The sequence below is a fragment of the Lepus europaeus genome, chromosome 4 (genome assembly GCF_033115175.1).
Source record: "Lepus europaeus isolate LE1 chromosome 4, mLepTim1.pri, whole genome shotgun sequence".
In the NCBI taxonomy this organism is placed as follows: Eukaryota; Metazoa; Chordata; class Mammalia; order Lagomorpha; family Leporidae; genus Lepus; species Lepus europaeus.
This window is the reverse complement of record NC_084830.1, coordinates 48,467,784-48,756,141: the sequence shown is the minus strand read 5'-3', so window position 1 is coordinate 48,756,141 and position 288,358 is coordinate 48,467,784. Positions and strand designations below refer to the sequence as shown.

At 42.7% G+C, this 288,358-nt stretch overlaps 3 protein-coding genes and 1 pseudogene across 7 annotated transcripts; all 4 read right to left on the bottom strand.

The window, feature by feature from the left end:
- Nucleotides 1-101,888: 101,888 nt before the first annotated feature.
- RAD54B (RAD54 homolog B) lies at nt 101,889-195,195 on the bottom strand. Of its 4 annotated transcripts, XM_062188239.1 has the most exons (15): nt 194,960-195,195; nt 190,989-191,139; nt 188,115-188,283; nt 143,718-143,912; nt 139,778-140,059; nt 134,409-134,571; nt 132,103-132,328; nt 130,951-131,158; nt 128,197-128,336; nt 122,602-122,892; nt 116,766-116,941; nt 111,414-111,675; nt 109,900-109,966; nt 109,158-109,358; nt 101,890-102,279 (listed from the first exon to the last, which is right to left on the bottom strand). In XM_062188239.1, exons 2-15 carry the CDS (start codon nt 191,121-191,123, stop codon nt 102,059-102,061), a joined length of 2,736 nt encoding a protein of 911 aa, XP_062044223.1. In that variant the 5' UTR covers nt 191,124-191,139; nt 194,960-195,195; the 3' UTR covers nt 101,890-102,058. The 4 variants fall into 4 exon arrangements, with proteins under 4 accessions (XP_062044224.1, XP_062044225.1, XP_062044223.1 ...); XM_062188240.1 differs by lacking the exon at nt 109,158-109,358 and having other exon boundaries at nt 101,889-102,279; XM_062188241.1 differs by lacking the exon at nt 139,778-140,059 and having other exon boundaries at nt 101,889-102,279.
- On the bottom strand, nt 144,938-145,725 carry LOC133758169 (ADP/ATP translocase 2-like; annotated as a pseudogene).
- Nucleotides 159,605-165,341, bottom strand: FSBP (fibrinogen silencer binding protein). Its single transcript, XM_062188243.1, has 2 exons — nt 164,812-165,341; nt 159,605-160,343 (listed from the first exon to the last, which is right to left on the bottom strand). Exons 1-2 carry the CDS (start codon nt 165,183-165,185, stop codon nt 159,818-159,820), a joined length of 900 nt encoding a protein of 299 aa, XP_062044227.1. The 5' UTR covers nt 165,186-165,341; the 3' UTR covers nt 159,605-159,817.
- A 7,476-nt stretch (nt 195,196-202,671) lies between the features above and the next one.
- On the bottom strand, nt 202,672-278,102 carry VIRMA (vir like m6A methyltransferase associated). Of its 2 annotated transcripts, XM_062188236.1 has the most exons (24): nt 277,944-278,102; nt 267,432-267,547; nt 256,264-256,350; nt 254,175-254,223; nt 252,135-252,303; nt 250,693-250,815; nt 249,860-250,129; nt 246,145-247,285; nt 240,682-241,173; nt 239,242-239,396; nt 237,577-237,659; nt 234,282-234,375; nt 233,609-234,153; nt 232,843-233,078; nt 232,122-232,374; nt 227,735-227,952; nt 222,247-222,379; nt 211,734-211,886; nt 211,119-211,279; nt 209,743-209,839; nt 206,875-207,041; nt 206,124-206,455; nt 205,148-205,291; nt 202,672-203,008 (listed from the first exon to the last, which is right to left on the bottom strand). In XM_062188236.1, the coding sequence occupies exons 1-24, from the start codon at nt 278,004-278,006 to the stop codon at nt 202,854-202,856; spliced, it is 5,436 nt and encodes a 1,811-aa protein (XP_062044220.1). In that variant the 5' UTR covers nt 278,007-278,102; the 3' UTR covers nt 202,672-202,853. The 2 variants fall into 2 exon arrangements, with proteins under 2 accessions (XP_062044220.1, XP_062044221.1); XM_062188237.1 differs by lacking the exon at nt 211,734-211,886.
- Between the last annotated feature and the right edge of the window lie 10,256 nt (nt 278,103-288,358).

Genomic DNA, 288,358 nt, shown 5'->3' with positions numbered 1-288,358 from the left:
GGTCTATAACCTGAAAAACACCTGCCAAGTCCTCTGTGCTTTGTAAGGGAATGTGTTCACAGGTTCGGGGGACTGGGACATAGATGCTTCTGGGAAGCTGTTAACTGCTACCACAGCAAGAAACTTCTACTCTGTGTAAGCTATTATTCCGGTCTTAGCAATGACAGCCAAATTGTTTTCCTAACTAACACAATCCCCTTGTCAGCTTTATGTTTTTGAGTAGTAACAGGTCTTGCCTTGTTAAAGTACTAGCCAAAGGGCAGGGCAAGGTAAAAGAACACTGAGAAGGAGAGATAATAAACAGTGCACTACATAATCTACTTGTACCTCACTTTATATAAGAATTACCTGAGGGGCCAATGCTGTGCCGTAGTAGGCTAAGCCTCTGCCTGCAGTGCTGGCATCCCATATGGGCACCAGTTTGAGTCTCAGATGCTCCACTTCCAATCCAGCTTCCTTCTAATGGCCTGGGAAAACAGTGGAGGATGGTCCAAGTACTTGGGCCCCTGCACTCACATGTAGATCTGGAAGAAGCTCCTGGCTCCTGGCTTCAGACTGGCCCAGCTCTGGCCCTTGCAGTCATTTGGGGAGTGAACCAATGGATGGAAGACTTCCCTCTCTGTCTCTCCCTCTCCCTATCTGTAACTCTGCCTCTCAAATAATAGATCTTAAAAGAAAAAAGAATTACCTGAGATCGTATGCATAATGATAACTACTATAAACTGATTATGCTTTAAATACACAGAAAGAACCTAGTATGGATAAGCATCTGTAAAGGGAGCAGCATTTTATAAAGTGCATAATAAGTATCACCTAACATACCATTTTTAATATGGATTTTTACACAGTTTTGTTTTAACAAAGTAGGACATAAGTATAAAATATAAACGTATTACTATCTGCTCTTTATTTTTGAATGTCTGTAAGAAAATAGACTTTGCTGTACTACAAAATTCAAAATATTGTTCTTCATAGAGTACATAATAAATGCCTTTATTACTAAGAACACTGAATTCTGCAAGAAGAAGCAAGAGAAACAAGTAGGGTTGCTGAAACCCTCAAATGTAAGAAAACTGTATGAGATGTACTCAGAGTCACAGATGATGAGTCATGGACAGCTTGTGAAAATTAGGACGATTCTTAAGATATGTTCACTACAAAGAGTAAGTCAGTAGCCTGGCAGAGCTGTAAAAACAGGATAAGTGGGATGCGTGGTAGAGCAAGCAATAGTCTCACTTGCAGGTTTTAAAAGGTTGGAAAGCCCAAGTCTTCAGGCTTGATTATGCTATCATTGAGCTGGCCGCTATAGAACCCCAAAGCTGACCGCTCCTTGGTAGTACCCATAATGCATCCAACCTGGTCCCAGTTTTACTTTCAATAGGAAACACACATCAAATCATTAGCTGACTGGTTGGCGAGATGGTACACTCCAGCCGTGGTCAGGTGTAACTGCCCCTGTGTCTTGCTTGTAAAACAAGGGTGTATACCGGCATCAAGTGCTTTTCGCCCATTGCTACTCAAACTCCAGCTTGGTCATTGTAACCACATCAGCAGCAGGAATACTAATGCAGCTGAAAGGTACAGAAACAGTGCACAACACAGGGTTCCAGCAGGGCAGTCCTTGTACCCTCTCCTGAGTGTGCAACCAGCCCCGTCTGTTTCCCTGTGTTTCTTTCCATGTTATTACATTTATTAGATATATTTCATAAACTTTGTGAGTTGAGTTTCATAATTCATTCCATGAGTCTTTCCAGGCTCTGGGATAGCTTGGTTGGTGTTGTTCTTGGAGGTAACTATTGTACAACAGAATAAAATCATATAGGAGATATAGAGGTGGCAGGAAGGGGGATGGTAAGAGAACCCTCAGATGGAGAGATCCCTGGGCTGAATCAAGGGCTCCCATTGTCAGAAGGGAACGTTTAGCCTGAGGTCCACACTTGCTGAATTCCCTCCCTCAACGGCTGCACCTCCATTCAGCCACAAAGAGCAAATCAGAAAGCAAGCTTGACTCTCCCCTCTCCTTCCTTCCTCATATTTGATTAATAACAAAGTCCTGTGGCTGGCACCTTGAGGGGCAGGTTCTTCACCAAGCAATTAAGACAACCGCGTCCCATGTCAGAGTGCTTGAGTTCACTACCCAGCTCTGGCTCCTAACTCTGGGTTCCTGCTGGCGCAAACCTGGAAACAGTGATAATGGCTCAAGTAATTAGATGTGGCTTTAGGCCACATTCAGCTGTGGTCATCAAGGATGTTTGCAGAGTGACCAGTGGATGGGAGCTTGTACTATCTTTCTTCTCTATCTCTCTCTGCCTCCCAAATAGTCAAAAAAATGTGTTTTTATTTAAAATATCTTTAATACGCACACATATCAAAAAAATAGATCTTGGGGTCAGCATTGTGCCACAGTCCATCCCATATAAGAGTGCTGGTTCAAATCCCTGGATCAAATCTCTGCTTCTGATCCAGCTCCCTGCTAATGTGCCTGGGAAGCAGTGGATGATGGCCCAAATATTTCAGTTCTTGCCACCTACATGGGTTTGCCCAGGCCTGACTATTTCAGTCATTTGGGGAGTGAACCAACAGATGAAAGTGCTTTTGTGCATTTTCAATCTCAATCTCAACCTCTCTCTCTCTATTTCTCTATCTCTGTCTGTCTCTCTCTCTCCCCTCTCATGCTACATTTAAAATAAATAAATTTCTTAAAAATAATAGGTCTTGACTTTTTGCACCTCTCTCCATTTCCCCATAATGTCCCTACTCCAAACCTCTTCCCTCTCCCCTCTGAGTCTTAGCAAATGCCTCCTGATGAGTCTCTCCGATTTCCCAGACCACAGAGTTGTTTTGAAACATAAATTCCATCTTGGTCTTCCCTGGCTCTGAGCTGTTCACTGGCTCCCTTTGCCGTCAGGACGAAGACCACAACAGTTTCAAAGTTCCCTAAGTCCCCAGGACGCCCCTCTTTCCAGTCCCGTGTCCCTCCATGTTCCTGCTGCCTCTCTTTCAGTCTGGCTCAAGTCCTCAGACCTCCCTTCAATTACAGATTACATCACAGTCTTTCCACCTTCACTTTCAGCATCCTTTTACTTTCACACTCCTTCCCCACCTCCTCCAACTTAATTTATTTTTTTAATTTATTTTCAAGGCGGAGACAAACAGAGAGAAAGAGGTCAAAATCTTCCATCCACTGGTATATTTCCCAAATACTCAAAAAAGTAAGGGCTGGGCGAAAGTCAGGAGTCCAGAAATCAATCTGTACCTTCCATGTGGGTGGCAGGAACCCAAGTAGTTCAGCCACCACCTGCTGCTTCCCAGGGTACACATCAGCAGGAACCTGAAATTGGAAGCGGAGCCAGGACTTGAACTCAGGTATTACAATATAGGATGAGGGTGTCCTAGCCACAAAACCTCAATCCCCAAGGCAAAGCTGGGGCCCCTGATGTATACCCAGGGATTTCTGTATCAAGGTCAACACATATTTATTAAGGATTCATTGCCTATTCCAGGCATTAAAGATGTAGCAATTACAAAATAGTCCCCACTATCATGCAATTTAAATTCCCCTATATTAGCCTAGGTAATTGTTGGATAATGTCCATTTCCCCGTGACTCGAGAGGTTCCATGGGGGCAGGCACACACAGATCTACACACCGTTCCATCCCAGCACCTTCCACATGCCAGGCACTGAGTAGATGTTCAGTAAATATCTGTTGAACAAATGTGCCTTTACAGCCAACATTTCCTATAAAACAAATCACACTTCACCACTCACCTGTGGTCTCTGCCCCAGGACACACTTTTTCAAGAGCTCGTGGGCTTCAGGCAAGGGTAAAGCTTGCTTCAACAATGCTGACCCTTCAGGAAAATAACTTATTCACAGAATGGTTTGCAGAGTCATTTCTTAAATGGTATATTATGACATCCAGACAAAGGAAACAAGGGTGGCATTCCTGGCCACATTTTTCAGATGTTGAAACCAAGGCTCAGAGACCTTCTGAAAGTCACACACTAGCAAGTGACAACACAAAGGCTAATGCCTTGGGTCTTGTTTCTTCTTTCTTTTCTGGTTTTTAGTTGTTTGTTTTGGTTTTTTGGTGATTCTCCTGGTTGCTACTTTTCAAAAAATTTTATTTGTTATACAAGGTTCATGTATTTCATAAATAGAGATTTAGGAACATAGTGACACTCCCCCCCTCACTCTCCCTCCCACCAATGCTCCAACTCTTCCTCCTCCTCCCTCTCACATTCCTATTCTTAGTTTTTATAAGGATCTATTTTCAGCTTATCTAATGATCATATAGTTACCCTACATTAAGTAAAAGAGCTCACTAAATAGTATTAAGAAGGAAAAAAAACACAGAGTGACCAATGGAACAGAATAGAAAAATCCATTTATGCATCTATAACCAACTTATCCTTGACAATGGAGCTAAAATCAATCCCCGGAGTAAGGGAAGTCTCTTCACCAGATGGTGCTGGAAAAACTGATCTCCACATGCAGAAGTATGAAACTAGACCCATACCTTACACAATAATCTACTCAAAATGAATCAGTTACCTACATCTACAACCTGATACAATCAGATTATTAGAGAACATTGGAGAAACTCTTCAAGACATTTAAATAGGCAAAGATTTCTTGGAAAAGGCCCCAGAAGCACAGGCAATCAAAGCCAAAATTGACAAATTGGATTATATCAAGCTGAGAAGCTTTTGCACTGCAAAAGAAACACTCAGCAAAGTGCAGAGGTGACTGACAGAATGGGAGGAAATAGTGTATATATACCATAGTGTATATAGTATATATATATAGTGTATATAGTGTATATATACCATATACACTCTATATAGTGTATATATACCATAATTTCTTTATCCAGTCAACAGTAGGTGGACATCTGGGTTGATTTCATATCTTAGATATTGTGAATTGTGCTGCAATGAACATGGGGGTACAGATAACTCTTTCAGATGCTGATTTATTTTGGTTTGGGCAAATTCCCAAGAGTGGGATGGCTGGATAATATGGTAGGTCTATATTCAGATTTCTGAGGTATCTCCATACTGCCTGCCACAGTGGCTGCACCAGTTTACATTCCCACCGACAGTGGACCAGGGTACCTTTTTCCTCACATCCTTGCCAGCATTTTTTATTTGTTAATTTCTGTATGAGAGTCATTCTAACTGGAGTGAAGTGAAACCTCACCATGTTTCTGATTCGCATTTCTCTGAAGGCTAGAGCATCTTCTCAAATGTCTGTTGGCCCTTTGGATTTCCTGTTTCATTTTGTTTTTAAAGATTTATTTATTTATTTATTTGAAAGACAGAATTACACAGAGGGAGGACAGGCAGAGAGAGAGAGAGGTCCTCCATTCACTGGTTAACTCCCCAATTGGCTGCAATGGCTGGAGCTGTGCTGATCCAAAGCCAGGAGCAAGGAGCTTCTTCCAGGTCTCCCACAGGGGTGCAGGGGCCAAGGACTTGGGCCACCTGCTGCTGCAATCACAGGCACATTAGCAGAGAGCTGGATTGGAAGTGGAGCAGCTGGTACTGGAACTGATGCCCCTATGTGATGCTGACACTGCAGGCAGCAGCTTGACCCACTATGCCACAGCACCAGCCCCTCTGGTTTCTACTTTTAAAAACCTGTTCCCGCAGTGGGTTAATGCCCTGGCCTGAAGCACCAGCATCCCATATGGGTGCCGGTTCTAGTCCCAGCTGCTCCACTTCCAATCCAGCTCTTTGCTATGGCCTGGGAAAGCAGTAGAAGATGGCTCGAATCCTTGGGCCCCTGCACCCGTGTGGGAGACCACAGGAAGCTCCTGGCTCCTGGCTTCAGATCGGTGCAGCTCTGGCCATAGCAGCCGTTTGGGGAGTGAACCAGTGGACGGAAGACCTTTCTCTCTGTTTCTCCTTCTCACTGTCTGTAACTCTCACATATAAATAAATAAAATCTTAAAAAAAAAAAAAAACTGTTCCAAGCTCTCTCCCTTCTGAATGAGATAAAGTCTCATTCAGATGGTAGGTTAGCAAAATAAAGGGACTTTAAGCCTTTGACTGTGGGGCAGATCATCATTGTAGTTTTTTTGGGGGGACGAGGAATTTTTCCTTAAATTTAGCATCCAGGCAAGGGCAACAGTCAAGGGAGAAGACAAATAGGGAGAGTTCTGTGAGCCGTGAGCCCAGTCCATCTGGCAGAGGCCACCTGAGATAATACGGTGCCTCGTGCCGGCGTCTGTGGAGTGCTCACTGATAAAACCTGAGTGTGGCTTTAAATAAACAGTGAGCAGGAAAAGTCAGACATGCCAGGGGCTTCCCATGTAACTTACAACTAACATGGACTATTTGCCAAGAACAAGGAAGCCTTCAAAATCAATATATCCATGGACATATTCAAAGAAATCAAGCGAACATTCATGACTGAGGTTTCTGATCCAAGCCAGCAGAATAGAGGTCTTTACCTCTCCACCTTCCAAAAAAAGAAAAGTGAATCTATGAAGTACAAGAAGCCTCTTTAGGTTAGAAATCTCATGGATTAAAGGGAGTAGCTAGATTGTACTGGTGGACAAAACAGAGCAGCTCGGAATGTGTATCACAAAAGTTATAGCTAAGGCTGGAACCCTTCAGAGGGGCTCCAAGTTCAAAGCCAGCAGGAACACAGAACGGGAATGGGGAGAGGCACAGAAAGCAGAATGATGAAGCCCTGCGGGAGCAGCTGGGGAGCCAGGCTGCGTCCTCACAGTACCTCGGAGGACAGCTCTCAGCTAGACCATCGCTCCTGGGCACAAACAGAGCGACACTGGCCGGAGGAAGAGGGCAATCAGCTTCTGGAGGACCACGCCTGCGCCTGCGCGCTGGGCCCTGCAATGAGCCCCCGCCCTTTGGCCTGTCTTGAATTCCTTCCTTTCTTTTGGAACCTCATTTTTTTTGCTCTGGGGAACACTCATATTGCATTGATTACAGTTCAGTCAGTCAAGAATTGTGGGCCAAAGGGCCTTCCTGTCATACATAGCCAAGAGTGGACACCTAACTCAAGTGGGGGCAACCACATCCTTGCTCTAATGGACTGACCAAAGTTTATTCTCTCTCCACTCCAATTGCTCTGAAAACACTGTTGGGTCATAATCCATGGTTGCTGCCTGGAGGCAAGTCCCTGGAGGGGTTCTGGGTCCTGGGGGCCCTAGTTCCCATCCTGCCCTGAGCCTGGCTCCTCTGTTTTTCCCTAGATTTTATATGCTACCCATTACCCTTCCTGTTAAGGTTCCCGTGCATCCAAAGACACATGATTGATACAGAGACCAAGAGTTGTGCCCTTACTGTTTAGCAATTGCCTCTTCCTTGTCTACAGCCAAAGCTGCCCACCCACACCCACTGGCTCCAGGCTGACAATGAAAGCTTCCATTCAAAGGAGCCAAGGACCTGCACAACAGTGGAAAAGCAATGGCACAAAATGTCAAGACCAAGATGACCAAACAAACTATCCAATCTCAAAAACACCCCGCTAAATGACGAGAACATGACCTAAAAAGGAACTTTAATTAATACATCCAGAGAGAGTTAATACAATAAGGCTTTTGAAACCTGGGGCAGGCTTCACTAAAACAAGATCAAAAATATGATAACTAAATATTTTTAAAAGTCTACACAAAATAGTCAAGGAGATCTCCAAGAGTATAGAAAGAAAAGCCAAAGAAATGAGAAATATAAGCAAAATATTAAGAGTCCTACAGGGAACTTGTCCAGAAAAATATTCCGCATCTGAGTTTCAGAAAGAGAAAACAGTAAAAATACAAGAGAGAAGAATAGGAAATAAACAGCAAAATAAAATCTCCCAGAGCTGAGGAAAGATATATGGCTTTTTAGTTTACAAAGATTCAGCAAGTACGGTGCAGAGAAATGGAAAAGCCCTACACAAGCATACATCTTTGGGAAATTTCTGAATACCAAGGACAAAGGAAAGAGCTATTTGTCCTGAGACAAAAAATTAAAAATGAAGGTTAACTATGAAGGAGTAAGAATCATACTGGTGTCACACGTATCAGCGACAATGGATGTTAGGAAACAGCTCTCAGCATTCTAAGGAAAAACAATTTGAAGCTCATACTCCGCACACAGCCAAACTCTCAATGAACGATGAGGTTAAAAGGGTGACACTGTCTCACATAAAAGAATTCAAAAAATTACTTCCCACTCAATCTTTTTGGAAAATAAATTCCTTTAAAATTAACCAGCAAATCAAAAGACAATAAGGAATCCAAGAATAAAAGGGAAGCATGGGATTCAATAAGTAGGGAACCCAATACAGCAGCTCCATTAAAAAAAAAAAAAAAAAAAACAGGATAATTGTTCAGGATAACAATTGTGCAAAAGCTTAGGAAAGAGCTGGTACAACATAAAATGATATTTCAGAGAGATCTGAGAGTAAGTCCTCAGGAAGTAAGGTCACATCAGTAGTCAGACTAAGCATGTGAACTGTCTTGGTGACAGTGTGAAATTAGATGCTTCGTTCTCCCACAAGAGAAAAGGACAAAAAGAACCCTAGGGGGAAAAATGTAGAAGAGTTCAGAAAAATAACAAACCCAAATGAAGCTAAGATGCAGCATGATTTTGAGTCATCAAGAGAGTGAAAAGAAAAGGAAACAAAAGGAAATCCTTTTGACCTTGATTCTTGGAACATTCTACGTGGTGTAGTTAAGTTTTGTGCCATATGACATTTCCTTCCCATTGTATGTTGATGTTCTACGTGAAATAGTTCCATGACTCATAATATTGTAAACGTAAGTGTTTTTATAAATGTTCCAATCACGAAAAGTCAACAGAAATGCACTAGAAACCCACAAACATGAAGTCCAGCGTGGTGACTTAGTCTCAGGAAAGCACCTTTTTCTACACTGCAGTTCAGGGAATAACAACTTTGTCTCCCGCTCCACAAACCCCCTCAAATCTGTAAAATTGCAACCCCAGCCCTCTTGACTTTCATGCTAATCATTTCCTTGGCCACTTTGTCATTTTACCACCCAAGAGGACATCTCTAGCCATTACAGCTGATAAGCATCGTGATGATTTTTTAAGTTGATGTCTTTTAATGCTTTGCTAAATATTACTTACAGGTTTACCTAAATCCCTTTATTTTTCTTTTTTTCAAATTTTTATTTTTTCTTTTTATTTTATCAAAAACAGAGTTACAGAGAGAGAGGGAAAGACAGAGAGAGATCCTCCACCTGTCGGTTCATTCCCTAAATGGCCACAAGGCTGGGGCTGGGCCAGATCAAAGCCAGGAGCCAGGAGCTTCATCTAGGTCTCCTACATGCATGCAGGGGCCCGAGGCTTCGGTCATCCTCCGCTGCTTTCCCAGGCCATAGCAGAGAGCTGGATCGGAAGTGGAGCACCTAGAACTTGAATGGCACCCATATGGAACGCTGGCATCACGGGCAGCTTTACCTGCTATGTCACAGTGCCGGCCCCTCCTTTCTTTTTCTTACACTCTACCAAAGGTTTTCTGCAGTCTGGGCCTTGCTAAGGGTACACCCATGATCCACCTCTGTGCATTTGTCGTCTCCGTATCCTAGCAAATGGGCATTTGGACCCAGGGCCAGCCATAGTCAGGCACAGGTTCTAGGACCAGAGGACATAGAAAATAGTGTGTTCCCCTTTCCTTCTCTTTTTGAATTGTAACTGCTTTATTGAGATGAAAGTCACACCTTGCAATTGACTCACCTACTGTGTACACTTCAAAGGTTGTAGTATACTCAGAGTTGTGCATGTGTTCTGTAGCCAATTTTAGAACCATTTTCTCACCTCAAAAAGAAACCCCAAGCCCTCTAGCCATCACCCTCCAATCCTCAGTCTTTCCCCTCCAGTCCTAGGCAACCACTCATCTACTCGCTGTCTCTATGGAGTTGCCCATCATGGATGCTTAACTCACAGTGAAGGGAACTGTACAAAGTGTGGTCTTTGGTAACTGGGTTCTTCCCATACGCACGAAGTTTTCAAGGTGGCGAGGAGTCACTAAACATCAACTTTCTGCCCTTTTTTGATGTTAAAGGATGCTGAGTCCCAAGGCCTAGAGTTATTCATTCATCAGGGGTTGCAAAATGGTGATATTATAATTGTGTCATTTCTTTCATATTTATCAGCTCAACCACTTCCAGAAAGTTACTCCCCCTCTTTTACAATATGGTTTTCTGGCAGTAAAGTTCAAATAGGGAAAGCAGGATACATGCTTGATCCTTTCCCATTCCTTATGAACTTTCAGGATGCCAAACTAATTGTCTCTCATCCTCCCATGTAATCCCTCATGTTTAAATATATATGTTTATATATATACATGAGGGCTGGTGCTGTGGTGTGGAGGGTTGGGCAGCCGCATGCGGTTCTGGCATCCCATGTGAGTGCCAGTTCGGGTCCTGGCTGCTCCACTTCTGACCCAGCCGCCTGCTTTAGTGCTTCTAAGAAGGTAGTGGAGGATGGCCTAGTCCTTGGAGCTCAGCTACCAACATGGGAGACCAGAAAGAAGCTCCTGGCTTCTGGCTTCGGCCTGGCCCAATCCTGGCCATCGCAGATATTTGGAGAGTAAAGCAGCAGATGGAGGATCGATCTCTCTCTCTCTCTCTCTCCCTCTTTCCTTCTATCTTTGCCTTTCAAATGAACAAATATTTTAAAAATGAATATATGCAAGTATAATATATAAATAAAGAGTGGACTTGAATATATTTGGAAGGCTTTAACTGAGTCCAACTAGCATTCTTTTTTCAAGCTCAAATTGTCTCATCTTTCGCCAGTGGGAGCCTCTTCAGGTTGGCTCCTGAGTGTTTTTGCCACGACTTTGCGTATACCCAACAGTGTCAGAAAAACAGTACTGATATTTCTGCCACCATATTGAAAACAGTTAATTTTTTTTTTGCTTATGTTCTCCCATTCTTGTCCTGTTTTCTGTTGTTAATAATGGTACATATATGGGGGGCAGGGAGCTGGTGCTATGGCATGACAAGTAAAGCTGCTGCCCGAGGGGCTGGCATCCCATATGGGCACCCGTCCAAGTCCTGGCTGCTCCACCTCTGATCCAGCTCCCTGCTGATGCACCTAAGAAAGCAGTGGAAAATGGCCCAAGTGCTTGGGCCCCTGCACCTTCATGGGAGATGGTGAGGAAGCTCCCGACCCCTGGCTTCAGTCCAGCTCTGGCTGTTACAGCCCTTTGGGGAGTGAGCCAGGGGATGAAAGCTCTCCATCACTCTCTCTCTTTCTCTCTGCCTCTGCCTCTCTATACCTCTGCCTTTCAAATGAACAAATCTTTTTTTTTAAAATGATTGTTTAAAATTAACAGAAAAGTGATCTATGTTAAACATAGCAGTGGGAATAAGAGAGGGAGGAGATATATAGGTTGGCACATGCTCACTCGGACTTACCTCCAATGGTGGAACTAGAAATGTGCCAGGGGATTTCAACTCAGTCTTACCAAGGAGGCAGGTACCAATGCCAGCGCACTTGGTAAAGTGATAAGTATAAATACAAAACTGATCAAAAAGATAGGGTCTGTGTCAAAGAGATTTCATAAATAAGACCAGTGTAAGCAAATAATGAAGGATAGAATTAAAAGGGAGATAATGATCCTGCGGGGGAAGCAGGACACACGGCAGACTCATAGAATGGCAAATGCCCAAAACAGCACTCCTGCCTCAGAATCAACCCTTGGGACATTCGGATCTGGCTAAAAGGTCCATGAGAGTCTCACAGGCATGGAAAGCCATGACACAGTGGCAAAAAACAATCTAAATGAAAGATCCTGGTGAACAAGACCCCAGCAGAAGGAACAGGCCATCAAGGAGAGAGGCACCTTTCTCTGAAGGGAGGAAGGAACCTCCACTGTGACACGGCCTTGACTAAACAAGTTCAGAGCTGGTGAACTCAAGGGGCTTCCATAGCCTAGACAGCTCATGGCAAGAGCCTCGGGTGATTGCTGACATCATAAATAAGAGTGCCAATTGTTAAATCAACAACGGGAGTCACTGGGTAGATGCTCCCCACGTAGGATCTCTGTCCTTAATGTGTTTTACTATGAAACTTAAAAACACTACTAGTCGAACAATACCCTATACCTTGTGCGGTTGTGTGAGTGCAGCCTGTTGAAGTCCTTGCTTAGTATATACTAAGTTGATCTTCAGTATATGAAGGTAATTGAAAATGAAACTCGATAAAGGGCGGGATGGGAGAGGGGAGGGCAGCGGGAGGGAGGGAGGTTGGGGGGGGCCACAACAATATAAAAGTTGCACTTTGTAAATTCACATTTATGAAATAAAAAATTTTAAAAAATGATTGTACATCTACCTTGTCTGTGCATGCCATCATTTCATTCCACACTGTCTCCCTTTTAAAGTTAATTAATAGGCGGCAAGCATTTAGCCTAGTAATTAAGACACCAGTGTCCCACATCAGAGTACCTGGGTTCCACACTTGGCTCCAGCTCCGGAGTTCAACTTCCTGGAGATACAGACTCTGGGAGGCAGTAGTGATGGCTCACGTAATTGAGTTCCTGCCACCCATGTGGGAGACCTGGATTGAGCTCCCAGATCCTGGCTTTGGCCCAGCCCAGTCCCAGCTGTGGTCAGCACTTGAGGAGTGAACCAGCAGATGAGAGTTCTCTATCTCTCGCTAGTCTCTCAAATTAATTAATTAATTAATTAAAGTGTATAAATAGGGGTTAGTGTTGTGGTCTATCAGATAAAGCCATCATCTATGATGCCCATATGGGCACTAGTTCAAGTCCCAGCTGCTCCACTTCCTTTCCAGCTCCCTGCTAATATGCCTGGGAAAGTAGCAGGAGACGGCGCAGTGCTTGGGCCCTGGCACTAATGTGGGAGACCCAGAAGAAGCTTCTGGCTCCTGCTTCCAGCACTAGTCACTGCAGCCATTTGGGGAGTGAACCGGCAGACAGAAGATCTCTCTCTCTGTCTCTTCCTATCTCTCTCTCTAACTCTACCTTTCAAATAAATCAGTTTTTTAGTTAAAAAATAAAGTTTATTACTGAAATGGTGATATACCTTGATTACCCAGAGGATCCCCTGAAGAACTGTTAGAAACAATACGAAAACTCAGTGAAGTATTTAATTGCAAATCTGACAGACACAAATCACTAATTCCACAAGATATTTAACTTCTGTGGAGTGCTTACTATGTGGTAGACACTCTGCTGAGTACTTTCCAAAAGCCATTTGCTTAACACTCTAAACAATTCCCTGAGATATTCACTATTAATTCGGTCTTCCACAGGGAAAGGAAACCCTGGCACACAAGGAGGTGTAGCAGTTTGCCCTCATTCAGAAGGCTGCAGATCAGATGTAAATCAGGCAGTACCCACCACACTCGGCTCACCATGTGATTGTACTACTACTTCAAACAGAAACTATATCCAATTCAAAAATACAACGAAGTGTCTCATTAATCAAAGCATAAAGAGATAAAATATGGAGCGAGCATGCATACAAGAAATGTGTAGGCCTACACGAAGAAAATTTTAAATGTCTACTTAGAAACATGACTCAAATAAATCAAATTATGTATGTAATCTTAACTAGGAAGGCCAACAGTGTAAAGATAGCAACTCAATTGTATCTAAATTTTTGCTTATTCCCTGAGTTGTTCAATTATCTCTATATTTAATCTGATTTCAGTTTTTAAAAAATAAAAGAATATCAGGAGAACTAGAAAAATTGGTTCTAAAGGAAACAAGGGTGAGTGTCCTATGAAAACAACAGAAGACATTAAAAGAGGGGGCAGGCGCTCAGCGCAGTGGTTAAGACACCACTTGAGATGCTCACGTCGCAAGCACAAGCGCTTGGGTTTAAATTCCAGTTCCACTCCTGATCCCAGTTCACTCTAATGCATACCCTTGGAGGCTCAGGTGGTGGTTCAAGTGCTTGGGCCCCTGCACCCATGTGGGAGATCCAAATGAGGTTCCTGGCCCCTGGCTTTGGCCTGGCCCGATCCCAATTATTGCAGGCACTGGGGAGTAAACCAGTGGATGGGAGACCTGTTGCTCTCTCTGCCTTTCAAATACATACATACATAAATTTTTTAAAAAAGAATGACCACAGGTACTGGAAGAATTATCCCATGACATGTTTTAAACTAGTTAGCACAAGAAGGAAAGACATCTCACAAAGTTCCAAATAGACAAGGGAATTTTATACAAGATAAAGGTAGGATTTCAAAACGATGGGAGAAGATAGGTTACTCAATAAGTAAGGTTGGGACCAGTGGTTATCCACTTGGAAGAAAGCAAAGCTAGACTTTTCCCTGGTAGTAAAATAAATTCCAAGTGGATCAAAGATTTAATAGCGAGAGAAGGCAGCTCAGTGGTTAGCTGTGGCCAGGAGTGGAAGGTTAAGGAGCAGATGGAGGTTTGTAGAGGCTCTGGGAATGTCTCATCGCATGATTGGGCTGGCAGCCACATTGTTAATCTATCAAAATGTGCATTTGAAGTGAATGCATTTTAGGGGACCGGTGTAGTGGCGTAACAGGCAAAGCTGCCACCTGTGATGCCAGCATCCTACATGAGCACTGGTTTGAGTCCTGGCTACTCTGCTTCCAATCCAGCTCCAGGCTAATGAGAAAGCAGCAGAGGATGCCCCAAGTGCTAGGGCCCCTGCACCCACATGGGAGGCCACAGTGGAGTTCCAGGCTCCTGGCTGTGACCTGGCTCAGCCCTGGCCATTGTGGCCATTTGGGGAGTGAACCAGCAGATGGAAGATCTTTCTCTCTCTCCCTCTCTCTAAAGATAACTCTGTGTTTCAAATCAATAAATAAATCTTTTATTTAAGAAAAGGAAAGAAGTGAGAATAAATAGTTAATATCTTTTATAATGGAGTGTCAGCTGCTATAATTTTAATGTTGATACACAGAGGACCAAAAGAATGTATACAAAAAAAAAAAAAACACAGGGAAAGTTAAAAGGAATTGCTCTACTGGGAAACCAGGGCTAAGAAGGAATAGAGTTGCATCATTTAGAAAATTACCCTGATGCAACTTTGGTAGCTTCCAAGAACTCTACTACACAAGCTGTTCCAAAGGTCAGTGGACAGAAAGAGCAAACTAAATCAATTGAAAGCTCACATTCTGAAAGGGGCAGGAGATGGGATAGGGTAGCACCTTGGGTCTGCCAATACACAGCAAAGGGTATGACCTGCCCTGTGGCTCCCAGGATTCAGGCACTGCCCCCTCTCTATGGTGTTGGTCTTCCTCACTCACTGGACCAGAGTTGAGGCTGGAGGAAGGGGTCTGCAACAGAGCCAACTCACACTCTTGTTCCAACGGAGAGAGGCAGATACAAGAATTCCCAGCCGCAGCTGTACCTCACCAACTGTCCTCTGCCAGTTGTCACTCTGTCACGCCATGACACAGGGCCACAAAGGGGGCAAACTGGGTGTGTCCAGTGGGTGTCACTCTTGTTTGTTCCATTCTCTTACCACCAAACAGGTCATCCAGGTCACCAGCTTACTCTGTAGTGAACATGCCTGATGAGTTCTGCCTGTGTCCCACAAGCTACTTGCTTCCTCACTATCTGTCCAAAATCCTTCTTCTAAGCTCATGTGTTCTCATTTGCTTTGTTTTCTTTGATAGCAGAATTGAATATTCTCAAACAATGCAGCAAATACACAACGTAGACAGAAGACTTGCTTATCATCTTACACCTTTCAAGACTGTTTGAAAAAAAGGTGAAATGTGCCTGAATTACTCTTAAAATACTGATAATTTGAAGTGAAAGAAAAAACTTTCTATTTATATATACACACAGTTGTAAATCCTTGATTGTGGATTTATATTTGTTATTTTAATTGTGCAACTTTTTGTGTTCTAAAGATTTTGTAGCCATGAGTTTCACTGCAGAAATCATCAGATGGGGCACGAGAGGGAAATCCAATGTGTTCCTGCATCCTGGCTGTGTGACCCAGGCAGGTTACTGGACCTTGAACTCAGTTTCTCCCTCTGTAAATGGAAACCACGGGAGTACTGCTTCCTAAGGGTGTTGTAAGAAGGAAATTAAATAATGCATATAAAATGATCAGCACATTGCCTGGAAAAACGTTAAGTTCTGTGTTCTTACCTTCATGACACTGAGGATGAAGCCACAACTTATATTTCACGTATTCATCAGCATCAGTAAAACCATAATGGAGGAGATCAGCTGTAGGTATTGTAGATTTAAGAAAAAAAAATAGGACAGGAGCATAGACATCAATAAAGTGTTGAAATGTTTAAAGTGAAGCTGTTGGCCAGCACCACAGCTCAATAGGCTAATCCTCTGCCTGCGGCATTGGTATACCAGGTTCTAGTCCCGGTCGGGGCACCGGATTCTGTCCCGGTTGCCCCTCTTCCAGGCCAGCTCTCTGCTATGGCCAGGGAGTGCAGTGGAGGATGGCCCAAGTACTTGGGCCCTGCACCTGCATGGGAGACCAGGAGAAGCACCTGGCTCCTGGCTTTGGATCAGCGCAGTGCGCCAGCCGCAGCGGCCATTGGAGGGTGAACCAATGGCAAAGGAAGACCTTTCTCTCTGTCTCTCTCCTTCATTGTCCACTCTGTCAAAAAAATAAAATAAAATAAAATAAAATGAAGTGAAGCTGTTAAGGAAAATGGCCCTGGCCAATTTCAACCAGCTACTAAGACTTGAACAGCACCTAAAGATTTCCCAACCGCTTGTCCCTTCTGAAAAGCGTTTTGTTCCTTAGGAAGATTTTCTTTCATTACTCTGACTTTGGTCCCAGGTCTTGGCAATCTTCTGTTCCATGAGACTTTGGGGCAGGCAAGTCCAAGCACAGCCCTCTAAGATTTTTGTTCTTCTACCAAAGGAAACCTAGCAGTAGTTTCTCTGTAGTTAATCATTCCAAAGTTTTCAAAGAGACTGGGTGTTTTTTGTTTTTTTTGTTTTTTGTTTGTTTGTTTGTTTGTTTGTTTTTTTGACAGGCAGAGTGGACAGTGAGAGAGAGAGACAGAGAAAAAGGTCTTCCTTTGCCGTTGGTTCACTCCCCAAGTGGCTGCTACAGCCGGTGCGTTGCGCTGATCCGAAACCAGGAGCCTGGTGCTTCCTCCTGGTCTCCCATGCGGGTGCAGGGCCCAACCACTTGGGCCATCCTCCACTGCCCTCCCGGGCCACAGCGGAGAGCTGGACTGGAAGAGGGACAACCTGGACAGAATCCGACACCCCGACCAGGACTAGAACCCGGTGTGCCGGCGCCACAAGGATTAGCCTATTGAGCTGTGGCGCTGGCCCTGTGTTTTTTGTTTTAATATTTTGGAATTTTTTTTTGACAGGCAGAGTTATACAGTGAGAGAGACAGAGAGAAAGGTCTTCCTTTTCCGTTGGTTCACCCTCCATATGGTCGTTACTGCTGGCACGCTGTGCCAATCCGAAGCCAGGAGCCAGGTGCTTCCTCTTGGTCTCCCATGCAGGTGCAGGGCCCAAGGACTTGGGCCATCCTCCGCTGCACTCCCGGGCCACAGAAGAGAGCTGGACAGGAAAAGGAGCAACTGGGACAGAACCGGCACCCCAGCCAAGACTAGGACCCGGGGTACTGGAACCACAGGCGGAGGATTAGCCTAGTGAGCCACAGCGCCGGCCAGAGAGACTGTTTAAGGGATTTATAAACAGCCTAAAACGTGGAAGCAGTGTCCAGTCAGGAGCCAGTTAAGCAAGGTATCCATGCTGGGAAGGGGAAGGTTTCTGGGGCCAACCCATCAACACTTGCTTTCCAGAAGGACCAAGCTTCAGCTCCGAGGGAGATGATTGTCCCTGTCAACCCAGATGTTGATCAATCCTGCAGAGGACATACAGGGCTTGAATTCAGAGGCTATAAATTCTAATCCTAATTTGGGCACCAAAGGGTCTGAGCATTTTCAATGAATCATCATTCATTCCATATCTGTTGTTCACCCACCATACAAAGTGCCAGAATATGAGTAGATATGAGTAAAGATTTAAGTCTAGATCACACACGCGCTATGGGTGGGCAGCAATGTCCCCTGGGTGAGAAGCAGGTGGAACAAAAGCTATTACCTTGGTCTGTTCAGGCCGTGGCCATAAATGCCATAAACCACCCTGTATGTGGGTAATTCTCATAATTGTGAAATCCAACATCAAGACACTGGCACACCTTCTGCTGTGTCCTCACCTGGTGGAAGGGAGGAGGGGTAGCTCCAGGGCCTCCTTCACAAGGGGCTAATCCCATTCCTGAGGGCTCCACCACCATGGCCTAATCGCTTCCCCAAATTCTACCTTCTAACACCTGCACCGTGGAATTGGGTTTCAATGCATGAATCTGGCAAAGGGGATGCAAACATTCAGACCATAGCAGATGCTTCAGGGCTTGCAACTTGACTGAGTAAAAGGCAGAGAGAGAAGAGGGGATTCTCTTTTCAGATCTCTTTCAAACCTTCTGAGATATCAAGGAGACAGTTTCTATTCAGTGCCAGCCTTGAACAAGCCTCAGATACTTGCTTATTTCCTTTTCAAACAAGAGCAGGCCAGGTCTGGCATCGTGGCTCAGTGGGTTAAGCCACCATCTGTGACACCAGTATCCCAAATGAGCATGGGTTGAGTGCTGGTTGCTCCACTTCCAATCCAGCTCCCTGCTAATGTGCCTAGGAAAGCAGCAGAGATTGGCCCAAGTGCTTGGCCCCCTGCTATCTATGTAGGATGGATCTCCAGGCCCCAAGCTTCAGCCTGGCCCAGCCTCAGCCTTTGCAGACATTTGGGAAGTGAACCAGCAGATGGAAGATCTCTTTCTCTCTTGTCTTTGCCTCTTTCTCTCTGTAATTCTGCCTTTCAAATAAAAATTAAAAAAAAAAAAACAGGCCTCTAGGGGCTGACACTGTGACATAACGGGTAAAGCCACTGCCTGCAGTGCCAACATCCCTTAGGGGCACCGGTTCAAGTCCTGGTTGCTTCACTTCTGATCCAGCTCTCTGCTATGGCCTGAGAAAGCAGTACAAGATGGCCCAAGTGCTTGGGCCCTTGCATCCATATGGGAGACCCGGAAGAAGCTCCTGGATCCTGGCTTCAGATTGGTGCAGCTCCAGCCATTGAGGCCAATTGGTGAGTGAACCAGTGGGTGAAAGACACTAAGACACTTCTCTCTCTCTCTCCCTCTGTGTGTGTGTGTGTGTGTAACTCTGACTTTCAAATAAATAAATCAATCTTTAAACAAAAGAGGCCTCTAGCACAGAAAACAATAGGTAAAAGTTTTAAAATTTTAGTAAATATTGCATTTATTGTATTCTGCAGACAACAATAGCTAAAATTTTTACTGTATTTTTGTTGTATTTATTGTAATGGGTACCTTATATTTATGGCAGGTAATTTGATTCTTCCAAATAAATGATCCAAAATTTTGTTTTTAAAATGTATTAAATGGAATTAAATTTAAAATGTTGAGTAGATGTAGAACTAATAATAGTACAGGTGTAGTAGAAGGTAAGACAAGAATCTAGAAGATAGTAAGCAAATAATTAGAGTTTGAGATTCGGATGAGTATAAGGAATGGTGGTATCTGCCCATCTCCCCTACAAAACTGTTGCAAGTGTTAAGTATGAAAACAACCATTAATGAGTTGTGAGAAGAGGCTCAAATCCATTTTCTCTAAGATACTGAAGAAAATTCCAGCACAAACCTGTATATTTCCACCTGCATTCATCTGAAATCAAGATGGGAGCAAACCGCTTCCCTGCTTCGGTGTCAGTTGATGTTCAAACTATATTCTCCCCATCTATGTGTTTTTATAACAATGGAGACTTCATCCATTCAAATCCATGTCCCATGGCAACACATACAGAACACTTGCCCAGTGATTTTTGTTGACAGAATAAAGGGGATCTGTAAAAAGGTTAAGATAAGTTTTAGTCAGGGCAACATATAAGTGGCCTGGGCCCAGGAGACACAAGCCCAGTGACTTTGAGTCTTGGGAAGGATTCCAAAGTGGTCAAATTGTGGTCTGAATGTATGTATTATGCAGTGGGCTTCCATTGGCCAAGCCCATAAACACTGGGCCTCAGCCAAGGGATGAGGAAGAGTTTCTCAATGGTTGGAGATTGCTGTCATTGGAATAGGACTGTCGGCAAGCACTAGTAGACAGAGGGAAGGTGTGTCTCTGGAAAGAGGCTATTGAAAAGAAGGCTGCTGATTCATTTTAAGGGGGCATTTCTGGGAATAGATAAGGAATGCATAGATAAAGAACAAAGGATTGCTCAAGGTTGCTCCAGACAGCTAAGACAAAACAGACCCTGTGTGCACATCACCCAAGTCAAATTGACCTGATAAGAGGACTAGCTCTGTCCACCCAGACCACAGCTAAGTCTCAGCAGGTGTTTCTGCTGAGTGTTTTGCAGACCTTTTAGGGGCAGTTTGCTCTCATTTCATTTAAAGGCTCTTAAAGACAAGTACTTTTAGGATTAGAGTTGTTTACTCAGAGGTCAAGGCTCAAATCGGTCCTCTTCCCTCACTGGGGACAGCTGGCCCCTATGTGCCCATGATGGTTAATGTCATGTGTTAAGTTGGTTGGGACATTAGTTGCTCATATATCTAGTTAAACATTATTCTGGGTGGACCTCATTTAATCAGTGGAAAGTCTGAGTAGGACACAAAGGTTGACCTTCCCCCAAGCAAGGAAGAATTCTCCAGCAGACTGCCTTGAGCCTGAGTCTGAATATCTGCTCTTCTTGCCAGCTGGCCTTCACCAGGGTCCACCACCTGCTGGCCTACCCCGTAGACTGGACCTGCCAGCCGCTCATAGTCCTGGGAGCCTAGTCATCATTCTGTCTCCATATTTGAATACGCATGTCCTACTTACTCTGACTCTCTGGAGAACGCTGCCCAATACCACGTCTTCCTTACTGCTGAGCACATATGATTATACCATGCTGCTTTCTCACTGTGTCGATTGGGTGCATCCTTTGAGAGGCTGGATTTACCATGGTTTATCTCCTTTACATTTGCAAGGTCAGGGTCAGGCTTACAGAGTCATGTTAGAGAAGCTGAGAACAATGGGTAAGACGACTCTAAATACTCAGAGAATATCTATATGCTGGCCTGTGCTACGTGTGCTCAGATGTTTATTCTGCAACCGTTGTGGACAGCCCTTCCTCTTTCCCAGCCAAGGAAATGTGCTTAGGACGGCTAGGTGGTTTGTCCAAGGTTGCACAGGGATGGAGTAGCACACCAGGATTTGACTCAAGACTTTCAGCCCCTTGATATGTGTTGTCTTTGGTATCTCCTTCCTGCTCAGAAGGCACCAACCAAAAGGGCAGGAGAGACTGGAGAAGGGGAGTTTGTGATGCTTGCTGCTTGGTATTTTTATGTACTGTTATGGTTATTAACAAAGGTATCCTGCCTAGCATCCCAAAGGAGTTTCAATTGTTCATTAAAAGCCACATAAGGAGAAAAAAAAATACCACATCTTCTTGAGAATTAGAAGTCGTTGTCCCTGGGGTGATGCAGGCTCCTGCTAGACAAGAGAGGGAGACTCCTGGCATCCTTGGGGTGAGACACAACAGCCATGCCCACCTGCTTCATGTACTTTATTCATCGTTACTGAATAAAGATCTTTTAACACTAGCAACATCGATAAAAAGCAATACACGTCCCAGGTGCTGGAAAATACTGTTTTCAGACCAGCAGTTCAAAAAATGAGTAGAAATGGAGCATGATGGGAATTAACACAAATGACCGAAGACAAATATGAAAAGCTGGGAGAAATAGTTTCAAATCTATGAAGACAGAAGTTAACATATAGAAAAAAGTCATACATCAGTGAGGAAAAAAATGGATAACACACTGTTTAAATGGGCAATGGACATAAGCAGACAGCTCCAGAAATGAGAAATAAAAATGGGATCCAACATCAGTCATCATCAAAGGAATACATTGTGGCTGTAGAACAGGTGAAGATCAACCAGTGAACGAGTGTGTGTGAGTACAGGGTGCTGGACACCTCGTGGGCTGCGGTAAGAGTGTAAGCTGAGTTAACGTTCTTCAAGCTCATTAAAAAACAAGTATCAGTACCTTGAAATGTTTATACCCTCTGACCCAGCCTATATACTTGTGAGCATGTATCCCAAGGAAATAGAAAGACTCAAAATGTCTTAATGCACAACAGTGTGTGTTAGAAGGTTGTTTCTAGTGGTCAAGAATCAGAAATAATCTAAATGCGCAACAGCAGGAAATGGCTAAATAACTAACACTTCATTAATACAATGAAATGAAAAGCAGTCATTTCTTCAAGTATTTTTCTGCCCCGGCCCCCACCTGATTCAGGGATCCTAGTTGGATGTATATTATAGACCACTTGAGTTGTACCAAAATTCACCGGTACTTAGTTCTCTTTTTTGCTCACTTTTTCTTAGAGGTTTTTTAAACTCACTGTTTTTTGTTATTATTTTTATTTATTTATTTATTTATTTGAGATAGACAGAGTGAGCTTCCATCCAAATGCCTGGAACAGCCAGGATTGGGCAAGGCTGAACCAGGAGCTGGGAACTCAATACCAGTATCCCACATGGGTTGCAAGAACCCAGCTGCTTGGGCCTTCACTGCGGCCTCGCAAGGTCTGCACTAGCAGGAAGCTCAAGTCAGGAGCCAGAGACAGAAATGAAGCCCAGATGCTCCAGTGTGGAAGGCAGCCATCTCAACTGAGAAACCAAATATCTGCTCCTTTGTTCACTTTTTTCTGTATTTCCTGAAGCTATTAATGACCTGGCATTTCTATCCCACCCAGCACAGAAGAAAAGTAAGCCCTGGTAGCCAGAGCAGGTCCTGGGCTGCGAGTTGCAGTCCTGGTGGTTGGAAGCAGTGTAGGCCTGAACAGAAGTGCTGAGGGCCAGAGAGACTCAACAGAGCACCAACAGCTGCTCCTGTTTCAACCCTGCCCTTAACTCTCCCAGGTTCCCCGACTTCACAGTCAGCTGAGGGTCCAGGTTTAGCTCCCCATCAGACAAAGAATCACAGCCTTGAGTTTGTGGCCGGGGCACATCCACAAAGCAGACACAAAGGGAAAGAGGAGACATTCCTGGGTGAGCCGTGCCGTGGGGAAGGCCGGGTACCAAATCCTCTTGCTGGATGCCCAGCAACCTGAGGGCTTCTCCATCCTCATCTCTGTCTATCCTGAAGCTTAGCAGGTTACACCCCAGACCGAGCAGGCAAACACAGCTGCTAGGAATGACCGGACTCAAAATACAGGATGGAAGAGGTTAAAGCAGGAGTCGGATGGACAAGGACAGGCAGGTGGACAAGACAAGGTGTGGCCAGCAGGCCACATCTTCAGCTACAGTGCAGGCTAACAGTCTAGACAAAGCACAGCATTTCAAATACCAGTTCTGTGTCAGGCACTGGGAAACAGAAGCTGCTTCGGTGCTTTCTACTGAAGCCTGGATGCATTTGGGAACAGAGCAATGGGCCAGCGTGAAGTGGGAAAAATCCAGGCAGCAGCTGGTCCACACAGCACGAGGCAGAGGGGTACAGCAGGATGGGGGTGTGGGCTCCCGGGGTCCTTGGAGCCAAGAACCCAGACTATATTGTCAGAAGTGGCTGTGGACCACATTGAAGTTCATTCCTGAAGGATGTTGAAGCAATGTTCCCAGGTTCCAGTCTTGTCTCTGGCAGATTTCCCTCATAACACTCTTGCTGTCAGTCTGTGGGGAGTTTGTGAACTATCCATAATTTATTCCTTCATCTCCATCTCTCACTTGACCCTCCCACAAATGCTCCATGCTGGGCAAACCCAGGGACACAGTGATCTTCAACAAAGGCTTCCAGTTCCTGCCTCCCCCATCTCAGATTTCCACCCCTTCCCAGTCTCTCTCCCTATCCTCACACCATCTGTACAAGCGCGCGCACACACACACACACACACACACAAGTCAAGGGTTATGAAGTGTCTGAAATTTTTTCCTATTTACAAAAATAACAACTCAGTTCGCCACGCTCTCATGGATGCTGGCAGAAGACACAAGACTCCCGGGTCAGAGACAAAGGGCTTCGTTCTCATAGCACAGCAACCTGCATCAGCATCGGCATATTTGGCTCTGGCTTCCCAAGCTCGGATTCCCACGGGTCAATGTGAAAAGGACCAGCTGGGCCAGCGCCGCAGCTCACTAGGCTAATCCTCTGCCTGCGGCACCGGCACCCCGGGTTCTAGTCCTGGTTGGGGTGCCGGATTCTGTCCCGGTTGCTCCTCTTCCAGTCCAGCTCTCTGCTGTGGCCCAGGAAAGTAGTGGAGGATGGCCCAAGTGCTTGGGCCCTGCACCCGCGTGGGAGACCAGGAGGAAGCACCTGGCTCCTGGCTTCCTGTAGCGGCCACTTGCAGGGTGAACAACGGAAAAAGGAAGACCTTTCTCTCTGTCTGTCTGTCTCTCTCTCTCTCTCTCTCTCACTGTGCAACTCTGCCTGTCAGAAAAAAAAAGAAAAGAAAAAGACCAGTTGGCACGTGCTTGTGAAGTAGGATTGCATTACAGCAAAGGAACCCAGCGCTTGGGGAACGTGCACCTGTTATGATAAGCAATAAGCACGCCTTCCCTCGTTCAGGAGGAGATACACCCATATCTTCTAAGCCTTTTCACCATACAAACATCTTTGAACAAACAAAGCTGGTGCTCACTCACAAGACATCCAGAAATGTAAGAGGCAGATGGAGAATTATCTCCCGACCACCACCCGACGAGAAAAGCATAGACTTTGGAGGTGCACTCTCTTCTGTTCACAGCCTAGATCCCCTCTCACTAGCTGCATGACTTGGAATGTGTGTCTTAGTTTTGCTTTTATTTATTTATTTGAAAGGCAGAGTAGAGAGAAAGGGAAAGACAAAGAGAGAGTGTTTCCATCTGCTGGTCCTCTTCCGAAATAGTTGCAATGGCCGGGGTTGGGCCAGGCTGAAACCAGTAGGCTAGGATTCCATCCAAGTCTCCTACATGGGTGGTAGGGGTCCAAGCTTTTGAGCCATTTTCCTCTGCTTTTCAGGTGCACTAGCAGGGAGCTGGAGCAGAAGCAGAGCAGCAGGAGCTAGAACTGGAGCTCACAGGAGATGCCGGTGCTGCAGGAGACAGCTCAACCTGCTGGGCCACAGCACTGGCCCCAGGGATGCTGTCTTCCACTCTTGGGATCCCTGGGGCATGAGGCATGCTCCATGCTCCAGAAAACCGTGCCAGGGGATTACCCAGCCAAAGGCCCCTGAGAAATAGTCATACTTGTGCAGCTTGGCTCGCACCAGCCGCAGGAAAGCAGTAAGTGTGCAAAGTGCAGTACGGAAGCCCTCCAGAGAGAGCTGCCAGCCCAGCTCTGCCACCCCAGACCCTGACCCCAGAGCAAGAAGCCAGCCCCCCACTGGACCCCTCCCAGCTCTCACAGTGGGTGCCTGTCAGGAACCCCAGCAGAGCTGCTCCCTTGGCAAAGAGAGAGACATCCTAGCCACAAGGAGGAACTTATTTGAAAGTAACCTGTTGATTCCAAGTCAAAAAAAAAAAAGTCTGCCCTGGAAAACTAACTTCCAGCCAACCTCGGGGATGAGAAGCAAACCCCACTCTGGTTAAATGCAGGCCCGGGTAGTGAAGCACTCTGCCCCCCACCAGGCTGAGACCTGGCAAGTCCAAAGAAGTCCTCATGGCTGTCTGGTGTTTAGCAACCAGTGACAGCTGATTGAATCCAGATGGGCACTGCAGACTTCTCTGGTCCGCAAAGAACAAACAGGCCTTCCCAGACATGCCCACCCCTACCCTGCCTCCCCAAGGCCCGAGCAGGACCTGGGGCTCCGGGTCAGGGGCTCCCACCCTGTCGCTGTAAAGGGATCACCACACCTAGCTGGGGGCATTTCCAAGAAGCGTGGGCAAAACCTGCAAAACCCCAAAACCCTGATGAAGCTTCCTGGGCTGCTTGCCTGGGAAGAGCCTTTTCTTTTAAAAGGCAGCCTACTGAGACACCGCGGTAGTAGGTGTAACAGCTTGTGCCGATATGGGGGCAGCCCAGTCCAGGGCTTGGCACCGGAAGTGGGCACAGTTGGAGCTCTCCATCTCCTTCCTTCTCCCCGTGGGGAGCACTGAGAGGGAAAGCCAGGGCTTACCCATAGCATGGCAGCCCAGACAGCAGGAGCACATGGGGGAAAGAGAGGCTATGGTGCCTTTGTCCCACGACCCTAGATGGGAAAGGTCTTGTACAAGGCCTCGTTCATGCAACAAGAATAAAACCACAGGCTGTCCAAGTGTGCCTGTAATCAAATCTGCAGAGACCGTGTGGTGGCCATTCCAACATGGAGGCACAGTGGGCAACCAAAGAGGAGGAGGGAGTTGTGCGGTGGGTGTGGGGGGCTTTGCTGGGGATCAGGGGGCTCCAGAGCCACACTCGAGGCCCAGCTCTAGCTCTGCCCCTTACAAGGGGAGCAACCTGAGTCAGGATGCTCATCCTAATTAGCTTTGAACTTCCCGCTCACATAAAATGAGAGAAACCTTTGTAATAGCATCTCCCAGGGTCCCTGCTAGGGGTCAGAGCTCAAGGCATAGTGAGGGCTCAGTAAAAGCAATTTTTAAATCTTTAAAGGACTCCATCATGAGATAGCTACCCAGGAGGCTTCAAGGCATGGAGTCCCCCACTCAGAAATGGTGTGAGGGGTGTCGTCACTGCTCATTGCCTGGGGCAGAGTGGGTCAGGGTGGTGGTTACTGATAATCAGACTGCCTGTGCCCATCACACCCCACATCTGAGGAAGACCCCGGCTCCGTGACCACAGCTGCCGCCCCCAGCTCCAGCCAAGAAAGCTGGGGAGGTCACAGTTTTCTGTTGGAGCCCTTCTGCTTTTCAAAAAGCTCTTCCATGAATCCTGCAATGTATTTTAACAGAAATATTACTTAACATTTATTGAGCACCTGTCCTAGGTCTCTCAAACTGGGGTCCACATGTGCCACTGTTACAGAAGCTCCAGGCTACAAGAGAGCTATCTTCAGTAGAGAGGTTAAACTTTATGTGTCTTATACTAAAAAGAAACCCAGCCTTGTCCTGGAAGAAACATAGGAGGTCGGGATTGGGATACTGAGGTGAAAAAAGTCTGGACTGAGGCCGCCTTGATGTTAGGGAGGCAGATGGGGCAGGTTGTGCACGCGGTCACTTTGCCAGCCCAGAGCCACGGCTGAACTCACCTGAGACCGCTGCAGCCTCCCCGGGAGAGCGAGCAAGCCCTGGCCCTGGCCCTGGCCCTCCCCAGCCCTGAGCAGGGGGTCCTGAGGGGAAGGCTGCTGGGGAGCAGGTGCAGAGGGGTTTCTGGAAAGGGTGTTGCCTCCCAGATAGAGAGATCCATGGGTCCAGTGTGATCCCCATCGACATGCCACGACATTCTCTACAGAACTAGGGGAAAAAATGGTAAAATTCACGTGGAAGCACAGGAGACCCCAAAAAGCCAAAGCACACTTGAACAGAAAGAACAAAGCTGGAGGCTTTGCAGTGCACAGTCTTATCTCAAGACATACGACAGAGCTACTGTAACCAAGAATGTATGGTACTGACATAAAAACAGACACATAGTCCAAGAACAGAGATTCCAGAAATCCATCCACACATCTACAACCAACAGATTCTCGATGTTGGTGCCAAAAACGTACTCTGAAAAATGCTGGGGAAACTGGATATCCTCATGTGCAGATCAAATCCTCCCCCAATTTCTCACAGAAACCAATTCAAAATCGATCAAAGATCTAAATGTAAGACCTAAAACTAGGACTTACTAAAAGAAAACATATGAAAAACACTTCAAGACGTTGATATAGGCAAGTAAATTTCAGATAAGACCCCCAGAAGCACAGGCAACAAAAGCAAAACTAGACAAATGGCAATATACAAAACTAAGAAGTTTCCATAGGCCAGTGCTGTGGTGTAGCTAAGCCGCCGCCTGCAATGCCGGCATCCCATATGGGCGCCGGTTCGAGACCGGCTACTCCTTTTTTTTTTTTTTTTAAGATTTTATTTATTTATTTGAGAGGTAGAATTACAGAAAGTAAGAGGGAAAGACAGAGAGAAAGGTCTTCCTTCCTTTGGTTCACTCCCCAAATTGCCACAACGGCCAGAGCTAAGCTGATCCAAAGCCAGGAGCCAGGTGCTTCTCCCCAATCTCCCATGTGGGTGCAAGGGCCCAGGGACTTGGGCTATGTTGTACTGCTTTCCCAGGCCACAGTAGAGAGCTGGATCAGAAGAGGAGCAGCCGGGACTAGAACCGGTGCCCATATGGGATGCCGGCGCCACAGGTGGAGGATTAACCTACTGCCCCACTGCGCCGGCCTCAGCTGCTCCACTTCTGATCCAGCTCTCTGCTATGGCCTGGGAAAGCAGTAGAAGATAGCCCAAGTCCTTGAGCCCCTGCACCCATGTGCGAAGACGCAGAAGAAGCTCCTGGCTCCTGGCTTCGGATCTGCGCAGCTCCAGCCATTGCAGCCAATTGGGGAGTGAACCAGTGGATGGAAGACCTCTCTACCTCTCTCTCTCAATCTCTCTCTCTCTCTCTACCTTTCTACCTCTCTACCTCTCTTTCTCTCTACCTCTCCTTCTCTCTCTATGCAACTCTGACTTTCAAATAAATCTCTTAAAAAAAAGAAAGAAGCTTCCATACAGCAAAGGAAACAAGAGTGAAGAGACAACTGACCAAATGAGGAAAATATTTGCAAAGTATGTATCTGGCGAGGGATTAATATCTAGAATATACAAAGAATGCAAAGAGTTCAACAACAACAAAATAGAAATCCAGCTAAGACATGGGCAACAGATCTAAACAGACAGTTCTTAAAAGAAGAAATACAGTCAACAAATACATGGAAAAAATGTCTAGTATCAGTAGACATCAGGGAAATGTAACCCAAAATCCCAATGAGGTATCATTTCATTCCAGTGAAATTAAATGGCTATTATCAAAAAGACAAAAAATAACAAACACTGGGCTGGATGTGGAGAAAAAGGAATCCTTATCCACTGTTGATGGAAATTCAAATTATATAGCCTTTATGGAGAATATTATGGGGGTGCCTCAAAAAACTAAAAAAAAATGGATCTACATGTGACCCAGCTCTCCCCCTCCTAGGCAGGAAATGAAATCACCATGAAGGAAACAGAACCAGAGGGACCTCTACACTCCCCCTTTTCATTGCTGCACTGTGCACAACAGCCGAGGTATGGAATCAACCCAGGTGTCCACCAACAGATGAATGAGTAAAGAAAATGTGGCACATAGACACGACGGAATATTCAGTCCTAATAAATGAATGAAATCCCGACATTTGCAGGAAAATGGATGGGACTGAAAATCACCACATTAAGAGAAATAAGCCAGACACGGAAAAATATCGTGTGTTCTCTGTCATCCACAGACGTTAGAAAACGCATGTGCACTTGGAATCATGATGAGTACTCTGGGAACAGTGGGGGAGAAGGCAGTCATCCTGCCCCCTAAACAGCCCCTCAGAAGCCCCACGAGCGTAGAGAACAATCATTCCTCGCTTGCACTGTGTCCCAGAGCCCCGCCCATGCTGTGCACAGAACACTGTCTGGGAAACGTGACCGCATGGTAAACGGCCCCTCAAAGAACAGCTCTGGGAAGACCACTCGGCTGGGCAGAGCCAGCTGCTTTCCTGCTCGGTGCTGGCCGAGATCGAGCCCACGAGGGAACGCGGACTGAGTCGTACAACGAGGGCGAGTGGGAGCAAATCCACAGCAGCGTTTTGGAGAGGACAGACTGAGGCCCGCGTGCAGGGCGTGTTGCGGGTCTGGTGTGGTGGTAAACACGCCACTTGGGACACGCCTGGGTTTGAGTCCTGCCTCCGCTCCCGACTCCAGTTTCCTGCTAACGCACACCGGGGGGGCAGCACTGATGGCTCAGGTAGTCGGGTCCAGGCCATTTGTGTGCGAGAGACCCAGATGCAGTTCCCAGTTCCTGGCTACAACCTGGCCCGGCCCCAGTTGTTTCACCCACTGTGGAGCGAACCAGCAGATAGGATCGATCTCTCTCTCTGCCTTGAAATAAATAAATACATTTAAAACAACAAAAAAAAGCAGCCCACTGGGATGCAGAAGTCTGGACACTTAGCCCAGACAGGAAGATGTGAATACCAGAAGGCAGACGGGCATTTGAGACCCCACACGCACTCCGACTGGCCCACAGTTCCACATGGGGTCCCCGGGTCTGCCAGACCAGGGCAGACCTCCGCAGGGGCTGGAAAGGTGTTTTCCACCAGGGCACTTCACTGCCACTCTCTGTGCCCTTCTCCTTCCCCCGAGCATGGCTTCTGAGCCATTTGTTGTCTCTCGGCGTGCAGGGAGCATGCCAAGAACTTCCTGTAGCTCATGAGTCATGGGCCCTTGGGCACAGAACATCTCCCCAGGGAAGCCAGGGTGGCGGCGGGGGGCCCAAACCCCAGGGGAAACTCCTCCAGGGGAGACAGTGACAAAGCAGCAGCACCCAGGAGAGGCTCTGCTGGCAATGCCGCTGTAAATTGTTCAGGGCGCCCTGGACATGTCACAGGCTGGCCAGGCCTGTGAGAACTCAGAGCAGGCAGAAACCAGGCGCGGACCTGGGCGTAGGCCTCCTGATGTTTGTTCTCGGGAGCCCCGGGTTGACAGGGTTGCTGAGGGAACCACAAGAGAAGGCGCTGTGAGGTTGTTCTACAAGCTGTGAAGCGCTAGCGCTACTCCTTGCTCCAGTTCCACAAAGATTAGACGCCAGACCCCCCGAGACATGGTGTTCCCTTTGGACTTCACTGTCTCGGGAGGAAGCCTAAGGAGGGTGCACTCAGGGTGTCTGGACTGCGGAATTGAACTCAGCTGCCTGTGCAGCAGGTGGGTGTTTACTGCTTCTTCACTAACGGGAAGCACACAGCCCTGCACGGGGAGGCCTGCACGCCAGGACCAGCGGAAATGTGCCACAAACCCACATGTCGCAGCCTGCTTTGGAGCCTGCCTCCCTGTTGCAATCCCACTTGAGTCTGTCAACAAATGTTTATTGAGAACTCTCGCCGTGTGCCAGGACTGCATCAGACGCAGTATCCAGAAGCCACCCAGAATCTTTTCTTCCTTTGCAATGGTCATGTGCGACCCACCTGTCTCCCGCTCATTGCTCCTCTGAGCCAGGTGAGTGTGCGCCAGGGGCCGGCTGGGAATCCACTGCCCCTGCACGTGATGCTCTCCTCCCGGCTATCGCTACACCACTGGTGGCTCTCGGCGTTCTGCAGGTTCGATGCTCTTTCACTCCTGCACTTCTGTTTCTCCTACAAGGTTGAGGTGTCACACACACACACACACACACAGACACACACGGGGCAGGTGGGGGGGGCCCACATCTGTCAGAAGGCACTTCAGCCCCAGGGGTGTTTTGGCACCTGGAAAAGGACGATGCTGAAGAAGAGAAGCCCTAAGGAGCCTTCCCCCTGTGTCTTTCTGGGATCCTGAGATTCTAAGCACCCAGAAGGAAAAGGAAGCTCAAAGCAGGAAGCAGCGCACAGGCCACGCGTGGGCCATGTGGATGCCAGGAAAACAGCCCATCCCTGTCCAGGGCCGGAGGGAATCTATTCGATGGGGTGAGGTAAGGAGAAGGCTGGATCCTTCCTCTCCCAGCTGGAAGGCCTGGTGCTCTGGAAGCCTCTTCAGAAGGTAGGCTGTGCTAGCCCAGAACACAAGTCACCCCAACACACGTGAGACAGGACAGGAAGGCAAAAAATCCAGTCACGGCCTCTTGGACCCTCTGGGAAGCTGGGAGTGCCATTCTGAGAAATGGGTAAAGACACAGATGCAGAGGGAGAGAAGAGTTGAAAAAGACTACAACAATCTGTATGACAGAGGCCTGGGAGGCCCGGACCAAAGACAAATCACAGGCCCCTGAAAGAGGTGGCAGAAGGCAAGCCCACTCACCCAAGCCGGAGTTCCAAGGACAAACTGGCGTGGAGCAGTGGGGAGAGAAGGGTCGGCCTGGGGGAGGCGGCGCTGCTGGGCTGGCTGCACCATGGGGAGATGTGGCACTCAGCACACGTCATCCCTTGTCTGAGGACTTCAGTCAAGGCTAAGATCCCTTTACTAAGTCTTCTTGCAGTTGGAAGTGTGTTCTCTTTTTAAGTTTTATTTATTTGCTTATTTATTTGGAAGACAAAGTTACAGAGAGAGAGAGAGAGCAGGAGATCTTCCATCTACTGGTTCACTCCCCAGATGGCCACAACGTCCAGAGCTAGGCCAGCCCAAAGCAAGGAGCCCAGAGCTTCTTCTGGGTTTCCCATGTGGGTGATCGGGGCCCAGATACTGGGGCCATCTTCTGCTGCTTTCCCAGGCATGTCAGCAGAGAGCCAGATCAGAAATGGAGCAGACGGGACTAAAATGAGTGCCCGTATGGGATGCTGATGTCACAGGTGGTGGCTTGACCTGCTACGCTGCAGCGCTGACCCCGAAGCTGACCATTTCTAAACAGTGTACGTATGGTAATCTTCAATCAGGAGGCTGAGCAGCTGTTTAAAGGCCACGAAAAGGAACAAAGGACTCAGACATACTACGATGTGCATTAATCTCAAGAACAACGCGCTAAGTGAAAGAAGCCAGCCGTTAAAGACCACATGCTGCGTGATTCCATTTATCTGAAAGGCCCAGAAAAGACAAATCTATAGAGATCAATCCCAGATTAAGTAGCTTACAGCTTCAGAGGTGGGAACCAGGAGAGAGGCAAAATTGGCACAAGGTGCTGGAAATCATTTAGAATAAGATTGTGATGGTAGCTGTACAAGTACTCATATTCATTGAATTGTGTGTGCACTTAAAATGGGTGGGTGGGTTTTTGATATGTAAATGATGCCTCAATAAGGCTTTTAAAGAACTATATGCCCCAAGGCCACTGTGTGGCACAAGGGGTTAAGCTACCACATGCAACAACAGCATCCCATATGAGAATGCTGGTTCAAGTCCTGGCTACTCAACTTCCAATTCAGCTTCCTGCTAATATGCCTGGGAATGCAACAGAAGGTGGCCCAGGGAATTCCAGGCTCCTGACATCAGCCTGGACCAGCCCTGGTTGTTGAGGCCATTTGGGGAGTGAACCAGGGGATGGAAGATCTCCCTGTCACTCTGTCAAATAAATAAAATAAATCGTACTTTTTATTATTATTTGACAGATAGACAGTGAGAGAGAGACAGAGAGAAAGATCTTCTTTCCGTTGGTTCACCCCCCAAACGGCCGCTAGGGCCAGCGCTGCACTGATCCGAAGCCAGGAGCCAGGTGCTTCTCCTGGTCTCCCATGCAGGTGCAGGGCCCAAGGACTTGGGCCATCCTCCACTGGACTCCCGGGCCATAGCAGAGAGCTGGATTGCAAGAGGAGCAACCGGAACTAGAACCTGGCGCCGATATGGGATGCCAGCGACACAGGCAGAGGATTAACCAAGTGAGCCATGGTGCCGGCCCCTAAATCGTTTTTGTTTTTTTTTTTAATCATATGCTCCTGATTGCCCCCCATTGTTATTACTCTGGTGAGAAAGGAGGATTGGGTATTCTGAAAGAATCTCCTCCTGTTTATGGGTACTTACATGTACTTGTACTCATGTGTACTTGCCCTGCCCCCACACTTGAACCACTACTAACCCTTGCTCCTCAAAGAGCTGTCCTTGCTGGCATCACTCAGCCACTGGGGTCTGTGGGAAGTCAGACCCTGAGGCCCCAAGGTCTTTTCTCTTGTCACGTCTTCTTTACAAATCCAACATTTGACAGGAAGAAGTTTTTGTCTGAGAACAGTCATCCCTTCCTGAAACCACATAATGGGGGTGGGGGGCTGTGCAAAATAGCTTTTTTTTTTTTAACTGAAGGGCATCTGTTATTGGTTCTAAACCACAGCCATCAGTGCTCCCAGCTGGCCTCCAAGCCTTGACCAGATGTTTGTGTGTGGCTGCAACCAAGAGTGACACACCAGGCATCCGAGGACTGCAGCCCTCCACACCCTATCCGGATGGGCCCTGGAGAACCTAAGTGGCCACTTGCTGGAGCCGAGAGGCCTTGCCACGGTCTGCACTGATGGGAAGCTGCCCCGACAGGCATTTCTGTCCATAAACTCAGCACAAATGTCACACGGTTGGCACTGTGCACTAGAGAACAACCTACACACTGGCAATGGGGTCATATTTTCACGCTGCAAGGCAAATAATAGAGCAGGGATCTGATTTCTAACGGATCCAGTTCTGGCCTGGCGGACAAGCAGTATTTATGCTTTCTAAGCTGGTGTGGGGAGGGTAACTGCAGAAGCTAAGCACTTCCCCACCCCCCAGAAGATGGGGGCACAGAACATTCACTCAAGCGTCTACATCAGGGAGACTTTTCTTTGCCATTTTTACTTTAAAACAGTTTTTACTTTAAAACATTATTTTGATTATGTTAGAGTTTTTTGCCATCTCTAAGCAACAGCATTGCTTAGAAAATCTTATGCTCTTGTCTGTCTTCGGACACAAGTCATTTAAGGAGGTCTGTCCTGCGCTGTTACCCACAGTGGCTTCCAGCCCAGGGTCGTGCATGCCTTTCTTTGATCCCATGGATATATTCAGTTTTTTTCCTCATCAACACTGCCATCAAAAGAAGAGAGGAAAGGAAGATGACAAAAGCCAGGTTGGTCTCTGTTTCTCTGGAGGTCTGGAGACAGGAGTTGACAATATTTTCACAGTCACGTGAAACTTGTCCGTGTGTTAGAGAAGTTGAACTCACCAGGGGATTTGATAAAAGGTGACAGATGAATTTCGCCTCCAGTTTTTAAAAAAATGAATACTCCAGGCATTAATAAAAAAAAAAAGATCATTATCATTTACTCAGTCTTTCCAACATTGGGATCTATAAAGGATTTTTATAAAATTTGCAAACATATGAAAACGTTATCATATGTTGCCTTACTTGTGGTTGATGTGAAAGATGTGGCGCTCTCAGCCCGAAGATCTAGAGACACACCGGCAAAGGGGAAGGGAGGGAGGAGAGGGGCTCGGGATGGGACAGGCTGACCCAGGGGACAGTCTATGGGATGTCACACGAGGCTGCTCCCAATGCCTTAAGGCCCTCATGATAGATTCCACACGCCATGAGAAGGACATGGTGCACCTCTCATGACCCTGATCCTACCGCCTACAATGTGAAGAAGCACACACTGAAACTGCACCTTTGGACGAATGAGAGTCTTCACAGCCTAGATTCCCATCATCAACCGTTACAGCCACTTCTGCCCGAGTCTGACTACCCCATCATTGACACGTCACTATGAATAGCCAGCCATGTTGTGTTAAAGCTGCAGAATCAAACCCAGAGAAATCAGCAATTACAAGGAAAAAACTACATTCAAACTACAGCAGCCTTGGGTGATGTCTAACATACAATCAAAACATGCTTGCTATGACAGACACCACTCGGGACGCCTCCATCCCATATCATAGTGCCTGGTTCAGGACCCAGCTCCACTTCCCATTCCAGCCTCCTGCTCATGCACACCCTAGAAGTTGATGGTTCAAGTACTTGGGTCCCCATGACACGTATGGGAGACCCAGACTGAGATGCAGGCTTTTGACTCTGGGTTGGCCAAGCCCTGGGTGTTGCAGGTATTTGGAGAGTGAAGCAGCAGATGGAAGCTGTGTGTGTGTGTGTGTGTGTATGTATCTCCCTCTTCAATAAAAAAAGTGTTTGTTCGTTTCACAAGCAGACTTACAGTATGAGTTCCCGTGTAAGGCTCATCCTTCTTTTTTTTGGACAGGCAGAGTTAGGCAGTGAGAGAGAGAGAGGGAGAGACAGAGAGAAAGGTGTTCCTTTTCTGTTGGTTCACCCCCCAAGTGGCCGCTACAGCCGGCGCACTGTGCCGATCCAAAGCCAGGAGCCAGGTGCTTCCTCCTGGTCTCCCATGCGGGTGCAGGGCCCAAGCACTTGGGCCATCCTCCACTGCACTCCCGGGCCACAGCAGAGAGCTGGACTGGAAGAGGAGCAACCAGGACAGAATCCGGCGCTCCGATAGGGACTAGAACCCAGGGTGCCGGCGCCGCAGGTGGAGGATTAGCCTAGTGAGCTACGGCACGGCCAAGGCTCATCCTTCTATAGGATCGATGGTACATTCCGGTCTGGGGCTGTTGAATACTATGTATCTCACAACCGCAAACCATGCCCGAACCCAGATGATAGCTTTGTGATTTACTTCTACTGTCATTTCTCCAAGGTTAGGCGGGCTCAGTGGCACATAAAGCAGCAGACGACACGTAAGGAAGCCTGCGCTGCATTCCCACACTGAAAGCAAAGAGCGAGTGTACCGATGGTGACTAAGCTCTTTTCATCACAATGGTTGTCGCTCGCATTGCCATTGAAATCACCTTGTGGGGAAGGCAGAGCTCAGAGGCTTGTGGACCCTTCCAGCTTGGCCCAGAAATGGAGTTCAGGTTACAGCCGATCAGGCAGGCACACCTGGAGCAGTCTCCCTCGCCAGACATGATGGAGGAAGTAGGTACACAGCAGCACCGTCAGTGATTGAGGGAGCCACTAGATGCGGTCATGAGTCTCCTTTTGAAACCCAGAAAAGAACTGAAAGATTTAACGTATTGTATTTTGGGGAGAGATGATAATAAATCAAATGTCAATGATGGAGTAAGAAAAGAAACCTTACTGGGGTAAGTAGATGCTGATTTTAATTGGAGATCTGGGAAGAAAACAAATTGCACTTGGCAGCTTGAAAAGAAATGATTATATGTGTCAAGGTTAAAGAAAAATCTCTTCTGTTTGAAGTGGAGACTTGCTTTGGAACCTGATGGGGGCTTCTTCCAGCGTAGGAGAGAGGGAAGAACAGCGTGAACTTGGAATGCAGAAACGTGACGTGCTTCACCCTAATTGAAGAGTTAGCATCGGAAATAAGGCAAGAGAAAGTGGCTACCAAGCCGGGAGCGGAGCCTGGTGTCTTACCTTCTGACCGCGATGAGATAAAAATTTTTATCTTGTAGGTCATCCTCACTGAACAGGCGGAAGCTGCCTCGAGTCCCACGTCAGGGATTCTAAGGCAGTGCTTGGGCTAATGAGAAAAAAACAGCAGAGCTGCTCTCAGAGGTGGATAGTGGTCCTCGGGCTTCATGTCTGCTGACTTCATCCTCCAGCAAATGAGAGTCATTAGAAGTTCAAAAGCAGACTGACTCTATGAAGCAGAAATGCTATTGCTAGCAGCATGCCTATTACAAGAGAAGATTTGTCCCGAATTTTTACATTTCAGAACTTGTCCTAAAAAAAAAAGACTCAATATAATTGCACCTTCAATTTGTTGATGGACTGACTCAGTGAACATTGTTGTATGCCCACCAGAAGCTTAGCTTCAGGGGTAAGGGAGAGGCCAGGCAAATTGCTGCTGAACTCCAGGGGTTTACAGTCTACTAGGGACAGACTAGTAAAGCAGCCACCAGAGCGACACAGGAATAAGCTAATGGTACAAGACCTGGCTGGACCATGACCCCCAAAAGTACCCATATCCCAGCCCTGAAACTGTGAATGTTACCTCACTTGCTGAAAAGAGAGATGTCTCTGCATCTGGGACTAACTTAATGATCTTAAAATGGATTATCATGGTGGCAGTCATAGGTGGCCTTATAAAATGGAGGTCAGGGGCCAGTGTTGTGGCACAGGGTACACCAGCACCTGTGATGCCGCCATCCCCCGTGGGTGCCGGTTCATGTCCTAGAGGCCCCACTTCCAATTCAGCTCCCTGCGAAGCCACCAGGGACAGCAGTGAGGGATAGCCTGGATGCTTAGGCCCCTGACACCCACAAGGGAGACCTGGATGAAGCTCTTGGCTCTTGGATTCTGCCTGGCTGGGTCAAGCTGTTGCAGCCATTTGAGATGTAAACCAGTAGATGGAAGATCTATATCAATATCTCTCTCTCTCCCCTTCCCCCTCCCCATGTAACTATCTTAAATTTTTTTTTTAAAAAATGAGGCCAGAGGAGATTTGACACAGATGGAAGAAAAGGCAATGTGACTACAGAGGCAGAGAATGGGGTGATGCAGCCACAAGCCTAGGAATGCCAGCAACCTCAGGAAGACAGAAGCTACAGGAGGTAGGGAATGGATTGATCCTCTTTAGAGTCTCTGGATGGAGCAGGCCCTGCCGACACCCTGACTGCAGCCTGATGATACTGATTTCAGACTTCTGGACTCTCTAGAATGGTTACAGAATCTATTTGTGTTGTTCTAACCCTTAAAAGCTATAATAACGCATTACCGGACCCATAAGAAACTAATTCATATACTCTTGGGAGCTCACGGGAGAATGGTTCATTCATGATTCTTGGGTGAAGCCCAGGACCTAGTTCTAATTTGGGCAAAAAGGAGTCCCTGGAAGAGTATAGTTGGGGTGGGGGGAAGCCCACAGGGACTCAGGCACAAGAAAGGCTGGCGGAAGCAGCTCAGAAAATAGCAAGGAACCCCCCTAAAAGATTCCAGACACCAAGTAGAAGGAACAAGCCTTCGGAGAGACAACAGCCCCTGCCTCTGCAAACGGGAATTGAATTCCAGCCATCTCTGGTCTTTGTGTCACCCGATCACGACCCAAAATCCCAGCAAGCATAATCTGATTGACTAAGACTTGAGCTGCTAGGGGGTGGGTGAGAAAGAATCCAGCCTTGGGTGGCATTTGACAAAAAGTGCTATTTAAGCCAGAACCCAAAGAAGCAGGAGAACTCAGCTGCCGGTGATGGTAGAGCTGAATTCTTCTGTGGGCACACACACAAGTGAAACTCAAATGTCCCTATCTCAGCTGACTGACACGCTCAGAGCTCAGCAGCTCAACAGCCTCAGGCCCCTCTCCCCTTCTCACTTCTAATTACTGCTCTCCTAACCCGCAAGTGTGAAACAGATCCAAAGGGATTTGAAAGGAGAAAGGGGAGTAAGAGGTTGAAACCGAAAGATGCCACATATGCCCCTGGTGGACCTCACTGTCCCCAACCCCCAGGGATTTCAATCTGACACCCCCCATTTATCAGACGCACTAAGAGCAAACAGTGCCTTGGGTGCAACTAATGAAATGTGTACTGGGTTGCTTAGCAACCCCACACTGTTTATCCCACTGACTCCTTGCTTGGACGCGTGTGAGTATAACTTCGGTTCTCTGGAGAATGTAACTGAGTCACAATTCTACTTTTATGAGATCAGAGGAGAATAAAAGCATTATTTACCTATGTGCAATTGTGCGCAGTTCCCGAAATGAAGCAGGTCTCCCAGACCTTCAGGTGAGATGACTCAGAAGATAATGAGGATGATCGGGGACAGCAAGTGTCAAGAACAGGCCAGAAATAAATCCTGTTCACATCAGCCTTCCAGAAAGGTGCAGGAGATCCGGGCAGAGGGGTCTCCATCATCCTGAGCACCAGCGAGGGTCAGAGACAATCAGGAAAGTCAAGAGCATGTTGGTTAGACGCAGGCAACCCCTGGCCATCCTTCTTCAGACTGCCCACTGCACTAAGGAGGCAGGCTGCCACCATTCTTAAATGCAGCCTTTTATATCCAGAAACTTCCTGGGGAGAATGCAATACTCACGCTGTATGTGGAAGATTGCAAAGATTGAACTCAGAAAATTAGTTGATGTCCTTTCCTGTGATTAGAATTATGAGAATATCTAAAAATGTCTTTCCTTAGTTACGTAGCATTTTTAATCAATAAATAAAATTTTAGGGGTTTGGTGGCAGGCAAAGGAATTCATGCAGTCCAAAATATGTACAAGTTGATCCACTGAGGCATAGAAAGACGTTAGAATTTCAATTCAGTTTGCACACTATAAATGTATAGTTTATAAATTCAAAAATTCTATATGTTAGGGCTACTTTTAGAAGATCTAAGATGGTGAAGGAGTTATTCCTTACACAACCAAAAATGTTTAGAGATCATTGACTTTAATCATGTATTTAAGGTCACAATTTGTTTCTTTAAAAAAGAAAGAAAGAAAAAAGATGTATGGGGCCAGCACTGTGTGCAGCCCCCGTCCTCAGTGCCGGCATCCCATATTAACACCAGTTTGAGTCCCAGGTGCTCCACTTCCAATGGAAAGGCAGAATTAAAGAGAGACAAAGAATCTTCCATCTGCTGGTTTACTCCCCAAATGACCACAACAGCTGGAGCTGGGCCAGGCCAAAGCTAGGAGGAGCCAGGAGCTTCTGGGTCTCCCACGTGGGTCAGGGGGCCCAAGCACATGGGCCGCCTTCTACTGCTTTCCCACACGCGTTAGCAGGGAGCTGGATCAGAAGTGGAGCAGCTGGATTCGAACCAAATGGGCACCCATAGGGGGACACCAGTGACACAGTGGCAGCTTCACCAGCTACACCACAGCACCAGCCCCTGCTACTTTGTTATATTCAGATAGTATCACGTCATTTTAACTTCACTACCCATATAAAAACTCTATAGAAATGGCCTCAGACCCCGGCATGGGACGTGGTCCTCCACCCCCAGCTCCACACGTTGTTGGCACTGATCTGACCGCTGTCCTCTTTGTCCATTCTTTACTAAGTGTTAAGTCACGAGCAGCCTCAAGGCTGCCCCAGGCCTGTGTCGGACAGCAGGACATGAATACAAACCGTTAGGGGAGTTACACAAGGCCCTCTTGCAGTGGGATGTCTCTGGTGAAGCATTAGCTACTGTTTCAACTCCCTCCACTTCCCTGCTAAAGCTTCCTGTTCCCCAGTCTGGGAGCGCAGCACCTGCTGCCCCACCTGCCTGGCGCGTGTGGATGTCCTCCCCACTGTGCACAGTTACCGTCCCAACCTTCAGGTACACCAGGGCCATGAGAGGTGATGTCGTGAGACTGTGACATCACCCGGGGAGTATTCCCTTCGGGTTAGCTACATAACCATGCTTAATAAAACAGGCCATCCGTGAGTCAGCCCCAGTCTGAACTGTTTGGGCAAGTCACAACTGACTAAGTCACTTCTCAGACTGTGACCCAAGCATTTGGTGCCAAAGTGGAAGAAACACTTTCTCTTCTCGTGGCTTTAGGGCCAAAGCCTTAGCCAGTTGGAATATGAAATAGACTAGTAACAGAGTCAAAGCTTGCAATATTTTTTCAATAAAAACCTGATGTTTCATTCAGATGCAATTTCAAATTACTTGCTGTTGTTCAAAGGTTTTTATGGCTCTTCAACACTCCAGTAGGCTTTTCTTAAAGACCTTTGGGTTTCCACTCTCCAAAGCCATTTCTCTGACCCTTTGAATCCCGAGCCATCTGGTCCGCTTGTCCAAATAGACCAATCACCTAGGGCTGACTACAGCACATGTCTTCCACAGCTTTCACTGATGTTTGCAGCCCTTATCTCCATACTTGTAACAGCCCAGTGGACAACTCCAGCCCCTGCAATGCTGCTCTGTACTCTCCTTCAATGATGAAGGGAAATCGTGAAGGAGCTGAACAATTGTGGTCACGTTTGCTCTCACCGTCGCACCACAGCACATTCAGTGTCACGCCGCCTACTGGAAATCAGGAGTCTGCTTGGACAGTCCACTCAGGAGCCAAAGTGGGGACTTAAATCTGGAAGAGTCTCAACTGGCTGCTTTGCAAGCATTGCTTTATATCTTTGATTTTAAATTTTTATTAATGTAAAGAGACCAGATTAATGTATTTCATAGATAAAATTCTAATATAACCATACTCACCCCCAAGACCCCCCTTCTTTAATTTTTGCAAAAAGATAATCTCAATCCACTCTATAAACATAGCCTTAATACATCACTAACCATAATATTCAACAAGAAAAAGTAGAGACAACAGTTCCACAGGAGTATAAAGAGAAAAAACAAATCACAAGATGTCCGTTTCATTCCTATATATTTTTGTATTCTATATTAATTACCACATATCACAGAAAACGTGATATTAGTCTTTTTAGGAGTGACATTTCTTTTTTTTCACTTTTTTTATTTAATAAATGTGAATTTACAAAGTGCAACTTTTATATTGTTGTGGCTTACCCCCACACACAACCTCCCTCCCTCCCGTGGCCCTCCCCTCTCCCTTTCCCTCTCCCATCCCGCCCTTTATCGAGTTTCATTTTCAATTACCTTCATATATTGAAGATCAACTTAGTATATACTAAGCAAGATTTCAACAGGCTGCACTCCCACAACTGCACAAGGTATAGGGTACTGTTCGACTAGTAGTGTTTTTAAGTTTCATAGTAAAACACATTAAGGACAGAGATCCCACGTGGGGAGCATGTACCCAGTGACTTCCGTTGTTGATTTAACAATTGGCACTCTTATTTATGACGTCAGCAATCACCCGAGACTCTTGCCATGAGCTATCTAGGCTATGGAAGCCCCTTGAGTTCACCAACTCTGAACTTGTTTAGTCAAGGCCGTATCACAGTGGAGGTTCCTTCCTCCCTTCAGAGAAAGGCACCAGGAGTGACTTATTTCACTATACATAATGGTTTCCAGTTACATCCATTTTGTTGCAAAATATAATATTTTGTTCTTTTTTATATTATGTTATTATTCTAAATTTCTCTGTATGTTATGAAATTTAGTTTGAAAATTATGAAGGGTAGTGTTGCTATGGTTCTCATATATCAGACTGAATTTTTAAAGAAATACTGAAAATCCTTTTCTCACTCACATGACTGCTCCTCCCTACACATCAGCAACTACTATCATGAGTTTCAGGGTATTGTGTATCCTGTTCATGTTATTTTACATCCATTACACACTCAAACACACACATTCATATTACGGGGATATTGGTTGCCTCCAAGGAACGACACATCTGGAATTCACAGCATTCAGTAGTTCCTTCCCCTTTGCCCAGAGTTGGAATGTGATTGGTGGAACAAATAGTGGGGCAATTCCATGCCTAAGCTTTAAGAATGCCTGGCTGCTTCTGCTTCTGCACTCTTGGGAGTCCTGAAGCCACCATCTAAGAAATCCGGTCCATCTGAGAGACTGCATGGAGTGGAGGCCACATGGAGAGAGAGAGGAGCCTGCCCCCAAGCCCCTAAAGCCCCCAACTTCAGCTAACCCATCAGCCACCAAGAGATTAGCAACACTAAGTTGAATGCCCAGCAGCTGAGCCCCAGCTGCAGAATTGTAGGCAAATTAAATGTTTGTTGATTCCAACCACTATGTTTTCAGGTGGATGGCTATAAAGTGATAGAGAATCAGAACACATGCCTTCATAAATAATATATGGTAACACTTTGTGTGTATTGTTTTCTGTAACATGAGTGCTATCGGTATATGTAATATTCTGAAACTTGCTTTTAATGTTATTAATGCTGAAACAAGAGACTTAGTTCATTAATTTTACTCTCTGTACAGTAATCCACTATATAAGTAACACAATGTGTTTTAAAAATTAAGCTGTTTTTTGGATGGTACTAATGCCATCTTATATGTTAAAGTGATAATATTATGTGTGTAACTCATCATATAGATAGGATTAAGTATTAAAGGGATCACATAAATAAGACAAAGTGTCTGGTAATAATAATAGAAAGAATTAAAAAGGATAGAATGATCCAACATGGGAAGCAGGCCACACAGCAAATTCACAGAATGACAAACACCCTAAACGCACTCTGACCTCAGAATCAGCCCTTAAGACATTCAGATCTGGCTAAAAATCCATGATTTTTATGAGAGCATCTAGACACTGTAGCAAAAAATAATCTACATGAAAGATCTCTGTGAGTGAGATCCCAGCAGAAAGAAAGAGGTACCTTTCTCTGAAGGGAGGAGAGAACTTCCTATTTGCTTATGGCCTTGTCTAAATACTGATGGAGTTTGTGAACTCAAAAGACTTTCATAGCCTTAGCAGCTCATGACAAGAGTTTTGGGTGATCACTGACATTATAAATAAGAGTGTCAATTGTTAAATCAGCAACAGGAGTCACACTGCACCTACTCCCCATGTAGGACCTCTATCCTTAATGAGTTGTACTATGAGAATTAACTGTAAAACTTGTCTTCAAACAGTACTTTACACTTTGTGTGGGTGCAAACTGTTAAAATCTTTACTTAGTACAGAGTTGGTCTTCTGTATATAAAGATAATTAAAATGAATCTTAATGAAGAATAGAATGGGAGAGGGAGTAGGAGGTGGGACAAGAGTGGAGGGGTGGGAGGGCGGGTATGGGGGGAAAAACCACTATATTCCTAAAGCTACATCTATGAAATTTGTATTCATTAAATAAAAGATTTCCAAAAAAATAAAATTGAGCTGTTTCTAACTTTTTCTCCAGTGCAAACAAAGAAGTAATGGACATTCTTTGACAGCTCTCATTTGCTTATGTGCAAGTGTTCATCCAGTTTATAGACTTCCATGCTATTGAAGATTCTTCATGTACCAGGTACTGTGTTACCAGAATAGATCTTTCAGGCAGCCAGTATCATCTGCATTTTACAAGCTAGTAATATGAGGCACACAGAAGTTAAGTGACTAGCTGAAAGTCACACAGCAAATAAAGTACAGAACCAGAGTGTACATAGGCTTATCTGACTTTAGCACTCATATTCCCAATCTTTATACCATTCTATATTCTAGTGTCTGATTAACAAAAAATTCTGAATGTCCCAAATTTAATTACAAGAGCCAGAGGATGGAGGAGAAGATTAATCAGTTAACAGCTGCAAGCAAAACCAGCAGAATGACTGTGTCTTTTTATTCCTGAACGCATGTTAAAACCTCAAATCCAGCCAGCGCCACAGCTCACTAGGCTAATCTTCCACCTGTGGCACCAGCACCCCAGGTTCTAGTCCCGGTTGGGGTGCTGGATTCTGTCCCTGTTGTTCCTCTTCCAGTCCAGCTCTCTGCTGTGGCCCAGGAAGGCAGTGGAGGATGGCCCAAGTGCTCGGGCCCTGCACCCACATGGGAGACCAAGAGAAGCACCTGGCTCCTAGCTTCGGATCACTGTGCCAGCCGCAGCGGCCATTTGGGGGTGAACCAATGGAAGGAAGACCTTTCTCTCTCTGTCTCTCTTTTTCACTGTCTACTCTGCCTGTCAAAAAAAAAAACACCTCGACTCCATCATGAGCAACTAGGGCCATTGTGCCATTTTCAAGCGTTAACCTTCCAGACTGCTAACCCCAACCAACCCAAAAGCAATAGTTCTCTTCAGCACCACGCTCCTACCACACACCTTCCCTGCTTCCTATCATTAATTTATTCACAACCAGTGCAGGCTCAGTGTCAATAGCCTATCGCAGAATTTTTGTTCAAAACAAAACACTCTTTGTTGGGGTGGTATTTGGCCCAGAGTTTAGTCGTAGCTTTGGACACCTGCATCCCATAACACAGGGTCTAGTTTGCGTCCCAGTTCCTCTGCTTCTGATCCAGCTCCGTGCTAATGCACACCCTGGGAAGAAGCAGATGATGGTTCAACTGCATGGGTCCCTGCCACACAAATAGGAGACCTGGACCGAGTTGCAGGCTCTTGGCTTTGGCTGTTACAGGCATTTGAGGAGTGAACCAGCAGATGGAAGATCAGTATGTATGTCCCTGTCTCTCTCTACCACTCCATCTTTAAAATAAGTAAAATTTAAGGAGAAAAAGGAAGATAGTACTTTTTTTAAAGATTGTAGTGGTAGCTTCTTTTTCCCAGTTGTTACTCTTTTTTTTTTCATTTTCAATTCTCTTTATATACAGAAGATCAATTTAATATGTATTAAGTAAAGATTTCAAGAGTTTGCACCCACACCAAAACACAAAGTGTAAAATACTGTTTGAGTACTAGTTATAGCATTAAATCACATTGTACAACACATTAAGGACAGAGATCCTACGTAAGGAGTAAGTGCACAGTGACTCCTGTTGTTGACTTAACAAATTGACACTCTCATTTATGGCATCAGTAATCACCCTAGGCTCTTGTCATGAGGTGCCAAAGCTATGGAAGCCTTTTGAGTTCGCCAACTTCAATCTTATTCCGACAGGGTCACAGTCAAAGTGGAAGTTCCTCCTCCCTTCAGAGAAAGGTACCTCCTTCTTTGATGTCCCTGTTCTTTCCACTGGGATCTCACTCACAGAGATCTTTCATTTAGGTCTCTTTCTTTCTTTCTTTCTTCCTTTTTTTTCTTTGCCAAAGCGTCTTGGTTTTCCATACCTAAAATACTCTCATGGGCTCTTCAGCCAGATCCAAATGCCTTAAGGGCTGATTCTGAGGCCAGAGTGCTATTTAGGACATCTGCCATTCTATGAGTCTGCTGTGTATCCCACTTCCCATGTTGGATCACTCTCTCCCTTTTTTATTCTATCAGTTAGTATTAGCAGACACTAGTCTTGTTTATGTGATTCCTTTGACTCTTAGACCTATCATTATGATCAATTGTGAACTGAAATTGATCACTTGGACTAGTGAGATGGCATTGGTACATGCCACCTTGATGGGATTGGATTGGAATCCCCTGGTATGTTTCTAACTCTACCATTTGTGGCAAGTCAGATTGAGCATGTCCCAAATTGTACATCTCCTCCCTCTCTTATTCCCACTCTTATATTTAACAGGGATCACTTTTCAGCTAAATTTAAACACCTAAGAATAATTGTGTGTTAATTACAGAATTCAGGGCAGAGCCAAGATGGCAAAATAGTGAGGGTGCGCACTGATAGTCTGGGAAAAGATACTTTAATAAAAGTGGAGTTACTGTAGTTTCAGGGAAAGGCTCAGGAAAAAAATTGCAGAGGAAACTCTTCCAGATCTAGTGGATGTGACACGGAGGACCTACAGGGAGAGCAAGGATGCCCACGGCTCGGGAGCCCAGTCATGGAGTCTATGCACCAGCACTGGAAGGGGAGGTGAGGTCAGTAGCCCGAGACATTGGAGGGGAAATGGCAGAAAGAGTCTAGAGGGAACGAGGATTGAAACCCCACTGGGGAAAGTTCACCAGGCTAACTAGAGGAAAGAAAAAAAAAAAATAAATAAATAAAAGGGACGGGTATGGACATGAGCCTCTCTCTCCACTCAGCCTACAAAGGCAAGCAAGACAAAGAGCAGGTGCCATTTTGGACATACATAAAGTGGCAACTGCCATCAACCAAGCAGAAAAACCTGACTCTGGTGGGGAGAAATAACAGGAGGTTAGGACCTAGTGAAGGTGTGGAGCTAAAGAACTGAGACTGTGAAAATCTTAGGGTGTGTGAGAGAATTCACGGAGTACACAAACTCATTAACCTTGGCAACCCAGTGGGAGACTGCAGGGAAATTTCAGATCACACAGAAGACTGCATAGACCCTTTGTGTGGTCCTTGGGGCAGAGTAGACAAATATTATACCCACAGGGGCCATTGAATAACCTCAATTCTGCTCAGCTGTGCAGAATTACTTCCCTTCTGAGTTAAAAGAGAGAGAGAGAGAGAGAGAGAGAGAGAGAGAGAGAGAACAATCTGGGTGAGTCACCTTTGGCACACCCTTAATAACCCTGAAGAAACAAACAGAGCTCTCCAGCCACACCCATCACATGCCTCTAAGGAGCCATCAAAAGCAGACAGTCCACTTAATTTAGAGTCATAGTATAACGAGAAAAAACACCATAGCAAAGAAACCAAAGAGTATCTCCAACAATGCCAAGCAACAAACGCAGAAACCGAGGAAACAACAGCAAGGAAGATATTATGATGCCCCTAAATGAACAAGACACCCCAATTCAAGATTATGAAGATGATGAGAAATGCAAGAAATGCAAGAAACGGATGTCAAAAAATTGATAAGGACATTAAGAAGTTCTCAAAAACAAATTCTTGAACTACAGAAATCCTTACTAGACAGGATAGAAAATCTCTCTAGTGAAAATGAAATATTAAGCAGGAATCAAAATGAAATGAAACAACTAGTAGAACAAGAAACTGTGATAGTGAAGAGAAATCATAATGAAATGAAGAATTCAATAGATCAAATGACAAACACATTAGAGAGCCTTAAAAACAGAATGAGTGAAACAGAAGAGAGAATATTGGACTTAGAAGACAGAGAACAGGAAAGCATACAGTCAAACCAAAGAAAAGAAGAGGAAATTAGAAATCTAAAAAATATTGTTCGGAATATACAGGATACTATTAAAAAACCAACATTCAGGTTCTAGGAGTTCCTGAAGGCATGGAGAGAGAGAAAGGATTAGAAGGTCTTTTTAGTGAGATACTAGCAGAAAATTTCCCGGGTTTGGAGAAGGACAGAGAAATCCTAGTACAGGAAGCTCATAGAACCCCTAATAAACATAACCAAAAGAGATCCTCACCACGACACGTTGTAATCAAACTCACCACAGTGAAACATAAAGAAAAGATCCTAAAATGTGCAAGAGAGATTACTCTCAGAGGATCTCCAATTGGACTCACAGCAGACTTCTCTTCAAAAACCCTACAGGCTAAGAGGGAATGGCGAGATATAGCCCAGGTACTAAGAGAGAAAAACTGCCAGCTCAGAATATTATATCCTGCAAAGCTCTCATCTGTGAATGAAGGTGAAATTAAGACCTTTCACAGCAAACAGACATTGAAAGAATTTGTCGCCACTCATCCAGCCCTGCAAAAAATCCTTAAAGATGTGCTACACACAGAAAAACAGAAACATGGCCATCAATATGACAGAAGGCAAAGGAAGAAAAACTCCCAGTAAAAGATCACAGGAAGCTCAAAGCATATACTAGAAAATATCTTTGGGAAAATGGCATGGCAACATTACTACTTATCAATAGTCACATTGAATGTTAATGGCCTCAACTCTCCAGTTAAAAGACACAGACTGGCTGAATGGATTAAGGAACAAAACCCATCTTTTGTTGCCTACGAGAAACACATCTTTCCAACAAAGATGCATGCAGACTGAAAGTGAAAGGTTGGAAAAAGATATTCCATGCTAACAGAAACGAACAAAAAAAATCAGGTATAGCCATATTAATATCAGACAAAATAAACTTTAACACAAAAACTGTTAAGAGAGACAAAGAGGGGCACTATATAATGATTAAGGGTTCAATTCAACAGGAAGATATAACTATTATGAATGTATATGCACCTAATTACAGGGCACCGGTTTATTTAAAAGATTTGTTAAGGGACCTAAAGGGAGACTTAGATTCCAATACAATAGTACTGGGGGACGTCAATACTCCACTCTCAGAAATAGACAGACAACCGGACAGAAGATCAACAAGGAAACAGCAGATTTAATCGACACTGTAGCCCAAATGGATCTAACAGAAATCCATAGAACTTTCAATCCTACATTTAAAGAATTTACATTCTTCTCAGCAGTACATGGAACCTTCTCTAGGATTGACCACATACTAGGCCATAAAGCAAGAACCAGCAAATTCAAAAGAATTAGAATCATACCATGCAGCTTCTCAGACTACAGTGGAATGAAGGTGGAAATTAGCAACTCAGGAATCCCTAAAGAGTATGCAAACACATGGAGACTGAACAACATGCTCCTGAATGAACAATGGGTCATAGAAGAAATCAAAAGAAAATCAAAAACTTTCTGGAAGTAAATGAGGATAACAACACAACATATCAAAACTTATCGGATATGGCAAAAGCAGTGTTGAGAGGAAAGTTTATAGCAATAGGGGCCTACATCAAGAAATGGGAAAGGCACCAAATAAATGAGCTTTCAACGCATCTCAATGATCCAGAAAAACTGCAGCAAACCAGACCCAATCTAGTAGGAGAAGAGAAATAATTAAAATCAGAGAAGAAATCAACAGGATTGAATCCAAAAAATTACAAAAAATCAGCCAAACGAGGAGCTGGTTTTTGAAAAAATGAATAAAATTGACACACCATTGGCCCAACTAAATAAAAAAAGAAGAGAAAAGACCCAAATCAATAAAGTCGGAGATGAAAAAGGAAACGTAACAACAGACACCACAGAAATAAAAAGAACCATCAGAAATTACTACAAAGAGTTGTATGCCAGCAAACAGGGAAATCTATCAGAAATGGATAGATTCCTGGACACATGCAATCTACCTAAATTGAACCATGAGGACATCAAAAACCTAAATAGACCCATAACTGAAACAGAAATTGAAACAGTAATAAAGGCCCTCCCAACAAAGAAAAGCCCAGGACCAGATGGATTCACTGCTGAATTCTACCAGACACTTAAAGAAGAACTAACTCCAATTCTTCTCAAACTATTCAGAACAATCGAAAAAGAGGGAATCCTCCCAAATTCTATGAAGCCAGCATAACCTTAATTCCTAAGCCAGAAAAAGATGCAGCATTGAAAGAAAATTACAGACCAATATCCCTGATGAACACAGACGCAAAAATCCTCAATAAAATTCTGGCCAATAGAATGCAACAGAACATCAGAAAAATCATCCATCCAGACCAAGTGGGATTTATCCCTGGTATGCAGGGATGGTTCAACGTTCACAAATCAATCAATGTGATACACCACATTAACGAACTGCAGAAGAAAAACCATATGATTATCTCAATAGATGCAGAGAAAGCATTTGATAAAATTCAACACCCTTTCATGATGAAAACTCTAAGCAAATTGGGTATAGAAGGAAAATTCTTCAACACAATCAAGGCAATTTATGAAAAACCCATGGCCAGCATCCTATTGAATGGGGAAAAGTTGGAAGCATTTCCACTGAGATCTGGTACCAGACAGGGATGCCCACTCTCACCACTGCAATTCAATATCGTTCTGGAAGTTTTAGCCAGAGCCATTAGGCAAGAAAAAGAAATTAAAGGGATACAAATTGGGAAGGAAGAACTCAAACTATCCCTCTTTGCAGATGATATGATTCTTTGATTTTTTATTTAGGGGATCCAAAGAACTCTACTAAGAGACTATTGGAACTCATAGAAGAGTTTGACAAAGTAGCAGGATATAAAATCAATGCACAAAAATCAACAGCCTTTGTATACACAGGCAATGTCACAGCTGAGAAAGAACTTCTAAGATCCATCCCATTTACAATAACCACCAAAGCAATCAAATACCTTGGAATAAACTTAGCCAAGGACATTAAAGATCTCTACGATGAGAATTACAAATCTTAAAGAAAGAAATAGAAGAGGATACCAAAAAATGGAAAAATCTTCCATGCTCATGGATTGGAAGAATCAATATCATCAAAATGTCCATTCTCCCAAAAGCAATTTATACATTCAATGCAATACCAATCAAAATACCAAAGACATTCTTCTCAGATCTGGAAAAAATGATGCTGAAGTTCATATGGAGGCACAGGAGACCTCGAATAGCCAAAGCAATCTTGTACAACAAAAACAAAGCCGGAGGCATCGCAATACCAGATTTCAGGACATACTATTGGGCAGTTGTAATCAAAACAGCATGGTACTGGTACAGAAACAGATGGATAGAGCAATGGAACAGAATAGAAACACCAGAAATCAATCCAAACATCTACAGCCAACTTATATTTGATCAAGGATCTAAAACCAATTCCTGGAGTAAGGACAGTCTATTCAATAAATGGTGCTGGGAAAACTGGATTTCCACATGCGGAAGTATGAAGCAAGACCCCTACCTTACACCTTACACAAAAATCCACTCAACATGGATTAAAGATCTAAATCTATGACCTGACACCATCAAATTATTAGAGAGCATTGGAAAAACCCTGCAAGACATAGGCACAGGCAAAGACTTCTTGGAAAAGACCCCAGAAGCACAGGCAGTCAAAGCCAAAATTAACTATTGGGATTGCATCAAACTGAGAAGGTTCTGTACTTCGAAAGAAACAGTCAGGAAAATGAAGAGGCAACCGACAGAATGGGAAAAAATATTTGGAAACTATTCAACAGATAAAGGATTTGTAAACAGAATCTACAAAGAGATCAAGAAAATCCACAACAACAAAGCAAACAACCCACTCAAGAGATAGGCCAAGGACCTCAATAGACATTTTTCCAAAGAGGAAATCCAAATGGCCAACAGACACATGAAAAAATGTTCAAGATCACTAGCCATCAGGGAAATGCAAATCAAAACCACAATGAGGTTTCACCTCACCCCGGTGAGAATGGCTCACATTCAGAAATCTACCAACAATAGATGCTGGAGAGGATGTGGGGGAAAAGGGACACTAACCCACTGTTGGTGGGAATGCAAACTGGTTAAGCCACTATGGAAGTCAGTCTGGAGATTCCTCAGAAACCTGAATATAACCCTACCATTCAACCCAGCCATCCCACTCCTTGGAATTTACCCAAAGGAAATGAAATTGGCAAACAAAAAAGCTGTCTGCACCTTAATGTTTATTGCAGCTCAATTCACAATAGCTAAGACCTGGAATCAACCTAAATGTCCATCAACAGTAGACTGGATAAAGAAATTATGGGACATGTACTCCATAGAATACTATACAGCAGTCAAAAACAATGAAATCCGGTCATTTGCAACAAAATGAAGGAATCTGGAAAACATCATGCTGAGTGAAATAAGCCACTCCCAAAGGGACAAATATCATATGTTCCCCCAGATCAGTGACAACTGAGTACCAAAGGGGAAACCTGTTAAAGTGAAATGGACACTATGAGAAACATTGACTTGATCAGCCCTTGTGCTGACTGTTGATGAACAAATTAATACTTTATCCCTTTTAGTATTTTTTTTGTTCAGAGACTTAAAAAGAAAAAAATTTTAATTAAAAGAAAAAAAATCAGAAACTTCTTGAAATAGTAGAATAAGTGGTTCAACAAACCCTACTGCTGGAACAAAGTACAACACACAATTTTTTTTTTTTTTACTTATTTGACAGGTAGAGTTAGACAGTGAGAGAGAGAGACAGAGAGAAAGGTCTTCCTTTCATTGTTTCACCTCCCCAAATGCCCGTTATGGCCCCGGCGCTGAGCCGATCTGAAGCCAAGAGCCAGGTGCTTCCTCCTGGTCTCCCATGCGGGTGCAGGGCCCAAGGACTTGGGCCATCCTCCAGTGCACTCCCTGGCCACAGCAGAGAGCTGGACTGGAAGAGAAGCATCCAAGACTAGTACCCGGCGCCCATATGGGATGCTGGCACCACGGGTTAGCCAAGTGAGCCCCGGCGCCGGCCCAACACACAATATTTTCAACATACATACACCTACCACATGATCAACTATTCCGTTCCTGGGTATTTACCTGAGGAAATAAAAATGTATGTTCACATAGATATTTCTATACAAATTTATTCATATAATTTTTATTTTTAACTGCTGAAAACTAGTAATAATCCAAATGCCCACCAACAGGTGAATGAATAAAAAACATTATGGAGGGGCCAGTACTGTGGTGTAGTGAGTTAAGCCACTGCTTGCAATGCTGGCATCTCATTTGGGCACTGGTTCACGGCCCAGCTGCTCTACTTCTAATCCAGCTCCCTGCTAACGCGCCTAGGAAAATCAGTAGAGGATGGGCCAAGTGTGTGGGCCCCTGCACCAAATTGAGAGACCCAGAAGAAGCTCCTGGCTCCTGGCTTTGTCTTGGCCTAATCCCAGAGAGTGTGGCCATTTGGGAAGTAAACCAGCAGATCAAAGATCTCTCTATATCTCCCTCTCTCTCTTTCTCTCTCTGTAATTCTGTCTTTCAAATAAATAAATTTTTTTAAAAATTGTGGATGTAATGCTACTCAGTACTAAAAAATGTGAACTATCGACATATGCAACAACACAGATGAATGTTAAGATAATTATCCTGGGGCTGGTGCCGTGGGTAAAACCACTGCCTACAGAGCTGGCATCCCATATGGGTGCGTTTCAAGTCTCAGCTGTTCCATTTCTGATCCAACTCTCTGCTATGGTCTTGGAAAGCAGCAGAAAATGGCCCAAGTCCTTGGGCCCCTCCACTGGTGTGGGAGACCTGGAAGAAGCTCCTGGCTCCTGGCTTCAGATCAGCTGTTACAGCCATTTGGGGAGTAAACCAGCAGAGGGAAGAGCTCACTCACTCGTGTGCACTTGTTTTCTCTCTCTCTCTCTCTCTCTCTCTCTCTCTCTCTCTGTCTCTCTCCCTCTCTGTAACTCTGCTTTTCAAATAAATAAATAAATCTTTTTAAAAAGACAATTATCCTGAGAAGGAAGCCAAACAAGAAAGAACAAATAGGTGATGCTTTCATTTATGTAAAATTCTAGAAAATGCAAACTAGATGATCATGACAGAAGCTAAATCAGTGTTGTGCTCAGGATGAGGAGTCAGGACTGGACAGAGGGCATGGAAAGAGATTACCAAGGGCTAGAAGGACACTTTGGGGAGTGATGGATGTTTTCACTGTTGTGATTATGATGTTGGTTAAATTCATGCATCAAAATGCATCACATCATTCACTTTCTATACGGACAGTAGCCAGTGTTGTGGCTCAGTGGATAGAGCCACTGCTTGCAACGCCAGCGTCCTATGTCAGAGTGCTGACTCAGGTCCTGGCTGCTTCCCTTCTGATCCAGCTCCCTGCCAGCGGTGGAGGATGACTGGTACTTGGGCCCCTGTCACCTGGATGGGGTTCCTGACTCCTGATTTCAGTATGGCCCAGACCTGGCTGTTGTGGCCACTTGAGGAGTGAGCCAGCAAATGGAAGAGCTTGATCTTGCTCGCTCTCTGTCTCCCCTCTCTACCTGTTGCTGTGAATTTCAAATAAATAAAATTTTAAAATATACATGTAATATACATAGGCAGTTTACTGCTCATGAACTCTACCTCAATAACTATCTCAACAATATTTTCAGAGATGACCTCAATCATGTATCTCAGCAAAATGAGTCTACTTGAAAGTACTGGAGAGATCCAGAAGGCAGGGGAGAGTAACACATCAATACTCAGGAGCAGAGAGATGAGCCTGGGGCCATTTCTCCCTTTAGAAAGTCTCTCACGTGTTTGCCCTAAAAATAGAAATACTGACAATGAGCAGGCAAGTGTCCAACTTAAAAGTCTCAAAAAAGAACAGAGCATGCTCAAAGAGATGTAAAGAATGAAAAACTAAGAGCAGAAGTTAATGAACTAGAAACCAAGAAATGACTAGCACACCAACAAAACCACTCTTTTTAAGACTGATAAATTCACTCTGGAAAGATGTATTCAAAAAAAACCACAAGAAAAGTAAAACTAAACATGCTAGGCATGAAAATGGGAAATAGCATATTAAATTCCAGAAGTAAACAGTAGTATGGCCAATATGTTTGAAAATTCAGAGAAATAGTTCTTATAAGATTAAAGAGAATTTTTTAAAAACCTAAATTATCAAGAATCATTAGTGTTTCAGTATTTTAAAATCTACCCCCATCTGCACACACACTCAGATGTACACAGCACACACCCACACGCCACAAACACCAAAGCCAAAGGGCTTCACAGGAAAGTTTCCAAGGAATAGAATCATCATCTTATGTTCCAAAGCACAGACACGTTACCACAACTGATTTAATGAAGCTAATAGTTCATTTAATGAAGTTAATGGGACCATTTTACCAAAACCAAAGGAAAATTATAGGCTAATCTCAGTTATGAACATAAATGTGAAGGCCATAACTAAATAAAATAGTTCTTAAAATCTGCATATATAGATATTATTCTTGATTAAACTGTGTACTAGGAATACAAATACAGGATACTACAGTATTAGAAAAATTAATGCAATTTACCTCATTATTAAAGGATATAAAGATATGATTCTTTTACTAATTGTACTGAAAGCACATTTGACATAATGCAAAACTCAATTTTTTGAATCATAGTGGAATAAGAATAAAAAGGAATATCCTTAATCTAAGAATGGGAACCAACCAAAACACTAAAGTCTACACCTTTAACTGTAAATGTTAGATACAGAATATCCATTATCATGATCCTACCCAACACTGTTCTAGAAGGTCTTGCCAATGCAGTGAAACAAAAAATCATATCAGGTTACAACTGAACAATAATGTCATTAGATGTAAATGATGTGATTGACAACAAGGGAAACCCAAGAGAATTTACTGCTTTTTTTACTTTTTTTTTTTATTTGACAGGTAGAGTTATAGATAGTGAGAGAGACAGAGAGAAAGGTCTTCCTTCCATTGGTTCACTGCCAAAATGGCCGCTACAGCCACAGCTACACAGATCCAAAGCCAGGATTCAGGTGTTTCTTCCTGATCTCCCATGCAGGTGCAGGGGCCCAAGCACTTGGGCCATCCTCTACTGCCCTCCTGGGCCACAGCAGAGAGCTGGATTGGAAGAGGAGCAACCGGGACTAGGACCTGGTGCCCATATGGGATGCTGGTGCTGCAAGGTAGAGGATTAACCAAGTGAGCCACGGTGCCGGCCCCACCCAAGAAAATTTACAAACTGTAACAGTGCAGCAAGTAATTGGGACACAAGACCAACAGGTAAAAATTAATTATTTTCTATACACCAGCAACAAACAAGTAGCAGTAGTAAATTTTAAGGTTTTTGATGAATAATAAATCTACTATATAGTTCTGACAGCTGAAGCTACAATTTATGGGCAGTAGTTGTTTTAAATGTCACAAAACATCATTGAAGGACACTATAAGATACTTAAATAAATGGAAGAATATCCATTGTTCCTCGATGGGAAGCCTCAATATCACGAAGATAAAGCCTCCCGAAATGAATCTGTAAAGTGAGTACAAATCCAAGCAAGCTACCAAGAACATTCTTTGTGCAAACCTAACAATGTCAGATTCCTATGGAAAAGCAAAAATCAAAAATGGCCAGAGCCTATGGAAGAGGAACGCGTTTAGATAGTAAGTGTTCTGGGTACAGCAGGATTTGTCTCCCCCCAGCTCATGCAGCTATTTAAATGCTGACGTCTTAATCAGAGTTGATTAAGAAGGAGACTTGATCCAATGATGGCCTCTGAGAGGGGTCTTAGGGTCGCGGTGGTTGTGCGCTCGGGAAAGGTATTTCTCTTGAGAGGCTGGGGAGTTTCTGTCCAAGCTCAGCCTACATTTTCTCTCTCTTGCTTCCTGGCTCATGATCACTGCTGCCACACCTGCCATTACCAGCCTCCACCAAGCACTGGACTATGGGGGCACCTGATCCTGTAAGCTCAAACTCTAAGATGAAATAAACCTTGTTCTTCCCAAAGAAACTCCTCTCAGGCATTTTAGTTAAAGTAATGAAAAGTGGGTTAATACATATACAAGTTATAGTGATTAGTAAGTACAGCTTTGTACTGGGACAGGGATAGCCAAATGTATCAATGAGAGAGAGCAGAGGGTCCAGAAACAGAACCACAGTATGAAAGCTTGCTATTTGTCAGAGACCACAGTGTGAATCATGGGGAAAGACTCAAACAGGAAATAAATGGACTAAGTGGTAATAAGGAAAAAGGTACCATTAATAAGTAGCATATATGAAAATAATTTTCCGATGAGAAAATAATTTCTGATGAGACAATTAAATGAGAAAGCAAAACACTAAAGCCTTTAGACTAAAATAAAGAAAATTATATTTACCACCCTAGAGTAGGGAAGGATTTTCTAACAAACAAGAAGTGAGAAACATGAGGCAGAGCTAGTGCTGTGGTACAGTGGGTTAAGCCCCCACCTGCCTCATTGGCAACCCATATGGGCACTGGTTCGAGTCCCAGCTGCTCCACTTTCAATCCAGCTACCTGCTAATGCATTTGGGAAAGCAGCAGAAGATGGCCCAAGTGCTTGGGTCCCTGCCACCCACGTGGGAGACCTGAATGAAGCTCCTGGCTTCAGCATGGCCCAATCTTGACCATTGAGGCCATTTATGGAGTGAGCCAGTAGATGAAAGATCTCTCTCTCTCTCCCTCTCTCTTTGACTTTCAAATAAATAAATCTTTTTTTTAAAAGAAACAGAAAAATACCAGGCAAGACTAATCTTAAAAACCTCTATACACCAAAAAAGTATGATTAACAAAATGAAAACAGAAGTCACTTGAAAGCAAATACCTGTCAAGCAACTGGGAAGAGAATGGTATTCAGAATATATAATGAAGTCATACTAGGGGCAGATGTTGTGGTATCGCAGGGGAAGCCACTAGTTGCCAAGCCAGCATCCCATATGAGAATGTGGGTTGGAGCCTGGGCTGCTCTACTTCCCACGCAGCTTTCTGCTAATGTGTCTGGGAAAGAAATGCATGACAGCCCAAGTTCTTGGGTCCCTGCCAGTCATGTGGGAGACTCACATAGTGTTCCTGGCTCCAGGCTTCATCCTGACCCAGCCTTGGCTCTTATGTGCATTAGGGAGTGAACCAGCAAATGAAAGATAACCCTCTCTCTCCATTCCAAAAATAAATAAGTAAATCTTAAAAAAAAAAAAAAAAAACAAGGAGAAAATGTGATGCTTAAAGTGGGCAGTTCTCAAAGGAAAAGTCAATAATTAATAAAAATATGACAAAGTACCCAGTTCTGCTTTTAGCTAAAGGAATGCAAAATAATGTCACACTAAGATACAATTTCATTCCCACGTAGACTAGCAAAAACCACTTTGTAGTTTTCCCATGAAGATGGACAAACCCAGTGGCTGAGCAATTCTACTTCTTGCCCATGGGTAATGAGATATGCACAAGAATGAATAAGGGAGCATTGTTTGTAAGAGAAGAAAAAAAAAAAGAATCACCTAAGTGCCCATCAACAGGAGGAAAAAATGAATAATTTGGGGTATGTTCATAAATCAAATTGAATACTACTTGGTCATTAAAATGAAAAACTAGAGCCTCATGTGTCAGTAGACAAAGGAATTAAAAGAAATTTTAAGGAGTATAGAAAGAATAGATTGAAAGAATATTCACAGGACCATAACACTTACATAATGTTGTACAGCCTGCAAAACAGCAATATGAAAACTTCATGGTGGGGGCCAGACTGTGGCGTAGCAGGTAAACCCGTTCTTACAGTGCCCACATTCCATATGGGTGCCAGTTCAAGTCCCGGCTGCTCCATTTCCAATCCAGCTCTCTGCTGTGGCCTGGGAAAGCAGTGGAAGATGGCCCCTTCACCCTCATGGGAGACCTAGAAGATAATCCTGGCTTCTGATCAGCTGAGTGTCAGCCATTGCAGCCAACTGGGAAGTGAACCAGCAGATGAAAGATACCCCCCCCAACCTCTCTCTCTGCCTCTGTGTAACTCTGCCTTTCAAATAAAATAAATAAGTCTTTTAAAAAAAAACTTTGTGGACAAATACATGTTAGTAATAGCATAAGTAGGAGTATAGAGATAGTAAGTACCAAACTTAGGGTAGAAATGTTTTTTTAGGAATGGGGCCAGAGTGGGTTTTACTGTATTTGCTAAATTTTATTTGTCTTGCTGACTTTATTTATTTCGAGAAACATACATATATCCCATCTGCTGGTTCTCTCCCCAAATGCCAACAACAGCCAGGATTGGGCCAGGACTGAAAAACTCAAACCAGGACTTCCAAATGAGTGGTAGGGACCCAATTTCTTGAGCCATCAACTGTTTTCTCTGGGTCTGAATTATCAAAAAGCTGGGCTCAGGCACTCTGATATGGGATGTGGGTGTCTTATCAGTAGACCAAATGCCCACCCTGATTTTATTTCTTAATAATAATTTGTAAAAAAAAAAAATGAAAGATCTAATGTAAGCCCAGCAAGATGTTATGATATGGTAAGTTGTGTCGTTTGTTCCTAGGTTGGGTAGGAGAGACAAAACCAAGCCTCCACTCTGTGAGGCCAGTGGGGCCTGAGGAGTAATCATAAGATCAAGAGGAGAAGAGCAAACCCTTTTATTACTACAAGTTCCACCTGGCACAGAAGCCTTCGCAAGGCAATGAAGACCCAGCAACAGTCTGAGCTGAACAAGCTACCAGAAGGGGTTTACAGCCAGCGTGTGGGATATCCACACCACCTCTGGATCCCAGAAGCCACAGGCTCCATGAAACCCCTCATCTACTAAACAGACAAAGGGGAGTTCACTGACACCAACAGCTGGGTAAAGAAGGAACTGGCAAGATAAGGGTTAATTTAACAAAATTTTTCCTAATTTCCCTTACTCTCAGGTCCCATCCTTGATAAGACTGCTGCCTTTCTCCTGCTGAAGGGAGGCTGTCTCTCCCAGGGGAATTTTATCTCCCACTTTTAAGAAATGGAAGGTCAGAGTGATCTTCGGGCATCTGCTGTTTTTCACGTGCATTTAACTCAAAATGGTCAATATGCCAACAACAGACCTTGAGGTAGCACCTTGAGTAATTCCCACAGTAACCACTGCGTAAGATGCTTTTGTGTGTGTTTAAAGTTTTGGTTTTTTTTAAGAGAAAGAACTGCATACAGACACTGAGGACTTGTCTGGTGACGGCAGTAGTCTTGGGGACATAGACAGTGATGCAAATGATCAAGTCACAAATGCATGAAAATGCACCAATGAATACAAGGAGCCAGGAAGTGTGGAGGACAGGAAAGAGGGCTGCCGCACCATCCCGCGCATGCATTTCAGCAGGTCTGGATGCACCGGGCAGGCAGCACGTTATCCGCATTAAATTCAAACACCACCCTTTTTACCTGTAGAAGTTTTCCCTAGCCCAGAAAACTTCAAAGGTTTTTACATAGGCATTGATCAACTCCATGAGCTTGGGCCCAAATAAAGCTACCTCTGCCGGCAGAGATTGCTCACTCTTGGGCACAGGGCATGGCATTGCTTCTGAAACTCTGGTTGATGGCAGAGGCCTGGACTGTTCACGCTGAATCGGCAGTGAGGAGCATGCTGTGACAAAGCCACAAGAACACTGGATTCTGTCGTGTGGACTCATTCCAAGGGAGATACAGAAACCCTGTGCAAGGGGGAGTGAACTTGCGCCAGACCGATGATCAGAGCAGCATTGGTGCTCTCGGGAGAAGGCAGTGAAGCTCATGCCCAGCTGCACCTGCCCAGCACTCAGAATTTGGTACTGTGTAGCAACGTCTCGCCAGAACAGGCTTACGCTTCCGGGTTTCTGTGGATTTCATCCACATTGTAGAGTGTATCCCGAACACCAGCTACACTTGCGTTGCTTGTTCACCAGAGGTAGAAGGTAACAACACTGGAATAAAAAATGGCCTCATCATAAGCATGTTAAGCAAAGTAGAACGTTTAAGCTGCTTTGTGATATTTTACTGGTGTAAAGGAGACCGAAGAAGTATAGCATCTCAGAATAAGGAGTTTACCTCACTGTCCAGAGAATATGAACATTCATCAATGATGTAGTGAGTTTCAGAATCACTGACATCATTTTATTCAAAAATCAGAAAAAACATTGGCAAAACACTAAGTATAAAAAATAATATCAACTCGAAGGGTCCCTACATTGCAATGTGGCCTGTACCACTGAGATTTCAGGGGAAACGTCGATGTGGGCAACTGAAAGAAAAAACTTAGAAATAAGGAGTGCCAACTGGGCTTTTTCAACATAATTTAGTACACATGGTAGGGGCCGGTGCTGTGACATAGCAGGTAAAGCCACCACCTGCAGTGCCAGCATCCATATGAATATTGATTCATGTCCCAGCTGTTCTACTTCCAATACAGCTCTCTGCTATGGCCTGAGAAAGCAGTGGGAGATGGCCCAAGTCCATGGGCCCTTGAACCCATGTGGGAGACCTGGAAGAAGCCCCTGCCTCCTGGCTTTGAATCAGCACAGCTATGGCCATTGAGGCCATTTGGGAAGTGAACCAGTGGATGGAAGCTTGTTCACTCTCTGCCTCTATCTAACTCTGCCTTTCAAATAAATAAATAAATAAATAAATCTTGGGGCCAGCACTGTGGCGCAGCAGGTTAGACCTGGCCTGAAGAGCCAGCATCCCATATGGATGCCGGTTCTAGTCCCGGCTGCTCCTCTTCCAATTCATCTCCCCGCTAATGTACCTGGGAAAGCAGCAGAAGATGGCCCAAGCAGAAGATGGCCAAGCTTGGACACTTGCACCCATGTGGGAGAACCAGATGAAGCTCCAGGCTCCTGGCTTCAGCCTGGCACAGCCCCAGTCATTGCAGATATTTGGAGGGTGAACCAACAGATGCCAAGATATTCCCTCCCTCTCACTCTCTCTCTCCCTCTGCCTTTCAAATAAATAAAATATAAATAAATAAATCTTTTAAAACCTTTTCTCTTAAAAAAAAAAAAAGAAGCAAAAACAGAATCCAGGGGCCAGCATTAAGTCACCATCTACAACACCAGCATCCCATATCCATGCTGGTTCGAATCCTGGGTGCTCCACTTCCAGTCCAGCTTCCCGCTAATGCACCTGGGAAAGCAGCTGAAGACGACCCTAGTACATGAGACACTGCCACCCAAGTAGGAGACCTGGGTAGAGTTCCAGGCTCCTAACTGTGGACCCAGTCCTGGCCCTGGCCATTGCAACCATTTAGGGAGTGAACCAGTGAATAGAAGATTTCTCTATCTCCCTTTCTTCTCTCTGTAACTCTGCTTTTCAAGCAAATAAAAGAAATCTTAAAAAAAAAAAAAAAAGGAAAACAGAATCTAAGAACATACACAAATAAATAGTAACTCTTGGGGGTAATAAGATCTTCTATTTAAATTTATTCCAAGTGTATATTATATTACTATTAAAATGGACTAAATAAAGAATGAGTGGTCAAAACACAATGTCAATCATTTGGAAACTGCTACATAAACCCCTGGAAAAGAACAAAAGAGCAAGAACAAGCAAGTGAGGCTTTCCACTTGTGTGTCAAACTTACTATAAAGTCGTATAAAAACAGTGTGGTCTTTCTTCACAGTGATACAAGGCACAAGATACCAATAAAAGATAACAGAATAAAAAATGAGCACCAGGGCCCAAGGACTTGGGTCATCTTCTACTGTTTTCCCAGGCCACAGCTGAGAGCTGGATCAGAGGTGGAGCATCAGGGACTCTAACCGGCATCCATATAGGATGCCAGCACTCCAGGCAGCGGCTTTATCCGCTATGCCACAATGCTGGCCCCCTGTAACTTTGACTTTTAAATAAATAAATCTTTTTAAAAACAATGTGCATCGCCGGCGCCGCGGCTCACTAGGCTAATCCTCCACCTGTGGCACCAGCACCCCAGGTTCTAGTCCCGGTCAGGGCGCCGGATTCTGTCCCGGTTGCTCCTCTTCCAATCCAGCTCTCTGCTGCGGCCTGGGAAAGCAGTGGAGGATGGCCCAAGTCCTTGGGCACCTGCACCTGCATGGGAGACCAGGAGAAGCACCTGGCTCCTGGCTTCGGATTGGCCCAGCACACTAGCTGCAACACGCCAGTTGTAGCGGCCATTTGGGGGGTGAACCAATGGAAAAGGAAGATCTTTCTGTCTCTCTCTCACTAACTCTGCCTGTCAAAAAAAAAAATGTGCATCATAAAGTAGTGTTGAATGTTTGAGGAGATAGACATATTTATCTTAATGTGGATATTACACAATGCATATAAGTATTGAATTGTCACATGGTACCTCATAAATATGGGCCATTTTATGTTTCAGTTACAATTTTTCAACATACACAGATTGCAGGACTTATCCCAGCAGCTTTGTGGAGCTGAATGGAAGAGGCAGCATTGCATTCAGTCTTGAGACCAGGGATGATTTGTTCAACAAACATTACTAGGACAATTCATCATGCAAGGAGAAAAAAATACAGATTCCTATCTCATGTCACTTGCAAAGGTAAATTCCAGGTGAATATAGAACTAAATGTAAAACATGCAACTTTAAACTTTTAGGGCCCAGTGTTGTGGCACAGTGGTTATGCCACTGATGTGATGCCAGCATCCCATATCAGATGCCCATTCAAGCCCTGGCTTCTCTGCTTCCAATCTAGCTTCCTGTTAATGCACCTAGGAGGGCAGTGGAAGATGAACAAAGTACTTGGATCCCTGCCACACGTGTGGGAGACCAGGATAGAGTGGCTAGTCCCTGCCTTCGGGATGGCCAGACCTGGCTATCTAGAGTGTGAACCTGTGGATGGAAGATGTCTCCCCCTCTCTCCATCTGTTTCTCTGCCTTTTGAATAAGTAAATGAATCTTTTTACAAGACTTAAAACTTTTTTTTAATATTTATTTTTTTATTTGAATGTCAGAGTTACATTGAGAGAGGAGATGGCAAATAGAGAGAGAGAGGTCTTCCATCCGCTGGTTTACTCCCCAATTGGCTGCAACAGCATGAGCTGCGGCGATCCAAAGCCAGGAGTCAGGAGCTTCCTCCGGGTCTCCCATGTGCATGCAGGGGCCCAAGGACTTGGGCGATCTTCTGCTGCTTTCCCAGGCCATAGCAGAGAGCTGGATTGGAAGAGGAGCAGCCAGGTCTCGAATCAGCGCCCACATGGGATGCTGGCACTTCAGGCCAGGGTTTTAACCTGCTTTGCCACAGTGCTGGCCCGAAGACTTAAAACTTTTAGATTAAATTACAGAGCTTCTGGGGGCCAGCGCAAATTCAGCAAATTCAAAAACACTGAAATCATATCATGCATCTTGTCAGACCACAATGGAATGAAGCTTGAAATCAACAACTCAAGGATCTCTAGAAGACGGCTCAAGTCCTTGGGCCTCTGCACTCACATGGGAGACCCAGAAGAAGCTCCAGGCTCCTGGCTTCAGATAGCTTAGCTCCAGCTGCTGTTGTGGTCGTTCAGGGAGTGAACCAGCAGATGGAAGAACTCTCTCTGCCTCTGCCTCTCTGTAACTCTGCCTTTCAAATAAATAAATAAATCTTTAAAAAGAAAAAAAGAATGACCTAACCAATGTCACACTGTATCTCTTAGCAAGCCTTTTTTTTTTTTTTCATTCTGCTCAACATTTTGTTTTTGAGATTGTACATGTTTACAGAGGGGTCTCTTTCATTCAACTGTACTGCGTTATGGCAAATCACAGTACTGTCAAATAGCTTTTTTTTTTTTTTACTAGAAAAAGCAATACATGCACAGTAAAAAAAAAAAAAAAAAAAGAATCTCTAGAGCATATCCAAACACATGGAGACTGAACAACATGCTCCTGAATGAACAGTAGGTTCATAGAATAAATCAAAAGAGAAATCAAAAATTTCTGGAAACAAATGAAGATGACATTACAACATAAATCAAAACTTACAAGATATAGCAAAAGCAGTGTTAAAAGGGAAGTTTATATCAATTGGTGCTTACATCAAGAAATTTGAAAAGTACCAAATACATGAGCTATGAATACATCTCAAGAACCTGGAAAAACAACATCAAACCAAACCCAAAATTAGGAGAAAAAATAATTAGAGAATAAAAAAAATGAAAAAAATACAAAAAAAATCAGCAAAATGAAAAGTTGGTCTTTTTTATAGATTTATTTATTTATTTGAAAGTCAGAGTTACACGGGGGGTGGGGGAAGAGAGAGAGAGAGAGAGAGAGAGAGAGAGAGAGAGGGGGGGGGGGGTCTTTCATCCAATGGTTTACTCCCCAATTGGCCGCAATGGCCACAGCTGCACCAATCTGAATCCAGGAGCCAGGAGCTTCCTCCGGGTCTCCCATGTGGGTGCAGAGGCCCAAAGACTTGGGCCATATTCTACTGCTTTCTCAGGCCATAGCAAAGAGCTGGATTGAAAATGGAACAGTGGGGTCTCGAACTAGCATCCATATGGGATGCCGGTGCTTTAGACCAGGGTGTTAACCTGCTGCGCCACAGTGCCAGACCCAAAAAGCTGGTCATTTTTTTAAAATGAGCAAACTTGATATACCATTGGCCCAACTAACCAAAAAAAGTGTGGGGGAAGAAGACCCAAATCAATAAAAATTAGAGAAGGAAAAGGAAATGTAAAATCTAACAACAGACACCATAGAAATAAAGCAAATCATCAGAAATTACAACAAAGAGCTGTATGCCAACAAATCAGGAACTTAGAAGAAATGGACAGATTCCTGGGCACATGCAATCTACCTAAGTTGAGCCATGAAGACACAGAAAACCTAAACAGACCCATAACCAAGATGGAAATTAAATCAATAATAAAAACTTTCCCAACAAAGAAAAGCCCAGGACTGGATGGCTTTACTGCTGAATTCTACCAGACATTTAAAGAACAACTAACTCCACTTCTTCTCAAGTTATTTAAAACAATTGAAAGGGAGGGGATCCTCCAACATGCTTTCCATGAAGCCAACATCACCTTAATTCCTAAACCTGAAGAAGATACAACAGAGAAAGAGAACCACAGACCAATTTCCCTGATGAACATAGACCCAAAAATCCTCATCAAAATACTAGCCAATCAAATCCAACAACACATCAGAAAGATTATTCACACCAAGTGGGATTTATCCCTGCTATAAAGAGATGGTTCAACATTCACAAATCAATGTGATACACTACACTCACAAACTGCAGAAGAATGGTTCAACATTCACAAATCAATGTGATACACTGCACTCACAAACTGCAGAAGAAATCATATGATTATCTCAATAGAGGCAGAGAAAGCATTTGACAAAATACAACACCGTTTCATGATAAAAACTCTAAGCAAATTGGGTATAGAAGGAACATTCTTCAACACAATCAAGGCAATTTATCACAAACCCATGGCTAGCATCCTACTAAATGGGGAAAAGCTGGAAACATTCCCACTGAGATCCAGAACCAGACAAGGATGCCTACTCTCACCATTGCTATTTAATATAGTCCTGGAAGTTTTAGCCAGAGCCATTAGGCAAGAAAAAGAACTCAAAAGGACACACATGGGGAAGGAGGAAGTCAAACTATCTCTATTTGCAGATGACATGATTCTATATAAAAGTGATCCAAAAGACTCCACTGAGAGACTATTGGAACTCATAGAAGAGTTTGGTAAAGTGGCAGGTTATAACATACACACATAAAAATCAATAGCCTTTGTATACCCAGACAATACCATGGCTGAGAGAGAACTTCTAAGATCAATCTCATTCACAAAAGCCTCAAAAAATTCAAATGCCTTAGAATAAATTTAACCAAAGACATCAAAGATCCCCAAGATGAGAATTGCAAAACATTAAAGAAATAAAAGACCCCCCCAAAATAGAAAAATCTTCCATTTTCATGGATTATAAGAATCAATATCATCAAAATGTCCATACTACCAAAAGCAATTTATAAATTCAATGCAATACCAATCAAAATACCTAGAACATTCTACTCAGATATAGAAAAAAATGATGTTTAAATTCATATGGAAACACAGAAGAGACCCTGAATAGCTAAAGCAATCTTATACAACAAAAACAAAGCCAGAAGTATCACAATACCAGATGTCAAGACATACAGGGAAGTTACCATCAAAACAGCCTGGTACTGATATAAAAAGAGATGGAAAGACCAATGGAACAGAGCATAAACTCCAGAAATCAACCCATACATCTACAACCAAATTATCTTATACAATGGAGCTAAAAATCAATCCGTGGAGCACAGTCTGTTTAATAAATGGTGCTGGGAAAACTGGATCTTCACATGCAGAAGTATGTACACCTTATACAAAAATCCACTCAAAATGGATCAAAGACCTTAGTCTATGACCCAATACCATCAAATTATTAGAAAACATTGGGGCCGGCGCCGCGGCTCACTAGGCTAATCCTCCGCCTTGCGGCGCCGGCACACCGGGTTCTAGTCCCAGTCGGGGCACTGGATTCTGTCCCTGTTGCCCCTCTTCCAGGCCAGCTCTCTGCTGTGGCCAGGGAGTGCAGTGGAGGATGGCCCAAGTGCTTGGGCCCTGCACCCCATGGGAGACCAGGAGAAGCACCTGGCTCCTGCCATCGGATCAGCGCGGTGCACTGGCCGCAGCGTGCCAGCCACGGCGGCCATTGGAGGGTGAACCAACGGCAAAAGGAAGACCTTTCTCTCTCTCTCTCTCTCTCTCTCTCTCTCTCTCACTGTCCACTCTGCCTGTCAAAAAAAAGAAAAGAAAACATTGGGTAAACCCTGCAAAGCATTGGCATAGGCAAATAAATAGTTCTTGGGAAATACACCAGAGACACAGGCAATCAAAGCCAAAATTGACAAATGGGCTTACATCAAATTGAAAAGCTTTTGCTCTGCAAATAAAAAACTCAGCAAAGTGAAGAGGCAACTGACAGAATGGAAGAATTCTGCAACTGATAAAGGATTAATAACCAGAATATATAAAGAGATCAAGAAACTCAACAACTACAAAACAAACAACCTAGTGAAGAAATGGGCAAAGGTCTTAAACAAGCATTTTTCAAAAGAAGAAATCCAAATGGCCAACAGACACATGAATATATGTTCAGGATCACTAGCCATCAGGGACATGCAAATCAAAACCACAATGAGGTTTCACCTAACCCCGATTAGAATGGATTTTATGCAGAAATCAACAAACAACAGATGCCAGAGAAGATGTGGGGAAAGGGTATCTGAATCCATTGTTGGTGGAATTTTAAACTGGTACGACCACTGTGGAAGACAGTATGGTGATACGTCAGAAATCTGAATATACACCTATCATATGATCCAGCCATCCCACTACTGGGAATTTAACCAAGGGAAATGAAATCAGCCTATGAAACAGTTTTCTGTATCCCCATGTTTATTGCAGTTCAGTTTACATTAGCTAAGATATATAATCAACCCAAATGTCCATCAACTTAAGAGTGAATAAGGAAATTGTGGAATATGTACACCAAGGAATATTGCACATTGGTTAAAAAAATGGAATCCTGTCATTTGCAACACAATGGATAAATCTGGAAAACATCATATTTAGCAAAATAAGCCAGTCCCAAAAGGACAAATACCATATGTTCTCCCTTATCTGTGGAAACTAATAGAGCAACTGAAAGATAATCTATAGAAGTGAAATTGATAGTTTGAGATGCAATGACTTTGAACAGCCTTGTCTCGACAGTTAAACAGGTTTTTTTTTCCTCATACTATTTATTGAACTCTTTACTTAGTATAGAGTTAATTGTATGTGTATAAAGTTAATTGAAAATAGATCTTAGTAAAAAATAAGACTGGGAATAGGAGAGGGAAGAGGAATAAGGGTGAGAATGCAGGTGGGAGGGCAGATATGGTGGGAATAATCACTGTTCCAAAAGTTACATTTATGAAATACATGAAGCTTGTATACCTTAAATAAAAGGTCTTTGGAGAAAAAAATCAAAGAACTAGAGTTACATATGTTCATCAAACACAAGGATTTCTGTTTGGATCCCTAGTTGCTGCTTCTGATCACAGAAGTTACAAGCAAAGAGGTGGATGACTCTTGTTGTTGTACCTCTCCTCACTATTCCAAGTCTTTGCCCATTAGACTGGAATGACTTCCAGTAGATTTAAAAGGTCAGTCTCCTATTTTTTCCCCTCTCATTTTTCTCTTTTTTCCCCATTCAAGACTACGACATTCCAAACCAACTGCAAAGTGGAGAAAACCAGAAAATAACAACATATGACCAGAAAAAGGAGTAAGTTCCGAAAAGAACTGAGAAGACCTGAAGTTTACAGCTCAGTACAATCCTTGGCCCAGAGACAAACTAAAATAATAAATAAATAAATAAATAAATAAATAAAACTTAAAAACAGCAAACCTGGCCAGCGCCACGGCTCAATAGGCTAATCCTCCGCCTGCAGCGCCAGCACCCCAGGTTCTAGTCCCAGTCGGGGCACCGGATTCTGTCCCAGTTGCTCCTCTTCCAGTCCAGCTCTCTGCTATGGCCCGGGAGTGCAGTGGAGGATGGCCCAAGTCCTTGGACCCTGCACCCGCATAGGAGACCAGGAGAAGCACCTGGCTCCTGGTTTCGGATCAGCGCGGTGCGCTGGCTGCAGCGAGCCAGCCACAGCAGCCACTGGGGGGTGAACCAATGGAAAAAGGAAGACCTTCCTCTCTGTCTCTCTCTCACTGTCCACTCTGCCTGTCAAAAAAAAAAAAAAAAACAGCAAACCCTAGGAAAGACAAAGAATATAATTTGCGGAATTACCATATTATTAGATTCAAATGTTCAGGTTACAGCAACAAATCACAAGACATACTCAAAAATAGGAACAGATGATACACACAATGGGAAAAAAATCAACAGGAATGCCTTTAAAAAGACCTGATGAGGGATCTACAAAGATTTTAAAACAAATGTCTAAACGATGTTTCAAAGGTAGATATGGACAAAGTCATGAAAATGATATATAAACATAGTGAAAATATCAAGAGATATTGAAAAACTGAAAAGATAACAAAAATTCTGAAGATATAAGGTACAATAGCCAAAATTTTAAAATCATAGAGGAATTTAAAGACAAATTTGAATAAGTAGAAAAAAGAATTCAGTGCCTTGAAGAAAAGAAAATAGAAATGATCTGTTTTGAAGAACAGAAGGAAAAAATACTAGAAAAAAGTCAACAAAGTATAAGGGACATTTTGGACATGATCAACCAAACATATAATTATTAGGAATGAAATTCTGTAATGCCTTATAGGAGTTCAGAAAGGATAAAAGGAAAGAAAAGACCAAAGAGAATATTTGAAGCAACTGTGGGTCAAAACTTGCCAAAAGTGATGAAAAAATGAATATAAATATCCAACAACCTCAACTAACACCAAGTAATATGAACTCAAAGAGACCCACACTGAGACACATTATGACCAGACTTTAAAAAGAAAAAGAACTTCGAAAGCAGAGAGAAATGACTCATCACACATTAGTGAGCTTCAATCAGGCCATCAGTAGACTTCTTATCCAAAACTTTAGAAGCCCGAAGGCCACAATTTTTGGAAATTAAACAACTGGAACAAATTAAAAATCATAAGAGAAATTACAAAACAATGAAAACAAGCACACCCAAATTTATTGAATGTTGTGAAAGCAGTGCTAATAGGGAAATTCACAGCTATAAATGCTTGCATTTAAAAAAAAAAAACTAAGAACTATGTCAAATTAACAACATAATCAGAGTTCCAAGAGGGCAGAGTAGGGAGGGAGCTTACTGCTGTAGCCCAGAAGATAGTTTTTAAAAAGTGGAGATAGTGTAGTCTCAGGGAAGAGTTAGGGAAAAAACAGCAGAGGAAGCTCTACCAAAATTAGAGGAACACGGTGGACCTATGTGGAGGGCATGGGCACCCATGGCTCGGGTCTCCAATGGCCAAGAGACTAAGCATGAGCGCTGGAAAGTGAGGTGAAACCAGATACCAGCAGCCCAAGCAACTGGCAAAAAAGGAGCAGGAAGAGCCTAGAGGGAACTAGGCTTAGAGTCCTGTGGGAGAAAGTGTATCAGCCAAACTAGGGAACAAAAAAAAAGGATAGGACAGATACATTTCTCTCTCCCCAATCACTTTACAATGGCGTATTATAACAAACCTATAGGGCGGATTCCATTTTGGACATACAGAATATTGCGCCAGCAACCAGCCAAAGGGAGACTCCTGACTCTGGTGGGGAGAACTAATGGGACTAGGAGCTTGTGACTGTGTGAAGCTTCTAAACCAGGTCTGTGAAAAAAACTGAGGGTGTGTGGGAGGACTCACAGTGTTGCTGGGACTTTGAGCATCCTCAGTGGGAGACCACAAGCTCGGGGTTCCTGGTTACCTGGTGATAGACATTGCTGGGGAATCTGGGCTTACACTGAGGACTGAGCAGATCCTTTGTGTGGTCCTTGGGACAGAGCCAATGAATATTACACCTACTGGGGCTAGTGCTCAGGCACTAGCTTCCATTGAGGAGAGGAGCTCAGCTGAGCAGAATATACCCCCATTCTGAGAGAGGGAGAAAGAGAGAGAGAGAGGGAGATTGGTTTTATCATGTCAAACCTGGGTGTGTCACCTTAGGCACACCCTTAACCCTGGAGAACTGAACAGAGCTTTCTGGCCACACTCACTACAAGCCTCTAATGACTCACTGAAAGCAGATATTCCACTTATTTACAGAGTCAGAGTACAATGATAAGAGCCAGACAGCAAAAATTTTAAAGTAAAAAGAAGAAATCAATGGGTATCTTCACAAATGCCAAACAACAAACACACAATCCAAGAAACAAGAATAAGGAAGACAACATGACAACCTCCAAAGAACACAACACTTCAATACAAGACTGTGAAGATGATGAGATAGAAGAAAAAAGAAATGGAACTGAAAAATTGATCATAAGATTTCATAGAAGTAATCAAAGGAAATGCACAAACTACTGAAATCCATGTAGGACATGAAAGAAAAATTTTCCTATGAAATTGAGACCCTAAAGAGGAATCAAAATGAAATAAAGAATTCAATAGAACATGAAATTGAGATCTTAAAGAGAAGTCAAAATGAAATGAAGAATTCAATAGAATAAATTAAAAAATGCAGTGGAGAGCCTTCAAAACAGAATCAGTGAGGCAGAAGAAAGAATATCACATGGGGAAGTACTGTCAAACCAAAGACAAGAAGAGGAAATTAGAAAACTGAAAAACACTGCTGGGAATCTACAGGATACTATAAAAAAAATACGGGTACTAGGAGTTCCTTCAGGCATGGAGAGAGAGAAAGGATCAGAAGGCCTGTTTAGGGGCCAGCGCTGTGGCACAGCGGATTAATGCCCTGGCCCAAAGCACCAGCATCCAATATGGGTGCCAGTTCTAGTCCTGGCTGCTCCTCTTCCGATCCAGCTCTCTGCTATGGCCTGGGAAAGCAGCAGATGGCCTAAATGCTTGGGCCCCCCATACCCACATGGGAGACCTGGAAGAAGCTCCAGGCTCCTGGCTTCGGATCAGTGTAGCACCAGCCATTGTGGCCATCTGTGGAGTGAACCAGCAGATGGAAGACCTCTCTCTGTCTCTACCTCTCTCTGTAACTCTGCCTGTCACATAAAAAAATAAATCTTAAAAAAAAAAGAAGGCCTGTTTAGTGAAATAATACCAGGAAACTTCCCAAGTTTGGAGAAAGAAAAGGACATCCAAATACAGGAAGCATATAGAACTCCCAAAAGACGTGATCAGAAAAGATCCTCGCCACAATACATTGTAATCAAACTCACCACAGTGAAACAAAGAGAGGATTCTAAAATGTGCACAAGAGAAACTCCAGATTACTTTCAGAGGACCTCCAATTAGACTCACAGCAGAATTCTCATCAGAAACCCTATAGGCTAGGAGGGAATGGTAAGATATACTCCAGGCCTTAAGAGAAAAAACTGTCATCCCAGAATATTATACCCTACAAAGCTCTCATTTGTGAAAGAAGGTGAAATAAATACCTTCCACAACAGAAATTGAAAGAATTTGTCACCACCTGTCCAGCCCTGTGAATGATGCTTAAGGATGTGTTGTATACAGAAACACAGAAACATGGTCACCACTATGAAAGGAAGTAAAGGAAGAAAATCTCTCAGTAAAAGATCAAAGGAAGTTCAAAGCAGAAATTAGAAATAATTTTGGGAAAATGGCAGGGCCAAGTCATTACTCATCAATAGACACCTTGAATGTAAATGGTCTCAACTCTCCAGTTAAAAGACGCAGACTGGCTGAATGGATTAAAAATCAAAACCCATCTATTTGCTGCCTACAACAAACACATCTCACCAACAAAGACACACACAGACTGAAAGTGAAAGAATGGAAAAAGATATTCCATGCCAACAGAAACCAAAAAAGAGCTGCTATAGCCATCTTAATATCAGATGAAATAGACTTTAACACAAAAACTGTTAAGAGAGACAAAGAGGGGCACTAAATAATGACTAAGGGATCAATTCAACAGGAAGATGTAACTATTATAAACAGATATACACCTGATTACAGGGCACTGGGATATTTAAAAGAAATGTTAAAGGACTTAAAGGGAGACTCAGACTCCAATACAATAGTATTGAGGGGCTTCAATACTTCACTTTCAGCAATGGACAGATTTAAAAACATTGTAGACCAAATGTACCTAACAGATATCTACAGAACATTTCATGCTACAGTTACACAATACACAGTCTTATCAGTAGTGCATGGAACTTTCTCTAGGATTGACCACATACTAGGCCATAAAGCCAATCTCAGCAAATTCAAAAACATCAAAATCATACTATCACCTTCACAGTTCACAAAGCAATGAAAACAGAAATATGCGACTCAGGAATCTCTAGAGCATATGCAAACATATGGAGACTGAACAACAATCAATAAAATTAGAGATGAAAAAGGAAATGTAACAACAGACACCACAGAAATAAAATGAATCATCAAAAATTACTACAAAGAGCTGTATGCCAAAAAAAAGAGAGAAACCTAGCAGAAATGGATAAATTCCTGGACACATACAACCTGCCTAAATTAAACTATGAACATAGAAAACCTAAACAGAATCTGAATCAGTAATAAAGGCCCTCCCAACAAAGAAAAGCCCAGGACCAGATGGATTCCCGGCTGAATTCTACCGGACACTTAAAGAAGAACTCGCTCCAATTCTTCTCAAGTTATTCAAAACAATTGAAAGAGAGGGAATCCTACCAAATTCTTTCTATGAAGCCAGCATCACCTTAATTCCTAAACCTAAAAAAGATGCAACAGAGAAAGAGAATTACAGATCAATTTCTCTGAAGAACATAGATGCAAAAATCCTCAACAAAATTCTAGCCAAACGAATCCAACAACACATCAGAAAGATCATCCACCCAGACCAAGTGGGATTTATCCCTGGTATGCAGGGATGGTTCAACATTCGAAAATCAATCAATGTGACACACCACATTAACAAACTGTTCAACAAAAACTATATGATTATTTCGATAGATGCGGAGAAAGCATTTGATAAAATACAACACACTTTCATGATGAAAATTCTAAGCAAATTGGGTATAGAAGGAACATTCTTCAACACAATCAAGGCAATTTATCACAAACCTGTGGCCAGCATCCTATTGAATGAGGAAAAGTTGGAAGCATTCCCACTGAGATCTGGTACCAGACAGGGATGCCCACTCTCACCATTGCTGTTCAATATAGTCCTGGAAGTTTTAGACAGAGCCATTAGGCAAGAAAAAGAAATAAAAGGAATATAAATTAAGAAGGAAGAACTCAAACTATCTCTATTTGCAGATGACATGTTTCTATATATAGGGGATCCAAGAATTCTATTAAGAGACTATTGGAACTCATCGAAGAGTTTGGCAAAGTGGCAGGGTATAAAATCAATGCACAAAAATCAACAGCCTTTGTATACACAGGCGATGCCATGGCTGAGAAAGAACTTCTAAGGTCAATCCCACTCACAATAGCTACCAAAAAAAATACCTTGGGATAAACTTAACCAAGGGTGTCAAAGATCTCTACAATGAGAATTACAAAACACTGGAGAAAGAAATAGAAGAAAATACCAAAAAATGGAAAAATCTTCCATGTTCATGGATTGGAAGAATCAATATCATCAAGATGTCCATTCTTCCAAAAGCAATTTATACATTCAATGCAATACCAATCAAAATACCAAAGACATTCTTCTCAGATCTAGAAAAAAATGATGCTGAAGTTCATATGGAGATACAGGAGACCTCAAATAGCTAAAGCAATCTTGTACAACAAAACAAAGCTGGAGGCATCACAATACCAGATCTCAAGACATTCTGCCGGGCAGTTATAATCAAAACAGCAAGGTACTGGTACAGAAACAGATGGATAGACCAATGGAACAAAATAGAAACACCAGAAATCAATCCAAACATCTACAGCCAACTTATATTTGATCAAGAAGTTAAAACCAATTCCTGGAGCAAGGAGAGTCTATTCAACAAATAGTGCTGGGAAAACTGGATTTCCACATGCAGAAGTATGAAGCAAGACCCCCTACCTTACACCTTACACCTTACATAAAAATCCACTCAATATGGATTAAAGTTCTAAATCTATGACCTGACACACATCAGAGAACTATGCATGATATAGGCACAGGCAAACAATTTTTTGGCACAGGAAAAGACTTCAAAGGCACAGGAAAAGACCCCAGAGAAACAGGCAGTCAAAGCCAAAATTAACAACTAGGATTACATAAAATTAAGATGTTTCTGTACTGCAAAAAAAAACAGTCAGGAAAGTGAAGGGGCAACCAACAGAATGGGAGAAAATATTTACAAATTATGCAACTGATAAAGGATTAATAACCAGAATCTACAAAGAGATCAAGGAACTCCACCACAACATCATACTTCATGAAATAAGCCAACCCCAAAGGGACAAATACCATCTGTTCTCCCTGATCTGTGAGAACTAATAGAGCACCTAAAAGGAAATCTGTAGAAATGAAATTGACACTTTGAGAAGCAATGACTTGAACAGCATTTGTCTTGACTGTCAAGGACCAGGGTTTCTTGGTTTTGTTTGTTTTTTCTTAATGGAGAATGGGACTGGAAATGAGAGAGGGAGAGGAGATGGGGTGGCAATGGGGGTGGGAGGGCAGGTATGATGGGAAGAATCACTATATTCCTAAAATTGTATTTATGAAATTTGTACTCATTAGATAAATTATTTCTTTGAGGGAAAAAAGACACATTACAGAGGACTGTGGGTTAGCAAGTGAAGCTGCTGCCTATAGTGCCAGCATCCCATATGGGTGCCAGTTCAAGTCCTGGTGGCTCCAATTCTGATTCAGCTCTCTCCTAATGGCCAGGGAAAGCAGTGGAGGATGGTCCAAATTCTTGGGCCCCTATACCCACATGAGGTAGCACCCAAGGAAGCTCCTGGATCCTGGCTTAGAATCAGCCCAGCTTCTGCTGTTGTGACCATTTGGGGAGTGAAGCAGTAGATGGGAGAGTCAGCCTCTCTCTCTTTCTTTCTGTAAGTCTTTCAAATAAATATCTTTTTAGCCAGCGCCGCGGCTCAATAGGTTAATCCTCCGCCTTGCGGCGCCGGCACACCGGGTTCTAGTCCCAGTCGGGGCACTGATCCTGTCCCGGTTGCCCCTCTTCCAGGCCAGCTCTCTGCTGTGGCCAGGGAGTGTAGAGGAGGATGGCCCAAGTGCTTGGGCCCTGCACCCCATGGGAGACCAGGAGAAGCACCTGGCTCCTGCCATTGGATCAGCGCGGTGTGCCGGCCGCAGCACGCCTACCATGGCGGCCATTGGCGGGTGAACCAACGGCAAAAAGGAAGACCTTTCTCTCAGTCTCTCTCACTGTCCACTCTGCCTGTCAAAAAAAAAAAAGAGAAAGAGAGAGAGAAACAAATAAATATCTTTTTAAAAAGAAGCATTAGGCTTAAAAATTTTAAAATGACATATTACAGGGCAGTCATAATCAAAACAGCCCAATACTGGCACAAAAATGGACATGTTGACCAATGGAATAGTTTAGAAACCCCATAAATTAATCCATGCATCCATAACCAAATAATCTTTGACCAATAGACTAAAATCAGTCGCTGGAGAAAGGATAGTCTCTCCAACAAATTGTCTTGGAAAATTGAATCTCTGCATGCAGAACTATGAAACAAGGCCCCTACTATACACCTTATATAAAAATCAATTCACAATGGATCAGGCATCTAAATCTAAGACCTGAAAGCATCAAATTACTGGGGGGAAACACTGTAAGACATTGGCATAGGCAAAGATTTCTTGGGTAGGACCCCAGAAGCACAAACAATAAAGGCAAAACTAGACAAATGAGATTATATCAAGCTAAGAAGCTCCTGCACTGCAAAGGAAGTACTCAACAAAGTAAAGAGATAGCTGACAGAAGGGGAGAAACTATTTGCAAATTATACATCTGATAACATATCAATATCCAGGATATATAAAGAACTCAAAAAAACTCAACAGCAACAAAAAAGTCCAATTAAGAAATGGACTAAGGCCGGCGCTGCGGTTCACTAGGCTAATCCTCCGCCTTGCGGTGCCGGCACACCGGGTTCTAGTCCTGGTCAGGGCACCGATCCTGTCCCGGTTGCCCCTCTTCCAGGCCAGCTCTCTGCTGTGGCCAAGGAGTGTAGAGGAGGATGGCACAAGTGCTTGGGCCCTGCACCCCATGGGAGACCAGGAGAAGCACCTGGCTCCTGCCATCAGATCAGCGCGGTGCGCCGGCCGCAGCGCGCCTACCGCGGCGGCCATTGAAGGGTGAACCAACGGCAAAAGGAAGACCTTTCTCTCTGTCTCTCTCTCACTGTCCACTCTGCCTTTCAAAAAAAGATTAAAAAATTTAAAAAAAAAAAAGAAATGGGCTAAGGATATAAATAGGCAATTTTTTGAAGGATGAAATACAAATGGCCAACAGATACATGAAAAGATGCTCAAGATCACTAGACATCGGAGAAATGCAAATCAAAACCACAATGAGATTTTACCTCACTCCAATTAGAATGACTATCATCCAAAAATCAAAAAAATAACAAATGCTGGTGAGGATGTGGAGGGAAAGGTATCCTAGTATGCTGTTGGTAGGAAAGTAAACTACTACAACCATTATGGAAGACCATATGGTATTTTGTCAGAAATCTCAAAATAGATCTACCATATGACCCAGCCATTCTACTCCTTGGGAATTTATCCCAAAGAAATGAAATAAGTATATGAAAGATTTATTTGTACCCCCATGTTTATAGCAGCTTAACTCATAATAGCTAAGATATGGAATCAACAGATGTCTATCAACTGATGGCTGGATAAATTGTGATATATACATGATGGAATACTACTCAGCCATTAAAAAGAATGAAATCATGTCTTCCATAACAAAACGGATGCAATTATGCTCAGTGAAATAAGCCAGTCCCAAAAAGAAAAATATGTTATCCCTGATTTATGATAATATACAAAGTATATTAAAAATAGTAATGAGCAAAATTGACATTTGAAACTTTATTACTGTTTATAGCCCTTGTCTACATTCTTGAGGAACAGTGGTTTTTCTACTTACTACTTCTTGATTTCTTCATTGAGTAGATGTCTAAGCTTATGAATATAAAGTTAATTTATAGTATGTCATTGGGGGACTTTTGTCTCTTGGAAGCCCCCCTCCATGCCGCTCTGGCTGGAGGTCTGTGAGTCTAATAAATACTTTTAAATCTCTTTGCCATCCACTTGGAAATTCTTCCATGCAAGACAAAAAACCGAGGTAACAATAATTTCTCTGCTGCCATTTTCCCGTAACATTTTTGGTGCTGTGATTCGGACTGCAACTCCAACGTGACGCAGATCCAACGTCAGAGCATCCCACTAGACCGGTGAGCATGCAGACTGCTGTCACTTTTTTTCAGAGAGCCTTGCTTTCCTTCATAGTAACTCGCATTTTCCCTAAGACACCAGGTCCCTGTCAGCCAGTTAAAAGTGACTAGCTGCTGGGCTTAAGACTCAGGGGCAAGGCTTTGCTGCCTAAGGCCAGATCAATCCCCTGGAGCTGGGACTCTATCCTAACACTTCCCCTCTCTCTTGCGTGGCTCAGCCCTTCGCGTGGGGTAGGAAGAATGCTTCGAGACAACGGATGGATTCTGGCTGGGGCTACGCTCCAGCGTTCTCAGAAGGTCTCCTGGCTGGGCACCAGGCTCCCACTGCCGGAATGGTGTTGGGCCGAGAAACGCGGTTTCCAGCAGAGAACCAGTCCCCGGCCCTTTTGGAGCCTAATGAGCCACAAAGCCAGAGGCTCCACTCTTCACACATCTCGTCTCAGCTCTGGGAATGATGGTCTGGCCCAATCGGCTTCCTTCTGCGGGCATCAACCTGACACACAGGACTGGGAGAAAGCTTTGGAATAACCTTGAAATTCAGGCCAGGGCCACTCTCCGGCATTTTCTAAGGACTCCCTGACTGGACACCAGATCCCAGTGGCCCGTTAGGATGTCGGCTGAAAACTGCATTCTCTTCTTCCTTCCTGGAGATTAATCTGTCGGGGAGACTGGGCACAGCCTGGAGGGAGGCCATGGGCTCCGGGCTTCATGCCTCAGTGGGTTTTCCCTTTACCCCAGACCTCGACAGCTCTCTATGTCCTTCTCTCTCTCTCTCTCTCTCTCTCTCTCTCTCTCTCTCTCTCTCTGCTTCTCTAAATGCTTTCTATACCTTGTCAAAGTCTCCACAGTTTCTACAACCTCGATTTCCTGGTCTCATTAGTGGGTATTCCCTAGAAAGTTTGTCATTCGTTCTGGGTTAAAGTCTAACTATCTTGTTCGCAGACAGGCAGTCTCTCGATCTAGACTCCCATTAGATGCAGCTTCCCACCTGACCAGGACTTGCCTAGGCGAGTCTCAGCACGTCCCTGGTATCCCCCACCTTCCTGCTCCAGTCCGCTCTTTTGGGTCCCCGCTGTCAGCTACCTCAGAGGAGTCTTACTGGGGAGAATTATATTCCCCCCAATCTGCTTCTTTGTGACTTCACCTGCATAGCCACCAATGTAGTTGATAGGCAGGGCTGGCTCTCTAGCTTACAAACATCTCTGCTAAGGCTCTCACATGAAAGTTCATTGTCGAAATCAGGCCTATTAGACAAGACTCAAGGAGAGGTGAAGAACAACTGTTTCCTTAGGTATAAGAACAAAGCTACAGTATATATTTGACCAGGCGGAGGCCCAGTCTAGCACACCACCAGCAAGGGAACTGATCGGTCCCTGCTCGTGCTATTCTGATAAATATATACCCTAGGCTACAGGCGTGGAAGGCTGAGCAAGAGTGAGTGACACGTGCCAACCCCACCCTCACCTTCCTCCCTTCCCTGTGGGCTTCAGTGCATGTCTGGATGCAGTTCTGAGATGTCTCAGACTCAGGAGACATAAGACCTGAAGTACGCTTCCATTTTTATGCTTTCATTCCAGCCAGGAGGCAAACCATCTATTTTATTTTTTTTGGCCCCTGAGCCTACAGAAAAATGCCTCGTCACTTCCCGCACCACTACCTGGCCTGCTTACAAGCTAGAGGATGGAGAAGTTAGCTTAAGTGTGTTAGGAAAAGTGCCAGCCCCTCTACTCTGACTCCCTGTCTCAGAACTCTCCTAGCAGGCCTCTTGCCTCTGTCACCCTGCATGTGCCCCGGTATGCATCAAATTCCTCTCCAGGCTGTCACAGGGTCCTGGGTCTATTCAGTGAGCCACCAGCATTCTTCTGTTAATGCTTGTGACTGTTGAGGTTTTAATGCCAGTGGGGGAATTTTTTTAACAGGTGACAATTGCCCCCATTTGCCTGGGGGTTTCTAGGCAAGGATCCAGGCCCAATAACTTCAGATGCTATTAAATACATACGGATTAATCCACATGATGACTTCTTGAGACACCTCCCTACCAGACTCCTCATCCCTGAGCCTGGTTTGACTGACAGCCTCACGATTAGATATGTCCAGTATTGACTTTTGGTTTTGAAGGATAAGGTTATTGTCTCCTAGCAGGGCCTCCAGTTTTTCTCTCTCTCTACCCTGCCCTCTATTCTATCACCTATCAGATTCTCCTTAGGAATCTCTGAATGGGTGCCCACCGGCTCTGGTGGGTATCCTCTCCCATTAAAACCTAACAATGGTGAGCAATCTCCAGTGGACTTCCTGTCCCTGGCACATGGATCCCTAGCCTACAGTGACCCTTGAGAGCCATCTCACAGCCACTAAACCTTCTGTTTCAGAGGCTGTCCCAAGTAGCTGACTGCTGACCTGGCATCTATAGCCTAAGGTATTTTTTTTTCTTTGAGTAAAAGGAAAGCCAGACTCAAATTCAATTAGAATCTAAAATGATGTCTTTGATAAATAGAATTTAATTCAACTGTAACTAAACACCAGATTTAAAGAAATTTCTCTCTTGAATCTAGGAAGATTACTGCCTTTAAAAATATTGCTTTGTGGGGCCGGCGCTGTGGCACAGCAGGTTAAACATCCTGGCCTGAAGCATCAGCATCCCATATGGACACTGGTTCTAGTTCCAGATGCTCCTCTTCCAATCCAGCTCTCTGCTGTAGCCTGGGATAGCAGAAGATGGCCCAAGTCCTTGGGCCCCTGCACCCACATGGGAGACCTGGAAGAAGCTCCTGGCTTCGGATCGGCTCAGCTCCAGCTGTTGCAGTCATCTGGGGAGTGAACCAGCAGATGGAAGACCTCTCTCTCTCTGTCTCTACCTCTCTCTGTAACTGTCTTTCAAATAAATAAAATAAATCTTTAAAATATATATTGCTTTGTAACTTGCCAAACTTGTTTTACAATTTGGTTTAACAGGTTTCTGATAGCAATGGGTAATCAATGCTTGTTATAGCCCCCCTAAGGTAAAGTTTACAATCTCTGATTAATGTCACTGATTTATAACTAGAGTTTTATAAAAAGGAGTAGAATTCTATATAAATGTAACTTTGACCTTAATTCAGATAGAGGTATGATTTAATAACCACCTTCAGTCATCTAGGTGTAATTGCTAAATGTAAATTGGGTAAAGCAAATGAGATAAATGTGTCTAAATGTAAAATCTGGTATTCTTAGCACCTTATATTCTATGGAAAAGCTATTTCGGTTTGCTAACCTGTTTTCATAAATTGTCCATATGAAAATAGTTCAACACCACTTGGAAGTACCTAAGCTTGGAATTTGATGTGTTGTCTTATTTAGGAAATGTTTTAATTTGGAGACTTCTAAAGGGTTATTTCAAAATGTAAATCAAGGAAATCAGCAGACAGAAAGCAAAAGCTATTAGTCTATTTGACATAGAATTAGAAACTGATCCTCTGTTAAAGCAATGAGGGTTTTGCAATGCATGTTGGTAAATATTCTAAAACAGTGTTAAAAATCTGTTTAAACAAAACTGCAGCATCTCCTTTTAATAGCTTTGTTTAATTGGTGACTGTCAGTTTTCTATCTGGCTCCAATAAGCTATTTTCTCTTCCCTAGCTCTGACTCTGCTAAAATTGTTCTAAGTTATGGGATAATTCCATGTGCTAACTAATTTAAGTTTTATTTACAATTCTTGGGATGACCAAATTCAGATTTTGTGTTCTGTTGAAGTAATCTGTTGTGTTCTCTTAATGTCTCTGTTAGGTTCTAATTGTTTAAAAATAGCTGAGTCTTTTATTATGAGTTATGGGTTGTTTAAATATATGCTTATTTTAAAGCATTTGAGCAATCATTTTGTATCAGTGATCAAATTTGGTCCATATTATGTCATGATGTAAATGGATACTATTTCAACCAGGTATTTTGAACCTCCTTGGCATCTTTGACAGGCAATCAAAAAAAAAAAAAAAAACCCAGAAGTTCCAAAATTTTGGACTTTGATATTTCCAGTTGGGCCTCTGTAACTGTCAAAGGATATATCACTCATCTTGTAGAGATACCATCTAATATGGCTATTTGGATTTTATTAAAGGTACTGTCAAGATGTGAAGCAGTGGTAAATTTTATTATGATAGTATAAAATGCCTGATGCAAATGTCCAAAGTTAAAACATCTAATGACCTTGTGTTGTCTGACATGATGATAATCTTAATGAAAAAGGCTCAAAGGCCAAAAGGATTAAATGTTTGATAAAATCCTACAGGAGCCTTCAAAAATACTGCATGGAATAAGGAAGTGCCTATTCTTGTTGGTTAATGAGTTTATAATTTTAAACATGGCTATTTAAAGCCTTCTTCATCCACAGTTTTGCATTCTCCTAACCTTAAAAGTCAGATTTACTGCTCATGAAGTTAAAACACTGTTGGTTCTGTGTTTAAATGTGTCCTTTTAGGTTCTAAAGGACCTCTTTTTCCCTGACCTCTAATGTGTTCAATACTCTTAAGACAGTCTGTAAACAGATAAAACCAATAATGTACTCCAGGTTCCAACTTAGAAAAAGTATGGTTAACTCAGATTGCTAAGAGCAGAAAGTAACTCTAACTGGTTGATGGTAATAAAAAAAAAAGTTAAAGATTTTAGGAAACTGTTACTGAAGTACCTTTATTGGTCTATCATGTATGTTATGGTACATGTGTGCATATACTGTATATCTACATGGGAAATTTAATAAGAGCTCTGTTTTAATTGGCTTATACATAAAATACTCCTCATAAATGCAAACTGCTAAGTTAGTCAAAGATAACTTTTTCATGTGATCCTAAATTTCTGTACCAAATGTTTTAAATTTATTGATGTGTTTGCACTTGGGTTTACTGGTCAAACAAGTTACACTTGTGGTAGATGTTTAAGCAATGTTTCCAAATACATACACACTATTTTCTTGAATTTATAGAAGGCATTGGACCTTCAGGTAAATGTTTTCATAAGTTGTTACTTAACAGTCAAAATTGTTTGATAAGTTTTCATTTAATACTGTAACTGTCAGTAAGCAATCTGGGAAGCCTAACTTGTTCCCTCATTTCTCTATTCAAGACAGGAAACTAATTCTATTCTGAAGAATTCTCTAAAATGTACAATTTGATCTTTAGACCTTTAAAAGGAATGGCTAACATTTTTCTGCATAGCTAAAATGAGAGCTTAAATTATGATTCCACAGCTAGATTTGCTTTGTCATGGGGACAGTAAACAGGCAAAACCTCCCTTTTTAAACCAAACAAAGGGAGACTAATGATTTAAAATTTAATGAATAAGGTGATTTTTGAAATAGCTTTCCTCATGAGCATTGTCGACCTCAAAGAAAAACCACTACCAGAACATGCCTGTGACTACAGAGTTCTAGTTTAGGCCACCAAAGATTAGGGCTGGAGCACCCCCTTGACTTGCATTCTCTTAAAGTTTTCCTCTGGTCTGTTTTAACAAAATGAGGAGGGAGAGGAAGCAAAGCTGCAGAAGCAATGTCAAGATAGGTGGCAGGGGGCTGGCACCGTGGCTCACTTGGTTAATCCTCCGCCTGCAGCGCCGGCATCCCATATGGGCACCAGGTTCTAGTCCCGGTTGCTCCTCTTCCAGTCCAGCTCTCTGCTATGGCCTGGGAAGGCAGTGGAGGATGGCCCAAGTGCTTGGGCCCCTGCACCTACGTGGGAGACCAGGAGGAAGCACCTAGCTCCTGGCTTCGGATCGGTGTAGTTCCAGCCATAGCAGCCATTTGGGGGGTGAACCAATGGAAGGAAGACCTTTCTCTCTCTCTCTCTCTCTCTCTCTCTCTCTCTAACTCTATCTGTCAAATAATACTAATAAAAAAAAAAAAGATAGGTGGCAGGCCAGTTAAAGGCTGCTTTACACAGTGATCTGCTATCAAGCAGACACAAGAGGCCAGTCCACTGCGTTGGTTTTCGATGTGGAAAGCCAGGGCTTCAGCAGAAGTCAGCTTATGAAGAGCCCTGGCAGCTCTGCCAGCCAAGAGTTGGTCCCTGGAAATGGACCTGCTCTGGAGTAGAAAGGTTCCAGGTCAGAGCCACAGACCTTGTTCACTCTGAGCTGAAGAGCCCTCCACTCAACCCAGCTTCCAAAGTAACCACTGCTGTCAAGGGGATAGCCAAGTAGGGTCAACAACATTGCAGGCAGAACTACATGCTAACTAAAAATGTTTTCCTTTTAGAAATGCTACCTACGGCTGGCGCCACGGCTCAATAGGCTAATCCTCCACCTGCGGCGCCGGCACAACGGGTTCCAGTCCCGGTCGGGGCACCGGATTCTGTCCCGGTTGCCCCTCTTCCTGTCCAGCTCTGTGCTGTGGCCCGGGAGTGCAGTGGAGGATGGCCCAAGTGCTTGGGCCCTGCACCCACATGAGAGACCAGGAGAAGCACCTGGCTCCTGGCTTCGGATCAGCGCGGTGCACTGGCTGCAGCGGCCATTTGGGGAGTGAACCAACGGAAAAGGAAGACATTTCTCTCTCTCTCTCTCTCTCTCACTGTCCACGCTGCCTGTCAAAAAGAAAAACGAAAAAAAAAAAATGCTACCTACCTTCTCTTTGAACCAGCTCTCCTCCCAGGCCAGCTAGGTAATGACAGTCAACAGGGTACCTCGCTAATGATGTACCACATGTGAAGAGATAGATAGATCTGAGCCTCATAACTGGCAATGCCTTAAGCCCACCTGATTATTCTCAAGCCCTTTCTGTCAGTATGTATCTGCCTCTCAATGAAAAACTTGTTTGTGGTTTAGACACTGTTCTTAGGGCCTCTAATAATGACTCCATCCTTGGTTTTAGATCCTATGAGTTTAAACTGCTTGTTGGATGCGTTTTCTACAGACTTAAAAAAGTAAAATTCTAGGTGGCCATGCACATGAAGCAGTTTCTGCAAGCTGGCGCTGCATCCCCCTGGAGAAGCCACCCCCTGCTGGAACCCTATCATGACTCCCCTTCCCAAAGGCAGCCCTTTCTAGCATGAAGCAGCCAGAGCAATCATTGTCTAGTCCCCCCGAACAGATGTTAGGGTCCATTCGTGTAAAGGGGGGGTGTGAGGAGTCAGATGGGTACATAGGTAGTCAGGGGATCCCAATGGAATTTGGGGTGTAAAATATTTGTTTCATTCTCCAAAACGTTATTTTTAGCAAGAACAAACAGGCCACTCTCCTTCCTTCAGAATCTCCAATTCACCATGAGAACAACAAGGGAGCTCTTCCTGGGCTCACAGTATATCGTGAAAACAAGTTACCTATCCTACCCTGAGCAGGCCAGCCAGGATGGAGAATTGCAAAGGAGGTCTTTTGATAGTTTTTGCCCCTCCGCCTGGTAACTGAATGCCAATCTAATTGTCAAGTTTTTTTTCCTTCGAAACTGTACTTAAAAACCCAAATGCTAGCCCAAGTCTTTGGGCCCCGTACCCATGTGAGAGACCATGTGGGAGAAGAAGCTCCTGGCTCCTGGCTTCAGAATGGCGCAGCTCCAGCCATTGTGGCCATCTGGGGAGTGAACCAGTGGATGGAAGGTGTCTCTCCCTCTCCCTCTCCCTCTCCCTCTCCCCCTCCCTCCCCCTCCTTCTCTGTGTAACTCTGCCTTTCAAGTAAATAAATAAATCTTATGCTATGAGGCTTTTTGGTTTTTTTTTCCTCTCTTGGAAGCCCCCCTCCATGCCACTCTGGATGGAGGTCTGTGATTCTAATAAATACTTTTAAATCTTTTAGGAGCCAGCGCTGTGGTGCAGTAGGTCAATCCTCTGCCTGCAGTACTGGCATTCATATGGGCGCTGATTCTAGTCCCGGTTGCTCCTCTTCCAATCCAGCTCTCTGCTGAGGCCTGGGAAATCAGTAAAAGATGGCCCAAGTCCTTGGGCCCCTGTACCCGCATGAGAGACCTGGGAGAAGCTCCTGGCTCCCAGCTTCGGATCGGCACAGCTCTGGCCATTACGACCGTTGAGGAGTGAACCAACAGACAGAAGACCTTTCTATCTCTCCCTCTCACTGTCTGTAACTCTACCTCTCAAATAAATAAAATCTTTTTCAAAAAAATCTTTTAAAAAATTTATGTCATTGAAAAATTTAAAAATATATAAGAAAGAAAAAGCATAGAGGGTGGGAGTGAGGGAGGGAAAATAGGGTGGAAAGTATCATTGTGCGATTGTCTATATGAAATACATAAAATTTGTTTCCTTTATATAAAGATTATATTAAAAAAAATTAAAAAGCATCCCGAGGGGCCGGCGCTGTGGCATAGCGGGTAAAGCCGCCTCCTGCAATGTCGCATCCCATATGGGCGCTGGCTCAAGTCCCGGCTGCTCTGCTTCTGATCCAGCTCTCTGCTATGTCCCAGGAAAGCAGTAAAAGATGCCTCAGGTCCTCAGGCCCCTGCACCTGCATGAGAGACCTGGGAGAAGCTCCTGGCTCCTGGCTTTGGATCGGCGCAGCTCCGGCCATTGTGGCCGATTGGGGAGTGAACCAGTGGATGGAAGACCTCTCTCTCTGCCTCTCCTTCTCTCTGTGTATAACTCTGAACTTCAAATAAGTGAATGAATTTTTTTTTAAAAATCCCTAAATGTAGACATTTAAGAAACCCTAAAACATCCTAAGTTCTCAAATGTTGCACTGTTCTAGAACACCCCAAGAGTGGCTGGAGGAATTGTAGAACAACCAAAGCTGGGTCCACCCACCCAGTGTGCAGCAAGCACGTTACATGGGGCTGGTGGAAGAAAGCAGCTTATCTGTGATGGACCAGGCAAGGACTAGCACTCAATTCCCAGACTTCCCAAGGGATTAAAGGCTGCACATCCCCCCCCCCAGGTAGATTTAGACAGTGAGAGAGACAGACAGACAGAGAGAAAGGTCTTCCTTTTTCCATTGGTTCACCCCCCAGGTGGCTGCTACAGCCAGCACGCTGCGGCCGGTGCTGTGCAATCCAAAGCCAAGAGCCAGGTGCTTCCTCCTGGTCTTCCATGCAGGTGCAGGGCCCAAGCACTTGGGCCATCCTCCACTGCACTCCCTGGCCACAGCAGAGAGCTGGCCTGGAAGAGGGGCAACCGGGACAGAATCCGGTGCCCTGACCGAGACTAGAACCCAGGGTGCCAGCGGCGCAGGCGGAGGATTAGCCTAGTGAGCCACGGTGCCAGCCAAGGCTGCACATCTTACAGTTTAGTATATGTGCTGCCGAAGAGAGCACACATCTTACAGTTTAAAGCAGGGGGTGAGCAGTGTGTGATCATCTCACTTGTGGACCTCTGGTTGGTCAATAGTGCACGTGATCGTCTGTTGATTGGTTAATAAGAGTGACCAGCCTGTTTCTTTTAAAATGATAAAGGTGGGCTCCAGGATATCTGCATCTAAGGGTAGATTGGACATTACTTTGTTTGTTCAGGGCATTCGAGGGCCTGAGAAAGTCTCAGAATGTAGGCTGGCATTGAGATGTTACCTATAGGAGCAATTTGAGTTTTTGTGGTTCGTGGTCTTGGAACTGACTTGACCCAAGGGTCACTCCTTTAATTTATGGATTAATCTTTACAGACGAACTTCAAGTTATGGGAGAGCTAGTAGCAGTCTGATAAAGTCTACACCGAAGGCACTGGCAGAGGAGCAGGTGGTGTGGCACACCAGTTTGAGCCACCACCTGCAATGCCAGTACCCCATAAGAATTAACAGTTCGATACTTGGCTGTTCCTCTTCTGATCCAGGTCCCTGCTAACGCATCAGGAAAGGCAATGGATGACGGCCCAAGTGCTTGGGCCCCTGCCACTCACATGGAAGACCTGGATGGAACTGCTGGCTCCTGGCTTTGGCTTTGTACAGCCATGGCCATTGCAGCCATTTGGCAAGTGAACTAGCAAATGGAAGACCAATCAATCAATCTCTCTCTCTCCCTCTCCCTCTGTAATTGCCTTTCAAGTAAATATAAATAAATCTTTGGAAAAAAAAAAAAGGCACCAGCAGAAGGGCTCAGCTTCATTCCCCCTCACTCTTGAGGTATACAGAGCAGTGATCATTCTAGCCACTTCCTGGCTACCTACATTCTAGCTACTTCCTACTGACATGGAGTGGAAGAGGAATTTTCAAAACTGGAAGGAAGCTGCAGGCATTTCTCCTTTAAGAACATTTTCATCCCAGACTTAACCTGAGGAGATTCTCTGCATCATGATGGAGTTTGGCCCAGGCACTTTCCACATAACTTATCCTGCAGGTGTCCAAAATGCAAACCAGAGAGATTAGCAAGGGACAATCTGAGTCACTGAGATTCAGGGTCTGGCTCTGGCCTTACCTTTCTCTCACTCCCTTGACTAAAAGAGTTACTCTTTATAGAGGAGCAGCAGCTTGAGGGAGAGATACTATGGCCTGAGAAAGTCTACTTCAAAAGCACCAGGGTAGGTAGGATTTGGTTTCACTCATTCATGCCAATGAATGAGTAAATTAAGGCAGGAGACACAGGGCTCCTTACTGAAGAAATGAAAGGAGTGCTCCTGCATTTTATTATATTAGCTGTTTGACTCGTCCATGTATCCACTTAATGCATCTGTCTGGATTGCAGCTTGATGCCATCAACATTCCAAGGGAAAGGAGAATCAACCTGCCATGGGAGGTAGATCACCTCTCTCCTGACAAGGGCTCCAGCTATGACCAGCGTGGGGACAGATGCCCTTTCACCTAGAAGGTACCCAGCATCCTCAAAATCTCAGTATTTGATCCATGAGCAGAGCCCAGATGCAGTCTCCTGACACCGCTCAGTTAAAAAGGATGGTCTCCCATCTCCTCTTCCCCAGAAGCCTCATCTTACTCCAGAATTGGAAACCAGGCTCAGAGGTGGAGACACAAAGGGGCCCAAGGCACCCAGAGAGAAATGAACGCCCAGGGTCCAGGTAGAACTTCCCCGTCTGATTACCACACCGGGGCCTCCCAGCCACTACTGAGAATCAAACAAATCCTGCAGGGCCCAAAAGCTGGCCTTCAGCCAGCTCAGGTAACGCAGCACCTGAAGATTCCTCGGGCATAAACAGAGCAACAAGAACACGTACTGTCATTTTCTATTGCTTGTGGAATAGACACTAATGATTTTGTATTTTCAAAGCCATTTGATAGTCAAAAATCCTTTAGTAATGTTTAGTGAGAAGAACTGAAAAGCCCTTGGAGATTTCTTCAAACACAATAACAAAGACTTCATGTTCAGCAAAAGTTGGTTGGTAAGCCTATATTCATCTCACGAGAAAATCAGAAGTTGATAAGTAGGGTGGTACTGATTCAGCCCCAATGGCCAACAATTTTCAAAGGTTTGCTCGCTCTTCATTTAATAAATAATCACACACACACCATGAAAATCCCTGGTAATACAAAATGCAGTGGAAAATACTGCTACCAGCCATATTGATAGCTAACATGACTTGCCAATTTTTATAGCTATCCTAACAGCAGCCTGTGATTTGAATCTTATAAAACAGGAAGCCGTGCGCTGTCTCACACGCATTCCTGATCCTGGTGGTGATCCGCTGCTGCCCCCAGCAGGTCAACCTCACAAAATGGTTGTCCCCCCCCTTCCTTTTAGTTCAGTTTGGTTTCCAACTCCTCTATGTATTTTTCTGGACCACCAAATTCTTTCATCAATACAAATAATTACATAAAACAAGTTTCTTTCATAGGTATTCTCCATTACAACCAGCTGGTAAAAATCTACTATACATAATCATTTTTTCTTTTAAAAATAGGCCTATCTCTCTCCACGCCTTCTGTTTCTACATTTTTCTTTATAAGCCTCTAAGTCCTTGCTTCAATTCTCACTGAATTTGTGAGTTTAAGGCTGGTGCCTACAAGCAAGTTCCAAAGCCACGTCAACCAGGCTTTCTACCAGGCATTAGCTAGCATCATGTTCTTGGGAAGTACTTAGCCTTTTTAGCCCTCAGTTTCCTCCCCTGTAAAATGGGGGTAATAATACCCACAGCTTTCAATCGTCAAGAGGAATAAAGAAAGTAACTCATTTAAAGCAGTAAGCAGAGTGTTTGGCACGCAGTAAGCAGCCAGTGGATAATTCATTATTCTTAAAAGCAAGTGCAAAACGTGAGTGACTTCCATGCCATCAGAAGCCAAATCAGTGGGAGAACTCTCTAGAACTTCCAGATCTGCGGATTCCAGGCTTAGTGCTTTGACCATCACATTGTAATGATGCTGACTCTCTATTTGTTTAATTAATAGAAAGGATCTGGCTCCCTAGGGGTAGGCAGAAAATTGCTACATCATTTTCTTCTAAGCCCAGAACTCTACAAACCATCAGGTCCACTGGACGTCCGTCCAGCACCTGATAGCACCTTCCTTCCCATTCGAAGACACTGGAGTGTCTCTGCATAAAACACATACTTAAGAATCTTCTCCCCAGAGACAACGGCACAATGTGTGAATCTGATCTCGATAGCCCTACACTACGAAGTCCTGGAACTCACCCAATGCCTCTTCCTGTCCCACATTCCTCTTTGTCGCCATAGAAAGGCTCAAGACCATCAGCCACTGCCTCCTTCAACACCAGCCTCCAACCACTTGCCAAGCACTATTCACTCTGGGCCGAGCTCAAGGGCACTGAGGGGAAACAGAGGCAGGAGCATGTTTGGCTCTCAAGGAACAGCAAGGGAGAACATGGTAATGGGGTATACTTAGCTCGGGAGAGATGAGGTCAGAAACATTGGGCCAGACCAGGTTGGGACTGCAGGCTGCTGTCAGCACGCACACTTCGAGTGAGGGAAGACTGGAGAGAAAAGGAAATGAATTTTTTTCTTTGGTAGTAAAGAGCAAAATTAACAAACGCTTAAAGTGGACAGCCCAGGAACAGGTGCCCTGCATCCGCCACGGTGAGCAGGGCCACCGGGCCTTCTAGAGACCACTGCAGTCGCCTTGAGATCGGGCCAGAGGCTGCAAACGCCCAGAGCCTGGTTTTATGAATGAGCCCCTGGACTGGGATCTGAACAGCGGCTCTGGCCCACGCCCTGCACCTCCCTTCTGCTTTCTTACTCTTGCCCACTTGTCATTTCCCAACCTCTCCCCACAGGAATGTTCCATCCATCTTGAAACTAAGCAGGACAGTGGCTTCTCTGAGGGATAAGGCACCAAGTCCAGCTGGGACGCCCTGGGCTGTGCCAGGGCCGTGGCCCCTCCTCATGCCGAAGGGCACCTGTGTAACCTGTGAGCTGTCTTCACCGAGCCCGGCCTCTGAGTAGAAGGGAGTGCACAGGTCAGGAAAGAGCATCGTCCGCTGGTCCCCAAAGCCAGCCCTGGGGGAACCCGTCTGCATTTCCATCCCGATCATGGTTCAGGATGCCTCACAATGAAAGCACAACACTACTTCTCAGTGGTCTCCTCCCAGGGTAGGGGGTTGGAACGACTCAAGGGGGACTGATTAGAGCAGCTGGCTCGCTATAACAAAGCCATCAGTGCCTGCCTTGTTGGTGACTGAATTTAAAAATCTGAACAGGATTCAGCGGATATAGGGCAACGTGAGCCCTACTGGGACAGTTACGGCTAACGGTAGAGAACAGCCACTGCTGGGTTGACATCTCCAGAGTGCTGCTCTAAGCCACGGGCTATTTGCATTACCGCTGTTCTCATTATGACCGATTAGCTAACAGTCGTGTCATAATCACATGTACACCAAACCTGAAAACGTATTTAACAATGCCAGGAAAGAAACCCTCCCCGGAAACAACCTACACGCCTGAGCCTTCTGTGCCAAGGCCTCTTTTGAACCACCTTTTCAAAGCTTCTCGGGTACCCACTCCCTACCTACACCAGCTGCCTAGGGAATGATTCTACCCCTACTGATGCTTGTTACAATTGTGCCGATTTCCAATCTCACGGGACCGTGCTTCTGCCCACCCTCTGGGGAAGAGAGCTCCCTTCTCCCTTCCTGGCCTCTCTTTGCTCCCTCACTCACCCCAGGGACTCTCTTGAAAGGAATGATTTATCCGTAAATTTTTTAAATTTTACTTACTTTATTCATTGGAAAGACAGATATGCAGGAATCATCCATCCACTGGTTCACTCCCCCAAATGCCCGCAACAGCTGGTGCTGGGCCAGGCTGAAGCCAGGAGCCTGGAATTCAATTCAGGTCTCTAAAGTGGGTGGCAGGGACCCGCGTCCTTGGGCCGTCACCTGCTGCCTCCCAGGTGTGCATCAGCAGGGAGCTGGGATCAGGAGTGGAGCCTGAAACCCAGGCACTCCAATTTGGGATGCAAGTGTCCCAGGCAGGGTCTTCATCACTATGCCAAATGCCTGGCCCTGATTGGTAAATTATCAAGAATAGCTCCGCCTTGGCAGGTGACCAGTTCTGATGGACGGGAAGCAAGTGGAAGTATGGCATGCAGTTTTGAGAATGAGCCTATCCTGTCGGCTTCAGATACACTTGCTCCTAGGAGCAGCCTAGACAGGACAATGGGAGCCACCCAATGTAGGGCTGAGAAGTAACAAGCCAGGGGCCTGGGGCCCGGGCGACTGTAAAATGAGCACCCCAGCCTGGGCTGCTGAGCCGGACTCTGACCTGAGACGCGAGCTTCCGCCTCCTTGAAGCCTACTCCTGGGGTTCTCTGACAACGCCAGCCACAGGATAGCGGCAGGGAATCCAGAGATGCTGGGAGAGAGAGCACAGCCCAAGAAAGACCCCTTGGGGGACAGCTAGAGGAACAAGTCCAAAGACGAGAGTGAAGTGACTGCGATTATGAAGGAGCAGAAGGCAGACAAACAGGGAGAAAACGAGGATGTGGGGAACCAACCCAGCAAGTCGTGCGTTGTATTTACGCCATAAGATTTGTCTTCAGGAGCACACAATGGGCCCTCGTAAATAAGCCCGCACACATTCAATGAGTTCACGTTCATAGGAGACCTAGAGAAGTCCCAGGCACATAGGGAATGCAACACAGGTGCTGTGAACTAGGACATTGGGAGGAAGGGTGCAGTGAGCGGGTCGGGTCTGTGTCTGCTCCGTTAGCCTGCTGCAGTGAAGGTGTTTCCAATGTGATCACCATTTACAAGCAAGGGAAGCTTGTTGAGGGCCTTAAAGGCAAGACCGAGGTTCCCACCCAGAGAGGCAATTCTGCCTCAACACCACAGCATTCGCCCCAGCCTGCATTTCTTAACTCCCAGCTCATCCTACAGAGTTTGCACTTGCTGGCCCCACAGGAGCCAATTCCTTAAAATAAACAAATTTCTAAAAGGGGGAGGGGGTGGAGAGAGGGCAGCACTATGGCATCCTTTATGACATCCTGCAGCACTGGCATCCTTTATGGGTGCCAGTTCAAGGCCTGGCTGCTCCACTTCCAATCCCGCTTCCTGCTAATGGCCTGGGAGAGCAGCGGAGGAGGGCCCCTGCACCCATGTGGGAGACCCAGTAGAAGCTCCTGGCTCCTAGCTTTGGCCTGGCCCAGTGCTGGCCCTTGCAACCATTTGGGGAGTGGACCAGCCAATGGAAGATCCCTATCTCTCCTTGTGTCTCTGTAACTCTGCCTTTCAAATAATAATAAATTAAATCATTTTTTAAAAAATAGGGAGAGGTCTTCCATTGGTTCTATTTCTCTGGAGGACCCTAATACAAATGGTGTTAAAACCATCCTGCATCAGGAGCCACTAGAATTTGTTGACAAGCAGAGCTGGCGGTGGGGAGGGGAGCACACCCAGAATCCCCGCGTAGCACCCGGGGTGGCCTCCGCAGGACTTCGGGTGTTGGGTTCTCCTCCTCCTCCTCCTCTTGCTGCTGACTGAGATGAAAGGGGCCACGTTGGTACCAACTCACCCCAGCTCTGGGACAAAGGCTTCTCCGGGAGCAGTGACACAGCCTGGAACAGGGCGGCACTAGCCGCCTCACAACAAGCGGCAGGGACTCACTGCCCAGGAGCTCTACCTTTAAAATGACTGACATATTCTAGAAGTTTCTCTTGAGTAGATTTTGTAAGTGGTGAACTTTGTTAGGAGAGCTATACCTTCGTTGAAAAATTTGCCAATGCACGACAAAAGGTCACATCACCACCTCCTTCCTGCAGGGCCTGGGCCTGCTAAGCTCCCCCAGGAAAACAGCTCCTTTTTCAGTATTAACAGGCCCTCCGGGGTACCAGAGGTGAAGTCAAGCCCATCAACCAAGCTGTTAGCGATGAAGGGACATTTTGTCCTCCATCTTCACTCTGTTTCCCAGCCTCAGAGCAGTAAGACTGAAGACACCCAGGGCAGGGCTCCACCGGCTAAGGATGTCCACCCCCACTCAGTCTTGTCCTGCCTCTGACCACACGCACGCAAGCTCAGTGAGCCTGGGACATTTGGAAGTCAAAGTCCTTACCTGGAGCTGCGGCTTAAGCCACCACCAGTTTGTGTCCCGGCTGCTCCATTTCTGATCCAGCTTCCTGCTTATGGCCTGGGAAAGCAGCGGAGGATGGCCCACATGCTTGGGATCCTGCACCCAAAGGGGAGACCTGGCTCCCGGCTCCGACCTGACCCAGCCCTGACAGTTGTGGCCATTTGGAGAGGGAACCAGCACATAGAATATCTCTTTCTCTGTAACTCTGCCTTTCAAATAAATCTTAAAAACAAACAAACGAAAAAACCTGCCTTTGCAGTTCGTGCTTTCTTGTGAGTGAGCTTCCAGCTGGGTGCAGCCTATTGAGCCTTGGGAACTGACTGGTGATTGGAGAAACCTGACCGTATGGGTGATGCATCAGATCAAACGCATCCACTGCAAGCCATCCTTCCACTGTTCTCTGACAGGATAAACATCTATGTGTCCCGAATAGTTCCATCAAGACAAAAATTAGCAGCAAAGATAAGGGATGGGATACCGAGGTGGGCTCCCACTCCAACCCCATGCTATGTCCCCAGGGACATGGCTCACCATTAAGAGGCAGTTGGTCTCTGCCTCAGACAAATCTGAGAAGCCCACGTCCTCATGGGGTGCCCTCCCCCTTATGTGTATGTGTGTGTGTGTGCGCGCGCCCTAATCCCTGGATCCCTGTGAAAATGCTATGTCTTGGGCAAAAGGGGCTTTGCAGATGTAATTAAGATTATGGTTCTTAAAATTGGGATATTATCCTGGATTATCTGGATGTCCCAATTTAATCAGATAAGCTCTTCTTCAAAAAAAAGAGAATGTTATCTGGCTAAAGAAATGTACCAGAAAGAAGCAACTGAAAGATTGAAAGCAGGGCAAGGTTCTAGAACGAAGCAGGCAATAGAGGAGGAGTGTATGTGGCTTTACGCAGCTGAGAGAGGCCCCCAGCTGACGGCCAGCAAGGCAACAGGCCCTACAATGAGCAGCAACTGAATTCCACTAATGCCAGTGAACCAGCAACAAAACATTCTCCAAGAGAGCCAGCACCTTGATTCTGGCCCGCTGCGTCCCTAAGGAGCGAGCAGCTGAGCCACATGGTGAACAAGCTTTGGCCTCACACTGCTGTCAATGTGTGTTGCAAGAAGCGGCTGAGTTTTGGTAATGTGTTATGGCAGCAACAGAAAATTAACACACCTGACATCTGGAATGTCCCTGTCAGCCCTGGGAGACCTGGAAACTGAGCAGTAGACTCCTGGAATCTTTATCAACCCTTCCAATGAAGGTTCTGTAGGAAACTCCATCGTGCTTAAAACACATGCACTGTCTCTATTTCCATCACTGACTCCTGAATGCTATATTTGGTTCTATCTTCTCTCTGTCCTTGAAGCAGAGGCCATCCAAAGACACCAAAGGGGGAATGGGAAAGCATGTTACTTCTGGTTCATTCCCATGAGGCTTCTGAATAAGAGTGAATTTCTTGATCACATTACTACGCTAGTTTTAAAATCAGTTGGGGAAGGGGTGGGGGCTTTTTGTGCATCAGTTAGTTAAGACGCTGCGTATAGCACCCATGTTCCATATTGGACTACCCGGGTTCGAGTCCAGGCTCTGCTCCTAATTCCAGCTTCCTGCTAATGTGCACCCTGGGAGTAGCAGGTAATGGGTCAAGTACTTCGGCCCCTGCCACCCAGATGGGAGACCTAGATTGAGCTCCAGCCTCCTGGCTTCAGCCTGGCCTGGCCTTGGCTATTGCAAGCATTTGGGGAATGAACCAGCAGATGGAAGAGCTCTCTCTGACTTTCAAAGAAAATGAAAATAAGTAAAAATTTTTAAAAAGATCAGTTGGGATCTGGACACTTTGGATCTAAGTAGGATGATGGGCAAATGTCAACCAAATATTTTTAAACTGCTGTGCTGAAAGAGTTCATACATTTTCATAACTGTTGTAATTTAAAGATTAAATTATAAGGCTGACAACACAGCATACTGGGTTAAACTGCCACCTGCAATGCCGGCATCCTTTGAGTCCCAGCTGCTCCATTTCCAACTCAGCTCTCTGCTAATGCACCTGGGAAAGCAGCAGAAGATGGCCCATGTGCTTGGGCCCCTGCACCCACGTGGGAGACCCAGAAGAAGCTCCTGGCTTTGGCCTGGCACAGTACTGACCATTGCAGCCATTTGGGGAAAGAACCAGTGGATGGAAGATTCTCTCTCTTTCCCTCTCTCTAACTCTGCCTTTCAAATAAATAAATGAATCTTTTAAAAAATAATTTAAAGATTAAATTGCATTTAACACTCAAGGTGTTCAAGTATAACGAATTCCAACAAACCATTCTGTGTGGTCAATAAGGCTTCTCCCTTTGCACATTTTTTTTTTTTAATCACAAAAGCTGTTTTCTGAACTGGTATTGATTTTGTGGACAACAGAGTCTTAGGGATGGAGATTTGTAATGGCTTGGAGCAAAGAATACAGCTGGTTACAGGAGAGGGCAGCAGGAAACTAGTCTAAACCAAAACAATCTATATCATTCAAAGTAAGAGAAAATAATATCCGTTTGTTGAGTCCTTTCATGAACATCAAAAATTACACGTCTACAGACCCCTCCAGGACACACTACATGAATTTGGCAACAACTGGAGAAACAGTGCCATCTGCTGATTATACATATTGTTTGCTGCAAGTCATCGAATCTCAATCTTGCCCACGTAGCATCAAGACACTAAGGTGCTTAGTGGGTGTGGGTCATGATTGCACCTGTCAAACAAAATGCCAGCCAGGTGTTGACTTGCTCCTCTGTCACAGACCCTGTTAAACGGATGGACAAGCCGTCCACAAGTTGATTTCTCTGGGTCAGGAGCTGCTCACGGTTTAATTCATCATTAGTGATTGTATCCTAATGACAGTGTGACTGAAACATAGTGCATCGTCATTTAGAGCAAGAACATTATCACATAAGGCCATGTGAAAGGTGTGTGTGTAATTAGAAACGAACCGTGGCTTTTATCCGCTCATACAGCAGATAGGTGGAAACCATGGAAGCAAAAAGGGAAGAGTTGGCCTGCTGCCAGAGGCGAGACAACCTGCAGGCTCTGCTCTCTGCAGTGGCCAGCATAGCCGCACACTCAGCAACTGGCCTACTAAGTACTTGGAAACTGAGATCTATGAGCAAGGGACTGAATCAATGCAGTTAAGGAAGAAAAAGAGGTGAAGTACCCCCATTCATTCGATTCCTAAGTAACTGTTTAGTGCCAGGAACCATCTAAGGTCTACAGAATACCAGGATGAGCAAAATGAATTCTCTGATCCCTCATGAGAGAGGGAGGCAGGTAAATAAGCAGTTACAATGAATGTGCTCAGCACAATATAGCAGAGCTACAAACTAGGAGCGCAGAAAAGGGAAAACGAGGCAATTCTTAGACACTGAGCATCTGCCACATACTCGTATGGACAACCCAGATGTTAACAGGGGGAGGGAAGAGCTGCCTTCACATGTAGGTGACATGAGCCTGAATCCACACAACTCGCAGCCTATGAAAGTCCAAAGCTTTCCTCTCTGTGCTTAGTTTCTGGGCTACTGAGTCACACAAGTCACTTACGTCCTCATAAAACTCAACCTTGGGCATGGGATTTGCAGAACAATCCCACACCAGAGTGCCTGGTTCAAGTCCCCGCTCTGCTTCCAATACCAGCTTCCTGCTAATGCACACAGGGAGGCAGAAGGTAAGGGCTCATGTACTTGAGTCCCCTGCCACGTACAAAGGAAACCCAGATTGACTTCTGGACTGCTGACTCAACCCTAGCTGCTGTGGGCATCCGAGGGAGTGAACCAGCAGATGGTTCCAAAAAACAAAAACAAACCAAAAAACAGCCTCTTCTGAAACTTCCACTACTAAAATCACTCACATCCAGTATATCTGACATTGTATTCTTTCAGGAAGATCTGAAAATGGATCAGATTACTTCCCACACTACTTAGCAAACTTCATGGAGGACAATGGGCATGTCTGTTATTCAAATACCCAACATTTCCATTACTGGGAGTTTCCTATGTAACCGGGTACCAGGCACCCTACACTCTCATTTTCCCCCTCCCTCTCAAATTGCTTCAAAATTCCAAATTTTCCGCTTTTTATTGCACTCAGCAATAAACACCCAGGGTCTTAAGAGGCTCGCCCAAGTTCAACCATGTTTTTTCCAGTAAAGGATAAGAGGAGTTATGATACAAGCAATTAACATAATCATTTTCCATGCTACTACCCATACCGTTTACTTAACCTCCCTGCTCATTTCCTTTAAACTTCACAAGCACCACTGAACATGTATCATTGAATGGATGGTAAACAGTGTGGTCAATTTTACAGTGTCAACTTGACTGGGTTAAGGAACACCTGGAAACCTAGAAAAGCATGTCTGTGGAGGGTTTCCAAATGAGATTAGTATATGAGACCCAGTGGCCTATGTGGGAAGACTTGGCTTCCATGGGGGCAGGACCCACTGATGGGCTGGGGTCTGCAGAGGCTAAATACAGAAGGTGGGCTGGTCTCATCCTGAGAGTGTTGACACCGAGCTCTTGCCTTGGACTTCAGTCACTGGCCTTTGGACCCCAGGTCTTGGCCTTCCTTGCCAGCATTAAGGCTTTTGGCCTTGAACTCACAGTTGCACCCTTGGCAGCCCCGGTTCTGAGGCCATTGTCCTCTACTGAGCCATACTACCAATACCCCAGTGTCTACAGCCTGCCAAAGACCTGTTGTGGGACTTCTCAGCTGCCATAATCATGGAAGCCAGTTGCCCTACTAAATCCCCCTACATAAACCTACAGACATATCCTAGAGGGTCTCTACACAACCAGGACTAACACTCTCAGCTCAGTCAAGATAATACCAAACCTTTCTCTAGGGTTACTAATGAATACAAAAAGCATTTAGCATTTAGAACATAATAAGCACTTAACAAATGTTAGCAACTGTTATTTTTATCACTATACTTAAGTCATTTTATCTCTTTTCTACCTACACTTTACAACTGTTATCTGATATAATCAGAGTCCAGTTGGAAAAACAAAATTAATTTATCAAATCAGAGGACTTAACCACGGAAACCACCAGGAGGTTGTCCGAGTTGGCTATCCTGCAAGCTTGAGTTTGGTGTCAGGTTTTATAATTTTTCTTATAGGGTGGGTAGGTGCACTGAGTCAAGTTTATGCCAATCACTAAAAATCAAGGGTGCCTGGCAATAGCTACAGTCGTGGTTACTGATTAAGGGAGCACACTCCATTTTCTCAGGGCAAAAACCTTGGAGTTGTTCTTGACTTTTTTCTTACATCCCACATTCAGTCCAAGCAGGAATCTTATTGGCTCTGGCTTTAAAATTATCCAGAACCCAACTACTTCTTAACACTTCCACTGAAACCACCAGCATGAGTCACCATCACCTCTCCCCTGATTCTTACAACAGTCTACCTCATCTCCTTCTTTCTATCCTGTGTTCAAACCAAATGTTCTCACAAAGTAGTTCAGATTATGCCACGCCTTAGCCCAAAGCTCCATGGTTTACCATCTCCTCAGAGTAAGTGCTAAAGCCCTCACAATGATCACCCACACCTTGGAACATCTGACCCCCAATCACTATCACCTCTCACCTCCTCTCTTCCCACTCTGCTCACCCTCTCCACAGTGGCCTTTCACTGTTCTGCGAACACATCCAACACTCATGTGAGTGCAGGGGCCCAAGGACCTGGGCCATTTCCTGCTGCTTTCCCAGGCCATAGCAGAGAGCTGGATCAGAAAGAGTAGCCAGGACACAAACTGCCTCCCATGTAGGACGCCTGAGTCACAGGCAGCGGCTTAATTCACTACACCACAATGCTAGCCCCTGAACATGGCTTTATGACAGCATGGTAGTCTCCCATGAATCTGAGATCCTAGGCTAGGAACTAGTGTCCCAAAGGGGACAAGGCACTGTGGTGCAGTGGGTTAAGCTACAACTTCTAACCAGCATACCACATGGGAGCACCAGCTGGGCAGCAGCAGATGACCCAAGTGCCTGGGCCCCTGCCACCCATGTGGTGGATGAGGATGTAGTTCCTGTCTCCTAGCTTCAGCCTGCCCCAGCCCTCACTGTTGTAGCCATGTGGGGAATGAACTAGTAGATGGAAGATCTGTCTCTTCCTCCCTCTCTCTGTTGCTCTGCCTTTCAAATACATAAAGTAAGTAAGTCTTTATATATAAAAAAAATAAAAAAGTGAAATGTCCCAAAGTTCTTCATCTGACCCAAAGTACTAACTGTTCTCATTCAAACTATCCTGTGGCAACTATTACACCCAACATCTTGAGCGTTTGCAGGCCTAGCCTCCGGTTCTTTCTCCCTTGAGTTATAAATACATCAAGTCTCTTCAGTTCTCTCACACACACCTATGTCTAATAATCCTCATCATCAGTGTGGATTTCCCAAAGACAGAGGTTTGCGCTTCCTCATATTTCTTGGGAAAATTTCTCAGTAGATACTTAATAAAAATGCACTGATCATAGAACTATTAATCACAGATGACAGAAGCATATTTTTAATGTTTCCTTTGCAACAACGAAAATTACATAAAAACAATTCAAGCAATTTTAATGACTGTAATAAAACTGATACATTTTGTAACAAAATACATAATTTAAATAACCTCAAAAATGACATTAAATTATTGTATTACTTTTTTAAAGGTGGGCAAGCAAATGTCACAAAGTCATCGCTCATTTTATAGCTGCAGTTTGATTGGTTATATTCTGAAAGAAGAATGACACATTTTCTCCTATTCTTTCAAGAAAAGGATCCGTATGATTTAAATGACCAGCAGAAAAATGTTTCCATTGCTTCAGCTGTGACATAGATAGGGGTTTCCGGGAGCTGGATTTCTGGTGACGTGGACCAAGCTGACAAGGTCTACAGACTGCAAAATTTTCCAGTGAATCACCTGAAACAAGTAGAACAGTGAGACAGGGTTCTCATTATATACATCTTTGTTTTATTACAATGAGCTTATGTGATTTACTACATTTGATCACTGTAGTTTAATTAAAACAAACTCAGTTCACTCATTCTTTCTATGAATGTTTATACATTGTTTATTATGGGCAGATTTAAGCGTTAGAGGCAAAAATGGTAAACAGACATAGACAAGGTCTTTGACTTTAAGGACCTTTCAATCCAATGGGAGAGGCACACATTAAACAAATAATCATCTAAGGAATCCATTATAAGTTCACATCCCTCATATAAAGCCTGTTATGCCAGATGTTTCCAAATTCAGGACATAATTGGAGCAATCTGGTCGGCATTCCATAATCAAACTGATTAACATTCTACAGCAAGTTATATGAATAATCTTTAAAAACAAGTTAAATAAAAACTACTGATAAACACATCAAGTTAAGTAAAGTTTTGGCATCAAAGAATTTTGTTGCAAAATTTATGAAGGAAAAAAATCTTTTTGGTCTTTTGAGCTTTCTAGAGTTCAGAGCTGATTAGAATATATTAAGCTCAGGTGTTGGAGTTCAGAGCTGCATTAGAAACAGAAGCAAGGGCATGAGGGAAGACACAGGGGACTCTGAGCACATATGACAAGACAGACTGACCTGGTGTAGAAGGTAAGAGAGGGACTGCCTGAGGCAATGTTCTATTACGATCTGAGCGATGAGGAGGCAAGAACTAGACAGGTTACAAGGTAAAGCATTCCAAGAAAAGTACACATGAAGACTACGGAAGGGAAGGGACACTGGCACAGATGAGGGGCCGACAGAAGCCTAATGCAAGGAGAGCAAAAGCCAAGAACGATGCAAGAGACGTTGAGAAGCGCAAGGGCTGACCCATGTAAAACGTGCGTCGCAGGGGCCAGGAGTCACCAAATCCATTTCTCTTTCCTCCATGGCACTCAGCCACATTTCCCAGCCTCCTCTGCAGCTGCACACAGCCTCTGAGGCTGGTTTACCCAACGTGGCTACGATCTTTCTGTTCCTTCACTGCTGGCTGTAGAGGACTCCAAGAACCCAAGGAGATGAAAGTGCTCAAAGTAGAAAATGGTCATGGAGACAGTAGAATTAAACCTTCTAAATACTGGCCTCCAAAAACTCTAACAACTAGAACTGCACACACAGCAGGCAGGATTTGAGATAGAGAAAAAAACAAACACACTTTAAAAACAAAGATTGATTTCAGGGCCAGCGCTGTGGCGCAGTGGGTTAAAGCCCTGGCCTGAAGCACCAGTATCCCATATGGGCGCCAGTTCTAGTCCCAGCTGCTCCTCTTCCAATCCAGCTCTCTGCTATGGCCTGGGAAAGCAGTAAAAGATGGCCCAAGTCCTTGGGCCCTTGCACCCACGTGGGAGACTCAGAAGAAGCTCCTGGCTGCTGGCTTCAGATCGGCTCAGCTCCGCCATTGCAGCTATATAAGTGTTATAGATGATAAAAGATGATAGATCTTGGGGTCGGCGCTGTGGCGCAGCGGGTTAATGCCCTGGCCTAAAGCGCTGGCATCCCATATGGGCGCTGGTTCTAGTGCTGGCTACTCCTCTTCTGTTCCAGCTCTCTGCTATGGCCTGGGATAGCAGCAGAAGATGACCCAAGTCCTTGCGCCCCTGCATGGGAGACCCAGAAAAAGCTCCTGGCTTTGGAATGGTGCAGCTCTGGCCATTGCGGCCATCTGGGGAGTGAACCAGCAGATGGAAGATTTCTCTCTCTCTGTCTCTACCTCTCTCTGTAACTCTATCTTTCAAATAAATAAATCTTTTAAAAAATAAAATAAAATTGCCTAGTGCATACACAGCACTTTTAGTGCCTCACTGGGAAAAAAATAGAGCAAGAAAAAGTACTAGAAATGAAGGAAAATACATCAATAACTAATAAATGGAAACATTAAATGTTCTAGTTAAAAAACAATATCGGACTGAATAAAAAAGAATCCAACTGTACAAATGTTGACTAAAAAGACACCTAAAACATAAAGACACAGAGAACTTAAAGGCAAAAGAATGGCAACAGATACACTTGACAAATACGAACAATAAGAAAGCTGGTGTGATACATTAACTGAAGACAAAAAGAAAGCAAAAGGCATTAGGGATAAAGCGACCACTCCATAACAATGAAATGAATCATAATGAAAAAGTACTTCACAAGGAAGAACCATATAAAGCAAAACTGGACAAATAACAAGATGCTTTGTCTAATCCACCATTATTTATGAGATTTTACCATAATTCTTTCAATAACAAATATATCTAACAAAAGATTAGGTTACTAATAAAAATGGTCAAATAATATGAATAGATGATTCACAAATAAGAAATACAGTTCTCAAACAGAAAAATATGTTCAAATTAAAACAATTTTCAAGCCAAAATAAGAGCTTAAATAATAATCTCATAGCTAGATTTACTTCGCCATCAGCGAAGTATACAGTAAGTAGAAAAAACCTCCCTTTCAGACCAAAGGGAAAGAAACTTTTCAAGTGAGAAGATAATTTTCCTCATGGGCATTGTCTACCTTAGAAAAACTACTACAGAATATGCCTGTGACTATAGACTTGTCGTTCAGGCCACCGAAGATTAAAGATGGGACTTGGGCACTCCCTTGACTTGCATCCTCTGGTCTGCTTGAACAAAAACCAGGAGGAAAAGAAAGCTTGGCATCAGAAGCAATGGGTGGCAGGCCTATTAATGGCTGATCTGTACAGTGATCTGCCCTCAAGGAGACCCAACAGGCCAGTCCACTGCAGTGGCTTTCAATGTGGTAAGCCTGGGCTTCAGCAGAAGTCAGCTTGTGAAGAGCCCTGGCAGCTCTGCCAAGACTTGGATCACTGGAAATGGACCTGCCCTGGAGTCGAAGGATGCCCAGGTCAGAGCCACAGATCTTATTGGCTCTAAGCTGAAAAGCCCTTCACTCAGCCCAACTTCCAAAGTGACCACTGCAGCTGAGGGGATGGTCAAGTAGGGTCAGCAACATTGCAGGCAGAACTGTAAATTTCTTGTTAGAGATGCCACCTGCCTTTACCTGGCCAGCTCTCCTCCCAGGCCAGCCAAGTAATGAAAGTCAACAGAGTGCCTTCCCCTAGGAGGTTCACACCTCCCTTAGGATATACCCCATGTGAAGAGATAGATAGGTCTGGGCCTCTGAATTTACAAGGCCCAAAGCCCACCAGATTATTATCAAGCCCCTTCTATCAGGTTCTATTTGCCTCTCAATCAGAAAACTTAATTGTAGCTTAGACAGCACCTTTCTTAGCTCCTCTAATAATGACTCTGTCCTTTGTTCTAGGCCCTGTCTAGTGCACTTGGGCCTCATTCCTTTGTAATCATAACCTCTACTCTACCTCCAATGGCTATACTCCCAACCTGTGTGTACTGATGGTCCTCTTCCCCACTTAATGCTGTATAATTGTTCAAACCTGGTAAATGCCACTCTTAGGATCATTGGTTACTATCCTCACTCTGTCTTTTATGACCTTGTCTAAATATGATCAGAGTCGGCAAACTTGGAAGGCTTCCATAGCCTTGGCAACTCATGACGACAGCCTAGGATGGTTACTGGCGCCATAAACTAGAGTGTCAATTTGTTGGGTCAACAACAGGAGCCACTGTGCACTTGCTCCTCATGTGGGATCTCTGTCCTTAATGTGCTGTACATTGTGATTTAATGCTATAACTAGTACTCAAACAGTATGTTTCACTTTGTGTTTCTATGTGGGTGCAAACTGTTGAAATCTTTATACTAAATTGATCTTCTGTATATAAAGAGAATTGAAAATGAATCTTGATGCAAATGGAAGGGGAGAGGGAGCGGGAGAGGGGAGGGTTGCGGGTGGGAGGGAAGTTATGGGGGGGGGGGGGAAGCCATTGTAATCCATAAGCTGTACACTGGAAATTTATATTCATTAAATAAAAGTTTAAAAAAAAAAAGGTAAAAAAAAAATAATAGTTACAGAGGATTATATAGCTGAGGGAAAAATAAGATGAAAACTCTTTCTGGAATGATACAGAAAGATCTCAAGTTATACTACTGAGTGCAAAAGGCAAAGAACTACACATACACTATGCTCTCCTTTACTGAGTGGAAAAGGAGCAAGCAAGAATATCTATGTAGTGCTGCTTATAAATGAATACATATATCTGGAAGGAATCACAAAAACTAATAACTGTGATTTCCTATGGAGTAAAAGAGCTAGAAATTAAACAGATGAGGATGGGATAGGAGGAAGAATTTTGACCACATATTTTACATTTTTAAATAGTTGAGTTATGTAAATATATTACCAATTGAAAAGTTAAATTAGTACAATTTTATCTGTAAAATAAAAAAATTGACTAGGTAACAGAAAATTTGACTACTATGATAGCATCTAAACTAAGCAATTAAGAGACTACATGATTTTTCATGCACAAAAGAAATATTACCAAAAAAAAAAAAAAACCACATACCAAACCACACACCAAAGTCTCTATATTACCCATGTAGATCATATTTCTAGCTATGGTACAAGAATCAGAATTCAGTAAAAAAATTAAAATATATTTTAAAACATACTTTTGAGTAACTGATGAATCAAAGAAGTCATAATAAAAATAGAGAACATTTAGAACTGCACATCAAAATTATGGAATTCAGCTTCTACGAAAAACTAGTCTTAAATATCCCCTTTAGAAAAGAAAGCTGGGGGCTGGCGCCTGTGATGCCAGCATCCCATATGGGTGCTGGTTTGAGTCCTGGCTGCTCCACTTCCAATCTACCTCCCTGTTAATGGCCTGGGAAAAGCAGGATAAAGCTCTTGGCCACTGCAGCCATCTGGGGAGTAAACCAGTAGATGGAAAATATCTCCCTCTGTAACTCTGACTTTCAAAATAAATAAATCTTTAAAAAAGACAATAAGGCTGAAGAGCACTGTTAAGTACCAAACTAAAAAAAAAAGTAGAAAAAGAACATTAGAGTAAATAAAAGGAAACAGGAATAAGAAAAATTATTAAAACAGAAAAAACACAGAATAGAATCAAATGTTAATTTTTTAAAGTTACCAAAATATTCATGAAAGAAAACCTAAAAACATTTCTTAAGTTTAAAATCTACCTACTAAAATGTTATATGTACAGACTTTACTAATATATATTTCATATTATTCCTATATTATGATTCTAAGATTATCATCATGTGTAAATTATGCTATAAATAAGAGTAATGTATTTTATCTGTTTATAGAAAATATAAATCCTTCCATGTCAGTCTTTTTTTTTTTTTTTTTTTGACAGGCAGAGTGGACAGTGAGAGAGAGAGACAGAGAGAAAGGTCTTCCTTTTCCTGTTGGTTCACCCCCCAAATGGCTGCTACGGCCAGCACGCTGCGCCGATCCAAAGCCAGGAATCAGGTGCTTCCTCCTGGTCTCCCATGCGGGTACAGGGCCCAAGGACCTGGGCCATCCTCCACTGCACTCCCGGGCCACAGCAGAGAGCTGGACTAGAAGAGGAGCAACCAGGACAGACTCTGGCACCCCACCTGGGACTAGAACCTGGGATGCTGGCGCCGCAGGCAGAGGATTAGCCTAGTGAGCCACGGCGCCGGCGCTCCTTCTCAATCTTGTATAGTCTAACTTCTTAAACCTATCTTGATACAATTTATCAAGTGACTTTCAATTACTGGACATTGCATACTCAGGTTGTACTCCTGATCTGAAAAGTTTCTAATTCTGGACAGTGGGTATTTTGAGCTTTACATAAGCACCACTATCCATTCATCACATATTGACAGGTATGGCTGTCCATGTTAAAGTACTTCAGAAAATATTATTTCTTTTTTTTTTTTCTTTTTTGACAGGCAGAGTGGATAGTGAGAGACAGAGACAGAGAGAAAGGTCTTCCTTTTTGCCGTTGGTTCACCCTCCAATGGCCGCTGCAGCCGGTGCATCTCGTTGATCCGAAGCCAGGAGCCAGGTGCTTCTCCTGGTCTCCCATGTGGGTGCAGGGCCCAAGGACTTGGGCCATCCTCCACTGCCTTCCTGGGCCATAGCAGAGAGCTGGCCTGGAAGAGGGGCAACCAGGACAGAATCCAGAGCCCCTACTGGGACTAGAACCCGGTGTGCCGGCACCGCAAAGCAGAGGATTAGCCTGTTAAGCCACGGCGCCGGCCAGAAAATATTATTTCATTAGAAGTTCCATACAATATAAAAAAATTAAGATGTTTTATATAAAATGGAAATAAGAATTTAAAACATTTTTATAATTCTGAAGCCATTATACCAAGATTTGAAATATTTTCAAAAATAAGTTGTATCTGGGAGCTGACTTTGTTGTGGAGCAGGCTAAACCACCACTTCCAACCCTGACATTCCTTATCAGAGCACTGGTTTGAGTCTCAGCTGCTCTGCTTCCAGTCCAGCTCCCTGCCCATGCATCCAGGAAACAGCCGCAGATGGCCCAAGTACTTGAGTATCTGCCACCCAAGTGGGAGACCCAGAAGATGCTCTAGGTACCTGGCTTTGGCCTGGCCCAGCCTTGGCCATTGCAGCCATTTGAGGAGTGAACCAACAGATGGAAGATATCTCTCTCTCTCTCTCAGAGATTCTGGCTTTCAAATAACTAGAATGAGTTTTTTAAAAAGTTAAATTTTTCACAATGATTTGAAATAAGAAGCTGAGAGAATATGGTTCTACTAAATATTTTTGCAAATATCTGGTAGTTGTGTTGTGACCCAAGGGAAAAAGGAGAACTAATATATACCAAATGGTAAATATTTATCCTTTATTTAAATATTTTCAGCGGCTAAATACAGGCAAATTAATCTTCCTTTAGTTACGGAATAAAACACAACTAACCTGTACGATCTTTTTCTCCTATACAGTCACAGTCAAGCAGGTCATGAGTAACACAGTCCGAATTTTCATGTAATGTGAACAGATTTTTAAGCTCCTCTACTGAAAACTGAATGTGTTCAGACGTCTTGGATAGGTCTACAACTGCCCCAGAGAGACCCTGCTTACTGATCTGCCTTTGGTAGATCTTTTCTTCTATTGTACCTGAAGAGAAAATAGTCATTAGACTTCCTTCATATTTTTAAGTGTATTATTGCTATAGGGCAAAACATATGTATTAGCATAAATTTCACAAAATAACAACATACTCTTTTTTTTTTTTTTTTTTTTTTTTTTGACAGGCAGAGTTAGACAGTGAGAGAGAGAGACAGAGAGAAAGGTCTTCCTTCCATTGGTTCACCCCCCAAGTGGCCGCCACGGCCGGCACGCTGTGTCGATCCAAAGCCAGGAGCCAGGTGCTTCCGCCTGGTCTCCCATGCGGGTGCAGGGCCCAATCACTTGGGCCATCCTCCGCCTTCCCGGGCCACAGCAGAGAGCTGGACTGGAAGAGGAGCAACCGGGACAGAATCCGGTGCCCCGAATGGGACTAGAACCCGGGATGCCGGTGCCACAGGCAGAGGATTAGCCTAGTGAGCCACTGCGCCGGCCAACAACATACTCTTAACACTGAGGCAAAGACTAACCAAAAAAATCATTCTGATTACCCCCAGGCTATCCCTTTTTTGCCACACAGAAGGGATTTTACCTGTGGTTAGCAGTCTGTAAATGTGTACAGGATGTTTCTGACCATCGCGCCATACTCTAGACATTGCCTGTGGGAAATACAAGAGAATTCTGAAAGGACAGTAGAAATTTATGGCCATCTCCACACCAGAAATGCACCTTAATATCAGGAATTCTAATTCCATATATAGCTTCAAAACACAAAGCCTAGGCATCCCCCCAAGAATGTCTTATTATCTTTTTCTTAGAATAAACAAAGGGATGGTTGAACACTTAAGGTGCTGTTAAATAACCCCTCACTAAGGGTTGGTATGCAATGGGGTGGGGAGCATCTTCATTAACAAACAGGGCAGCAAATTTGGACAGCAAGGATGCAAAGAACCAAGTGTAGCACGGGCAGGGAGGGTCCATTCCCTGTCCACGTGGCTAATGATTCATCCCTGAGAAGTTCTTAGAACATATGCAATCAGCTCAGCCTGTAAGTACGTTCCTGAGGTTCAAGGATTATCAGGATACTGTAAAGGGTTGATGCCCCAAACCTGCACATTCCAATGATAAAGTCTGGCTTCCAACCTACCCTTAAGAGATCACCTCTAAGCTCTTAGAATATCCTGTCTGATAGAGTGTCGTTGCTTACTTGGAGCCTTGAGCCATATGAAAAGGTTTATGCTAACAATGTAACATAGGCAAGGGTCTTGGGCATGGTATCAGTTTGATCTTTGGAAGGACTGGAGACTGAGTAATTAAAGTCAGCATGCAGTTACTCCACAAGCCTACAGGTCTGAACATCAACAAAAATTGAACATCAAGACTTGGGGAAACTTCCCCAGCTGACAATACTCCATATGTGTTGTCACTCACTGATGCTGGGAGAATTACATGTTGTCTATATATTTCTGAGAGAGAACAACGAAAATTTTGTGGCTGGTCTTTACGGTTCTCTGCCCTGTGCACACTTTTGCTTTGATGATTTTACTAATCATTTACGACAGTAACTGTGAGTATAGCTACTTTTCTCAGTTCTCTGAGTACTTCCAGTGTCTTAGGATCCCCTAATAGAAACACCAACTGAGGTGTTCATAATGAAGATGCACTGTACTCTGAAGAAAACCAGAGGCCTCTTCTCAAATACTTCCCTAAGTAAGTTAACGCCATAACTTTATTATAGCACAGACACTGATCATGGAAACCACTGCACTCTTCTTCCCCTGAGGGTCATGAGCATTCTGAAGGCCCAACTGTGCAATGACTTAGAACCTAGAGACCTACAGGTTTGGGTGTGAATCCTACCTCTGCCTCTTATAAACTGTGAAAGCTAGAACAAGCTTCCATATCTTCATCTGTAAAATGGGCCTGCTGACACCCAGACTTGGAGGGTAGTAGTGAAAATTTAACAGATGGGAAAGACTTAGCAGCATGCCTGACAGAAAATACGGGCTCCACACACTCAGGTATTATACATCATTTGAACACACCCAGCAAGCATTTTATTTCCAGTCATTCAATAATGTCAACTTTATGCCCAGATATTCCTACCTGGATATCAGTAGCTGGATTCCAATCAATGTCATAGAGAATTAAGTGAGATCCTCCAATAAGGTTAAGTCCCACACCACCAGCTTTTGAACTTAACAAAAAAATAAAATCAGAAGAGTATTTACTATTGAAGCCATCAACAATTTGCTGCCTTTGAGAGATGGGCGTTTGTCCATCAAGTCTTGTATGAGCATATCCATGACGCTTGCATACTTCTTGTAAAATATTCAAGGTTTGAGTATAGTTGGACACCAACACCACCCTGTCAATTGAAAAGAAAGATTCTTACCATACAATTTAAAGTCCATAACTGAAAAAATAGCAGTACTATCACTGATATTTATAGAACTTGCAACTGTGACATTGTACAACTAAAACACAGACACTCATTTACACTCATTTTAAAGTCAGGATCTAAACTTTGAGTTTTCAGACAGTGGGGTAAAGCCCTTTCGCTTTATTCATCTCTCTGAAGTCATCCTGAAATCAACAGGAGAATAAGCAAAATACAAAAATACCACTCTATCATTGACAAAACAAAGAAGCACTTACATATGGAAAACAAAGTGAGACTAATGTAGCATGCTGCTCAGGAGTACAGAGGTGAAACATAAGTGCTAAAAGAGGGGGATTCTAGTAAGAAACAGTGCAAATTCATTCCCACTGTAAAATCCTGCCAAGACACCTTAGATGGAAGAAACGTAGAGCAATTCCAAGACTGCTGGGATGGGGCTGGCGCTGTGCCCGTAGCAGGTAAAGTCGCCATCTGCAGCACCAGCATCCCATATGGGTGCCGGTTCAAGTCCCAGCTGTTCTACTTCTGATCCAGCTCGCTGCTAATAGCCTGAGAAAGCAGTGGAAGATGGCACAAGTCCTTGGGCCCCTGCATCCATGTGGGAGACCTGGAAGAAGCTCCTGGCTCCTGGCTTTGGCCTGGCCCATCCCCGGCCATTGCAGCCATTTGGGGAGTGAATCAGTGGATAGAAGATCTCTCTCTCTCTCTCTCTCTCTAATTCTTTGAAATAAATAATTAATTACAGAAAAATGCATCATCTTTAGAAAAATCATTTTAAAATAGAGAGGGAATATTTCCCAGACATGAGATATTCAGATTAAAAGGATCTACAATGAATGAAGCACTGACTCATGAAAGCACATAAACATTATAATTCAGAGTATAAGGAATGAAGAAACACTGCTAATGCATTCATTAGGGGGAAAAAAAACAGGTTACATGCAAAGGAATAGAAATCTGAAAAGCACTGTACTTTATTTTAAAAGCTAGAAGGCATGTGTTCAACCAAAATAAATTTGGCCTAAAAAACTCTCCATTTTAGTTTGGTGCAAAGTAGCACCCATACATAGTGAACCAAAACCTAACCTGACACTAAGAATACTCTAATCTAAGAATATACCCATGTTGGGTCTGGCACAGCAGGTAAAGCCACCGCCTGTGGTGCCAGCATCCCAAATGGGCACCAGTTCGAGTCCTAGCTGCTGCACTTGCAATCTGCATTCACATGGGAGACCCGGAAGAAGCTCCTGGCTCCTGGCTTCGGATTGGCCCAGCTCCAGCCGTTTCAGCAATCTGGGGAGTGAACCAGTGGATGGAAGACCCTCTACCCCACCTCTGCTTCTCTATAATTCTGCCTTTCAAATAAATTCTTTAAAAAAATGTTTAGGGGCCGGCACAGTGGTGTAGCAGGTAAAGCTGCCACTTGTAGTGCCAGCATCCCACATGGGGACCAGTTTGAGTCCTGACTGCTCCACTTCCAATCTGGCTCTCTGCTATGGCCTGGGAAAGTAGTGGAAGATGGCCCAAGTCCTTAGGCCCCTGCACCCGCATGGGAGACCCAGAAGCTCCTGGCTTCAAATCGGCACAGCTCCAGTCGTTGTGGTCAACTGGGGAGTAAACTAGCAGATGGAAGACTTCTCTCTCTCTCTCTTTCTCTCCTTATCTCTCTGTGTAACTCTGACTTTCAAATAAATAAAGAAATCTTTTAAAAAAGATTTTTAAAGATATAAACGTTTCTATATTAAAAAAAAAAAAAAAAGAATATGCCCATGTAACCAAGCCACTGTGTCTCAGCCAATCATAACCGCCAATCTGAGGCTAAAAAGCTGCCGAAAACCAGACCCATAGAAGGCAAATACTAACTGCAGCAAATCAGGTTGTTTCTGTGCATTGCTTCCTTTTCTCTGGCTATAAATGTGATCTGTACATGGGGCAGGGAGGTGTGAGTGGATTTTCAACCATCTTGGGTCTGGAATGCTGCCTAGTTCTAGGACTTTTTTTGTAGTCAAAATAAACTGTTAAATTTAACTGATCCTCATTTTCCTTTTAACACATGTAAAGCACTGCCCTCAGAATTCTAAGGGAATACTATTTCAGTCTAGAATTTTCTAGACAAGCAAGTTGTAAGTCAACTGCTGGAACAGAATAAAGACAGTTTCAGACATGCGGGAAATCAAAACGATTTATCTCCCACCTTTTCCCTTCTTAAGAAATTACTGCCTGACACACTCTAGGGGAGTGCGAAACCCAAAAAACAAGACATCTAACATAAATGAAAAGAAAGAGGAATGACAGGTGATGGTTGATGGGATTCAGGATGACAACATGCAGCAAGATTAGAGAACAATCAGTTCAAATTGTAGAGGAGGACTCCCAAGGGAAAAGACAAAGAAAATGTAAAGGAACTTGAGAGACTAATAGGAAATTTACACTGAAAACTTACTGAAGGGCACAGGAAGACTTCGTAACAGCTGTGAAAAGAACACCAGGGCCAGCACAGTGGCACAGCAGGTTAGGTCGCCACCTGAGGTGCAGTATCCCTTATGGGCACCCGTTAGAGTCCCAGCTGCTCTACTTCCAATCCAGCTCCCTGCTGATGGCCTGGGAAAGTAGTGGAGGATGGTCCAAGTGCTTGGGCCCCCGCACCCATGTGGAAGACCTGGATAAAGCTGCTGGCTCCTGGCTTCAGCCTGGCCCTGGGGAGTAAACCAGCGGATGGAAGATCTCTCTCTGTCCCCCTCTCTCTCCCTCTCTTTATGTACATCTGTCTTTCAAAAATAAATAAATAAATCTTTAGGAAAACAAAAGAATAAAGAGCAACACCAATGTAAAAGGGCAAAAATGCAATTAGCTGGGGCCGCAGCTGTGCTGTAGCAGGTAAATCCAGCACCTGCAGTGCCGGCATGCCATATAGGTGCCAATTCAAGTCCCAGCTTTCTCCACTTCCAATCTAGCTCTCTGCTATGGACTTGGAAGGTAATGGAAGATGGCCCAAGTTCTTGGGCCCCTGTACCCACATGGGAGACCCACAAGAGGATCCTGGCTCCTGGCTTCAGATTGGTGCAGCTCTGGCCATTGCGGCCCTGTGGGAAATGAACCAGCATATGGAAGACCTCTTGCTCTCTCCTCTGCCTCTCTGTAATTCTGCCTTTCAAATAAATAAATAAAATCTTAAAAAAAAAAAAAAAGTATTATCACTCCTTCAGATTAAAAATCCAATCTGGTTATCTTGTGCTTTTAAAAAAAAATGCATATAGCTATGGTTGGTGGAAGGCAGTGTTCAAAAACGAAAAAATAATCATGATAAACTGGCTCAACAATGAACAAATGAATCATAACAACGTAAGTATTAAAAGTTACTTTAATCAAAGGTTGTGATATAACTATCTTGGAAGGATAGAAAGGGAAGGGAGGAAGTAAGAATGCTAAATTCACATTAGTCATAAGGAGTTATCACATAATATTCAAAACAGAGGAGCTGGTGCTGTGGCGTAGCGGGTTAAGCCACTACTTGCAGTGCCTGCAGCATCCAATATGGGCACTGGCTCAAGTCCCAGCTGCTCCACTTCTGATCCAGTTCCCTGCTAATGCGCCTGGGAAAGAGGCAAAAGATGGCCCAAGTACTTCAGTCCCTGGCCAACCATGTGGGAGACCTAGAAGAAGCTCTTGGCTCCTGGCTTTGGATTGGCCCAGCTCCAGCCATTGCAGTCATCTGGTGAGTGAGCCAGCAGATGGAAGATCTCAGTCTCTCTCTTTCTGTCTTTCCCTCTCTCTCTGTAACTCTACCTTTCAAATAAAATAAATCTTTAAAAAAAAAAAAAGACTTGACACAGAATGTCAGCAAGATGGTGGAATGGAGAGCTCCACATCCTTTTCTCCCATGCAAACATTACATATACAACTGGAAATTGGCAAAAATAAAACTGTTATAGGCTCTCTGGAACCAGTCACAGATCTACAGAAACCAGCCCAGTGCCCCATTAGGAAAAAGCCACATTTAAAGTGATAGGACATTCCATGCTTTTTTAATGTTTATTTTTTTTTACTTATTTGGAAGTAAGGGAGAGAAAAGGAGGGGAAGAAGAGAGGGGAAGAGGGGGAGAGAGAGATTTCCAACCTCCCATCCACTGATTCAGCCCCCAAATAACCACAACAACTCAGGCTGGGCTGACGCCTGGATTCAGGAACCCCATCCAAGTCTCTCTCCTACATGGCTGGCAGGGACTCAAGTATATGAGCCATCATTTACTATCTCTCAGGAACATTAACAGGAAGCCAGATCAGAAGGGGGGGGCGGGGGGGCACGGCACAGTGGTGTAGTTGGTAAAGCTGCCACCTGCAGTGCCAGCATCCCATATGGGGACCAGTTTGAGTCGTGGCTGCTCCACTTCCAATCCAGCTCTCTGCTTATGGCCTGGGAAAGTAGTGAAAGATGGCCCAAGTCATCAGGACCCTGCTGGCTTCAGATCAGCTCAGCTCCGGCTGTGGTGGCCAACTGGGGAGTGAACCAGTGGATAGAAAACCTCCCTCCCTCCCTCCCTCCCTCCCTCCCTCCCTCCCTCTCTCTCTCTCTCTCTCTGCCTCTCCTCTCTGTGTGTAACTGTGACCTTCAAATAAATAAATCTTTTTTTAAAAAAAAAAAAAGATGGCAGAGGTGGAACTCGATCCCAGGCACTCCAATATGGAATGAAGGTGTCCCAAACTGCAGTCTAACCCACCATGCCACATCATCCCCTTCATGGGGTCTCTACTTGCCTTTGCCCTACACATTCCCCTGTGCTGCCAGATTTGGGGATGTTTGACCACATGGAAGCCCAAGCCCCAAAAAGTCATCATTAAGGACTTCTTTATATATATATATATAATTTAGTTTTTCATAAATAAAATTTATAGACATACAATGAATTGTTAAGTTTATAAAATGAGAGCTGACCATGCCCCAAAGAAGAAAACAACTCAGGTTTCCTAACTTAAAAAGGAGAGGAGGGAAGCAAGGACATAGCGCAGGCTAAGGCTCTATGAGCGCTTAGAAGCGGTTTATAAAATTGATCTCTTACTTCTCAGTGGGACGGAGCTCGTGGATAACTGCTAAAAGTTTCGACAGCACCTGCAGCTTTCCTGACTCCTCCTCAGTAAACAGGAGAGGGTTATAATCAGCAGGGAACACGTTCAGCAAGCCTTTGTACAGACTTCTTTCTTCATCTTCATTACAGGATGAGCTAGATTCTTTTTCCTATTCAAAATAGTGATTGTTAATATTTGCACTTTTTTTTTTAAACCCAGAGGGAAAAATACCGAAATCATTGGGGGGTGGGGAAAAAAAGATTAATATGTACCAGAAAAGTCTAAACTATTAGGCTAATCTTAACAAGTTATGATTTGATCATTTTTGAAAAAAAGAAAGGTGACATGCATCCTACTGTGTTAACTATGGAGCAGTTCCAGTGCAGCCTCCCAATGCCAGTGTTAACCATGCGGGACTGTGGGCTAAGAAAGACAAGAGAAAGCAAGGGCAAAAGCAATACAAAATCAGCCCTCTGCAAAATCCTAACTCCACCATCAACAACACCTCTTTTTCACTGTCACTTTCTCTCCTTAACTCCCTACCTTCCTCTCCTGATTTTGGGGCTTCCCACAACATCTCCCAGGGGATATTCAAAAACAAGAGCAAGTCTACTTATTAGTTTCTTCTGTAAGAAGGAAAGTTCACCAGCAAATTAATGGAGAAATTTATTCTCACTTATTTCTGTTTGTTACTAATACTTTTTGAGGATGATTTCACTCCAAAGTGATCATCAGACTTCTGAAATATTCCCTCCAAAGTTGCCTTGCTGATGTTTCAGACACATAAATGGAGATTAGAGTTGTAAACAACTATATGGTTTTTTAGGCTAAATTCTTAGGATTGGTCGGTTTCTCTTTCCCATATTCCCTACCTGAAATGCCTTCTCATTTTCTGCCAAATTATCCCAATCCTATAAATACATGAGGACCAAATGCAAATTCCATTTGATTATTCATAGTTTTTTTTTTTTTTCTGCATTGAGTCTTAACCTTTATAGTAACACGGTATATTTCAGCTTTTGACCTTTTTCAGCTTTAAGCAGTTAACTGTGTACTTTATCATACTTTCCTAATGTTTTCGGGTATGCTGTATTCCCTCTTGGAATAGTACTTTAAATACTTCAGGACAGTGAATCTTGTAGTGTAAAATGCTAGACACAAAGAACTATAATTTGGGCTACTGCCAAATATAGCAACATTTAGGTAAAGTTACTTGATTAAAAATAATTGGAATCCAGGCTGGTATTGTGGCACAGCACATTAAGCCACTGCCTGCAACGCCAAAATCCCATATGAGCACAGGTTCGAGTCTCAGATGCTCTACTTCCCATCCAGCTCTCTGCTAAGGCACCTGTGCGTGGTCCCTTGCCACCCATATTGGAGACCTAGATGGAGCAGCTGACTCTTGGCTTCAGCCTGGCCCAGCCCCAGCCACTGCAGCCATTTGGAGAGTGATTCAGTGGATGGAAAGTATCTCTCTTCCTTTCTAACTCTGCCTTTCAAATAAATAAATATTTTTTTAAAAATACTTAGAACTCTGGTGCCGGCGCTGTGGCGCAATGGGTTAAAGCCCTGGCCTGAAGTGCTGGCATCTCATATGGGTGCCGGTTTGAGTCCCGGCTGCTCCTCCTCTGATCCAGCTCTCTGCTACTGCCTGGGATAGCAGTGGAGGATGGCTCAAGTCTTTGGGCCCCTGCACCCATGTGGGAGACCCGGAGGAAGCTCCTGGCTCCTGACTTCAGATTAGCGCAGCTCCAGCCATTGGCAGTCATCTAGGGGGTGAAACAGAGGATAGAAGACCTCTCTCTCTCTGCCTCTACATCTCTCTGTAACTCTGTCTTTCAAATAAATAAAAATAAATCTTTAAAAAAAAATACTTGGAACCCTAAGATATTTATATCACAGGGACATAAGGGGGCAAGAGACAGTTGCTGACTGTCTCTGGTTACTTCTGCCAAAATGCCTACAACTTGGAGAGGTCATCAAAGACCATACCCCCAGTGTCTAGACTACAGATATTCGTGTTCAGATACAGCTAGGAAAACGATTCATCCTAAACAAATTAATAGATCAAATAAAGCAGAATGAAGACTTACTGAACTGAATGAATGAAATGAGACCTGCCTATTTAACCAATGGGGCTAGGCATTCTGTGCTTTGAAAGAGGGTACCAGGGGAAGCCAAATCACCAGCACAAAGCTGTCTGGTGAACATTACATCAGAATACAATGGAGAAAAGTGAGCTTAATACCCAAGTTGTTTTGTTAATTATTATTATTTATTTTATTCATTTGAAAGATAGGCAGAAAGGGGAGACAGACAGACAGCTTCTATCCACTGGTTCACTCTCAAAATACCCACAACAGTTGGGGCTGGGCCAGGCTGAAGCCAGGAGCCAGAAACTAAATTCACCTCTCCCGTGTGGGCGGCAGGGACTCAATTACTTGAGCCACTACTGCTGCCTCCTACGGTGCACACTAACGGGAAGCTGACTCAGGAGCCCAGCTAGGGCTCTAACTCAAGCATTCTGATATGGATGCTGATATCCCCAGCAGCATCTTAACTACCCACCAAACACCCACCCCAACGACTTATTAACTAGAAACATGTAATCACAATTACTAGGTTAAGGTTTTGGTTTTTTTTTTTTTTTAAGATTTATTCATTTGTTTGAAAGGCAGAGTGACATAGAGAGACAGAGAGATGCAGCATGAGATCTTCCATCCACTGGTTCACTCCCCCAACTACCCGCAAGAGCTGGGGATGGGTCAAGCAGGAGCTTGGAACCTCAGCAGCCAGGAGCTAGAAACCTCAACTGGGCCTTCCATGTAGATCGCAGGAACCCAATTACTTGAACTATCATCTGCTGCCTCCTGGTCACATTAGCAGGAAGCTAAATCAGAAGTTACTGTGTGGGGCTGGCGCTGTGGCACAGCAGGTCAAGCCGCTGTCTGCAGTGCCGGCTTCCCATGTGGGCTCCAGTTAGAGTCCCAGCTGCTCCACTTCCGATCCAGCTCTCTGCTATGGCCTGGGAAAGCAGCAAAAGATGGCCCAAGTCCTTAGGCTCCTGCATCCTCGTGGGAGACTGGGAAGAAGCTCCTGGCTCCTGGCTTTGGATCAGCACAGCTCCGGCCGTTGTGGGCAATTGGGGAGTGAATCAGCAGATGGAAGACCTCTCTCTCTCTCTCTCTCTCTCTCTCTGCCTCTCCTTCTCTCTCTGTGTAGCTCTGCCTTTCAAATAAATAAATATTAAAAAAAAAAAAAAAGTTATTGTGTGACTTGATACTAAGCACTCCACTATAGCCTGTGGGTACCCCAAGCAGCCCTTTAACCCACTGTGCCACAAGACTCACCCCTAGGGAAAGCTTTTTGAAAATCCTCATTCCTGTGTCCTATTGTCAGACACTCTGAATCAAATTCTATCTCTTGATGCCTGGACAAATGTAGTTTCAAGTTTCCTTGAAGGCAGGAGTTTGGGATGGCAATTATGATGCCATTTGGAACATCCACATCCCATAACAGAGTACCTGGGTTCAAGTCCCATTTCCACTCTGGATTCTAGCTTAAAAAAGCTGATGTGCATTCCAGGAAGCAGCAGCTGATGTCTCAAGTAGCTGTGTCCCTGTCACCCATGTGGAAGACCTGGACTGAGTTCCCAGGTCCTGGCTTTCACCAGTCCCAACCTCAGCTGTTGTGGATATTTGTGACCAGTGGATGGGAGATTTCTCTCTTTCACTCTCACTCTCTCTTTAAAATAAGTAAATATTTTTACATTTCCCAAGACATCATAATATACACCACTAATTAATAATCAATTAGTAGATAATATCTTTATGTTGTGACAGCCTGAAGCATCACCACTATCAGAGATTTGCCAGTCAGACTCTTACATCAAGTACTCTGGACACATTCTCTTCTGACTGCATGTAACCCAATACCCTTGGTTATGATTTATGACACTGACATTGATTACATTACGATCACATTTCCTGAAGAGAGACCTATCACCTTGATTGACCTGGGGAAACAACCTAGTTTCAACAGGAACACATTTATAAAACACTGCCTAAAGGTTATTTATAAATGTAGAAGGTTCATGTCAGTCCTTTTATATTGATCTTTATAAGCTACAAAAGAGAAAAGCTTTTCTGAGATTACAAATTACAGACCCTATTCGAAGCTTGTAGTATCCTGTACCTCTTACTAGTGGCCATTTGACAACAACAGAGACATACTCAGAGCCCTTTGTCTCTTTCTTCAGGAATGTGCAAGGATATTCTAAATGAACAGGCATGTTCTGAGCCATCATAGAAAAGGTCTTCCTTGTAAGGAAAAAAATTTTGGCTTTTATTTTTCCTGGGCTTCATGCCTAATGGGTTTAATTTTTATCACTGTATACAGAATGCTTCTTAGAAGTTTGCTTAATAAATTGTTATAATACTTAACAGGTTGTTATAGTAACTGTAATGCAGAATTAACAGGTTGTTATAGTAACTGTGTACTGCAGAATTACACAAAGCTGACTTTTCCTATGACAAACTGAATAAATATAATCCAATATCGGTAGACTCCACTTTCCAAATAGAGAATTAATGGCCTCAACCATAATGTAGCATTCTCAGTTTTTCTTTTGAGGTTATTTAGGAGCAAATTATGACTGTACTGCTTAAAGAAAAAAAAAAAAAGAATAAAAATTGCTCAGGGTAAGTTTGGAATAACAGGATAAATTGGGAATAACGAGGTACTAATAGTTATTCTGCAATTTCTATTACTACACGTTCTGCTATTCTTTCCAGAATTCTCATCAAATTGTCACAACAACATTATCAACATTTACAGATAAGAAAACCAAGGCTTTACAGATTAAAAAAAAAAAAAAAAAGCTAGGGCTCATCTATACCTTGATCATGGTTAAATTTGCCTGTAGCTAAAGAACTAGCAAGTAGCAGAGTGGGGACTGATAACTCAGATCAAATTCAAATATAGTAAGATAACCCTTACTATACTCCAAACTGCCTTAAGTTCAGTAAATATGCAAATACCTCAAATACACAGCTATTTAAAAATTATACTTGTTAAAGTCATCTAATTTTGGAAAATCTTGACAATGTATTTAGTTAAAAAAGGCTGTGAGCATTGGCATCACTAAAATCAGGTTTCTCTACATTAAGATTACACTGAGCCTTATCTCCTGGCCAAATGATAAAGATGGTACTAACATTACCTACTCTGTAAAGTTTTATAAAGAATAAATAAAATAACACTAGAAAAACACTAAGTGTTTGGTATATGACTGTTGGTTAATATTATTATTGTTGGTTAATATTTATTTATTAATAATTATGTTGGTTAATATTATATTATTCCAAAATATGATTTTTCTCTGGTCAGAGAGCTTAAGATAATTTGTATTGTCATCTTTGAGATGTTTAGAGTTTTCCAAACAATTACGTATCACTTTGATGATGAGAAAAAAAAGGATTATTTTTAATGGTAAATTTTGCATTTGTTAGCACCAAATAAACAAAACTGAGTGACTCTATTAACATGCAATAGAAAGGGAAACCACATCAAGACATCAAAGAGCCTGGAGCACAAACTCTAGAAGGCAGGCCTCAAACCTACCTCATGCCCAGATCTGTTCTACAAACTCAGCCAGAGCGGGGGGAGGCTGCAGCAGCCTGAGAGCAGAACCATAGGGCGAAAGGCTGCAGAGCTTACTGAAAACCCACAACTGCAATCCCAGGGATTAGGCACTCTGCCCTCTTAGATTCATACACCACACAACTCTCTCATCACGTATCTCGGACAGTTTCACATAATACTCACCTTTGCAGAGCTGAACAACAGGCAGGGGTGATTGCACAGTTTTTTAAGTGCCCCGATACACAATAGATGAGGACTACTTTCTGACAGCCCTTGAAGACAGAACCTGACAGCCTGAGAATTCAATAACTTTCGATAAAGCTCAATCTGCAATGCACCTGGTCGGCAAAAGACCACATTCTCTATTTTCGGTGGAAGATACTTATTTATAATTTCCTGGGTTCTTCTAAGAACAAAGAGTCCAGTGAGGCAAGTAAGTTCAGCTGCTCTTCTCTCTCCTAACTTTTTTTCTTCCTATAGAAAAATAACAGACTTAAATAAAAGTGCTACAGACAAAAATAATTACAGTTAAAATGAACATTAAAGACTTTATAAATAAACCACTGGATTTATCTACAGTAGGAGAAATGAAATACAGGCATGGGGACAGAAAAAGCAATCATGATCTCTAAATGTTCAGTGTAATAATTTAATTAAATGAAGCTATAGTGTTGTAATTCTTCCTTGTTTAGCTATTGGCATCAGGGACAACTATTAGAAATCAGCAATACGCAAGCTACTTGATTCTAAATATAAGCTTTTATGTGAAGATTTGGTACATAGGCTTATAATTATTAGCAAAGAAATCAAGAAGCAAGTTTTTGGAAATAAATATTTTGACAAGTTACTGATCATAATACTAAGCCTGTGGCCGGCGCGGTGGCACAGTAGGTTAATCCTCCGCCTGCAGTGCTGGCATCCCATATGGGCGCCGTTTCTAGTCCTGACTGCCCCTCTTCCAATCCAGCTCTTTGCTATGGCCTGGGAAAGCAGTAGAAGATGGCCCAAGTCCTTGGGTTCCTGCAACCGTGTGAGAGACCAGAAGAAGCTCCTGGCTCCTGGCTTCAGACTGGCACAGCTCCGGCCATTGCAGCCATTTGGGGAGTGAACCAATAGACAGAAGATCTTTCTCTCTGTCTCTCCCTCTCACTGTCTGTAACTCTACCTCTCAGATAAATAAATAAAATCTTTAAAAAAATAAAAAATAAAACTAAGCCTATAAGAAATTACTAGCACTAGATACTACCAATTCTTTCCAAATAAATACATACTATCCACTAAATAATAGGAGCAGGCATGTAGTGCAGTGGTTAAGTCACTACTTGGGACACCCGCATCCCATATCAGAGTGCCTGGTTTAAATCTCAGCTACTCCACTTCTGATCCAGCTTCCTGCTAATGAGCACTCTAGAAGGCAGCAGATGATGGTTCAAGTACTGGAGTCCCTGCAACCCATGCGTGAGACTCAAATTGAGTTCCAGACTCCTGAATATAGACTGACCCAGTCCTGGCTATGCATTTGGGGAGTGAATCAGTAGATGGAAGATATCTGTTTCTGCCTTTCATTTCATTTCAGTACATTTAGAAGTCAAAGTACAGTATTAATGATAGAAGTTCATAGTCTGGCACTGTGGTGCAGCTGGTTAAGCTGCTGTCTGCAGTACTGGCATCCCATATGGGCACCACTTGAGTCCCGGGATCATGGAGTAAATTTTTGGAAGCAAATATTTTGACAAGTTATTGATCATAAAACTAAGCCTACAAGAAATTACCAGCACTAGATACTACCGATTCTTTCCAAATAATTATATACTGTCTTCTAAATAATAATGAGAGCAGGCATGTAGTACAGTGGTTAAGTCACCACTTGGGACACCCGCATCCCATATTAGAGTGCTTGGTTTGAGTCTCAACTACTCCGCTTCCGATCCAGCTCCCTGCTAGTGCACCTCAGAAAGCAGTGGATGGCCCATGTCCTTGAGTCCTTGTACCCACACAGGAGACCCAGAGGAAGCTCCTGGTCCTGGCTTTGGACCAGCCTGGCTCTGGCACTTGGAGCCATCTGGGGAGTGACGGAGTGGATGGAAGATCTCTCTCTTCTCTCTTCTCTTTGTAACTGACTTTCAAATAAATTAATTAAAAAAAAAAAAAATGAAAGCCTCCGCCTGTGGCACCAGAATCCCATATGGGCGCTGGTTCATGTTCCAGCTGCTCCTCTTCCAATCCAGCTCTCTGCCTATGGCCTGGGAATGCAGCAGAAGACCCAGCTGCTTGGGTCCCTGTACCTGCCTTGGAGAACCGGAGGAAGCTCCAGGCTCCTGGTCTCAGATCAGCCTTTGTGGTCACTTGGGGCATGGACCAGTGGATGGAAGACCTTTCTCTCTGTCTCTCCCTCTCTCTGCCTGTAGCTCTGCCTCTCAAATAAATAAAAATCTTCAAGGTAGATGTTTAAATTCTCCATACACTCATAAAATCTTTTTAAATTTTTACTTACTTATTTACTTGGGAGAGAGAGAAAAAGCTCCTATCCACTGATTCAATCCCCAAATGTCACAATGAATTCTGTGAAGGATGAACATGTGGTGCAGTACTTAGAACTGCCATTTGGGAATGCTTGCATCTCATTTTAGAGTGCCTGAGTTTGAGTCCTGGTTCTGCTCCTGACTCCAGTTTCCTGCGAATGCTTGCCCCTAACAGAATCTTTTGAGCATATAGAACTTCACAGTACAGCTTAAAATAAATCCCATATTTAAATATTTGTTTCTATATGAGCCATTGACAATTTTCTGCATATTTAAATTTTTTTAAATTTTCATTATGAAAGGAACAGGTTCATTAAAAAGTCAGAAAATATAATTACATAATAGTAGAAAATTTAAAACCTATTTTAAGCAATCAAAAACAACTGCTCAGGGCCAGAGCTGTGGCATAGCATCCCATATGGATGCTCGTTGTGTCCCAGCTACTCCTCTTCTGATCCAGCTCTCTGCTATGGCAAGGGAAAGCAGTGGAAGACAGCCTGAACGCCTGGGCCCCTACACCCATGTAGCAGAACCAGAAGAAGCCCTGGCTCCTGGCTTCAGATCGGCTTGGCTCCAGCCACTGCAGCCATTTGAGGAGTGAACCAGTAGGTGGAAGACCTTTCCCTCTGTCTCTCCATCTATAACTCTGCCTCTCAAATAAATAAATAAATTTTAAAAAAAGAAAAGAAAGACCCTGCTAAGACTTTGATGTATATCTTCCAAGTCTCTTTTCTTTGCATAATCATGCAAATATATTTAGCAGTTTGTTTTTATTTATAACAGAAACAGAATTTAGAACTACAAAGCTTCATGTGATCAAGGAACCAACCCACATGGCACATCATCACATTTCTCAGTGTCTAGCACTTAGCAGCTGACCCACTTTACCATTCATTATGGATAAATTAACAAATGTGATCTGGTTCTTAAATAATATATTCTATTATTCAGCTCTTTGTTACTACAATGAAATACCTGAGACAAGCTACTTACAACATAAAGCAGTTTATTTAGCTCACCATTTTGGAGATTCAAACTCCAACAGCATGGCACAGGTCTTGACTGTGGCAAAAAGGTCTATGGCAGAAGGCAAAGTACATACAGAGGAAGGATCACGTGGCAAACCAGGAATTGAGGAGAGCTGGCCCCAACTGCAAGCTTTTATAACAGCCCTCTCATGAGAACTATATCCCAAGGGCATGTTTCTAGTGACCTAAGGACCTTGTACTGGGCCCCATTTCCTTAAGGTTCTACCACCTCCCAACATGGCTACCACAGTATCTAAGCCTTTAAAACATGGACCTGTAGGGGACACCCAAATTCATATCCAAACTGTAGCAGATACCAAGACCATATTCCATACTATTAAATAGTCACACACATTATTTAGTATAACTTCTGGTTCCTAGGACTTGTTCTATAATTATTTGTTGACTAATTACAATATTTTGTTCATTCTCAGATATATTTTCTTCCCTCACACTTTCACTTCTCTGAAATAGGATGATTTTCACAATAAAAATGCCTTATAACTTTAATTGATACGTCTTCCTTAGTAGTATATGAAATAATGATATCCTTGATCCAATGAAATATAGTGCACATACAACATGCAGACCATATTTAATCATTTCATACCATTTAAAACATTTGTTTCTTTTTGCTTGTTCCCATTTTTTTCCCAGTTAGAGCTGATTCTTAAAACAAATCCATTTTTAATAATAAATTCCTAAAAGTAGTATTACCAGACCACAAGATACACAAAATGTTAAGGTTTTTAACATGCATTGTCACACTTTCCACAGGTTGTACCAAATCAAATTCCAGCTAGCAAGAGAATATTCTCACTTACTCCTGCTATTACTATGCCAATCCAACCAACTAAAATAACCAGAAGAAAGTACAAAAGTTACTTCATGGTTATTTTGGTTTCCTGTTTTCGATGTAGGTAAGGAAGAACATTTTTATATGTTTACTGTCACTTATAATCTTTGTGACATGCTTCTTTAAGATTTTTAGACAAGTGATCATAACATTTTCTAAAAGAATGCAGGAAAAGATGAAAGACTGTGAGAAAAATACTTTCCCTTTATTGGTTTAATTTTTTTCTAAGTTAAAATAATATTCAAGGTACAGATAATTTTTCTAGACATACTGCTCTTTTTAAAAATTTTGTTGAGCCACGGTGCCGGCTCAACAGGCTAATCTTCCGCCTAGCAGCACCGGCACACCGGGTTCTAGTCCCGGTCGGGGCGCCGGATTCTGTCCTGGTTGCCCCTCTTCCAGGCCAGCTCTCTGCTGTGACCTGGGAGTGCAGTGGAGGATGGCCCAAGTGCTTGGGCCCTGCACCCCATGGGAGACCAGGATAAGTACCTGGCTCCTGCCTTCGGATCAGCATGCTATGCCAGCCGCAGCGCGCCGGCTGCGGTGGCCATTGGAGGGTGAACCAATGGCAAAAGGAAGACCTTTCTCTCTGTCTCTCTGTCTCTCTCACTTTCCACTCTACCTGTCAAAAAAAAAATTTTTTGTTTATTGGAGTCGGCACTGTGGCATGGCAGGTAGGGCCACTGCCTGCTGTGCTGGCATCCAATAGGGGCACCAGTTCAGGTCCTGGGTGTTCCACTCCCAATCTACTCTCCATTATGGCCTGGGAAAGCAGTAGAAGATGGCCCAAGTCCCTGGGCCCCTGCACTGGCGTGGGAGACCCAGAGGAGGCTTCTGGCTCCTGGCTTTGGATCAGCTCAGCTCCAGCCATTTTGGCCATCTGGGAAGTGAACCAGTGTATGGAAGACCTTTCTTTCTCTTTCTCTCTCTCTCTCTCTCTCTGTTTCTGCCTCTCTGTAATTCTTTTTTTTCTTTTTTTTTTTTTAAACAGGCAGAATGGATAGTGAGAGAGAGAGACAGAGAGAAAGGTCTTCCTTTTTGCCATTGGTTCACCCTCTAATGGCCGCTGCGGCCGGCGCATCTCGCTGATCCGAAGCCAGGAGCCAGGTGCTTCTCCTGGTCTCCCATGAGGGTGCAGGGCCCAAGGACTTGGACCATCCTCCACTGCCTTCCCGGGCCATAGCAGAGAGCTGGCCTGGAAGAGGGCAACTGGGATAGAATCCGGCACCCCAACTGGGACTAGAACCCGGTGTGCTGGCGCCGCAAGGCGGAGGATTAGCCTGTTAAGCCACGGCGCCAGCCCTCTGTAATTCTGCTATTCAAATAAATAAATAAATATTTTAAAAATTTTGTTTATTAAAGTAGATTATACCTCAGAAGCAGAAGGTTCCCTTGATACAATGATGGGTTCTTCATATATTTTCCTATAAGATGACAAAGAGCCTAATATTCCTGGATTTACAAAATCAATCAGTGCAAAAAATTCTTGGAGATCATTCTGAACTGGGGTACCTAGAGATAAAAGTGATGAGAAGGTAAAGTCTGTATTTTACAATCACAGTTCTTTATTGAAATTTGCATTCTCTTCTCTTAGAGGAATAAACACAAGTAAATTCCCTAAACTGAGAAAAAACAGCCAAATTAAGTTTTTTTAAAAAGTTAACAAACACAGAGATTTTTAAGGCAGATTTTGACTGAATATTAAATTAACATATCGAACAGCACAGAGACAGACTGTGCTCTAAAGCCTGACTACCTGGGTTCGCCTAGTGCATCACTTACTTCTGAGAGACCTAAGCAAGCTACTCTTGCTTGAAGTCTGTAAACATGGGGATAGCCACAGCAGCTCCTGAGTTGGGATGAGCAAAGTCATCAATCCACATGAGATACTAAAACAGTGACTAGATCTTGGACTTCCACCCTCCAGAATTCTGAGAAAATAAATTTCTGATGAAAAACTACCCAGTCTGTAGTATTTTATTATGATAGCCCCAGTAGACTAATACATCTCTATTAATCAAATCGAATTCTACCATTTCCCAGTAAATAGTAACTGGATGTTTTCCACAGCACTGGGCTAGATAATACTAGGAAACAAAATCAAACTTTCTTTCATTTGATTCTTAGTTATTGAGCATCCATCATGAATACAGCACTTTTCATATACAGATGTGTACTCTGAGAATGAGTACGGAGTAAATCATCTCCAGAATGAAATACCCTGCCACTAAAACAGTAAAGAATTCATTCAGGCAATTCTGAGGAGATGAAAACCAACCACAACTATTTCTACACGTAAAAAGTTATTTAGGGCTAGTTTTCACCTAAATTCGTAGCTCATGGGGTGACAGTGACAAGGAGGAAAGCAGAAACAAGCTAAGACCAACAAAGTAAGGCTACAGGGAACAGTGCTGACCCCTCCAATAAAACTATCTCACTAATCGCCAGCAGGTAACTAGAACTTTGACTTTCAAATAAATAAATCTTCTTTAAAATTCACTTCAGATAATGGTTATTATAATCCCACACAAATTGAAAGTCAAATGACCATGAATTTTCTTTAATTTTATATATTTATATATTATATATTTATTTGAGACACAGAGCAAGAGAGCAGGACAGAGAAATCCCATCTGCTGGTATGCTCCCCAAATGTCACACTGACAAGGCTGGAGACAAAGCCAAGGACAAGGAACATAATCTAAGTCTCTCACTTTGGTGGCAGGCCCAATTACTTGAGCCATCACCACTGCTTCTCAGGGTCTACACTAGCATGAAGTTAGAATCAGGAGCCAGAGCAAGGTATCAAACCCATGTGGTAAAGTATGGAATGCAGGCATCTAAACAGCTAGGCTAAATGTCCATGCAAGACTATGAGTATATTTAAAGATGGGTACTTTTCCCACTCCAACTCAATAAGAACAAGGGGAGGGGAGGATTTTCTTCTCTGTCACTCTGGAGCACATTTCATCTACCCTATCAATGTAGAAAGGGGAAACAAATTTTAACTTCAGACAGAGCTCTGACATGTGTAAAGGATATATGGAGGGGGCCGGCACTGTGGCATAGTAGGTTAAGCCTCCACCTGTGGTGCTGGCATCCCATTTGGGCACCAGTTCGAGTCCCAGTTGCTCCACTTCCAATTTAGCTCCCTGCTAATGGCCAGAAGATGGCCCAAGTACTCGGGCCCCTGCACCCACAAGGGAGGCCTAGAAGAAGCTCCTGGCTCCTGACTTCGGACTGACCCAGCTCCAGCCATTGCGAGAGCGAACCAGCAGATGGAAGATGTCTCTCTAACTCTCTCTCAAATAAATAGATAAATCTTAAAAAAAAAAAAAAAAAAAAAAAAAAAGACAAAGGATACATGGAAGACAAAATGATACAGCAAGGAACATCATGCCTGCCCATTCCTTCCGGAACAGTTAAAGATGGTATGGAAATGGAGCTTTGCATAGAAAAATGGACAGGTCATAAACACTAGTCATCATTTTCTTTCTTCTGCTGCTGCCAGAATGGAAAATTGTAAGGGTCATACAAGACGAAGCTGAGGTATGGGAGAAAAGCTACTTTGAGCTACTCAGACTTAACTCTAATCTAGAATATAAGCAAAATGAAACAGGCAGAAAACTATTCTTACATTTACATATGGTTTGTCCTGTATGGCATACATGTATTAAAATAACTGACAGGAATATTCAACACTTACCAGATAACGTTCAAAGAACTTTACACAGATTCACCCCTCTGAGCTTCATGCCTCTATGAAGCAGGTACTATCCCTGTTTTACAGATAAAGAAATTGAGGCACCAAGAAGCTAACCAACTTGCCCAAAGTTGCGTAACTATAAATGTCACACTGGGCAAGCAAGCACAGGCAGTCTGGTCCCACCTCCTATATTCTTTATCATGATACCATTGTGTTTCTCTTTCAAAATCCCCAAGATGCAGGCTGCAGAAAACCACACAGAAATCTGAAGATTCAAGACCCCTCCAGGAAGACTCAATCACTTAGCACAGGTTTTAACTTCATGCAACCCAATTCTTTGGAGGCTAAGCATCATATTGTAAGTCTTATCTGTTTGCCAGGTAAAAATTTCATTCTATCTTTCCCAAAGTGAATACTGACCAGTTAGAATTATCCTTTTCTCACAGGACAGGCTAATGAGGGCGGCAGTGGTCTTAATGGCACTATTCTTTAAACGATGCCCCTCGTCACAGATTAGAAGATCAAATTTTATATTCTTAATTTGATCCAGGGAACGAAGTAACATTTCATAACTGATTATAAGAACAGAGTAAAATATACATTGGACAAATTCTTCAACTTTGTGGTCCTGGGGGGAAAAAAGATATTTAACAAAACAAACGCAGGAACTATAGGAAATCAAACACAAGCAGCATATTCCTGACCATTACTTATAAAATTAGAACATTGTAACTCTTCCTGTGTTAGTCAGCTGTAGGTAAATAGCACTGAGGCCTGAGATCAGGATGCCAGCAGGGCAGAGTCCTAGTGAGAGCCTCTTCCTGATCTGCACCGGGATGTCTGCTTGCTACATTCTCACATGGAAGAAAGCAGCAGCTCTGGTGTCTCTTTTTTTTAATTACAGGAACATGAATCCCACCATGGAGTTCCGTGTTCATGACCCAATAATGTAAACCTAACTACCTCCCCAAGTCCCCACCTTCCAACACCACTATATTGAGAATTAGAGCTTCAACATGAATTCTGGTAGACTAATACATCTCTACTAATCAAATCGAATTCTCCATTAAATACTTACCTTATAACAACTCAAAATTAAAATGTAAGCAAAGACCCAATTTTTTGCAAAGGGGTTGGTAGTTACCTACACTTAGAAAATTATAAACAAAAAGTAAAACTTGGAGCAGGTGCTGTGGTATAACAGGTAAAGCTGCTGCCTGCAACACCAGCACCCATTATGGGAGCCAGTTTGAGTCCCAGCTGTGCCACTTCAAGTCCCAGCTGTACCACTTCCAATCCAGTTCCCTGTTAATGCGTCTGGGAAAGCAGCAGAAAATGGACCAAATCCTTGGGCCCTGCACCCAGCTGAGAGACCCGGAAGAAGCTCCTAACTCCTGGCCTAGGTGTGGCATAGCCCTGGCCACAGCGGCCATTTGGGGAATGAACCAGCAGATGGAGGATCCTCTCTCTCTCTCTCTCACTCTCACTCTGTCTCTCTCTAACTCTACCTTTCAAATAAATAAAATAAATCTTAAAACAAGCAAACGAAGAAAACTTTTAAAAGTCTCTTACCTGATCAACGGTAAATATCTTGATCCTCTCACTTCCTAGCCATTTTTGAAATTCTTTCCTCCAATTATTCACCAAGCTTCCAGGTGTGACAATAAGTGTCTTCTTTATGACTGGCTTGCCTCCATAGGGCCCCTGACACTGTAGGGTCCAGATGAGCGAAATGCATTGCAGTGTTTTCCCCAAACCCATTTCATCAGCAAGAATAGCTCCACATCTGCCATTCATTCTGTTAGAAATAATTGTACTTCCCTTAATCACAACTACACAATATTTTATATGCCCCTACAATAATCAAACACCAGAAACTAGTATTTTGTAATTATGACACTAAAGACTCTTTCAGTATTTCATTCAGATGATTTACAACCATCTCTCTGGAATCTTGGATAATTATATCCATCATGTATTGTCAACTAAAAATAAATCTGAAATTAGAGGGCTGAATATGAATCATCCATTACTGTTATATACACAAATTTAGAGAATAGAAATGTTTCAATTTTATATCTACATTTGAATAATTTAGCTATGTTGCTCATCACTATCAGCTGAGCAATTCTTATCAGTATTAGACTTTTTAAAAAGTTCAAAATATATTGTAACTGTAATCAGTAAGATCTATCGAGCTGTATTTGATTCCCTGGCAGTAAATGAAGGTCTCAACTGAAATGGTTTCCTGCACCATTATAAAATTAAAAATCAAATACTTGATGTAATGATGTAATACATACAATTTGGTAAAGTCTGTTATCCTACAGACCTACTAGCTTAATACAATTTAAAATTAAACATTATGGAGTAGATGTTTGGCATAGTGGTTAAGATGCCACTTGGAACACTACCATCCATATGAGAGTACCCATGTTGGAGTCCTGACTCTGCTCTCAATTCTAGCTTACAGCTGCTATGCACTCTGGGAGGCAGCAGATGATGGCTCAAGGAGTTGAGTCCCTGCCACCCAAGTGGGAGACCCAGATATAATTCCTGGCTCCCAGCTTGGGCCTGGCCTAGTCTCAGCTATTGTGGGTATTTGGGAAGTGAATCAGCAGATGAGAGTTTCTCTCTTTCTCTATCCCTCTCTCACTCGCTCTCTCGCTCGCTCTCTCTCTCTCTCTGTGTATGTACTGAATAAAATTTTTTAATTGGGAAAAAAAAAAACAAACAAACCTGTTGATCTGATTTACCAGCTCAAAATCGTCCCACTTAACACCAGTAGAGAGCAGATCAGATTGGAAAACACTGCTCTAAGTTAGGAGAGTCTCCAAATAATTTTAAGTAAAGGAATGCCATGTTCAGAATTGTTTTTCAGAAAACAGTTGTTAAGTTTAAGTAGAACAGATGTGGGCAGAAACACAGGTTAGGAGCCACGGAAATAGTCCAGATCAAATGTTATTTTTATATCATTTACTAGCAGTGGGAAGCTAGAAAAGATTAGGAATCAAATGATAGTTAGGAGGTTAAAAATAAACATTCAGATTTCACTGGATTTAGACAGTGAGAGAAAAGCAATCAAACATGATTCCCAGGCCAACTGAGATAAGATCTCCACAAGGAAGAGCAGATTTGGAAGAGAACATGAGCCTATTTAAAAGTTTCCAGGAGATGGTATTCCCATAAATTGTCACCATTCAAGGAGTTATTAGAGTTGGGGAGAATCTAAATTTCCAACCACCTTTAAGTAATTAATTTAAAAATCAAAGCCTACACATTTAAATACACAGCAAAACAAAATCCAAGAAGAAAAACTGGAAGGAAATATACCAAGATTTTAGCAGCGTCTTCCTTTTTTTTTTTTTTTTTTTTCGTCTTTCCTGCTGTTTTTTTATGTCTTCTAAAATGTCTTTAAGAGAAGATACTACTCTTCAAGAAGAAAACTCAGTTTACATGGGAAGAGAGACCTCTTTGTTTCTTTTTGTAGAAGTAGCGGTGAGACAGAAGACAATCTTTTTCTGATATTCTCATTAGCAGAGCTGCATCTTCCATTTACACCCATAACTCTTTACTATCCTAGTAGTGGGTGATTACTGGACAACAATCAGGTGGATCCTATTTACCTGATCACTCAAGTGCTTTACAAGCTACTTAAGAATAAGGACCACGGTCCTGTGGCCCTGACTTCTGCATCAACACCTCCTAGCAGGAAGTCTGCAGGGCACCTGGCATCCATCATCCATTTTTGGAACAGATACACACATTAAGTATTACTCACCTTTCTTACCATCTAAGATTCCTCTCAATTCTCATTATATCAGGCTCTCAGAAAATGATGTTACAGATTAAATCAAAACTCAGATTTATTTTCCTACCTCATTCCCATCACACACTCATAAAGGAATATGATTCCTTCTTTCTGATGTGGTCGAAGATGATATACAAGGTGAGGATCTATCACTACATCCACAAGAGGGGAACATTTCTTATTGAACATCCACTGGTGGTTCTTGTCTGGTTGCGGCATGACAAGCGAATCTTTAAAAAAAAAAAAAGTAACAGTATAACTGTAAATATAATTTCATTTTGTCAGCAACTACATTACCTTAGTTTTCACTGCTTTTAAGATAGAATTGTTTGAAATGTATTAATACTACTGCTAAACAAAGGTACAAAATTAAAAAAGAAAGTTACAAGCCTGACTGATGTAGGATTTCATGCAAACAATTACAAAGAGTTGTTCAACTTTATGTCTCCAAAAGCACTTTGAAACTACTGAAATTCACTATTGTTAATAAGGAATACAGCAAGCCACAGCATTCAGTAGTTCAGTATTCACAGCAAAGAGAACTATTTCCAACTGAAAGCACAGGCTGGAATTTTGCCAACGTGCATTTGCCAATGCTCATAGCTTCTCATTTGGAAAAGGTTCCCCAAACTTAACATAAAGCCTCTTTTTACTTTCAGTCCTGTGCAGATTAACAATGACTTTCACTTCTATCAATCAGAACTGAGAAAGGATAAATTTTCCAATGACTTAGCCATTATTATTATTACATTCATGAACATCAAATTCATGAACCTTTGCAAAGCAACATGAAGTGAAGGACCCTTACGGGGGGAGGGACAAGAAACTAGGCCTGGGCAAATATCAGGGGCTTCTTAAGAGGTTAGATGTTCCCCAGAGTCTAGCGGGCAGGACGTTCTCTGGGAAGGAAAAGTCAATCCCCTTCAGAGAATCTCTAGGCACACCCAGAACAGAACTGCCCCTCCCCTCCGGGAAACCTCTGGGGGCGTCCAGAACAGAGCTGCCCTTCCCCTTCAGAGAGTCTCTAGGCGCACACTTATGATGTCACTGCGACCAGCCAATCCTGTAACACCTCAGCACTCTCCGTCAGCATTCTCCGGTATGCTAATTGTCCCTCCGAACCAGCCAATCCCGTGCCACCTCAGCACTCTCCCTCAGCACTCTCCACCAGCATTCTTTGCCAGCGTTCTCCCATATGCTAATGGTCCCTCTGAACTGACCAATCCTGTAACACCTCTGCATTCTCCGCCCACATTTTATGCATGCGCATTAGGAATATGCTAATTCGTTGCCTATATAACCTGTGTGAAACTGCCGCTCACGGCTCCTCACCGCCTGAGGTGGGGGCCCGTTAGCGCAAATGTTCAATAAAAACCTCGTGCTTTTTTGCATCAACTCGTCTGGAGTCTGGATCTTTGGGTGTCCTCCCAAGCAAGTGGGCATCTCTGCAACTGAGAGGTCCAACAGAAGTAGCCATTGGAAAATAATGTAATTTTTTGGAAATACCCTGAGACAATGTAAAACATTTACTAAAATGTCACACAAAAAAGTAACATCAAATATAACTAAAAGACAAATCTCAGTGATAAATCTGAAGTCAGGGCCAGCACTGTGCAATAGCAGGTAAAGCCACCACCAGCAATGCCAGAATCCGATATGGACACCAGTTCGAGTCCCAGCTGCTCCACTTCTAATCCAGCTCTCTGCTATGGCATGGGAAAGCAGTGCAAGATGGTCCAAATCCTTGGGCCCCTGCACCCATGTGAGAGGCCCAGAGGAAGCTCCTGGCTCCTGCCTTCTGATGGATCAGCCCAGCTCTAGCTGTTGCGGCCATCTAGGGAGTGAACCAGCAGATGGAAGATCTCTCTCCCTCTCTACCTCTGCCTCTCTATTCTGTCTGTTAAAGTAATAAATAACTCTTTTAAAAAATCTGAAGTCAGGCATTGAAAAAAACCTGAAAATTATTTTTGGCTTATATTTTTGCAAGTGTACATCATGGTTAAAAACTGAATTAGATCAAAAAACAAAACAAAGGACAAAAGAGAAGGACAAGAAAAGGAAAAAAGGCCAGCATCAAGGCTCACTAGGCTAATCCTCCACCTTGCGGTGCTGGCACCCCAGGTTCTAGTCCCGGTTGGGGTGCCGGATTCTGTCCCAGTTGCCCCTCTTCCAGTCCAGCTCTCTGCTGTGGCCCAGGAAGGCAGTGAAGGATTGCCCAAGTGCTTCGGCCCTGCACTCACATGGGCGACCAGGAGGAAGCACCTGGCTCCCAGCTTCAGATTGGCATAGCACGCCGGCCGAACCAACGGAAAGAAGACCTTTCTCTCCCTCTCTCTCTCTCTCTCTCTCTCTCTCTCACTGTCTAACTCTGCCTGCCAAAAGAAAAGAGAAGATAAAAACATCAATAAATTAAATAAGCAAATATCACCACAGAAATACATAGCCACAAAAATGAGAGTTAGTCATGTTTGCCATTAGCAATTACTCAGAGGATAAGTGTTCTGTGGACTGTTTGAGGTTCATGAATAACTAAAGGTACTTTCATCCTTGAGGTCAATTCTTGTTAGGTGAAGGTAAGGGATTAGGAAGTGAAAATGGAAAACTTAGTTCTTGGTCATGCCCTATAAGCCTGACGCAAACTAAGAATGAACTCCGTGGGTTTCCAACCAAGAAATGGTCCCGTTCTTGTTTACTTTTAAAAGGACAATGGGGAAAAAGAGAACATAGAAGTGCAGTATCACATACTGCTCAAGCAAAAAGGACCATAGGATCATTAAGTCACCTATCAAAAGACCCGTCTTTTTTTTTTTTTTTAAGTCTGAGACCAACTCTTTTTTTCTTAAAGATTTATTTATTCATTTGAAAGGCACAGTTAGAGAGAGAGCGAGAGAGAGAGAGAGAATGTTCCATCCTCTGGCTCATTCCCCAAACACTGCCAACAGCTGGGGCTGGGCCAGGCCAAAGCCAGGAGCCAGGAGCTTCTTCCAGCTCTCCCATTTGGGTGCAGGGGCCCAAGCACTTATACTAACTTCTGTGAGACCTGAGCCTAAATCAAGGTGTAACTATTTTAAATTAGGCCTCCATCTTGTAACTTGGGCCTGACCAGGCCCTGAACCCTAAGCCAGAAGTAAATAAATGAGCTCACCTTGCAATAAACTCTCCTAGCAACAGCCTATTAACAGATAACAGAGAAATACCTAGAGTCCCTGGTGTCTTCTCAGGGCAGATAAGGTGTTTGATAGCTACCTGAGACCCTGCAGTTCGGCACGTACACCCCATCAGCACGTACACCCCATCAGCTCAGACCCTATGCTTCAGCCAATCAATTCAAAAGGCATCAACCCCAAAGCCATCCAACCACCTTTAGCAGGTCCGTTCCCGCCACTGGATGCACTAATCAATTCTAGGAGATGTCCTTTGAATTTCCCGCGGGATGAGATGATTTGTTAAATGGTACCATGATGTACAGAATGTCTCTGAAAACCCTATAAAAACCCAAGGGTCGGGGCTCTCAATTCAGACCTGCCGCGTCAGTGTTCATTGAGAGACCAGGCCCAGACCTGTAATAAAACTCTCGTTTGCTTTACAGCGGTATTGGCTCCTTGGTGGTCTTTGGGGACGACTGAACTGGGCATAACACTTCCACTGCTTTCCCAGTTGTATTAGCAGGGAGGTGGATCAGAAGTGGAGCAGTGGGGACACGAACCAGCACCCACGAGGGACGCAGGCACTGCAGATGGTGGCCAACCTGCTAAACCACAGTGCTGGCACCAAAAGGCCCATCTTTAAGACAGACAAAACTTAAAGAGTCACAATAATGGAACACAAGTTCAAACGTTAAGATGATCCTTTATCACCACACTGATGAGACATCATTTAACACTAAAACAATGTCTTAGATTCTACCTAATTCTGGGGGCCAGTGCCATGGCCTGCAATGCCAGCATCCCATATGGATGCCAGTTTGGTCCTGGCTGCTCCACTTCCAATCCATCTCCCCACTAATGCGCCTGGGAAAGTAGCGGAGGATGGCCCAAGTCCTTGGGCCCTTGCGCCTACGTGGGAGACCTAGAAGAAGTTCCTAGCTCCTGGCTTCAGCCTGGCCCAGCCCAGCCATTGTGGCCATTTGGGGGAGTGAATCAGTGGATGGAAGATCTCTCTGTCTCTCCCCTCTTTCTGCTGTAACTCTGCCTTTCAAATAAACAGATAAATCTTAAAAAAAAAAAAAAAAAACCTAATTCTACTCTTGGCATGGATGGTAACTGAATAATAAAATCATCTGCCATTTACACAAAGTACTCATATTTAAAAATATATGTACACACACAAATATACTTTACATGTATACACACATACATGTATAAAAACATTCACATACACATACAAATAGTACAAAATTTTTCATTTACTTGGTTCAATAAGTATTTATTGGACGGAGTATACCTTAAACATCTAAATCACTATGATGGTTATTAGGACCCAGTTTTACACAACAGAAGGAAAAACATTAGTGAGGTAAGTGACTGAGAGGTCAAAGAACCAGTTAGCTCAGTGTCAAAACCAAGGCACTAATTCAGATCTTTGCATAAACACAGAATTCTTTTCAGTTCTTCACAGCACTCTATTTGGCAACAGGAAGGCAAAGAAAAAGGGTAAAGAGGAGGAGGAAGATTGTTAAAAGAGCTGAGACGACAGACAAAATACTCCTATCAGGAGCAACACTGTGGACTTCCTTCTTATTCACTTCCAACCTCCACATCCACTGCACTACATTTTCAAATTTCCTTGTCCTTCTCACCAAACGAGAAGCTCTGTGATGACAGTTTTATCTCTAAGCCAACTCATAAAAGGCAATCAAAATAAAACTTGCAGAGTGAACAAATAAAATAAAAATTAGAAACAGGTTTCATGTTTTTTGCATCTTTTTTTAAATTCAAATCATCAACCTATTACATGCATGAATTGTATTTTCACCAGTAAAATCTGAATTCTTTACATGACATCTCACCATTCAAAATATGAACACACTGAAGTATACAATCAAGGCATATAGTCTTCAAAACAGAAGTACACATCAAACTCCTGATTCATAAATTTACTGATTTTTCTACTTACTAAAGATGTCAAAGTTTATTCAAAATTATCCATGTATACATATGTGTATCCATGTATCTCTGATTTAGATTTTTTCCTCTAATACACCTATAGTGTTTTGCTTACTCTATTTCTTGGATTACATATTTGCATATGAAATAATTCCAAATTATATTGTTACTTGACTTCAACACTGCCCCTTAAGTCAGATTATATAACTGAATAATAATATATATTCTCACCTGAAAACTTTAAAACAAAATTTAAACTTCAAATTAACATAATAGACAAATTTTAACAGTAAAAACAGGAAAAATATTGAAATTATTTTTAAAATCTTACTTGGCATATAAGGGTCATGGCGTGGTTTACAATTTTGGAAATCATTCTGTCTATTTTCCTTTGAACTTGGTTTACAGACACTTTTAAAGGGTTTAGAAAAACAGCTCCTGGCAGTTAGAGAAGATCTTGAGACAGCAGGACTTCCTCCTCCAAGCTGAAAACACCTGCCACTGCTGAAGTCATCAGAAGAGATCACACCCATGACCTCTATTTCTTTTCCACCAACCATCACTGTTTGGCCCTCTTCAATCTTTTCAAATTCTTTGAGATTATAACCAATGCCTTTCAGTTGAAAAAGTCGGGGTGGGGGGAGAAAAACTATTAATGAAGCTGTAAAATGACTTAGTAATATCATTGTTATCTACCCATGACTGTACAGAATGACAACTAATTTAAATGTAAATAGCTTTGTATAACCCACTAACAGTAACAAAAAATAATTTATCATTTTGGCTTAAAAAAAGAACATCACAAAAAATTAAAAGAAATAATAATGCAGCTACAAAAACTAGATACACTTGAGAGAAAGCAAGACTTTTTCTTTTCCTTTTTGAATGTATGGCCTATTATACTCTTTATAATTTTACCATCTCTTGTCTGGAAAAATCAAGCCAAGTAAAGAGTCCAATAATCCACATGAGACCTCCTATCTTGTGAACAAACTAGAAAAACACTAAGGTCTACTTCTATTCAGAACTCCCTGGAAATATGAAGGAAAACTGGCAATAAAAGCAACTTCTACTAACACCAGTGCTGGGACCAGTGCTGTGGCAAAGCGGGTAATACCAGCATCCCATATGGGTGCCGGTTCAAGTTCTGGCTCCTTTTCTTCCAATCCAGCTCTCTGCTATGGCCTGGAAAATCAGTAGAAGATGGCCCAAGTCCTTAGGCCGTCTGCACCCTTGTGGGAGACCCAGAGGAAGCTCCTGGCTCCTGGCTTCAGATCAGCACAGCTCTGGCCGTTGCGGCCAACTTGGGAGTGAACCAGCGGATGGAAGACCGCTCTCTCTCTCTCTGCCTCTCCTTCTCTCCCTGTGTAATAACAGTGCTACAAGTTAAAATACAGATGTGGCAAGAAGCCAGTAACATTTCAAGTTCTAGCTCTCTAACAAAAAGTTGGATGTTTTCTCTGGCCTCAGAATCAGCCCTTAAGGCATTCGGATCTGGCTGAAGAGCCCATGAGAATATTGTAGGCATGGAAAGCCAAGATACCATGGAAAAGAGAAAAAAAAAGAATAAGACCTAAATGAAAGATCTCTGTGAGTGAGATCCCAGTGGAAAGAACGGGGCCATCAAAGAAGGAGGTACCTTTCTCTGAAGGGAGGAGAGAATCTCCACTTTGACTATGACCCTATCGGAATAAGATCAAAGTCAGCGAACTCTAAAGGCTTCCATAGCCCTGGCAACTCATGACTAGAGCCTAGGGAGATTACTGACGCCATGAACAGGAGTGTCAAATTGTTAAGTCAGCAACAGGAGTCACTGTGTACTTACATCCCATGTGGGATCTGTCCTTAACGTGTTGTCTAATGTGCAGTGATGCTATAACTAGTACTGAAACAGTATTTTTATACTTTGTGTTTCTGCGTGGGTACAAACTGATGAGATCTTTACTAATTATATACTGAATCGATCTTCTGTATATAAAGATAATTGAAAATGAAAAAAAAAAAAAACCTGGTGTTAAATTGGAAATGGCATAGAAAATTAATTAATTTTTTAAAAAAATATTATGTAGGATCTCTGTCTTTAATGTGCTGTACACTGTTATTTAATGCTATACCTAGTACTCCAACAGTATTTTTTTTCACTTTGTGTTGCTATATGGGGGCAAACTGTTGAAATTGTTACCTAATATATACTAAACTGATCTTCTGTATATAAAGAGAATTGAAAATGAATCATGATGTGATTGGAAGGGGAGAGGGAGCGGGAAAGGGGAGGGTTGTGGGTGGGAGGGAAGTTTTGGGAGGGGGAAGCCATTGTAACCCATAAGCTGTACTTTGGAAATTTATATTCATTAAATAAAAGTTTAATAATAATAATAAAAAGTTGGATGTTTTATACTACCAAGACTGTTTGAATTAGTATTAATTTCATGGACATTTATTAAGTGCTATCATGTGCAATATGCCTCTCAGACTGGCTTTGGAAAACAATTTCGGCCAGCGCCACAGCTCAATTGGCTAATCCTCCATCTGTGGCGCCGGCACACCGGGTTCTAGTCCCAGTCAGGGCACTGGATTCTGTCCTGGTTGCTCCTCTTCTCGTCCAGCTGTCTGCTGTGTCCCGGGAGTGCAGTGGAGGATGGCCCAAGTCCCTGGGCCCTGCACCCCCATGGGAGGCCAGGAGAAGCACCTGGCTCCTGGCTTCAGATCAGCGCAGTGCGCTGGCCGCAGCGCACCGGCCGCAGCAGCCATTGTGGGGTGAACCAATGGAAAAGGAAGACCTTTCTCTCTCTCTCTCTCTCTCTCTCTCTCACTGTCCACTCTGCCTGTCAAAAAAGAGAAAACAATTTCATTCAGGGGCCAGCGCTGTGACACAGCATGTTAACACCCTGGCCTGAAGCGCCGGCAGCCCATATGGGCGCCGGTTCAAGTCCCAGCTGTTCCACTTCCAATCCAGCTCTCAGCTATGGCCTGGGAAAGCAGTAGAAGATGGCCAAGTCCTTGGGCCCTTGCACCCAGGTGGGAGACCCAGAAGAGCTTCCTAGCTCCTGGCTTCAGATCAGCGCGGCTCCGGCCATTGCGGCCATCTGGGGAGTGAACCATCGGATGGAAGACCTCTCTCTCTCTCTCTGCCTCTCCTCTCTCTGTGTAACTCTGACTTTCAAATAAATAAATAAATCTTAAAAAAAAAAAAGAAGAATACAATTTCATTCAAAAAGCAACACCACTGCATGAACACATTCTCCAAAACTCTAGCCCAAATCTTCTTGAAGCAAAAAACATACGATGTATACTTGACGGTTTTCAATTCCTCTAATCACTGAGCATAACATTGGCTTAAGTCAATGTGCCACAATGTTCATCCCATTATGAGATAATTTTCTGTATCATACACAGTTGAGGCATCACAGTCAATTTAAAAACATCTTAGTCTGTCCCTTTATAAAATCCAATTATATTCTAACTGTATAATCAAAGATGTACACTGGGGATGGCGTTGTGGTACACTGGGTTAAAGCGCTGGCCTGCAGCACTGACATCCCATATGGGTGCTGGTTCAAGTCCTGGCTGCTCTACTTCCAATCCAGCTTCCTCCTAATGTGTCTGGGAAAGCAGTAGAAGATGGCCCTTTGTTAAGTCAACAACAGGAGTCACTGTGTACTTACTCCTCATGTAGGATCTCTGTCCTTAATGTGTTGAACAATGTGAATAAATGCTATAACTAGTACTCAAACAGTATTTTACACTTTGTGTTTTGGTATGGGTGCAAACTATTGAAATCTTTACTTAATATATATTAAATTGATCTTCTGTATATAAAGAGAATTGAAAATGAATATCTTGATTCGAATGGAATGGGAGCGGGAGTGGGAAATGGGAGGGTTGCGGGTGGGAGGGAAGTTATGGGGGGGGGAAAGCCATTGTAATCCATAAACTGTACTTTGGAAATTTATATTTATTAAATAAAAGTTAAAAAAAAAAGAAGATGGTCCAAGTCCTTGGGTCCCTACACCCACATGGGAGACCAGGAAGAAGCTGCTGGATCCTGGCTTCGGCCTGACCCAGCCCCAGTCATTGCATCCATTTGAGAAGTGAACCAGTGGATGAAAATCTCTGTCTATACTTTTCTCTGTAACCCTTTCAAATAAATAAAATAAATTAAAAAAACACAACACACACAGTTAAGTGTGAAAAGAGCAAAGAGTTTCTGTAACAAAAAAGATATATACTAACATTAAGTGAAATCATAAAGAGCAGGTAATATCACATACCTTTCCCAATGTCTTTGCCTTCTAAATCTTTTAATGTAAATGACCTTCCTTTTACAATAAGAATAGCATCACCTTCCCACTTCTTGTGTTTTTTCTTTGAAGCCTTACACCAAACAACACTGAAATATTTAGCCTGACTTTCAGATTCATCTTCTTTCTTCCTAAATGCTGTTATTTCTTTATGGTCTGGGTGAACTAGAATAAAAAATGAAATCAAAATATTAGAGATAACTTTAATGTTAAACAGTAAGGTCATTCAAACAAAAAGAGGCACAAGAAAATCAGGCTGTATTCATAAATAGTATGAAAGAATATTTATCATATTTATGTTAGCATTTGGAAATGGAGAAATTCAAATGTTAGTTTCTAGCACTACCATTAAATGCAAGTCTCATTAGTCACAATGTCATATAAACTCAATTAAAATGAACAACATAACAATCACTACACACAGCTTAAAACTCTAGCATCGAAAAATACCTAAAACCACATGTTTTAACAAATGACTGACAATTAAGTACCATGACAAGTCAAGGAAAAGGGACATTACAGAATTCTCTGAAAGAAAAACTTGCAATTTTTTTCTACTTTAGATTTTTAAGTCTTGAGATGGTTTTGCTTTTGATTTTAGATATTTTTATTTTTCAAATGTATTACTTATCAGGAGTGACTGAAATATTGGGCCACCTAATCATCATCATGATGATGGAAATGGCTTTTAGAAAACACTGATCATGCGGCCAGCACTGTGGTATAGCGGGTAAAGCCAGTGCCTGAAGCACTGGCATACCACATGGGTGAAGGTTCGAATCCTTGGATGCTCCACTTCCAATCCAGTTCTCTGCTAATGTGGCTGGGAAAGCAGTGGAAGATGGCCCAAGTACTTGGACCCCTGCACCCACATGGGAAACTGGAAGAAGCTCCTGGCTTTGGCCTGGCCCAGTCCCGGCCACTGCAGCCATTTGGGGAGTGAACCAGTAGATGCAAGATATCTCTTTCCCTCTCTCTCTCTCTCTTTCTGCCTATGCCTCATCTCTCTGTTACTCTTTCAAATAAATAATCTTTTAAAAAGGAAAAAAGAAAAAAAATTGGTCAAATTAATAGTATATTGCTTCCCATTTTCGACCAGTAAATACTTGCTGTTGAAAGCCAAGAATGCTCAAGATGAAATATAACACAGCATGCCTGTTCACAGAAGTAAATACAATCAAGGAAAGAACTTATATGAACTTCTTGACTTCATCAAACAAGACAAGCACAAAAGCAACACCCATGCCACTGAGAACACTGAACCATGCATGTTTGTAAAAAGCTTTGCTTCCTTCAGAGCAACCTTTCTCCAACAGTCAGGCATGGCTGTGTACATGATACCAGCTCCTCTGTACCCTGGCTGCACCACCATGCAGAAGCTATCAGTGTCAAATGGGTAGGAAACCAACCCAGCAATGGCAGAGATTCAGCTGACGAAGACGAGAGTATTCTTGGGATCTGGAAGCATTCCCTCTGCAGTGTCACATATACTGACAAAGGCAGCTCAGCAGATGACAACACATTGCACACACATGTTAAAGGTTCAGTACATACCCTGAATCCCATCAGATTTGACCAGGCAGTCACCCAAGCCTTTGAATATCTGCTCTTCTCCACCTTTACCCACATCATCTGTTAGACAGGCAGGGCACAAACCCTAAAGATGTGGTCCCAGTGGCACCACCAGAGCTGCAGAGTAGCACCAAAACTGGGTCCTTGTGTCCACACCACCCAAGTTCTGCTTGCATTTATCTTTGAAGGCAAAATGTAGAGCCTGGGTAAGGAAACATCTGACAACACTATACACACAATGTCTTCATCTGACAACACGGTATATAACACTACATACGTTATATACACATATAACAATGCAGATGTGTTCTGAGATGTGGCATTGGGCAAATGCGTCATTGTACAAACATCATATACTTACAGTAAGAAACTATGATGTAATATAATCTTACAGGACCACCACCATAGATGCAATCCCTTGTTGACTGAAGAGTCATTATGTGGTACATGAGTGTATTTATGGTGTACAACATACTGTTTTGATGTATATATATACATTATGGAATGGCTAAATCAAACTAATTAATATTCATTACCATGCGGATTTTTCAATTTTTTTGTGGTGAGAACATTTAAAATCCCATTTCTTAGCATTTTTCAAGAATATAAAACATGGTTAACTAGAGTCAATATGCTATACAATAGATTTCTTGAACCTCTTCCTCCTAACTGAAAGTTCGTGTCCTTTGACTAACCAACCCCAACTCTTGGCAACCACCATTTTTTTTTTTCCCGACAGGCAGAGTGGACAGTGAGAGAGAGGGACAGAGAGAAAGGTCTTCCTTTGCCGTTGGTTCACCCTCCAATGGCCCCCACGGCCGGTGCACCACACTGACCCGAAGCCAGGAGCCAGGTGCTTCTCCTGGTCTCCCATGGGGTGCAGGGCCCAAGCACTTGGGCCATCCTCCACTGCACTCCCGGGCCATAGCAGAGAGCTGGACTGAAAGAGGAGCAACCGGGACAGAATCCGGCACCCCGACCAGGACTAGAACCTGGTATGCCGGCACCACTAGGCAGAGGATTAGCCTGTTAAGCCGTGGCACCGGCTGGCAACCACCATTCTGCTCTGTGTATGAGTTTATTTTTAAGACTCCAGATAAAAGAGAGCTCACACAGTAATGATTTCACTAGCTTGGCTTATTTCACTTAGTATACCATCCTCCAAGTCCATCCATGTTGTCACAAATGACAGGATTTCCTTTTCCTAAAGGATGAGCATATAAGAAAGTAGTTACAAAAGTTCATGGAAAAGGAATTAAAAGATAAGTTTATTTTGGTGCAAAAACATCTGAAATCCAGGCATAATTTTTTTCATAATACACATTTTTCTTGAACTTCTTGACAACTCTTCATATATAACATATTTTCTTCTCCTATTTCAATGATGGACACTTGAGTTTAGTCTTGGATATTATGAGTGGTGCCTTGATGAACATACATACATACATACTCTCACACACAATTTAAGCCAGGTAAATTAACCTCCCAAAAGCCTGAAAAATCTATTGTCATTGTGAGAATTCAGATAATATACATGTCCTTCAGAGGCACTCATGGGTTCAGAAAGTGAGTGTTGGGGCCGGCGCTGTGACGCAGTGGGTTAAAGCCCCAGCCTGCAGTACCGGCATCCCATATGGGCACCAGTTCGAGTCCCAGCTGCTCCTCTTGCGATCCAGCTCTCTGCTATAGCCTGGGAAAGCAGTGGAGGATGGCCCAAGTCCTTGGGCCCCTGCATGGGAGACATGGAATAACCTCCTGGCTCCTGGCTTCAGATCAGCTCAGCTGTGGCCGTTGCAATCATTTGGGGAGTGAACCAACGGAATGGAAGACCTCTCTCTCTCTCTCTGGCTCTACCCCTCTCTGTAACTCTTTCAAATAAATAAAACAATTCTTTGAAAAGAAAGACAGACAGACAGACAGAAAGAAAGAAAGAGTGCTGACTATCTTCAACCAATATAAGGGTATTTCAAAAAGTTTGTGGAAAGTGAAATTAAAAGGCAACTTTGCTTTGATGCAAAACAATTTTGAAATCTACACAGTTTTTTAATACAATTTTTTCATGAACTTTTTGAAGACCCCTAATATGTATAGATTTCAAAAAAGATGTGCATCAAAATAAGCTTATCTCTATTCCATTTTCCACAAACTTTTTGAAGTATGTGGACAGACTGACACTTTCCTCAGAGCAGTTTGCGGCAATGGTACTTCCACCAATTGAGAGAACATCCACTTCAATTTACAAATCCACATCAACACATTATAGTACCTTTATCAATTTTTTCTAACTACAAATATTTTTAAATTTCATATAGTAACCTTACATTTTCTCTTGGTGTAGTTTTACAAAGTGTGACACATGTAAAGATCCACATAACTACCACTAAAGTCAGGTAGCAGGAGCCTAAGCATTAAGGCCATCTTCTGCTGCTTTTCCAGGCACACCAGCAGGAAGCTGGACTGGACATGGAGCAGCCAAGGTCTGAACTGGCATTCTGATATAAGATGCCAACTTTGCAAATGGCAGCTTAACCTGCTGCACACAACACCAGTGCAAGGGGTCTTCTTACTTGTCTTGCTCCAACACATCTATCTAAATTAACTTCTACTCATTCTCTACATAGGTTAAAATTTCCCTGGTTGTCCCATTAAACCAAGCTGCCATACTACCTGGGCAACATCTAAACTGTGAAACAAATTATCTGTCGTTCTCACTAAACTATTAAGTCTCGAAGGGAGAGGTCTGTTTTGATAATTTTTTTTCATCACTATATTCCCAGAACTACGGGTACTTTCCAAAACTGCTATTTTGACTCTATGAACACTTTTGTTTATGAAAATATTTAAATATGAAATTATTTTTAGAAAATAACGACTCATTCCCATTACTGTCCTTTTTTTTTTCATTTTAAAGATTTCTTGTCTTTAGGATTATTTTTCAAGTAATCTTTGTTATATAACATGGATTTAGTTCATCAACCTCCTTTTTTATCAGTGAGTTCTTTTAAAATCAGTAATTTTAGGGCCAGTGCTGTAGCATAGGGGGTATAGCCAATGCCTGCAGTGCTGGCATCCCATATGGGCACAGTTCGAGTCCTGGCTGCTCCACTTCTGATCCAGCTCTCTACTGTGGCCTAGGAAAACAGTAGAAGATGGCTCAAATCCTTGGGTCTCTACACCACGTGGAATACTGGAAGAAGCTCCAGGCTTTGGACCAGCTCAGCTCCAGCCACTGCGGCCATTTCAGGAATGAACCAGAGGATAGAAGACCTCTCTCTCTCTCTCTCTCTCTCTCTCTCTGCCTCTCTGTAACTCTGCCTTTCAAATAAGTAAATAAATCTTAAAAAAAAAAAAAAGTAACATCAGGGTCAGCATTGTGGCATAGCGTGTAAAATCGCCAGCATCCTATATGGGCACCAGTTCAAGTTCCAGCTCCTCCACTTCTGATCCTGCTCTCTGCTTATGGCCTGGGAAAGCAGCAGATGCCCAAGTACTTGGGCCCATGCTCCCACATGAGAGATACAGATGAAGATCCTGCCTCCTGGCTTCAGGTTGGCCAGCAGCCATCTGGGGAGTAAACCAGCAGATAGAAGGTTCTCTCTCTCTCTCTCTCTCTCTCTCTCTCTCTCTCTCTCTCTCTCTCTCTCCTTCCCTCCCTCCCTCCCTCCCTCCCTCCCTCTCTGTATCTTTGCCTTTCAAATAAAATAAGCAAATCTCTGGCCAGAGCTGTGGTATAGTAGGTTAAGACTTCATCTACAGCACTGGCATCCTATATGAGCGCCAGTTCGAGTCCCAGCTGCTCCACTTCTGATCCAGCTCTCTGCTATGGCCTGGGAAAGCAGGGGAAGATGGCCCAGGTCCTTGGGTCCCTGCACCCACGTGGGAGACCTAGAAGCTCCTGGCTCCTGGCTTCAGATCAGGTCAGCTCTGGTCATTGCAGCCATCTGGGGAGTGAACTAGTGGATGGAAGATATCTCCCCCCCCCCCCTGCCGCCACCGTAACTCTACCCCTCGAATAAATAAATCTTTTGAAAAAAAATCTTTAAAAAAATAATTTCTATCAATGCAGTTTTGTTGAGTCAAACTTTGCATAACTAAATATGATTAAAATTGTATTAATCCATTGTTACTAGTCAAGAAAATTTATCAGTTTTCAAATTAGTATTTGTCATGTACTGATTGTTTGTTTTAGCAAGCTTGATTTTCCCAGAGAAAGCTTTGAGGTTCTTAGCATTAGCAAAAAAGACAGGACACGGTTTCTGAACTCTAATAAATTTGCAGTGTGCAACTTTAGGCACTTTTATTTTCTTTTTGTATTATTTCTACCAATAGCAGTCACTGCACATTGAATAAGAGACTGACAATATCTTTCCACATTTTTAAAATTTGTTCCTCTTTTACTAGGTTATCCAAGAGAAAAATATAATTCCCCTTTAAGTGGTTTAAGATTTCCCTAAGGCAGGAGTAAAAACAATGTTTTCACCATAAAAGCTGGGAAAACCACGCTATAGTCCAACACCCTGTTGTAGTCCCAACGACTGTTATCAACACCTTCTGTCAATCCCCACACCAGAAAAAAAAACTCATTAGAACAATAATGCGATTCTGAGAACTCATAAATTACTTACAATTGACATAGAACTAGCCTAAGAGTCTGACTTAGACACACCCTTTTTCTGCAGAAAAGCAGGACAGCATCAACTGTGGAGTCAGAGTTTCAGCTCTGAGCCTGGCACTTGCTAGTTATGTGACCCTGAACAAGTAGGTTAACCCCTTTCTGTGTGATTATGAATATAATACCACTACCTACATCACAAGAGTTAGTGTGAGCATTAGAATGGTGAATGTGCTAAACGCCTAGAATGACACTTGCCATGTGCTAAGTGTTCCCTAAATACTACCATCTTCATGTTGTCCATATTCCTTTCCCATTTAGTCCCATTTTAAAAATTATTTAGGAGTTGGCCGGCGCCGCGGCTCACTAGGCTAATCCTCCGCCTTGCAGCGCCGGCATACCGGGTTCTAGTCCTGGTCGGGGCACCGGATTCTGTCCCGGTTGCCCCTCTTCCAGCCCAGCTCTCTGCTGTGGCCAGGGAGTGCAGTGGAGGATGGCCCAAGTGCTTGGGCCCTGCACCCCATGGGAGACCAGGAGAAGCACCTGGCTCCTGCCATCGGATCAGCGCGGTGCGCCAGCCGCAGCGCACCAGCCGCGACGGCCATTGGAGGGTGAACCAACGGCAAAAGGAAGACCTTTCTCTCTCTCTCTCTCTCTCTCACTGTCCACTCTGCCTGTCAAAAAAAAAAAAAAAATTATTTAGGAGGCAGGTATTTAGCCACACCATTAAGGCACCTAAGTCCCATATGGGAGTACCTGGGTTCAATACCCAGCTCCGGCTCCTGACTCCAGCTTCCTACTTCTACAGAGCTTGGAGAGAGCAGCGATGGCTCAAGGAATCGGGTTCACCGAGTTCCCATCTCTAGGCTTCATCTGGTCCGTTCCTACCCACTGTGGTCATTTGGGAGTTAACCAGCAGATGGCTGCTTCCTGTCTCTTGAGCGTTTACAGGTTCTCTCTCACTCCCATATGAAAAATAAATGAAAATTGCATAGGCCATATGGCAGGAAAGGAAGAGGATAAATAATTCCGAAAAGCAGAATGAAGATCATTGGGTACATAGGATCATGGAATATAATCACATTCTATATTTAGACTACTTATGTTACATAAAATATTGACTAATTTGCTACATGCCAGATGAACCACTCTTAACAATTCCTGTCTAACTATAATTTTTATTGCTAAACTTGGTTCTGATCTATTTCCCCCTTGATCCTGTAATGTACTTTCCAAATCAATAACAAAAAAAAAGTGGCCGGCGCCGCAGCTCACTAGGCTAATCCTCCGCCTTGCGGCGCCGGCACACCGGGTTCCTGTCCCGGTTGCCCCTCTTCCAGGCCAGCTCTCTGCTGTGGCCAGGGAGTGCAGTGGAGGATGGCCCAAGTGCTTGGGCCCTGTACCCCATGGGAGACCAGGATAAGCTCCTGGCTCCTGCCATCGGATCAGCATGGTGCGCCGGCCACAGTGCGCCTACCACAGCGGCCATTGGAGGGTGAACCAGCGGCAAAAAGACCTTTCTCTCTCTCTCTCTCTCACTGTCCACTCTGCCTGTCAAAAAAAAAAAAAAAGTCGGCATTGATTTGCAGGCCCACCTGCAATAAAAGATGGGAGAAAGTATTGTTTAATATTACTCATGGGCACTATCACCTTAATGGATGGATCCTCAGCGAACCCACTTAAGGCTGGATGACTTAATTAGGCATCCCATAAACCCAAGCCTTTAAGATTCTTTCCTCTTTTAACAATTTCTAAATACACAGATTGTTTTCTATGGCATAAATGAAATTTAAAATGCCTCATAATCATATTCAATAAAGAATGTAAATACTCTTGTAGATTCTATTTTGGTTTTTAAAATTGCCAAAACCTACCAGAACTTTTAATACAAATTAACATATAACTGCAATATAAAGACTGAACATGGTTTTTAGGATAGTACAAAATAGACACTACCTACACAAATCCCCTGAAACTGATAATCAGATAGTTTATCTAATAAAGGAAACAATGCCAACAAAGTGCAAGTGTCACGTGTAAAATAAACCCAGATGATGTTTCTCACATTAAAGATCATTTTCGAAATGAAACTTCTAAGTATACCCTCATAGTTTTTCAACACTTCATGTATGCATATGTGCAATAAGTGCTAAAATAAAAAAAAATCAATAAACTACAACATTTCCAGATGTCTAAACTATCTGCCTGGTATTTTTAATTCGTTTAAATGCTGGAAAATTTATTCACTAACTTCAATTTTGACATTCCAACCACTAAACATGCAAAGCTTTACTTAAAAAACAAAAAACTCATATACTGTTATAGATATAATCACTTTAGAAAAATTCTGGAAGTCTCATAAAGATTAAATGCATATGTTCCCTAATCTAGCATTATGTCTGCAAAAAATACACAAAACAGTGTTCACTGATTCTTTATACAAAACAGCCAAAATATGCAAACTTCTCAGAAATCTTTTTTTTTAAGATTATTTATTTATTTGAAAGTCAGAGTTACAGAGAGAGAAAGAGAAGCAGAGAGAGAGAGAGACAGAGAGACAGAGAGAGAGAGAAGTCTTTCATCCGATGGTTTACTTCCCAACTGGCCACATGGCCAGAAATGCACTGATCCAAAGCCAGGAGCCAGGAGCATCTTCCCAGTCTCCCATGTGGGTGCAGGGGCCCAAGGACTTGGGCCATCTTCTATTGCTTTCCCAGGCCATAGCAGAGAACTGGATGGAAGTGGAGAAGTGGAGAAGTGGAGACGCAAACCGGCACCCATATGGGATGCTGGCACTGCAGGCGGCGTCCCCACTCTGCTTTTCAAATAAATAAATAAAATCTTTAATAAAAGAGAAGAGGCAATGAAAATAGGTGAATATTAAAAATATTAACTATGGTAAAAAAACAATGTGCACACTGTATGATTCCAATTATCTGACATTCAAAAAAAGGCAAAACACTAATTTTTAGAAAGTGGAACAGTGGTTGAAGTGCTGGAGGACTGATTAGCCTGGGGGTAAGAAGGGAACTTTTTGAGGTGATAACAACATTTTAAATCTTTGGGGTTTAAGCTACACAGATGTAGTTATTTACCAAAACTCATCAAATCATATATTTAAGATCTATGCATTTCAGGGCCAGCGTTGTAGCACAGCGGGTAAAGCCACTGCTTAGGATGCCAGCATCCCAAATGGGCATCAGTTCATGTCCCAGCTGCTCTCCTGATCCAGCTCACCACTAACATCCTGGGAAAAGCAGCCAAAGATGGTCCAAGTGTTTGGGCCCCTGAGATACAGATGAAGCTCCTGGCTGCTGGCTTCAGCCTGGCCCAGTGCTTGCTGTTGCAGCCATCTGGGGAGTGAATGAGCAGGTGGAAGATCTTTCTCTCTCTCCTTCTCTCTCTGTGAATCCAACTTTCAAATAAATACATATAATTTGTGCATCTCACTCTATGCGAATTGTACCAAAGAAACACACACACACACAAATGAAAAATCCTAGTTAATAATACTCAAGCTAAATTGTTTAGGGATAAATTAATTTTGCAAATGGTTTTAAAATAACATTTTCAAATGAATTTTCTTAAAATGAACTAGTGAATAGATAAAGCAAATACAGCAAAACATTAACTGTATAATCTAGGAGGTAGGCATATTAAAAATTTACTATAAAATGCTTTCAATTTTGTCTGTTTAATGGGTTAACAAAATACTGGGAGTAACAATATTTGTAAGACATTAATTCAGACCTACTAATGCAAAACTTATGATATATCCATTTTAGTTTAAATTATTTGGGCCAACTTGGGAGGTGCTTTCAATTATTTATTTTGCTTTCCACTATCTATTAAGCAATTGAAAATATAAATTCAAATCTCAGCTACTAGTTTTAATCAAACAATTTAAAGGAAAGAGAAAATGTATCAAAAATCTTCTCAAAATCACATACAGAGATTTACCATGATTCTATTTATGTTCAACTAGGTTGCATATTTTAAGAAATTACACTTTTGGGAGCCAGTGTTGTGATGCAACATGGTAAACTGCTGCCTGTGAGTCTGGCATCCCATATGACGGCTGGTTTAAGTCCTGGCCGCTCCCACTTCCAATCCAGCTCCCTTCTTTTTTTAAGATGTATTTATTTATTTGAAAGTCAGTGTTACAGAAAGAGGAGAGATCTTCCATCTGCTAGTTCACTCCCAAGATGACTGTAATGAACAGGACTAGGCCAGGTGGAAGCCAGGAACCAAAAGCTTCACTCAGGTCTTCCACATGGATGTAAGGACCCAAGCACTTGGACCATCCTCCTCTGCTTTCCCAGGCACATTAGCAGGGAGCTGAATTGGAAGTGGAGCAGCCAGGACTCAAAAAGGAACCGATATAGGATGCTGGCACTGCAGATGGTGGCTTAATCCATTACGCCACACCACTGGCCCCTCAGCTCCCTTCCAATGTGCCTCCCAAAGCAGAAGATGGTCCAAGTGCTTGGGCCCCTGCCACCCACATGGGAACCCAGGATGGAGTTCCAGGTACCTGACTTCAGCCCAGCCCAGCCCTGGCTATTTCAGCCATGTGGGAAGTGAACCAGTGGACAGATCTTGATCTAACTCTTTCAAATTAATGAAATAAATTTTTCTTTAAAAAATTGATCTTTTGTATTTGTTAAGTATGCATCAATACTTCATCTAATTGTTTTTAAATATTTACAACCAAATTCACCATCAAATATTTGATTTTGAGAATTTGAGTCCCAGCTGCTCTACTTCCAATCCAGCTTCCTGCTAATGACCTGGGAAAGCAGCAGAAGATGGCCCAAGTGTCTGCCATCCACATGGGAGACCCAGATGAAGCTCCTAGCACCTGGCTTCAGCTTGGTCCAGCCCTGGCCAGTGTCCCATCTTGGGAGTGATCCAGCAGATGGAAGATCTCTATCTCCCTAATTCTTTCAAATAAATAAATAAATCTTGAAAGAAAGAGAGAGAGAGAGAGAGAGGATGGGAGTAGAGGGGAGGAAAAAATTGTCTTACTGATTGGGCAGAGAGGCAGACAAGTATGGCTAACAAGACCCACAGCAGCCCCAACCCATGCAGTTCAAACCACTCCACTTCCCTGAACCACCCGAAACCATTCCCTTTCTGTTTACCACACAAACCCCCTTTCTGAGCCTCTCCAAGCCCCTCTCCATTCTGTGCAGTGGAAAACAATAGATTTGTGATTTCATCATTTTGAAAGAGTACCAAATACTCAATATAGTTGCAGGCTACCTTTAGGTCATTTAAATGTCATTATGATAAAGTTACCATAGCCAACACTCCCACTCCCATCATGCACCTGATGCCAAGACACTTCAGAGATTTTCAAAAAAGGGCAAAGAACTGGATGGTACACAAGTTTCCCTCCTCCCACCACCCCAAACTCTGCCTCTTTGGAATACTCAATCAAGCCCAGCTCCAGACACCAACCCCTGTGCCTCCAGCTGGTATAAAAGTTCAGCCCCTGAACTTGTTCACTGTAGCTCTCACTCCTGAGTTTGCACCCACTCCTCACTGAGTATGCGGTTCCACTTTGCCTTTATTAATAAATCCTGCTTCTCTGTTGACCTTTATCTACATTTCCTCCTTGAATTCCTTCTTACTTGGAGAAAAGAATTTGGACCAAGCCTAGCCAGGGGCTACCTCACAATGTTATGAGACACAAAAAGAGTACACAGATCAGTACAATGTATTTTTCTTATATTTAAAAGAACATGGATTAACAAAGAATGTAACCATCATCATCTATATTTTCAATACAATTTATTATATTCTAAGTTACTAAACATGTCTATTTAAAATCTGACATGACTCTAAAAGAAGGCACATGAAAAATAATTCATATTTTAAACATTTTCACATAAGTAAAGATGAAACATGATGAAACTCTTTCAAAAGTGAAGTAACACCAAGTAAATGTCTCATTACACAAAAGAGAAAAGAATTTAAATATTTTAAGAATTCTGGCAAGGGTTAGAGATCAAAGAGTTAAATTAATTTTTCTCAAGAAGCCATTACAAATCCTACCTAGTTTAGAATAACAACATATCCATTGACACTCATATGGTTAAAAGAAAAGTGGCAAAATTTATCTATCTGCTATCTGAGTTACTAACATATTGTATGAAATAATCTTTTGACTTAGTATATCAAGTTGAATATATTTCTATAGAATGAAGTCTAAAACAAAAACAAAATCACTCTTTGTTTTCCTATCATTACATTTTGTAGGTAAAACTGGCATCAAACAGTTCTTTATAGTATGCAGGATGCCTGGTGGCTTCTATGCATGTTCCATTGGTTCCAGCAGAATTCTTTCCTATACATTCCCCTTACAGAAACCTGTCCTCAGCAAAAACTGCTAATGTAAGTTGGTAAGCAGTCTCCAAACTCAAAAAATTTCTCAGTATCAAAAAGAAGGAAAATAAAGGTTTAGGTCAGAATCCCTAAGACACTCTGTAGAAATATTAATAGCCTTCAAAAAGGGTTCTGTGACCAAGTAATTTTTCTTTATGCAGAAATTTTCAGATTATATCATGCTATTTAGTTTCATAGGGGAAGTAGGCAGAAAATGGACCAGAATTATATGCATTTAAACTTTTGCAAATTAAAATTAAACAAGATTCACTTGGAAAAAAATTGCTGCAGTAAACTCACAGCATTGAGTGTAATTCTGGTGTTCACAAACATGTAAAAGTAAGGTTTCTCATTTTACACAGGTCTCCTAATGCTAACGAACTGTGCCACTTGATACAACAAAAGAAAAAGCTACCTTTAACAATGCTGGAAAAAATAAGTTATACTACTATAAATATGGTTATACTATTTTATGAGCAAAGGGATTTTCAAGGGCAATTCTGTGTACACATAATTTTTAACTTCCACACTAATTTTAGAACCTAACCACCAAAAAAGATGTTGTACTTTTTTGAAGACAGAACTACTTTCTAGAAACAACTCACAGAAATATTCCATAGAACATTCTTTGAAAAACTGATTTTACTATACATGTCAACACTCAAGTTAAATATTCATTATAAACTTTTAACAGTAGCATGCTGAAATTATAATATGAATTACATTTTGTATAGTAATATGCTTTCAATAATTTCAAAAAGTTAAAATTATTATAAAGATGTATTTACTAGGATTATATTATAAAAAACATAACCTCAAAAGATTCAGTACACACAAAGGAAAGTCACAGCACAAATTAAAGAGAGACGATAAAATTGTTGAAGGACATATCATATACAAGGGTACTTTAAAAGTTTGCGAAAAATGGAATTAAAAGACATTTATTTTGGTGCAAAAAATTTTTCAAATCCATGCATAGTTTTTTTCATAATACAGATATTCCATGAACTTTTTTAAGACTCCTCAAATATTCAAGACATTTTTATAATGAAAAATGAACCCTAAGAAGCTATAAAACACCTTTTTAATTCAATCAATAAAACTGAGTAATCAGCAGCCTAAAACACTATCCTAAGAGTTCATTTCATGTTTATTTTTTCTATTTCTATAGCCATAACCTAAATTTCTGATTTAATTTCCTCTCACTAAACTGCCTGCTCTTAAATGCTATTATAACACTATTACTGAACCACAACTATGGCTTCCCATCATACACTCAGTTTAATCTAATTCCTTATGAGTAATACCCAATGTAATCCATAACCTGTTATCAACCAACACCCAAATCAATCGCCCTCAATTCACCTTCTCCCACTCTTTCAACAAAAATTTCTGAGAATCTAGTATGATTTAAGCATCAAGGTTGGTTCCAAAAAACTCTATTTCATTGGTTGTTAAACTTTAGCTATCATGACTCTCAAGGGGGCCTAGTTAAACAGATTGCTAGATAGCATCCCAAGTTCATAATTCAGTTAGAATGGATTTACATTTCTGACAAGTTCTCAAGTAATGCTGATGCTGCTGGTCAGGACTCACAGACAGAAAACCACTACTCTACTCCAAAGGCCACAAACTGGAACCTCATTGGCCAAATGAGGCCCACTGACAAGCTGTCTATAGAGTTCTTTAAAAGCATTTTTAAGTATTTGCAAACATTTGAAAATAAGAAAATTTCACATAAAAATGCAGGTTCCTACTCCTGCATGTAAAAATTCTCCTGGAGCTAAACAGCAGCCACCCCATTTAGTCCAGGGAGAAGCCCTAGTCCAGATTACCACAGCCCAAACTAGCTCTATCTATGCTCCCTAACAATCCCCTGGCTTAGCACTGCATTTATGCTTGCATTCCCTGATCTACTTTTTCCCATTCTTTCTTTTTCTGAAGCTGCTCGCTCGAAGTATTTTCTCCATATACTGCTAAAATTCAACTTATCTCATTCTAAAGCTTTGTCTAAAATCCTTCCCCAGGGGCCGGCGTTGTGGCTCACTTAGTTAATCCTCCACCTGCAGCGCCGGCATCCCATATGGGCTCTGGATTCTGTCCCGGTTACTCCTCTTCCAGTCCAGCTCTGCTGTGGCCCAGGAGGGCAGTGGAGGATGGCCCAGGTCCTTGGGACCCTGCACCCGCATGGGAGACCAGGAAGAAGCACCTGGCTCCTGGCTTCAGATCAGCACAGCACTGGCCATGGTGGCCATTGCGGGGGGGGGGGGGGGGGGGGACCAACAGAAGAAAGATCTTTCTCTCTGTCTCTCTCTCACACTATTTATATCTCTACCTGTCAAATAAATTTTTTAAAAAATCCTTCCCTAACAAAATCACAGCAAAAATAGAAATTCTTCAGTAATGCACATTAAAGACTTAACATAAATTTAATTAAGTGTGCTTTCAGAATCAAGATTTTGTTTATTTCCGTAAGTATTAAAATAGCAAGATTTACAAAAAAGCATGACTATGGATTATATCATAAATTATAAACATGATTTTTGTTATTTCATCCTAAGTAAAATTTTAAGTTTTTAATTTTTACTGTGAAACAAACTGCTTTCTGAATAAAACATTTAAAATGAGTTAAGACACAACCTTAAACCTTACAGCTCAAATACATAATACCTTCAATAGACTATTATCTTATTTTTCTGGACAGAAAAGAGAAGGGAGATGGGGTAGTGATACAATTCCCTTAATTTTATAACCTAACAAATTTTAGAGGCAATTGTAATGAAATAAATTCTTCTAATTTTTAAATCTAGACAAACTTTCATGGATTTTTAGTTCTGTAGAAGAGCAAAGGGAAAAATTACACAAAGAAAACCTGAATAGTGCTCCTGGCTCTGCCATAAACAGCTTTGCTCCCTCAGATAAGTCACTGAGTTCTCTCCCTGTATCTCCATTTCCTTGCCTCCAAAGAGGTAAGGAAAAGTGGCCCCCAAATATCTTCTCTCTCTAAAAAACTTGGACTTCTGTTTCAAAGGATGAAATCATAAAAAACCAACGTTAGATAAGCTTCTTGTTATTAGAGGAGGATAGCTTCTAAATTAGACTGAAAATCTTAGCTATAGCTTTCAAAGTTCCAATTGAATATATTGAAGACTCAGAATTTTCAAAGAATATGAATGTGTTTGTGTATGTATTATGTGTATTTTAATGACTGACACAAAGCACCCTTTCTAAGGTCAACAATTAATTTCTTAGGAAAAAAACTGGGAGAAGACAATGAAAAATTTAACTGTGCCAATCAATCAGCATTTAATACATTAATCAGTTTTAATACATTACAAGAAAATTAAATAACTAGAAAAAAAGTCAAAAAGTTTTTCCATAGTAGAGATTAATTACATTTTCCAAGGATATGTGTTCTGCATCAGGGTATTCCTGAATTAAAGCAATCTAGCTAAAATTTAAACTATCAAATTGCGAGCCTGAAAAAAAAAAAATCTTAGAAACTATTATATTCAGGTAGACCATGCCGTAAGCGAACTGCTTTCAGCTTCTCCACTTCAATTTTTGCTTTTAGTAGCTCTTCCTCTAGCTGCTGCCTTCTTTTCAATCCATCCCTCTTCTCCTGAACATACAACCCAAAATTTTTTTGATTTTCTAAAATCACCTGATGCTCCTCTTTCAAAATCTGCAAGATTTGAGGATCGCACCCTAAGAGTGACCTAAAGTGTTCTCCACTCTCATGCCGAAAAATATCATCTCTCCTTGGGACAGGAGATGGAGACGTCGTCATTCTCATGTCAACAGAGGAGAGGGATGGCGACACAGATCTTTCCATGGCATGCACTAATTCATTCTCTTCTCTTTGCTCTAAAGCATCACTCTGTGGAGGATTTAAAACCAGTGGAGGAGGTGGCTTAATGTCTTCTTCTTGCTTCACCTCTACTGTAATGGCAACAGGATGGTGATCCAACATTACCTGTAGAGAACTGGTACCAGCCTGTGCCTCCTCATCCAAGTTTGCACTATAGCACACAAAAAAGCATTATAAAATGTAAATCAAATGAAGATAAGAGTATATTTAGAGCATAATTTCATATTTAATATCCATTAAATTACAAGATTTTAAAACTGTAAAGAAAATCATAAAGCAAAAAAAGTTTACCCAGTGGAATAACAAACTAAAGTGGCAAAGACTACACTTTCAAAAGGCAGGAAATTACAAATATTACATGAGGCCAACATGGTAAATAAAAAATAAAAGCTATTTGTACCAATCTCAAAGAGAAATCAAATTGTCCCTTCAACCTTTGGGTTCTTAAATATGGTAAAGGGCCTTCTAAGCTCTGCCACCCCCATGCCTTAGCCCTAGATCTCCTCCTTCGGCTCTCCTGGACTGATCTAAAAACTACCAGGATCCGAAACTTAAAAGACAGGGCAAGACCATCAATGGGAGGTACTGATTTCTGCATCTGTTAAAAAAAAAAAAGAGAGAGAGAGAGAGACAGACAGACAGACAGAGAGAAAGCATTAGTTTTTTATGACTTTAGGGTATACCTGTATCAGAAGGTTATTCTACCCTATTTCGGATGCAATATTTCCCCTTTACATATTCTGAACCACATGACTCAATTGCTCTTTAAGGATTTCAATGATTAGGTAAAATTCCTAACATTAAGGGTTTTTATCCATCACTGAATACCCACCACCTAGCATTATACAGTACTGTACTTAGAACCTAGTAGATACTCCTTGGATGTTGAATGACAAAATAGAAGAACAAATGAGGGCCAGCACTGTGGCATAGTAGGTTAAGCATCCACCTGCGGCGCCAGAATCCCATTTGGGTGCTGGTTCGAGTCTCCACTACTCCACTTCTGATCCAGCTCCCTGCTGATACCCTGGGAAGGCAGCAGAAGGTGGCCCAAGTGCTTGGGCTCCTGAACCCACGTGGGAGACCTGGAAGAAGCTCCTGGCTTCAGATCGGCCCAGCTCCAGCCATTGTGGTCATTTGTGGAGTGAACCAGCAGATGGAGGACCTTCCTCTCTGTCTCTCCCTCCCTCTCTCTCTCTCTCTCTAACTCTGCCTCTCAAGTAAATAAATAAATCTAAAAAAAATTTTAAAACATGAAATGATTTTCTTAATTTTTTTTGTATTGATGGTGGTGGTAGCAGCAGAGGCAGTGATGCTGGTGTTGGCAGCAGTGGCATTGGTAATGGTGACATTGACATTGGTACTAGTGATGGGGGTAGTGGGCACTGATAGTTTCAGTGAAATTATTTTTTAAATGAAATGTTTTTAAATGGCCTATATATTTAATATTATTCAATTTACAAATGATTTCCATAAAATATGTATTCCTATTAGACACAATTTTCACATAATTTAAGCTTTTATATATTTGTATATATATATTATATATTTGATTTTATAAAGGCAATGCACCTTAAAGTTGTTAATTAAATATAATTTCACGTATAATATGAAGCTGTTAACTAAAATTAACAGCAAGATTAATATAATATTGCTTCTTGAGGGTTTTTTCTTTAATTATGCTTCAGACTAACTTAAAAGTAAAAGTTACAAAGGGGAACACATAACTGGAATATTAATGAAAATGTTTTTAACATTATTTATAGGGGCCAGTGCTGTGGCATAGCAGGTAAAGACACATTTGCAGTGCCAGCATCCTATATGGGCGCCGGTTTGAGTCCTGGTTGCTCCACTTCTGATCCAGCTCTCTGCTATGGCATGGTAAAGTAGTACAAGATGGCCCAAGTCCTTGGGCCCTTGCACCCACATAGGAGACCCAGAAAAAGCTCGTGGATCCTAGTTTTGGATCAGCCCAGCTTGGGGAGTGAACCAGCAAATGGAAGAACTCTCTCTTTCCCTCTGCCTCTCCTCTCTGTTTACCTCTGACTTTCAAATAAATAAATCTTTTAAAAAAATAATTTATAGATCATTTTACAAATGATAAATGAATTATATGAATGATTAAAAGTTGTAACAACTTCAAGTACAACATAAGAAAAAAATAAAAATTCCCAATGGCCCTTACTAAAGGCATGAAATTGCCAGAAATATCAGATATTTGTCTAAGAGATACAAATAAAACAAGTTATACAGTATATTAATGAAAAATCTATTTCTTGGTAATACAAATTACTTCACTTTTGTTCTTATCTTTTTTGGTCATTTTATGATTTCCAAAAACAAAATAATGGCCTATAAATGTAATTCAAATTAGCAAGATTTGCTTCTTTTAACATCTGTTAAAACATGAAATGAGAAAAGTCAGTGACAGATGAAAATTAATTTTTTTAAAAATATCTTTTAAAAATCTGTATTAAATTAGTATGTATAATAGAGTATAAACATAAACATAGTACTCTCATGTTAATTAAAACTATTCCTTATATCTGGATTCCCCACTTTAGTTGAAACATTATAAGTAAGGCATAACAGAGATTTTCAAAAAAAGCTTTGGAGAAAGTGACAAAAATGATAAAACAGAGAAGGGCATCTAAAATTTATGAATCTGAACTTTGAGAATCAAATAGGCTATGAAAACACAAAGAATAATCTGATATTAGGGAGAGGTGAAAATAAAGACAAATCAGTGTGAACTGTAGAAACAGCCTTACAAAATGGGTATTTATTTTAAAATATATAATACAGGCAATAATACCTTTCTTATTAAGCAGGGAGAGTTGGTGAAATTAACAAGAATATTTATGTAGAAGCATTTAAGATTATGGAGTAATTACAAACTTCTGAGGTAATTATTACGCATCAAGATATCAATTCATAAGCATATTAAATATGTAAGTATATTAAATGAATAAGTTAACACAGAAAAAGTATCAGTGTAGATATACTAACATAAGAATTTAAGTCACATATTTCTTATATTTTCTTTCTGAAAAACTGGTATCATTTTAACAGCATGTATAGAAAAGCATAAATCATTGAGCTTACTTTCATCAGAGAAATGTTGATGTCCAAAAAAATTATGTGAATGTGATGAATGCATACACAGATGAAATGTAAATAGACATTTGTATATTTATAAATTAATTCTATTATTTTTAAATACACATTCAACTAAGACTACAATTTCCACATGAGGTTTTCAAATTATAAAAACCCATATTTAATACTCAAAAGATAGAGTTTTATAGCTGCAATGCCAAAAGCTATTTTGTCTACAGTTCAGTAGTCAGGTGAGAAGGGGTTGGGGGGCAAATTTTCTGAATCAGTACTACTGACATAAATGAACATCTTAACCAGTGGCCCCAAGAAGCTATTCAATGTGTGCGCCTATCCTGGGTTCTCACTGGTAATATTTTTTTACTGGATTATCAAGTCGAAATAAGCAATACAGGTAAGAAGCTGGTTTATTTTTCTAATAGGTCATTAAACAACAGGTACTTTTTGGCAGAAAACTGTCTTCCCCCACACACAACATTTACCTCCTAACTTGAAAGGGATTTCATAGGTAATAATTTTGCTTACATAAATGCTTCCTCCACCAGTAAGAAAACATATGTGTTAAATTTTGTTTGAAAAGCCCCTTAACTAGGAGTTTACACTTTATTTAGATTATTTAAATGGTTCAGAAGGATGTAGCTGCCATTTTTAATTTTTTGCCAGGAGTCAGAATTTGAATTAGTGGCAAGGTAATAGTTTGAAAGACTCCCAGGCAAATAGTCAGAGTATAAAGTTAACCCAAAAATTGTTTGACTCCAAAAGAATCCCAGTGGTTCTTAGGGATGTATTAACATTCAGAGTTTGATATCCTTGCAAAGTACTAAGAAAGCTCACCTTTTCCTGTATGACCCAAGATCAAAGTGAAACTAAACCAGTAATTAATAAAAACAACAAAAAACTTTTCATTTTATTAGATTAATTGGAGAACTAGGGATTAACAGCCATTAGCTGTGTTCATCTAATTTATTTGATGTCAGAAAAATAACTTAAGACTGTTTTCATCTATATAATGTCATTTATAAGTTTATTTAATTACTGATTTTAGTTCATTGCATGTAAGTATACAGAGATAATTCATTTTAAAAGGTTTCATTCCTCCTGAAACTATATAAATGCTATATAAAATTTAAAAATCCAATTAAATATAATCTTAAATGAATTAAGAAAAATATTTCTCAGAAGCAAATTAAATAATTTCATTTTAAGCTTCAAGTTTATGAAGAGATGTCACAAATTTCATCCCATTTATTCCTCCATAACGTTTACTTTTAGAAACTACAGGAGGAAGGAGGGAGGGAGGGACAGTAAAAAATGGCTTAAATCAAATGCAACAGAAAAATTCCTTATAGCCTCACTTTTCTTTTTTAAGAATGCAAAACAAAGACACCATTCATTGCTCCCGTGGTGGGGATCTTACTATGCATATCTCTATCACAACTAAGCCACAGCCCAATAGATAGGAGGCGCCATAATTTTCCACAACAAAATAAAATAAAGCTTACCTTTGTATGTGGTTCCTGTCTCTTACCAGGCAAAAACTGGAAATCTGGGGAATCATCTCCATAACTTTCTTGGTTGGCTCAGAAATATTGCTTTTAAAATCTGATTGGGCCTCTTTTTGCTGCAATAGCTCCTGTTTGGCATATTCTTTGAGCCTTTTGTAAAGGGTGCGTAGGCCCTGCGCTGTTCGAGGAGGGCGGTCTACTCCAATTGCATTATAGTTAACTGCTATGATATCCCAACATCTATTCTTTTCCACTATTACTGAATGTTTATTAGTGTGTTCTTCAAGAATTTTCACATATGGCTTCACAAGCTTTAGTAAATCAAGCTTTTCAGATAAGGTAAAATTGGAAGATCTAGCCTTTCCTACCATTGTTCTCTTCAAATTAAGTAGGCAGCTCCTGAAGCCACCATGCAGCCTTCAGCTCTGTTCAGCTCTTTTCACAAACAGAAAAAGATCAGGCTTAACTAGGCTAGCTTCATTTAGGCCCACGCCTACAGGGGAGGGTTTATTAAAATTCCTCCAGCTTAAGCTGACGCAGGTTCAGGAAATCTGCTTAAGCCAAGCCTGACCTACATAAAGCTTCCCACTGAAGAAGACAGGAAGGCACAAGCAAAACACACTTGTGTATAAAGAGAACGGCTCGAGATAGGATTTAATGCACAAAGGTCTACAGATAAGCATGGAACTCAGCTAAAAATAAGGTAATTAAGTGAAAATATTGCATTTCCACACATGTATTCCTGGTTGATAGACTGAAACTGCACTGCAATATCACTTTAATAAAAACAAAAGAGGAACTGTTTTGTGCTGGTTGTTTACAAATTCAGTAGACAGAAAACTGAAAGACAGGAGTGGTGAATGCAATGATTCCTAACAGAGCCCCTAATCACTATTTCTGAGCTGAGTGTTCTCCCTTACAAAATCTGCATAATGCTGGTCCCGCTGTCAATCAGGAATTACATATCCTCTAGCTAGTTAGGTTACACCCAGCTCAGACTCCACAGCAAAGCTAAGCTTCTCCTTCATTTTACACTCTACATCAGACCCTGCATATTTTTTCAGTTACTTAAGAAGAAATTTTTGATGAACACTGAAGCTAAAAAGCAGATAAAAATGTTGTTTAAGGCAATGGATTATGCTAGCTGAAACATACGTTGAATATGCTAGCCTGCTTTATCAGTGTGCAAAGATCCCTATTCCCGGGAAGAAACAGCATCATCACTCCTTAAAACTGCAAGCAACAAAATTACATTTACTACCGCAGCAGAGCACAATGTTTTAATTTAGGCATTTTCACACAATTCACACCATGAAAGAAAACACCTAGTGCAGCCATTTGCAAGCACACCGAATCCCACGCTTAGGACCTACTTTCTAATCCTAATCTAACAGCATACAATAACCATGTAATCAAAATAAGCCTATTTTCTCAGAATATGCTTGTTTCTCCAGATAGGAGAACTAAATGAACATACTTAAACGCATTTCCATTCGATCAATTATTGAACTCCTATAAAAATTCTCCCAAGCACTGAGTTCTAAGAGACAGACAATGTGCTATAAGCTTTAAATGTTATTTTCTGTCACAAAAAGAGTTAAAGATGACTGGCTGTGCTGTGCAGTGGAGGTGCTGTCTGGCATATCCTGAGGGGTAATCTCATTCTGTATTCTAGGCCTTCATTGTCTTTGAAAATGTCATCCAAACTGGTTGGAATGATAAGTGTTTTGGATTTTGGATTTTTTTTTAGCTGTTGCAATTTTTACACATACATGAGACATCTTGGGGATGAGACCCAAGACTTCATTCAAAATTCATCTGTCTCATATACACCTTAAACACAAAGTCTGAAGGTAATTTCATACGTTTTTCAAGAACCTGCATGTTTACTATGACCCTGTCACATAAAGTCAAGTATAGAATTTTCTATTTGTAATGTCATGTAGCTGTCAACAAGTTTCAGATTTTGCAGCATTTACAATTTTGGAATTCTAGGATAGGGATACTTAACTGTGTAGTGATGCAAATGATTCTTAGCCATAGAGATATAAATTTAAAACTGACTCACCCCAGAAACAACTCAATCTCAGCTATTCAAACTCATTCTGGCTTTTCTGAGCTTTTAACACAGTAAAAAAGAACTAAGGAAATTAAAAAAAAAAAAAAGGACTTTTCCTTTAAGTAACAACATTAATTATTTTCCAGAGAAATAAAGATATTATGTTAAGAAATAAAACACTGGGGGCCAATGATGTGGCATAGCAGGTTAAGCCACCATCTGCAGTGCCAGCATCATATATGGGCAACCAGCTTGAGTCCCTGTCTCTCCACTTCCAATCCAGCTCCCTGCTAATGCACCTGGGAACGCAGCAGAAGATGGCCCAAGTGCTTGGGCCCCTGCATCCATTTGGTAGACCAAGAGTAAGCTCCTGGATCCTGGCTTTGGCTGGGCCCAGACCTGGCCATTGTGGCCATTTGGGAAGTGAACCAGTGGATGGAAGATCTCTGTCTCAGTCTCTCTCTCTCTCTCTGTGACTCTCCCTCTCTCTATGTGTAACTCTGCCTTTCATATAAATGTTTTTAAAAAGAAATGAAATATCAACAGAAATATTAAAAAGTTCAATACCACTAATAATCAGGGAACTGTATACAAAAATGATTTACACCCACAGACTGGCAAAACATTTCAAGACTAAAAATGTCCAGACCGGATGAAAGGGCAAAGCAACGAGTATTCCTCTAAACCACTGATGGGATTATAAAGGGAAAATCTAAAACCAGTAATACTTTACATGAGTAAACAATGTTCTAAAATTGTGTTTATTTTACTTCTCAGAATCTACCTTAGAAAAATACTCAAATTACACACAAAGAGCAACGAGGCATTCTATGTAGTTGCATGGTATTGAAAACCATCTAAAAGTACGTCCAGGACGGGTGTTAGACCTAGTAGAGTATCTGCCTCCAGCTTCTAACTCCAGCTTCCCGTTAATATGGACTCAGGGAGGCTACAATTAACTGAGCCACCCCATGGAGACATGGATTGCATTTCCAGCTTCCAGTTTCAGACATGGTCCAGCCCCAGCTGTTGCAGACATTTGGGGAATGAACCAATGGATGGTAGCTCTGTCTCTTTCTTTGTGTGTCTCTCTCAAGTAAATTTTAAAAATTTTAAAGTAGGTCCATACTATGATCTACGCCAAGCAGCGTTAAAATGAAAGACACAGGGGTAGGCATTATGGTACGGAGGTTAAGCCAATGCTTGGGGCATCTGCATCCCACACTGGAGTGCCAGGGTTCAAGTCCTGGCTCCACTCTCTATTCCAGCTCACTCCTAACGTATCCTGGGAGGTAGTGGTGATGGCTCAAGTGTTTGGGCCTCTATCACCGCATGGGAGACCCAGTTAGAGTTCCTGGTTCCTGGTTTCTGGTTTCAGCCTGGCCCAGTCCAGCTGTCAAGGACATTTGGGGAATGAATCAGCAGATAGGAGAACTCTGTATGTCTATGTTTCTGCCTTTCAAATAAAATGAAAATAAACAACAAATCATAAAAGGAAAAAAGACAGAATTCTACATATTTACATAAAACAAGCTACTAAACATAAGGTAAAAGAAAAGAGCAACTACAATGAAACTACATATAATATAAGACTGTTACACTTAGGTTCAGATTCAGAAAACACCCCCAAGGTATGACACTTGATATACTGAGTATTCTCAACTAAAAAGCGGTCTCAGAACCAAGATCTCCTTTCTCTTGCCTCCATCTCTGATTCCTTTTTCTCCCCCAAAAGCGCAGAGAGGGGCTTTCCCTAAAGTTGCCCTATTACCTAAGGACTGGATCCATCAAAAGGGAACACGAGTGCCTGCTTTCCCCTCCCTGTTATTTCATCAAGGAAGAAAGATTAAACTCAAACCACAGAACAAAAGACTGACAAACACCACATCCAGAACTCAGAGGAACTTTACTCAGACCATCATCAAGCCCATGCATCTCCCCTAAAAATCATCTACATCTTCTCTATAATTGGCGGCTCACCATTTCCTCTCTTCTAAGAATAGAGGTACACAGGGGCCAGCACTGTGGCGCAGCAGGTTAAAGCCCTGACCTGAAGTGCCGGCATCCCATATGGGAGACAGTTCGAGTCCCAGTTGCTCCTCTTCTGATCCAGCTCTCTGCTGTGGCCTGGGAAAGCAGTGGAGGATGGCCCAAGTACTTGGGCCCCTGCACCCATGTGGGAGACCCAGAGGAGGCTCTTGGCTCCTGGCTTCAGATCGGCACAGCTTCGGCCATTGGGACCATCTGGGGAGTGAACCAGCAGATGGAGGACCTCTCTCTCTGTCTCTACCTCTCTCTGCAACTAACTCTTTCAAATAAAATAAAATAAATCTTTAAAAAAATAAGAATAGAAGTACATAAACTTTTTAAGATTTATTTATTTACTTGAAAGTCAGAGTTACACACAGAGAGGAAAGGCAGAGAGAGAGAGATCTTCCATCCATTGGTTCACTCCCCAATTGGCCCCAATGGCCGGAGCTGCGCCAATCAGAAGCCAGGAGCCAGGACCTTCTTCCAGGTCTCCCAAGTGGGTGCAGGGCCCCAAGGACTTGGGCCATCTTTTACTGATTTTCCAGGCCATAGCAGAGAGCTGGATTGGAAGTGGAGCAGCCGGGACTAGAATCGGCGCCCATATGGGATGCCGGCGCTTCAGGGCCAGGGCGTTAACCCGCTGCGCCACAGTGCCGGCCCCAGTACACAAACTTCTAACCCTCTTTGGGGTATGGAGTACTTACTCACTTTCCTGTGATACTCCTGTGCAAATAATAAATGTGTGTGCCTTTTTTCCGATTAATCACTCTGCTATGGATTGGATGTGGCTGTCCCCTAAAGTTCATGAATTAGATGTGGTCCCAAGATGATATGCTGGGAGATTTTTTTAAAGTATTTTATAGGGGCCAGCGCTGTGGCATAGTGGTTAAAGCTGCTGCCTGTAGCACTCGCATCCCATATCAGTACCGGTTCAAGTCCTAGTTGCTTCACTTCCGATCCAGTTTCCTACTAATGTGTCTGGTAAAGCAGCAAAGGATGCCTCAAGTGCTTGGGCCCCTGCACCCATGTGGGAGACCCAGAAGAAGTTCCTGGCTCCAGGCTCATCCTGGCCCAGCCCTGGCCATGTGACCATTTAGGAACTGAACCAGTGGATAGACGACCTCTGTTTCTCTATCTCTCATTTCTCTGTGTAACTCTGCCTCTCAATTTAACAAATTTTCAAAATGAAAATTTTATTGATTTCAAAGGCAAAATAATAGGGATGGTGGGCGAAGGGAGACAGACAGACATACCAACCGACCAAATTTCAGGGGCTAGGGCAGACGGAGGCCAGGACCCAAGAATTCCATCCTGGTCTCCCATGTGGATGGCAGGGACCCAAGTACTGCTTTCCCAGGCACATTAGCAGGAAGCTGGATTATAAGTGGGACATCCGGGACTCAAATAGGCAATCCGATATGGGATGCAGGTATCATTGAAGGCAGTGACTTAATCTGCTAAGCCATAGGCCGGCCCCCCAGATGTGGGCCTTTAAGAAGTGAATGCAGGGAGCCAGTGTGGTGGCTTAGTGGGTAAAGCCACCGTCTGCAGTGCTAGCATCCCATATGGGCGCCGGTTCTAGTCTTGGGTGCTCCACTTCTGATCCAGCTCTCTGCCACGGCCTGGGAAAGCAGTAGAAGATGGCTCAAGTCCTTGGGACTCTGCACCTACATGGGAGACCCAGAGGAAGATCCTGGTTTCTGACTTCGGATCAGCACCGCTCCGGCCACTGTAGCCAACTGGGGAGTGAACCAGGGTATGAAAGACTCTCTCTCTCTCTCTCTCTCTGCCCCTCTGCAATTCTGCCTTTTTTTTTTTTTTGGACAGGCAGAGTGGACAGTGAGAGAGAAAGGTCTTCCTTTACCATTGGTTCACCCTCCAATGGCCACTGTGGCCGGCACACTGCAGCCGGCGCACCGCACTGATCCGAAGGCAGGAGCCAGGTGCTTCTCCTGGTCTCCTATGAGGGTGCAGGGCCCAAGCACTTGGGCCGTCCTCCACTGCACTCCCGGGCCACAGCAGAGAGCTGGCCTGGAAGAGGGGCAACCGGGACAGAATCCGGCGCCCCGACCGGGACTAGAACCCAGCGTGCCAGCGCCACAAGCAGAGGATTAGCCTATTGAGCCACGGCACAGGCCTGCCTTTCAAATAAGTAAATCTTTTTTTTTTTGACAGGCAGAGTGGATAGTGAGAGAGAGAAACAGAGAGAAAGGTCTTCCTTTTTGCCGCTGGTTCACCCTCCAATGGCCGCTGCGGCCGGCGCATCTCGCTGATCCAAAGCCAGGAGCCAGGTGCTTCTCCTGGTCTCCCATGGGGTGCAGGGCCCAAGCGCTTGGGCCGTCCTCCACTGCATTCCCAGGCCATAGCAGAGAGCTGGCCTGGAAGAGGGGCACCTGGGATAGAATCCGGCGCCCCAACTGGGACTAGAACCCGGTGTGCCGGCGCCACAAGGCGGAGGATTAGCCTGTTAAGCCACGGCACCGGCCTCAAATAAGTAAATCTTCTTAAAAAAGAAGTGATCCTAAGTTTGGTGTTGTGGTGTAGCAGGTAAAGCCACTGCCTTCAACACCAGCATCCTCTATGGATGCCAGTTCAAGTCCTAGCTGCTCCACTCCCGATCCAGCTTCCTGCTAATGTACCTGGGAAAGCAGGAGAGGATGACCCAAGTCCTTGGACCCCTGCACCCACATGGGAGACCTGGAAAAAAACTCCTGGCCCCTGGCCTCACACCAGCCCAGTTCCAGCTGTTGCGGCCACTTGGGGACTCAACCAGCGGATGGGAGATCTCTGTCTCTCCCGATATAATTCTGCCTTAAAAGGTCGGGAGGAGGGCAGCAGTGTGCCACAATGAGCTAAGCCTTCACCTGCAGTGCTGGCATCCCATGTGGGCACTGGTTCAAGTCCTGGCTGCTCCTCTTCCAATCCAGCTCTCTGTTATGGCCTGGGGAAAGCAGTGGAAGATGGCCCAAGTGCTTGGACACCTGCAACTGCATAGGAGACCCAGAAGAAGCGCCAGGCTTTGAGTCAGCTCAGCTCTGATGTTGTGGCAATTTTGGAGGAGTGAACCAAAGGATGGAAGACCTTTCTCTCTGTCTCTCCCTTTCTCTGTCTGCAACTCTCTCTCTCTCAAATAAATAAATGAAATCTTTAAAAAAAAAAAAAAAGTGAGCCCTAGGGGAGACCCTTAGGTCTTTAGAGGTGCTGTACTTATAAAAGATTAAGAGACTTTTTTCAAGAGACCTAGGTTAGCTTTCCTCAGAAGGCTGTTACAAAAGCCTGCCTCTGACCCTGACCCCACCCAGCTGCTCTCAGCCTTGCTGATTTGCAATGTCATCTCTCCTCGCACATTACTCTTGTCATGAAGAACCCTCATCAGAGCTGAGCTGATGCACGCACCAGATCTGAAACCCCTAGAACTGTAAGCTAAACAGACCTCTTTTCTTTATAAAGCCATCCTGCTTCAGGTACTTCATTACAGTAATGAAAAATAGACTAGTACACATTCTATGGTCAGTTTATCTCTCATACTCAAATATTAAATGTCTAGGGGAAAAGACAAGATCTTCTTGTTCTAATACTTATTTAAAAAATACCCACAGCTAAATATTTCTGTACATACAGATTACACATCCACAAAATGTAGGTATATACATATGTATGAAAACGTACTCCAAAAAAGGTTTAGAAGCCTGCTATCTGATAAAACAGCCACAAGTCACATGTGGCTATTGTGCATTCTGAATAAGGCTTAAATAGGATGGAGGAGCTTAATTTTAATCTTACTGAATTCTGATGAATTTAAACAAAATTTTTAAACTGAAGCAGCATATTTTTTTCCTTAAGTGTAACTTTACCATTTCCTCAGGATTTCAATTTGCTTTAAACTTTTCATCACATACATTACTACAATACTGACAAGGGCTCCTTCTTGAACAAACATTAATCAGGCTCCTCACAGCTTCCTTCTCAGGTAGGCCCCATCTGGTCTACTGAGGCCAGTTTAGCAATAATCCCTCCATTCTTACAATCCCATCAAGTTCTTGTCTACACACCCAACCTTGCCATCCAATCAAGTTCCTCATCCTCTCCCACATTTGATATCTAAGGAAGCTCATTTTACCATCCACACTTGATATACATCAAGTTCCATGGGTAATCTTTCACTCACCAACCTCCTCACCCAGAAAGTTGGCTATAAATCCCAACTGAGTTTAATCTCTATCCCTTAATGCAAGTCTTGAACAAACTCTTCCTTGCCTGTTTATCCTGTCTGGTGCAATTTTCCTTTGGCATTACACAAAAGCATATCACATACAATCTGCTACAGCAAAACAACAAAAACAAGATGTCTACTGCAAAAAAAAATTTTTAAGATGATAAACCAAACAATATTAAAAGGCTGTCAGGAGTATACATTATGGCACAGCGGGTGAAGCCACCACCTGAGGCACCCACATCTCACATTAGAGTGCTGATTGAAGTCCTGGCTACTCTGCTTCCAATCCAGCTCCCTGTTAATGTTCTTGGGAGGCAGCAGATTACAGCTCAAGTACTTAAGTCCACGAAACCCTTATGGGAGACCCTGATAGAGTTCCTGGGGCAAGTGTTGTGACCCAGCAGGTAAACCTGCCACCTGCGATCCCATATGGGCACCAATTTGAGTCCCAGCTGCTCTACTTCCAAACCAGCTCCCTGCTAATGGCCTAGGAAAAGTAGCAGATGATGGCTCAACTAGGCCAGGGCTGGGCCAGGCCGAAGCCAGGAGCCAGGAGCTTCAACCAGGTCTCCCATGTGTGTAGCAGGGGCCCAAATACTTGGGCCATCTTCCGATGCTTTTCCCAGGCCATTAGCAGGGAGCTGGATTGGAAGTGGAACAGCCAGGACTCAAACCGGTACTCATGCAGCGGCTTCACCAACTACACCACAATGCCAGCCACACTATATGTATTCTTTCTTTTTCTTTTTCTTTTTCTTTTTTTTTTTTTTTTTTTTTTTTTTTTTGACAGGCAGAGTGGACAGTGAGAGAGAGAGAGAGAGACAGAGAGAAAAGTCTTCCTTTGCCATTGGTTCACCCTCCAATGGCCGCTGTGGAGAGCTGGCCTGGAAGAGGGGCAACTAGGACAGAATCTGGTGCCCCGACCAAGACTAGAACCCGGTGTGCCGGCACCGCTAGGCAGAGGATTAGCCTGTTGAGCCATGGCGCCGGCCCTATATATATTCTTATATTTACTGTAGCATGATTCCAAATAGCCATGATGTGTACTTAAGTGCCCATCAACAGATGAATGGATAAAGAAAACCTGAAATAGACTAAATAAGGCTAATCATCCGCCTTGCGGCGCCGGCACACCAGGTTCTAGTCCTGGTCTTCGGATCAGCATGATGTGCCAGCCGCAGCGGCCATTGGAGGGTGAACCAACAGCAAAAAGGAAGACCTTTCTCTGTGTGTGTCTCTCTCTCTCACTATCCACTCTGCCTGAGAAAGAAAGAAAGAAAAGAAAGGAAAGAGAAGAAAGGAAAAGAAAGGGAAAGGGAAAGGGAAAAGGAAAGGGAAAAGGAAGAAAACCTGAAATATATATGCACCACAAATGAGCCCTTGTGGTAGGTCCAGGTTAAGATGCCACTCGGGAAGACTGCATCCTATTTCAGAGTGCCTGGGTCCAAGTACCAGCTCTGCTTCACATACCAGTTTACAGCTAATGCACAACTACAGAGTCCACTAGTGACGATGGCGCAAGTACTTCAGTCCCTGCAACCCATGTGGGAGACCTGGACTGACTCCAGGCCCAGCTACTGTAGAGATTTGGGGAATGAACCAGCAGATCAAAGATCTCTATCTCTGTCTCTCTCTCTGTGTCACTCTGCCTTTTGAATAAAGGAAGAATAATAATTTGTAAAATTTTTTTAAAACTCCTACCTTTTGCCACTAAGATATGGACTGAACCCAGAAGATATCATGCTAAATGAAATAAGCCAAACATACACACACAAAAAAAATGCATGATCTCACTTATACTCAGACATGGAAAGAAAAAAACTTCACATATATAAGTAATAAAATGGTGGGGGTAGGGAAAACAAAGAATGACCCTCTCAATTCTTAGTTTTCTGTGAGGAATTCTGTATAGGGAACAAAGGTATAAAGAGTCTAAAAATAAAATATCTGACTCCTTATTATTACTTCTAAGGTTGTTACAAAAGGAAATAGGTCATTATAAAAGAAAAAATACTCACCAACCAACTGATCACAAATTTTTACAACTTACTTCCCATTCAAACTCCCTTAAGTCTTACCCATAATATCAAAGTCTTTGAAGACTGACTAAAATATTACAATCAGGTCCAGCATTGTGGCTTAGCAGGTAAAGACACCACCTGCAACGCTGGCACCACATATGGGCACAGGTTCCAGTACCAAGTCCTTGCTGCTCCATTTCTGATACAGCTCCCTACTAATGCACCTGAGAAAGCAACGGAAGATGGCCCAAATACTTGGGTCTCTGCACCCATGAGGGAGACCCAGAAGAAGCTCCTGGCACCTGGCTTCAGCCTGGTCCAGCCTCAGCCACTGCGACCATTTGGGGAATGATCAAGAAATGGAATATCTCTATCTCTCTCTATAACTCTGCCTCTCAAGTAGATAAATAAACCTTTAAAAAAAATTGAAAAGAACTATAGCAACAACAAACTGCAAAATTAAATTGCTAATTTTGCAGAAGGCTAGGTGTCTCAAAAGAGGCTGCTCTTGGGAAAACTTAAGAAATCCACAAATATGTTGTGTCATGATGGTACTAACCAAAGTACCTTTATTATGCCAGCGTAATTTTTCTGCAATAAAACCATAAACTAAATTTTGTTTAAATAACCACTTTTTTTTAAGATTTATTTATTTATTTGAAAAGTCAGGTTACAGAGGCAGAGAGAGAGCAAGGTTCAAACAATTGTTGGTTCATTCTCCAAATGGCTCCAACGACCAAGAGTTGAGTCAATCCATAGCCAGAAGCCTGGAGCTTCTTCCAGGTATTCCAGGTGGGTGCAGGGGCCCAAGGACTTGGACCAACTTCTACTGCTTTCCCAGGACATAGCAGAGAGCTGGATAAGAAGTGGAGCAGCCAGGACTCCAATCGACACCCATATGGGAGTATGGCACCGCAGGCAGTGGCTTTACCCACTACGCCCATAGCACCAGCCCCTCAAATAACCACTTTTAATAGGGATATAAAATCTTAATCAAACTCCTTTTCTCCTAACAATTTTTACTGTTAATTCTGGTGCCTCCACTCCCCCCCCCTTTTTTTTTTTTTTGGACAGGCAGAGTGGACAGTGATAGATAGAGACAGAGAAAGGTCTTCCTTTTTGCTGTAGGTTCACCCTCCAATGGCTGCCCGTGGCCGGCATGCCACAGCCGGCGCACGGCATTGATCAAAAGCCAAGAGCCAGGTGCTTCTCCTGGTCTCCCATGGGGTGCAGGGCCCAAGCACTTGGGCCATCCTCCACTGCACTCCCTGGCCACAGCAGAGAGCTGGCCTGGAAGAGGGGCAACCGGGACAGAATCCAGTGCCCCGACTGGGACTAGAACCCGGTGTGCCGATGCCGCAGGTGGAGGATTAGCCAAGTGAGCCGCGGCGCCTGTCCTCCCACCCCCCGCCTTTTTTTTTTTTTCTAAGATTTCTTTATTTGAAAGGCACAGCTACAGAGAGCTTCCACCCACTGGTTCACTCCCCAAATGGCCACAACAGTGGGACTAGGCTAGGCTGAAGCCAGACGCAGAAACTCCACCTGAATCTCCCATTTGGATAGCAGGAACCAAAGAACGAAGGCTATTATCCCTGGCCTACCCAGGTGCATTAGAAGCTGGGACTCAACTGGCACTATGAAAGGGGAGGCAGACATCTCAAACAGAGGCTTAACACTCCACACCGTAACATCCAGCCCAATAACCAAGTTTTTGTTTTTTTTTTACTATGAAAGAAAGTGCTGCAAATACATAAAAGATAAAGACTAGAATGAAAGCTATGGTACTAAATTGGAATTGTAGTATGAATTCACGATTTTTAATACATGTAGAGTAAAAAAACAGACGCAAGCATATAAATACTTCCTAGCTCTGACTGCTGGAAAGTCTAAAGGTAACCAGAGTATGAATGAGTACCTAGAGCTCAGATCTTTGTTTTAAATACTATTCTCCACTAAAAAGGAATCAGGGCTCTCAGTTGATTTCAAGAGCTAGATAATATGGCAGAAAGTATATAGTGCGGCGAGCGCCGTGGCTCAACAGGCTAATCCTTCGCCTTGCAGCGCCGGCACACCGGGTTCTAGTCCCGGTTGGAGCGCCGGATTCTATCCCGGTTGCCCCTCTTCCGGGCCAGCTCTCTGCTATGGCCCGGGAGTGCAGTGGAGGATGGCCCAAGTCCTTGAACCCTGCACCCGCGTGGGAGACCAGGAGAAGCACCTGGCTCCTGGCTTCGGATCAGCACGATGTGCCAGCCGCGGCGGCCATTGGAGGGTGAACCAACGGCAAAAAGGAAGACCTTTCTCTCTCTCTCTCTCTCACTCTCTCTCCACCTGCCTCTCCCCCTCTCAAATAAATATGCATTTTTGGCCGGCGCCGCGGCTCACTAGGCTAATCCTCCGCCTTGCGGCGCCGGCACACCGGGTTCTAGTCCCAGTCGGGGCACCGATCCTGTCCCGGTTGCCCCTCTTCCAGGCCAGCTCTCTGCTGTGGCCAGGGAGTGCAGTGGAGGATGGCCCAAGTGCTTGGGCCCTGCACCCGCAAGGGAGACCAGGAGAAGCACCTGGCTCCTGCCATCGGATCAGCGCGGTGCGCCGGCCGCAGCGCGCTACCGCGGCGGCCATTGGAGGGTGAACCAACGGCAAAAAGGAAGACCTTTCTCTCTGTCTCTCTCTCACTATCCACTCTGCCTGTCAAAAATAAATAAATAAATAAATAAATATGCATTTTTAAAAGAATTATTTCTGTGACACTCCTACCAACAATTATGAATTATATATAATCATGAGGAAACATCAAACAAATCTAAATTGAGGAACATTCTACAAATGAGTTCCTTGTACTCTTTTAAGAATGTTAAAGTCAGGACCTGCATTGTGGCTTAGCAGCTAAAGCCACTGCCTGAAATGCTCACATCCCAAATGGGCCAGGTTTGTGTCCCGGCTGCTCCACTTCTGATCCAGCTCACTGCTAATGGCCTGATAAAAGTAGCAGAAGATGACCAAAATATTTGAGCCTTTGCCAATCATGTGGGAGACATGGATGAAGTTCCTGGCTTCAGCCTGGCCCAGCACTGGCCATTGCAGCCATCTGAGGAGTGAACCAGCAGATGGAAGATCCTTCTCTGTCTCTCCCTCCCTCTCTAACTCTGCCTTTGAAATAAATAAATGTTTTATATAAATAAATCTTTGAAATACATAAACCATTTTTAAAAAACCAAAAATAATGTTTTTTAACTATTAGATTATCCAATATCAAAAAATATATACTTTTGGGGCACCGGATTCTGTCCCGGTTGCTCCTCTTCCAGTCCAGCTCTATGCTGTGGAAAGGGAAGGCAGTGAAGGATGGCCCAAGCACTTGGGCTCTGCACCCGCATGGGAGACCAGAAGGAAGTAAGTGCCTGGCTCCTGGCTTCAGATCGGCGCAGTGCGCCAGCCTTAGCGACCATTTTGGGGCTGAACCAGCAGATGGAAGATCTTTCTCTCTGTCTCTCTCTCACTGTCTAACTCTACCTGTCAATAAATAAATAAATAAATAAATAAACATATATACTTTTATATAGCTTTAGCATGAATTGCTCATGCATTGCTGGTGGGAGTATAAACCTCTACTAACCTCTACAAAGGGAAATTTATCATTACTCATTAAAATGATGTATGCATATACCTCGTGACCAGCAACCTCCTCCAAGGTTTTATCCTAAGGATACTGTCTCAACACCCAAATACCCACTAACAGAGCATTGGTTTAGCACCTTTAGCACATCAAAATACAATACAAAAGAATCAGCTATTAAGGAACCAGCACTGTGGCACAGCAGGCTAAGCCTCTGCCGATTGCAAAGACACCTCATATGGGTGCCAGTTCACATCCTGGCTGCTTCTCTTCTGATCCAGCTCTCTGCTATGGCCTGGGAAAGCAGTAGAAGATGGCCCAAGTGCTTGGGCCCCTGCACCTATGTGGGAGATCCAGAAGAAGCTCTAAGCTCCTGGCTTCAGATAGGCTCAGCTCTGGCCATTGCAGCCATTTGGGAAGTAAACCAGCAGATGAAAGACCTTTCTGTCTCTCCCTCTCTGTCTGTAACTCTATCCTCAAGTAAGTAAATAAATCCTTTATGAAAAAAAAAAAAAAAATAAGCTATTAAAAAGAATGAGGGGCCAGTGCCGCGGCTCAATAGGCTAATCCTCCGCCTTGCGGCACCGGCACACCGGGTTCTAGTCCCGGTCGGGGTGCTGGATTCTGTCCCGGTTGCCCCTCTTCCAGCCCAGCTCTCTGCTGTGGCCCGGGAAGGCAGTGGAGGAGGGTCCAAGAGCTTGGGCCCTGCACCCCATGGGAGACCAGGATAAGCATCTGGCTCCTGCCTTCGGATCAGCGCAGTGCACCGGTCGCAGCGTGCCGGCAGCGGCAGCCATTGGAGGGTGAACCAACGGCACAAGGAAGACCTTTCTCTCTGTCTCTCTCTCTCACTGTCCACTCTGCCTGTCAAAAAAAAAAAAAAAAAAAAGGAATGAGGTATACTGACAGATATATATATATATATATACTGACAGAACAAATATACTGACAGAACAATTTCAAAGATATATTGTTACAGTAAAAATACAATATACAAAAAATGCAACTAGTGAACAATTATCTGGATGGGAAAAATATATACTTATAAATGTTTCTAAATTTTATAGAATAGCTCAAAGAAGATTCACAAAAAACTTGCAAGTGGAACTAGATGGCTAAGAATCAGAGAAGGAAGATTCTTTACTACATTCTTCATGCCTTCTGATTTTTTACCACGTGCACGCATTACCTATTTTTACTGAAAGTTCACACAGGACTAAATATTATGATTCTCTTTAAATGGCATATGCAGATCAGGCAGATCTGTAGAGACAAAAAGTAGATTAACTGTTGCCAGGAGCTAGAGAGTGAGGAGAGAATGGGAGGTGGCTGCTTAATTGTTCTGGGATTTCTTTGTAAGATGAGAATGTTCTGGAGCAGCACAGGGGAGTTATTTGCACAACATTGTAAATGTACTAAATGTGACTGAATCATATGCTTTTAAAATGATTAAAATGGCAAACTTTGTTACCTATATTTTATCACAATAACATCCTAGCTACAAATAAAATATTAAAATCACATTAATATAGCAACTATATTGCTGAAATTAAACTGCTAAACCTAACATACAGAAGATACTTAAATAAAAATAAATAATGATAACAAGAGATCTGGCACAGGGTCCCTTCGTGTTCAACAAGCCTTTACTCCAATAGGGAATATGATGGCTCAATTCTTTCACTATTGCTATTTGCATAAGGGGAACTATTTGGTAACAGTATACCACTTAGACATTCTGTCCATCCCTGTTCTCATCTGCAGGCATGAAACCTTGCAATACTACTCAATTACAAGGTAGCTATGCTAAAGACCCAGCATTCATACATATACTTTAGTTTATAACATAAAAAAAAATTTTTTTAACTACTCTGAGAGTTATAAACCTCCAGAATACATTCAACCATCTCCAGGGACCTAAGACCCATTTGAAAAACATCTTATGGAGGGGATAGCTCGGTTTCCCTCTGGTTAAGCAGTCACTTGCAAGCCCACATTCCATATCAGAGTACCAGTCTATGTTCTAGCTCCTCCACTTTAGATCCAGCTTCCTGTTAATGCACCTGGGAAGCAGCAAATGATGGCTCAAGAATTTCAGCCCCCATGTGGAAGACCCAGATGGAGCTTCTGGCCCTGGCTTTCAGCCTAGCACAGCTCTGGCTGTTGCTGCCATTTAGGGAGTGAAGTGACAGATGGACTCAATTTCTCTTTCTCTCTCTCCCTCCCTCTTTGTCTCTCTAACTCTTTCAAATAAATAAAGAAATCTTAGAAAGAAAGAACACTTATCTTCCCCACATTCCTTCACTATACCTTCCATCTTCCACTCTTTACACCTCTTTCCTGTCAGTTTATAATATACTACCTTTAAAAACAAAAAAAACTGGGACAGGCATTTAGCATAGCAGTTAAGATGCGGCTTGGGACACCTACATCCCATATCAAGAGTGCCAAAGCTCAAGTCCTGGCTCCACTTCTGATTCCAGCTTCCTGTGAATACGCACGTTGGGAGTCAGCAGGTGATGGCTCAAGTAGTTGAGTTCCTGCCAGCTACGTGGGAGACCAGGATTCAGTTCCTGGCTCCTGGCTTCAGCCTGGCCCAGCCCCGGCTTTTGTGGGCATCTGGAAAGGGAACCAGCAGATAGGAGATAGCTCCCTCTCTCTCTAATCTCCCCCTCTCACTACCTCTCCACCTTTCAAAATGTTTAAAACAATTTTTAAAATGTCTGCTCCTCCATTATCTATCAAGATACTGCTCCTTCCCTTCACAACCAAATTATTTACTTACATACTTTATTTATATATCCTGTTTGAATTCATTGCCTCCATTTTCCCATTTCCACTCATTAAATACTCATTAGAACTGATTTTTCGTTTTTTAAGATCTTAAATTATTTATCTTATTTGAAAGGTAGAGAGACAGGGACAGAGACAGAGATCTTCCATCTACTGGTAGATTCCATACCCCAAGCAGGGGCTGGGCCAGGCCAAAGCCATGAGTCTGCAATCCAATCCAGGTCTCCCATATGGTTGGCAGTGACCCAACTACTTGAGCTATCACTGCTGTCTCCCAAAGTATGCGTTAGCAGGAAACTAGAATCAGAAGCAATGCCAAGACTGAAATCCAGCCATTCTAATATGGGATGTGTGCAACCCAAGCAGTGTCTTTTTTTTTTTTTTTTTTTTTTTTTTAAGATTTATGTATATATTTGAAAGGCAGAGATGGGGGGAGGGGGAAAGATTGATCTTCCATCTGCTGGTCCACTCTCCAGATGGCTGCAATACCAAGGCTGGGCCAGGTCAAAGCCAAGAGCCAGGAGCCCCTTCTGGGTCTTCCACCTGGGTGTAGGGGCCCAAAAACCTGGGCCAATCTCTGCTGCTTTCCCGGGTGCATTAGCAGGAAGCTGGACAGGAAATGGAGCAGCCAGGACTTGAACCAGGCAGGCACCTACATGGGATGCCAGCACTGCACACAGAGGCTTAACCCTTTACACTACAGCACCGGTCCCCCAAGCAGTGTCTTAACCACTAAAACAAATGCCTGCTCCCATACTATTTGATTTAAACCTCAGAAAGACAGTCCCTGGCTTTGTATGACACATCTTGGTGAAGAAGAGTCAAGTAAATAGATAAAACATAACACAAGATAAAATGGTCTCATTTTATAGTTCATCAGAATGAAAAAGAATAAAAAAGAATTAAAGAATTTATTTATCTAAATAAAGAATAGCTATGAATATCCAAGAGCTCAAGGGCTTCCTATATTAATTTCTGAGACTGCTCTAACAAATTACCACAAATTAGGTGACTTAACACTACCGAGTTTTATACCCTCATAGCCTGGACACCAGAAGTCAGAAATCAAGGTATCAGCAGGGCCATGTTTTCTCTGCAGGCTCTAAAGAAGAAATCCTTCCTTGCCTTTTTCTAGCTTCTGGTGGTTGCCAGCAACATTAGGGTTCCTTGGCTTACTCCATCACCACATAGCCTTTTTCCATTTCTGTACTTCTCTCTCCTAAAAAGACTCCAGTTACTGGATTTAGAGCCCACCTAATTCAGCATGATTTCATCAAATTTTGATTCTGTCTGGAAAAAAAAATTTTTTTTTTTTTTTTTGACAGGCAGAGTGGATAGTGAGAGAGAAAGACAGAGAGAAAGGTCTTCCTTTTTGCCGTTGGTTCACCCTCCAATGGCCGCCACAGCTGGCGCGCCACGGCCGGCGCATGGCGCTGATCCAAAGCCAGGAGCCAGGTGCTTCTCCTGGTCTCCCATGCGGGTGCAGGGCCCAAGGACTTGGGCCATCCTCCACTGCCTTCCCGGGCCATAGCAGAAAGCTGGCCTGGAAGAGGGGCAACCGGGGTAGAATCCGGCACCCCAACCAGGACTAGAACCTAGTGTGCTGGCACCGCAAAGCGGAGGATTAGCCTGTTAAGCCATGGCGCCGGCCAAGATTTTTTTTTTTTTTTTTGAGATTTATTTATTTATTTGAAAGTTACAGAGAGAAGGAGAGGCACAGAGAAAGAGGTCTCCATCCGCTGGTTCACTCCCCAGATGGCCACAATGGCCAGAGCTGCACCAATCCAAAGCCAGGAGCTTCTTCTGGTACTCCCATGTGGGTGCAGGGGCCCAAAGATTTGGGCCATCTTCTACTGCTTTCCCAGGCCAGAGCAGAGAGCTGGATCAGAAGTGGAGCAGCTGGCACTCGAGCCAGCACCCATATGGGAGGCCAGCACTGCAGGCAGCAGCTTTACCTGCTATGCCACAGCCACAGCCCCTGGAAAGATTTTATCTCCAAATAAGACCACATTTAGAAGTATATATACCTGTTTTTTAAAAAAAGATTTATTTGAAAGTAAGAGTTACAGAGAGAAACAGGGAGAGACAAAGAGAGAGAAAGTAAGATCTTCTATCTGCTGGTTCACTCTCCAGATGGCCACAATGGCCAGGCCAAAATCAGAAGCTTCGCCTTTGTCTTTCACATAGGTGTCAGGTGCCCAAGCACGTGGGCCATCTTCCATTGCTATTCCCAGGCCATTAGCAGGGAGCTGGATCAGAAGTGCAGCAGCTGGGACACCACAGGTATTGAGTATGGGATGCTGGCATTACAGGCAATGGCTTCACCTGCTATGCCACAACACCAGCCTCTGAGTAAATACACCTTTTTAGAGGACACAATCTAATCCATTACATTTCCCTTCTTCCAGGATTTGGTTTTCACAGGTCCAGGCTCAAAAATATTGAGCTGAATTGTTCATCAAGAGAAAAGGCTGTGGAGCCTTCTACAACAGCATCTAAAGAAGGCACCTTCTCTTAGCTTTGAGGGAAGTCATTAGTGGTAAACCTACACCCTGACTTGCATAGGAGCATCTGTGCCTCTGTGGTATTATGCAGAGATATGAAGTGCCCAGTGAAATAAAATGAAGTGAAAACAGGTTCTTTCAGTTGAGAAAGAAAACAAACTTAAATTAGCTCAAGCAAAAATGGTATTATTGATGAAGAAAATAATAAATGCTATTAGGCCAGCACTGTGGTGTAGCAGGTAAAAGCCACCACCTGCAGTGCCAGCATCCATATGGATTCAAGTCCTGGCTGCTCCACTTCCAATCCAGCTCTCTGCTGTGGCCTGGGAAAGCAGAGAAAGATGGTCCAAGTCCTTGGGTCCCTGCACCAGCATGGAAGATGTGAAAGAAGCTCCTGGCTTCAGATCCACTCAGCTCCAGCCGTTGTGGCCATTTGGGAAACAAACCAACAGATGGAAGACCTCTCTCTCTTTGCCTCTGCCTCTCTCTAACTCTGCCTTTCAAATAAATAAATAAATATTTTTTAAAAAATACTATGAATCACAATCTTTTTTGGAATAATGTATAGCTACACAGGAGAAAATAATTATTTGAGGAAACATTTGCCGAAGTAGGCAGAGGTAAAACAGCATGATATATGCAACTTATGTCCAAAAGATCCAGGAAAAGGCAAGGAGCTGGCCTAGTCTTAAAGAGGCTAGTTAGGAGGCCCACATCTCATACTGGAGCCAGCTCTGGCTGCCATCTACAGCTAGGAGCAGCAGGTGAGTAGCCACTTAAGTAGTTGGGTTCTTGCCACCCATGGACTCAGTTTCTGGCTCCTGGCTCTGCCCCTGCCCCAGCTACTGCAGGCATTTTGGGAATCAACCAGCGAATGGAAGATTCTCTCGTTCTCTATAGGTAGCTCACTTGCATGCTCGCTCACTCACATACTCATACTATCTCTCTCTAATAAATAAATGATGGAGGTGCAGGGGGAAAGTGCATATACACACAGAGTAAGAGAAAGCATTGACAAATGAGGAAAAATGTAACTCGAATTTAGGACATTAACTGGAACACGGTTTCAACTTCTCTATTTGTAGGGAATTTTTAAAAATAGAAAGGTGATAGAGAAAAACAAGGACATAATTTAACTGGGAGGGACATATAGGCTTGCCCCTCACTTTAGGGGGATTGGATCTAAAATTAAAATGATGTCACAGATAAGTGTATACCATACATGCCTCTCACCTCCAAGATTTCCTATCTCCCTCTCCAGCCATCCACCAGAGGGAACAAAACATTTCTCAAATGGCTTTTTCTCCCAGTTTAACCTATCCCCGAATGAGAGGCAGGAGAGTGTTGGGAGGCTGGCACAGGTTCCCCAGTCCAGTGAATGCACTAAATCAGAGGAAGGATTAACGGATTAAGGGTTGAGAAAATTAATTCTGTCTTCAATTTATCTTAACTCCTCACTCCCTTCTCATATTTAACAGAGAACAGAATGAGAAACTATAATTGAACACAAAGCCCAAAGCCAGTAAAACAGAATGTATAATACTCCACAGTCTAAGTATCATTCTCTGGTGAAGATTAGCTAGCAGGGACAGAAAAGAAATAAGGCATACGTGTATCATTATCTGCCTCCGGCTTGACAACAGAAAGCGTGGGAAAACAGAACACCTAACTAAAAAGGATGGAAGACAGGGAGAACACATGGAAGAAAGAAGGGAGAGCAAATCAGTGAGGCAGCACTACAGCTAAACCGCCATGACACAGCCAGCCCTAGGGACCTCTCTAAATTGACACTGGCACAGAAAGTCTTTCTCACCTTCCCAATGACACTAGTCACTGCTTTTGAAAAGTTATAAGGAGTACTTAAATGGCATCATGATGATGTTCAGCTGAAAAAAATACAAAATTCCTTTTCTACTCCAACAAGAAATGAACTCATTCATAGATAAAATTTTTAATCATCGCAAAGTTCAAGAACTTCCTTCAAAATGTTAATCTCTTAAGGTACTTTGTTGATTTGCACTGGTATCATAAGAATAGCAGTTGTGGGGCCGGCGCTGTGGTGCAGCGGGTTAAAGCCCTGGCCTGAAGTGCCGACATCCCAAATGGGCACTGGTTCTAGTCCCGGTTGCTCCTCTTCCAATCGAGCTCTCTGCTATGGCCTGAGATAGCAGTAGAAGATGGCCCGAGTCCTTGGGCCCCTGCATCCACGTGGGAGACCAAGAAGAAGCTCCTGGCTCCTGGCTTTGGATCAGCGCAGCTCCAGCCATTGCGGCTGTCTGGGGAGTGAACCAGCAGATGGAAGACTTCTCTCTCTATCTCTTCCTCTCTCTGTAACTCTGTCTTTCAAATAAATAAAATAAATCTTTAAAAAAATAAAATAAAAAGAACAGTAGTTGCTATCCAACAGTCCATCTGATGGGGCCAGTTCCCTCAATCTGTTCATTCAACCACAAAAACAAGAAATTTGGAAAAACATAGTCTTACTGATGCCTTTAAAAGGCCAAATAAACATCTGTAAACTACTTTTTCCTTTTTGCTAATTTTTTTAAGTTACCTGAAAAACAGTGATGTCAGATTCAGAAAGAATCATGATCATTTTTTTAACCAACAATGAAGAGACACAGCGTTTCTTTTTTTTTTTTTAAAGATTTATTAATTTATTTGAAAGTCAGAGTTACACAAGAGGAGAGGTAGAGAGAGAGAGAGAGAGAGAGAGAAAGAGAGTGTCTTCCATCTGATGGTTCAATCCCCAATTGGCCACAACTGCCGGAGCTGCGCCAATCCAAAACCAGGAGGCAGGAGCTTCTTCCAGGTCTCCCATGTGGGTGCAGGGACCCAAGGACTTGGGCCATCTTTTACTGCTTTCCCAGGCCATAGCAGAGAGCTAGATTGGAAGTGGAGCAGCTGGGACTTGAACCCGCACCCACATGGGATGCTGGCACTTCAGGCCAGGGCGTTAACCTACTGTGCTACAGCACCGGCACCCAGCAGTTCTTAAATGCTTGGCTTCCCTGCAATTATGTACCTTGATAATTCAAGTCTAACTGATTTCAAATTAACAATTTGCTCATTTCAGGTTCACCTCTCTAATTTTAACATGTTCTTTAGAAAAAAAATTTAAATATTCAAATACAATTGATGGGGGCAGGCATTATGGCACAGCAGTAACGCCACCATCTGTGATGCCAGCATTTAGTATGGACGCCAGTTCAAGTCCTGGCAGCTCTACTTCCGATGCAGCTCCCTGCTAATGTGCCTAGGGAAAGCAGCAGAAGATGGCCCAAGTACTTGGACCCTGCACCCATGTAGAAGATCTGAAGAAGAAGCTCTTGGTTCCTGTCCCAACTCTGACCATCACAGCCATTTAGGAAATTAACCAGCAGATGGAAGATCTCTCTGTCTCTCCCTATCTAACTCTGTCAAATAAATGAATAAATATTAAAACACATACACACACACACATGCACAACAGAACCCGAGCTGTGGCTAGCTGTGGTAGCATGTAAAGCTACCGCCTGCAGTGCCAGCATCCATACGCATGCCGGTTCAGGTCCCAGCTGCTCCACTTCCGATCTAGTTCTCTGCTATGGCCTGGGAAAGCAGTAGAAGACAGCCCAAGTGCTTGGGCCCCTGCACCCACATGGGAGACCCAGAAGAAGCTCCTGCCTCCTGGCTTTGGATCAACCCAGCTACAGCTGTTGTGGTCATTTGGTTAGTAAACCAGTGGATGGAAGACCTCTCTCTTTCTCTCTCTGCCTCTCTGTAACTCTGCTTTTCAAATAAATAAAAATAAAAAAACAAACACACACAACTGATGCTAGCACTTGAGAAAAAGACATAAGCAATAAGTTTACAACAAACAATCTGAAATACTTATTGAAGTGCAAGATTTCAGTTACATGGTTATTAATATAATCACTGAAGATAAATTATGGCAACAAAAAATGTCACTTCGCAACGACTTACTTGCACAATTTTCAAATATAATATATTCATTCTTGAATAATCAGTTAAAGAATAGTGTACCAAGTACAAACCTGGCCAACAGAAAGCATCATCTTACCGAAAGGAGGTGGATCTAATGAGGTCGTGGCAGATGCTTCAACAAAACAGTTTATCCTAGAATTATCCCCATGATTAATTTCTTTAGTATTTTCTTCTGTAGGCAGAGGGTTTGTACTGCATATTCTAGCATCATTTTCTGACTGCGGAAAGGAGTTATCTGCAGCACCCTAAAAGAAGCAAATACATATTTTAATCAAAAATTAATTCTAATTTTACATTTTCTTGAGTTCTTCTAATTTTCCAGATTTTTACATAATAGATTTCTAATTTAAAGTATGAGCTAATGGGGCAAGCATTGTGGCACAGTGAATTAAGCCACCACCTGCAACACCAGCTTCCCATGTGAGTGTGGGTTTGAGTCCCTGCTGCTCTACTTCCAATCTAGCTCCCTGCTAATGCCCCTGGGCAGGCAGCAGAAGATAGCCCAAGTACTTGGGCCCCCGCTACCCATATGAGAGACCCAGATGGAGTTCTAGGCTCCTGGTTTTGACCTGGACCAGACTGAGCTGTTGCAACCATTTGGAGAGCAACCCAGCAGATACAGTATCTCTTTCTCTCTTTCTCTCCCTTTCTGAAACTCTGCCTTTCAAATAAACAAATCTTTAAAAGACAAGCTACTGGTTTCTATATTTTTAAATCAAGAATAGATATTTTATGATAAACTGAATCCAACTGTTACTGCTTTTAAAGCAGAAAGATATGGCAATGAAAACTGTTCTTATAATTACAGTGAGAAGAGTTTTAAACAGATCATAACATGCCATTCTTATAATTTAAAAAGCTTTTTCTTGGGGATGGCACTGTGGCATAGCGGGTAAAGCCACAGCCTGCAGTGCTGGCATCCCATATGGGCGTCAGTTCTAGTCCTGGTTGCTCCACTTCTAATCCAGCTCCCTGCTATGGCCTGGGAAAGCAGTAGAAGATGGCCCAAGTCCTTGGGTCCCTGGACCCACATGGGAGACCTGGAAGAAGCTCTTGGTTCCTGGCTTCAGATTGGCGCAGCTCCAGCTGTTGCAGCCATCTGGGGAGTGAACCAGTGGATGGAACACCTCTCTCTCTGTAACTCTTTCAAATAAATAAAATAAATCTTAAAAAAAAAATCAACACTTAAATATTGTTCATTTTTAGATGAAATACTGGTAATTTCACTGTTGGTCTTTCTTATAGAGCCCTTGTATATTATAGAATATTTGAGACAAATACAAAAAAATTTACAAATGAAAAGATATTCTTGAGATCTGTATCAAAATAAGTGGGGAGGGTCTGGGTAGGGAACTGGGCAGGAAAAGTCAAACAAGAGTGACCATGAATTATCAATTGTTGAAGCTAGGTAAGGGGTTGAGCAGAGACACAGGGGTTCATTTTGTATATCTACACATTTTCTACTGCTCCTGTACCAAATTACCACAAATGTAGTAACAAAGCAATGTAGATTTATCATATTGTAGTTCCACAAATTACAACTCCAAGTTACTATTTGGGTCTCAATGGGCTAAAATCAAGTTATCAGCAAAACCACATTCCTTTCCAGAAGCTACATGTTTTTCCAAACTTCCACAAACAACCTACATGCCCTGGCTTGCGCCCCACCACCACCACCACCACCACCATCTTGAAAGCCAGCTGTATTGCATTTCTCTAACCCTACTTCATAATCACTTCCATAATCACATAATCTTTGACTCTCTTGACTCCTCCCACTTTTAAGAACACTTGTGATTATTTGAGGCCCAGTCAGATAATCCAGGACAACCTCCTCATCTCAACCGAGGTCCTTAAAATTAATCAATTCACTAAAATCCCTTCTGCTATGTAAGGTAACACATTCAGATTCCTGGGATTAAAATATGAACCTTTTCAAAATATGTTTATTTACTTTCACCCACTTCAAAGACAGAGTGACAGAGACAGACACAGAGAGATCTTCCATCTGCTGGTTGGTTTCCTAAACACCTGCAACAGCTGGGACTAGGCCAGGCCAAAGCCAGGAGCTAGAAACTCTATCCAGGTCTCCCATGTGGGTGACTGGATTATAATCATCACAATAAATTTATTGTTACCAGCTACATTTTCAAAAACCTCTGATAAGATTTCAAAGTAAGTCGGCCGGCGCCGCAGCTCACTAGGCTAATCCTCCGCCTTGCGGCGCCAGCACACCGGGTTCTAGTCCCAGTCGGGGCACCGATCCTGTCCCGGTTGCCCCTCTTCCAGGCCAGCTCTCTGCTGTGGCCAGGGAGTGCTTGGGCCCTGCACCCCATGGGAAACCAGGAGAAGCACCTGGCTCCTGCCATCGGATCAGCGCAGTGCGCCGGCCGCAGCGCGCCTACCGCGGCGGCCATTGGAGGGTGAACCAACGGCAAAAGGAAGACCTTTCTCTCTCTCTCTCTTTCACTGTCCACTCTGCCTGTCAAAAATAAAAAAATAAAAAATAAATAAATAAATAAAAGATTTCAAAGTAAGTCAACTAATGGAAGTCACAAATTTTATTTTTGCAACAGTTTGATTTTTTTTTTGAAAGGCAGAAAGACAGGAGTTCAGCAGCATAGTAGTTAAGATGCCGCTTGGCACACCCACATCCTGTTTCAAAGTGTGGGGGTTCTGGTCCCAACTCCAATTCCAATTCTAGCTTCCAGCTATTGTGCATCCTGGGAAGCAACAGGTGATGGCTCAGGTAGTTGGGTCCCTTCTTCCCCTGTGAGAGACCTGGATTGAGTTCTTGGCTGTTGAATTCAGCCTGGCCCAGCTGCAGCTGTTGCAGGCATTTGGGGAGTGAACCAGTGGATGGAAAATCCCTGTGTGCTTCTCAAATAAATAAAAATTTTTTAAATACATGTTTCTCTGTATCATGGTGTTTTTTTTTTTTTTTTTTTACCTTAAATAACTTTATATCTGGATTCAGTTTTATAATCTCTTCTTTTGGACTTGGATTACTTCTTCCTGGGGGTAAAAATTTTAGTCTTTTGAAGGAATTCCCCTGCAACTGACTTGGTGCTGCAGATCGTCTCATATTCAATAGTACTGACCTGAAAAACAGCCAAAACAGAAATAATTCATGAGTCTGATTAGGCAAGCACTATCCAAACATTTTCACACTGTAATCAGACTGCTCTATTGTTCCCTCCAAGCTGTGTAAACAATCCACACCTGACCTCATGTAAAGCTCATAGGCAAGTGTTGGGGGTGGTAATCTGGCACAGAAATTAGACACTACTTGAGACACCTGTAATGCCATATCAGAGAGCCTGTGTCAGAGTTCCAGTGCCGCTTCCAATTATAGATTCCTCCATGCTAGAGGCAGCACTTCATGGCTTAAGTACTTGGCTCCTGGCTGTGGCCTGGACCAGGCCCAACTGTTGTAAGCACTTGGGAAATGAACCAGAAAACAGAAATCTCTTTGTCTCTCTCTGCCTTTCAAATAAAATGAAAAGCAAAAATAAATTTTTAAATCTTAATTTTCTTAAAAAAGGCAATTACACTTAAAATATTGCATACAATTACCCTCAGGCTATGTGTATAAGGTATATACAAACATAAATGAATTCTGTGTTCTGACTTGGGTCCATCCCTAAGATATTTCATTATATAGACATAAATATTCCCAAATCCAAAATATTGCTAGTTATTTCAGATAAAGGATACTAATATTTCATTTATTACTATAGCAAACACATAGCTAGCTTTTAGTGTTTGTTATATGAATGAATCTACAGCCATTAATGACAAATACACACTTTTTAAAAGGTTTAGGGGCTGGGTTTGTGGCACAACAGGTTAAGCCAAGACCTGCAACTCCAGCATTCCAATGTGATTGCTAGTTCAAGTCCCTGCAGCTCTGTTTTCCCTCCAACTCCTTGCTAATACACTTGGGAAAGCAGTGGAAGATGGCCCAAGTGCTCGGGCCCCTGCCAAGTGGGAGACTGGATAGTTCAGGCCTCCTGGTTTTGGCCTGTCCCAGCTTTGGCCATTGTAGCCATTCAGGGAGTGAACCAGTAGATGGAAGACGTCTCCCTCTCTCTAACTCAGCCTTTCAAATAAATCTTTAAAAAAAAAAAAAAAAAAAAAAAGTTTAATGGCATGAGAAGTATTTTGGATGCAACAAATGAAAAATGGCCACATGTTCAGTTTTATTCCAACCTTTTAAAAGAGGGAAAATAAGAAAATCAATAACGTATGCATATATACTCTATTTTTTTTAAGATTTATTTATTTGAAAGGTAGAGTTAAAGGAGAGACAGAAAGAGTTCTTCCATCTACTGATTCATCCCCCAGATGGCCACAATGGCCAGGGCTGTGCCAGGCCGAAGCCAGGAGTCAGGAGCTTCTTCCAGATCTCCCATGTGTGTACAGAGGCTTGGGCCATCTTCCGCTGCTTTCCCATGCACATTAGTAGGGAGCTAGAACAGAAGTAGAGAAGATAGGACTCAAACTGGCACCCATATGAGATGTTGACAACACAGGCTGTGGCTTAATCCATTGTGCCACAGTGCTAGCCCCACATACTTTTTTTTAAATTTTTTAAAAAATTGCACCTGCAATGCCAGTATCCCATATCAAAGCAATGGTTCAAGTTCTACCTGCTCCATTTCCAATGTAGCTCCCTGCTAATGCACCTGAGGAGACAGTGGATGATGACCCAACTACCTAGGGTCCCACCCACCCACGTTGCAGACTCCAGTGGAGTTCTGGATGCCTGGCTTCTTCTGGACTAGGCACAGCCATTACAGCCTTTTGGGAAGTGAACTAACAGATGGAAGATCTCTCTTTCACTCTTAAAAAAAAAAAATAGAACGCTCCGGTTGGGATGCCCACATCCCAGATCAGAATTCCTGCGTCTGAATCCTGACTCTGCTCCAGATTACAGCTCTCTGTTAACACACACCCTGGGAAAGAAGCACATGATGGCTCAACCCAGGTGGAAGACCTGGATTGAATTCCAAGCTCCCATCTTCAGCCTGGCCCTTTTCAACATTTGGAGAGTCAATCAGCAGATGGGAGCATTCTCATTCATTTCTCTTTCTCTCTGCCTGTCAGATTATAATGTGGCTATAGGGGTATTACACATTCGTGGACAACACTGTGGCACGGCAGTTAAGTCCCCACTTGGGATGCTAGTTTCAGTCCCAGATTCTCTGCTTCTGATCTGGTTCCTACTAACATACCTGGGAAGCAGCATATGATGGTCCAATTGCTTGGGCCCCTGCCACCTATATGGGAGACCAGTTCCAGGATCCTGGCTCTAGGACTGGCACAGCCCTGGCTGTTGTGGCCATTGGGGGTATGTTCACTCACTCACTGTTACTCTGCCTTTCAAACAAATCAATCAATGCAAAGAAATCACTACAAAATACATATGTAACTACACTGTAAATTATATAGCTACAAACATATAATTTTTGTTACATATAATAGGCAATCCTTAAAAAGACTAGAAAGGGGCCAGCGCTGTGGCGCAGCAGGTTAAAGCCCTGGCCTACAGCGCCAGCATCTTCTATGCGTGCTGGTTCAAGTCCAGCTGCTCCCTGCTAATGCGCCTGGGAAAGCAGCAGAGAATGAACCAAATCCTTGGAGCCCTGCACTCATTTGGGAGACCTAAAGGAAGCTTCTGGCTTCAGATCCGCTCAGCTCCAGCTGTGACTATTTGGAGAGTGAACCAGCAGATGGAAGACCTCTGTCTCTACCTCTCTCTGTAATTCCATCTTTCAAATAAATAAATCTTAAAAAAAAAGACTAGAAAAACACATGCCATTATCTCTAGGTATTAGAATAACCAGTAATTTTTTATTTTCTTCTGAGCATTTTTATATATTTAAAATTTTCTACACTGAAAACTTTATCTTTGTAATAGGGAAAATGCCATTTATAATTTTTAACTACTGTATTCATCAAATCTAAAATGCCAACAATTAAAAATATAGCATTATTTTATGTATTCCAGAAAAAAGTGTAGCCAACTAAACATCAAGTCATCATTTTCCATTTTCAACAATGTTAAAATATTTGATGTAAGTCTTCATAGAGCTTGGGGGATTACAGTAAAGGTCACTCAATGCTATTTTTTTATTCAAGGACAAAACATTGCTATTAGCACAATCTCAGAGCAAATTATGAATGAAAGAGATGGTTTGTGATAATTTCAGAAGCAATATTTCTAAGTCAACACATAAATCATGCCAAAATAACAAACTCATGTCCTTTTCACGAGTAAGCTGAATATTACATGTCTACATAAATCACATGAATTTGAAATTGACACAAGCTAACTGCAACGAGATGATTTAACTGAAATACGAGTGACTATTAGGCTGCATCTAGATAGGCTATTTAATGGTCAAATGAAACAGAAAACTGCAAGGTTCAGATAAATGGAAGGCTTTTCGTTGACTATCAACTTAAATAACAAGACAGTGAAAACAAACCAACTTCCCCATTTGCGAAATTGAACTAGATGCTAGATACTACATCTTTGAACACTAAACACTAAGAATCACCACCCTAAACCCATCTACATCTAGGAGGGTGTTTCAAAAAGTTCTTAAGACGGAATTACGACAGTTTGGTGCAAAAAGAAAAAATGTTGAACCCATAGACATCATAAGGCACACGTGCCGAAACTTTTTGAAGACCCGTGATCCGTCGCTAGCACCGACCCCCTCCAGGCCCCGGGAAGCAGCTTCAGAGCGCGGGCGAGGGCGGATCGGTGCAGGGAGAGCGATCCCAACGCCAAAGCAGCCTGCGCGTACCACCCGCACAGGGCGTCCCAGGCACCACCCCTGGAGCACCATCAGCACCACCACGGCCGCCAGCCGGCCCGCCCGCCCCTCCAGGCCACCCAAGGCCACGCACTTCAGACACCGCGGCTCCGGGTCTTCCAAGAGGCGTCCGCCGTCGCTACGTCCTCCTGGCCAACTCCAGAGCCACTACCCGTTTCATCCCGCACCAGCGTAACGCTGTCGCCGCCTTCCCCGTCTTCCCCTTCAAGGACGCAAGGCCGAGGATGAGCTAAACCCGTACACAGAGAAGAGCCGCGGGTAAACAACGCTCTCCTCACAGCCGGAGGAGCTCAAGGTTCCCGCCTCCGCTCAGCCAATCCCGATGAGGCCTCGGCGCAGGCGCACTACGTCACCGCTACGGCGTCTCGCCCGGCCCGACTTCCGCGTCATCACGCGTGTGCCTTTGTGGTTCCAGGTAAACGCTTCCAAGTGTGACTCCGATACTGACTGGAAGCCTGCAGACGCTGCCAGGTTGGGCATGTCATAAGTAGGTTACGATTCGATGTGTAAATGCGGTAGAAGAAGTGTGTGATTGGCGGAGGTGGTGTTCTGATACTCATTCATAAAATGTTGACTTAGTGCCTCCTGCAAGATATTTTACAAATTATGTTAAGTGTCTGGGAATATAAAACGAGTACATTATTACTGTGATCTCACGGAGCACTTCCTCCAGATTTAGAAAAGGGTCGAAAATTTTAAGTAGAGAGGTGACATCGATCAATAGGAATTCACTGAGCACCTTGCAAAGTGCTCCGCCATGACACTGTCCTCTAGCTCTGAGAAAGGTGGAATTATAAAAGGAAGTCGAAGTGAAAGACACTGGTTAAAGGTCGTTCATCATTGGTTTCATGAACATGTGAAACCGTGGGAACTCTTTTGCAGCTGGTAGGGTTGTAAACAGGTGCAGTTACTTTAAAAAGTAGTTTGAGGAGTTTTTTCTAAGGATTTATTTGAAAGGCTGAGTGTCACAGAGAGGTAGAGACACAGAGAGACCTTCCATCCACTGGTTCACTGCCCAGATTCCCACATCAGCCAGAGTTGTGCCAAGCTGGAGCCAGGAGTTTCCATCCTGGTCACCCACATGAATGGCTGGGGCCCAGCAAGGAAAGATGTCGAAAGGTGTGAAGGAACGTTTAGCTGAACTGTGCTTTGGGCAGCTCCTGGGACAATGGCTCACAAGAGGTGGAACCTGGGGTGTGACAAGGTGGGAACTCTCCTAAACCACACCATCCCCTTCTTTGGGCTAGAACAGGAGTAAGAGTGACCAGGGAACCAACCAACTAGCTCTCACAGTGTCTGCAGCTTGGGTAAAGGTGGCCTGGGGACATTTACCTATCAGATTTGCAGCTGTTTGCTCCCTCGCTTCATCCAATCATTACACGGCATCTCATCCTCCATTTCCCTTATCCTGCTTTGTAGTTTGTCATCACAGTTTCCACTCCCTAACATCTACATAAGTGTGTATTAATTTTCTATTCCTTCCGAATGTAAGCTTCAGGAGAACGGGGTCTTGGCTTTGTACTCTGCTGTGCCCATGTGTCTAGAAAAGGACGGGCCTCATAGAATGCAGAGTTTTGTAAAATTCAAAAAGCTCACTGGGGCCAGTTTTATAGCATAGCAGATAGAGCCGCCACCTGCAGTGCCAGCATCCCGTATTGGCACCGGTTCAAGTCCCAGCTGCTCCACTTCCGATCTCGCTCTCTGCTGTGGCCTGGAAAAGCAGTAAAAGATGGCCCAAGTCCTTGGACCCCTGCACCCATGTCAGAGCTCCTGGCTCCTGGCTTTGGATTGGCACAGCTCCAGCCATTGCGGCCAATTGGGGAGTGAACCGATGAATGGGAGACCTCTCTCTCTCTGCCTCTCCTCTGTGTAACTCTTTCAAATAAAATAAATAAATTAAAAAAAAAAGATTAAATGAGTGTTTAATGAGACAATGGAGTATGTCTTTTTTAACTTTAATTTTTTTTTTTTTTTTTTACATAATTACCCTCTTAACATCTCTACGTTAGAGTGCGATATCTTGATACAGTGGCTGGTGTAAGTTTTCTGGAATGAGGCAGACTCTGGATTCAGGAAGTTACTATGTTGTGAGGAAAAGAGATGATTTCTATAAGCTGCAAACACATTGCAGTACCAGGAACAGAAAGGGTGCTCAGTAGATGCTAGGCATGTAGCTGATGCGTAAAGGTGGGAGGCTGGCGTGGTGGCCCAGCAGGTTAAGCTGCCATCTGGGACACTAGAATCCTGTATGAGAGCTAATCCAAGTCCCAGCTCCCTGCAAATACACCTTGAACAGCAGCATAGGATGGCCCAAGTTCTTGGGCTCCTGCTACCCACTTGGGATTCCCGGAGAGTTCTAGTCTCCTGGCTTAGGCCTAGCCCAGCCCCGGACATTGCGGTCACTTAGGGAATGAACCAGCAGATGGACGACCTCTCTTTCTCGCTCTCCCCTCCCCCCAACTCTGCCTTTCAAATAAATGAATAAATCTTTTTTAAAAAATTAAAGGGTAGGCACTTGGCCTAGTGATTAAGATGACGGTATCCTACACAGGGGGTTCAGTTCCAGACCCCAATCCTGACTGCAGCTCCCTGCCAGCTCAGACCCACGAGGCAGCAGTAACGGCTCAAGTAACTGGGTTCCTGCCACTCACATGGGAGACCTGCACTTCAATACTCAGTGCTTCAGCACAACCCAGCCCTGGCTATTGAAGGCATTTGGAGAAACTTGTTTACTGTCTCTACTTTAAAAAAAAAAATTAAAATAGTAAAAATTTAAAGAAAACCTTCACTATGTCAGTTTTAAACTATTAAGCTAAAAAGAAAAGTGGACATTCAATCAGTGCACAAGTGTTTGGAGGAATTATGTCCTACCATGTATTTAGTCACAGACAAGACATTGTAGGCAGAATGGACAAAGGAGCTAAGACCTGCTCATAACTTAGTCATTAATTACTAGAAGTGCCTCTATTAACATAAGCTACTTCACACCTCTTTCCTCTTTAACCTTTTAAAAAAATTTATTTGAAAGGCAGAATTGCAGAGGCAGAAGCAGAGAGATCTTCCATCTGCTGGTTCATTCCCCAAATGGCCACAACAGATAGAGCTAGGCCGACCCAAAGCCAAGAGCCTGGAGCTTCTTCTGGGTATCCCACACAGGTGCAGGGACCCAAGGATTTGGGTCATCCTCTGCTGCTTTTCCAGGCCACAACAGAGCTGGATCTAAAGAGGAACAGCCAGGACTTGAACTGGCGCTCATATGGGATGCCAGTACTGCAGGTGGCAGCTTTACCCACTATGCCACAGCACTGGCCCATCCTCTCCTATTAAACACAATAGACTGGATCTGAGTTGCTAAAAAAAATTTTGTGAAACTGAGAACCCAATGACCACTCCATATGGTTCTACGAAACTTCTTATTCATTTAGACTTTTATTCCTTTTATTTGAGACAGAGACAGAGCAAGTGAGCCCCCAACTGCTGGTTCACTCCCTGAATGCCTCCAACAGACAGGGCTGAGCAGGGCTGAAGTCAGGAGGTGGGAACTGAATCCATGGGTAGCAGGGACCCAGCCACCTAAACCATCATGCCCTGCTGCTCCCCAGGATGCACATCAGCATACAGCTGGAATTGCGAGTGCAGCCAGGACTCAAACCCAGGCCCTCTGATATGGGATGTAGGTGTCCCAACTGGTGTCTTAACTGCCAGGCCAAAAGCTTGCCCTGAGAAGCTTTTCAACAAACAGATTTGTAGGGCCAGGCATTTAGTGCAGAAATTAAGACAGCACTTGCAACCCCTGCATCCCATAATGAAGTGCCTAGATTCCAGCCCCCTCTCTACTTCTGAATCAGCTTCCTGCTGATCCACACACTGTGAAGACAGCAGATGATGGCTCAAGTACTTGGGTCCCTGACTTGACTTTGGACTCCTTCAGGCTAGCCCAGGCATTTGGGGAGGTGGACCAGAAGATAGCAGGGCTCTCTGCTTTTCAAATAAGTAAAAAAATTTTAAAAATTATGTAGACACCTGAAACTTGCATTTTTTAAGAGATTTATTTATTTGAAAGAGATAGAGAGGAGTGAGATTTCTATCCACTGGTTCACTCCCCAAGTAGCTGCGACGGCTAGGGCTGAGACAGGCCAAAGCCAGGGGTCAGGATGTTCTTTGTGGTCTCCCACATGGGTGCAGGGCAGAAAGACTTAAACCATCTTCCACTGCTTTCCCAAGCTCATTAACAGGGGGGTGGTGCTCATATGAGATGCTGGCACTGCAAGCAGCAGTTTAACCTTCTACACCACAGCACCGGCCCCAAATTCTTTACCTTTTTAAAGAATTATTTATATGAGGGGCAGCGAGACAGAACTTCAGTCTGCTGGTTCACTTCCCAAATATCCACAACCACCAGATTCTGGCCATCCTGATACCAAGAGCTACAAATTCCATCTGAGTCTTCCACATGGGTGGAAGGTACCAAATTACTTGAGCCATCACTGGTGCCTCCCAATGTCTGCCTTAGCAGGAACCTGAAGTCGAGTCAGAGCTGGGCATTGAACCTAGTTACACCGATATGGGAAATGGTCTTAACCACAAAGCTAAATTTTTAAAGCACAACCCTGGAGATTTCATTTTAGCACCTTACCCTCCACGATTCCTAAATTTGAAAAACATTTAATCAGTGGTTCTGAAACTGTATGGTACATCAAGTTTTAGCACCTCACTTGTAGGACTTGTTAAAGCACACGTTACTGGCTCTATTAGGTCTGGGGCAGTGCTTGGAATATATATATATATATATTTTTTTAAGATATATTTATTTACTTGAAAGTCAGAGTTACACAGAGAGAGAAGGAGAGGCAGAGAGAGAGAGGTCCTCCATCCACTGGTTAACTCCCCAATTGGCCGCAATGGCCAGAGCTGTGCCGATACAAAACCAGGAGCCAGGAGGCTCTTCCGGGTCTCCCACGTGGGTGCAGGGACCCAAGGACTTGGGCCATCTTCCACTGCTTTTCCAGGCCACAGCAGAGAGCTGGATCAGAAGAGGAGCAGCCAGGACTCAAACCGGCACCCATATTGGATGCCGGTACTGCAGGCAGCAGCCTAACCCACTATGCCACAGTGCCAGCCCCAAGAATATATATTTCTAACAGATTCTCAGGTATACCATGCTGCGCTGCTGGCTTGGAGACTAATTTAGAAAAAAAAAAAGCAGATTTCTTTCTTTGCTTGAAAGGCAGTTACAGTGAAGCCAGTAGCCAAGCTTCATGCAGGTCTCCCACATGGGCAGTATGGGGCCCAAGTACTTGGGCCATACTCCATTACTTTTCCCAAGCCATTAGTAGGGAATTGGATTGGAAGTGGAGCAGATGAAACATGAAACAGCACCCACAGGGGATGCCAGCATCACAAGCAGCAACTTTACCCGTTATGCTACACTAAGCCAGCCCACGGAGAATACTCTTGAGAATTTCATATATACAACTGTTAAACCTTCTCACTGGTCTGTTTTCAGGCTCTCCCCTCTCCAATCACACAGCCTGATGCCCCACAGTAGGTTTTGTTGTTGTTGTTGTTGTTGTTTTTAAGATTTGAAAAGCAGAATGAGAAAGAAGGAAGCACATGAGCTCTATACCTGCAACAGCCAGCCCTGGGCAAGGCTGAAGCCAGGAGCCAGGCATTCCATCCAGGTATCCCAATATGGGTGGCAGGGACCCAACTAATTGGGCCATCATTGCTGCCTCCCAGTAACATTAGCAGAAAGCTGAATTAGAAGTGGAAGAGCTTGAACTTGAACTCAGCACTGATAGGGGAGGTGGGCATCCCAAGTGGCAGCTTAGCACACTGGGCTTCAATGGCCTTGATAGTCTTTTTTGAAGCACAGATGATTGTGAGCTATGTGAAAATATATTTCATAATGACTGGTTTATAGAAGATGCTCCTCAAAGTATACCAAATTTGAAAATGGCACTTTTAAATTTAATTACTCCCTGTGGCTTAGTACCAAAAATAAAGCCTTTCTTTCCTAATTTGACTCACCTCCAAGTATACTTTCCTTTCACACCCATGATAAATCTGACTTCAGAAATAATTTAATAAGTATGCAATAATAAGTATACTTACAGTGTTTTGTTTTAGAAGCCAAAGCAGATTAGGATACTAGGATTTTTGTTTGTTTAAAAAGAAATTTTTTTTTGAAACACAGAGTTACAGGGAGAGGGGAAAACAGCGAGATAAAGAGGTCTTCCATCTGCTGGTTCACTCCCCTAATGGCTGCAATGGTCGGAGCTGGGCCAATCCAAAGCCAGGAGGCAGGAGCTTCTTCCAGGTCTCCCACATGGGTGCAGGGGCTCAAGGACTTGGGCCATCTTCTATTGCTTTCCCAGGCCATAGCAGAGAGCTGACCAGAAGTCAAGCAGTCGGGACTCAATTCCGGGATGCCGGAATTGCAGGCTGGGGCTTTAACCCACTGTGTTACAGCACCGGCCCAGGATTCTTGGATTTTTGAGGCCGTTGGTTTTGAAAAAATTTTCATTACCTTGGGGCTGGTGCTGTAGCAGTGAGTTAAGCCACAACCTGCAACACCAGCATCCTAACAGCACTGTTTCAAGTGCTGGCCGCTTTACTTTCAGTCGCTCCCTGCTAATGCACCCATAATGGCAGCTAGGATGGCCCAAGTACTTCAGTCCCTGCCACCCACAGGAGACTCAGATGGCTCCTGACCATTGTGGCCATTTGAGGAGGGAACCAGCAGACAGATGCACTCTCTGTCACTCTTCCTTTCAAATAAATAAAATTTTTTTTAATTTCCATTGCCTTTAACTTAAATCAGAATACTTGGAGCTAACCTTTGTAAAGATATTTTCCAAATAAACAGAAACTTCTTATATACTCACAAATAGTTCCCCAAAACAGAAAGTGATAAAGGAGAGAATGAGACTCATACACTTCTTTTTTAAGAGAAGTCTGTATTTATGCCAATTATATAAGCTCGATGTATTAGACAGACCCTTGGGAAAATATGGCTACTTTCTCGAAGTTATAAGTTTCATTTCTATATAAAGTCCAGCTTCATTAGATGTTTCTGGTTCCCAAAATAACAGTATTAGGATATGATATGCCTTATTGTGGGCTTGAAATAACTGTATAATAAAAAATAGCATCAGCAGGTCCAAAGCTAAAAAACGAAGTCTGCACTTCCTTCTAATATAAAGGGGAAGAGGGTTTTATCTCCTTTCATACAGCCACGGTTCCCGACTGTGTACCAGGGTACCATAGTAAATTAACACAGTTGCCAGACAGTAGTTGACATTTTTGAGGGAAACAGCCACACCCACTGGACACCACACAAACTACTAGTTTGAGGTAGTTTACATTTGCAACATCAGATAGCACTATATTGCTTTACATCAAAGTTTATCTTTGTAAAACTGGGTTTTTCACAGTTTGATTAAAAAGTACTTTGCAAGAAGCATAGTGCAATAGGAAATGATATTGATTCCAAGATCTGAGACATTATGCAGTGTCCACATTTACTATGATGATGATGTAAATTCTTAAGTTGCTTGGACCTAGCTACTTGACAAACAGAAGTATTGGTATTTCTTTTGGCCTAGGTGTGCTGTGAAAAAAATTACTGAGTCACTAAAGGGTGCCAGAGCAGAGTAAATTTGGGAACATCTGTTGTATAGGCAAGAAAAATACAAAACAAGTCATTTAGTTATTCTCTTTCTACCTAGAAATTTTCTAAATAAATAGTTGTATAAAAAGGGGAAAAATATATACAAACATACATACAAAGTTTGGATTTTTATTGAAATCATGTTAGGTATCAAACAAAACCTGCTTTCTTCAGATAAAAATATTCTCTCAGATGTTTCCAGATAACTGTTAAGTCTAAGTTGGTCCTTCAGTGTCTTATTTTTAGCATCCTCGTGAAATGTTCATATGTATTTCGGAAACTCCCAAAAGTACTTTTATCGCGTAAAGGACCGTACGTGACGACCTCTACCACTGCCTCCACTAACGAACTTTCCTCTGGAGCCTCCACTGCCGCTATTTGCACTAGCCCAGGAAGGTCCAAGTCCCCCACGACCTCTGGAAGCACGGTCCCGAGGACTTGGGCGGTAACCTATAAAAGAAACAATACAGATTTTAGTTCCATGTCCTTTGCATTGTCACTTTATAAATAACTACTAATGTATGGCACTGAGCTCAAACCAAGAATGACTGTTTGTTCTTTTATTTATTTTTAAAGAGTTTAATTATTTGAGAAGCAAAGTCACAGAGAGAGATAGAAAGAGAGAGAAGGAGACACAGAGAGAAAGGTCCTCCATCCGCTAGTTCACTCCAGAACTGGGCCGATCTAAAGCCAGGAGCCAGGACCCTCTTCTAGGTCTATCATGTGGATGGAGGAGTCCACGCACTTGGTCATCCTCCATTGCTTTCCCAGGCCATAAGCAGAGAGCTGGATCAGAGAGGAGCAGCTGGGACATGAATCGGCACCCATATGGGATGCCAGCACCACAGGTGAAAGCTTAGCCTATTATGTCACAGCGCCAGCCCATGTTTGTTCTTTTAATACTCATGTGCAGGAACTGGTGCTGTGGTACAGTAGGTAACACCGCTGCCCTCAACACCATCCTTCCATGTGGGCACTGGTTTGTGTCTCCCAGCTCCCTGCTAATAACCTAGGAAAATAGTCTAAGACGGCTTAGGAGCCTGGGCCCTTACTGCTCATGGAGACCCAGAAAAAGCTCCTGGCTCCAGGTTTTGCATGGTTCAACCCTAGCTACTGTGGCCATTTGGGGAGTAACCAGCAGATGGAAGATATCCATTTCTCCCTCTCTCTGTAACTCTTTCAAATAAATAATCTTTAAACAATCCTTAAATATGTACATGGGACATTCATTCAAAGATATAAAATTAACCTTAGAATTTTAAGTCTAGGGGGCTGGCGCGTGGCTCACTTGGTTAATCCTCTGCCTGCCCACATGGGCACCGGGTTCTAGTCCCGGTTGCTCCTCTTCCAGTCCAGGTCTCTGCTGTGGCCTGGGAAGGCAGTGGAGGATGGCCCAAGTGCTTGGGCCCTGCACCCGCATGGGAGACCAGGAGGAAGCACCAGGTTCCTGGCTTCAGACCAGCGTAGCTCTGGCCGTAGTGGCCATTTTGGGGGTGAACCAAAGGAAGGAAGACCTTTGTCTCTGTCTCTCTCTCTCATTGTCTAACTCTATCTGTCAAATAAATTAAAAATAATAATAATAGGCCAGCGCCACGGCTTAACAGGCTAATCCTCCGCCTTGTGGCGCCGGCACACCGGGTTCTAGTCCCGGTTGGGGCGCCGGATTCTATCCCAGGTGCCCCTCTTCCAGGCCAGCTCTCTGCTATGGCCCGGGAAGGCAGTGGAGGATGGCCCAAGTCCTTGGGCCCTGCACCCGCATGGGAGACCAGGAGAGGCACCTGGCTCCTGGCTTCGGATCAGCGAGATGCGCCGGCCGCAGCGGCCATTGGAGGGTGAACCAGCGGCAAAAAGGAAGACCTTTCTCTCTCTCTCTCTCACTATCCACTCTGTCAAAAAAATAAAATAAAATAATAATAATAATAATTTTAAGTCTATATTCTAAAGAAGGGGAACAGAATGTCTAGATAAGGCCTGTGAAATCATGAGGTCTGGCCCTGCCAAGGCCGTCACAGGTGGGCTCAAAATTCAATAAATCTACAGCAGGCTAATTTCTAAGTTAATAATTCTGCATGGCCTACAAATGATGTTCTAAATGTCCAAATGGCCCTTGGCAGAAAACAGGTTCCCCAACCCTGTTCCAAAGTATTCTCTCCTAGAAGAGCCTATAGCACTCAATATTTTGAAAAGGAGGAGGGGCCGGTGCTGTGGTGCAGTGGGTTAACGCCCTGGCCTGAAGTGCTGGCATCCCATATGGGCGCTGATTCGAGACTTGGCTGCTCCACTTCCGTTCCGGCTCTCTGTTATGGCCTGAGAAAGCAGTAGAAGATGGCCCAAGTCCTTGGGCCCCTGCGCCCGCGTGGGAGATCCCAAGGAAGCTCCTGGCTCCTGGCTTCGGATCTGCACAACTCTGGCCGTTGCAGCCATCTGGGGAGTGAACCATCGGATGGAAGACCTCTCTCTCTCTCCCTGCCTTTCCTCTCTCTGTGTAACTCTGACTTTCAAATGAATAAATAAATCTTAAAAAAAAAAAAAAAAAAGGAGGAATTCCCTTCCCTTCTCTGAGCAACATCAAGTAGAGAGGACATATACCTGTAGAACTAAGTGGTCGCAATGGTGGAAGCGGGCCCCTGTTAAAATTACTCTGGCCTCCTCGACTTTCATTGTAATTCCCTCGAGGAGTATTCTGAGCACTCCAACTGGAGCCTCTGGTGCCCTCCCGACGACTGTAGTTTCCTAAACACAAACAACAAGATCAAAATCTAATATTGCCAGAATTTTGTGTTAAGGAAGATTTGGCAGGTTTTTCTTAATCTTAAAAAAGTAACAGAAGAAAAACGAAAATCTTGTAAACTGAATATACTACTAAGAGGCAAAAATCACACAGTGGTTAACAGCAGAGGCTCTAAAGCAGACTGCCAGGTTCAAATACTGGTCCTGTCACTTACATTTTTGTGTCCTAGTCAGCTGAATCACAGTTTATCTTCAGTAAAGAAGGAGTACTAATGAGACCTACCTCGTGGGTATCATATCTGCATTACTTGTAACAGTTCCCGACACACCTATGTAAGCGTTTGTTATTAATGCCAAATTCGTACTCTCTTTTACTGTCACCTTTTGAACTCATCAATCCACTAGTAAAAGCATAATTTCTTTAACTATATCAAATAGTTTCAAAATCTTCAAACAACTTAAAACAGATTAAATATAACAGTAAGAAGCAAGGTGATAAAGGAATCAATTATGAACTACACAAATAATCTTAAAGAAATTGTTGAGCAGTACAAATGTGAAATGGTATTTACACAAAAAATAATAAAATTCTCAATGTTAAAAGGAGAATAGTTACCTATGACATTTTTTAAATTACCAGTAAAAGTACACCTTATCAGAAGTTAACCCAAAAAGTATGTGTTTTTTTTTTTTTCCTACCCACCAGAGTACTCTGCAAATAGTGCCACTGGTCTACAGGCATCTCAACTGTAGTTAGTAACAAATACTTTATCTAAATCTCCTCAGTCACTTCACTCAATATTTTAATATACTAGCCTATTAGAAATGCAGTTACCTTTTGAAGCAGGTGGTGTGAAAAATCGATTCTGACTGTGAAAAGCACCACGTCCTCCTCGATTGCCTGAAAACCCACCACGAGAAGAAATCTTCTGGGAGACTTTGAGTGGCCGTTTGGGTGGGGGTATTCCATCTTGAGGGACCACTTCTTTACTTTCAGCTGCAACAAAGTCATCCACGTGCATAGATGGTGGTCTGCTTGTGTTCTGTTTCCTCTGACGAAAAATATCATGGGGTCGTATACCCTGTCCAAATCCTCCCCTGCCCCTTCCTCTTGGTGGTGGCACAACATGAGCTCGTTTGGCAGGTTCAATGTATTCAGATTTTCCACTATTAAAACAAAAATACTCCATTAGAAAATTTCCATTTCTTCATATTTCCAGTGAAAATACAATAAATAGTGAATCTGGATTTCAATTTTTTCTTATTCTAATTCCATCAATTTTGCAAGTATATATATTACTTCCCAGCATAATACAACACACTAGCTAAGAATGGTACTCATATTTTATTGATATCACTAAAAGTTTTACAATAATCCAGTTCACTTCTTATTCAGACCTTTTAAGTGCTCACAAAGAACAATATTACAAATGTACTGGCTAAGTCCTGGCCAAATTATTATTTTTTAAAACAAACTCAAACAATATTAATGATTCAAGTGTTATGCAAATAACTCTATCTTAAAATACAATGAAATAAAGCTTTATATGCTCATAATCAAGACCTTCAGTGGAATAAATTTTTACCTTGAAGTTATAAAGGTCTCATGCTTGTGCTTCCCAAGTTTGAATCCTTTAGTCGTCTTGGTTCTCCCTGGAGATGACGGTTCTGACAAAAATGAGCGCTCTAATTCTGAGTGCAAATCAAAGTCACTACAGCATTTTTCAGAGAGCTCGATTAAGTCAACCTTTACCTGCAGTCATAAAAATGAAACAAAAGACATCTTAACTACCAGTGTAACATCTGATCATGGAAATTCATATTCTTGGGGCTGGCACTGCGGCATAATGGGTGATGCCACCATCTGTGATCTGTGATGCTGACATCCCACATGAGTGCCAGTTCGACTCCTGATTGCTCCACTTCCAATCCAGTTCCCTGCTAATGTACCTGGGGAAGCAGTGGAAGATGGCCCAAGCGCTTGGGCCCTTGCACCCATATGGGAGACCTGGATGGACCCCCTGGCTCCTGGCTTTGGTCTGGACCAGCCCTGGCAGTTGCAGCCATCTGCATCTGCCTTCTTTGTAACTCTGTCTTTCCAATAAATAAATAAATCTTTAAAAAAATTAAAATAAATGCACCTTAAATGTGAAACAAATCATTTTATCAGTTTTATTATACATGATGAACACTAGCATTATTTTTTTTAACTTGTTTTTAAGATTTATTTATTTATCTGAGAGGCAGAGCTACAGACATAGAGAGAGAGGTTTTCCACTCACTGGCTCACTTTCCAAATGGCCACAGCGACCGGAGCTGCGCTGATCTGAAGCCAGGAGCCAGGAGCTCCCTCCGGGTCTCCCACACGGGTGCAGAGGGCCAAGCACTTAGGCTTTGTTCCACTGCTTTTGTAGGCCACAGCAGAGAACTGGATCAGAAGTGGAGCAGCCAGGACTCGAATTGGTGCCCACATGGGATGCTGGCACTGCAGGTGACAGCTTTCCCCACTATGCCACAGTGCCAACCTCAGCATTATTTTTGGGGGAAAAAAAATTATTTATTTGAAAGGCAGAGTTATGGAGAGGCAGAGAGAGAGAAATCTTCCAACTGCAGCTACACTCCCTAAATGGCCACAACAGCCAGGGCTGGGCCAGGCTGAAGCCAGGAACAAGGAGCTTCATCTGGGTCTCATACATGGGTGCACTTGGGCCATCTTCCACTTTTTTTCCCAGGCCATCAGCAGTGAGACAGATCAGAACTGAAGCAGCCAGGACACAAACCTGCGCCCATTTGGTATGCCAGCTCTGCAGGTGGCACCTTAACCTACACAGCTCTAGCCCTGAACACTAGCATTTTTTTGACCAGGTAATATCTAAATAGAGTACAATAAAATATAGTTCAAATCATTATCCCAAATACATCCCCAAGAAGCATAAAACAGCATTAAATTTTAAATCTTTGGGGTGGCTTGTGGTACAATGGGTTAAGCTGCTGCCTGTGACATTGGCAGCACATATCAGAGTGCTGGTTCATGTTCTGGCTACTCTACTCCCAATCCAGCTTTCTGCTAATGTGCCTGGGAAGGCGGCAAAAGATGGTACAAGTGCTTGGGCCCCTGCCATCCAGGTGGGAAATCCAGATGGAGTTTATGGCTTCCAGCTCCTGGTTTCAGCCTGGCTCAGCCTCAACTGTTGCAACCATTTGGGGAACGAACCAGAGGATGGAAGACAGCTCGCTCGCTCTCTCATACTGTTGCTATGCCTTTCAAATAAATAAATAAATCTTTAAAAAAGAAATTTAATCTTTATTCAAATTATGTTTAAGAATCTCAATTCTCACTCATAACAAGTATATTCTTCAAAAGTTCTCAAAGTTTTAGAGCAGATTCCACACCATTCCCTTCCTTAAAGCCAAATGCAAAATGAATTATTTTTTGAGATCTTTTTCTCTGTTCTATATTCCATTAAATAAGTAAACAAAGAGCTTCAGCATACATATCCAATCATGTAATTTTTCCCTTCAAAGTCAGATTCTTTAAACATACATCCCTGGGGCAGGCGTTGTGGTACAGCAGGTTGAGTTGTCACTTGGGAAGCCCATGTCCTGTAGGAGTACCAGTCCCAGTTCAGGCTACTCTACTCTTCAAATCCAGCTCTGTGCTAATGCATCTGAGATGCAGCAGATTATGGTCCAGGTACCTGGATTCCTGCCACCTACATGGGAGACCCAGAGTTCCTGATTCCTAACTTCAGCCTGGCCCAGCCCTAGCTGCTACAGCTATCTGCGGAGGAAACCAACAGATGGAGTCTATCTCTCACTCTCTGTCTCTCCTTCTCTCTCTTTCTGTCACTCTGCCTTTCAAATAAATAAATAAACCTTGAAAATAATATATATGAGGCCACTGTTGTTGCACAGTGAGCTAAGCTATCACCTGCAATGCCAGCATCCCATATCGGAGTGCTGGTTTTAAGTCTTGCCCTGGCTGTTCCATTTCTAACCCAGCTCCCTGTTAAGGTACTTGGAAGGGCAGTGAAGAATGGTCCAAGTGTTAGGGCCCCTGCTATCAATGTGGGAAGACTCATATGGAGCATCAGGCTCCTGGCTTCAGCCTGGACCAGCCCCAGCAGTTGTATACAACCGGGGGGTCAATCAGCAGATGGAAGATCTTTGTTTCTCTGTAACTCTACCTTTAATACAAATAAATAAATCTTTAAATAGAAAATAAAATAAACACACACACAATCAGTAACTAAAAAGAAGTATAACAAGTATAAAAAAGTGTTAGTTCTGGATGCTATTAAGTGGGCAACTGGCATAAAAATAATGTAGTACTACTGGTCCCCAAGTGGACTTCAAATAGTTACATATAGTATGTAAACAATTATAATGCTAACAATATACACACAAAAATATTAACAACTTTTTTAACTATTTAGTAATAAAATAATTTATACCAAGTCTAGATCTGTATCAATCTCTTCAGCCTGAAATGGAGTGAACCACATTGATTTCAACTGATCATCCATGACATCAGCTAGCACATATGCAGTCCTAGAACATGAAAAGCATTTGTGAAAAGCAAAATAGCAAAATCAAACACTTTGGCTTACCTTCTAAGGAAAATCTATGGACGGTACAATTAAAAATATTACCCTCAGAAGTTTTACCAAAATCACCACTTGAAAAGACTTCTTCAAAAAGCCATTCAAATTAATATATATATATATATATATATATGGAACTATTCAAGAACTAAGTACCTTCCAAAACCAATAACGTAGAAACTAGTCTTGCTATAACAAATTTTGACCTTCAGCAACACTAATTTTATTTCCAAAAAGGCAAGCTTATTGCATTAAACCAATTGTGCAGAATCTGCTCATATTTAATTCTTCTAAATTTTGAGAGTAATTCTATTACATCAAATTATTCTTATGAGTATAGAGCTCCACAGATTAAGAAGTATATTGCTTAGGCCAGGGATCAATAAACCATTGCCTCTCCTCTCTGCCTATAAGCTATGCAATTTGTATACTTTTAGGATTTTTCTTAAAAAGAAAAAAAAGAAAGAATGAATCTAAAGAAGGCCAGCGCCGTGGCTCACTAGGCTAATCCTCCGCCTTGCGGTGCCAGCACACCGGGTTCTAGTCCCCGTCGGGGCACCGGATTCTGTCCCGGTTGCCCCTCTTCCTGTCCAGCTCTCTGCTGTGGCCAGGGAGGGCAGTGGAGGATGGCCCAAGTGCTTGGGCCCTGCACCCCATGGGAGACCAGGAGAAGCACCTGGCTCCTGCCTTCAGATCAGCGCGGTGCGTCGGCCACAGTGCACCGGCCGCAGCGGCCATTGGAGGGTGAACCAACAGCAAAGGAAGACCTTTCTCTCTGTCTCTCTCTCTCACTGTCCACTCTGCCTGTCAAAAATAAAAATTAAAAAAAAAAAAAAAAAGAATCTAAAGAAGAATATGCAGCAAAAGACTGCATGGCCTATAAAGCCTAGAATTCGTATAAAAAATGAAGTTCTGGATGCTATTAAGTGGGCAACTGACGTAAGAATAATGTAGTACTACCGGTCCCCAAGTGGAATTCAATAGTCACATACGGTATGTAAATTACTGTGACGCTGCTAACAACACACAAGCAAAAAACAACATTTTGGTAAATATTTTGTAATAAAATAATTTATACCAAATCTAGATCTGTATCAATCTCTTCAGCCTGAAATGCAGTGAACCACATTGATTTCAACTTGCAAGACAGAAAGCTTGCTGACCCTCTCTAAAATTCAACCATTATATAAACAGTATCTTCAATCACAAAACCTTGCTTATTTTACCTATTGTTAAATAGATTCTGTAGAGAATCTGGAGCTGAAAGTACTGGTTCCACATCCTGGTCACTGAGAGGTAAAGGGTCACCTGATGACTGCAGCATCTGCTTAAGTCCCACTACATTGTCCAACAAAGAATCCAGATTGTCATCCTCTTTTGAATGTTCCTAGACACAAAAGAAAGCAGGATAAGAAGGTGCAGATGAACCATGAACACTTGAGCTCTTAATCTACTCACTCTATCAGAAAAGGCAGTATTATTTCACTTCAAAGAAATTTGGAGCACCATTAAGAAATTATCGACTTAACATTAAACATAATAAATAAAACAAAACCAAAAGCACTTATCATTTTATTTCTAAACAATGGCAGTAGGGGGCACCCTGCATCCAAAGATAGACAATTCAGAAAGTAATGCCTTCATTTACTCCTTAAGATTCACAACAGTACAGAGGGCTTCACTCCAAATTATTAATTCAAAGAATTATTTGAAATGGCATAGATACTCAACTAACAGTTCACTATTTGAAAAGGTCACTATGAAAAGTTGTACTAGTCAAACTGAGAGGAAAAAATACGTCTCAGGAATGCTCTGTTTTTATTTTTGTTTTTCTTTTTTACCAAAACAAGCTTCTCTAGTTCAAGGAACAAATTTTCTGGACTTTCTTCTTTGCTTTGTAGAAGCTGTTTTAACTCTGCAGCATTAATACTCATCGTCCGTGATGGATGAGCTCCATCTACTTCCATGAGACCACTATCGTCTCCACAACATCCCTGTAAATGTCACACACAAGTTAAATTTGAGAGCAGAGAAATTTACAAAGATGTTTCCTAACTTTTTCAGTTATTTAAGCCACTTGCTGCAAACTTCACCTCAACATTTTGGTTCTACTCCAGTACAAATGGCTAGTTTTAAATTTAATTATTGCAAGAAGGATTTAGTCAGCTCAAAGCTGAAATAAGTTTTAAAGTAAGACTCACAAATTAGGTAGGCAAACACACATATGCAATTTACTGGCACGAAAATTTCCAACAAAAATATCCAATGGCAAATACACTGGCACCCAGGTATGTAACACATTGCTTGATACTTAAGGCAATAAAATGCCTGCTACTACAAAGAACTGATGTAATGAACATAGCCCTGCTTTAAAATGGCTCATAAACAGTATGGTTTTTCAAAACTCAGAACATAAACGTATACCTACCAATCAACATGCAGGATTTAATATTGTTAAATGGGCACAAATTTTGTTTGGAGCTCATATCATTTGTCCTATAACTCATCAAATGTCAATGAAGGCTGAATAAAAATTACTTTTTTAAAAAAATAACTTTTTCATTTTCTTTTTTTTTTTTTTTTTTTTTAAGATTTATTTATTTGAAAGGCGGAGTGACACAGAGAGAGAAGGAAAGGCAGACAGACAGAGATCTTCTATCTGCTGTTCACTCCCCAATTGGCCGCAACCGCTGGAGCTGAGCCGATCCGAAGCCAGGAGCCAGGAGCTTCTTCCTGGTCTCCCACGTGGGTGCAGGGGCCCAAGGACTTGGGCCATCTACTGCTTTCCCAGACCACAGCAGAGAGCTGGATCAGAAGTGGAGCAGTCAAGTCTCGAATCAGCGCCCATATGGGATGCCGGCACTTCAGGCCGGGGCATTAACCCGCTGTGCCACAGCATGGCCCTGAAAATTACTCTTAACAAAAGCCTGCTCAAACTTGCTGTACAAGAATCATACTTGCTCCCATATGGGTACCAGTTCCAGACCTGGCTGCTCTACTTCCAATCCAGCTCTCTGCCATGTCCTGGGAAAGCAGTTGAAGATGACCCAAATGCTTGGGTCCCTGCACCCATGAGGGAGACCTGGAAGAAGTTCCTGCCTCCTGGCTTCAGATCGGCCCAGCTCAAGCTATTGTGGCCATTTGGGGAGTGAACCAGAAGATGAAAGACCTTTCTCTCTGTCTCTCTGTCTATAACTCTCTCTAAAATACAAAAATGAAATCTTTAAAGAAAAAAAAAAAATCACCCATATGGGAGCCAAGTGGTCCTTTCAGAAAATCCTACACTGAAGAAGGGGCTTACATTTTATTAAGCAAAAAGGCACACAGTTTTAACGAGAAGTTCAAAAAACCACTGAACCTACAAAGGTTTTATTTGCTCTACTGGAAGTTAGGAACAGATTGGTAAATGGCATATTAGCTTTATTTTAAAATAATAATAAAGTAAATGAGCTAAAAATAATCATGGTGCACTAAAAGGAAGAATTGTCTTTAAAGGAACTAAAGATCAATAAAATTGGTAAAATATATTATTTTATAGAAATAAATATATTTAACCAGATTAAAAACCATCAAGGCACCTGTCTAGTTTTTTTTCTCACTCCTAGTAATTCATACCACTTTCAGATGGTAAGTTCAGTACAGCTGAACCAGAAATATTACAGTGATTCTTATTTTTAAGTTTTATTTATTTTATTTGAAATGAGCAACAGAGAGACAGAGAGGGAGGCAGACAGAGAGAGACAGAGGAGATCTTCCATCCATAGGTTTACTCTCCAAATGCTCATACTAGCCAAGGGTGGGCCAGACGAAAGCTGTAAGCAAGAAACACTATCCAACTTTCCCATGTGAGCAGAAGGGATCCAAGTACCAGAACTATCATCTACTGCCTCCCAAAGTGCACATCAGCAGGAAGCTGGAGTGGAAGCAAACTCAAGATTTGAACCCAGGCACTCCAATATGGGATGCAGGCATCCCAAGCAAAAGCTTAACCTGCTAAGCCACAAACACCTGGCCCTGATGACTACTTTGAAAAGTTAGAGAAAACATACCAAAATAATCAAGTTAAAGAAATGGAGGGGCAGGCATTGTAGTTCAGAGGCTTAGGTAGCCATATAGAATGCCAGAATCCCAGAGTAGAGCACTGGTTCACGTCCCAGGAGCTCCACCCTTCTGATGCAGCTTCTTTCTAGTGCACCTGGGAGGCAGCAGATGATGGTCCATAGTACTCCACTTTCAACAGTGGAAAGAATAGCTAGAGAAAAGGTCAACAATGAAATAGAAGGTTTGAGACCCAGAAGAACAACCATAAATCAACTATTCTTCACAGACTAAACAGCAGCAGAAGATACAACACTTCTGTGCATATGAGATATTCTGTAGGACAGACCAGATGCTAGATCATAAAACAAGGATCAATAAATTTAAAAGGATTGCAAGCAAACAAAGTATGCTCTCACCATGAATGAAATTAGAAATAAATTAACAGGAGGAAATTTGAGACACTCATAAGTATGTAAAGAAGTAAACACAATTATAAGTAACCAATGGGACAAAGGAAAAAAAAAAGTCACAGGAAAATTAATACTTTAAAATGAACAAAAATTAAAACATGAATACACCAAAACTGAGGGATGCAGCCAAAGCTGTACCCAGAGAGAAATACAACTACAAGTGCCTATATTAAAATGTAAGAACAATCTCCAATCAATAACCTAATCATCTACCCTAAGAAACAGAAATAGCAAAACTCAACCTGAAGAAAACAGTAAGCATTAAAGCAAAGAAAAATAGAGAACAAAAAAGTAATTTAAAAAACAACGTTGTTTACAGGAGTACCCCCCCTTGTCTGCAGGGGATAAGTTCTAAAATCCCCAGTGATGCCTGCAATCATGGATAATAAGGAACCCCATTACATTCATAGGTTATAGTATTTCTTATATATACTAACACATATGATAAAATTTAATTTATAGACTAGGCACACTAAGAGATTAATAAGATAGAAAGTTATAACAATATAATAAAACTATCAGCACCACCACTCTTGCACTTTGGGGCCATTATTAAATACAAGCATTACTTGAACCCAAGCACTGTGATAAACAGTTGAAATAGCTACTAATTAACAGATGGAGGGTGCATACAGCATGAACATGCTGACAAATCAGTAATTCATATCCTGGGAAGAATGGAGGCGTATACCAAGAGATCTCATCACGCTACTTGAGAGCAATATACAATATACAATATGGGGGCCAGCACCGTGGTATAAGGTGAAGCCACTGCTTGCACAGCCAGCATTCCATGTGGGTGCTGGTTCAAGTCCCGGCTGCTCCATTTCTGATCCAGCTCTCTGTTATGGCCTGGGAAAGAAGTGGAGGATGGCCTGAGTCCTTGGGCCTCTGCACCATTGTGGACACCCAGAGGAAGATCCTGGCTACTAATCAGTGCAGCACTGGCTGTTGCAGCCACTTGGGGAGTGAAGACCGCTCTCTCTCTGCCTCTGCCTTTCTATAACTCTGCCTTTCAAATAAATAAATCTTAAAAAGACCCAACAACATATGAATTCATTATTCATTATTTCCAGAATTTTCCACTTAATATTTTCACTACAGCTTGTTTTGGGTAACTAAAATCATAGAAAATAAAACCACAAATTAAGAGGAACTAGTGTATATGAAAAGAACAAAACTGACAAACCTTTAACTACACTAATAAAAGGGGGAAAAAAGAGACAACTCAAATTATTAAAATCAGAAATTAAAAATCAGAATGATCATTAACAACCTTGCAGTAAGAAAAAAAGGTTTCTAAGAAAATATGAGCAATTTTATGCCATCTTAGATAATGAAGATACACATAAAGGAAAAAATTCAAATTCCTGAAAGAACAGAAGCCACTAAAACTGACTCACGATGATACAAAAAATATGAATAAATTGCTAAATGTAAAAAAAAAAAAACAACTGGAATTGGTATTGAAAAATAAAAGGGGGAAAAAAAACTTTTCACAAATAACAGCCCAGGATCAGATAGTTTCAGTAGGGAATTCTATCAAATGTTTAAATAGTTAACAATCCTTTAAGAACTCATCCAAAAGATAGACAAGAACACTTGCTAACTCACTTAGTGAGGCCAAAGAAATCACAAGAAAACTAAGTTATAGACCAAGATCCATTTTGAATATAGATACCAAAATGCTCAATAAAATAAAGCAAACTGAATCCAGTAACATATAAAAAGTATGATTATCTCAGGAATGCAGGGCTGGTTCAACATGCAAAAGTCAATTGTTCAGTACATGAAGAAGAATCACATGATCGTCTTTAAAGACTAAAAAAAAATCTGACAAAATTCAACATTTCAGGGCTGGCGCTGTGGCACAGTGGGTTAACGCCCTGGCCTGAAGCGCCAGCATCCCATATGGATGCTGGTTCGAGACCCGGCTGCTCCACTTCCTGTCCAGCTCTCTGCTATGGCCCGGGGAAAGCAGTAGAAGATGGTCCAAGTCCATGTGGGAGACCAGGAAGAAGCATCTGGCTCCTGGCTTCGGATTGGCACAGCTCTGGCCGTTGCGGCCATCTGGGGAGTGAACCATTGGATGGAAAACCTCTCTCTCTCTCTCTCTGCCTCTCCTCTCTCTGTGTAACTCTTTGAAATAAATAAATAAATCTTTATATAAAAAAAATTCAACATTTCATGATAAAAAAGACTTAAGTTAGGAATTAAATGGATGTTCTTCAACCTGATACAAGACTTCTACAAAAAACCCACAACTTAAATATTTAATAGTAAGAGTAAAAGCCTTTTCCCTAAGATAGGAACACAAGACAAAGAAAGACATCCATTCTTGACATTTCTATTCAACACTGCAGAAACAGTTCTCACAAGAGCAATTAGGCTAGCAAAACAAAAGGCATTCATATTGGAAAGGAAGAAATAAAACTAAATTTGTAGACTACACAATCTTGTATATAAAAAAAATCCTAAAGAATCCACTAGAAAAAACAATTACATCTACACAAGTTTAGCAACACTGTAAGGCACAGAATCAACATTCAAAAATCAACTGTATTTCTAAACACTTACAAGGGAATATCCAAAAATAAAAAAATAAAAAAAACTCTCCCCAAAACACTTCCCGTATGAGAGGTACAAAGTTAACGAAAGTGGTATTAAGACTTGTATTGAAAACCGTACAACACTGAAGAAAGAAGTAAACAACCTACATGGAAAGATAGCCTATGTTCATGGACACGAACAGTTAACATGATATTAATACTCCCTAAATTGTCTATAAATTTAATGCAGTCCTAATCAAAATCTCAGAAACCTCTTTTGTAGAAATTCACACAAAGACAATAAGTAGATTAGAGTTAGGGAAAGAGGAAATGTGGAATTTCTGGCAATGGGTATCAGACTTCCTTTTGGGATGATGAAAATGTTCTGAAGTTAAGACAGAGGTATTATTAGTTGCATGATTCTAAGAATATGATTTTAAAAACTCACTAAATAGTTTACAGGCATGAAATTTACAGTATATGAACTACATGTCAATGTTATTTTTATAAAACATTTATTAATTATGTATTTGAAAAGTAGAGTTACCAAGAAGTACAGCCAGAGACAGAATCTGGTACCCACTAGTTCACTCTCCAAATGGCCCCAACGGCCAGGGCTGGGAAAGGCCAAACACAAGAGCCTGGAACTCCATCCAAGTCTCCCACATGGATGCAGGGGCCCAAGGACTTGGGCCATCATCCCTACTTTCCTAGGTGCCATTAGCAGAGAGCTGGATTAAAAATGGAGCACCCAGGACTTAATCCAGCACCCATATGGGATGCTGGTATTGCAGGCAGCAGCTTAGCCTACTGCATACCTCTATAATGTTATTCAACAGGAGAATTTAGATGAGCAAATACAAACTAGAAAATGAACTAGGAGAGATTTTTAACAGCCAAGAAAGAGGACCTCCTGAGATGATGTACAAAAGGGAACATGAACAATGTTTCAAGATCTCTATTTTGGAGGCCAGGGAAGATCAATGGTATGAAAGTAGGACACAAAAAAGATAAATCAAGTTAATGGTGAAAATCATGAATTTTAGTTTAGATATTCAGAGATTCTTACTATTAACTAAGGGCAAGGATTTTTTTTTTTTTTTTGAGTTAAGGGAAGGTTTATTGTCCAGTGGGGGAAGCCTGATGGGCCAGGGGGAGAGGGCAAGAGAGTAAAAGAGAGGAATCAGGACAGAGAGATCGAGAGAGAGAGCACGTCAGGGCAAGGATCTTGAGATGTAAAGACAAGAGAAGAAAGTGCTCAGGAAAAGTATGAGAACAGGATCAAGGTCATATGCAGAAACAAAATGTCTCAGGAGCACATTTTCCTCTGATTAACAAAGGAAACAGATTAGAAAGAATAGAAGGGGCTGGCGCAGTGGCATAGTAGGCTAAGCCTCCTCATGTGATGTGGGCTTCCTATATGGGCACCAGTTCATGTTCCAGTTGCTTCACTTCCAATCCAGCTCCCTATTAATGGCCTGGGAAAGCAGCAGAAGATGGTCCAAGTGCTTGGGTCCTGCACCCAGGGGAGAGGCTCAGAAGAGGTGTTCCTGGCTCCTGGCATCAGACAGGCCCAGCTCCGGCCATTGCAGTCATTTGGGGAGTGAACCAGCAAATGGAAGACCTTTCTTTTTCTTTAAAAAAAAAAAAAAAGTATTTATTTATTTGAAAGGCAGAGTTACAGAGAGGCAGAGGCAGAGAGAGAAAAAGGGGTCTTCCATCTGTTGGTTCACTCCCCAAACAGCCACAACGATGGAGCTGCGCTGATCTGAAGCTAGACACTTCTTCCAGGACTCCCACATGGGTGGGTGCAGGGGTCCAAGGACTTGGGCCATCTTAAACTGCTTTTCCAGGCCATAGCAGAGAGCCAGATGGGAAGTAGAGCAGCCGGGATTTGAACCAATATCCATATGGGATGCCAGCACTGAAGGCCCCTGGAAGACTTTTCTCTCTGACTCTTCCACTCTCTGTCTGTAACTCTGCATCACAAATAAATAAAATGCTAAAAGGGGGGGGGGGGGAGCAGCACTATGGTGTAGCACGTAAAGCCACCACCTGTACTGCCAGCATCCCATATGGGCGCTGGTTCGAGTCCCAGCTGCCCCACTTCAATCCAGCACTCTCTATGGCCTGGGAAAGCAGAAAATGGCCCAAGTCCTGGGCTCATGCACCCTTGTGGGAGACCTGGAAGAAGCTCCTGGCTTCAGATTGGCACAGCCCCAGCCACTGCAGCCAGTTGGGGAGTGAACCAGTGGATGGAAGACCTCTCTCTCTCTCTCTCTGCCTCTCCTTCTCTTTCATGTAACTCTTTCAAGTAAATAAATAAATCTTTTAAAAAAAAAAGAAAGAAAAAGAAATCAAGGGGCCTTGATCCACTTAATAAAGAAGGCGAGAAAAGGAAATGGATTGATGAGGGATGAATAAAAGCATTCATTAGCATTTCTAAGGACTAATCAAATTGTAAATAACATGAATGAACACAATGGTTAGTGGTTTTTGATAAGGAATTGTTTACCTGATAACATGGGAAAATAAACCTATCAAATTGGTCCATCAATTTATTTACTTTTATTTGAAAAGCAGAGATGACACACACAGATACTCCATCTACTGGCTCACTCTCCAAATTCCTGCAACAGCTAAGGCTTGATCAGGCTGAAGCCAGGAGCCCAAAATTCAAACTACATCTCTCATGTGGATGACTAGGCCATTACCTGGGGCCTTCCAGGATACGCCCTAGCAAGAAGCTAGGAATGGAAGCAGAGCTAGGATTACAACCCAGACACTCTGAGATGGGATGAAGGTGCAAATACAAGCCCCTCAGGGTGAACCCACAACATGTTACTTAGGATCTGGTGAAACCAGTAAGTAGCCTTCCAGCAAATTAACTCTAAAATCACTTAAAGGCAGTATGGTTCTACTGCTAAACATGCAAAGCTTTCAAAATCTAAGTATCCAGTAAATGTAATCATTTTTAATGAACTATGTACACCGCACAACAAATAATGATTTGCCAATAAAATCAGGAAGATAGCTGAGTGTGTGGCTCAGTAGGTTAAGTTGTCATATGGGACATCTGCATCCCATAATGGGAAGGCCAGTTTGAGTCACAGTTCCTCTGTTTCGGATTCAGTTTCCTTCTAACAAGCGTGAGAAGACAGCAAATGATAGCCAAAGTATTTGGGTGTCGACCACGCATGTGGGAGACCCAGATGGAGTTCTTGACTCCTGGCTTTGCCCAGGTCCAGCCCTAGCTGTTGCTAGGGACAGAGATCTATGTCTCCCTCTCTGTTTATTTATTCAAACAAATAAATCCTAAAAACAAAAAATTGGCAAGACTATAACTACAAATATAACAGATAAGAAGGGCTTACTGGATTAAATATTCTCAATATAAACTACATGCATAAAAATGGTAAATTTATTTTCATCCTGAATTCACTCCTACATTATATTTATTCTGACAACATTGTATGAAACAAGTTGTTAACAAACTTTCCCAAACAGAAAGTTCAAACATGAGCTAAGTTTCTTAAACAAGTACTAACAAAGTATATACTGGCCTACACATTTTGTGGGTAACACATTTAGGCAAAGCTGTATTATACTGTAGTATAACACCCCAGGACCTCACAGAGCTTTTCATATATTAATTTGTACAGATAAGCTCCATCAGGGATACTTTTTGAATGTTTGTGATTTCCACTTTTTTTTTGTTAAAGGATGTATTTAATTTATTTGAAAGGTAGAGTTATAGAGACAGAGAGAGAGGTAGGGAGGGAGATCTTCCATCTGCTGGTTCATTCCCCAAAAGGCCACAACAGCCATGGCTGAACAAGAGTGAAGCCAGGAGCCAGGAGCTTCATCCAGGTCTCCCACATGGATGCAGGGGCCCAAGCCTTGGGACATCTGACTGCTTTCCCAGGCAGGAAACTGGATGGGAAGTGAAGGCAGCTAGGATTCAAACTGGCACCTATATGGGATGTCAGAATTGCTGGCAGTGCTTTATCCTCTATGCCACAATGCAGGCACCTAAACACTTTTTTTTTTTTTTTTTGTCTTTTGTAAAGTTTTATTTGAGAAAAAGAGTTACATAGAGGCAGAGGCAGAGAGATCTTCAATCTGCTGGTTCACTTCACATGGCCAAAACGGTCAGGGCTGGACCAGGCAGGAGCCAGGAGCTAGAAGCTTCTTCCAGGTTTCCTATGTGGGTGCAGGGCCCCAAAGCTTTCCCAGGTACATTAGTAGGGAGCTGGATTGGTAGTGGAGCAGCCATGTCTCAAATCAGTGCCTATACAGGATGCTGACAATGCAGTCAGCAACTTTACCACCACCCCACGATGCCAGCCCCTCTCCACTTTTTAAAAGGCTTCTGGAATTGGATTCATAATATACTATGATTTTGGAAAATATTAATGAGAGGAATTTTAAGTAAGTCCTAACAGTAAGACGTTAGGATACAGGAAATAATAATTCATATTTATGATGGATGCAAAGTACTTCAGTATAAAATGAGTTGCATTCACTCCAAACTCACAGCATCCAAAACATAATCAGTAAATGCTTATGTGACAATAAGCGAAAAATTAAAATAATGACAAAACTTAACTTCTCTGAGTCACTTCGGCAAGGTATCTCAATGTCAAGATTTAAAATGGAAAACACAATGGGGCTGGCACTGTGGCACTGTGGGCTAAGCCTCCACCTGAGACGCTGGAATCCCATATGGGTGCAGGTTCTAGTTCCAGCTGATCCTCTTCCAATCCAGCTCTCTAATATGGCCTGAGAAAGCAGTGGAAGATGGCCAAATGCTCAGGCCTCTGCACCGGCGTGGGAGACCCAAATGAAGCTCTGGGCTTTGGATGGTCCCAGCTCTGGCAGTGGCGGCCATTTAAAGAGTGAACCAGTGGATGGAAGACTGTTCTCTCTCTCACTTTCACTGTCTTTTATCTCTCAAATAAATAAAATATTAAAAAAAAATCAAAATAGAAAATACCATAGGTAGCATTTTTTTCTATTTAAGTAGTGAAGTCATAAAGTATTCACAAATTAATGATGCCTAGAACTAAATTAGATTTTTATATATTCTTTAAAATATCTTCATAAATAAAAATTCTATATTTATAGCAGGACATGGGCAAAGGAAAAAAACACCATTTTGAGATGAACCTGGTAAGTGAAAATATAAAAACACCATTCTATGTTCCAAGACATTTTCTTCACTGAATCAATTTTTAAACTTAAAACAAAACTTGTAAATTTAACAAATACCAAATATATTTACAATCACTTACCATTGTGTCAGAGTTAAGAATCTGTCTCATAAATTCTAAAAACGAAGATGCAAGTTCTCCTGTGTCCTTACTAAATGTGCTGACAACTCGTTTCAGTAAGCTATGCAGAGCACTACTGTTTTTCCGTAAAGAGCTGTAAATAAACAGGAGACAGCAGCCTAAGTATGAGCACATAAAACAAGTAGGAGAAATGAACCATCTCAATTCAAAAAAATTTTGACAATTTTTAAAAATGTAAAAACAGCTTTAGTATATCCATAGATACAATGTAACAAAGCAATATGTACAGCTACCTGTCTCTTTTAAAGTTAAGCTTCAAGTTCTTAATAAGGTTAAAAGGTTTCCCTAGAGAACAAATTTATAAAACTCATCAGGAAAAACTCACCAGTTCTCTATTTAAGATTTTTATAACCTGAGAATTTTGGGAAAAAAAATATTTATTTGTATTCAAGAGAAAGACAAGGGCCAGCGTTGTGGCAGAGTAAGTAAGGCCACCACCTGAGACACTAGCATTCCATTTGGGCGCTGGTCATGTCACAGCTGCTCTACTTTTTTTAAAAATATGAGCTTCTTCTAGGTTTCCCACATGGCTACAGAGGCCCAAGAACCTGCACCATCTTCCACTGCTTTCCCAGGAACATTAACAGGGAGCTGGATTGGAAGTGGAGCATCCAGGACTTGAAATGGTGCCCATATGGGATGCTGGCACTGCAGGTGGAGGCTTAACCTTCTTTGCCACAGCACTGGTCCTTGCTCCAATTCTGATCCAGCTCCTTGCCAAGGTACCTGGGGAAAGAAGCAGAGGATGGCCCATGTGGGAGACCCAGATGAAGCTCCTGGCTTTGATCTGGTCCAGTGCGGGCCACTGTGGCCACCTGGGGAGTGAATCAGATGATAGAAGATTCTCTCACTGACTGACTGATTGTTTCTCTCTCTCTAACTCTCTGAAAATTAAAATAATGCAGATAGAAGGAGAAAGAGAGATCTTCCATCCACTGATTCACTCCTCAAATATCCACAGCAACTGAGGCAGTGCAAGGCCAGAGTCAAGAGGCAGGAACTCTACCCAAGTCTCCCACATAGGTGGCAGGGACCCAATAACTTGAGCCATTACCTGCTGCCTCCCAAGTGTGCATTAGTAGGAAGCTGGAATTGGCAGCAGACTTGGGACTGAAACCCAGGCATTAAAATATGGGATGCAGGTGTCCCAAGCAGGATCGAGTCATACACAGAGAGGAAGAGAGAGAAAGGGAGACCTTACATCCGCTGGTTCACTCCCCAGACAGTTACAATGGCTTTGGCTGGACCAGTCTGAAGCCAAGAGTCAGGAGCTTTTTCCAGGTCTCCCATGTGGGTGCAGGGCCTCAATGATTTAGGCTATCCTCTGCTGCTTTCCCAGGCACATTAGCAGGGAGCTGGATTGAAAGTGGAGCACCCATATGGGATGTCAGCACTGCAAATAGCTGCTTAACCCACTGTGCCACAACACTGCCAATCCTCAAGCTGGATCTTAACCAATGCAAATGCCCCTCACTTGAGAACTTTTTAACTCATGGAAGTTACAGTTGTCTCACAAGCCTGCTCAGGCAACCTAACTTGCATAATTACAAAGAACAATTATCCTTGTTAATACTCTAATCTGGGCCAGCGCCGCAGCTCACTAGGCTAATCCTCCGCCTGCAGCACCAGTACTCCAGGTTCTAGTCCTGGTTGGGGTGCCAGATTCTGTCCCCATTGCTCCTCTTCCGGTCCAGCTCTCTGCTGTGGCCCAGGAAGGCAGTGGAGGATGGCCCAAGTTCTTGAGCTCTGCACCCACATGGGAGACCAGGAAGAAGCACCTGGCTCCTGGCTTCGGATCGGCGCAGCGCGCTGGCCGTAGTGGCCATTTGGGGGGGGGGGGTGTGAACCAACAGAAGGAAGACCTTTCTGTCTCTCTGTCTAACTCTGCCTGTCAAAAATAATAATAATAATAATCTGACACAAAGAAATCAAGGGTCTATAGCACATGTCCATAAACTCTGTAAAGAACCAGATGCTTTGCAGGCTATCCATAGCTCAGTTTGTTTATCTCTTATACACAACAGTAGTCTTAGTAAAAGTAAAAAAAAGTCTTAAGAAAGTAGTTTTAGCACACAAATAACTTAATTTCAATAAAACTTTATTTACAAAAATTGGCAGCATACTGAATTTCCCCAGTAGACCAGCTTGCCAACTCTAATACACAGATTTCAGAACAAGAAATAATCATCAATTGCTATTTATTTAAGTATATATAGTTATAAATTTAATATGTAAGTACATATTTATGTATAAATATGTATAAAACCTTCATAATAGTCTTATTTAAATTATTCTATGCATTATATGGTTCCTCTAGTATTCAGTCATGTCTTTTAAGATATAATTAGCCAAAATCCAAATAACTGTATTATATATTACATAAATACAATATAAAATAATATTAACACTATACATGTTATATACTGAGATGCTTTTGCAGTAAGACTTTGGTAAAGCAATACAAAAAGGAGAAAGATTAAGATTCTAGCTCTTGAAAACTTTATAGCATAATAAAATGTAAACACACAAGAGGAATGAGATTGAATACAAAGATAATATTGTTATTAGAAAAAGGATAGTGGGGAGCACTTTAACACAGCAGGTTAAGCCACTACTTGCAACACCAGCATCCCATGTCGGAGCTCCAGTTCAAGTCCCAGCTCCTCTAGTTCCAATCCAGCTCCCTGATAATGTGCCAAGGAAACCAAAAGATGTCCCAAGTACTTGTGCCCCTGACACCCATGTGGATGGAATTCCAGGCTCTTGGCTTTACCCTCAGTCATTGTGCCCCACTTGGGTAGTAAACCAGCAAATGGAAGGCATCTCTTAATATCTCTGTCACTTGATTTCTCTCTCTCCCTAGCAAATGGAAGATATTTCCCAATACCTAACTTGCCTATCAAATAAATAAATACACCTTAAAAAACAAAACATAAAAGAGGCACAGCTGGTTAAACCACCACCTACAATGTCGCATCAAAGCTCCTGGGTTCTGGTTTCAGCCTGAGCTTTGTAGTCAACTGGGGAAATCAATCAGCAGATGGAAGATCTCCCTGACTCTAACTCTGTCTTTCAAATAAATAAATAAATCTAAAAAAAAATGCAATCTTAAAAAGAGGAAAAGCATGGGTTCAATTAGATTATACCAATTACTAGTCTCTACAAACAACTTTAAGCAACAGAGTCATACTTACACAGTTAACCAAAAACTGGAGCCCAATACATACCTATCAGAAGATCTAATGAGAAGCCAGCATTGCGGTGCAGCGGGTTAAGCCACCACCTGCAATGCGAGCATCCTATATGGGCACTGGTTTAAGTCCCAGCTGCTCCACTTCCAATCCAGCTCTTTGCTAATGGCCTGGGAAAAGCACCAGAAGATGTCCCAAGGCTTTGGCCCCTGCCACCCACATGAGAGACCCAGATGAAGCTCCTGGCTATCGGCTCTAGCCTGCCCCCCATACCACCGCCGAAACCTTTTATTTAAGGAATACAAACTTTATGTATTTCATAAACACAACTTTAGGAACACAGTGATTCTTCCTATCATACCAGCCCTCCCACCCCTCTTCCTCCTCCCTCTCCTATTCCCATTCTTATTTTTTACTAGGATCTATTTTCAATTAACTTTATACACATACGATTAACTCTATACTAAGTAGAGTTAGTTCAGCCTGTCTTAGCTCCAGCTGCTGCAGCCACTTGAGGAATAAACCAGAGGATGGAAGTGTACTCGCTCGCACGCTCTCTGTCCCTGTCTCTCCCTCTCTAACTCTGATTTTCTAAAAAACAGATGTATCTTGAAGAAACAAAAAAAAGTTCTAATGAAAAACTGACAATACCAAGTTCTGGTAAAGATGAGTAACAAGTGGGACTCTAACACATTGCTAATAGGAATGTAAAAGCAGACTGGCTATTTCTAGTAAGAAACACATACCTACCACATGACTCATTCCTAGGGGCCCAAAATCATTCCTAGGTGTCTACCCCAGAAAAGTGGAAACTTAAGTTCACATCAAAATCTATGTGCAGGGGCCGGCGCTGTGGCATAGTGGGTAAAGCTGCCACCTGCATCTTTTACAAAATAAAAGTTTCTTAGAATGACACATGTTCATGTTCTTCTATGTCAAATAAAAAGAAAAGTTGATTTTACTTTGTGAAACCACCATTGTCTGGCTATTCGGGGTTAACAAAGGCCTAAAAGGAAAAGAAAATGCCTCCAGGGCTGTTACTGGCATAGTGGACTAAGCCTCTGTCTGCGGCTCCCGGATCCCATATGGGTGCTGGTTCAAGTTCCGACTGCTCCTCTTCCTATCCAGCTCTCCACTATGGCTCAAGTGCTTAGGCCCCTGCACCCACATGGGAGATCCAGAAGCAGCTCCTGGCTTTGGATCAGCTCAGCTTCAGCCATTGTGGCTATCTGGGGAGGGAACCAGCAGATGGAAGACCTCTCTAGGTCTTTCCCTCTCTATAACTCTACTTCTCGACAAATAAATAAAAGATCTTAAAGAAAGAAAGAAAATGCCTCCAGAGAATTCCTCAAGTCTCCTTTTAACATTCTTCTGCTTAGCCTTAGCAACATACTCATATTAGAAGAAATAAATGCCTACATGGCCCTAACTCCAAGACAAGCCAGATGTCATCTATAAAAGTCCAATTAACCAACCTGATTCTCATATCCTCTGTACCAGGATATCCTCTGATTAATAAGACTGTCAGATCTGGGAAATGAATCAATAGATGAAAGATATTTCTCCCTTCTCTTTTTCTCTTTTCTTTGTCACTCTGCCTTTTAAGCTGGAGAAAACAAAGTTTCTGAGACTGGCACTATGGCACAGTAGGCTAAGCCTCTGCCTGAGGCACTGGCATCCCATTTGGGCACCAGTTTGTGTCCTAATTGTTCCACTTCAGATCTAGCTCTGTGCTATGGCCTGGTAAAGCAGCAAAAGATGGCCCAAGTCCTTGGGCTCCTAAACCTAAGTGGGAGACTCAGAAGAAGCTCCTGGATTCTGGCTTCCAATCAGCCCAGCTCCGGCGGTAACAGCCGTTTGGGGAGTGAATCAGCAGATGGAAGATCTCTCTCTCTCTCTCTGCCTTTCAAATAAGTAAATAAATCTTCAAAAAAAAAAAAAAAAAGAAAAGAAAAAAAAGAAAAAGAAAAACCTATGCACAAATATGCTTAACACTTTCATTACTAACTGCCCAAAGTTAGAAACAATGTAGCCTGCTAGAATATGACTCACCAATAAAAAAGATTCTATCACCACCACCACATTTCACTAATGAATCTTTTTCTATAAATACAAAATTAAATCATGAATGAAACCACACCTTCAACTTTCTACAATAGGTAGGAATTAATTAATTTGGGGTGATGACAGTGAAAAAAATCAAATCTCAGAATATATTAAATTAGATAAAAAGTTACCTTTTTAAATGAAATAATCCATAATCATGCTCTGCAAGAAACATCATAGTTCTGACACATGTCAGTAAACAGTTATAACTGCTCTCAGAGTTAGCTAGTGTAGCCAGCAGACAGTCACAGATTGAGGCCATCAATTCTTTGTTTGGTAGAGAATTGGAGAGCTGCTCCAACTCAGAAATAGAACCATCAGATGAGCTTGGCAAAATAAGTGCAATGTCCTGTGAGGGTAGGAAGGTTGTGGGGAAAAACAGAATTCTTATATGATTATTACCATCACTTAGCACCTTTATATCAGAACACAGTGATTAATAATTATCTCATTCAAATATTGTTACATGCCCATCCAAACATAAATTCAGACACATTAAGAACAAAGGAGTCGGCCGGCACCGTGGCTCAACAGGCTAATCCTCCGCCTTGTGGCACCGGCACACTGGGTTCTAGTCCTGGTTGGGGCGCCGGATTCTGTCCCGGTTGCCCCTCTTCCAGGCCAGCTCTCTGCTATGACCCGGGAGTGCAGTGGAGGAGGGCCCAAGTCCTTGGGCCCTGCACCCCATGGGAGACCAGGAGAAGCACCTGGCTCCTGCCTTCGGATCAGCGCGGTGCGCCGGCCACAGCACGCCAGCCGCGGCGGCCATTGGAGGGTGAACCAACGGCAAAAGGAAGACCTTTCTCTCTCTCTCTCTCTCTCACTGTCCACTCTGCCTGTCCAAAAAAAAGAAAAGGAGTCATTTTACCCTTTTGTAAAAGTTAACAAAAAATAGTTAACAAAAATACACACCTAATAATACACACCTAAGAATACTTACATATTTTACTACTTTAAAAGTAATATCTTACAAGGTTTTTTTTTTCTTTCTATCTTATAGCATATATTATATTTTCAGATGCTTAAATTTAAAAAAAGTTTAGGATGCCTAAATTTCTTACCAGAGTACTGGTTCAAGTCCCAGTTACTCTGCTTCTGATTCATCTCTCTGCTAATGCCCTTGGGAAGAAGTGGATGATGGCTCAGGTACTTGAGTTCCTGCCATCCACATGAGAGACCCAGACAGAGTTCCTAACTCTTGGTTTCAGCCTAGCCCAGCCCTAGCTGTTACAGCCTTTGGAGGGAATGAGAAGATAGATGGCAGATCTCTGTTTCTCCTTCTCTCCATGTCACTCTAGTTTTCAACTTTGGCCCACTCTAGAAAACTTTCAATAAACATATCAATATTGGAATTTTAAAACATCAAAAAAAAAAAAAAAGAGGGGATGGATGCAGCAAATGAATATTACAGCAGTCTTCCAATTAAATACATGCCTCTACTTTTTAAAATTCAAGTATTACACAATCCTAAGCAAGTTTAGCCAACAATAATTATAAAAACTCCCACTATTCCTCTTACACAAGCAAGTAAGATTTCACAGGAGCATTTTTTGTTATGTTTCATCATCTTTAATTACTTAAAAATACTGCAAACCATTATTCAAGTTCTCCTAAAACTACAAAACAAACGTGAATAAGAAAACAGAAACATAACAGTCTGAACAGAGTTCACAGTTGAGGTCTGTGTCAATATGGCAGTTAGAACACATTAGTGCTATTCAGTATACTCATCCATCCTGACGTAGACTATGTAAGATTTACCAACCACTGAAGTATACAGATACAAGGATTTAAAATATTCTTCCTATCAGGCCCAAAAATTATTTTCTACCAGGTCACCCTTCTGTGAAAACAAGTCACCAAAAAAAAAGGTTCCTTCTTGAGTCTTAAATGAAAGCAGACTGGACATACATGCTGCTAGAAAAAGATAATTATCCAAAATGAGCTCCTATTAAAAAAATATTCTGGGGGCTGGTGTGATGCAGGTTAAGTTGCCACTTGAGAGCCAGTACCCCATATCAGATGTGCTACTTCAAGTCTTGGATGCTTTATTTCCAATCCAGCTTCCTGCTAATGTGCCTGGGAAAGCAGTTAATAATGGTCCAAATTCTTTGGCTCCTGCCACCCATGTGGGAGACCAGCGTAAGAGTTGGCTTCTTCTGCCTGGCCCAAATTTTGCTGTAGCACATGTTGGGAAGGGAAACAATAGATACAAGATATTCTCCCTCTACTCTATGTTGCTCTGCTCTTTAAAGGTTAAGCGCCATCTGCAGTGCTAGTATCCCATATGGGTGCTGGCTCTAATCTTGGATGCTCCACTTTTAATCTAGCTCCCTGCTAATGTGCCAATGGCCCAAGTACATGGCCCCTGCACCCATGTGGGAGACCCAGATGAAACTCCTGGCTCCTAGCTTCAGCCTGGCCAAGGCCTGGCTACTGGGACCATTTGGGGAGTGAACCAGCAAATGGTTCTCTCTGTAACTCTGACTTTCAAATAATGAATTTTTTTTTTAAAAAAAGAGAGAAAAATTATTTATAATAGAACAAATAAAAATACTAAAAGGAATAAAGTAGACTCTTTAATTAACACACAATTATTCTTAGGTGTTTAAATTTAATTGAAAAGTGATCCCTGTTAAATATAAGAGTGGGAATAAGAGAGGGAGGAGATGTACAGTTCGGCTCAATCGGACTTACCCTTATGGTAGAGTCAGAAACATGCCAGGGGATTCCAATTCAATCCCATCAAGGTGGCATGTACCAATGTGATCTCACTAGTCAAAGTGATCAGTTTCAGTTCATAATTGATCATAATGATAGGATTAAGTGTCAAAGGGATCACATAAGCAAGACTAGTGTCTGCTAATAATAACTGATAGAATTAAAAAGGAGAGAACAATCCAACATGGGAAGCAGGATACACAGCAGACTCAAAGAATGGCAGATGTCCTAAACAGCACTCTGGCCTCAGAATCAGCCTTTAAGGCATTCGGTTCTGGCTAAAAAGCCCACGAGAGTGTCCCAGGCATGGAAAAACCAAGACACTGTGGCAAAAAAAAAAAAAAAAAAAAAAAACCTAAATTAAAGATCTCTGTGAGATCCTTGCTCTGAAGGGAGGAGAGAACTTCCACTTTGACTATGGCTAAATAAGATCGGAGGTGGCAAACTCAAGAGGCTTCCATAGCCTCCACAGTCGGGTGATTACCGACATCATAAATAAGAGTGTCAATTGTTAAGTCAACAACAGGAGTCACTGTACACTTACTCCCCATGCAGGATCTCCGTCCTTAATATGTTGTACTATGTGAATTAATGGTATAACTAGTTCTCAAACAGTACTTCACACTTTATTTCTGTGTGGGTTCAAACTGTTGAAATCTTTACTTAGTATTTACTAAATTGATCTTCTGTATATATAGATAATTGAAAATGAATCTTGACGTGAATGGGATGGGAGAGGGAGTGGGAGATGGGATGGTTGCGAGTGGGAGGGAGATTATGGGAGGAAAAAGCTGCTATAATCCAAAAGTTGTACTTTGGAAATTTATATTTACTAAGTAAAAGTTTTAAAAAATTATATATAATATATAATATAAAATATAATAAAATATATTTTTTGCCTGGAAAAATTATATCTGATAACCAGTCAGCAGGAGCACGTTGATACACTAAAGTGCCACAAGATATAGAAATCTTCAAAGATTCCAACCACAATGGGCTTTAAAATTCTCATTAACTCATGAATCTGGAATTCAATAACACAGACAGCAGGAAACAATACTGTTAACCAACAAACTATGTGCAGAGTAATCTAAAATACACTAAAACTGTAGAGAACATAAAGTTAACAGGAGAGTGTGATATTAATTCAATCAATCACAAGGTTATAAAATTTGAATGACTTGGTATAAGATATTACTGGAAGGAAAATGAAAATAGTAGACATAACCAACCTGAAAAAAATACAGAAGCAGTGGCAGATAAAGCAAATACCCGATATCATAATGAGGAAAAAAACTTTACAGAAAAACCTGTGAAACACTAACCCAAAGAAATAAAGCAATATGGGGCCAGGGTCATGGTGAAGTGGGTAAACCTGCCACCCACAACACTGGCATTCCACATGGGTGCCAGTTCAAGTCCCAGTTGTTCCACTTCTGATCCATCTCCCTGCTAATGTCCTGGGAAAAGCAGTGGAAGATGGTTCAAGTGTTTGGGCACCCCACATGGGAGACCTGGAAGAAGCACCTGGCACCTGGCACCTGGCCCCTGGCTCCGGCCCAGCCCAGCCCCAGCCACTGTTGCTGACTTTCAAATAAATAAATAAATTTTTTAAAAGAAAAAATGAAATAAAGCACCAAACTATTTTACTATTCCTTCACTAGTCAAATTTATCTCCTTAAACAAAAGCAGAAGGAATAAAACACAAGGGAGAATTCTTTGTTCATTGCTAAGATTTACATCAGAGAAGCTTGAAAACACAAACACACACAGATTTCATAAAATAACTATAAATACCTGGTCACAGAGAGATTGCAAAATGGATGTGATGTATTCGACACACTGCTGGCGAATAACACTGTCTCCAGGAGACCGAACCAAAGCTAAAAGATCTTGGAAAATCTCTGCATATCTTTCATCACCTTTAATAGTTCCATTAATTAGATGCAAAATAGCTAATTTACAAGCTTTGTGTGAAGCCAGAGCATCAAGAAGAGCAAGCAACCTGGTGGTTTGGCTAGTATACTGTTTTTCTTTATCTTCTGAAGTGCTGAAATAAAATCAACACATTTAGTAAACAAAGTTCTGGACTTTAAGGCATTGTTTAATACTTATTATTCAATATATACCAGCTTAATGCATTTCAAATAAGATTTACAAACCACTAAAGTATACAGATATATTCATTCCTTGAATATAATGACAACTTCCCTGGAATTTTATAATTATTATAAAATTTTATAAATTCAGGTTTTCAATAAATTCAAAGCTTCTTTGTACTTCACCTTTCAAACACTCAAAAGACTTCAAGGTATCTTGTATGTAAAATGATGAGGTGAATCTTCCTAATTAAAATAAATCTACAAAAATTCATACATACATATATGTAAATGTGTGTATTTATATGAATACATATTATCTGGGCATTTTAAATCCTAGTTTCCAAATTCTAAATTCCAAAAAAGTTTATGTGTCAAGAATAACCTGAAGAAAATGTTTTAATGCAAAATGAAAATACCTTTGCAAGTCTTCTACAATCAAATCCAACACAGTTCTCATAATCAGAAGTGCAGTTGGTGAGGCAAGGTCACACAATTGAACACAAATACGCCGTAACATATGTTGAATGGGTTGGCAAGTTGTGCCAGAGAAAGAGCGAACTATTTCTTGGAGCAACTTTGCTTGAACATGAAGGTGCATGCTCCACAATTTTCGGGTGTTGAGTGCCACTGATATATCATGTGGCTCAATAACCTGTTAAAAAAGTATAATGTGTGTGTACATAGACTTTTAATATTTATTTATAGTCACAAAAGCTGTTCAGGGAGAACTGTTGTAAAAAGAGTATCATTTCTACATGCTTTTAACATCTGATTTTCTATCATATAATTAAACATTTGCTTGAATTCAATGAGTCTAAAAATATCTTAATGTTGTCAGATCAGCAGTCAGTTGAGCAGAGTCCACTGGTGGAGCAACCTAGTTACTGGCACATCTAACACACGGTAAATAGGGGGAAAAAGGATTTGAAGTAACAGAAATACGTGAATACAATTATACATAACAGCACAAAACTCATTTTAACATAAAAATTTGTGTAAAATGTTACCCCCATATTTCATCAATGACCAACTAGCTTCAGTTTTATCTCACCTTCATCCAGTTATTTTTATGTCTTTTCTGGAAGAGGAGGATGAGGGTTTTTGTTTTTTAACAAAACCACTGGCTCTTAAAAAAGTATTACCGCAGTCATTTATAAGATGCATGTTATATGGAAGTGATACCTGAGTTGTTTGCATGGGCAATGGAAGAGGCAGCAGCTCTGAAAGAAGTATGAGTCCAGAAAAAAATCCTTCAGGAACTTTCAAGATTGAAGAAAGAACTTCTTTTAACATTAAAGACCAAGTATTATTGGCCAGTGTCTCTTCAGAGATAGTGAGTTTTTCATTAACTCCTTGTGTAAAAGTCAGTAAAATATCAATGATATCATTCTGAATTTTCTGTTCATCACTATCCAAACGACCTGAGAGGGGGATAGAGCACAGGAGCATGTGTAAAGTAACAAGTGCTGAGGGAACACGCATGTCCTTAAACTCAAAGGATCCACCTCTCAGGAGTTCTGTTAACATTGTTTTAAGAAGAGTGAGTGTGCAGCGAGCCATTGAAATAGTAGTAACTCTGTGAAGAGTAGTGCCCATGTTGACATGGAGCCTCCAAGGCTGAGTCAGAATACTATTCAATTTTTGCAGAACCCGAATAAAGGTGTCCATTCCTTCTGCAGAAAAGAGCTGAATAACTGCAAGATTCCATTTCAGGTCTTTCTGTTGACCTTTATATAGGATAAGAGGGGGGAAAAATTAATTACTTATATGTTAATGATTCAGAATTTCGACTATTTAATAAATGATACTTATCTAGGTTTAAATAGTAGTTCTTAAAGTAGAGTGGTCATATTACCTTCTACGGGAGGTGGTGGACAAGCCACATTACAGAGAACACGTAAGGCAGTGGTAAGGCCAACTCCTTCTGGAGTCATCAAGTTATCAATATTCTTTAAAAATAAAAATGAGCACAAAGTTTAATTTGACAATATCCATCAAAGAAAATTCCAAACAATGCATTACTTAAAAAATATGAGCTTTAAGCTAATTACATACGACATTCTATATTTATTAAGTACATTTAAAATATAACTAAGTCTCTAGAGCTAAAAAGGTTTCTCAAGATCATTTGATCTCTGACATACATTGTTCTATATGTGATACCACATTACTGCAACACCATCATCCCATATCAGAATGTGGGTTCAAGTTTCGGCTGCTCAGCTTCTGACCCAGCTCTCTGCTAATGCACCTGGGAAAGCAGCAGAAAATGGCCCCACTGCCATCCAGGTGTCCTGACCATTTGGGGAGTAAACCAACAGATAAAAAGACCTCTCTCTCTCCTTTGCCCACTCTGCCTTTCAAGTAAATAAAAATAAACATTTTTTTTTTTAAAGTTAACTGCAGCATGTAAGTAACATTTAAAAAGTACTAAAACAAGGGCCAGCTTTTTGGTGTAGCTAGTGAAGTCGCTACCTATGACTCTGGCATCCCATATGGGTGCCAGTTTGAGTTCCCACTTTTCCACTTCTGATCCAGTTCCCTGCTAATGACCTGGGGAAGCAGCAGAGGACAGCACAGGTGCTTGGGCTTCTGCACCCACTGGAAGACCAGGATGAAGCTCCTGGCTCATGGCATCAACGTGGCCCAGCCATAGCCATCTGGGGAGTAAAATAACAAATGGAAGATCTCTCTCTTTGGCTCTCCCTCTCTCTCTGTAACTCTGTCTTTCAAAATGAAAAAATGTTTTTATTTTAAAAAGTATTAAAACAAAGAACAGTTACAGAAACACATGAAACTGTCTATATTTTATTTTTTAAAGATTTATTTATTTGAAAGGCAGTGTTACAGAGGGGGAAAGACAGAGACAGAGAGAGAGGAGAGCCAAAGAGAGAGAAAGTTACCACAAGAAAGTCTCACAAGGGTGAGACTGGGTCGGGATGAGGCCAGGAGGCACAAGCTTCTTCCATGTCTCTCACAAAGATGCAGGGGCCCAAGCATCTGGGCCATTCTCCAAAGCTTTCCCAGACACATAAACAGGGAGCTGGATCAGAAGTAGAGCTCCCAGGACACAAATCAGCACCCAATTGGGATACCAGTGTTCTAGAGAGAAGCTTAATCCATTGTATCACAATATCAGTCCTTACTACAGGACATTAACTGTACCTCTGGCTCAATAAAAAATGATATAATGGGCTGGCACTGTGGCATAGTGGGTAAAGCTGCTGCCTGCAGTGCTGGCATCCCATGTGGGTTTCAGCTGCTCCATTTCCGATCCAGTTCTCTACTATGGCCTGGAAGGGCAATGGGAAATGGCCCAAGTGCTTGGGCCCCGACACCTAAATGGGAGACATAGTTGAAGCTTCTGATTTTGGTCTGGCCGAAAGTGACCATTGCAGCCATCTGGGGAGTAAATCAGTGGATGAAGACCTCTCTCTCTCTATCTCTCTGCCTCTCTAATAAATACATAAATAAATCTTTAAAAAGCAAACAACATAATGAAAAGCACTAGATGTCACTGGAGGTACAAAGCAAAACTATGACTACACCTCAGGAAGTAAAAGTATTTGTAGGAAAAGTAAAAAGATAACAAGGGGGTTGGTGCTGTGGCGTAGCGGGCAAAGCCACCGCTTCCACTGCCAGCATCCCATATGGGTGCTGGTTCGAGCCTGGCTGCTCCACTTCCAATCTAGCTCTCTGCTATGGCCTGGGAAAGCAGTAGAAGATGGCCCAAGTCCTTGGGCCCCTGCACCCACGTGGGAGACCAAGAAGAAGCTCCTGGCTCCTAGCTTCAGATTGGTGCAGTTCCAGCCACCGTGACCAACTGAGGAGTACACCAGTGGATAGAAGACCTCTCTTTCTCTGCCTCTCCTTCTCTCCCTGTGTAACTGTGACTTTCAAATAAATAAATAAATAACTCCTAAAAAAAAAAAAAAAAAGACAACAAGGTAGAGAAATCAAGGCACACAAATCTGAAGTAGAGAAACCTAAATACCACTTTGCTATTGGGTTAGAACAGTAACAAATATAAATAATATACATAAATTACTTTAAAACACACATTATAAACTCTAATTCTAAAATCAAGATGGCTTAGACATTGTGTTTCTCTTTTCCATTCCTTTTCTCTCTGACACAAACACACATATACAGGCTTATTTCTTCCATGAAAGAAGAGATAATTCAAGGTTCATTCTGCCCTTAAAACTTTGTATGTATCCAGGAGTACCTTTTACCCTTCTATTCTACACAATAGATTAATTAAGAAGCATTTAAAAAAAAAAAAAAAACAAGTGGAGCGGGTGTTGTAGCATACCAGGTAAAGCTGCCACCTGTGGCACCAGCATCCAACAGGGGCGCAGGTGCAAGTCCCAGCTGCTCCACTTCTGACTGGGCTCCCTGCTAATGGCCTGGGAAAAGCAGTACAGGAATGCCCAAGTACCTGGGCCCCTGCTACCCACATGGGAGACCAGAAAGAGCTTCTGGCATTTGGCTTTGGCCTGACCCAGCCCTGGCCACGGTGGCCATCTGGAGAGTGAACCAGCAGATGGAGGATCGCTCTCTGTCTCTCCTGCTATCTCCATAACTCTTTCAAATAAATAAATAAATCTTTGTAAAAAATACAAAACTAACAATGAAGTGATATTACCACAATCTATGATTTATATAGATTTTATTAATTTCAACTTTTATGAGTTACTTCAACTAAAGATTTAATCATCCCAAATTAACAAAGAAAACTAGCCACCATTCAATAATTCAGAATTGGTCAAGGAATTTTCAGTTAAATATTTTGAGTGAAATTCTACTGCATTAATAAAAGTTCAACTGAAAATTGTATGTTACACTATCCTAACATTTTAACTCTAAAACATTTTGTAAATGCTATCAGAGTGGTAAGTGAAACTATTCCCACTTCAGAGGAAAACTCAAAGTTCTGGTAGGGAAATACAGTATACACAGTTATATGCGTGTGTGTTCACCTGCACATGAAATCATTTACATTTATATATCAATCCAAAGCTAAAAAGCCTAATATATCAATTAAGAATACATAATTTCTGCATTATCTACACACCTACTTTAATGCAGTATCACTATACTCTACCAGATACTTTCAAAGACTCAAAGCTCTTTGAAGTTTTGCTTACCTGCTTAACATACTCAATTAGGTTTGGGATGCAGTTAATTTCAAATCTAAGGTTTTTCAGAGGTTCAAGCCACTTGCCAAGTTCTTAAAAACAAAAGAAATAATTTATAGTATTTAAAAATAAAAGCCTTTGTAGCAAGAGAAGTAAAAGCTCTCCAAAGAAAAACACTACCAGATCTATAATGATTTCAACAACTTTAGTTTCAATAAAAGGATGAATTGTGTCTACTTCTATAAGTAAGCTTTAAAATGAAACAGTATTGCTTCAAAAATAAGAAATGTTCGAATGCATGGGTTTGAAACCCAGCTTGGCTTCCCATTCTAGCTCCTGTTAAAAAGCAACTGGATGGCAGAATAATGGCTTAAGTACTTGGTCCCTGCCACCCACGTGAAAGACATAAACTGAGTTCCAGGCTCCCAGCTTTAGCCTGGCCTAGGCCCGGCTGGTGGACATTTGAAGAGTGAACCAGCAGATGAAGACCTCTCTCTCCCTCTCTCTCTCTCTCTCTCTCCCTCTCTCTGTAACTCTGCCTTTCAAATAAATAAGTAAATCTTTAAAAAAAAAAAAAAGTATTCATAGTAATATTCTTTTTTTTTTTTTTTTTTGACAGGCAGAGTGGACAGTGAGAGAGAGAAAGGTCTTCCTTTGCCGTTGGTTCACCCTCCGATGGCCGCCGCGGCTGGCGCACTGCGGCCGGCGCACCACGCTGATCCGAAGGCAGGAGCCAGGTGCTTCTCCTGGTCTCCCATGGGGTGCAGAGCCCAAGCACTTGGGCCATCCTCCACTGCACTCCCAGGCCATAGCAGAGAGCTGGCCTGGAAGAGGGGCAACCAGGACAGAATCCGGTGTGCCAGTGCCGCAGGTGGAAGATTAGCCTATTGAGACGTGGCGCCGGCCCATAGTAATATTCTTTATCTTCCAATTTTGAGGACAGCACAAATGTATTAATGCACAAATAGATCTCTACAGTGTATTTAGATAACATAGTCTTTAGAAAAACACAGATAGTAAAACAGACACACAGGGATAACTATACTCAAAATCAAACTTTTGAGCCTGTCTTTAAAATAACTTCCAGGGGGCCAGTATTGTGACTTAGCGGGTAAAGCCACCGCTTGCAGTGCCAGCATCCCATATGGGCGCTGGTTCAAGTCCCAGCTGCCCCGATCCAGCTCTCTGCTACGGCCTGGGAAAACAGTAAAGGATGGCCCAAATGCTTCAGTCCCTGCACCCACATGGGAGACCCAGAGGAAATTCTTGGCTCCTGGCTCTGGATTGGCCCAGCTCCGCCCATTGCAGCCATCTGGGGAGTGATCCGGTGGATGGAAGATCTCTCTTCTGCCTCTACCTCCCTGTAACTCTTTCAAATAAATAAATTAACTAAAAAAATTTAAAATAAAATAACTCTTCCACTTTGTTCACAAACTTCAACTAAACACCAATTTTTGTGACTTTCCAAAAAAGAGCACTTTTATACCTTTTTGTTTATATATTAAAATGTTTAAAAGTTTCACAAAATATCATCATAAAAGGTAATTTTCAGGAAGTTAAAAACAGGATAGTAGGTATATTATCAAAACCTGATAATGCACTAATTACAAATATTCTTAAGTTCTTTCCTTTGTGTATCATAAATGCCTACCACAGTAAGTTCAGGTACCATACCTTGCAGCTTAGCATTATTTTCATCTGCTTTACAAAGCTTCAAGAGAGATGCTGCATGTTGTTCTAGCATTTGGACATCACTGGAAGACTGAACCACCACCAAAATAAGTATGCATGCATAATTATAAGCTACTGACTTCTTAGACTTGGAATCACTGAAACAAAACAAGGTCATTAAGTTTTCGGTATGAAAAGAATTTTTCAACACTTCTAAACATTTTTTTCTACTTAAACAGACCAAGGAAATTTACAGTGAAAGGTGAATAACTTAACTGAAAACATTTTATAGCTCACATCCAGTTCACCTAAAAACACTACTTAATAGTATATAAAAGGGCAGGCATTGTGGTACAGCAAGTAAAGCCACTGTTTGGGACACCCAAACCAAATACTGGAGTGCCTGGGATGGAAACACCCTGGGAGGCAGATGGTGGTTCAAGTACTTAGTTCCCCCTACTACTCTACCACTCCATCGAAGACCCAGATGGAGTCTGAGGTTCCCAACTTCAGTCTGGTCCAGCTCTGGCTCTTGCAGGCATCTGGACAGTGAACCAGTAGATGGGAAGATATCTCTCTCACTGTTCTGCCTTTCAAATAAATAAGTAAATCTCTACAAAAAGTATATAAAAAGAAACGCATATATTTCACAATGGAAAATACAATAAAACTCTACTAGAAATAAGATCAGCAGAACCATAAATAACAATACACACCTCATTAGCAAAGACTAGGAAGTATATTTCATTGGTCTCCTTTAAAATAATTGTAAAGTCTGGATAAACAAGAACAAGTATGATCATTTGCCTCTACAAAACCATTAAGATAGAGCTAGGCATCTATCTTAACAGAAGCCACAGCTGTCTGCCTTTCATAGGCCTCCCCCCAAAAAAGATTTGTCACTCAAGGAGTCATACCAATTCCCCACAGTAAGGGCAGTTACCTGGATGCCACTGCTTTGTGTAACATGAGCCAGGAAGAGGCTCTCTTCTCATATACTAAAACCCTGTGCCCTACTGGGCAAGCTCTTCAAAACTATTATCATTCTCAATTCCCCTCATCCAGTCAAAGCAATTCTGAAACCAGAGCACCACGAGTGGTTTAGAAGGCAAGGACACATGACAACAAGAGTCCTGACTACTCTTAAGGTATATTATTACTGTGCCTTAGGGCACCCTCTACTCAAACCAGAAGGGGTATTATAAAGGCAATCTTCGTCAATACTAGGGGGGTAAAAGCTGCTTGAGGGTCCATTTCATCGCTTTACAGCTATATTTGATACATTAGAGTTTTCTGTCATTCTACTCCTTAATTACCAAGTTATGTGTTATGTCAAAAATAAGTATAGTTTTTATTTTCAAGGCAACCCCTTCTTTTAAGAAACTAGCCCATTAGTGACCTAGTTTTCTACCATAATATTTTAAGGAGTAAACAGAAAATTACCCTAAGGCTTCTTTGGAATAGTACTCCATTAGTGTAATAAGACTTTGGAGATTTTTCTCAAGACTGAAAACATGGCCAACAGCTGAACGACCCACAGAATTAAAAGTAATCAAATAAAGATTGTGAAGGGTTCCCAAGAGATCTGAATGGTCAGTTTCTTCACTGGCTGTACAACGCTGAAAATGGCTGAACAGTTCTGTAATGCACTGTAATGTCTGTGTTGAGTCCTGTAGCCACAATGCAAATGCATCATCTATAACACCATCAGACTGGAGTCCTTCCTCTTCATCTTGATCATAAAGGTGACAGAGAGCTCGAATCAACAAATTTGTTGCTTCATATTCCGACATAAAAAAAAGAAGACCCTTTTGTGACTGTGCAAGAAACTTTAAAACATCTTTTGTAGCTTGCAATACACCAGGGTGGGCACTTGTTACTGGAATTGACAGAAGCAAGGTAACCAACTCCAAAAAATGATGGCTGTGAAGATACCTGCAGGGAAATCAATTGACATATGTCAAATCAGTGTAACCCATTCTGCATATACTTAACATTCACTAGAAAGGAGACAGGTCCTGGCTGTTTCACTTCTGATCCAGCTCCCTGCTAAGGTGCCTGGGAAAGCAGCAGAAGATAGCCCAAGTGCTTGGGTTCCTGCACCCATGTGGGAGATCTGGATGAAGCTCCTGGCCTCTGGCTTAATTATCAGCCTAGCTCCAGCCATTTCAGCCAACTCTCTCTCCCTCCCTCCCTCCCTCTCTCTGTAACTGTGCTTTTCAAATAAATAAATCTTAAAAAAAAAAAAAAGAGGGGCCGGAGCTGTGGCGCAGCGGGTTAACACCCTGGCCTGAAGCACCGGCATCCCATATGGGCACCGGTTCGAGACCCAGCTGCTCCACCTCTGATCCAGCTCTCTACTGTGGCCTGGGAAAGCAGTGGAGGATGGCCCAAGTCCTTGGCCCTCTACACCCATGTGGGAGACCCAGAGGAAGTTCCTGGCTCCTGGCTTTGGATCGGCTCAGTTCCAGCCATTGAGGCTGTCTGGAGAGTGTACCAGCGGATGGAAGACCTCTCTCTCTGTCTCTACCTCTCTCTGTAACTCTGTCTTTCAAATAAATAAAATAAATCTTTTAAAAAAATTTAAATATATATATATATATATATATATATATATATTCAAGAAAAGGTTCTGTGAGGCTGTCTCCTAGCTAGTACTGAATGTATGTTCAAAAAATAACTTGACAAAGTTTCTCTTTCCAGAGCTAACTATGACCTTCAATTTCTGGGCTTTCTTTTCAGGACACTTTATCAAATGCTCTTTTTTCATCATGGTCCCTTCCCTATTGATGGCCTATGTATGTGAATCAGTGTATCCAGAAAAAATATAGCATATGCACTAAAGAAAAACACACTATATTCTGATTTATTAGATTTGAATTAGAATCTCTAGGGGAAAAAATCTTTGAAATGATCAGGTTTTAGCAGCTGAATAGTTAATATTACCACATACAGCACTCTTATCAAATCTAAGAATTATTCTGTAGTATATGTAGTTTTAGAGAGAAAAGTCTCAATTTATTTAACACTCCAAAATATACACAAATGCTATATACAATGTCTTTGAGCATTAGTTTCCTTATTTTATGGATATCCTTTCTTACTAGAAGGCCTCCCAGGTTTAAATTCTTCTAAGACCAAATTTTTCAGAATGAAACTTAACCAAATTTTTAAGGAAAAGGAAAAAGAAAAAAAAGCAAAACAAGAGTAACCTATACTTAGACAAAATAGACTAAGGCAAAAACTGGGGGGCCGGCACTGTGGCAAAGCGGGTAAAGCCGCCACCTGCAGTGCCAGCATCCCATATGGGCGTTGGTTTGAGTCCTGGCTGCTCCACTTTTGATCCAAGCTCTCTGCTATGCCTAGGAAAGCAGTGGAAGATGGCCCAAGTTCTTGGGCCAATTGGGGAGTGAACCATCAAGTGGAACACCTCTCTCTCTCTCCCTCTTCCTCTCCCTCCTCTTCTCTCCTTTCCCTCTCCCTCTCCTCTATCTGTGTAACTCTGACTTTTAAATAAATAAATAAATCTTTTTAAAAAACTCATGTTTTACAATAAAGGAAATATAATCATTAAAAAAAAAAAAAAGATAAAAACTGAGGCCAGCATTGTGGCATAGCAGGTAAAGCTGCCGCCTGCAGTGCCAGCATCCCATTTGGGCGCCGGTTTGAGTCCCAGCTGTTCTACTTCCAATCCAGCTCTCTGCTATGGCCTGGGAAAGCAGCAGAAGGTGGCCCAAGTCCTTGGGCCCCTGCACCCGCATGGGAGACCCGGAAGAAGCTCCTGGCTCCTGGCTTTGGATAGGCCCAGCTCTGGCCATTAAGCCCATTTAGGGAGTGAATCAGCAGATGGAGGACCTCTGCCTCTGTAACTCTGCCTTTCAAATAAATAAATAAATCTTAAAAAAAAAAAAAAAAAGACAAAAATTATAGACAGTCATGAGAAAATGATCAAGGGACCAATTCAACAATATGACTATGAATATAAAGGCACCTAATGCCAGAGCACCCAATTTTACAAAAGACACATTATCAAATCTAAACGAGAAACAGCTTTAATACAATCGAGTCCAAATTCCTTTGCCAGCATTCCAGGACCTTTGTTTCCTCTAATCTCACTAGATGAAGTACTTCCTCCAATTACAGGGCAGGCATGAGGGTGGGTGGATGTAACAATCAGTAAGCAGGTCATTACCAGTTTCTCCCCATCAACTGTGTGAAGGCATTACTTCTTTCCCTACACTATCTTCAGTCACTCTTAGCACATGATTTCACCTATTTTATTAAAAACGGAGTTATCAGTAAGAAGCTCCATACCTTTACTGTTTCCGACACTACAAACTTATCCATATTTGCACACTCAACAAGGTTTTCTTTCTCCTATCCAGGGCATATCTCCTATAGTGTACTCTTGATCTCACTTCCTCTCAATCATTGCTCTAGCAATTATGATTTCTTACTCCTATACTAACTTTTTAGTTAGTGGACTAACTAATGTTACATGGTTATAACTTTAAAGTAAAGTTAGTTACTCCACTAACTTTTTAAATGAGTCATTATTTACAAACAATAAAGATGCTGGCCGGTGCCGCGGCTCAGTAGGCTAATCCTCCACCTGCGGCGCTGGCACACTGGGTTCTAGTCCCAGTCGGAGCGCCAGATTCTGTCCCAGTTGCTCCTCTTCCAGTCCAGCTCTCTGCTGTGCCCCGGGAGGGCAGTGGAGGATGGCCCAAGTGCTTGGGCCCTGCACCCACATGGGAGACCAGGAGAAGCACCTGGCTCCTGGCTTCGGATCAGTGCGGTGCGCCGGCCATAGGGTGCCGGCCACAGAGCCATTGGAGAGTGAACCAACAGAAAAAGGAAGACCTTTCTCTCTGTCTCTCTCTCTCTCACTGTCCACTCTGCCTGTCAAAAAAATAAATAAATAAATAAATAAAATAAAGATGCTTAAGCCTGCCCCATTCCTAAAAAAAAAAATTTTTCCTTTTGACCCAGTGTCTCCTAGCTGCTGCCTCATTTCTTAGGTTCCCTCTAAGCCAAGTTGTTTAGAACAATGGCAGTCTTCATATCCTCGTTTCCCAGGGACTCTTCATCCCCATTCCATCTACTACTGGCACAAGGAACAGCTTTTTTCAAAGTCCCAATTGTAATCTAGATTACAAAACTCATTACATGATCTCCTGTCCTTATATGCAAATGGCTACTCTGCCCACCACTTCCATTTCACTGCTCCTCACGCTTCCATCACTGATCCATTGATCTCTCCACCACAATCTGTGCAGGTTGTTACTACCTAGACTCAAGGTTCACTTTAGGCCTCTAAAGCTTCTTCTTTCTCCAAAGCCGTTAAAGAGCACCCAGACCACACGCAGAGGGAAGCACAGAAGTTCCAGGAGTAAAAGCTCGTGGCAGACAAGCTTCAGCCAAAGCAGCCAGGGGTTGATAGACAAATGCCCCTGCCTGAGTCTTTGAATAACCAGAGCTGAAGATGCACTTCAACCAGTTCCTCAGAGGGTCCCCAGTGAGATGAGCCCCAGTTAGCCACAGAAATAAAAAGTTCAGTAACATTTCCTTTACTAGCTCTTCTCTTCCCCTTATTCTCTTCATGCATAATGTACTTCCTAGGATATCTCTCAAAACAAAGAACCTGCACCCAAGACTTTGACTCAGTTGTTTTTGGGAAACGCAAACTAAGATCAGATCTGGTAACTTCAGTTGGTAATAGTAATGAATAGGTACAGATGTTAGAATGGACAAGTACCTGAGTTCCCAGAGGTGCATTATGCCACAAATCAAGGCAAAAAAACACAGAAATAAAAATTAAATAATTAAAATGTCATTTTCCACTTTTCCCTTAGTCAGAAAATTATAGGTAAGACATTAAAAGCAAAGCCTCAAAAATTAAAACAAACTAATTTTAAAAATCCATGGGGCAGACCAGGTTGTACAGAAGGTAAAACCACTATTAGGGATGCCTATAGCCCATATCAGAGTATCTAGTTCGAGTCCACAACCTCTTTTAATCCAGCTTTCTGCGAATAAAAACCCTGAAAGGCAGCAGATGATGGCTCAAGTACTTGGTTCCCTGTCACCCACACAGGAGACCCAAATGGGAATGCTGGGCACCTGGCCCAGAACAGCTACTGCAGGAACTTGAGGGTTGAACAAATAGATAGAAGATTCTCTCTCTCTCAAGTGAACCAGCAAATGGAAGAGCTTGCGTTCTTTCTGAACATCTGGGGCAGGAAGTAGCAGAGTGAAGATATCTCTCTCTGCCCCCCCAACCCTACTTTTCAACTAAATAAAAATAAATAAACTTTAAAAGTAAAAGTAAAGAGGGCCAGCACTGTGGCAAAGTAGGCTGCAGCACTGGCACCCTAAATGGGCACCAGTTCATGTCCTAGTTGCTCTTCTTCCAATCCAGCGCTCTGCTTATGGCCTGCAAGACTAGTGGAAGACAGACCAAGTGCTTGGACCCCTGCACCCACGTGGGAGGCCCAGAAGAGGTTCTTGGCTTCAGATCAGCTCAGCTCTGGTTGTTGTGGCCATTTAGGGAATGAAACAGAGGATGTAAGACCTTTCTCTGTCTCTACCTCTGTAACTCGGCCTCTCAAATAAATAAATAAAATCTTTTAAATATATATATGTGTGTATGTATGTGTATATGTATGTGTGTGTATATATATATATATATATATATATATATATATATATATATAGTAAAAAACCTGCTGTGGATGCTGGTTAACTAGGGAAGCAGATGGCACAAACAAGTGGTAATGAAGTCTCAAAGATAAACTCTTCAAAGATACCTTTAAACATGACTGCAAAATTAAGTTAAAAATCAAACATATAAAATTGTCTCTAATTATTTGTGAAATATATTTCCCCAAGATAAACAAGTCTTACCTAAACAGAACAGGGTATGGATCATCTCTCTCCGGAGGTCCAGTAATTCGTGCCATTGTTGGGAAAGACTTAACAGGAGGCTGAATCATAGTATGAGGTGCAGTTTCCATTAAATGAAAAACTTCTTCTAGGAGATTAATAAGCTTTTCTATTTCTCCTTCACTTATATTTGAAGATTCCAAAAGATCTATATCCATAGAAGCTTCTGCCTCATTTTCATATTCTGGGTTTGTTCTTTCGAGTCCAGCATCTGTGTCATGATCAGGTTCACTGTGGTTAGGAACAGATGAAGTCTTCTCTGCTAAATGGTCACCAAGTCTTTTAATTTCTGACAAGATTTCATAGAAATGGCATTTCTGAAGAATAGCTGAACCAGCAGTAACAACCCTCACAGTCTGATCTAAAAGTATGAGCTCCAGGAGTTTCTGATAGCCACTTTTTTCACTCTGCCTACCTCTTAAAAAAGCTTCCATTCCTTCTGTCATACTAATGACACTGTCCAAAGCTTTAAAGGCATTTAACTTAAGGGAAGATGAGACATGATCAGCAAATAGAAGCTCAAATAATCCACTGATCACTCCTGCTTGTAGCAGTCCTGTGACTCCTGGCGTTCCACATTCTGCTAGTGAGGATACTAATTTGGTTCCAGCTTTGAGCTGTCGGACATTTAAGGCAATGGGTTGGCGAAAGGCTACTTGTAAATTTAAAGCTTGCATGGTCCAGTCCACCAACTGGCCAAGAGAGTCTTGTTTTGTATTTTTTAACTGCAAATAGCTTAATCCTTTTATTATTAAACTTGGGATTTCTTCTAAAGCAGTTACCCATTTTGCACCTCGGTCTTCCCGATACAAATCTAACAGTTCAGTTAATTTCACTGAGGCTTCTATTGCTCCTGAATTTTCTTTATCTGGACCTTGATCCTTCATTCTACTTATTTCAATTTCAAAAGTAGTCTTGTATGGACAGCTGAAATATAACAGTGGTACAAGCTCCCTGTCATATGGGTCATATGTCATAGGAGGAACTGAAGCTAAATCTTCAGCAGTGTATTCAACATCAAAGTTTGGGTACTTAAATGTTTCACGCTCCAGATCAGCAATTCCATCTTCATCGCTGGAAATCTGTTCGTAACCGTCATCCCCTGAAAACCAGTTTCAATAGTATTTAAGTATTATACCATTGTTTTTCAACATGTAAATCCTGGTTCATTAAGAAACTTCAATAAGTAGTATGGCAAACATTAAGAATGATTTCCTCAATAAAATAAACATATGATCCAGCATTTTGTCAACAATAACCAACATTTCATACTCTCTCATAAAATAATAATAATATCTGTTCAGCTTTATAACTAATGCTAACAGGAATTTTTCCTCACAGAAGTAATATTAGACATGTCTCAAAGTAATAAAAATACTTGCCTTAGGAAGGAAAAAATGAAGCTAACTTCTTCAGAAATTCTTTTTTTAAGAAGGAAAAAAACTTTGTGGGCAAAGATTATATTAAATTAGAAATACCATAATGATATAATTATAAAGAAAAAAAGAAAGAAAATGCCTCCAGAGAATTCCTCCAGTCCCCATATGACATCCTCTGCTTAGCCTTAGCAACACACTCATATTGGGAAAGATAAAGGCCTATAGAGGCCTAACTCCAAGACAAGCCAGATGTCATTTATAAAAGTCAAATTAACCAGCCTGGTTCTTTCATCTTCTATAACAGGATGTCTTGTAATTAAGAAGATTGCATGATTTGGGAAAAGAACCAGCAAATGAAAGATATTTCCTTTCTCTCTCTTTTTTTGTTCTCTCTCTCTGTCACTCTGCCTTTTTTTTTTAACATTTATTTATTTTTACTTGAAACTCAAAAGAGTTTGAGAGAGAGAGAGAGAGATAGAGAGAGAGAGAGAGAGACCTTCCATCCGCTGGTTCACTCCCCAATTGGCCACAACGGCCAGAGCTGTGCCGATCCGGGGAGTTTCCTCCAGGTCTCCACGCAAGTGCAGAGACCCAAGGACTTGGGCCATCCTCCACTGCTATCCCAGGCCACAGCAGAGAGCTGGCTTGGAAGTGGAGCAGCCAAGACTAGAATTGGCGCCCATATGGGATGCCGGCGCTTCAGGCCAGGGCGTTAACCCGTTATGCCCTGTCACTCTGCCTTTTAAAATGATGAAAAGAAACAAACTTTCTGGGGCTGGCACTGTGACACAGTAGGCTAAGCTTTCCGCCTGCACATTGGCATCCCAATTGAGTACCGGGTTTGTTTCGCAGCTGCTCCTCTTCCGATCCAGGTCTCTGCTATGGCCTGGCAAAACAGTGGAGGATGACCCAGGTATTTGGGCCCCTGCACCTGCATGGGAGATCCAGAAGAGGCTCCTGGTTCCTGGCTTAGGATTGGCCCCGCTCCAGCCACTGCAGCCATTTGGGGAGTGAATCAGTGGATGGAAGACCTTTCTTTCTGCCTCTAACTCTACCTCTCAAATAAATGAATAAAATCTGAAACTTTCAAAAAAAAAAAAAAAAAAAAACCGCTTGCCTGATATCTAACTACTACTAACCAGTGAAGTGCAACAAACATAAAAAAGATCATCTGGTAAGCTATGAATGGGGAAAGCTGGGGCCAGTGCTGTGGAGGAATAGTGGGTAAAACAACCGCCTGCAGTGCCGGCATCCCGTATGGGCACCAGTTCAAGACCCAGCTGCTCCACTTCTGATCTAGCTCTCTGCTATGGCCTAGGAAAGCAGTAGAAGATGGCCCAAGTCCTTGGGCCCCTGCACCCGCGTGGGAGACCCAGAGGAAGCTCTTGGCTCCTGGCTTCAGATCGGCGCAGCTCTGGCCATTGTAGCCAATTGGGGAGTGAACCAGTGGATTGAAGACCTCTCTCTCTCTCTGCCTCTCCTCCTCTCTCTGTGTAACTCTGACTTCCAAATAAATTATTAAATCTTTGGGAAAAAGAAAAAAGAATGGGGAAAGCTAAATAATTTAATTATATGTGTATTCTGTAATCAGCTTGTGATACTGAAATGATCCTTACTATTGCAGAAAAAAGCCAAGGCAGATTATCTATCATTCTGCATAAATGCTTTAACATTACATGTCATTTCATGGACAAATTAAGAGTCAATTAACTTAAAGATCTCTTATTCTTTGTTTTCAAAAGAAACTCAATTAAATGACTAACACATACTGGAGCTGTCATACTAACACATGTCTGTGTAACCGAGATGTTTCCCCTGAATTCCTAAAAACGTAGCATTTTCTGAAACATATAGGTGGCAGATTATCTTTAAGCATTCCACCCAACTTACAACACTACTCTTTCCTGAAAAAACAGCCATCAAATCCCTAATCGCCATTTGTTTCCTACATGATCCTATTTCCCTGATGGCAACTCATATTGTAGAAAGTCAAACAGAATCTTTTTCTCAGGAAATTGAACATGACACCTAAATGTAACCAGGCAGTTTAGGCTGCTTGGTAAAACAGAGGAGACTAAAGCTGTGGGGTGAATAAACAACAGTCAGCTGACACAGAATTAAATAGACACACAAAGCAAAGAGATGGAAATCCCACTTCTAGTCATGTTTTGAAGCTAAGCTACATTCTGACCATTGGGTGTCTTGAAACTCATTTATCTTGCTGTAAGTTCTCTCCAAGCTACATCAAGTTAGTTTCTGGTTCTTAAAACCAAAAAATCCCAGTTTATACAACCCACCTTCACCTTCTTCATCCTCTTCACCTTCCTCCTCATCTTCCTCTTCCTCCTCAGGAATACTGTCTACTGTTTGGCGATCATCTTCATCTTCATCATCTTCCTCCTCTACATCCACATCATCTTCATCATCTTCTCCTTCTTCCTGCTGCTCCTCTTCTACTTCCCCTTCATCAGAATACTGACCTTCCTGAGGAACAGAACTCCGATCAGGAGAAATGGGCTCAAAGTAGTCTTCTCTATGCGGAGCATCCTCTTCCTTGTCACCAGACACTGAAAAATGGAGATTTGAGGCACAGATCATTTTAATGGTTTAAATAATATGCAGTAAAATAGGAAACTGCAAGTACTTAATAACATTTTAGATGATTTAGCGCATAAATACTCTTAAAAACTGGGGAGGTAACAATTGCTTTTTAAAAAGTCTTCATACAGGAAGAATTAATAAAGTATACTATTTTATGTTCTAATACCATAAACTCTAACACCAAAACTTTTCTTTTTAGCAATTAACCATACAGATTTTTATCTTGCCTAATACAAGTACATACTACTTATTTTTGATACTATACCTACTACAATACACTGAAATACTAGTTTCAAAACAATGTTAGCATAGCTTCAAATGAATTTTCTCTTTTTTAAAAATTAAAAAAAAAACAATTTAACTTGTTAACATAAAAACACAAGGAAATATTGCTCAAGACAGAACAAGAGGGATGAGGCATTCATCGAGATTTGATTAACAGCACCCAATTCTTTTCTTTAATCAAAAATACTACTTTAACATTAAAGATGGAGAGAAAAAAAGCCCTAGCACTGCCTTTAATTTATACCTGGCAAAGGCATAGGCTCATCTTCATCATCATCAGGTGGAGGGGGTCCTGGAGGAGTTCTTGGTCCCCTTGGCTGTGGCCTTGGAGGGCTTCCATTAAACTGATCTTCCTTCTCCCCATCAGCTATAGGTTTATTAGAGACAGAAAAAACTTTGAATTACTCAAATATAATTAAATGAATGCATCAAAAAATGCTTTCCATCAGCTGCATTTTCCATCTTCAGAATTTATTGGTAATATACTTTCCTCCCCAGCATCTTATCAGAAATTCTGCTAATTAACTATATTAGTGGAGACAGAATTTCTTGACTTTCCAACTAGCAAAATATAATGTATATGTTTAGGTATAATCCAGAAAAACGAAAACTTATTTTCATAAAAGAAAATATACACAAATGTTCAGCTTTAACTGTAATAGCCAGTAACTGGACACTACTCACAGGTGAACAATTAAACTGGGACACGTTCATACCGCTAACATTACTCAACAAGGAAAAAAAATAATAAACTACAGGTATACACAACAAAGTGGATGAATCACAAAATAATTATAGTAACTATAAAAAATTCAAATTAGAAGCCAGCATTGTGGCACAGTGAATAAAGCTGCCACACACAATGCTAGCATTCCATTTGGGTGCTGGTTTGAGTCCTGGTTGCTCTACTTTCAATCCAGCTCCCCATTAATGCTCCTGGGAAAGCAGCAGAGGATGGCCCAAGTCCCTGGGTCCCTGCATCCATGTAGGAGATCCAAAAGAAGCTTCTGGCTCCAGGCTCCTGGCTTTTTGGGGAGTGGGAGTGAGACAACTCTCTCTCCCTGGCTCTTTGTTTTTTTTGTTTGTTTGTTTGTTTGTTTGTTTTTTAAAGTTCAGCTTCAAAGAAACTTATTACCCAATTCTATTTATATATCATTTGTGAAACAATATAATGATAGAGCCCAGTGAACAGATTAGTGGTTGCCAAAGGTTATTGATAATGGGTGGAATGCACACAGTAGCCATTGTGGCCCTCTGGGGAGTGAACCATCATGATGGAAGACTTTTCTCTCTACCGCTGCCTCTCTGTAACTCTACTTTTAAATAAATAAATCAATCTTTAAAAAAAAAAGAAAAAGAAAAAAAAAGATTTACTTAGTTATTTAAAAGAGTGACAGAGAGGGAGAAAAATCATCCATCTGCTGGTTCACTCCCCAAGTAGGGCTGGGCTAGGCTGAAGCCAGGAGCTCTACCTGGGCAGGAACCCAAGTACTTGAGTCACCATCTGCTGCCTCTCAGGCTCATTAGTAGATAGATCAGAAGCATGGATTAGCCAAGACTCAAGCACTCAGACGTGAGACATGGGCATCCCATAAAGCAGCTGCACTACAACATCTGTCCTTGAATCACCTTTCCTTACTGTAATGGACCTAAATTTCACTGGTAAAAGCAATATAATAATCGTACCATGTTTTGGATTCCTTTTCAAATTTGGTTGCGGCTGGGGAGGTGGTGGAGGTGGAGGTGGTGGCGGTGGAGAGTCTCTGTCATGACTTATAACTCTATCCACTGATCCATATATTGCCAGTGTCAGACAGTTGTACCAGCCTCTTAGCACCAGACCATCAGTATTCACCTGATTTTGAGAAAAAAAATTTTCAAATTAATGTTTTAATATGCCAGAATTATACCATTATCAAATTAATTTATGATTCAACAAAAATCTAAAAGTATGCTGAAAATGCAAAGGTCAGTACTGATGAAATTCACCCAGGGACACAGCTTTCATATGGCCCTGCAGAGTTACCACAACCTAAATTTGTCCTAAGACTATATCTCATTCCTATACTTTTATGTCAACCCTGTTCAAAAAGCATACCTAGGCCGGCACCGCGGCTCACTAGGCTAATCCTCCGCCTTGCGGCGCCGGCACACCGGGTTCTAGTCCCGGTCGGGGCACCGATCCTGTCCGGTTGCCCCTCTTCCAGGCCAGCTCTCTGCTGTGGCCAGGGAGTGCAGTGGAGGATGGCCCAAGTTCTTGGGCCCTGCACCCCATGGAAGACCAGGAGAAGCACCTGGCTCCTGCCATCGGATCAGCGCGGTGCGCTGGACGCAGCGCGCTACCGCGGCGGCCATTGGAGGGTGAACCAACGGCAAAAGGAAGACCTTTCTCTCTGTCTCTCTCTCTCTCTCACTGTCCACTCTGCCTGTCAAAAAAAAAAAAAAAAAAAGCATACCTAAACTCCTAACCAAGAGAAATGAGAATGAAATTAAGCGAGAGGTACTGCTAATAAATAAATTAAACTCCAATAGCTACAAGATTCATGGAGATGAGCAAAAGTACAAATGTTCCCTCGTCTCAAGACTGAAATATCCAATTCATAAAATTGTACAGCATTCTTCTCACATGCCAAATCATACATGCAGGTGTATTACATGCACCCATATTGTACTCTGAAAGGGATGCAAAGGCAGAAAACAAATTGTTTTATCAGAGAAACTTTTTCATGGCTTCTCAGCCTTTTGGCTAAGATCAAGTATAGCAAAGAAACTCCTCCCTCAAAAAAAAAAAAATCAAAGATTTTACTAGTGCCATTAATTATTAATATTTCCTTATAAAATAAAAATAGCAACTAATGCTTTCCAGAGCCTATCTACATTAATTGCTAAATCTTCACAATAACTATGAGGTGGTCAGAGCAAACATTATCATTGTCTTATAAGAAATAAGAAAATTCCAAAAGCTTGAAGAAGAATCTGCACTAGAAACCAAAGCTCCTGACTTCTGATTTCTCTTTCCACTACACCTTAATAGGTAGAGATGAACTAATTAAATGCAGGCACAATAAGGCAGAAATCGTTATTCTCCTTGGTAGACTGCACAAAGGAAAGTGGAGACAAGAAAAAGTTCTAAAAGACTATATCCAATGACTTACAGACTCTATAAACAGCAATTCCATTGGAAGGAAGACAGACAGGTAAAGAAGATAAATTTTAGTCTAAATTAAATAGCATTCTGAGGATTGAATACCCATGTCTCCAAAAATCAAACAGCAAGCTGAGTAGTAGCATACTAGGTCACAACATATTTGCATTTCAGATCTCCCATTAGATCTTTCAGGATGGCATTTGCCAAATCAACAAAAAGGTATACTTTTATTATGAAAGGAGGAAATACAAATGATGTATTTTATAAAGAAACATTAAATAAAGCACAATAGTGTCAGATAATACCACATGTCAATACTGAACAACATAATCAAAGAAAGGGAAGAACAAATGCTGGCCTTTTCTGACTCAAATATAAGATTAAAAAAAGAAACAGTTTTATTACTCCATTTAAAAACACTCTCTAGATACAAGAGGAAAGAGACAAGAAATGAAATTCTGCTGCATTACAACTAAATAAGCTCATATTTTGTACCACTGATTTATTTGGATCAAAAATTTTGGACGGAGGTGAAAAATAACAGCAGTAACAAGTTGAAAAATTACTTCCACAATTACCTTTGAATTGGGTCTAAAGATGATGGAAGTATTCTCATCATATTCCAGGCTGCCAAAAAAGTAGGAATAAACACACAGGCTCAAACACTGAATATCACAGTTCATGAAGAAGTCTAGATTGAAATATTTCAACACAATGGAATACTAGATTTTTGTTTTGACTTAATAAGCCACAAAGTTTGGTTTTCATTTACTATCCTCCATATGTTATTATGAAAAACTGTAAATCACATTTCTAGAAAGTCTAATTTAATTGGTTTGGGGTAAGGATATCAATTTTTTTTAAAAAGCACCCCAGTAATTCTAACATACAGAGTAGAGAACCAGTGAATTATAGTCCTATAAAAATCTATACTAGGAGGGCCAGCATTGTGGCGTAACAGGTAAAGCTGCCGCCTGCAAATGCTGGTATCCCTTATGGGCACCAGTTTGAGTCTTGGCTGCTCTACTTTCAATCCAGCTCCCTGCTGACAGCCTTGGGAAAGCAGCAGAAGATGGTCCAGTGTCTGGGCATCTGCAACCCATTTGGGAGATCCAGATGAAGTTCTGGCTCCTGGCTTCAGCCTGGCCCAGACCAGCAGATGGAAGATATCTCTCTCTCTCTCTCTCTCTCTCTCTCTCAAAATAAATCTTTAAAAATATAAAAATAAATTTAAAAGTGCATACCAGGACCAAAATTTAAAGCATCTATTTTTATCAATTAGGTACTGACATAAGGGGAAAATCTCCTAAAATATTAAATAATCAGCTGCTTCAGTTTATATAGGTTTCACTTTTAAAAAGGGGTTGAATTATCTGTATAATAATAAATAAGAGAAGGATCAAGAAAAGAATGAGTGAAGTCTAAGAAACTGTTAAATCCTGATAAGAATAGAAATTTTTCCACATTTAAGCTGCCATTGAATTTTTTTTTACTTTTGTTTTCTAGATTTATTTGTTTATTTAAAAGTCAGAGCTGCAGACAGAGAGGGAGAGATAAAGAGAGAGAGAAATTGGCCAGCGCCGTGGCTTAACAGGCTAATCCTCCGCCTTGTGGCACCGGCACACCGGGTTCTAGTCCCAGCTGGGGTGCCGGATTCTATCCCGGTTGCCCCTCTTCCAGGCCAGCTCTCTGCTATGGCCCGGGAAGGCAGTGGAGGATGGCCCAAGTCCTTGGGCCCTGCACCCGCATGGGAGACCAGGAGAAGCACCTGGCTCCTGGCTTCGGATCAGCGCAGTGCGCCGGCCACAGCGGCCATTGGAGGGTGAACCAACGGCAAAAAAGGAAGACCTTTCTCTCTGTCTCTCTCTCTCTCACTATCCACTCTGCCTGTCAAAAAAAAAGAGAGAGAGAGAAATCTTCTACCCACTAGTTCATAGTTCACCCTTCAGATAGCCCAACAGCCAGTGCTGGGCCAGGGTGAAGCCAGGAGTCATGAACTTCATCTGCGACTCCCACATGGGTAGCAAGGGCCCAAGCACTTGAGTCATCTTCCACTGCTTTTCCAGCTGCATTAGAGGGAGCTGGATCAGAAGTGGAACAGCTGGGACTTGGCAGGCAGTGGCTTAACTCACTACGCCACAACACCAGCCCCTAAATTTTTTGTAAATACATTCTAAGTAAACTCATTTAATGGTCAATTTGCACACATTACAAAAACCAGTTCTAACAATAACTAGCATGTATTAAATAATCCAAAATGAGTCTATTAACAAAGGTCTCATTTTTACAATGTGACTATGGAATTTTAAATTGTGCAACTGTGTGGGGTAAGAACATATACAATATTACCTCGATATATATGTATGATTTTTTTAAGAATCAAAAAGCAATCTAAGAAAATTAGGTTACTATCAAATTATATGAATCACATGCATAAAAATGCAAATAAAATACGGCTAATATCTAAGACTTGAAATTTTATTTTGTGAATAAATTCAACATCCCCTTATAAGTTTGACATTTCTTTAATACTGCCAATTAAATAATTAAATCTTTCATTCTTGAGTCTATCTGGTGGTAGAACAGACATCTAAATTTAAAAAAAAAAAAAAACTTTGCTTATTAATTCAAGAGCTACTGGTGAAAATCACATAGCAAAGTACATACCTTCCCAACCTATCGAAAACGGGGGCACTTGGCTTGCTTACATTGTTGAAGAATAAGTCTAATTGAAATGTGTGTGGAGATGTTTCCCTGTGAATGAAACAATGTGGAAATGTCAGCCTTCATAACAATTAGTTCCTATATTACAACAAAACTAGTCAGTTCAAAATTAAGAGCAGTTCTAGGAGTAGGATATAATATTCCTATAATTTAAATAACAAAAGATATATTTTATGTAATTTTACTACATCCAATTCTCAAGTAGCCAACTGTTCACATTTAAGTATTACTGAAAATAAGATTTTAATCAAGTACATTCACCTGCTATATCTTTACTTCAAATATTTAAATTTTTAAATGTATTTTAAAGGGAAATTGTTCTGAAATCTAATTCTAATTGTGTAATTCTTATATATCACTGTTTCATTAGAAAAAAGAATCAAGAGCTAACTAATTTCAAATTGTATTATCATTATAATTTTACTTCAACTTAACCCACATTAATAAGACCATAAAAATAATTTTAGCAGAAGACCCCTAAACTGAAATCTTCATAAAAATAATTTACATAAATATTTTTGTAGAGTATATAGTCACAATTAAGACAATTTAATTTGCATTAGACTGAAATCTTGTTACACTTGCTGTAAAGATACTACATTGGGGCCAGTGTTGTGGTGTAGGGGGTAAAGCTGCTGCCTGCTACACTGCCATCTTGGGTTTGTGTCTTGGCTACTCCACTTCTGATCCAGCAAAAGATGGTTCAAGTTTTTGGGCCCCTGCAACCATCAAGAGAGTCCTGGATGAAAGATCGTTCTGTCTCTCCTTCTCTGCCTGTAACTGTGACTTTCAAATAAATAAACCAACCTTAAAAAAAAAAAAGTACTGTATTATCACACCCTTGGTTGAAATTCCTTGTGCACAACTAAAATCTTGATTTTAAATATCACAAGCTTTTTGTTGTTCATTTACATAAAAACCCAAATAGTAAAAAAAAATTAAATATATATATATATATATATATAAAATGTCCAGAGATCTATCAAAGAGATCCCCTCACGCACACCTAGTAGAAGTACAAATAGGTTCAAGAATTCTTGGCCAGCACCGTGGCTCAATAGGCTAATCCTCCGCCTGCAGCACACTGGGTTCTAGTCCTGGTCAGGGCGCCAGATTCTGTCCCGGTTGCTCCTTTTCCAGTCCAGCTCTCTGCTGTGGCCTGGGAAGGCAGTGGAGGATGGCCCAAGTGCTTGGGCCCTGCACCCGCATGGGAGACCAGGAGAAGCACCTGGCTCCTGCCTTCAGATCAAGCCGCAGTGGCCACTGGGGGGTGAACTAATGGAAAAGGAAGACCTATCTCTGTGTCTCTGTCCATTCTGCCTGCAAAAAAAAAAGAATTCTAGGCCAGCGCCACAGCTCACTTGGCTAATCCTCCACCTGCGGGGCCGGCACCCAGGGTTCTAGTCCCAGTCAGGTGCTCCTCTTCCAGTCCAGTTCTCTGCTGTGGCCCGGGAAGGCAGTGAAGGATAGCCCAAGTGTTTGGGCCCTGCACCCGCATGGGACACCAGGAAGAAGCACTTGGCTCCTGGCTTCGGATCATTATAGCAGCCATTTGGGGGGGGTCAACCAACGGAAGGAAGACCTTTCTCTCTGTCTCTAACTCTGCCTGTCTCAAAAAAAAAAAAAAGAAAAGAAAAAAGAAAAGAAAAGAAAAAAGAATTCTGAAAGGTAACATGGCAATACAATCCAGAAAGCTGAGAAAATGTTCACACATTTGATCCAGTTTTTCTAGGAAGTGTTTCTATCAAAATATTGATAATGCAAAAATAGAGATTTGTTTTCAAAAGGACATTCATCAGACTATGAAAATTAAAAATTAAAATTAGATACTCGTCAGATAAATTACAGCACACTCATTAAACTATGCAGCTACTCAAAATAATATATGCAAATAATATTTAGTCATGTGAAAGCACTCTTCATATAATATTAAATGAGAAGCTTTGCCTGTGGTGCAGTGGGTTAAGCCCTGCAATACTGGCATCCCATTTCAGAGTGCTGGTGCCGAGTCCCAGCTAATCCTCGAACCATCCAGTTCCCTGCTAATGCACCTGGGAAAACAACAAATAATGGCCCAAATGTTTGGGCCCTGCCACCCATGTGGGAGACCCAGATGGAGTTCCTGGCTCCTAGCTTCAGCCTGGCTATTACAGGCATTTGTGGAGTTGAATTAGTAGATGGAAGATCTGTCTCTTCCTCTCTCTCAGTATCACTTTGCCTTTCAAATAATTAAATACATCTTCTAAAAATGTTAAATGACGGGCTGGCACTGTGGCACAGTAAGTTAATCCTCCACCTGCAGCACCAGCATCCCATATGGGCGCTGAATGTAGTCCCGGCTGCTCCAATTCCAATCCAGCTCTCTGCTATGGTCTGGGAAAGTAGTAGCGCTTGGGCCCCTGCAACCACATGGGAGACCCAGAGGAAGCTCCTGGCTCCTGGCTCCTGGCTCCTGGCTCCCGGCTCCTGGCTTTGAATCCGCTCAGCTCCGGCTGTCGCAGCCAACTGGGGACTGAACCAGCAGATGGAAGACCTTTCTCTCTCTCCCTCTCACTGTCTGTAACTCTACCTCTCAAATAAAAATAAAAATCTTTAATAAAAAAAAAATGTTAAATGAAACAAAGGAATACACATAAAAATATATATATACAGTAAGATCAGATTAGCATTATGCATTTACCTTACCTGAACCATATGTGCCTAAAAAGTATCTCTCTGCCACCTGCCCTTCTTCAAATTAGACCCTGGCCTCAAGTATCTCAAGGGAAACAAAGGTTGGACTGGAGGTGAGAAAGAGCTGAAGTATAATTTTTTTACTTTACATTCCCCAAAAACTCAGTTCTTAGTCACTGAAAAACAAGGTAGAGAGACATTTGGCACAGAGGTTTAAGATGCCACTTGGGATTCCATATCCCATATTAGAGTGCTTAGAATCAAATCTTGACTCCACTTCTGATTCCAGTTTCCTGCTAATGTGCACCCTGGGAGGCAGCAGCTCAAGTACTTAGGTCCCTACTACAACATGTAAGACCTGGATTGAGTTACAGGCTCCTCATTTCCATCTGGTCTAGCCCTAGCCACTGCAGTAATTTGGGGAGATGGAAGATCTCTCTCTCTCTCTCTCTTTCTCTGAGTCTCTTTGCCTTATTTTGTTTATGAAAATAATCAATAATTAAGAATAAAAAAAGAATCAAATGTAATTTGATTGCAATTATAGACTCTTATCTTACATCCTGGTGACTCTACAAAAAAAAATCTATGCTCACAAAAGACACATTTAGGAACCGGCACTATGGCATAGTAGGATAAGTCTCCACTTGCAGTGCCAGCATCTCATAGGGGTACCAGTTCGTGTCCCAGCTGTTCCTCCTCAAATTCTGCTCTCTGCTAAGGCCTGGGAAAGCAGTAGAAGATGGCCCAAGTGCTTGGGCCCTGTACCCACGTGAGAGACCAAGGAGAAGCTCCTGGCTCCTAGCTTCAGATCAGTCCAGCTCTGGCCATCACGGCCATTTGAGGAGTGAACCAGCAGATGGAAGACCTCTCTCTGTCTTTGTCTCTGTAACTCTACCTCTTAAATAAAGAAATGAATCTTTAAAAAAAAATATACCACATTTATAAAACATAGTAACAAGATATACATAAAACATGAAAATATATATAAACACATTTTTTTTAAAAAGATTTATTTATTTATTTGAAAGCCAGAGTTACACAGAGAGAGAAGGAGAGGCAGAGAGAGAGAGAGAGAGAGAGAGAGAGAGAGAGGTCTCCATCCACTGGTTCATTCCCCCAAATAACCACAACGGCCAGAGCTGAGCTGATCCAAAGCCAGGAGCCAGGAGCTTCCTCCAGGTCTCCCACACCAGTGCAGGGGCCCAAGGACCTAGGCCATCCTCTACTGCTCTCCCAGGCCACAGCAAAGAGCTGGATCGGAAGTGGAACACCCAGGACTCGAACTGGCGCTCATATAGGAAGCCGGCACTGCAAGCAGCGGCCTCATTCACTATGCCACAGCACCAGCCCCTAAACATACATATTTTTAAAAAAACGTATCAAATGCTGTTAGGATTCTCTCATGATGGAGGGATTACAAGGATTTTAATTTTTTTCCCCTTTCAAATCAGTTTTATTCTCTGAAGGGACAGAACATCAAAGTTTGTCTATGCATTTCTCAATTTCATAGTGAAGAAAAAATGCTATTGGAAAAAACAATAATAATTCAAAAAGTTCATAGGGAGGTGGAATTTAAAGATAAATTTTATTTTGGTGCAAAGAAATTTCAAATACACGCATAGTCTTTCCATAATACACATTTTTAAGATTTATTTATCTGAGAGGCAGAGTTACAGACAGATAGAGGGAGGAGCAGAGAGAGGTCTTCCATCTGCTGCTTCACTGCCCCAATAGCTGCAACAGCCAGAGCTGGGCCTACGCGAAGCCAGGCGCTTCTTCCCGGTCTCCCACGTGGGTGCAGTGGCCCCAGCACCTGGGCCATCTTCCACTGCTTTCCCAGGCTATTAGCAGAGAACTGGATCAGAAGAGGAGCATCCACAACACAAACCAGCGCCCATATGGGATGCCAGTGCTGCAGGCAGCGGCCTAACCTACTACACCAAAATGACGGCCCCTGTTTTTTTGTTTTTACAGATTTGTTTTCATTTATTTGAAAGGTATAATGGAGAGGGAGAAAGAGAAATGGAGAGAGACACAGAGAAAGAGAACCTTCCATCCACTGGTTCACTCTCCAACTGTTGCAATGCCAGGGCTAGACCAGGCCGAGGCCAGGAGCCAAGAGCTTCTTCTGGGTCTCTCACATGGGTGGCAAGGGCCCAAGTACTTGGGTCATCTTCACTGCTTTCTCAGGCACATTAGCCGAGAGCTGGATCAGAAGTGAAACAGCTGGGGTTCACAACGCTCCAATATGGGATGCCAACATTGAGGCAGAAGTTTAACTCACAGACCACAACACCAGCCCCCAAAATATACAATTTCCATGAAATTCTTGAAGGCCCCTCATACACTACACAATGTTATTTGTCTGTAACAGAATTTCCTACTGTGAGAGTCCAGGCTTCCTGACCCTTGTATTTTATTTTATTGTCCCATGTTAATTGTGTGTGTGTGTGTGTTTAAGATATAAAAAGACTTTTTTAAAGATTTACTTATTTATTTTGAAAGTCAGAATTACAGGGAGACAGGAAGAGACATAGAGAGAGATCTTCCATCCATTGGTTCATACCCTAGACAGTCACAATGGCCAGTACTGGGCCAGGCCAAAGCCAGGCTCCAGGAGCTTCATCCAGGTCTCACACATGAGTGGCAGGGGCCCAAACACTTGGGTCATCCTCTGCTGCTTTTCCAAAGCCATCAGCAGGGATCTGGATCAGAAGCGGAGCATCAAGGATATAAACCAGCACCCATATAAGATGCCGGGATCACAAGCGGCAGCTTTACCTACTATGCTGGCCCCATTAAAAACGTGTTGTTTCTAATGCTTTCTTATTTATAAAGAGTTATTATAAAATGAACATCTGGGAGCAGTGCTGTGGCATTGCAGGTAAAGCCACTGTCTGCAATGCCAGTATCCCATTTGGGTACCACAGTCCTAGCTGTTCCACCTTTTTTTTTTTTTTTTTTTTTTTTTTAAGATTTATTTATTTATTTGAAAGTCAAAGTTACACAGAAAGAGGAGAGGCAAAGAGAGAGGTCTCCCATCCACTGATTCACTCCCCAGTTGGCCACAACGGCCAGAGCTAAACGGATCCGAAGCCAGGAGCCAGGACCTTCTCCCGGGTCTCCCACATGGGTGCAGAGGCCCAAGGACTTGGGCCATCTTTCCACTGCTGTCTCAGGCCATAGCAGAGAGCTGGATCAGAAGTGAAGCAGCCAGGACTCGAACAGGCGTCCATATGGGATGCCAGCACTAAAAGCGGCAGCCTTACCCACTATGCCACAGTGCCGGCCCCCCAGCTGCTCACCTTTCAATCTAGCTCCCTAACATACCTGGGAAAGCAGTGGAATATGGCCTAAGTACCTGAGCCCTTGCATCCACATAGTAGACCCGGAAGAAGCTCCCAGCTCCTGGTTTCAGTCTGGCCCAACCCAACCCATTGCAGCAATTTGAGGAGTGAACTAGCAGTCTAAAGATCCCCCTCTCTGTCTCTCTCTCTTAATCTCTCTGTAACTGTGCTTTTCAAATAAATTAAATAAATCTTTAAAGAAAAATGAACATCCACTTATCCCAACCTAAGAAAAAGGAAGAGATAAGAAGAGGGAAAATGTAACAAACAGGCCTACTTGGTGAAGCTAATGGCAGAGATCCACTTTGCCTACAGTGATAGCCTGGAAGATAACCTCCAATGACCCATACTTCCATATACTTACACTGTGTAGTCCCCACCCACACTGCACCAGTAGACTATGTAACTAATAAAACACGATAAAAGCCACAGGTTATGGCTTCCATTATTAAGTTATGAAACACCAAGGCTTCTATCCTAGACATGCTCTCTCACCCATGGATCACTCACTCTAGAGGAAGTCGTGTTAAGACAAAAGTAATCGCATGGAGGGGCGGGCGGCTTGTTGATAATATGGCGGCAGGAGCTGCCTGGGCATCTCAAGGAAGCGGTGGGGCCCACACCGGAAGAAGGGTCCTATTTCAGACTAGTGTAGCGGCCCGGCGGGCCCGGAAGTCCAGGCCAGTTGCTGAATGAGGGGAGCCGGGCCCTCCTCGCGACAGTCCCCCCGCACCCTCGGCCACGACCCAGGCCCCGCCTTGCCCTTCTTCTGGCTGGGGGGGGGGGGGGGGGGGGAAGTAATCACATGGAGAGGATCTCCTGGAAAGGAACTGAAGCCTCCTACCAGAAGCCACAGCAGTGAGCTTCCAGGCAAATTTTCCAGCCCCACTCAAATCTGAAATCGCTGCCTTGGCCTATATCTTGACAACAACCTCGTGAGAGAACCTGAGTCAGCTAAGCCACTACCAGTTTACTGACCCACCAAAACAATGTGAGACAATAAATACTTAGCTATTTTAAGCTGAAAAATTTACTGTAATTGGTCATGGAAAAACAAATAACTAATGGTCCTTTCTTGACCAATAGCAGTCTAAATAGAGAAGACTGTTAGAAGACAGCACTGCAGCACAACAGGTTAAGCCACCACCTGTACCATTGGTACCCCCTACAGGAGTCAGTTCCAGACCAGCTACTCCACTTCCAATCCAGCTCCCTGCTGAAGTGCCTGGGAAAGCAAAAGATGGTTTAAGTACTTGGGCCCCTACCACCCTCATGTGAGACCAAGATGGAGTTCCTGGCTCCTGGTTTCAGCCTCACCTGGCCCAGATCTGACTGCTACAACCATTTAGGGAGTGATTCAGTGGATAAAATGATCAATTAATATCTCTCTTTCTCTCTATCAAATAAAAAAATAAACCTTAAAAAAACTATTAGATACACTAGCATCACTCTATCTTTCCCACTGTATATACACTTCCCTTTATAGAAAAGATAGGGGGCCGGCGCTGTGGTATAGCAGGTTAAGTCTCTGCCTGCAGCCTCAGCATCCCATATGGGAGCAGTTCGAGTCCCAGCTGCACCACTTCCAATCCAGCTCCCTGCTAATGCGCCTGAGAAAGCAGAGGACAGTCCAAGTGCTTGGCCCCTGGACCTGCACAAGAGACCCAGATACAGCCATTTGGGGAGTGAAACAGCAGATAGAAGACCTCTCAAGATAGAGAGAAAGAGAGAGAGAGAAAAGAAAGAGAGAGAGAAAGAGAAAAAAAGAGAAAGAGAGAAAGAGAGAAAGAGAGAGAGAGAGAGAGAGAGAAAGAAAGAAGAAAGAAAGAAAGAAAGAAAGAAAGAAAGAAAGAAAGAAAGAAAGAAAGAAAGAAAGAAAGAAAGAAAGAAAAAGGAATATTAGGGCCAGCATTGTGGCAAAGCACATAAAGCCACCACCTGCAATGCTAGCATCCCATATGGGTTCTGGTGGGAGTCCCAGCTGTTCCAGTATGATCCAACTCCCTGCTAAGAGGCCTGGGAAAGCATAGGAAGATGGCCCAAATGCTTAGGCCCCTGTACCCACATGGGAGACCCAGAACAAGCTTCTGACTCATGGGTTAAGCCTGGCCCAGCTGTGGCCATTATGCCATTTGCAGAGTGCAAGAGCAGATGGAAGATCTCTCTCTGTCTCTCTTGCTCTCTCTCTATAGCTGACTTTCAAATAAACAATACATCTTTTAAAAGAATAGATAGGAAAAAATCTATGGGAAAATACGCATTTTAGAGGAGATCGGGCACATTCCAGGTGGTATGGCTGTAGACAAAAATCTACATTCTAATTCTTAAACATGGAAAAAAGATATGAAGTCAATTACAGTGAATGCTTACTATAAGTATTAACATTCTTATTGTTTTGAATGTTTTAATTTTTGAATGGTATCTCTGAAGATTTTATATTTATAAATACCCAACTATTTTTCACAATTATGAAGAAATGAGCTAGTAACTTGGGGCCCACTTACCACAAAATGGCAGGTTTAACTTTTATGTAATAGAAATTCAGTTATCCATAGCATGTATAGAATGAAATATGGTATTAATACATAAGATTAATACCTAGGCTATATGTTTAAAACTTACATAAAAGATATTACATACATTCATGTTTACACAAAGTGGAGCTTATATTTTTAGCCCATGTAATTAAAATCATCAAATAATTATTCATGTTAACAACAAATACCAAATTCCTGTTTTATGTTAGGTGTTAAAGTTATCTACACTAAAAAAAAAAAAAAAAAAAAAGGCCAGCGCCATGGCTCACTTGGCTAATCCTCTGCCTGCGGCGCCAGCACCCTGGGTTCTAGTCCCAGTTGTGGCACCGGTTCTGTCCCAGTTGCTCCTCTTCCAGTCCAGCTCTCTGATGTGGCCCAGGAGTGCAGTGGAGGATGGCCCAAGTGCTTGGGCCCTGCACCCGCATGGGAGACCGGGAGGAAGCACCTGGCTCCTGGCTTTGGATTGGCGCAGCACACCGGCCATAGCAGCCATTTGGGGGGTGAACCAACGGAAAAGGAAGACCTTTGTCTCTGTCTCTCGCTGTCTAACTCTGCCTGTCCAAAAAAAATACATACATAAAAAGTTATCTACACTTCCGTATCAGGGATTATTTGTTACATTCTATTTCCCACAGAACCTTAAAAAGAGAAAGCATCAAATAATTACTTGTTAATCACAACTAATGGCAAACTTGAAGTCATTCATACAAAGACATGTGTCAGGCAAGAAGATAACCCTTAAGTCATGAAAACAGATAAAATAATGTAATAAAAAAGTTTGAATAATAAGAAATGCATTCCTCAACATTCATTCATATATATTTTCAAGGGGCAAAATAAGGCTTAAACTAGTTAATCTACTTTAGTAATTCACCCCATAATATTTTGGAAAATGGAAACTTATTTTCAACATGTTTGTTTAAAAAAGAATTAAAAAGAAAACCATACTTAAGTACTTAGGTCAAACAATTTACTCTTTTTTTTTTTTTTTTTGACAGGCAGAGTGGACAGTGAGAGAGAGACAGAGAGGAAGGTCTTCCTTTATGCCGTTGGTTCATCCTCCAATGGCCGCTGCAGACGGCGCATCGCGCTGATCCAAAGCCAGGAGCCAGGTGCTTCTCCTGGTCTCCCACGCGGGTGCAGGGCCCAAGTACTTGGGCCATCCTCCACTGCCTTCCCGGGCCATAGCAGAGAGCTGGCCTGGAAGAGGGGCAACCGGGATAGAGTCCAGCGCCCCAACCGGGACTAGAACCCGGTGTGCCGGCGCCGCAAGGCGGAGGATTAGCCTGTTAAGCCACGGCGCCAGCCCAAACAATTTACTCTTTTGAAGTATATGAATATATATGAATTTTATGGAAAACCTATAGTTAATTACAATGCAGCACAACCATAGCTGGATAAAGTTTTAGAGTTTTACTACTTGCAAAATATTAAATTTTCACTTTTAAGAATATGTTTCTTTTAGTTTTGTTTTGTTTTGTTTGATGGATAGAGTTAGACAGTGAGAGAGACAGACAGAGAGAAAGGTCTTCCTTCCGTTGGTCCACCCCCAAATGGCTGCCATGGCTGGAGTGCTGCGCCAATCCGAAGGCAGGAGCCAGGTGCTTCTCCTGGTCTCCCATGTGGGTGCAAGGCCCAAGCACTTGGGCCATCCTCCACTGCCCTCCCGGGCCACAGCAGAGAGCTGGACTGGAAGAGGAGCAACCGGAACTAGAACCCGGTGCCCATATGGGATGCCGGCGCCACAGGCAGAGGATTAACCAAGTGAGCCATAGCGCCATCCCCATTAAGAATATGTTTCTAAGACAATCTTTGGTCAAGAAAAAAAAAAAACTTTTTCTTTCTTTGACAGGCAGAGCGGACAGTGAGAGAGAGAGAGAAAGAGAAACATCTTCTTTTTCCATTGGTTCACCCCCAATGGCTGCTGCAGCCGGCATGCTGCAGCCAGCGCACCACGCTGATCCGAAGCCAGGAGCCAGGTACTTCCTCCTTGTCTCCCATGCAGGTGCAGGGCTCAAGGACTTGGGCCATTCTCCACTGCACTCCTGGGCCACAGCAGAGAGCTGGACTGGAAGAGGGGCAACCGGGACAGAATCCGGCGCCCCGACCGGGACTAGAACCCGGTGTGTCAGCACCGCAGGAGGATTAGCCTATTGAGCCGCGGCACCATCCAAGAAAAAAACTTTTAAAAACAGAGGGGGGAACATATGGTATAGCAGGTAAGATGCCACTAGGGATATCCTCATCCCATTTAAGAATACTTGTGTTCAAGTCCTGGCTCTGCTCCCAATCCAGGTGCCTGCTCATGTGCACCCTGGAGAGCAGCACAGGACAGCCCAAGTACTTGGGTCTCTGCCACTCGTATGAGACACCTAGTCTGTTTCTGCTTTCCAGGTTCTGCCTGGCCCAACCCCAGCTGTAGCTGGTATTTGGGAAATGAGCCAGCAAATGGACATTCTCTCTCTCTCTCCCTCTCTCTCTGCATATGTGTATGTGAATTTCCCTTTCAAATAAAAATAAACTTTTTTTTTAAATAAAAAGAGAGGTGACTTACCCATATGCTCTATTGTCAGGCAGGCTGCTATGGGCTCTTACTCCTGGGGGAATGACTCGGACTTCATTGATATAAACCACACATGGAAAACGAACCACATCTATATGAGAGCTTTGCTTTAAAAAAAGAGGAGAAGGGACATACTGTAAGCAAAACACTTTCTCAATACAAAATGTATTCATATTTAATTTTTTGCAGAATGTCAAAATAACCTTAAAACAAATGCTGTATCATAATTATAGTGTTATATCATTTACAATGCTGCATAAGCCAATTTTTTAAATAGTTGATGAAAAAATGCACCTAGTTAAGCCTCTCAATTAGTTTAACATTTTCTGCAGTGTATTTATCTACCTGCTGATGTTTTGCTTAGATCAATATGGAGCCACACTTCTTTATCTGAACTCTCTGGAACCAGCTGCCTTTTCAAAATGGTGGTTTCCTAAAGTTTTAGGAAGTTAATATGATACGAATATTGCATATTACTTAAGACCCCCAGTAGCTTCTAGGACAGTATGTTAGTCTCAAAACATTATTATTTCTGTGGCTACATGTATCAACATTCACTAAATAAGGATTATAACTAACATTATGTCAGTTCAGTTCAGATGCATAGCCATATGAATTCCAGGCAGATTTTTTTGTCATCTTAAAATTTCTGGAATTATAGAGAAGAGATTGCAGATCTGTACTGATTAGTTTACTTTGCTCAACTTATATATCTACCAATACCAAGAGATTTTGGAAACCATTTAGATATATGAATAGTGAAGAAAATCGCCCTGAAATTCAATAAACCCACCAACCAAGAATTTATAATAATAAAAGAAATGGACAGCATAAATTCCATTTAAAACAAACTATAAGTATCATTTGACATAGTTAGACAAATATAGTTCTTGGGGTCAACAATAAAAAAAAAATTTCCACATCATTTTTGGACTATTTTATTTTACATCAACTTTTCCTAACAGTTCAGCCACTGAACTTCACTTTACCTAGTGGTCAAAATTAATCATGAGAACAGTCCACAATATTACATCTAAAAGAGCAGTTTTCTCCTTAAGTGGCCAGGAATATCATGTTTATCAACAGACCAAAAGAACAGTATGTTCAAGTTAGTCCTTCTCAAAATGTTACTGGGGATGACTTTCTAAATCTTACATTTTAAGCCTGGAGATTATACTTAAATATAAAGGTATAAAAATCTTAAAATCTTTTCTGTTCAAATGTATTTAATTTCTCAAAGATAAAAAAATAAACAGGACATGGGGCCAGCACTGTGGCATAGCGGGTAAAGCCGCCCCTGTAGCGCCGGCATCCCGTAGGGGAACCGGTTCAGTACTGGCTACTCTACTTCTGATCCAGCTCTCTGCTATGGCCTGGGAAAGCAGTGCAAGATGGCCCAAGTACTTGGGCCCCTGCACCCATGAGGGAGACCCCAAAGAAGCTCCTGGTTCCTGGCTTCAGATCAGCCCAGCTCTGGCCATTGCAACCACTTTGTGGGGTGAACCAATGATGGAAGACCTCTCTTTGTCTTTCTCTTTCTTCCTGTCTCTCTTTTTTTTTTTTTTTTTTTTTTTTTTTTTGGACAGGCAGAGTGGACAGTGAGAGAGAGAGTGAGAAAGGTCTTCCTTTGCCGTTGGTTCACCCTCCAATGGCCACCGCAGTAGGCGCGCTGTGGCCGGCACACCGCGCTGATCCGATGGCAGGAGCCAGGTGCTTCTCCTGGTCTCCCATGCGGGTGCAGGGCCCAAGCACTTGGACCATCCTCCACTGCACTCCCTGGCCACAGCAGAGAGCTGGCCTTGGAAGAGGGGCAACCGGGACAGGATCTGTGCCCCGACGGGGACTAGAATCCGGTGTGCCGGCGCCACTAGGCGGAAGATTAGCCTATTGAGCCGCAGCGCCGGCCTCTTTCTTCCTGTCTCTACCTCTCCCTTTCTCTCTCTCTCTGCCTCTCTGTAATTCTGCCTTTCAAATAAATAAATAAATCATAAAATTAATAAATAAATAAACAGGACAAGTACAAGTAAGGCTGACTGCTAACTGTCCTCTAATATCCATTTTCCTCTTTTATAGAAGTTTTGGCTGGGCAAACCTGAACTAGTCACTCCCCAAGAGCCAGTGGGAAATTTGATTTCCAAATACTTATCAATAGGATGGAAATGTAAATATGTAGGCAACTGTAGGTCACACCCTTAAAGCAAGAGTAGGAAACCTTTCTTCTGCCAAGGGCCACTGCATATTTTTATAACATCATTCGTTAGCCATACGAAATTATCAACTTAGAAATCAGCTAGCTATAGATCTGAATTTTGAGGCCCACCTGTAGCTGCCATGGAAGGGCCAGAACAAATACTTCACCTCAGGCTAGACATTCTCCATGCCTGCCTTGAAGGAAAGGTTCAGATCTCCAGACCCCTCTTCTGCTTTTTCCAACACTCTGCTGACTTTCTAGACCTTAGGTATCATGGTGAGCTATCAAGGACTATGCGGTCAACACCCTACGGATGGCAGAGGAATAACACTGTAAAGAGCCTCAGTTCTTAACATTGCAGAGCTTCCAATAATAGCCCTAAATATTGTTCTTTATTTTTAATTCGACAAATAACAATTGCACATATTATAGGGAACAATCTGATAATTCAAAACATACATACAATATGTAACAAGCAAAATCTGATTAGCATTTCTTTTTTTTTAAGATTGTATTTATTTATTTGACAGATAGAGTTATAGACAGTGAGAGGGAGAGACAGAGACAAAGTTCTTCCTTTCATCGTTTCACTCCCCAAATGGCTGCAACACCAGAGCTGCGTCAATCCAAAGCCAGGAGCCAGGTGTTTCTTCCCGGTCTCCCATGCGGGTGCAGGGGCCCAAGCACTTGGGCCATCTTCTACTGCTTTCCCAGGCCACAGCAGGGAGCTGGATTAGAAGAGGAACAGCTGGGACTAGAACCAGTGCCCATATGGAATGCCACTGCTGCAGGCAGAGGATTAATCTACTGCGCCACTGCACCGGCCCCCAGATTAGCATTTTACCTCCTTAAACATTTATCATTTCAGGGCTGGCACTATGGTATAGCAGGTAAGCCTCTGGCTGCAGTGCCGGCATCCCATGTGGATGCCAGTTCAAGTCCTGGCTGCACTACTTCCAATCCAGATCCCTGCTATGGCCTGGGAAAGCAGCAGCAGATGGCCCAAGCGCTTGTGCCTCTGCCACCCACCTTTAGAATTTGTACCTCATATAAATATTACCTATTCAAAAAAAAGAGAACATTTTTAAAAATGAAGCTTACCTTTAAATGTTATATAGATGTATTTCTTGACTTAATAAAGATGGTCAATACATTAATAAGTGAAAAAGAAACCATGAAACAGTAATACAGTATTGGATCATTAATGTGGGTGGTGGGTATATACACTTAAAATTATAGTCACTAGATTTATTAATTTAAAAAAAGATTAATTGTAGCTACAAAATACAAAGTAAATATTGATTATAATGAGGTTGGGAGGAGAGAAAGAAAATTAATTCACTCACATCAACAGGAGTATCAAAATATAGTCTCTCCACTCATACTATATGGGATGCCGGCACTGCAGGCCAGGGCTTTAACCCACCACGCCACAGCATCAACCCCATCAAATCTGACCTTAAATATTTATCTAACGTATGTTAACATTAAAAGTTTTACCCCTTGGGGCCAGCGCTGTGACGTAGCAGGTAAAGCCACAGCCTGTGGCACTGGGCATCCCACATGGGCGCTGGTTCGAGTCCCAGCTACTCTACTTCAGATCCAGCTCTCTGCTATTGTCTGGGAAAGCAGAAGATGGCCCAATTCCTTGGGACCCTATACCCCCATGGAAGACCCAGAAGAAGCTCCAGGCTCCTGGCTTTGGATTGGCCCAGCTCCGGCCGTTGTGGCTATTTGGGGAGTGAACCAGCAGATAGATGGAAGATCCCCCTCTCTCCCTCTCCCTTCCCTCTCTCTCTGCCTCTGCTTCTCTGTAACTGTCTTTGAAAAAAATAAATAAATCTTAAAAAAAAAAGTTTTACCCTGCATTCTTGATTCACAATGTTGTGTTTTTTACTTGTTTTAAAACTTATTTCCTCAAGACCAAATAGTTTGTTAATAATAAGTTTAATTGTTTATATTCCTAAATCAATGTGTTGGCCTTATAAATGTAAGGAACAGATTATTGGCAAAATAAATAAAACATAAAAAAAAGCTAGTAATGATAGCTAGAATCCAGAAAAGTGGGACTATGAAAGCTTGTTCTTTTCTGTATTTTCTAATTTTTCTTTTTTTTTAAGATTTATTTATTTATTTATTTGAAAGTCAGAGTTACACAGAGAGATAAGGAGAGACAGAGAGAGAGGTCTTCCATCCACTGGTTCACTCCCCAGTTGGCCACAATGGCTGGAGCTGTGCCAATCCGAAGCCAGGAGTCAGGAGCCTCCTCCGGATCTTCCCACATGAATGCAGGGGCCCAAAGACCTGGGCCTTCCTCCTCCACTGCTTTCCCAGGCCGTAGCAGAGAGCTGGATTGGAAGTAGAGCAGCCGGGACTCAAACTGGCGCCCATATGGGATGCCGACACTGCAGGCGGCGGCTTCATCCACTACACCATAGTGCCAGCCCCTCTAATTTTTCCATAACCAAATAAATTTACTAAAATAAGACTTATCTTGAAACCTTTTAAAAAGTAGCATACAAACCACAAACATAACATTTAATTCATTTACCACCACTCATACTTCTGCATGGATTCCCATTCTAAAATTTTAGTCTGTCTTCCACAACATACTACAAATTCCTTTGATAGGCAAAGTAATTTTTTTTGTTTATTTCTGCTTGTTACTGTCCCTCCTAGAATCACACACCCTATTTATGCTTTGCATAAATCTTTAAAAATGGGGAGAGGGGCCCTGCATTGTGGCACAGCAGGCTAGGTTGCCACCTGCAATGCCAGCATCCCATATAAGGGCCAGTTCAAGTCCCAATTGTTCCTCTTCCAATCCGGCTCCCTGCTAACACACTCAGGAAAGCAGCAAAAGATGACCTACTGCTTGGGCCCCTACCACCCATGTAGGAGACACAGATGGAGCTCCTGGCTCCTGGCTTCAACCTGGCCTAGCCCCAGCAGTTGCAACCGTTTGGGAAGTGAACAAGCAGAAGGAAGATCTCAGTGCTCTCTCTCTCGCTCTCTATCTCTCTCTCTCTCTATGTTGTGTGTGTGTGTGTGTCTGTCTGTCTGTTAACCCTGCCTTCCAAATAAATAAAATCTTTAAGTGTTTTCCATAAGTAATTGCAAACAGATCCCCAACTTCCCACTGGGCAAATCTATCTGGCTTCCATTAACCAAATCAAAAATAAAAATATTTTTTTCTATCAAATCTACCAACAGACCTTCCTATTACTATCAATGATCCCACAAGTTTTCAAGTCTCTAAATTTCTATCCTTTTTAACTACTCTTTCTCCCTCACATGATCAGTTGCTGTCCTGTCAATTCCATATCCAAAATTTATCTTGCATGCATCCCCTCCTATTTAGTCCCACTGGGATACAACATGGCACAACTTAAGATACAGGAAAATATGTACTGATGTATCTTAACCTAGCTATGCCACTCTAGTAGCTTCCTGCTAATGCATACCCAGGAGGCAGCAGGTGATGATGGCTCAAGCACTTGAGTCCCTGTCACTCATGTGAGAGAGCTGGATTGACTTCAGGGCTTCTGGCTTTGGCCTGGCCCAGTCCCAGCTACTGCAGGTATTTGGGGAGTGAACCAGTGAATGGGTGATCTCTGCCTTTTTGTCTGTGTCACTCTGCTCTTCCAATATAAAAAAGTAAATAAAAATCAGTAAAATATAAACAGTTGGGAAGAATTAGAAATAATTTGTTTAAGTTACCAAAGCACTATGCCTGGCACAAAATAAGCACTCAACAAATGCTAACAATTATTACAGCCTACCTGCTAATTCAAACTTTTATTATGTCTCACTTTTTCTAATTTTGCAACCTCTATTTTCTTTGAACCAAGTTAGGTATTACTGATCAATTAATCTACCTAATAGATTTTACCATATGATTTCCCTGCAGAAAAACCACCACTTCCCAGAAAATAAAAAGTTTATACTCCTTTGGTGGGACATTCAAGGAGTTCCATGATCTGTACCACTTCACATTACTACTTTAGGCTATCCTCCTGTACAATGCCCTCATTTCCTAACTACAAATGTGAAACATTTCCCCTCCTACCAAAGACCAAGCTGATACATACACCAAATGTCTTGGCAGTCCTTCTTTACACTCACAAATGAAGACTGATTGGAAAAGGAGCTAAATCACTATCAACAGAAGTCCTAATGTCAGATACTGATAGGCACTCTGAAAGCAAAATGATAAAACCCCAAGCAATTAGCCCTGTGCTTTTCTACGCACTCATCTCATTACAAGGGGACCTAATCTCCAATACTTAGTTACAAACCCTACGGAAACAAACATTCCAATACTGGGGCCAGTGTCCTGGCACAGCAGGTTAATCCACTGTCTACAACACAGGCATCCCACATCAGAGCACTCATTCAGATCCCAACTGCTTCACTTCCAATCTAGCTTCCGGTCAATGAATCTGGAAAAGCAGTGGAAGACAGCCCAAGTTTCTGGGCCCCAGCACCCACATGGGAGACCCCAATGGAATTCCAGGCCACCGGCTACTGCAACTGCAGCCATTTGGGGAGTTAAATCAAGGAGGGAAGATCCCACTCTCTCTCTGCCCCTGGCACTCTGCCTTTCAACTACATAAAATGAATCTTTTAAAAAGATTCAATATTTGGGGCCTGCATTATGGTATACCACGTAAAGCTGCCACCTGCCATGCTGGTAGCCCATATGGACACTAGTTCGTGTTCCAGATGATACACTTCTGATCCAGCTCCCTGGTAATGGCCTGAGAAAGCAGTGGAAGATGACCCAAGTGCTTGGGCCCCTGCAACCATGTGGGAGACCCACATGAAGCTCCTGGCTCATCGCTTCAGCCTGGCCCACTGCTAGCCGCTGTGGCCATCTGGGGAGTGAACCAGTGGATGGAAGATCTCTTTTTATATGTCTCTCCCTCTCTCTAACTCAGGCTTTCAAAAAAATAAAAATCTAAAAAATAGAACTCAGGGGCTGCCACCGTGGCTCACTTGGTTAATCCTCTGCCTGTGGCACCAGCATCCCATATGGGCGCTGGGTTCTAGTCCCAGTTGCTCTTCTTCCAGTCCAGCTCTCTGCTGTGGCCCGGGAGTGCAGTGAAGGATGGCCCAAGTGCTTGGGCCCTGCACCCGCATGGGAGACCAGGAAAAAGCACCCGGCTCCTGGCTTTGGATCAGTGCAGCGCCAGCAGTAGCAGCCATTTGGGGAGTGAACCAATGGAAAGAAGACCTTTCTCTCTGTTTCTCTCTCTCACTGTCTATAACTCTACCTGTCAAATAAATTAAAAAAAAAAAAAAACTCAAGGAGAGGCAGGACAATTACCTTTAAAAAATAATCAGTATTTCATATCACCCATAAAAATCCTACTCCTCTTTAAAGACTCTGTTCAAATGTGATCTCTACTAATCTTCCCCAATCAACCACCGAAGAAGGTATTTACTACCTGCCCTATCCTCTCAGGGTCCTCAATGTTTGTCTAAGAATGAGTGAAAGAAAAGATTAACATACAATAACTTATGTCAGTTTTCCTAAACTAGAACACTACTAGGTTAATTTATCATGCACCTCTATCATTTTTAATTGTTCTCTATTTCTGTACAAAGGTGTGTTCAAATTTTCAACTACTGATTCCACTGAGTTTTCTTTTTTTCTTTTTCTTTTTTTTTTTTTTTTGACAGGCAGAGTTAGTGAGAGAGAGAGAGACAGAGAGAAAGATCTTCCTTTACCCTTGGTTCACCACCCAAATGGCCACTATGGCCGGCGATGCACCGATCCGAAGCCAGGAGCCAGGTGCTTCCTCCTGGTCTCCCATGCAGGTGCAGGGCCCAAGCACTTGGGCCATCCTCCACTGCCTTCCAGGGGCACAGCAGAGAGCTGGACTGGAAGAGGAGCAACCGGGATAGAATCCAGCACCCCAACCGGGACTAGAACCCGGGTCGCCAGCGCCACAGGTGGAGGATTAGCCAAGTAAGCCGCAGCGCCGGCTCCACTGAGTTTTCTGAAGTCCAGCTGTAATAACTGTAGCACTCAGTGAGCAAACAGCCCCATGAAATGTGAGATTATAAACTAATTCATTTTCTCTAAAATATGCTAACCCACCGTTACCCCAGCTTTTGGCTTTTTTTTTTTTTTTTTTTTTTGACAGGCAGAGTGGACAGTGAGAGACAGAGAGAGAGACAGAGAGAAAGGTCTTCCTTTGCCATTGGTTCACCCTCTAATGGCCGCCGCGGTAGCGCGCTGCGGCCGGCGCACCGCGCTGATCCGATGGCAGGAGCCAGGTGCTTATCCTGGTCTCCCATGGGGTGCAGAGCCCAAACACTTGGGCCATCCTCCACTGCACTCCCTGGCCACAGCAGAGAGCTGGCCTGGAAGAGGGGCAACCGGGACAGGCTCGGTGCCCCGACCGGGACTAGAACCCGGTTTGCCGGCGCCGCAAGGCGGAGGATTAGCCTGTTGAGCCACGGCGCCGGCCCCAGCTTTTGGCTTTTACAGACCTGTAAGCCATTCATTAAATTAAAAAATTGGCCAGCGCCGCAGCTCAATAGGCTAATCCTCCACCTTGCGGCGCAGGCAAACCGGGTTCCAGTCCCGGTCGGGGCGCTGGATTCTGTCCTGGTTGCCCCTCTTCCAGGCCAGCTCTCTGCTGTGGCCAGGGAGTGCAGTGGAGGATGGCCCAAGTACTTGGGCCCTGCACCCCATGGGAGACTAGGAGAAGCACCTGGCTCCCGCCTTCGGATCAGCACAGTGCCTCGGCCGCAGCGCACCGGCCACGGCGGCCACTGGAGGGTGAACCAACGGCAAAGGAAGACCTTTCTCTCTGTCTCTCTCTCACTGTCCACTCTGCCTGTCAAAAAAAAAAAAAAATCAAGATTGCCAACGTCTTCTTTTGCCAAATAAACATTAAGATACAACCACTGTCCACTAGCATCACTATTTCATAAATTAAAGAATATTTTAAACATTTTTTTCAAATGTTTACTGAGCATTTTGCTAGATACTGGCCTTGGCGCCGGGTGCTGTGGTATGGTGGGTAAAGCCGCCGCCCTCAATGCCAGCATCCCCTATGGGCGCCGATTGGAGTCCCAGCTGCTCCACTTCCGATCCAGCTCTCTGCTATGGCCTGGTAAAGCAGTAGAGGATAGCCCAACTCCTTGGGCCTCTGCATCCACGCGGGAGACCCAGAAGAAGCTCCTGGCTCCTGGCTTTGGATTGGCACAGCTCCCGCCGTTGCTGCCAATCGGAGAGTGAACCAGTGGATGGAAGACCTCTCTCTCTTTCTCCCTCTTCTCTCTGTATAACTCTGACTTTCAAATAAATAAATAAATACTGTCCTAGGCACTGAAGATATTGATGAGGAACAAAAGACAGACTAGCCTCATGGAGCTTGATTCAAGAACACACTCTTCATAAAAACTTAAGGAACCCGAAGAAAGAAGAGTCCTGAAAGTTGCTGAAATTTACATTAAGATGGGGACAGGTGAGGCTTTGTCCGCCCCGCCCCCACCCCCGATTTCTCTGAGGACTTCTTTGAAGTTCATTTTTGACCGGCCCTCGGGAATCTTTACTTAGCTATATTCAATTTACGTAGCGTAGAGCCGATCATATGGGTGGGGGCACTCAAGTGATTTGGCACGGAAAGGTTACTCCACGACCCCCGACCGTAGCCACCCTAACGACAACGGACCCGCTTTCGGACGAGAGCCTCACTGCAGTTCTCTCAACTCTGCCCTCTTCGCAAGCATCCTCCATGCACAGGGCTTCGCGTGAAGCATCTCCTGTCCTAACGCGCGGCATCTTTCCAAGAGGAATGCACGAAACTTTCAGGACAAACTGGACAACGCCACAGCCCTACACCGAATACGGCTGTCACACAACTCCCGCTAGGAAAGAGACCTATGGGAAGAGCTTTAGACACACCGGGAACCACGAAGCAGGCGTGAGCAGCTGCTCAGAGGCCCCTCACGGCGTCCAACACAAGCTGCCCAAGACCCCCCACCGCACCCCCGCCAAACGCCGCCCGACGCAAACCAGAGACCACGATCGCTCTCAAAGCAAAAGACAAGCAGAAAAAAAAAGCCAAGCACCCAGGGCAGCCGAAGACTGGAGCCCAAGCGCAACCAGGAAAAAGGGGATGAAGCCTTGCCTCAGCGGCCGCCCTCCTGTCCAAGCTGGGGGGAGGAGGGGTACGTATGCGAGGGATGAAACGGCACTCGGCGGGGGGAAAAGCCGAGGACCCCAAACTAGTCTGGGGGGTAACGATGCCCAGCTCGACGAGCAGCGTCGGAATCCGGTAGCCAAGCCTTACCTCAGCGCTCGGGTGTTTAAAAGTATCTAAAAATAGCAGCTCCATAGCTGAGTCCACCGCCATGTTTGACGCGGGAGGGGGACGGGGGGAGAACTTCCGGGGCAGCGCTCCAACCTCAGCGACGGCGGCTCGGGAGAGGGAGAAACAGCAGCGCTTCCGGTGACCGACGCGCTAGCGCCCCAAGCCTGGGCCTATCCCTCGGCGTGTGGCTGCCTGCAGTCGCCCGCCCCGCCTACTCCAGCGCGGCGGAGAGCGCCCTGCGAGCGCGGGGAGGGGCGGAAGCAGGAGAGGAGGGGACTATGGCGTCTCCAGCGGGCCAAATGTCGTTCCTCCGCGTTACGGAGCCACGGCGGCCTCCGGGTGGCGGAATACCGAGGCGGCTTTGACGCCGACAGAGACGGCGGAGGGAATGCTGCCAACACTGGATACCTAGCCCAGCACGCCCCCAAGAACAAACAAAAAAACCATTCCTGCGCCGGGAGCAAGAAGATGCAGACAGCGAGGTTAAAAAACACAATGTCTTACTAAGAGAAGAAACTTGTCTCAGCAAACGAAGAGATTCTGTCATCTGTAGAATGCGGAGAAGGCTAACAGAAATAATTGAAATAAAAGCCAAGGAATTATAAAAGTGAAACGCAATGAACAGTAAGGACGTAGTGTGGAAAATAAGCCTCCTTGTCCTTGAAGCAGCTGGAGGTGTATGACGCAAGCCACCATGGTGGTCTCAGTTGGGCAAGCCCCCAGGGCAGCAATGAGGAAATGGCTAGTGAATTACGGGTGCCACCCCTCTTCCAGGAATGTTCTTGCACACGTGCCAAAAGAAACAAACATTCAAGAATGTTCATTGCACACTTTATTGCTGCAGCAAGAACTGGAAATTTAGTGATCCGGATAGGAAGTAGCAAGTTAACGGTACAGTATTGATGTAATAATAACATAGCGGTAGAAAAGATGAACTAGCACAAAATTTACTACTTTAGATAACCTTTTTTTTTATTAAGATTGATTTATTTAATTGAAAGGCAGACTTACAGAGACACAGAGAGAATCTTCCAACCACTGGTTCACTCTCCAAATGTCTGCAATGGCAAGTGCTGGGCCGGGCTGGAGCCAGGAGAATCCTCCAAGTCTCCCACATGGGTGCAGGGGCCCAGGCACATGGGCCATCCTCTACTGATTTTCCCAGGCACATTAGCAAGGAGCTAGATCAGAGGTGGAGCAGCCGGGACTCCAACCAGCACCCACGTAGGATGCTGACATCTCAGGCAGCGACTTTAGTCATTGCACATAACACTAGCCCCATGGGTAACCATAAAAAGGGATTCAACCCAGGCTTAAAAACCATGTAGTATAAAATAAAATGTAGCTCAAAAATGCAAAATCATAAATTTTTAGGGACATTCCTATGTTATAAAATTATTTTTAAAATGTATGGAGGTAAGTATTTAGCCTAGTGGCTAAGGCAGAGGTTAAGACCACTCCACCAGGGCATGGGTGCCCACGGCTCGGAACGCCAGCCACTGAATCTATGCACCACTGCTGGAAAGGAAGGTAAGGCAAAACCTCAGTAGCCCAAGACACTGGCTGGAAAGCGGAAGGAAGAGCCTAGAGGGAAAGAGGCTTGAAGCCCCGTGGGAGAAAGTTCACCAGCTTAACTGGGGGGGGGGGGGGGAATATATATATATATATATATATATATATATATATAATAAAAGGGACCAGAAGAGGAAATTAGAAATCTAAAAAATATTGTTGGGAGTCTACAGGATACTATTAAAAAAAACCAACATTCGGGCTCTAGGAGTTCCTGAAGGCATGGAGAGGGAGAAAGGATTAGAAGGCCTTTTTAGTAAGATACTAGCAGAAAACTTCCCGGGTTTGGAGAAGGACAGAGACACCCTAGTACAAGAAGCTCATAGAACCCCTAATAAATATAACCAAAAGAGATCCCCACCACGACACGTTGTAATCAGACTCACCACAGTGAAACAGAAAGAAAAGATTCTAAAATGTTCAAGAGAGAAACATCAGATTACTCTCAGAGGATCTCCAATTAGACTCACAGCAGATTTCTCTTCAGAAACCCTACAGGCTAAGAGGGAATGGTGAGATATAGCCCAGGCACTAAGAGAGAAAAACTGCCAGCCCAGAATATTATATCCTGCAAAACTCTCATTTTTGAATTAAGGCAAAATAAAGACCTTTCATAACAAACAGAAATTGAAAGAATTTCAGCACTTGTCCAGCCCTGCAAAAGATGCTTAAAGATGTGTTACACACAGAAACATGGCCATCAATATGAAAGAAAGTAAAGGAAGAAAACCTCCAAGTGAAAGATCACAGGAAGCTCAAAACATATATTAGAAATATCTTTGGGAAAATGGCAGGGCAAAGTTACTACTTATCAATAGTCACATTGAACGTTAATGGCCTCAACTCTCCAGTTAAAAGACACAGATTGGCTGAATGGATTAAGGAACAAAACCCATCTATTTGCTGCTTACAAGAAACACATCTTTCCAACAAAGATGCATGCAGACTGAAAGTGAAAGGTTGGAAAAAGATATTCCATGCCAACAGAAACCAAAAAAGAGCAGGCATAGCCATCTTAATATCAGACAAAATAAACTTTATCATAAAAACTGTTAAGAGAGACAAAGAGGGGCACTATATAATGATTAAGGGTTCAATTCAATAGGAAGATGTAACTGTTATAAAGGTATAGGCACCTAATTACATGGCACCGGTTTATTTAAAAGATATGTTGAGGGACTTAAAGGGAGACTTACATTCCAATACAATAGTACTGGGGGACTTCAATACTCCACTCTCAGAAATAGGCAGATCAACCGGACAGAAGATCAACAAGGAAACAGCAGATTTAATCGACACTATAGCCCAAATGGATCTAACAGATATCCATAGAACTTTCAATTCTACATTTAAAGAATTTACATTCTTCTCAGCAGTGCATGGAAACTACTCTAGGATTTAACACATACTAGGTCATAAAGCAAGTCTCAGCAAATTCAAAAGAATTAGAATCAGACCATGCAGCTTCTCAGACCACAGTGGAATGAAGTTAGAAATTAGCAACTCAGGAATCCCTAGAGCATATGCAAACACATGAAGACTGAACAACATGCTCCTGAATGAACACTGGGTCATAGAAGAAGAAAAGAGAAATCAAAAACTTTCTGGGAGTAAATGAGGATAACAACACAACATATCAAAACTTATGGGATACAGCAAAAGCAGTGTTAAGAGGAAAGTTTATAGCAATAGGTGCCTACATCAAGAAATTGAAAAGGCACCAAATAAATGAGCTTTCAATGCATCTAAAGGATCTAGAAAAACTGCAGCAAACCAGACCCAAATCTATTAGGAGAAGAGACATAATTAAAATCAGAGAAGAAATCAACAGGATTGAATCCAAAAAAAAAAAAAATTACAAAAGATCAGCCAAACGAAGAGCTTGTTTTTTGAAACAATAAAATTGACACACCATTGGCTCAACTAACTAAAAAAAGAAGAGAAAAGACCCAAATCAATAAAATCAGAGATGAAAAAGGGAATGTAACAACAGACACCACAGAAATAAAAAGAATCATCAGAATTTATTACAAGGACTTGTATGCCAACAAACAGAGAGATCTATCAGAAATGGATAGATTCCTGGACACATGCAACCTACCTAAATTGAACCATGAAGACATAGAAAACCTAAAGAGACCCATAACTGAGAAATTGAAATAGTAATAAAGGCCCTTCCAACAAAGAAAAGCCCAGGACCAGATGGATTCACTGCTGAATTCTACCAGACATTTAAAGAAGAACTAACTCCAATTCTTCTCAAACTATTCAGAAAAATAAAAAAGAGGGAATCCTCTCAAATTCTATGAAGCCAGCATCACCTTAATCCCTAAGCTGGAAAAAGATGCAGCATTGAAAGAGAATTACAGACCAATATCCCTGATGAACATAGACTCAAAAATCCTCAATAAAATTCTGGCCAATAGAATGCAACAACACATCAGAAAAATCATCCACCCAGACCAAATGGGATTTATCCCTGGTATGCAGGGATGGTTCAATGTTCGCAAAACAATCAACGTGATACACCACATTAACAGACTGCAGAAGAAAAACCATATGATTATCTCAATAGACGCAGAGAAAGCATTTGATAAAATACAACACCCTTTCATGATGAAAACTCTAAGCAAACTGGGTATGGAAGGAACATTCCTCAATACAATCAAAGCAATTTATGAAAAACCCATGGCCAGTATCCTATTGAATGGGGAAAAGTTGGAAGCCTTTCCACTGAGATCTGGTACCAGACAAGGATGCCCACTCTCACCATTATTATTCAATATAGTTCTGGAAGTCCTAGCCAGAGCTATTAGGCAAGAAAAAGAAATTAAAGGGATACAAATTGGGAGGGAAGAACTCAAACTACTCTCTTTGCAGATGATATGATTCTTTATTTAGGGGATCCAAAGAACTCTACTAAGAGACTATTGGAAGTCATAGAAGAATTTGGCAAAGTAGCAGGATATAAAATCAATGCACAAAAATCAACAGCCTTTGCATACACAGGCAGTGCCATGGCTGATAAAGAACTTCTAAGATCAATCCCATTCACAATAGCCACAAAAACAATCAAATACCTTGGCATAAACTTAACCAAGGACATTAAAGATCTCTACAATGAGAATTACAAAATCTTAAACAAAGAAATAGAAGAGGATACCAAAAAATGGAAAAATCTTCCATGCTCATGGATTGGAAGAATCAATATCATCAAAATGTCCATTTTCCCAAAAGCAATTTATAGATCCAATGTGATACCAATCAAGATACCAAAGACATTCTTCTCTGATCTTGAAAAAATGATAATGAAGTTCATATGGAGACACAGGAGACCTCGAATAGCCAAAGCAATCTTGTACAACAAAAACAAAGCTGGAGGTATCACAATACCAGATTTCAGGACATACTACAGGGCAGTTGTAATCAAAACAGCGTGCTACTGGTACAGAAACAGATGGATAGACCAACAGAACAGAATAGAAACACCAGAAATAAGTCCAAACATCTACAGACAACTTATATTTGATCAAGAATTTAAAACCAATTCCTGGAGTAAGGACAGTCTATTCAATAAATGGTGCTGGGAAAACTGGATTTCCATGTGCAGAAACATGAAGCAAGACCCCTACCTTACACCTTACACAAAAATCCACTCAAGGGGATTAAAGATCTAAATCTATGTCCTGACACCATCAAATTATTACAGAACATTGTAGAAACCCTGCAAGATATAGGTACAGGCAAAGAATTCTTGGAAAAGATCCCAGAAGGACAGGCATTCAAAGCCAAAATGAACAACTGGGATTGCATCAAATTGAGAAGGTTCTGTACTGCAAAAGAAACAGTCAGGAAAGTGAAGAGGCAACTGACAAAATGGGAAAAAATATTTGCAAACTATGCAACAGATAAAGGATTAATAACCAGAATCTACAAAGAGATCAAGAAACTCCACAACAACAAAACAAACAACCCACTTAAGAGGTGGGCCAAGGACCTCAATAGACATTTTTCAAAAGAGGAAATCCAAATGGCCAACAGACACATGAAAAAATGTTCAAGATCACTAGCAATCAGGGAAATGCAAATCAAAACCACAATGAGATTTCATCTCACCCCGGTGAGAATGGCTCACTTACAGAAATCTACCAACAACCGATGCTGGTGAGGATGTGGAGGAACAGGGACACTAACCCACTGTTGGTGGGAATGCAAACTGGTAAAGCCACTATGGAAGTCAGTCTGGAGATTCCTCAGAAACCTGAATATAACCCTAACATACAACCCAGCCATCCCACTCCTTAGAATATACTGAAAGGAAATTAAATTGGCAAACAAAAAAGCTGTCTGCACCTTAATGTTTATTGCAGCTCAATTCACAATAGCTAAGACCTGGAATCAACCTAAATGCCCATCAACAGTAGACTGGATAAAGAAATTATGGGACATGTACTCTATAGAATACTATACAGCAGTCAAAAACAATGAAATCCGGTCATTTGCAACAAAATGGAGGAATCTGGAAAACATCATGCTGAGTGAAATAAGCCACCCCCAAAGGGACAAATATATGTTCTCCCGGATCGGTGACAACTAACCGAGCACCAAAAAGGAAACTGTTGAAGTGAAAGGGACACTATGAGAAACTAACTTGATAAGCCCTTGTCCTGACTGTTGATGAACAACTTAATACTTTACCCCTTTTAGTATTTTTTTGTCCTACTTAATACTATTGGTTGAACTCTGTAATTAACACACAATTAATCTTAGGTGTTTAAATTTAACTGAAAAGTGATCTCTGTTAAATGTAAGAGTGGAACTAAGAGAGGGAGGAGATGTACAATTTGGGACATATTCAATCTGACTTGCCCCAAACGTTAGAGTTAGAAACATGCCAGGGGATTCCAATCCAATCCCATCAAGGTGGCATGTACCAATGCCATCTCACTAGTCCAAGTGATCAATTTCAGTTCACAATTGATCATAATGATAGGTGTAAGAGTCAAAGAGATCACATAAACAAGACTAGTGTCTGCTAATACTAACTGATAGTATTAAGAAGGAGAGAATGATCCAACATGGGCAGCGGGATACACAGCAGACTCATAGAATAGCAGATGTCCTAAATAGCACTCTGGCCTCAGAATCAGCCTTTGAGGCATTCAGATCTGGCTGAAGAGCCCATGAGAGTATTTTAGGCATGGAAAGCCAAGACACTGTGGCAAAAAAAAAGAAAAGAAAGAAAGAAAAAAACACCTAAATGAAAGATCCCTGTAAGTGAGATCCCAGTAGAAAGAGCGGGCCAACAAGAAGGCAGTACCTTTCTCTGAAGAGAGGAGAGAACTTCCACTTTGGCTATGACCTTGTCTAAATAAGATCAGAGTCTGCGAACTCAAAAGGCTTCCATAGCCTTGGCAACTCATGACAAGAGCCTAGGGTGATTACTGACGCCATAAAGAAGAGTGTCAATTTGTTAAGTCAACAACAGGAGTCACTGTGCACTTCTCATGTAGGATCTCTGTCCTTAATGTGTTGTACAATGTGAATTAACGCTATAACTAGTACTCAAACAGTATTTTACACTTTGTTTTTCAGTGTGGGTGCAAACTGTTGATATCTTTACTTAATATATTCTAAATTGATCTTCTGTATATAAAGATAATTGAAAATGAATCTTGATGTGAATGGGATGGGAGAGGGAGCAGGAGATGGAAAGGTTGCAGGTAGGAGGGAAGTTATGGGGGGTGGAAAGCCATTGTAATCCATAAGCTGTGCTTTGCAAATTTATATTTATTAAATAAAAGTTAAAAAAATGAAAATAAAGACATCTTGGGACATTGGAAAAAAAAAAAAAAAAGACCACTCTACCACCACAACTTGTATCAGAGTAGCTGGCTTTTTTTTGTTTTTTTTTTTTTTTTTGACAGGCAGAGTTAGACAGAGAGAGGGAGAGGGACAGAGAGCCAGCACATTGCGCTGATCCGAAGCCAGGAGCCAGGTGCTTCCTCCTGGTCTCCCATGCAGATACAGTGCCCAAGGACTTGGGCCATCCTCCACTGCCCTCCTGGGCCACAGCAGAGAGCTGGACTGGAAGATGAGCAACTGGGACAAAATCCGGTGCCCCAACCGGGACTAGAACCCAGGGTGCCGGCGCCACAGGTTGAGGATTAGCCAAGTGAGCTGCAGCACCAGCCTGTGTAGCTGGCTGTTATACCTGGCTCAGTTCTGACTCCAGCTTCCTGCTAATGCAGAATCTGGAGTGCAGCTATGATGGCTCAAATGGTCGGGTTCCTGTCACACACAGTGAGAGACTTGGACTGTGTTTTGGCCCAGCCCTGGCTGTTTAGGGCTTTTAGGGAGTGAACCAGTGAAGAGCAAAGGGACTTAAAATGCTTTTACTTTGTAATTCAAATGCTTTTTATTTTGTAATGCTTTTATTCTTAGATTGGTAGTGGTTACACAAGTATGTCTTATATTATTATTTGTACTTTATAATGTATGTGAAAGGCAGAGTTACAGAGAGGCAGAGAGAGAGAAGTCTTCCATCTACTGGTTCACTCCCCAAATGGCTGCAAAGGCCAGAGCTGAGCCGATCCAAAGCCAGGAGCCAGGAGCTTCTTCCAGGTCTCCCACGTGGGTGCAGGGAACCAAGGACTTGGAACATCTGCTGCTGCTTTCCCAGCCATAAGTAGGGAGCTGCATCAGAAATGGAGCAGCTGGGACGTAAACTGGTGCCCTTAAGGGATCCTGGCATTGCAGGCAGCAGGTTAACCCACTACAGCACAAGCCAGCCCCATAAATTAATAATACACTTTTTCTAAAAGCAGTTTTATAGGAAATTGAGCAGGTAGTATACAGAGTTTCCATGTACCTCCACTTCACCCACTCAAAGATTCCCCTATTATTAATATCTTGCGGGCCGGCGCCGTGGCTTAACAGGCTAATCCTCCGCCTTGCGGCGCCGGCACACCAGGTTCTAGTCCCGGTCGGGGTGCCGGATTCTATCCCGGTTGCCCCTCTTCCAGGCCAGCTCTCTGCTATGGCCCGGGAAGGCAGTGGAGGATGGCCCAAGTCCTTGGGCCCTGCACCCGCATGGGAGACCAGGAGAAGCACCTGGCTCCAAGCTTCGGATCAGCGCGATGCGCCAGCTGCAGCGGCCATTGGAGGGTGAACCAACGGCAAAAAGGAAGACCTTTCTGTCTCTCTCTCTCTCACTATCCACTCTGCCTGTCAAAAAAAAAAAAAATATATATATATATATATATATATATATATCTTGCATGTACTTGGTACACCTATTGTAATTGATGAGCTAGTATTGATACATTATTATTAACTAAAGTTTATAGTTTACATTAGGGCTTACTCTTAGTATTGCACAGTTTTGACAAATGTATAATGTCATGTGGCTGCCATCACAGTGGCATATAGAATAGTTTGCCCAAAAAGTGCTCTGTGCTCCATGTACTTGTCCCTCCTGGAAAAACTGTCTCATCTTTTTTACTGTTTATATAGTTTGCCTTTTCTGTAAGGTAACATAGTTAGACTCACAGAGTATATGCCCATTTCAAGCCAACTTCTTCCACAAACCAATATACATTTTTTTTTTTTTTTGGACAGGCAGAGTGGAAAGTGAGAGAGAGAAACAGAGAGAAAGGTCTTCCTTTTTGCCATTGGTTCACCCTCCAATGGCCACCGCGGCCGGCACGCTGCGGCCAGCGCACCGCGCTGATCCAAAGGCAGGAGCCAGGTGCTTATCCTGGTTTCCCATGCGGGTGCAGGGCCCAAGCACTTGGGCCATCCTCCACTGCACTCCCGGGCCATAGCAGAGAGCTGGCCTGGAAGAGGGGCAACCGGGACAGAATCCAGTGCCCCAACCAGGACTAGAATCTGGTGTGCCGGCGCCACTAGGCGGAGGATTAGCCTAGTGAGCTGCGGCGCCGGCCAGCAATATACATTTAACATTCACCCAAATCTTTTCATGGCTTGTGAGCTTATTTGTCTTTATTGCTGATTTTTTAAAGTTTTATTTATGCATTTGAAAGGCAGAATTTACAGAAAGAGAGAGCTCTTCCATCCACTGGTTCACTCTGCAGATAGCAGCAATGGTTTGAGCTGCTCTGTTCCAAAGCCAGGAGCCAGGAGCTTCTTCCAGGTCTCCCACATGGGTGCAGGGGCCCAAGCACTTAAGCCATTCTCCACTGCTTTCCAGGTGCATTAGGCAGCTGGACCAGAAGTGGAGCAGCTAGGGGCTGGCACTGTGGCTTAGTGGGTAAACTAAGGGAGCCTGTTCGAGTCCTGGCTACTCCACTTCCAATCCAGCTCCCTGCTGGTGCACCTGCGAAAGCAGCAGTAGAAGGCCCAAGTGCCTGGGCCCCTGCACCCACATGGGAAACTGGAAGAGGCTCCTGGCTCCTGTCTTCAGATCGGCCCAGATTTGGCCAATGCAGCCATTTGGGAAGTGAACCAGCAGATGGGAGATGTTTCTCTCTCTCTTTGCCTCTGCATCTTTGTAACTCTGCCTTTCAAATAAATAAATAAATCTTTAAAAAAAAAAAAAAAAGTGAAGCAGTTGGGACTTGAACCAGTGCCCATTTGGGATGTCAGCATCATAATGGCTTTACCCACTGTACCACAATACCAATCCTGCTGAATAGTATTTCATTGTCTAGATATAATGTTATTTATTCATTCATCATTTGAAAGACATCATATTTGCTTCCGGTTTTCAACAATCATGAATAAAACTGCAAATTTTTGTGTTTAGATTTTTGTATAGATATGCTTTAAAAAAAAAAAAAGCAAACAATTTGAGAGGCAGA

Bases quoted from the DNA above. Each gene is read 5' to 3' on its own strand.
- VIRMA (XM_062188236.1), bottom strand. From the start codon at position 278,006: ATGGCGGTGGACTCAGCTATGGAGCTGCTATTTTTAGATACTTTTAAA. The intron at 250,130-250,692 runs GTATAAATTAAA...TCCATTTTTCAG, and splicing joins TGAGCCTATGCCTTTGCCAG to TGTCTGGTGACAAGGAAGAG. The intron at 233,079-233,608 runs GTATCACTTCCA...CTTTTTTAACAG, and splicing joins TGCCCATGCAAACAACTCAG to GTTATTGAGCCACATGATAT.
- FSBP (XM_062188243.1), bottom strand. From the start codon at position 165,185: ATGGTAGGAAAGGCTAGATCTTCCAATTTTACCTTATCTGAAAAGCTT. The intron at 160,344-164,811 runs GTAAGCTTTATT...TGTGTGCTATAG, and splicing joins GACAGGAACCACATACAAAG to TGCAAACTTGGATGAGGAGG.
- RAD54B (XM_062188239.1), bottom strand. From the start codon at position 191,123: ATGAGACGATCTGCAGCACCAAGTCAGTTGCAGGGGAATTCCTTCAAA. The intron at 131,159-132,102 runs GTAAGAGACTTT...TTTTCCCCCCAG, and splicing joins AGATATTTACCGTTGATCAG to GACCACAAAGTTGAAGAATT. The intron at 116,942-122,601 runs GTGAGTATTATG...TATTTTGAATAG, and splicing joins TGTTGTTCAGCTCTGCAAAG to GAAAAAGAATCTAGCTCATC.